We start from the raw sequence: 288,358 nt of genomic DNA, 5'->3' as shown, positions 1-288,358 counted from the left end.
GGAGAAACAAGTAGAAGTATATTACTAGTGGTTATGTGTTGCAGTGGTCCATATTCATGGTTATCGATTCCATGTATAAGATGTATCCCTGCATCTACATGTCGGTAATTTGCTTCTTCCTCCTCCTTCCCCTAATCTTCCTCCTCCTCATTCCCTTACTCTTCCTCCTCCTCCTTCCCCTATTCTTCCTCCTCCTCATTCCCTTCCTCTTCCTCCTCCTCCTTCCCCTATTCTCCCTCCTCGTCCATCCCTTACTCTTCCTCCTTCTCCTCCTTCCCATACTCTTCCTCCTCCTCCTTCCCATACTCTTCCTCCTCCTCCTTCCCCTACTCTTCCTCCTCCTCCTTCCCCTACTCTTCCTCCTCCTCCTTCCTATACTCTTCCTCCTCCTCCTTCCCATACTCTTCTTCCTCCTCTCAGGTGGTTATGGAAGGCTTCTTTGACCACGGAACCAAGGGCCATATCATGATCGACAACATCCACATGAGTTCTGGTACACCTTTGGAGGAGTGCACACGTAAGTCTGCAGATTATACAAACATGTGTACACACACACTGACACACATACATACATGTGTATACACACACCTGACCCTCCAGCACCCCAGTTATTTTCCTCCGTCATCCCACCACCACACCACTCAACTTCTGTTCCCCCCCCTCTCTCTCTCTCCTCTCTCTCTCTCTCTCTCTCTCTCTCTTTCTCTCTCTCATTCCTTCTCTACCTTCGTCTCCTCCTCCTCCTCTCCTCCCTTGGGGTCCCCGACCTGTCACTCCAGTTGTGCTTTAAACACCCCACACACACACAAACACAAACACGCACCCCAAGTTCCCTCATCAGAATCTCGGGGATAGACTGACTGGTACTTCTGAAAGCTGGGGCGAAGAGATGAAAGGAGAGAGATTGAACGAAAGAGTGGAGTGTTATTCCTCTGCCAGAAAAAGAAAGGAAGAATAGAAAGTAGGCCATAAATGCCCCGTGGGCCCCCGCGATGCTAATCTATGTTTCGTTAGATTTCTTCTTCTCCTCTCGTATCTGTAAACAGAGCTTTCCAGAGCCGTCAAAGCAATAGATCCGGCACAGGTGTGTTTGTGTGTGTGTTTGTGTGCGTGTGTGTGTGCTGGGCTTTTTAATCTAGCCAGAGCAGGGGGGGTTTAGGAGTAGGTCTTAAACAGATCACAGACAGACTGTGGGTTCTGATCCAAAAACCTGCCATCATCGAGTCTGACTTCATAGAGTTGGGCTGTGGGGGTGGGGGTGGGGGAGTAGTGAGTGTGCGTGTGTACGGTAGTGTGGTTGTGAGACGAAAGATGAAAACCCGTCCCCCCTCTGTCAACCGGTGTGGAAGTGCCTCTCCCCCTCTCTACCCATTTACTCCTTATTCCTCATTCCCAAGGCATGCTGGGAGTGCTCTTATCAACCAGCGCAGTGGAGTTTGTTCACAGCACATTGGTGTTACCGCCAAAAAGGCTCCACTTCCCAAGTCACCCCTCTCGCAGGCCCCAATTCTTTTTGTTGCCATTCCAAGTCAATCAGACTGAACGTTGTGTGTGCAGTCAGCCAGCCAGACAGCAGCCTTCCCCAGCTCAACTGGACTCCACAGCTTTGAATGACTCAAACTTCACACAGTCGCCCTCCAAGTCTCCCAACTCACAATAACACACTCTTTGACATTGCATTCTACCCCAAGAACATACATACCTGCAGGCTCTTTCATTCTATTTCTTTTGACTTGCAGTACTGAGAAAGTTGTCAATAGGCTATAGAGTGATATCAGTGCCAAAAGAATCCGAATTAAATTTGTTTAAATGTTGGTTTGGCTGACTTTCCTAGCTATTGTTCAGGTTATAAACAGTCTTCTTTCTCTCTTTCAGAACCCTTTGCTGCCTTCCCTCCCGACATGACAGGTGAGTTTGCGCCCCTTTAGCCGTGTAATGATGTCACTTCCTGTGCAAATGTTTCCGCTTCTTGCTCGCTGCGCTGCACTGTACAGCTTTGGCTAATGGGAGCTTTGCTTGATGGCACCCATGTGACAAGCCCAGTCCAATCAAAAGAAATGGGCGTGCAAGAGCTGTGTTCGCCACTTGATTAATGCTGCCTTGGTGACAAACGATTCCCAAAATCATCATCAGCATCCAGACATCATCAAATGACATCAGAGCCCACTGAATCCAGCAGAATCCAGTTTATTGCAGAGAAATTCATACTATTGCTTTGACATCCATGGTTTTAAAAGAACTGTCTGCCTCAGTAGTAATATTGGGAGAGCTCTAGGGGATTGGTGTTATTGCTTGATATAGCGTTTTTGGCTGCTTATTCCAATAAGATAAGAGCTTGGGAATTTGTGTGTGTGATGTGTGCACTTTCTTCATCCACCGTGACGCACGCAAACACACACAGACACACACAGACTCATACACACATGCATGCACGCAAGCACACCCACACAGACACACAAAAGCACACACACAAAAACTCACACATACACACTTCCCAGTGAAACGTAATCAAATAGAGTGACTCAGCTGCGACGCCGGTGTCTCTCTCATCCTCTCAGCTCTGTCTAATGAGCGTGTGCACAGTGCAGTGGCAGGTACACGCGCCATTTCCCTCTAATTATGTGACATGGTCGAATACTCAGGGTGGCTTCAACTCTACACCATACATGGAGTCTCTCAGCTATCTCTCACTTTCTCTCTCTCCCTCTCACTTTCTCTCTCTCACTTTCTCTCTCTCCCTCTCTCACTTTCTCTCTCTCCCTCTCTCTCCCTCTCTCACTTTCTCTCTCTCCCTCTCTCTCTCCCTCTCTCTCCCTCTCTCTCGGGCCCTTAAACTGCTGCTTTTGGTCCATTTACCTAGATGAGACCTAAGAGTGCTTGGAAACTGTTGTTGGCGTCTGATTTCACAGACCTGTATGAATTAGGAAGACGTTGTTAGGGCGATTGCGCAAAGAATGTGAGAGGGGTTCATAGGATTGAAGTGGAGGATCTGTGTTAGTAGAGGAGGGTCTCCACTGAGATACTTCTTGGCTTGAAGAGGAAAGAACTGACCAAGAGAGCAACAAAAACAAAGACTAGGACAGAACAGCAATGTGTCTTCCAAATAAACCCATTTGAACCTGCCCAACATATTCCATCACTGTCTCCAAATTAAAGAGAGAACAATCCAGAACATTCCTATGTAGGCTCCATGGGGTCTTATGATTGGTCAGTGGAGCACTGGGATTTCCTGTACCAACAGGAAGTAGTGGCTCCTCATTGGGAACAAAAAATATTTGACTTCATCAGCGTAGTCACGTAACGTTGCATCATTGACTTTTTGTGTCTTGATCCAACCCAGGTTTCAATCATAAATCAACCACAGGGGTTGAAACCTCTTTGGTTTGATTTATTTCAAACTGAATTGATATTTGTTGTCAAGTTAATTAGGTAGCAATTCAAATTGTTCAGATGTCTCTGTCCAGTGGGTCTCTGTGTGTGTGTGTACATCTGTGTGTGTGTGTGTGTGTGTGTGTGTGTGTGTGTGTGTGTGTGTGTGTGTGTGTGTGTGTGTGTGTGTGTGTGTGTGTGTGTGTGTGTTTGTGTGCGTGCGTGCGTCCGTTCTGTTACAGCTAATTATCACACCCTTTGTTTCACACCCAAGTTATTACATGAGAGCTTTATTCATTGGAGTATTGGATCAATTCAATCCCACAGACTAATTTAAAATCTGTAGCTATACTCTACTGCTCTTAGTGTGAAAATCACCTCTCTCACCATCGACTGCAGCCCAAGCTTCAATCCTCAGATCAAAAAAAAAACCCTGATGCATTTGATTTGTTTTAGCCATTATCTGTGATGAATAACTTTTCCCCCGTTTGAGCTGGCATGCTTGTGCATGCCCATGTGCTCGTACGCCTGCTGTTCATGTGATGGAAAGCCACAGGGGAGAAAACCCCCCCACAAAAAACAAAGCGGTCAATTGGATGTGCTTAGCTTGCCTCCTCTCTACTCCCCCCCTCCGAGCCAACATATTCCTTATCTCTCCACCAGGGGGAGGTGTTCCTGGCGGGAGTGACCCCACAGTAGACACGTTGGCGCTGCCACTCATACCCACCCTCTGGTACTACTTCGTGGCCGCCGGGGGTGCCCTGATACTCCTGGCAGTGTCCATCTTGGTACGGGCGCTCTGTTGCCATCGACGAAGGCTGGCAGCGAAGAAGAGCCAGCTCTCTGTGTCCTACCACAGCCAATCCCAGTACTTTCAGTACTCCCAGTGCTCAGCCAGTAACCCGGTGACGGCCGCTCCAGGGACGGAGCCCGTGCTCACCGTGAGGCTAGACAACCACGGCCAGCAAACATATGCCCTCTGCTGAAAGGAAGAGGTGGGGCTTACAGCTAAGCACCTCCCCTTTTGATGGCATGGATCATGGATGATGCAACGGGGGACAAGGATCGGAGTGGTATTGACAGTGACATTTTCTGTTGGGTCCTGCTTTCATCAGCAGCGGATGTTATTGTTCACAAACTAACTCTTCGAACACTATTTTTATCATTTGAATCTGTCTACGGACTATGGACGTAGTTTTGGCCACTGTTTTTCTGGGGGACTTGGTCATTGACATTTCACACTTCAAGCTGGGGTGATGTGATTCAGAGAGAGATGAAGCGATCGATGTGAGTGGCTCGTTTCAAACCCAACCTCCAGCCCTGCAGGACTATTGGTTCAAGTTCTGGTTCCTACCCCCTGGGGTTTCCTGAAATCACACCAGCACGGACACACTCAGTATGGGCTAACCTCCCGGCCCTGTGTGGGTGCAGTAGTTCAGCCATGCAAAACCTCCAGCGCTGTCAGACCACAAACAGACAAGCGAGAGACACTGTCTTGCTGACAGCTCCGCTGGGACACTCCGAGAAGAGAGAAGAGCGAGAGGAGGGGGAATGTTACAGACAGAGACGATGGATGTGCCTACAGGAGAGGCTTCATTGTAAAGATGGTGCTTCAGGACAGGCTGCTAAGATGTCAGTGTTTATTACTGAAGGAGATGTTAAATAGATACACTGTAACGATTATGTGCGTTTTGTTTATTATGAGTGGGCCGGGTTATTGGGTATTCATTCCAGTGTAAGACTAAAAGCATGTTTGAATATGAAGTTGAGCATTTTTGTGTCGCCCTTATTGACCTGAGGATTCAATCTCATTCACGCAGCTCAAGAATAATATTTTAATAGTCCCACACCGGAAACCCCGCATCAAGCTTTTGATTGAATATGACCCCTCAGTCAGTCTGTGAGCAGAGTCCCCGTCTTTATAATATCAATATCATCATCATCATCATCACCAGTGATTAATGCTCATTCCCACATTGTTTGTGTTCTATCTTGGAAAGTCCTCAATGGGGTCACCCATGTGAAAACATGTGTCTGGTAAGACATGTGTCTGGTAAGACATGTGTCTGGTAAGACATGTGTCTGGTAAGACATGTGTCTGGTAAGACATGTGGCTGGTAAGACATGTGTCTGGTAAGACATGTGTCTGGTAAGACATGTGGCTGGTAAGCCCCACATCCAACTCTATACAATACTCTCAAACAGCTATAAGACATTTTTTTTTCCTGTTGCGTGTGCTCTTAGTTGAGAATGCACCAAAACATCATGGAAACCAGGGACAAACTGCAAACGATGCTTCCCTATAACTTAAGATGGAGGCTGGCGGGATGCATCCCTCATTAGAACATTGGGGGCATGAACAAAATGGCAAAGAATGTAATGGTATAACAACTGGTGGCCAAGAGAATTGGAAATATGTTTCAAATTATGATTATAGTTATGATTGTGATTATAGTTAGCACATATTTAAGTTGGTTGGTTTGTTAGTGGTTATGTAGAGCTCTGTGTATCAGATGGCCCTTAAAGGGGAAGTTCACCCAAATTACAAAACAGTGTCCATGTAAACAAAGCCTAAGCATGGATTCTATAGACTGCTTTCAGGGGAATATTAGTTTTTTAAAATTGTGTAGTTTGGTTGAACTATCCATTATTGTACTTCCAGAGCTAGTTTAGTTCAATACCTGCCCATTCAGCCCATTTAACCACCAAATATGTCAACGGTGTTTTCCGACCTCAAAAGTAGTCTATGAGATGAGTCCACGTCCCATAGTTGCGTAGATCCAGCTATATGCCTCAACCTCGAATGAGTGGAAAAGATAAACATCAAATCAGCAAATGATGGTGCTTCCATTTTGCAACCGGTGGCCTGGGATGTGAACTTATCTCAACGTAAGACCAATTCCCAGGTCTGAAAGCATCTGACAAACTTTGAGTTTGGAATGAACTGTCCCTTTAAGTAGGACAACCGTGTTTGGGTTAGAGTGATGCCTCCACGGAATTAAATAGAACATTTCTATGGAAGCCACCATGTTATCAGGGGGGGGTTGAAGAAGGCTATAAGGAGTCTTCCCATAGAGTTTTCCCATTGAGTTGGGTGAATGTGTATGGCAATCAGGTTTTTTACTTTTCTCAGAGTTAAGAGGAGTTTTTTTGGCATCCACTCACAATGTGCTTTTAAATCAACTGGGGGTTGGGCACCCCACTCTGTCCATCTCACCGTAGGTCCGCTCCAAGCTCTTAATATCTCTAATTAGGTAATGGAGCGATAACATTTATTTAGGCTGTGGTAAGCACTTCTCTCTTTTCCCATCTCCTGCACACACAGACACAATCTCTCATGCAAACACACACACACACATGCAGTCTCTCTCACACATGCGCACATGCACCCCTCCCCCGACACACACACTGCACCCCCCCACACACACACACACCAGCAGCCAACAGCAGTTGCCCCTGGAGACCATATTAATGATTCTCGTTGAGGGCTCCAGTTAAGGTGTTCCTGCCAAGCACTTACTCCCACCCCTGTCCACATGCCAAGTGTTGCGCACACACCTCTCGAGATGAAAATCAACCTGAAGTTAAAGTGGCCTTTTCAAAAACGGCGTCGGGGTGAATTTTGGGGCGTTGAACGGAGGGCTCGGCTTATGCCCTCCGAAGCACCACTCTCAGTGCTGATACTCATTGGTATCTCATGATGATCGCACCACATCACAACGCAGTGGGTGGAAGCCAGGAGGGAACTGTGTTTGATTGTCTCATTGTCTGTTTAGCGCTCAATGCATAATCTATTTGTATGATGATGATGATGATAAAACTGTTTGCTGATACTTTACTTGGGCTTTGCACCTCTTTGTGAGCTATGTCGAAAGTGTGATTTGAAATAGTTAAATGAATGTGAATATAGTATGGTCTGTGGTAATAAAGTGATATTTTTCTACATTGTGGTATGTGTCTGTATGCCATTGGACTTTAGCAGCCCCAACACATACAATAGTAATTCATTACTGGCATTAGTAATAACAGTGAAGGAAGATTTGACATAGACAGCTTACATTATTGCATGAAACCCAAATGTACTGTGTGGATGCTCGGCATTGTACATACTTTGTACAATTGTTCTGTTGTATCTTCTTCTCTCATAGATAAGAGACCAGAGTTTGGAGACAGCAGACTTTTTAATGGCAGGGACCAGTTAGATGGAGGTAAGTGCTTCCATCAACTACAATGTATTTCATGTGTTAATTACTGCAATAGGTTTTTCCAAATAATTTCTAATAAGCATCTCTCTTTTTCTCTCCTTCTCTCCTTCTCTACTCCTCCTTTCTCTCTCTCTCTCTCTCTCTCTCTCATCTCCCTCTCTCTTTTCCTCCCGTCGTCCAGGCTGGGCGTTCCCCGAGGAGTTGAGTTCCGTGGCCCCGTCCTCCGAGCCACTGGAGACGCGCGTCTCCTCCTCGGCAGACAAGGACAACTCGTGGCTGTACACGCTGGACCCCATCCTGGTCACCATCATCGTTATGAGCTCCCTGGGCGTGCTGCTGGGCGCTGTGTGCGCCGGCATGCTGCTCTACTGCACATGCTCCTACAGTGGCCTGTCATCGCGTAGTTCTACCACGCTGGAGAACTACAACTTTGAGCTGTACGACGGGCTCAAGCACAAGGTGAAGCTCAACCAGCAGCGCTGCTGCACCGAGGCATGAGGGGAAAGAGTAGAGAGGGGAGAGGGGTAGAGGAATGTAGAGAGGCGGCCATTTTGAGGAGATTATTTTCTCCTTTGTTTTCTCTCCTTTGCTTGGACCGTGAATTTCCTTTCTGAGCTGAAGGACTACACCTGCCAGATGGAAGGACATTTTGGGGAAAATACACTTTTTTAGACTGATCTTGAGATCCCTCCACCCTGCTTCAATCAAAGTGGTGCAGTCCAGGGTGGTGTTTTCTGGACCAAAACCAATGAGGAAAGGACCGGGTAATTCCCAAAGTGGTCCCTATAGCGGACTGTTCCATTGCCAGGGGAGTTCAAATATCAACACATATCAATACCTACTACCCCCCCCCCCCAAATTCCATATAAATACATCATAGTTTTCTAGGCCTAGTTTTTAAACTGGAAAGATGTTATGCTAAACTCCTTGACACAGGAAACGCCTTAGACAGGTGTTCATGCAGTGCTTAGATAGTACTTCTCTATCACGTGGACACAGTGGCCTAGAACCTAGTGAAGTGAATTCTTTATGAAGTGTTTTCGTTGAGTTAGACTCTTGCGTCTCTGTAACACATCAGCCTCAGTTCTCCACCCCATTTTCTGACAGGTCTGGGGTATTTTTAGATTAATCACCATCTTTGGTGTGTCTTTTTGTTATTTGTTCAATTCTTCTCTGTTTTCTTTCTCGTTTTGGCCCTTTGCCAGCCTGTGAATGCTGATAAAGAAAGGAGGGAGTGGGGGGAGAAGGGGGGGGTTCTAATCATGTTCTCTTCTAAACGTGTTCAGTTTGAAGATAGAAAGCCAGGGAGTTTATTGTTAGATTTAGTTTCAGGCTGTTGTTGCCGGTGGGTTTGTAACAAAAAGAAGGTTGACAGTCGTGTTTACAGTAAACTGTGGCTAGGTGAAGTAAAAGGTTAAGGTGGAGATGGTTTTGGGCAGTGCAACCTATGGATTGCTGGGAAATCCAGGCAGAGACTGAATAGCCATCTACAAATGAGAACTGATGAAGAGAGAAGAAGGAAACAAAATGATGAATCAATGGAGCACAACGTCCTAAATCAACCTCTCTGGGGACAATGTACTCTGTGTGTTGGATCAGGAACGAACCGACGATAAAACACAAAGTGGGATACAAAAAAAAAGATATATATATTCTAGATCGTTACTTGACAGTGGACACACATCTGAGCTTTAAGTCAGCGATTGGCAGAGGAAACACCAATGGAAGGACACCATTTCCTCAAGAGTGGACCAATGTGGTCTTGGTGTCATGGTTCTTCACTTGTGCTCTCCTCGTTTGATGTTTGTTGCTCTTTTTTTCACACTTTGACGTTGTCACGGTGAGGCTGGCGTGTTAACAGGAAACAGGTTTATGGGGAGAGGTAAATCAGGAGGATTTAAACACACATCTGCTCCCTCTGGACTCTCTAGCCTTGTGAAGGAGGAGTGGGAAAGAGAACAGTAAATCTTTCCACTCTACCTCAGACTTCTCACTTTCACACACACACTGATCACACACACACATGCATACACAGCGTGCACATGCTAGCGCACACACACCGAAGACAGAGTATCCTGGTCATTCTGATGCAATGCTGGGCAGGTATAGGGCTGTGCGCGTCTGGATGCACTGAAGTGGACCCAGGCTTGTGCTGACCGAGAGGCCCAGGTTGTTGGGGGAGGGGTCGCTGGGCCGTGAGGTAGAGTCTATCCCCTTCTCCCTTCCACCCTCCACCCCACCAACCCACATTCCCTCTCCTATCCCAGAGGCTCCCATCACTGGACCCCACTGACTCTCTTCCAAGTGCCTTGGAGCTTCTGTGATCCAGCTTGCCTTTGTAGCCCGTATCAGATTACAGATACAGAACAGTAGCCCAATCTGTCTGGGCAGGAGGGGCTAAAACACACCTCCCTGGGCAAGAATGAGTCAAACTCACCCCTCTGGGCAAGAGACCTCACGAGGACAACCTTGACACTGGTCAGACCTAATTGTTGCTTGGGGGCTTTGTACAGAAATGTTCTTTTTATGATTGTTATTAATATTGTTATTATGATTATTTAATAAAGGATTTATACCATACAGAGAGCGTTGGTGGTCATCGCTGGATGTGCTCATTTGTCTTGCTTTGTGTGAGTTTCAGATGGGTTGTTAGTATGAGGACACTGAGGTAACCTCGGCTTGTACACACACACACGCACACGCACACACAGTACATTGTATCGTCCATAGCCATGTACACACTTGTACACTCTAACAAACCAAACACCCTCACAGGCACATTTCTATTCACACACTGTACACCGTTTGTATTTACAAACTCTCTGTATAGGTCACACACACAGGCTTTCAAACACAAACATGAAAACAGACATGCATACACACAGTGTCAGCCAGCCATAGTTTTCCTCTCATCTCTCCATGGCCTCCCATTAGCCCAGACCTCTAGTCGCCCTTGTTCAGGAGCTCCAACATCAAAGCTTTGAAGTGCCCAGCATCTCTCTCTCTCACACACACACACACATATGATTACTCTGCTTCCTCCATTTACATGGCTCCCCATCTCCTACACATGGTTTTGTTTGGCCATGTCAGCCCTCATACCTAAACACTAACACAACCAGAAGGTATGGCCTGTAACATATCCGTGACTGCAAGGATTTCTTTGGCTGGCATTAGTAAGAGGGAGGAAATGGATACAGTCATAATATAAATAGGCCGTGTATTGAATTTAAAGGGAAGGTTTAATGAAATTTCGTAATTCGCTAAACTATCCCTTGAAGGGGGAAATTTGCCTCACAACAGACCAAAAAGGTAATTGTCTCATAACTTTTCATATCCCTCACAATGGATTGACAACATTCACTGTTAGCTACTTCCTGGGAACCGTGGCTCAGCTTAGAGTTAGTTGGCTCTTTACTGAGGGCGTAATACCCACTGCTCCACAACCAGTGATTCAGAGCCTCGACACATGTTGTTACCCAGTCAAAGTGGGTGCGCGGCTGTTAGCACGCTCTGCGGTGCAACATAACAGCCCAATTATGGTCCCTAAACGCAACACCCGAACCAACAGAGGAGCACACCACCATCTGTTAGCTAGCGAGCAAGTGTGATTGATCCCAGAAACGGCAGAAACGAGCTAGCACACCAGACACAAACCATGACAGAACCGTCAACAAGAAACTACCAAAGAAGACTGATTGTCGTTGTTCTGTGCGGGGGGGGTTAGGTTCTTAAGACTCAAATTATAAAAAAAGAAAAATAATGTTTTGCCAAATAATGTTTTTTTCCCTTTTCTCTGTGAGTTGGAAATGGAATACTCCACATGAGCTCAGAGAGACGTCTCGCTTCTAACGTTGCACCCGGCCAGACCAGCCTTCAAAGCATCTGTAAACTGATAGGGCCAGATTAAGAGCGGCAGCGCCAGTGGACGCACAGCTCATTACTCATTCTGTAATCAGAGTGTCTGTGTGAGGGCTACAGTGGTTGCTCCACTAAAAGTTTTGCGATTATGCTGCGTGACTTTGTAGGTCCAATCATTTATTTGTATCTTGATTACATGTAGAGAGGAGAGTGTTGTGTGGTGTGATTGGGTGTTGCTGTATATTTTGTTGGTTGTTGGTGTATTTGTTGAATGTAGGATAGTTGGTTTGAGTGGATTTTCTCTGTGACTGAATCGACAGATGAGAGATGGACCTATTGACAGTCTGGGCGAGTTGGATCTGATCGAGATGGAGTGACAGTCCATTCTCCCCATCAGTGATTAACAGGAGCGGACCCCAGAGGAGCACCAAGAGACTGACCCAGTATCCCTTTCAGCAGTATCCAGACCCCTCACATCACTCCCTCCATCCCTCCCCCTACACACACACTCCTTCTCCCTTCCACTGAGCATCCCCCCTGTCTCACAAGGCATGCTGGGAAGTCAGCCCAGTCACATCCCTGCCTGTCCTGTCCTGTGTGCCAATGGTTCAAAGCTTATATCTGGGTCAGAGGAGGGGTGTACAGGGGATTCGGGCTTCTGCTGCCATAGAAATGGAATTAGATTCTGGAATAGATTATCCCATTCAAGTCAATGTTCTGTGGTAGGTGGACCGGCGGCCACATTGAGTACTTCCATAGGCTAACCTAATTGCCTCCCTTCTAGTAATTATATTTCTATGATCGCTATCGCCCAAACACAGTGACATCCACAGCCACCTATCTAAACATTTACAGAAAGACAGGCTGTCACTCTTTCCTAGCGATTCATTCTCCACCACTACAGGATATGGCTTCTGAAAGCAAATAGATGGAGGAAATATTAGAACAAGAACATAGAGTATCTCTGTTTGTGAGCTCAAACTAGGCCAGACTCAATGTGGATCTGTGTCCCAAATGTAACCCTATTCCCTGCATAGTGCACAACTTTGTAGTAGTGTAAGTACACCACTATATAGGGAATAGGTTGCCATTTGGGACGCAGCCTGGTTCTCGCTCCCCTGTCATGGAAGGTCATCATGGAGGAAATTCACTCAGTATACATATTCCCTGTGAGCTGATTGAATGATGCGCTCTTAAAGCTGAAGACAGCAAGAGGAAACCTTCAATTATCAATGTATTCCTCTGTTTGTAATTACCATTCAGATGGTAATTTCTCAAGTTATTAGTCGACCTTTGAGGTCAAATGCTTTTCATAAAGATCTAATATCTATGGGGCTCCGGAGTGGCGCAGTGGTCTAAGACACTGCATCTCAGGCGTCAATGCAGTTCCTGGTTTGAATCCAGGCTGCAACACATCTGGTTGTGATTGGGAGTCCTATAGGGAGGAGCACAATTGGCCCAGCGTCGTCCCAGGTTTGGCTGGGGTAGGCCGTCATTGTGAGAAAGAATTTGTTCTTAACTGACTTGCCTAGTTACAGTGCCTTGCGAAAGTATTCGGCCCCCTTGAACTTTGCGACCTTTTGCCACATTTCAGGCTTCAAACATAAAGATATAAAACTGTATTTTTTTGTGAAGAATCAACAACAAGTGGGACACAATCATGAAGTGGAACGACATTTATTGGATATTTCAAACTTTTTTAACAAATCAAAAACTGAAAAATTGGGCGTGCAAAATTATTAAAACCTACGTTAAAGCCACTAATTAAGCACATACCTGCAATCCTTATGACACATTCAAAACAACTGGGAACTCCGACTTCAGTGCGTTCAAGACAACTGGGAAAAATACTAGCTCCGACTGAGATAAATCGTTTTGAATGGTCATCCAACTCGCTAGAGCTGTGTGACGTTCACAGCGGTGGGGGAAGACATTTTGTTTAAGAGAGACCTTTTTATTTGAATTTATTTATTTCACCTTTATTTAACCAGGTAGGCTAGTTGAGAACAAGATCTCATTTACAACTGCGACCTTTCCAAGATAAAGCAAAGCAGTGAGACACAAACAACAACACAGAGTTACACATGGAATAAACAAACATGCAGTCAATAATACAATAGACAAGGTCTATATACAGTGTGTGCAAATGAGGTAGGATAAGGGAGGTAAGGCAATAAATAGGCCATAGTGGCAAAATAATTACAATATAGCAATTAAACACTGGGATGGTAGATGTGCAGAAGATGAGTGTGCAAGTAGAGATACTGGGGTGCAAAGGAGCAATATTAATAAAATAAACAGTATAGGGGATGGGGTAGTTGGATGGGCTATTTACAGATGGATTATGTACAGTACGGGTGCAGTGATCTGTGAGCTGCTCTGACAGCTGGTGCTTATAGTTAGTGAGGGAGATATGAGTCACCAGCTTCAGTGATTTTTGCAGTTTGTTCCAGTCATGGGCTGCAGAGAACTGAAAGGAAAGGTGGCCAAAGGAGGAATTGGCTTTGGGGATGACCAGTGAAATATACCTGCTGGAGCGCGTGCTACGGGTGGGTGCTGCTATGGTGACCAGTGAGCTGAGATAAGGTGGGGCTTTACCTAGCAAAGACTTATAGATGACCTGGAGCCAGTGGGTTTGGCGAGGGCCAGCCAATGAGAGCATACAAGTCGCAGTGGTGGGTAGTATATGGGGCTTTGGTGACAAAACGGGTGGCACTGTGATAGACTGCATCCAATTTGCTGAGTAGAGTGTTGGAGGCTATTTTGTAAATGACGAAGTCAAGGATTTAGAAAATATGCACATTTATTCATACAGTTTTGTTGAATAGGAAATAAAAAATATTAAAATATGATATATTTTATAGGATGTATCATATTTATACTGTGTACTTGAGCTTGTGTCCTCAAAGGTGATTACACCTCAGCAATGTATGACTATTTTTACCAGAAAAGTAAACCTTTCTTGAAGTATGCAGCATTTTTAATATGCAGCATTTTTAATACTAGAAATTGTTTATGCCCCTCATGATAAATAACTTTTTGTGATTACGGGATGTGCGGGGTGTAATCCCGCACACCCCGTAACCTTTTGTCGCTACTTTCACTATCTGTTTGTGACAGAAAATCGGTCCTCAGTTGTCTGCACAAAGTCACCAGCTTAATGTGCTCCTCTTCTCTCTTCTCAATGCAACATGTCAACTGCCACCACAGACAATATTTCACTCTGGCCCCATACTCACTCATGTTGTACAACTGATGTAAAAACCATTTGATACACTGGTTGTGATTAGGGCTGTTACAGTGACCATATTACCATCACACCGGCGGTCATAACAGCAGTCAAATTCCATGTGACCATTTAGTCACGGAAATTAAGCTTCTCCAAGCTCTGATGCTGCTGATGGTCATTAGTAGTCTACCAAACTTGCTAACAGCCTGGTACTTGGCACTCTATTGTCCTTCTAATCTAATCAAACACTTCATGAGAGCCCATGAGCTCATGTTGCACAACATTTCTATAGGCTATGCAATTGTTTGAGAAAACAGAGTGATGGCCTCTATTAAAAACAGGAGGATCCCATCAGCTTTCTATAGCCTCGGCCTACTATATTTACTTCTCAACTTTGCTAATATTGAGCACATTGCTTATCTTTACAACAGGAGTATAGCCTACCTGGCTGGCATGAATATAAACCATAGGGAAAAGTGTCCTCCATTCGCTATTTAAGTGCACAGATGACATGTATTTTTTCCTCCTGCCTGTTTCGAGACAGTTACACGATAATGGTCCATTATAAAACATTTAAAAATTCAAGCAATAATTATTTAGTATATGTAAATACAAAATTAAATCAAGAATAGTGTGATGGGTGACAATATTAGCCTATCAATTGTGAATGATACATTATCACTTGTGAATGATACATTATCACTTGTGAATGATGCCCAGTTTAAGGCAAGAAACATCACATGCTTTTTTTTGCGACTTTTTCAAATCATCGTCGAACACCTCATGTCGCCTAGCCCATAGGCCTATATGTTTTGATAATGTTTGTATCACAATTAAAATGGCCAAATAACTTCTTAAAATGAAGCATACTAATCCCCTTTACAACAGGTGTAGTAGTGCCTAACTGGAATACATATGCAGCGTGTAAGTTTCAAGTTAGGGGGAAGATCATTTCCACCATAATAATGCACCTTTATAATAAAAGCATTACATGCATAATCGCATTTGTGTTCACTTTTCCTGCTAATGGAACATTTGCGCTTTGAGCCCACGGCTGTGTGTGCATTGGTGCGCTTATAATGTGAAGAAATAGCCATATAGTTGATCAACATTTCAATCTAAACGTTCTCATCTGTTGAGTCAGGCTCATTGCGTAAAACAGGTTTGCTGATGCTAATGGTTGTATTGCTTTGGGATCTATTGGATCCCACAAATGTCCCATACTTTGTTTGGAATATTTGTTTCTAACACAGAATACAATAGGTCAACACTTGTACTATGGGGGATAGTAGATTGACATAGCCTAGTGCTTTTGAAGTTCGTTAGGCCTACTCATATTGTTGGCTGACGAAAAGTAAATGTGGACAGTTCTTCCAATATCTTCAATATGCTCCTCTGAATTGGATGAGGACGCTCACAGTTGCGTCTGGATGTGTCTGTCTTCACTTGTGAGTGAGAGGTGCTTCGGCACGCAGCTGGGAGTAGGGAATTATATTTATTCAATTTAACCCTAGGGCACAACGGCCACTGGCCACTTGTAGAACAACTAAAGTTACATTAATAACTCTACATGTATTTGTTAACCGCTCAACACAGAATAGCCCCATGTGCGCACTTCCTCAAATCGTTTGGAGAAAATATTATTTCTATTCTAAGTATATCTTGTCTGTTTAATGAACTAGTGTAGCCCACAGCCATATGGCATAGCCAGATCAGGGCCTAACATAAGGACAACTCAGAGTACACCATTCTATACCGTTCTGCTCTTCTGAAATAGAATACATTTTCTTCATATCATGTTTCTTTAGAGCTGTCTAAAATAAATAAGTTATTGTGATTGTGAAGGCTTTATTAAATGGATTTGTAGACTTTTTAAAAATGTAGATGTTCCAAAGGTCTGCATCAGTGGCTGGTAGGCTATGCGTGGATGCTAGGAGATGCTAAATGTGTTTATGTTAATTGTGGTCAATTACCATGAGACCGAAAGTTATTTGCTTGACAATCACCAGCTGGCAAAATTTCATGACTACCACTGCCCTAGTTGTGATACAATAGATATTTTTGTGATTCAACTGAGAGTTTTGTCTGCACAAAAGTGTTGGCACACACAACTATTGCGAGGTGTCTCAACAACAGTTGTGTGAAGATTTGTGCTTAGAAAAACTGTTCATTATAGCAAAACAGTTGTGACAAATGTGTTGTTCATCGGTTGCACAAACTGAGTGTGTCCAGTGCCACCACAGACGATACATCATGAGTCAAGCACATCAGACCACAACAATGTGGCCATCAGACCTGGGAATGACTACTTTTTAAAACTATGTGAAAACAGATCTCAGAAAGTAACTACAATTTCATAACTATTTGAATCATGGATTGGAACTGAAATTATTTTCTACTAATTTAGTTCTGAACAGAACCACTATTTGTTTCCTTCCGTTCCACTGTTCCGACCAACAAAATAAAGTTCTGAACCGGTTCAAACCAAAAGAAAGTAACGGTTAATATCGTTTCTTTCTGTTATTTTTTAAACCTTTAAATAATGTATTTTTTACATTTAGCTCAACATTAAATTACTTCACTAATCTTTGAGGTTAGAGCAACTTGCTATGGAACGGGCAAGTTATTTACATGCATTGGACAGACGAGTGTAGGGCGTGTGATGCAAATGTCGGCTTGCGACCAAGGTAAAGACAGTTTGAGGTTGGATATTCAACGGATATTCGCCTGTAGTTTTCCTTACGTCCACCAACAGCAGTTAGGGACCGTCAACATAGTGACAAATCAATTGTTTTAAATTTCAAAGCTCTTTAACCATTACTCCTAACACTTTCAAAACTGGTTGTAGCTAACCCAATGCTATAGACATACATTGCACACCCTTTAGTTGGTCCATTTTCATCTCACATGGTTTTACATGAATTTTTCAAAATTTAGAATTTAAATAGCTCCTTGGTCATGTGACCTGGTGACTTCAAACAAGGTTCAGAATGTCCACTCAGTGGCCCTATATGTTGCACACCCCTTAGTTTGTGTAGTCCCACGAGGTGGACATTCTGAACCTTGTTTGAAGTCACCAGGTCACATGACCAAGGAGCAATTGAAATTCTAAATTTAGGAAAGTCCATTTTTACTAAGATTAAATGTCAGGAATTGTGAAAAACTCCATTTAAATGTATTTGGCTAATGTGTATGTAAACCTCTGACTATAAACTGTACATTGCTAATCTAGGGATACAACACCATGGCACAGCATTCCAGGGGGGAAATTATGTTCGAACTTGCTCTGAAACGCCGACATCCAGACACTGGTAAGAACTAGCTAACTAAGTATATATTTTTTTTCTTCTTCTTTTTTAGCTAGCTAAGTAAATCTGAGACCAAAATTAATTAGCTAGCAAGCTAGCTAACTAGCTAGCGAGCATAGACCAATGCTACCTGCTCTCATAAGAGAGATCTGCAATTGATACTAACTTCAATATATTAGCCATATAATGAATTATATTCAATGATTTCATCTGATTGTTTCTTTGAATCAGTACACCATACACACAATTTCTAGCCTGTGACAGCCACCTAGCTAAAACTGACGCGCCCCTATCAAAAAGTCAAAACCTACCTGGCTAGCATTTGCTTGAAGCAATAGATTTGTGCTACATGCTCCCATAAGAGGCGATCAGCAGTTTATACTAGCTTCAATCTATTATATCTGGAATGACTATAATCCCTATAGTTGTATTGTGACATTTAATGAGTTATTTGAATCACTAACTTGACACCACACACACGATCTCTAGCAAGCTGACGGTCAGTTGGACGTGCACCCAATACTGAATTGTCAAAAGCCACGCACACTCGTTTTACGGTTGAGCGCACACACACAGCATTGCTAGCTCATTAATAATATAGATACTCACATGTTCAGGGTTTCTGGTTTTCTTTTATATTCCAGTATCGTGTGAATGTCTCGGTCAAGAAAGTAAAAATCCCAAATTGTATCCATCACCTTTGTTGGTGGCATATGTAATTAGTACAACAAGCTTTGACATGACAAATGTGTGCTCAATGTGTCTGCTTCAGTGCCATCATTACATTTTGCCAAAATGACTTCAACCAATCCCTGTGGTCTAGATGATTGGCATCTATGCGGATCAAAGTTGCTATGTGAGGGTGTATTAGGACAGTACAACCACGTCAATATTAGGTTTTATTCCTGTCAATGTCCATCCATGCAAATGTTTTGTATTTGTAAATAAAGATGCAAATTTAAGAGCCTTTTTGGGAGCAGGTATGAAATTAATAGATGAACTGAGTTATGATAGTGAAAATGATTAAGATAATGTGTGCACAAGATAAAATCAACATTGATTATATCCTATACTATAGAATAACTGAAAAGGATTATGATCATATGTTTGCACACCACATGTCAGTATTAATTATTATCATCCATGACAGAATAGAATCATTAGGATGCATGTCCCTGATTATTTGCTCTATTTATTTCAGTTGAGTTTGAGGGCCACATTCCAACAAAGATTTGCTGATCTACCCCATTTAACTGAAGTCACAGTGTCAACACTATCTGATACACTCCTCCTTAGACATCAGACTATCAGATAAGAAATCAATTGCCGACGATGATGATGATGAAGATTATCATCCACCTTCAGAGTTGGATGTTCCAGCACAAGTGGCAGCTGAGCCCGTGGACATAACTCCAGACAACCCATCAAACAAGAAATCCAAGATTCCAACAATGGGTAAGCCATGTGGTCCCAAATGCAAGAGGCAATGTACTCAGAATATTTCAGAGGGTAGGCAAAGGGAAATCTGGGGAAAGTATTGGGAGATGAAGTATAAGGAGAAGAGGACATGGATCTTCCACATGGTGGTACAGCAAACTAAGAAAAATATCACTACTGGTGCTGACAGTCGACGCCGCAGGTCGTTTCTGTACCATCTTCCAAACCAGAGTGGTTCTGTAAAACAGGTGTGCAAAGTGTTTTTTTCTGACAACATTGGGCTACCACCCCAAAAATTACAAGCTGATTGTCACAATGATGGGCAAGTCAATCACCACCAAACTGATTCCATCAAAGCATCAGAGGGGAAAGAAAGCTTCAGCGAGCAAATTGAACATGAATCCAATCCTGCACCAGATTCCATCCCCAAATCAGCCACGACAGACGAGAGCATGCCCCACATCGCCTCTACCTCCCGAGTGACGTCAATATTCGGTTCATGCATAATGACGACAAGGAGAAGAACAAAGATGCCAACTGCGGTCACGAGGCCTATCGCAAGGCGGTAAAAGGAAGGAACATCAGCTTTGTGAAGCTTGGAGAGGAGGAGTGCGAGCTCTGTTTGGTGCAGGGTCATCATCTGAAGATGGAGCACAGGGAGAATGAGGCCATGGAAACCCAAGCCTGCCAAGACAACAGCCATGCAGCACCTGAATTCACCATCCCCACGGACTGCATGCAATGTAGGAAATATGAGGAACATAAGAAGATGCACAGGAAGATTGGCCTAGTGACTGGTCTGTGGGGAGTGTTGATATGCAAAAAGGCGTCATGCGCCCTCGCTGGCCATTCCATTGTCAAGCTGAAGAAGGCAGTGGCACCGAAGCTGGCAGAGATGGCTGAGATCCAGTTGAGGCGTGGATCCAGAAGCCTCTTCTACAAAGTTTCCCATGAAGAAAAGGACTTCACAGAGCTTGACTTTATCAGAAGAAAGTCACTCTACGTACACAGGATAGAGGGATAGAAGAGTCCAAGAAGATGGACATAATCACCTTGATGTGTCCTCTGATGCCGGCAAATCGAAGGCAGTTCTTGAATGCCTTGGCTGTGAACTGCAATGCTGAGGATGAGGAGGGATATGGAAGAGCACTGAAGAAGTTTTACTAAAAAATTAAATGTTACTTAAAAATTAAATGTAACTATTCAGCATTTTATCAATTGTAGCTAAATGTAATTTGTGTCCTCTTATGAATATGAACATGTAAATATGTTTAAAATGTATTCTTAAAACAGTTATTTATTTATTCATTCAAAAGTGTAATTTGAAAAAATTAAAATAAAATGTTTTTATTAGCAATCTCATAGTAATTATTTTAAATTAGTATTACCCTACGTCATACTTCTATCATGTTCCATCATTATATATTACAAGACAGGTAATCATTTCATGTAATTCAAACAATTGCAGTGCTGTTGTTCTTATTTATTCTTATAACAAGACATGGGCTACTTGTCAAACACAGCATGCAATGTGACTGACGCAGAACCTACATCTCTCTGTAAATGCAACTGGTATATTAGTGGAAGACACACAAACGATGCAGTTTCAACTCTGTTACACTGTCAGAAATTACACTGTTCTTTTATTAATGGCATAAATGAGAAGTAGTGTCACGACTTCCGCCGAGGTCAGTCCTTCTCCTTGTTCGGGTGGTGTTCGGCGGTCGACGTCACCAGCTTTCGAGTCACTCCCGATCCATTTTTCTGTTTCGTTTTGTTTTGTCTGATTACATACACACCTGTTTTACATTCCCTCATTACAGTCCCTATTTAACCACCTGACATACATTTCTGTTCTGTCCGTGATTGTTTATGTCGTTAGTGGTTGTGTTCGTGTTAGAGTTTTGTTGTATGTTCCATTTTGGAATTTCTGTTGGATTACTCCATACCTGTGTCCTGCACCTGACTCCGCATTCACTCTGCACCCAATCGCTGACAGTATCACGGACCATTTTAATGGAGGCAGCAGGTACAGCCAGCCCTTTTCTCCCAGTAGAGGAGCGAGTTCAGCAGCACCCGACCATGTTAAACCGGCTAGGGACAGCCATGGATCGCGTGTTGCAAAGTATGGACAGATGGGAGAGAGGAGGCTTTCCTGTCAACTCTACCACACCTCCACCCGCGCCTCAACCTACACCGATGTTCACGCCTCCGTCAAGTCCCAGTGGAACTCTGCTCTCGCTCCCAGGAGCGTATGACGGATCAGTTGCCGGGTGCCAGGGGTTCCTACTCCAGCTGGAGCTCTACCTGGCAGCTGTTCAGCCGGCTCCTTCCGGATGCAAGAGAGTGGGCGCTCTCATCTCCTACCTGACTGGAAAAGCCCTGGAGTTGGCCAACACCATCTGGGGAAGGGAAGGTCCGACTCTGGATGACTACGAAGACTTCTCCCGGAAGCAGGCAGTTTTTGATCATCCACCTGAAGGGAGAGCAGCGGGAGAGAGCTTGTTTCATCTAAGACAGGGGATGAGGAGCGCTCAAGAGTTCGCACTGGACTTCCGGACTCTGGCAGCTGGTGCAGGATGGAATGAGCGGGCCCTGATCAACCACTACAGGTGTAATTTACGTGAGGACGTTGGTAGGGAGCTAATTGGGGAGGTCACAGCGCCCATTGCTATGAGAACGCAGGGGGATCACGAGGAGAGAATTAGTCTCTTCCTGATCGACTCTCCTGCGTTTCCTGTTGTATTGGGTCTTCCTTGGTTGGCCTCTCATGATCCTAATATTTTGTGGCAACAGAGGGCTCTCAAGGAATGGTCCTGTCAGTGTTCAGGTAGGTGTGTTGGTGTTTCCTTAGGTGCCACTACGGTGGAAAGTCCAAACCAGGTTTCCACCATGCACATTCCCCCTGAATATGCAGATTTGGCCCTCGCCTCCTGTAAAAAGAAGGCAACTCAATTACCACCCCATCGACAGGGGGATTGTGCGATAGATCTCTTGGTAGATGCTGCACTTCCCAGGAGTCATGTGTATCCTCTGTCACAGGAGGAGACCGCGGTTATGGAGACCTATGTCACCGAATCTCAGGGTCAGGGATACATTCAACCTTCCATCTCACCTGTCTCCTCGAGTTTCTTTTTTGTGAAGAAAAAGGATGGAGGTTTGTGCCTGTGTATTGATTATCGAGCTTTGAATAAGATCACTGTAAAATACAGTTACCTGCTACCACTCATAGCCAGTATGACCGAGTCATTACACTGGGCAAGCTTCTTCACAAAATTGGACTGCAGGAGTGCTTACAACCTGGTGCGTATCCGGGCGGGAGATGAGTGGAAGACAGCATTTAGCACCACTTCTGGGCATTATGAGTACCTCGTCATGCCGTACGGGTTGATGAATGCTCCATTAGTCTTCCAATCCTTTGTAGATGAGATTTTCAGGGACCTGCACGGGCAAGTTGGAGTGGTGTATATAGATGACATACTAATATACTCCGCTACACGCGCCAAGCATGTGTCCCTGGTACGCAGGGTGCTTGGTAGACTGTTGGAACATGACCTGTACGTCAAGGCTGAGAAATGTCTGTTCTTCCAACAGTCCATCTCCTTCCTAGGGTACCGCTTTTCAGCGTCAGGGGTAGAGATGGACAATGATTGCTTTTCAGCCGTGCTTAATTGGCCGACTCCAACCACGGTAAAGGAGGTGCAGCGGTTTTTAGGTTTTGCCAACTACTACCGGAGGGCTCCCATTACCTCACTGCTGAAGGGGGGGGACCGGTGTGACTGCAGTGGACAGCAGAGGCGGACATGGATTTTGGTCACCTGAAGGCTCTGTTTACCTCGGCTCCCGTGTTGGCTCATCCTGAATCCCTCCTTAGCGTTCATAGTTGAGGTGGATGCGTCCGAGACAGGGGTAGGGGCTGTGCTGTCTCAGCGCTCGGGTACACCACTAAAGCTCCGCCCCTGTGCATTCTTTTCGGAGAAGCTCCGCCCGGCGGAGCGAAACTATTCTATATGGGGGACCGGGAGATGTTAGCTGTTGTCATGGCTCTGAAAGCGTGGAGACATTGGCTTGAGGGGGCTAGACACCCTTTTCTCACTTGGACTGACCACCGCAATCTGGAGTAGATTCGAGCAGCGAGGAGACTGAACCCTCGCCAGGCAAGGTGGGCCATGTTTTTCACCCGTTTTGTTTTCACCCTTTCCTACAAACCAGGTTCCCAGAACGTGAAGGCAGATGCACTGTCCCGGCTGTATGATACAGAGGAGCGGTCCCATGGCTCAAAACTCCCTCCACCACCGATCCCACTCCCATAATTCCAGCTTCCGCCTGGTGGCACCGGTGGTATGGGAGGTGGACGCGGACATCGAGCGGGCGTCACGTGCAGAGCCCACTCCCCCTGAATGTCCAGCTGGGCGTCTGTATGTTCCGTTTGATGTCCGCGATCGTTTGATCTGTTGGGCTCACACGTCACCCTCCTCTGGTCATCCTGGCATCGGTCGGACGGTGCGCTGCCTTGCTGGGAAGTACTGGTGGCCCACTTTAGCTAAGGACGTGAGGGTGTATGTTTCCTCCTGTTCGGTATGCTCACAGTGCACGGCACCTAGACACCTGCCCAGAGGGAAATTACAAACCCTTCCCGTTCCACAACGACTATGGTCACACCTATTGGTGGATTTCGTGACGGATCTTCCCCTGTCGCGGGGTAACACCACGATCCTGGTCGTTGTGGATCGGTTTTCTAAGTCCTGCCGCCTTCTTCCTTTGCCCGGTCTCCCTACGGCTCTACAAACTGCGGAGGCCCTGTTCACCCACGTATTCCGGCACTACGGGGTGCCTGAGGATATAGTTTCTGATCGGGGTCCCCAATTCACATCTAGAGTATGGAGGGTGTTTATGGGATGCCTGGGGGTCTCGGTCAGCCTTACCTCAGGTTTTCAGGTTTCAGTAAGGGGCCGGTGGAAAGAGTCAACCAGGATGTGGGTAGGTTTCTGCGGTCCTATTGCCAGGACCGGCCAAGGGAGTGGGCGGTTTACATCCCCTGGGAGGAGATGGCCCAAAACTCCCTCCGCCACTCCTCTACCAACCTCCCTCCGCCACTCCTCTACCAACCTATCACCATTTGAATGTGTGCAGGGTTATCAGCCGGTCCTGGCACCATGGCAACAGAGCCAGATCGAGGCTCCTGCGGTGGATGAATGGTTTCGGCACTCAGAGGAGACATGGAACGCTGCCCATGTGCAGCTACAACGGGCCGTGAGGAGGCAAAAGGCGAGTGCTGACCGCTACCACAGTGAAGCCCCGGTGTATGGGTTGCTCTCGATCCAAAACCTACCCCTTCACCTGCCCTGCCGGAAGCTGGGTCTGCAGTTTGTGGGGCCATTTTAAAGTCCTGAGGAGACTGAATGAGGTACGTTACAGGTTACAACCCCCCCCTGATTATCACATTAACCCCTTGTTCCATGTGTCTCTCCTCAGGCCGGTGGTGGCTGGTCCACTCCAGCAGTTTGAGGTGCGGGAGGTTCCTCCGCCCCCTCTGGACATCGAGGGGGTCCCGGCATATACCGTACAAGCCATCATGGACTCAAGGCATCTGCGAGGGGCCTTCAGTACCTGGTGGAGTGGGAGGGGTACTTCCGCCGAAGTCGGCCCTTCTCCTTGTTCGGGTGGTGTTCGGTGGTCGACGTCACCGGCTTTCTAGTCACAACCGATCCATTTTTCTGTTTCGTTTTGTCTGATGACATACACACCTGTTTTACATTCCCTCATTACATTCCCTATTTAACCATCTGACATACATTTCTGTTCTGTCCGTGATTGTTTATGTCGTTAATGGTTGTGTTCGTGTTCGTTTTGTTGTATGTTCCATTTTGGAATTTCAGTTGGATTACTCCATACCTGTGTCCTGCGCCTGACTCCGCTTTCACTCTGCACCCAATCACTGACAAGTAGAGTAAACTAACAAATGAAAATGGCAGATACTGCTCTTTGCTTTGGTATTACCCTGCAATTTATAACATGTCATGCCAAGGAGGAAGGCAGTAACTGCCTTTTAAGGGTCAAAGGTCATGTCAGGGTCAACATTAATAAAATATTTACTCATAGAAAGGCAACAGATCATTACATCTCCAATGATCTCCCTAGAATTAATTTGGCCGAATACAACAGGTGTACCTTACAGTGAAGTGCTTACTTACAGGCTCTAACCATTAGTGCAAAAAAAAGGTATTAGGTGAACAATAGGTTGGTAAAGAAATTAAACAACAGTAAAAAGACAGGCTATATACAGTAGCGAGGCTATAAAAGTAGCGAGGCTACATACAGACACCAGTTAATCAGGCTGATTCAGGTAGTATGTACATGTAGATATCATTAAAGTGACTATGCATATATGATAAACAGAGAGTAGCAGAGGCATAAAAGAGGGTTTGGCAGGTGGTGGGTGGGTTTTGATGTCTTCACTATTATTCTGCAATGTAGAAAATAGTACAAATAAAGGAAAACCCTTGAATGAGTCAGTGTGTCTAAACTTTTGACTGGTATTGTATATTTGACTACTTTGAGTATTAGAAAAGTTGGTCTTTTAAAAAAAAACACAAAATACAACTATTGTTTGGAATGAGTCACCCTCAACAACGGAATGCACTGAACACAACTTGAGGCCCATCAGTCAGCCAATTGTTTTCAAGATCTTTCTTTTGTTTTTATTATGTGGCAGGCAGATTTTTGTCTTTTGTTTTGGGAATAATAATTCAAATGACCTTCTCATAATTTCCCTCAAATTTCTTCTCTTTCATTACAGACTCTATTGAAGCGATAATAAAATTCAATGGCACTTCAATATGTTTCAGAATAATTGACAATGCGGTTACAAAAAAAAACCTTTGAGCCTATAAGGTTTGCCCATAAATAATCTGCATCTGATTTCACTCTTCTTCAACAAATGATTTACCCAATCTGCATTATTTAGCCAAACTAGTCATATTCCAACTGTTTAATCATTTTTAGAGTGAGAAGCTTGGGTGACTATGTTTCTGCAGTGTGAAGGGGCTGGTATGGGTACTGATGGTTTATTCTGTTCGCTCACTGAGTGAGCAGGGGTTTTGTTGACGGACGTTCCCATGCCTTGTAGGAGGTATGTTCACAGACCTTGACAGTGTGTGTCTGCGTGCCTGCATGCGTGCACGCACACAAACACACACACTTTTGTCCGCGTGGGCAAGTGCCCTCGTGTGTGTTTGCCCGCGTGTGTGAGTGTACTTTATGTAATGACTGTGATGATACCCCTCTCAGCTCTTTCCCCTTTCTGTCTGACTGATGGTTCTGTGCTGCTCTAAGTAACAGCACCCAGGGGAGAGAGGATTTACAACCCGTCAGCTACTCAAAGACTAAGCTTAGCATCATTCAAACCACTGAGGTACGCACACACACATGAAAGCATGCACACACACGTGCACCCAGATCAGAACCTCTTTCAATCACTTATGAATGATGATATGGAAGTGTTCATGAGGAATTTATGGAAGACATATGGAATGTAGAATTTATCTTCGCAAATCCTAGGAATGTTCCTGCATGGTATTGTTTTAGCGAGAAGATGATAACGCCCAGTACAGGAGATAGGAATCTCTAGGCACAGTGTGGTGAGACTTCACACTCTCACACTCTCTCTCACACACACACACACACACACACACACACACACACACACACACACACACACACACACACACACACACACACACACAAATACGTAGAAGCGCACGCACACTGAGAGAGGAGGTGGTGGAAGATAGCTAGAAGACGATGCAAGGATGACAGAAATAGCTGGGGGTGAAGGTAACAGAGAGAGAAGACAGAGGAAAGGTCATAAAGAATTGTTCAATTTTTGTTATAAAGTCAAATATAATTGATAGGAAATAGGGCCTAATGCTGTTATCAGTCTCTCTCAAGATTTTATTTTGGAGGGCCTCTGAGACAAAGTTTTCATCCCAATTCAATATTGCCACTGGTATAAAAAATAAATAAAAATAAATAAATAGAACCTGAAAGTGGTCTTCGGCTGTCCCAATAGGAGAACCCTTCGAAGAACCCTTTTCTGTTCCAGGTAGAACCCTCTTAGGTTCAATGTAGAACCATTTCCACAGAGGGTTCTACATGGAAACAAAGAAAGGTTTTCCTATGGGTACAGCCAAAGAACCCTTTTGGAACCCTTTTTTCTAAGAGTGTAGGGAATAGGATGCCGTTTGGGACAAAGACCAAACAGCACTGGGACAGTGGGACACTAGCTGTAAACAGTTCTCTGTAGGATAAGCAAGCGTCACAAAAGGCCTTCCTCTCATGAATAGACAGCACACAAAGAGGCAGCACTGCACTTTCCATAAATACACTACACAAAACAACAAACACCCCAGAGTCGCCGGGCAAAATATATCTCTCCAAATACCACATTATGCATCAATATCCGGTCTTTATTTTTGAAACTGTTTAAAAAGGCGTCACCCTGTGCTTATTTCTATGAATGCCCAGTGAAGGGACCCTTGGACTCGTTACCACCTGCCTGGCCTGTCCTGCAAACAAATTTGGGGAGGAAACACAGACTTCACATGTGTGTGTTTAAGTGGGGGTTGTATGTGTGTGCACATGTATATGCGCACACATATCTGTGTGCATTCGTGCATATTCAGTGATATCCTGAGCTCTGTATTTTGAGCGGGAGCCATCCTACCTGTACTTGTAGAAACAACAATGGCTGTTATAAAGAATGCAGTTGTACAGTAGGCGAAAAGGGACACAACGTGATTTCCTATGAGCAAAATAACATAAGAACAGAGGTCAGTGGTGAGTCAAGCTTAACCATCAGTATCATATTTAAAGAAGAAATGTGTGCCCAGAAATGTCCCATCTGGCATGCAACATTAGCACAAAAACACACTCTTTGAATACACAAATTGTAACCGCTGAGTTAAATATGTGCATATTTGTGTAAAACATCAATGGCCCTGTCACACCCTGACCTTAGAGAGCTTTTTATGTCTCTATTTTGGTTTGGTCAGGGTGTGATTTGAGTGGGCATTCTATGTTTATTTTTCTATGTTTTGTATTTCTTTGTTTTGGCCGGGTATGGTTCTCAATCAGGGACAGCTGTCTATCGTTGTCTCTGATTGGGAACCATACTTAGGCAGCCCTTTTTCCCACCTGTCTTTGTGGGTAGTTGTCTTTGTTTGCTGGCACTATAGCATTTAGCTTCACAGTTGGGTTTTGGATTGTTTATTGTTTTTGTCGGCGTCAATATAATAAAAGGAATATGTACCCTCACCACACTGCACCTTGTTCCAGTTCATTCGACAGCCGTGACATTCCCTTTGAGCAATTCAAGGTGATTTTCACATAGTTGTGGAAACAACAGATCATTCCCCAACAGACTAGGAAAGAAACTCAGCTTCACTCTACTCCAGACACTGGCTCCCTGCTGGGCTTAGTCTGGGCGAGGGTGTCAAACTCAGAGACGCACCATAGAAAAATGATCCCTACGAATATGACTCATGAAATCTGCTGCATTCAATGTTTGTAAGAGAGAGGATGGGCAGATAAGATCAGTGTGTGTGCATGCTTGTCCATGTGACATCTATGTACTGTGTGATTGTGTGTATGTGTACATGTACTTGGGTGATTCCATGTATGTTTGTGTGGTTCCGTAACATGAAACATACTGGCAGAGGAACACACCGTTATTCGTCAAAAAGTAGATGTTTCCCAAATTCCCACGCCACCAACCAAATAAATAATCGGCCCTGTTTGACAGAGTGAGAGCCCCTTGTCTCCAGATGCTCTGACCTGGCATGTCACACACACACACACACACTGATGCACACCTAACCCCCTGACACTCACACACATATGCCTGCCTGTCTGTCTTGTATCCTTCTGCACTACCCAAGACCTCCCCATTCCCACCAACCCCACAGACAGACACCCAGAGGGGGATCGCATTGCCTGCAAATGATCAAACACCAACATGATGGATGGCTATCCTCTCTTGGTAATACATAAATGCAATATCTGTCACGGTCTGTCCCGAGGCAGAGGTAGTAACTCTTTTTAAAACTGACGCTTACGTGGCCTGGGGTGGCCTAGCGGACTGCCAGCATGGGTTTAAATCCAGCGCACTGCACTTTCAGCAATCTCTCTATCTCTCTTTCACCTGTCTTTATCCAAAAACACACAGAGACAAACAATATATGTGACTAAATGTTTTACACTTACTCTCAGGAGGTTTCTCCAGCCACCTGCCAGACCGGGAGTAGGACCCACTCTTGCGGATAGAAGATACCCATCCTCAGAGTGCTCCTCGGGTGCCAGATCACAACCCTTATACTTAATTGAACACTTCCTACAGTTCTTATAGTTCATTATTCATAGTTGCTATGATTGGGACTATATATGCTCACTTTGGGGACCCTGAACTGTGTGGCGCAGTTGGTAAAGCATGACTCTTCAATGTCATGATTGTGCGTTAAAATCCCTCAAATGTAAATGTATGCACGAGACATTGTAAATTGCTTTGGATAAAAGCATCCGCAAAATGGCATATATTATTATATTCTGAACTATTACTAGATGTAGGCTGTATCTGTAAAAGAGCATACTGATAGAAATTAAAGTAATGTTCAAAGGCAACCCAGTAAATTAAGGCAAAGCCAGACTGTAGCGATGTGCTATGCTAGCTCACATGCTAGCCTTCTTGAGGGGTAGGAGAGGCCACCAATGTGATCATCAAGATGCTGTAGCCTATACATCTACACTGAACAAAAATATAAACGCAACAAGCAACAATTTCAAAGATTTTACAGTCACAGCTCACTGAGCCAAGACCTCAGATATACATTTGTAGACCTCCACAAGTCTGGTTCATCCTTGGGAGCAATTTCCAAATGCCTGAAAGTATCACGTTCATCTGTACAAACAATAGCATGCAAGTATAAACACCATGGGACCACGCAGCCGTCATACCGCTCAGGAAGGAGACGCGTTCTGTCTACTAGAGATGAATGTACTTTCGTGAGAAAAGTGCAAATCAATGGGGACAAAGATCGTGGGGACAAAGATCGTACTTTTTTGGAGAAATGTCCTCTAGTCTGATGAAACAAAAATAGAACTGTTTGGCCATAATGACCATCGTTATGTTTGGAGGAAAAAGGGGGAGACTTGCAAGCCGAAGAACATCATCCCAACTGTGAAGAACAGGGTGGCAGCATCATGTTGTGGGGCTGCTTTGCTGAAGGACGGACTGGTGCACTTCACAAAATAGATGGCATCATGAGGGGGGGAAATTATGTGGATATATTGAAGCAACATCTTAAGACATCAGTCAGAAAGTTAAAGCTTGGTCACAAATGGGTCTTTCAAATGGACAAGGACCCCAAGCATACTTTCAAAGTTGTGGCAAAATGGCTTAAGGACAACAAAGTCAAGGTATTGGAGTGGCCATCACAAAGTCCTGACCTCAATCCTGTAGAAAATGTGTGGGCAGAACTAAAACAAATGTGTGCGAGCAAGGAGGCCTACAAACCTGACTCAGTTACACCAGCTCTGTCAGGAAGAATGGGCCAAAATTCACCCAACTTATTGTGGGAAGCTTGTGGAAGGCCACCCAAAAACATTTTACCCAAGTTAAGCTATTTAAAGGCAATGCTACCAAATACTAATTGAGTGTATGTAAACTTCTGACCCACTGGGAATGTGATGAAAGAAATATCAGCTGAAATAAATCCTTCTCTCTACTATTATTCTGACATTTCACATTCTTAAAATAAAGTGGTGATCCTAACTGACCAAAAACAGGGAATTTTTTCTAGGATTAAATGTCAGGAATTGTGAAAAACTGAGTGTAAATGTATTTGGCTAAGGTGTATGTAAACGTCCGACTTCAACTGTAGGTTTTCAAGCAAATATAAGTCAAAACTGTAACTCAGCCACTCATGAACATTCGCTGACTTCTTGGTAAGCATCTCCAGTGGAGATTTAGCCTTGTATTTTAGGTTATTGTCCTGCTGAAAGGTGAATTCATCTCCCACTGTCTGGTGGAAAGCAAAGTGAATCAGGTTTTCCTCTAGGATTTTGCCTGTGTTAAGCTCATTCAGTTTCTTTTTTTTATCCTGAAAATCTCCCCAGTCCTTTAACAATTACAAGCATACCCATAACATGATGCAGCCACCAGTATGCTTGAAAATATGGATATTGGTACTTACTAATGTGTTGTATTGGATTTGCCCCAAACATAACGCTTTGTATTCAGGGAAAAAAGTGATTTGCTTTGCCAACAGGATGCATGTTGTAGAATATTTTTTATTCTGTATAGGCTTCCTTCTTTTCACTCTGTCAGTTAGGTTATTATTATGGAGTAACTAGAATGTTGTTGATCCATTCTCAGTTTTCTCCCATCCCAGCATTACAATTTGTAACTGTTTTACTTAAAGTCATGATTGGCCTCATGGTGAGTGGTTTCTTTCCTTTCCAGCAAATCTCAGTTTAATCTGTTTTATATTCAGGCTGAAGCACAACAAAATGTGGACAAATGTAAGGGGTGTGACTACTTTCTGAAGACACTATTCTGTTGGCAGTAATTCTGGTGGGATGTCCCTTTTTAATAATAAAAACATCTGTGATACTCCTACACTGTAACTAATGGAACATAAATGTTTTGAATACAATATCGTATGACAACACCCAAGACGACAGTCAACAAAACAGTATAGTGACCACTGCTGCTTGTCATAAGAGTGATTTGTTTTTCAATATTTCACCAAAACTATAGGCCCGTAGTAGGTCAATGGCAGGCAGACAGAAAGGTTGTCTTTCTGACAGAAGAGTCCTGCAAATGTATTCTTTCCCTTGCCAGTTGCCAGTGCTTTCAGACCTTTGGCTACAGGAAGCCTCGGAGTCACTCTCGCTATGATACGAGACTGCCCCTGGTGACCAAAACGCACTGTTGCATCATAGACATGGTACTCAAATGAGTAAAAGTGTACGAAAGCTGGTGCTTGTCAAGAAGTCCATGGCATACTACCTTACTGTGCTACCCACCCACTCATATACATTGGAGTTCATGCTTCCCTCGTTCAAGCTACCTCTATTTTTTTGTCTCTCTCACAGCCACGCTGACGTGTTCATTAAGCTTGTCTTAACTGTGGCACTATCTCTCACTCTTCCTTTCTCTCTCTTCATATCTCCCTTTCTGGCTCTTTGTCTATGTGTCTCTCTCTCCAACTCCCCCTTCTATCTCTCTATTCCTCTCTCCCCTCTCTTACTCTCTCTTGAGAATTTATTAAACCTTTATTTAACTCAGCAAGTCAGTTAAGAACAAATTCTTATTTCCAAGAAGTGTGGTAAAGGTTTAGCGTTTGCAGAAAGTGTCTGTGTTTGTCAGCGACAGCCTGACTGACAGAGATATCTTCTCCCACTTCCCTCTTCTCCTTTCCCTTCCTTTTCTCCCCTCTTTTCACCCCTCCTCTTTCTTCTTCTTCCTCTCCTCCTTTCCCTTCCTTTTCTCCCCTCTTTTCACCCCTCCTCTTTCTTCTTCTTCTTTCCCTTCCTTTCTCCTCCATTCTTCTTCTTCCTCTCCTCCTTTCCCTTCCTTTTCTCCCCTCTTTTCACCCCTCCTCTTTCTTCTTCTTCCTCTCCTCCTTTCCCTTCCTTTTCTCCCCTCTTTTCACCCCTCCTCTTTCTTCTTCTTCCTCTCCTCCTTTCCCTTCCTTTTCTCCCCTCTTTTCACCCCTCCTCTTTCTTCTTCTTCCTCTCCTCCTTTCCCTTCCTTTTCTCCCCTCTTTTCACCCCTCCTCTTTCTTCTTCTTTCTCCTTTCCCTTCCTTTTTCTCCCCTCCTTCTTCTTCTTCCTCTCCTCCTTTCCCTTCCCTTTCTCCCTCTTTTCACCCCTCCTCTTTCTTCTTCTTCCTCTCCTCCTTTCCCCTCCTTTTCTCCCCTCTTTTCACCCCTCCTCTCTTCTTCTTCCTTCCTTTCCTTTCCCCTCCTTTTCCCCTCTTTTCACCCCTCCTCTTTCTTCTTCTTCCTCTCCTCCTTTCCCTTCCTTTTCTCCCTCTTTTCACCCTCCTCTTTCTTCTTCTTCCCCCTCCTTTCCCTTCTTTTTCTTTTCACCCCTTCTTTCTTCTTCTTCCTCTCCTCCTTTCCCTTCCCTTTCTCCCCTCTTTTCACCCCTCCTCTTTCTTCTTCTTCCTCTCCTCCATTCCCTTCCTCTCACACTCCTCGTTAAGAGGACAGTGCCCTACAGGGACCAACGACGTGGCCTTCTAAACCATTTCACCTGGGTGTAAAGTGTATTGAATACCTAAAGGCTGTGGTATAGTTGTTAGTGCCATACCTACACCACTCATATACCAGTGTCTATGATTCACATTCCGACCCACTTCCTATGAAACACTCTATTCCTATTATTCCCTGACTCTCCTGTCCAATAAAAATATTAACAAATACTTTATAAGAATTTTAGACAGGATACTGTGTTTAAAACAAGATAGTAGATTACCCTCACAGTGGAAACCCGACATTATCAAAGTTGGTTTGTCAAGACAGTGATGTTTATTATGATCTTACAGAGAGTTGATACTGGCAGACTGGCTTGTCTCTTCGGGGGAGTTCTAGTAAATATTAAGAAAGACATTCGGAGTGCTCTCCTACTGTACTTATTCAAAGATTGAAGTAGAAAATGATTTCCCCATATTTTCTGGGTAGATTTATAAAAGCCTGTGGCATTTGTGGTACTAAACATGATGTCCTGCTCTTTCTGAGATTCTGAAATCTGACATCGCCATTTTTGGGATTGAACATCTACACACACTGTGTACAATGTGAACAACCAAAGGTGTTAAGATCACAATCTGAACTGATTCAACTGAGGACATGATCTGACAAAAAAAAAACTCCCCTCCAAAGAAAGATATACCACAAAGTTGAATGGGTTTATAAACTGATATCCCTTTGGTCTCTGTTGAGATCTGAATGTAACATTTCTCCATGCTCCAAAGTGCATGAATATAGGCCTACCATTTTACCGCTGTGCCAAAGCTTTAGATTGATACACCCCCTGTCCTCCTCTCACTCTGCCCATCAAACTGTCAGTCAGTCAACCCACTTCAGTTCAGATGGAAAGCAACAACATGGAGAGGGAAAAAGAAAAGGGAGAAGAATGAAAGAAATAAAATATGGACCTAAAAGAGGCATTACGGTCCTGCTGTGCTGCACAGTGAGGTTGAGCCAGGCCCCACAATGAACAGGAGATATGAGCACTGTGTGGGTGTGTCCCAAATAGCACCTTTTCCCCTATGTAGTGCACTACTTTTGACCAGAACCCATAAGTTGACATTTGGGACGCACAACAATGTGACAGACAGGCCATGGCAGCCATCGAATTAATTGGGGACAAAGGAGATGTGTGAGAGGCAGCTGATTGACAGAGGGCCCATTTCCACTTGCACAAAAGACTGGAGAGATGAAGCAGATAAGCCACTCTCTAGACCTTTTGTGAGCGGGCCAAATGATAAGATTTCCCTTTTCGATTCCTACTTATGTGCGTATGCTGCGCGGCGATGGACATAAGTTTTTTTGAAAGGTTCTTTTATTCCCCTTCTTTTTAAGCAGCTCAGATGTGACAGCTGCCTTTTCATTTCATCTCTGGTCTCCTTTGTCCCTTGGCTGAATTGAAAGCAGGATACTGGTGATCTGCTATAGGGCTTAAAGTGTGGCCCTCATCATGAAAAAGTCAATATACTCTGATATCCTCTCCAGGATTAGGTGCATTCTGCCGCATTCTGTAGAATATAAAGCATACTTACACATCAGAGATATCTAATTGCAGGTATCTTCTTAAAAAGCATAAAACTGCCAATAAATGTAATATCATGTGTTGTTCTTGTGCCACATTGAATTTACTTTTTTTCCCGATCCTCAACACCACTAACAGTAAATTGTTGACACCTTATGGCCCTAACCTACTGCTCTGCAACCCATTGATTCTTGGAGAATATAACTACTACTACATGCCTCATGGGTTTATTACATCTGTCTTATCATATCATAACCCCCAAAAATAAGGTTATTCTTCTCCATTGTAAATTATTACAATTATTCTATCAAATTGTATAATTTCACTCCTGGGCTACTGGGTGTGCAGGCTTTAGGTCCAGGTTTGCAGTAACACACCTGATTTTGTTTTATGGTCCAGGGAGAAGACTACTTAGTACAATACCTGAATCAGGTGTGTTAGTGATGGGCAAGAACATAAGTCTGCACACCCACTTATTCTAAATTGGTCTGGATGAGAGCATCTGCTAAATGATGCTCTTAGGTCATGTGAATGCACAAAAACGCATAGTGGTGCAATGATGTCTCTGTGACAGGGATGGAGTGGATAAAGAAGGACCTAGTCAGGTTAGAAGTAAGAAAGAGCATTTTCACGTTAGAACATCAAAAAAATGTATGTGGAAACCTTCAGTTGTCAAGAAGCAAGAAACAGGCCCATGATGCATGGTTCACATCAGCATTTTCAATCCGTTATGTTTTAATCAGTGACCTTTACCACTGCACTCTGCTCTCTCATCACAGGCACTCAGCATTTCAGAGAAATATTTTAAATTGAAATAACAAAGGAACACAAAACGTACTCTGTTCGAGTAACGACCCAAAAGCAGATATGAAAAATGCTACTGGCTGTTTAAGATATGTAAATGAAACGTGCTACTGAAGCAATAAAAAGGCCCATGGTGCAATCGTAATTCACATCAACATTTTCAATCTCTGATCTTTTAACCTATCCGTGACCTTTCCACTGCACTCCGTTCTCTCCTCTCATACGATAACTGAGCAAAAGCAGATATAAAGCTAGTGGTTTGTCACAACACAATCAGCAGAGACAGAGTGTGTACAATGGCCTCTGTCACAAAGCTGAACATTCTACTTCCTGTTCTGATGGGAAACATCCATGATGTCTAAGAAGTCTATTAGATTAAAGCAGAAGGAGAAAAGTATGCTTTTTACAACAATCTTGCATTTTACAACTGTTTGACCTTTAAATCCGAAGCTGAAGAGAACCTGCTTTTGTTGAACTCTTCTAACACTTCACCTGAATATTCCACGCTGAATGCCGGATTAAGGGATTGATGGAAATTGACTCATAACATGTCAACTGTCCTGTTCCAGAACATCTCTGTCAGACACTGGACTATACAGGGCGGAGTGCTGGACAGCTGGCAAGAGGAAACTCCAGAAAAGCATCAACCTCAGTGTCTGCAGTACTGAAGCTGTATAATCAGTTTATACGTATGTATGCTCATTTGGGAGGGAAATTGGACCTGCAGTGTGGGGATTCTTGAGGGGATGGTAACTTTACAGTCAGATGGCTCAGCAAGCACTTTTGGGACATGAACAAATCCGCAAATCCCTTCATGGAGGAAGTAAGGGGCCGGGTGCTGTTGGCTGACAACGGATCCTCTCTCCATATGGCCAACTTCACATTTAATGCCTGGTAGTGGAGAGACAGCGTTGTGTTTACAGTCAAACCATCTTAGCGATCTACTGCATAAGGCAGTGTTAATTCACCATTATGTGGGAAAGAAGGCTGTGCTTCCCTGTTTCAACCCTGACCCCAATGGGACAAAGACATGGTGGGGGAGGATCCTCAGTCATCAAGGGAAGCAGACATCGTACGTCGTGAATGGAAGATTGTAAGGAAATTACTCCCTCGTCATCCCCTCACCGATGCTCAACAACTCAGGGTTTTATGATTGCCATCAGAAGCCCCCATCAAGAGTCATCATATCATATTGTCTAATGGTGTACCCTAAGTCTGAGCAATTTTTCTCAGAGGGAGGGGAGGTTGCCCTCACATGCAGCTGATGTCCCACAGTATGACAGGGTGGAGTGGCGGAGGAAGACTACAAAGGTGGGCAATGTTATTCTGGACACAAGATGTATGGATAAGTATAAACAATTCCCTGAAGTTTTGGAGGGCATAATGAATGTATTTCACCCTTAGGTCTGTCTGGTCCTCTCTGACCTCTCACCAGAGGACAGTGGGATACTGGTGTGCTCTCATCTCTGACTAGAAGAACATGGTCTGTTTATCAATAACTACAACCTTCTTGATTGAAGGGTAGAGAGACCCGTTTGGCATGGACTCCACATTATATGCTGTGTACTCTTCACATGCTGGGCTGTGCTATGGGGATGGACTTTGCTGTGATTACTGTGAACCTTCAGACCAGGAGAAGAGACCAGGCTTCCATGAAGACCAGGAGAAGTTACCAGGCTTCCCCTGAAGAATATGAAGTCTGCAGCCAAGACGCTGGGCAGCAGAACAGCAGAGTGGAAGAGGAGAGTGAACAAAGGGAAGAGAGAGACAGGATAATGAAGAGAAAAGAAAGTGAAGAATAAAGAGAGGACTTTAACATTTGATCTGGTTTTTTTTTCACTTGCTCAGTTGATCCAGATAGGTTTAAAGTCCACATTCGACATTAAAAAAAAAAGTTTTACTTTCAGTAGCTTCTGGCCAGTATTTTTGTGCATGTAACAAAGCTAATGTAATAGTGAAGGGCAGCACATTTCCAAAATAACCTTTTTTGCACATATGAATGTACACCATTTGTTTTTTAGACATAAAGCATTGATATAGTAGGTTTTAATAGGTCCACTCATTAAAAATAGCTCCACAAAAATGTTACTTTACCTTAATAATGTGTTACTTCTATGTACAATTGCGTTCAAGGATTTTGTTAATACATCTAGGAATTTTGCTACAGCCACAATCTAGAAGATGTCCTGCACTTCATTTGATTTGTCATTTCAATTAATGATATATACCCAGCTAATTGAATACTATGCCTCGTGAGCTTAGTACATCTTTCTTATCCTATCATCATAACCCAAACTATAAGGTTATTTAAAGACAAAAAAACGGCCTAATTCACAATAATGGGTTTTGTACCGCTCGCAAATGGTTTCTTCACACACCACACTAAGACATTATATAAGTGCACAAGGCAAGACCCAGATGCAGATGGTTGGTGTCTTACAATATTTATTCATCCAATGGGGTAAGGCAAGAGAATGGTCGTGGACAGGCAAAAGGGACAAAACCAGTTCAGAGTTCAAAAGCTACCGAAGAGCAGGCAGAATCAATGTCAGAGCAGCCAGGAGGATCAGGTGGGCGGGAAAGTAGTCCAGAGTCAGGCAGGGGTCAAAACCAGAAGACTATCAAAAAGAGAATAGCAAAAGGAGTATGGGAAAAACACGCTGGTTGACTTGACTAACATACAAGACAAACTGGCAGAGAGAGACAGGAAACACAGGGATGAATACACTGGGGAAAATAAGCGACACCCGGAAGGGGTGGAGACAATCACAGGAACAGGTGAAACAGATCAGGGTGTTTCAAGATTTTCTTTTAGACATTTTCAATAAAAAAATGTATACATGCAAGTAGACCATCAGGTTTGTTTAAGTGAGCTGTATTCACATTCTCAGTTGGAGTGCTGATCTAGTTTGGCCTTTTAGATCCTAATCAAGAACGCTACGTTACGTTACGAGAGAGCGACGTCATCAGAGTGTGCAACAGGACACTGTACTGTCTACAACCCGGTTTGTTGTTTACATTAAAACTTTTTCATTAAATCGATTTTAATCCGAACTAACATTTTGTTACTAAGGATTCCACAACACAGTTAGCCTTTACGGCTGGGACTGCAAGTTTGTGTTCCTTTTTTGTTGTTGCGTGGATTCCGCGAGTGCTAGCTGGCTGTACTACAGACACTGGCCGTCATCGTGGAAAGACTCATTGCTATCTTTTCGTGAAACAACTGGTTGCAGTATAGAGCCAATCTGGATACCAAGCAGATCCTGATGGAAATTGACGAGTACCAACAGCTTTACACTATGGAGGAACAACATACTCCTTCGTGGAAAGATCCGACCACCTCACAAAATAACTTTAACCCGACAAAAAAAAGAAAAACAGATTAATCTACAGACCCGGACGATTTACTTACCATTGAGGTAGAAGCTAGTGCTCTGGCTGGAATCCATGCAACAATGCAAAAGTTGTGTGAGGAGGTAACAGGGCTGAGGGGGAGTTTGGAGTTCAACCAGAGTGAAATTCTCAAGCTCCAAAGAGAAAACAAGACACTCACAACCACGGTAAAAATACACGATTCCAACATGGATTGTCTACTCAGGGAAACAAGGGTGACGAAGGAGACGCTACTAGACATACAAAGTCGTAGCATGCGTGAAAATCTAATTTTGTCTGGTATTCCTGAGCACGTATCCAATTATCCAGAGAGCGCGATCAGAGAATTCATGAAATCCGCATTGAAACTTCCTATAGAGACTGTAAACAAGGTGTCTTTCCACCGAGTACACAGCTCGGAGCGACAAGACCAAGGGTCCCCGACCGATCGTCGCAAAATTTGAACACTACCAACAAAAGGAGCTGATCAAAAGCAGAGGATGGGAGCTTAAAGGGACCAAATTCGGCCTCAATGACCAATTTCCAAAGGAGATAAACGAAAGTTGTAAGAGACTGTATCCGGTTTAAAAAAAACAAAGGATGGATGGTAGGTGTGCCTTTATCGTTGTGGACATACTCTTTATAGATGGACAGCTATTCCGAGACAGCTCCATAACACCGTGGCTGTACTAAATTCTACAGGGACTTCGGGTTACGAAAAAAAATAAGCTATGGGAACTGTTTAAAATATCTGAACATTATGAAGTGGATATGAACACACACGTACTCAACACATATACACCTGATCTCGCTCTCTTCACTCTTTCTCTCTTTTCTCTTCTCTTCTCTCCCTCTGTCTCTATTGTCGAGAACCGTTTTATAATTGAATGTGTTTATTGTTTGTCTATCTTTTTTATGTATTTGTCGACAAGTTCATGTATTTTTACCACAAGCAAGTGGAAGATATCAAAATAGGGTCATTGGGGAATAATAACATATTGTACAGAATACATTTGGACTGCAGTGAAGCCGTCTCTAGAGTAATGCAAGGTCTCTTTCATGATCATGTGAAATGTCAATAACTATCGAAATGCCGGGATGTGTTTTTCAATTATGTTAAAGGTAATTATGATGCAACTATGATGGTGATACAAAATGGATTACAATTGTGAATATTAAGGCTATACGCACTGCATGTTTCACACATAGACACTCAAACATGCAAATTGGCAGAGTTATTATTTATTTGGACATCACACATTATATACAGACATCTTATACAGACATCTTATACAGACATCATACACACTCATTATATCATATCCAATATCATACACATCAACCTACTCAGATTTGTTACACACATAATTTGTCTCAATTTTCAAACATCTGTGGCATTGGCTCACAGGCAAACAGGCAAGGGAACAAACAAATATTGCTAGAACCTATTTCTTGAATTCTAAATATCAGACATTTGAAAGCTCTAGTGTTGACCTTCACAATACCATTGATGGCAGTAACTTTACAAGCACTAATTATGGTCAATTTAGTCTGAGAATAGTATCTAGTTATGGTAAGGGGTGAAATAAGTATAGCTAGTTATAATTGTAAAGGTTTGGCAGATTATAAGAAAAGAAGATCAGTCTTTACTTGGCTAAAAGAAAAGGAATATAACATACTATACTGTTTACAGGAAACTCACTCTACATCCTTAGATGAAGTTGCGTGGAAAAAGGAATGGGGTGGCGAAGTAATTTTCTGTCATGGACAAAGGAACTCAAAGGGTGTGTGATATTAATTAACAAAAAATGTTGATCTGAATGTGCATATAATCAGGAATGATTCGCAAGGAAGGTAAATCCTTTGAATTTGAAAGTGGACGAAAAGGAGATTTAGCTCATTAATCTATATGGTCCAAATCAGGATGATCCACACTTCTTCGAAAACATTTATGCCAATTTATTGAACTTACAGGCAACAAATGATCTAATCATTATGGTAGGAGACTATAACACAGTGTTCAGTACCTCAATGGACCGTAAAGGTAATCACTCTACAAACTATCATCACCGTGCTCTTAAGGAAATCACAAATATTATGGACACATTAGAAATAGTGGATATTTGGAGACTAAAAAACCTCGACCTAGTGAGATATACATGGAGGAGACTTAATCAAGCTAGTCGTCTTGACTACTTTCTTGTCTCTTTCTCTCTTGCATCAAAGGTTAAAAAAGTTTTAATAGGAGACAGAATGCGATCGGATCATCATCTAATTGGCAGTCACATAACTCTTATAGATTTTCCACGTGGACGGGGATATTGGAAATTTTATCAAAGTTTACTGGAGGACAACTTATTTTTAACTAAGACAAAATAGTATATAACTGAATTTTTCCAGTATAATATAGGTTCAGCAAATCCCCTTATTTTTTGGGATACCTTTAAATGTACCTTCAGGGATCATTCAATTCAATATTGATCAATAATAAAAAAGAAGTTTCTGGCTAAAGAGACAAGACTAACAAGGGAAATCCATGAACTAGTAGTACAGGTAGATAGCAAAACAAACAATACTACAGAGATACAAAATATGTATAGGAAAAAGAAAAAGAACTTGAGGAAATTATTCAAGGACGATCGAATGTAATCTATTACAAAAATAAAGTAAACTGGATGGAATATGGAGAAAAAGTCATCTATGATTCTCCGAATTATATTTTAAAAGAGGAAGCTAATTATTTTAGGCAGATGTTCTCTTTTCCGTCTCATCCTCTGCCCCTGAATGAAGATTACGGTAAGGAATTCTTTCCAAATAATATAAAAAATGGAAAATTAACAAATGTACAGAAAGATCAGTGCGAAGGCCAAATTACAGAGGAAGAACTTTTTGAGGCTATTAAATCCTTTCAGTCTGGAAAACCCCCAGGCCTTGATGGCATACCAGTAGAGGGATATCAAGTATTTTTTATATACTAAAAGCTCCATTGTTAGATTGTTTTAACTACTCCTATAGAAATGGTAGTCTGTCAGGTACTCAGCAGTTAGGTCTGATTTCTCTATTATTAAAACAACACCCAGATGGCAAATATAAAGACCCGGTCTATCTAAAAACCTGGAGGCCCCTTTACACTTCAATGTTGTGATGCAGAAATACTAGCAAAATGCATAGCACTCAGAATTAAAAGGGTTTTACCAGGTATTGTTCATCCTGATCAGACAGGTTTTTTTTACATTGGAGATAATATACGACAACTACTAGAAATATTAGAACATCATGAAACATATAAGAATCCAGGAATGGTATTTATACAGTGCCTTGCGAAAATATTCGGCCCCCTTGAACTTTGCGACCTTTTGCCACATTTCAGGCTTCAAACATAAAGATATAAAACTGTATTTTTTTGTGAAGAATCAACAACAAGTGGGACACAATCATGAAGTGGAACGACATTTATTGGATATTTCAAACTTTTTTAACAAATCAAAAACGGAAAAATTGGGCGTGCAAAATTATTCAGCCCCTTTACTTTCAGTGCAGCAAACTCTCTCCAGAAGTTCAGTGAGGATCTCTGAATGATCCAATGTTGACCTAAATGACTGATGATGATAAATACAATCCACCTGTGTGTAATCAAGTCTCCGTATAAATGCACCTGCACTGTGATAGTCTCAGAGGTCCGTTAAAAGCGCAGAGAGCATCATGAAGAACAAGGAACACAAAGTCGCAAAGTTCAAGGGGCCGAATACTTTCGCAAGGCACTGTAGCTGATTTTTTGAAAAGGCATTTGATAAAGTAAGACTGGATTTTATTTATTATTTTTTACATTTCGGTAATTCTCTTATAAAATGGGTAAAAAATAATGTATAGTAACCCCAGGTGTAAAATAGTAAATAACAGCTACGTTTTGAGTTGTAAAGAGGAGTTAAACAAGGGTGTCCGGTGTCACCATATCTATTCGTTATGGCTATCGAAATGCTAGCAATTAAAATCAGCCCCAATAACAACAATAGAGGATTAGAAATCCAAGGCTTAAAAACAAAGGTGTCCATGTATGCCGATGACTCAAGTTTTATGTTAAGTCCGCAAGCCAGATTCCTGCAATGTCTCATTGAAGATCTAGATAACTTTTCTGTACTCTCTGGACTAAAACCTAGTTATGATAAGTGTACAATATTACCTATTGGATCCTTAAAAAATACAACGTTTACATTACCTTGCAGCTTACCTATAAAATAGGCTGATGTTGAAGTAGACATACTCGGTATTCATATCACAAAAGATATAAATAAGCTCTTCACAATGAATTTAGATAGAAAACTTAGACCAAAATAGACAAGATCCTGCAATGAAGAGGTAAATATCTGTCTATTTATGGAAAAATTGCCTTGATTAACTCCTTAGTCATATCTCAGTTTACTCACTTACTTGTTGCACTGCCTACTCCTGATGATTTGTTTTTCAAATTATATGAGCAAAAAATATTTCACTTTATCTGGGACGCTAAACCAGACAAAATAAAACGAGCCTATCTATATAATGAATATAAATTGGGTGGGTTGAGATTTTCAAATATAAACACACTAAACCTCTCTAAAAGCTTCACTCATTCAAAAGATTTATTTGAACCCTAAATGGTTCTCAAGTAGATTACTAAGAAAACCTCATCCATTGTTTAAAAATTCACTTTTTGCCTTTGTGCAGATTGCCATGTCATTTTCGATTAATTGAAAATGATACTTTTTTCAAAGGATCTCTCTTTTTCAAACAAGCATTGCAGAGCTGGCTACAATTTCAATTTCTTCCCCCTGAAAAGATAGAACAAATATCACAACAAATATTATGGCTGAACTCAAATATGCTGGTTGATAAAATACCTGGATTTATAGGAAAGATGTTTGAAAAGGGTATTTTGTTCTTAAATTATATTGTAAATTGGAACGGTAGAGTTATGTCCTTCATGGAGTTATCAGAACTGTACGGGAAGGTCTGCTCAATCCAAGAGTATCACCAATTGATTACAGCATTGCCCCAAAGATTGAGGAGGCGGGTGGCAGCGGGAGAAAGTAGGGAACTGGTCTGTCTGTCCAATATAAAGGAACAAAACTGGCGGAGGAACAAAAATAGCATAAATAGGAAAGTATACCAGTTTCATTTGAGGACCAGGATGTTGACAACAGTGCCATACAGATTGCAAAATAGTTGGGAAGAGATTTTTGATGTACCAATTCGATGGTACAGGTTGTATGAGTTGATATATAAAACAACGCAAGATTCAAGACTTCGTGCTTTTCAGCTAAAATTATTATATAAAATTCCACCAACAAAATGTTGAATATTTGGGGCATAAAATCATCGAAGCTCTGCAGATTTTGTTGTGAGGATACAGAATCAATAGACCATTTATTTTGGTATTGTTTCTGGTCTCAGGTTCATGAATGGCTGAAAATGCATAGCATTGATCTAAAATGGACCCTAGAAATAGTACTGTTAGGAGATCTGGAGAGACCGGGTCAGTCAATTACTAATATACTAATACTCTTAGTAAAATTATTTATCTTCAACACGCAATCTGTAGATTATATTCGATTAGATAAATTGTACGTTAAACATCATAGAAACACGAAGTGGGTGGCCAGCAGAGATAGATGGGATGGGCTGAGGGAAGCTGAGGGTTGGTATGTGGAATTGGGAGTGGAGTTGCTGTGTGAGAGAGAGAATGATGGTCAAAAGATAAAGGGAAAAAAAGTCAAAATAAAACATAATAAAAGTACATTTCAACGACACTAAGTGGCAGTGTTTTTACAACTAATGCCAGTTTGCCTGAGGCTGATGCCGTGCAGGTGTTTGTACACATGCATATACACACACTCTCATTCAAATAAACACATACAAGAACACACACTTACATGTAATAGTGCCAGACATGCACACAAACATATACAGTTGGCATTGCTGTTATTTCAGTTGACCTTGATGTCCTTTGTTTTAAATGTATTATTTAAAAAATAAATAATTTGCATTGTTGTTTGCTGTTTTCTTCTGTCTTTTCATTTTTTATCTTTAGTTCATTATCGTGGTTGTTGGTGCATTGGGGGGTTCTTGGGGGTGGGGAATGGAATTAATTGTATTTTTTTTTTTTTTCTTCGGGGGGGAGGGGGGGACTGTGGGAGGGGTCTCGGATAGTTGAGTGACAGCTATTGGGGAACTGTCGGGGGAATCTTGGAGGGTTCGGGTTTCACAAGATTGTGATCATGAAAAAGGAAACTATGACATATATTTTATATCACTATCATGCGCACGCACCCTCACACATAAGGATGGCTCTGTTGCGGAAAGACTGATACATGTTTGATAGTGTCTTGATGCTGTATTGTTTGTCCTTCATGTTCTAATACGTTAATGTTACCCCTTGTGTTTTTGTATCAAATAATTGTTATTAGTATTATTTTTTAAAGACGATGATCCAAAACACAATCAAGTCTATATGAAAATAGCTAAAAAAATAACAAATTTGAAGTTTTGGAACGGCCTAGTCAAAGTCCAGACATAATCCCAATTGAGATGTTGTGGCAGGACTTGAAACGAGCAGTTCATGCTTTAAAAAAAACAAAATGTCGATGAGTTAAAGTATTTCTGCATGGAAGAGTGAGCTAAAATTCCTCCACTGCGATGTGAGCGACTGATCAACAACTACAGGAAGAGTTTGTTTGGAGTCATTGCAGCTAAAGGTGGCAAAACCACTTACTGAGTGTAAGGGGGCAATTACTTTTTTCACACAAGGGCATTGGGTGTTGCATAACTTTGTTTATGAAATATGTATGTAATTGCTGTGTTATTTGTTCACTCAGGTTCCCTTTATCTAATACTAGGTTTTGGTTGAATATCTGACAACATTCAATATCAAAAATATGTAAAAGTAGAAAAACCTAGAAAGTGGGCAAATACTTTTTCACAGCACTGTAACTAGTACTCACATATGTATTCATAAAAAGGCTTTGAAAGGCTGGTCAGGGCTCACTTCAACACCACCATCCTAGATACCATGGACCCAGTCCAATTCACATACCGCCGAAACAGATCCACACATGACGCAATCTCTATTACACTCCACACTGCCCTCTCTCACCTACACAAGAGGAACACCTATGTGAGAATTCTGTTCATTCACAGCTCAGCGTTCAATACCACAGTGCCATCCAAGCTCTTCACTAAGGTAAGGACCCTGGGACTGAACACAGCCTTCTGCAACTAGATCCTGGACTTCTTGATGGGCTGCCCCCAGGTGGTGAGGTTAGGCAACAACACATCCACTATGCAGAACCTCAACACTGGTGCCCCTTAGGGGTGCGGAATAGTCTCTTCCTGCACTCTCCGTTCACCCACGTTTGTGTGGCTGCGCATGACTCCGACACCATCATTAAGAGTGCTGATGACACGACAGTGGCAGGCCTGATCACTGATGACAATGAGACCGCTTAAATGGAGGAGGTCAGAGACCTGGCAGTGTAGTGCCAGGACAACAACCCCCCCCCCCCCTCTCAACATCAGCAAGACAAAGGAGCTGATCGTGGACTACAGGACACGGAGGGACGAGGACGCCCCATTCATCGAAGGGACTGTAGTGGAGTGGGTCGAGAGCTTAAAGTTCCTCGGTGTCCACATCACTAAGGATCTATCATGGTCCATACACACCAACACAGTCGTGAAGAGGGCATGACGACTCCTCTTCCCCCTCAGGAGGCTGAAAATATTTGGCATGGGCCCTCAGATCCCCAAAACGTTCTACAGTTGCACCATTGAGACCATCTTGAATGGCTGCATCACCGCTTGTGATGGCAACCGCAAGGCTCTACAGAGGGTACACGGCCCATCCGTGTCCTCTATACCAGGCAGTGTCAGAGGAAGGCCCTAAAAATTTTGTAAGCAGTAAGTCTCGAACCAACAAGACCCTGAACAGCGTCTACCCCCAAAGAGTTAGTTAAATAGCCAAGCGGACGTTCTGCATGGACCCTTTTTGCCCTAACGTTTTTGTCTCATCACATATGCTGCTGCTACTGTTTATTCTCCATCCTGTTGACTTATCAAATTTCAAATCAAATGTATTTATATAATCCTTCGTACATCAGCTGATATCTCAAAGTGCTGTACAGAAACCCAGCCTAAAACCCCAAACAGCAAGCAATGCAGGTGTTGAAGCACGTTGGCTAGGAAAAAATCCCTAGAAAGGCCAAAACCTAGGAAGAAACCTAGAGAGGAACCAGGCTATGAGGGGTGGCCAGTCCTCTTCTGGCTGTGCCGGGTGGAGATTATAACAGAACATGGCCAAGATGTTCAAATGTTCATAAATGACCAGCATGGTCAAATAATAGGTCTGGGACAGGTAGCACATCCGGTGAACAGGTCAGGATTCCATAGCTGCTGGCAGAACAGCCAGGTGGACTGGGGACAACAAGGAGTCATCATGCCAGGTAGTCCTGAGGCATGGTCCTAGGGCTCAAGTCCTCTGAGAGAGAGTAAGAAAGAGAGAAAAAGAGAATTAGAGAGAGCATACTTAAATTCACACAGGACACCGGATAAGACAGGAGAAGTTCTCCAGATATTACAAACTGACCCTAGCCCCCCAACACATAAACTACTGCAGCATAAATACTGGAGGCTGAGAAAGGAGGGGTCGGGAGACACTGTGGCCCCATCCGATGATACCCCCGGACAGGGCCAAACAGGAAGTATAAAACCCCACCCACTTTGCCAAAGCACAGCCCCCACACCACTAGAGGGATATCTTCAACCACCAACTTACCATCCTGAGACAAGGCCGAGTATAGCCCACAACCCAGACAGGAAGATCACATCAGTGATTCAACCCACTCAAGTGATGCCAAGTCTAGAACCAACAAGACCCTGAACAGCTTCTACTCCCAAGCCATAAGACTGCTAAAGAGTTAGTTAAATAGTTAACCAAATGGTCAAATAATCACTTTATTTCTAGTTATATGTGTATATCTGTCTCAAATAATTCGTACCCCTGCACATCAACTCGGTACTAGTACCCCGTGTATATAGCCAAGTTATCACTACTCATTGTCGATTTATTATTACTTGTATTAATACGTGTTAATACTTTTCTATTTCTCTTTCTCAATTAATTGTTGGGAGGGGCCGTAATGAAACATTTCACTGTTTGTCTGCACCTGTTGTTTACAAAGCATATGACAAATACAATTTGATTTGATTTGTAATGCATTGAAATTGCTACTCCTCATTTTGATAGGAACGATCAAAAATGTATTTTCTTATCCATTTTAATCATCTGTAGCTAAGATATTGGTATACTGACTGACTGTATAATGTTGGCATGTTGGCATTTTGGCATTTTGATGTGAGGTATGATGTCTTTGTATGTACTGTCATCTACTGGCCATATATGAGATTGCGTAACATTATATTTGAACATGCTTGTTGTCCACGGGGCTCTAGGACCCGGTTCAGGCAGTAGTGTTTTGTAAGAAAGTGTCGATTGTCGAGTGATGGAATACTTTACTCCATGCATGCCACAAGAAGAATAAGGACAATTTACAAGTGGATACAACAAGATTACCATTATTGTTGTTTTTGACTTTTAATATCTCTTCGCGTAAAACGGGTTATTGGTTTGGAGCTTCAATTCACTAAATCGCTTTCCAGCACCAGCTTGTCTTGAGAAGGTGAGTGTTGTAATAACAGCAACAGATCTAAGCTAGCTAATTTAGCTAACGTTAGCTATCTTGATAGGTCAGACAGATAACGCCACAAATGTATTTATTTAAATTTTTATTTAACTAGGCAAGTCGCACAAACGATAGCTAGGGAAAAACTCTACTGCTAAGGTTATTCTGAAGCTCTGTCGTTGTTGTCACATTGTTTAAATATGCCGTCTGTCAAAGAGCGGGCCACCAAGAAAAACAGGCTAACAATGCCACTGGGACAAATGCATCATGATTACCATGATAATATCTGTAGTGCTCAAGAAATGATTCCATGAGAGCAACAACATCTGAAGCATTTGTTTAGAAAGTTCGATTTCATATGACGACAAAAACATAAACATTGGAGGTTTTTTTGGGGGGGGGTTATGATAGTAAGGTACAGTTGTTCTGGACATTTATGTACATCCAAATGAATAATTTTATTAGTTGGAACTACAATGTGCACCATGACCTCTCTGAACTGGAGCTTGTGAGGGCTTCGTTCCTACATACCAAGCTACTCCATGGTACATTAGCCATGTGTCAGCACACCACTGTAACCTAATTCTCGTATGATATTTTGAATGAATATCAGTTGATGAAATGTGATGTGTTTCAGGTGTCTTAAGTGCCTTGACTGAATCAGAATTGGTCCACAGCCCACCCCAGATGACAGGCTGGGGTGCTTTTAGGTGCCATGACTGAAGCACTAACCATATCCTAAAGTTCACAGCCCGAAATAGCAGGGTTGGCCTGGATCGCTTAGGCCTATTGGGTCTGTTAAATGATTATAGACTAGGAAAAGATGCTTGCTGTGTTTTGCTTCATAGTACAACACACACACACCTCAAGGAAATTCAATCTGCTCTTGACCCTGATACATTAAGTAGAGTATAGCATGATTGTCCTGCAAAATAATGAACAAGTGTTCATTGTGTAGACTAACTTCACTTTTGATTGCTGCTGGGGTAGTTATGAATGGAAGAAGTTAGACTAGTTGAATGTCATCATGAATCGCAGTTTAGAATAGGATACAAATACGGTCCGGTGCCAATACTGTTTTGGAAAACTAATTTCATGCAGTCTACTGTATGATTTCCTTTGCCTGTCCTGCCTTTTGAAAATCTCTTAACATACATGCGGACCAGGTTTCTGATCTTGAGCCCTATGTGTAGGCTTAATGTGGTAGTAATATGTCTGTTATAGTGAATACTCTCTTTCCCCTCCCTGTCTCCCCAGCTCCCAGCCACCATGGTGGTAGTGCAAAGCTACTGTGAGGCCAGCGCTTCCATCTCCGAAGCCTGGCTGGAGGGCGGCATCTCGCCCTGCTTCTACTTCACCCTGGTGCCCACCGTCCTGCTTACCCTCTCCTTCTTCTTCGGCGCCTTCCACTGTGTCTGCTACCGCCGCTACGGAACCGAGATGGAGCCCAAGTTCGTGCCGCGCTCGCGCCTCTATGGCCTCCAACTGGCAGTCTCGCTGCTCCTCCTGCTGCAGTTCCTAGGGGGGCTGGTGTGGAGGGCAGCCGGAGGAGGGGAGCTCCCCGGCTATGTGGTGCTGTACGGCTGCCTGTCCATGTTGGGCTGGGTCTGGGCAGTGGCCCTGCTAAGGCTGGAGAGGAGGAGGGTGCTGGTGAGGGACCGGACGCGGGGCCACAGCATGGTGCTGCTGCTCTTCTGGGCTGTGGCATTTTCAGCGGAGAACCTGGCCTTCGTCTCCTGGGCCAGCCCCTACTGGTGGTGGGGCCTGGAGAACACACAGCAGCAGGTGAGAGAGGACCAACGGTATTGTTGAGGGTTTAACATTATAGAATGTCCCCAATAGAGCTGACGTGACTCCTCACTCTATATATCACTCAGAGACACGTCTGTTCTTTATAATGTATTTATATCTGAATGTTTCACAACCTTGCCTACTGAACGTGGCACTGGGGTCTGTTCAGGAGGGTGTAGCGTTAGAGGACCTTCAGATAGAAATGTATTTGTGTAGAATAAACATGTTTAACTGTCAGGTTAAGTTGGAAATGGTGTGAGATCTGTTCCTTGCATTTCTGTCTGCATCGTTTGAAACGTTTCATCTCTTTGAATGAACCCCACAGTGAGGATGAACTGCGATCCCACTCCCTAGTTTGTTTGAGGTTGTTAAAATGTTGACATATATTGTTACTGGCTATTAGTGTTAAGTTTAACATTGAGTTTTTACATTCCATCACACAAGTCTAGTAATTGGCCTCCTAAAAAGTGAGTTAGTCTACTCATAGGGTGTGATACTGTATCTGCACAAATGGGACACATAGGCTAGGTTTTATGTTTCTTAAATCCCATTTTGTATTGACTGTTGTGATTGTAAAAAAATATTACAAAGCAGTTTCTCGCAAGAAGACTGCTAATATAGAAACTGGCATTCCAACCATGACACAGCAGTGAAAGGGGGCGGAACCATTCTCATTAGTCAGCTTTAAGTTACTCTGGAAGTGCAGAGTCATTGCCCTATCATGTCATTCTACATCCGTCTCCCTCTGGCCATGCCCCCAAATATAAATTTTGTAACCAATCAGATCATGTCTTTTCTTAGTCCCACCCTGTGGCTGTCATTGGTCGTCCTATTCAGCATGACTTTAGATTGAACAAGTCATGTCTGGAAATATGGCTGTTTAATATGTCTCCCAGGTGTGTTCAACTAATGCATTCTGAATACATCTTCATTAGCTTTTTACCAAGCTTTCACCATTTTCGTTCTTCCAATGGGTTGTTATACCACAAAGTATATGACACGGTCCACTGTTTACTTTGTGTCATAATATGTACAGTATTTTACTTTGTCAGTCTGACTGTAACCACTAACTCACCTCTCACCTTTGAATGATAACCTCTGCCTCACAAAGCAGACTTGATGACAAATCTGCTGATGTGCCCTTGAGCAATGCACTTAACCATAATTGCTCCTGTAAATCGCTCTGGATAAGAGAGTCTGCTAAATGACTTAAATGTAAATGGTATGTGTTGAATGGAGTATTGAAATCATTTTTTCTGTGTTTTATGCAGTTATGCTTGTCAGTCAGCACTTATTTAAAGGAATACAAAACTCACTTATTTATTTTTTTACTCCTGATGTGCACCATTTGCGATTGTGATGGGATTGTATTAACAGTCCCATTGGGATTGAATTATCAGTGGACAACATACTAAAATATAGTATATGAGTGCAAGATTCCTTTAAATAGTCAATGTGTAATTGCTACATCCATTTTTGAACTAATGATCTACACCCATTGATTCTTGAAGATTATAACTTTTGAATGCCTCATGAGCTTAGTTCAACTGTGACACCCCATATGAGCTTGTTTTACTTTAATGTTTATAACATTGTAAATGTAAACAAACAGTGTATAACCTCTAAAGAGGGTTAAAACTATAATGTTTATACCATGGATGGTCAGTCCTTGCATCCATAGCTCTGTCTATGTATTTGAGTGGTTCAATTTCTCCAGGCCATTCCCTCTGCTTTTTACCAAAACTGCAGTTTGCCCCTTTAAAGGTTCAGTCATGACTTAGCGTTTTTCATTCATTACCTCAGGTGGAATTTTCTCTGTGGTTGATGCGCTTCATTGGCACAGGAACACTCTTCTTCCTGGGCCTGAAGGCTCCGGGGTTACCACGGAGACCGTACATGCTCCTGATCAACGAGGACGAACGTGACGTGGAGGGCGGCACTGGCCAGGTAACCTAGTAATGGAATCGAATGTTATTTCTCACATGCGCCGAATACAGCAGGTGTAGACTTTACCATGAAATGCTTACTTACAAGCCCTTAACCAACAATGCAGTTTTAAGACAATAGAGTTAAGAAAATATTTACTAAATTAACTTTAAAAAAATTAAAAACAACAATTTTTTTAAATATCACATTAAAATAACAATAATGAGGCATTTTACAGGGGGTACCAGCACCGAGTCAATGTGCGGGGGTAGAGGTTAGTCAAGGTAATTGAGGTAATATGTACAGGGAGTTAAGGGTAAAGTGACTGCATAGATAATAAATGGTGAGTAGCCACAGTGTAAAAAAAGGTAAAGGGGTCCTGGATGGCAGGACGCTTGGCCCCAGTGATGTACTGGGCCGTATGCACTACCCTCTGTAGCGCCTGCCGAGCAGTTACAATACCAGGTCTCGATGCAACTGGTCAGGATGCTCTCAATGTTGTAGCTGTAGAACTCTTTGAGGATCTGGGAACCCACCAATCTTATCAGCCTCCTGAGGAGGAATAGGCATTGTTTGTGCATTCTTTGCGACTGTCTTGGTGTGTTTGGACCATGACAATTTCTTGGTGATGTGGACACCAAGGAACTTGAAGCACTCGACCCGCTCCGCCACAGCCCCGTCGATGTGAATGGGGGTGTGTTTGGCCCTCCATTTCCTGTAGTCCATGATCAGCTCCTTTGTCTTGCTCACGTTGAGGGAGGTTGTTGTCCTGGCCTGACCTCCTTCCAAAATGCTGTCTCGTCATTGATCAGGCCTTCCACTGTTGTTTCGTCATCAAACTTAATGATGGTGTTGGAGTCATGTTTGGGTGAACAAGGAGTACAGGAAGGGACTAAGTACGCACCCCTGAGGGGCCCACATGTTGAGGATCAGTGTGGCAGATGTGTTGTTGCCTTCCCTTACCACCTGGGGGGGGATCCAGTTGCAGATGGAAGTGTTTAGTTCCAGGGTCCTTAGCTTGGTGATGAGCTTTGTGGTCACTATGGTGTTGACTACAGCTCAGCATTCAATGAACAGCATTCTCACATTGGTGTTCCTTTTTTCCAGGTGTGAAAGGGCAGTGTGGAGTGCAATTGAGATTGCATCATCTGTGGATCTGTTTGGGCTGTATGCAAATTGGAATGCATCTAGGGTTTCCAGGATGATGGTGTTGATGTGAGCCATGACCAGCCTTTCAAAACACTTCATGGCTACCAACTTGAGTGCTACTGGGTGGTAGTCATTTAGGCAGGTTATCTTGGCATTCTTGGGCACAGGCACTATGGTGGTCTGTTTGAAACATGTAGGTATTACAGACTCGGTCAGGGAGAGGCTGAAAATGTCAGTGAAGACACTTGACAGTTAGTTCACACATCCTCTGAGTACACTTCCTGATAATCTGTCTGGCACCATGGCCTTGTGAATGTTGACCTGTTTAAAGGTCTTGCTCACATTGGCTACAGAACAGCTGGTGCTCTCATGCATGCTTCAGTGTTGCTTGCCTCGAAGTGAGCATAAAAGGCATTTAGCCTGTCTGGTAGGCTCGCGTCATTGGGCAGCTGGCGGCTGGGTTTCCCTTTGTGGTCCGTAATAGTTTGCAAGCCCTGCCATATCCGATGAGCTTCAGAATCCTTCTACACCGGCTCTATCTTAATCCTGTATTGACACTTTCCATGTTTGATGGTTCATTTGAGGGCATATCAGGAATTCTTATAAGCGTCTGGATTAGTGTTCCGCTCCTTGAAAACGGCAGCTCCATGGCTTCTGGTTGGGATATGTACGTACGGTCACTGTGGGGACGATATCATCAATGTACTTATGGATGAAGCCGACGACTGAGGTGGTATATTCCTCAATGCCATTGGATGAATCCCGGAATTTATTCCAGTCTGTGCTAGAAAAACAGTCCTGTAGCTTAGCATCCGCTTCATCTGACCACTTCAGTATTGAGCGAGTCACTGGTACAACCTGCTTTAGTTTTTGCTTGTACGCAGGAATCAGGATGATCAAAGGTTATTTTTTTTTCTGGTTGCACAGGTGACATGTTGGTAGAAATTAGGTCAACCCGATTTAAGTTTGCCTGCATTAAAGTCCCCGGCCACAACCCTTTTTGTTGTTGTTTATTGTCTCTGTCTGTATTTATTAAGTTCACAATAACCCCTAATATCTCTATCTGTATGCCAGCCCCTGTTGGATGGGGCAGAGGAATCCCAGTCTACCTGGCAGGACTTTGGGCAGAAGGTGCGTCTGCTGGTGCCCTACATGTGGCCCAAAGGCAGCATGCTGTTACAGGGCCTGGTGGTGCTCTGCCTATGCCTGCTGGGTCTGGAGAGGGTCATCAATGTCTTCGTGCCCATCTACTACAAGAACATTGGTGAGAGAGCATCCCTCCTTTCGCAACATCTGCCCTCGATCCAGCTTTTATCTGGATTCCTTTTTAAATTCCTACTTGTTTGCTGTCACAGCCTTATTGGTTGTGTTGCAGGTTGTCTTTATTGGTGCTGCGCTGCATATTCTCAGAAGAATTGTGTGATATCATTGTGGCTGACATATGATAATCTGCCCAGCAAAACTGCAGAAAAGATGACCTGGGACTGTCAACCCTTTTCAAAACCTCTCTCTCTCACTCTCATAGTGAATGAGTTGACTGATGGAAGCAGCTGGAAGACCTTGGCCACCACTGTGTGTGTCTATGTGTTGCTCAAGTTCCTGCAAGGTGGAGGGGCAGGTGAGTGCAAGGCTCTAAAGTGCGACTCATTTGGTAAATAATATTTTGCCCTGTGACTTTTGGGAGCACTGTGCAAGTATGAAAACAATCTCCCAGATAATTGTTGTAATGATAAGACTTAGCCGTACCGTTGTCTCTGAGTTCTCTAGAGAAATAAGCGAGTGCAGTGTCCTTGTTGCACCATTACTACAGCGAAAGCAGCTTGTTTCTCGCCCAACCAGGTCAAAAGATCTGACCCGTATTAGTCCCGCAACATTTTTATCTTCCTATAGCGGATAGCTGGGACCACATTCTACATTCATAAACCATGTTGTGGGCCAGTCTAAAACTACTCGCGAACCATTTGTTGACACTTTGTTCTGTCATTGGCTAGCTAGCTAACAACCTGGTGACTTGACCAGTCTATCCAGACATTTGAGGGCGCAGAAAGAAAGGAAAAGGGATAGCTTCTTCAGGAGATCAATGAATACAACAATGAATGAATGAGGGATATATTGCATGTCATCATCACGAACCTGAGTTTTTAGAGAGACCGTGTAAAATGTTTTATCTAATGCATCTCAAACAATATGGTGTATTTGCAGACTGCAAGTCGGGGCATTTTCTGATGTGGTCATTCCTTGATATCAGGAAACGTCCATTGGTGCCTGCCATTGGTCAATTCTGGTGTTATGCGACGGATGGTTTCTCGACACATGATTTGTTTACATAGCCGGTTAGGATAATTAGGTGGCAGGTTAGGTGAATTAGTGTGGCAGGTTGGGAGAAGACTAAAGTTAGGAAAAGGGTTAGGCTTAGCTACAATGCTACACTTGTCAACAACTGCTGTCCCCAATGTGAAAGAAACGGCCAAGGACCAATGGTGAGCATCAATGGGTGTAATTTGATGGGTCAAGAAACTCCTATATAAAAAAAACGCCCATAATTGCGGTCTGCAATTTACACCCTTCTCTCTCTCAATAGGAAAATAGTGCTTTTAATATTAATTACATTGTAATTTCAATTACCGGTATTTGTATCAACGTTTTAGCTTTTATAATAACCTCATGTATTTACAGTGTTACATATTAGTTTCCAGGGCACAACATGTGCTTCAAAAGCAGCTATAATTCATCAAAGCCTAATATAAGCTATATATAAATCAATGAAACAATATATATATATATATATATTCTGGTGCTCCTAAATTTGATGTGGTGCCCCTAACTTTTAAAAATTGGGAACACCAGTGATACCAATAAAAAAAATTTAAAAAATTAGAGCCCTGAGTGAGGGGGAATTTCACCTCCCATATTGTCTTTCTATGCTACACCCATTCCTTGGTCTCCTTAAGTACTGTTATTTTAAATGTCTCTCTCACTCTATATATCTCCTCTCCCCAACCCCACTCTTACCTTTCCCCCCTGCCCTCTCTCTCTTCTTCTCTTTCCTGAACCTCACTCTCTCCCTAGGTGCATCTGGCTTCATCAGTAACCTGCGCTCCTTCCTGTGGATCCGCGTGCAGCAGTACACCAACCGGGTGGTGCAGGTGCGTCTGTTCGGTCACTTACACTCACTGTCACTGCGCTGGCACCTGGGCCGACGCACCGGGGACGTCCTGCGTAGCATCGACCGCGGCACCTCCTCCATCAACAGCCTGCTCAGGTGAGTCTCCAAATAATAAATTGTGTGCGTGGTTTTCTGAGCCACGCCCCTACCTTTTTTTAAAGGTATGCATATCTGTATTCCCGGTCTTGAAAACCCCATAGATTAGGGCCTAATGAATTCATTTCAAGTGACTGCTTTTCCTTATGAACTGTAACTCAGTAAAATATTTTAAGTTGTTGCATGTTGCGTTTTATATTTTTGTTCAGTGTATATACTGTACAGTGCCTTCTGAAAATATTCACAACAAAACAACAAATGATTTAAAAATGAAAAACTGAAATGTCTTGAGTCAATAACTATTCAACCACTTTGTTATGTAAAACTTAAATAAGTTCAGGAGTAAAAATTTACTTAACAATAACATTTAAAAAGCAGACATTGAATATCCCTTTGAGCATGGTGAAGTTAGTAATTATACTTTGGATGTTGTATCAATACTCCAAGTCACTACAAAGATACAGGCATCCTTCCTAACCCAGTTGCCGGAGAGGAATGAAACCGCTCAAGGATTTCACCATGAAGCCTATGGTGACTTTAAAACAGTTACAGAGTTGGCTGTGATAGGAGTTGGCTGTAATGGCTGTGATAGGGTAGCCATCAGCGGTAGCTCACCGCTGCTAAATTAATATAGAGGAAACGCTGGACATACGTGTTTGATCTTGGTGTGATTTACCTTATCCTCAAAGTTTAGAGACTGCTTCCTCAGGGGTTTACTCAATTGTCAAAAAGAGAGATTAAACTGTTCTCCTTTCCACCTTAAAATTGAGTCTACATTCAATTTCTTCCATCACTACCAACCAGTGTGATGTGACCCAACTATGATCCCCCTGTAGTATGTCTTATTTTCTTAGTGTCATCCTAACCTCTGGACAGTCTGTGTGTTCATTCCGAGTTAAACCTGGCCTCCCTCTCTTTCTCCCCACAGCTACATTGTATTCAGCATCTTCCCCACCATCGCAGATATCGTCATCTCCATCATCTACTTCATCACCTACTTCAACGCCTGGTTCGGACTCATCATATTCGTCTGCATGTTCCTCTACCTCAGTGAGTACAAGGCCTCCTTTCTAGAACCAATTCAGTTATATTTCTAAGGTAATAATAATTTGATCTGAGTCAAATGTGTGAAATACTTTCAAATGACTTGACCTGCACCAATGGAATAGTCCCAAAAATATAAATTAAATCTAATCAAAATGTATTGGTCACATGCGCCAAATACAACAGGTATTCACCTTACAGTGAAATGCTTAATTACGAGACCCTAACCAACAATGCATTTAAAAATGTAAAATACGGATAAGAAACAAAAGTAACAAGTAATTAAAGAGCAGCAGTGAAATAACAATAGCGAGACTATGTACAGAGGGGTTCCGGTACATAGTCAATGTGTGGGGGAACCGGTTAGTTAAGGTATTATGTACATGGGTAGAGTTATTAAAGTGACTATGCATAGATGGTAACAACAGAGAGTAGCAGCGGTGTAAAAGAGTGGGGGGGACAATGCAAATAGTCTGGGTCTTATGGCTTGGGGGTAGAAGCTGTTTTGAAGCCTCTTGGACCTAGACTTGGCGTTCCGGTACCGCTTGCCATGCGGTAGCAAAGAGAACAGTCTATGACTTGGGTGGCTGGAGTCTTTGACAATTTTTAGGGCCTTCCTCTGACATCGCCTGGTATAGAGGTCCTGAATAGCAAGAAGCTTGGCCCCAGTGATGCACTGTGCCTTTTGCACTACCCTCTGTAGTGCCTTGCGGTCGGAGGCTGCGCAGTTGCCATACCAGATAGTAATGCAACCATTTTCTCGATGGTGCAGCTGTAGAACCTTTTGAGGATCTGAGAACCCATGCTAAATCTTTTCAGTCTCCTGAGAAGGAATAGGTTTTGTCGTGCCCTCTTCACGGCTGTCTTGGTGTGCTTGGACCATGTTAGTTTGTTGGTGATGTCGACACCAAGGAACTTGAAGCTCTCATCCTGCTCCACTGGAGCCCCGTCGATGAGAATGGGGGCGTGCTCGGTCCTCCTTTTCCTCTAGTCCACAATCATCTCCTTTGTCTTGACCACGTTGAGGGAGAGTTTGTTGTCCTGGCACCACACTGCCAGGTATCTGACCTCCCTATAGGCTGTCTCGTCGTTGTCAGTGATCAGGCCTACCACTGTTGTGTCATCGGCAAACTTAATGATGGTGTCGGAGTCATGCCTGGCTGTGCAGTCATGAGTGAACAGGGAGTGCAGGAGGGGACTGAGCACACACCCCTGAGGGGCCCCTGTGTTGAGGATCAGTGTGGCGGATGTGTTGTTACCTAACCTTACCACCTAGGGTGGCCCATCGGGAAGTACAGGATCCAGCTGCAGTGGGAGGTGTTCAATCCCAGGTTCCTTAGCTTATTGATGAGCTTTGAGGGCAGTATGGTGTTGAATGCTGAGCTGTAGTCATTGAATAGCATTCTCACATAGGTTTTCCTTTTGTCCAGATGGGAAATGGCCGTGTGGAGTGCAATAGAGATTGCATGATCTGTTGGGGCGGTGTGCAAATTGGAGTGGGTCTAGGGTTTCTGGGATAATGATGTTGATGTGAGCCATGACCAGACTTTCAAAGCTACATGGCTATAGATGTGAGTGCTACAGGTCGATAGTCATTTAGGCAGGTTGCCTTAGTATTCTTGGGCGCAGGCACTATGGTGGTCTGCTTAAAACATGTTGGTATTATAGACTCGGACAGGGAGAGGTTGAAAATGTCAGTGAAGACACTTGCCAGTTGGTCATCGTATGCTTGCAGTACACGTCCTGGTAATCTGTCTGGCCCTGCAGCCTTAAAGGTCTTACATCGGCTGCAGAGAGCGTGATCATAGTCTTCCGGAACAGCTGGTGTTCTCATGCTTGTTTCAGTGCCATTTGCCTCGAAGTAAGCATAGAAGTAGTTTAGCTCATTTGGTAGGCTCGTGTCACTGGGCAGCTCTCGGCTGTGCTTCCCTTTGTAGTCTGTAATGGTTTGCAAGCCCTGTCACATCCAACGAGCATCAGAGCCGGTGTAGTACGATTCAATCTTAGTCCTGAATTGACACTTTGCCTGTTTGATGGTTCGTTGGAAGGCATCGTGGGATTTCTTATAAGCTTCCGGGTTAGAGTCCCGCTCCTTGAGTGGCAGCTCTAGCCTTTAGCTCAGTGCGGATGTTTCCTGTAATCCATGGCTTCTGGTTGGGGTATGTACGTACGAACACTGTGGGGACGACGTCATTGATGCACTTATTGATGAAGCCAATGACTGATGTGGTGTACTCCAAAATGCCATCGGAAGAATCCTGGAACATATTCCAGTCTGTGCTAGCAAAACAGTCCTGTAGCTTAGCATCTGCTTCATCTGACCACTTTTTTATTGATCTAGTCACTTCCTGTGTTAATTTTTGCTTGAAAACAGGAATCAGGAGGATAGAATTGTGGTCAGATTTGCCAAGTGGAGGGCGAGGGAGAGCTTTGTATGTGTCTTTGTGTGTGGAGTAACGGTGGTCTCTAGTTTTTTCTTTTATTTATTTTTTTCCCCTGGTTGCACATTTAACATGCTGATAGAAATTTGGTAAGTTTCTCTGCATTAAAGTTCCCTGCAACTAGGAGCGCTGCCTCTGGGTGAGCGTTTTCTTGTTTGCATATGTCGAAATACAGCTACGAAAAATACAGATGAAAACTCTTAAGTAGATAGTGTGGTCTACAGCTTATCATGAGATACTCTATCTCAGGCGAGCAATAGCTCGAGACTTCCTTAGATATTGTGCACCAGCTGTTATTTACAGAAATACATAGTCCGCTGCCCCTTGTCTTACCAGATGCCGCTGTTCCGCCACTGTTCCTGCCAGTACAGCGTATAACCAGCCAGCTGTATGTTGATAGTGTCATCGTTCAGCCACGACTCCGTGAAGCATACGATATTACAGTTTTGAATGTCCTGTTAGTAGTTTAATCTTGCGCATAGGTCATCTATTGTATTCTCCAAAGATGCATGTTTGCCAGCAGAATGGAAGGAAGTGGGAGTTATGATCGCCTGCGAATTCTCAAAAGGCAGCCCGCCCCTTTTTCTCCACCTCCTCTTCACGCATATCACGGGGATCTGGGCATGTTCCCGAGAAAGCTGTATATAGTTTGCGTTGGGCTCGTCAGACTCGTTAAAAGAAAAAAAGGATTCTGCCAGCCCATGGGGAGTAAACGCAATCCTGATGTCCAGAAGTTATTTTCGGTCATAAGAGACGGTAGCGGCAACATTATGTACAAAATTAGTTAAAAAATAAGTTACAAACAACGCAAATAAACAAACAAAAAACACAATCGGTTGGGAACACGTTAAACGTCTGCCTTCTTCTCCGGCGCCATTTTTACTCCAACTCCAAGCGAAATCAATCACACCTATTTGAAAGTATTTCACATATGCGTTCGACCGAGATCCGGTAATACCAATGTAATATTTCATAATGGTCCATCGATACATCTCTTCAGCCCTTACCATCATCATCACGGAATGGAGGACCAAGTACAGGCGAGACATGAACACCCAGGACAACAACACAAAGTCCAAGGCTGTGGACTCCCTGCTCAACTTTGAGACGGTACTGAGATGGTCCCATTGACCTTTAACCTCTACTTGGATTGTGTTCTTTAGGGCACACAACAGAAAATGTTTAAAAACATTATTCAACGTAAACATTCCAGGTAGTCCCTCCCAGTTTGTCTGTTTGATGCTTAATGAACATGACCCAGAATCCCTACCTGCCATGGTGGCACATGAAGATGCCCGCAAACATATTGTATTTCTGCAACTTCAGAGTTGCTTCATGGCTGCGATTTGTAATGTTTTTCCAACAGGTGAAGTACTACAACGCAGAGAATTACGAGGTGAACCGTTTTGAGGATGCCATCCTGAAGTATCAGGTAATCCAGGCTTTAGGATGTCAAACTCTGATGAGTTGAGAATATAGTTCTGAGTTAATTTACACCAGAGTGCTTGCTTTGGTTTTTCACATGAACAGTCCCAAGAACCCAGCAGAAATCAGCTTTTCATATATATGACTTTCATTTATCTGTCCAGTCTTTTATATTTAGCCAACAGTTGCATTCATGAGTTGTATTGACAAATGTCAATAATAAAATTAGGTCAGCCAAAGCAAAAATCTGATAAACATAAATTTATATGACTGCTGTATAAGTACAGAAGTTGTTTGTTCATTGGGAAATGAATGTCCAACTAGTCAGTGACAACTGGAGTTTGACAGCAATTATGTAAGCATATTACAGTATTAAATTACAGACACTTTGTCCTGGGATTTCCTATGATCTTCTATGTAGAAGAACCCCTTATCTTCTAACGATTCTTGTGTTGCTTGTGAGTGTTCGTGGGAGTCTCATCTTTTCATATACTGTATAGCGTTTAATAGTTCGTAGCTCAAACCATTCGGCCTCTACAGATGTTTTTGTTTACAAAACCCTGCCCTGGTCCCCTTCAAGATCCACCCTTGTCTCACAAATACCACTCTAGCTCAACCCCTGTTAATCACACAGACTACGGATGCAGAAGAAATAGACAAATCCAATGTTACAATCCAGAAGTCTGTAGCGCAAACACACAGTCTATAAAGTTAGAGGTCCTAAATCACGCCTTCATTGTGGTGGTGCTCATTGTCTTAACTTGCAAGCCCCTACCCAGCAGTGCAGTATTCAATATAATATCAAAAAAAGTATAATTAATAAGAAAATGTTTTGTAATAACACAAGAAATAAGAGAGGAAGCTATATACAGGGTAAATGTGCAATGTGCAGGGATACTGAAGTTAGGTATGTACATGTAGGCAGGGATTAGGAGAAAGTGGCAGGATAAATAATAATGGTAAACAATATGGCACAAGCGTGTGTGTGTGTGTGTGTGTGTGTGTGTGGAGTGAGTGAGTGTCAGCAGGTGTGACAGGCGGATGAATACACAGTGCCTTCAGAAAGTATTCATACCCCTTGAATTATTCCACATTTTGTTTTTACAGCCTAAATTCAAAATAGATTAAATAGAATTTTGTCTCACCCATCTACACACAATACCCCATAATGAGAAAGTGAAAATGTGTTTTTAGACATTTTTGCAAATGTATTTAAAATGAAATACGTTAATTTGATATTTCTGTAACTATTCACTCTCAGGAGTCAATACTTTTCGCGGTGATTACAGCTGTGAGTCTTTCTGGGTAGGTCTCTAAGAACTTTCCACACCTGGATTGTGTAACAAAGCTCTGTCAAATTGGTTGTTGATCATTGCTAAACAACCATTTTCAGATATTGCTTTTGATTTTAAAGTAGATTTAAGTCAAAACTGTAACTCAGCCACTCAGGAACATTTACTGTCTTCTTGGTCAGCAACTCCAGTGTAGATTTGACTTTGCGTTTTAGGTTATTGTCCTGCTGAAAGGTGAATTCATCTTTCAGTGTCTGGTGGAAAGCAGACTCAACCAGGTTTTCCTTTAAGGATTTTGCCTGTGCTTGGTTCCATTCTGTAAAAAAAAAATATTCTGAAAAACTCCTCAGTCCTTAATGATTACAAGCATACCCATAACATGATGCAGCCACCACTATGCTTGAAAATATGGAGAGTTACGGTACTCAGTTAATTGCTTTGACACATTTCTTGCAGCAGGTAGTCTAGTAATTAGAGTGTTGGGCCAGTAACAGGAACGGTTGCTGGATTGAATCCCCGAGCTGACAAGGTAAAAATCTGTCGTTCTGCCCCTGAGCAAGGCAGTTAACCCACTGTTCCCCGGGCGCCGAAAACGTGGATGTCGATTAAGGCAGCCCCCTGCACCTCTCTGAGGGGTTGGGTTAAATGCGGAAGACACATTTCAGTTAAATGCATTCAGTTGGACAACTGATTAGGTATCACAACTTTCCCTTTCCCTATTACTTTAGTGCCTTGTTGGAAACAGGATGCATGTTTTGGAATATTTTTATTCTGTACAGGCTTACTTCTTTTCACTCTGTCAATTAGTTTAGTATTATGGAGTAACTACAATGTTGTCGATCCATCCTCAGCTTTCTTCTATCACAGCCAAGTAACTGTTTTAAAGTCACCATTGGCCTCATGGTGAAATTCCTGAGCGGTTTCCTTCCTCTCCGGCAACTGAGTTAGGAAGGATGCCTGTATTTTTGTAGTGACTTGGTGTATTGATACATCAGCCAAAGTGTAGTTAATAACTTCACCATGCTCAAAGATATTCAACGTTAGCTTTTTTTTAAATCTACCTATAGGTGCCCTTCTTTGGTGCCCTTCTGCATTGGAAAATCTCTGGTCATTGTGGTTGAATCTGTGTTTGAAATTCACTGCTCGTCTGAGGGACCTTACAATTATCTGTATGTGTGGGGTACAGAGATGAGGTAGTCATTCAAAAATCATGTTCAACACTTACTGCACACAGAGTGAGTCCATGCGACTAATGTGACTTTAAGCACATTTTTACTCCTAACTTATTTAGACTTGCCGTAACAAAGAGGTTAAATACTTATTGACGCAAGACACTTCAGCTTTTCATTTTTAATTAATTTGTAAAGATGTCTAAAATGTATAATTCCACATTATTGTGTGTGTGTGTAGGCCAGTGACAAAAATCTAAATTGAATCCATTCAGGCTGTAACACAACTAAATGTGGAAAAAGTCATAAATAGTTTCTGAAGGCATTTTACATGTAAACAAAAGTGACTGTTAGCATATATTTAAATACTATGGTAATATACAAATGATAATATATACAGATGAAGTCGGAAGTTTACATACAACTTAGCCAAATACATTCAAACTCAGTTTTTCACAATTCCTGACTTTTAATCATAGTAAAAATTCCCTGCATTAGGTCAGTTAGGGTCACCACTTTATTTTATGAATGTGAAATGTCAGAATAACAGCAGAGAGAATGATTAATTTCAGCTTTTATTTCTTTCATCACATTCCCAGTGGGTCAGAAGTTTACATACGCTCAAGTAGTATTTGGTAGCATTGCCTTTCAATTGTTTAACTTGGGTCAAATGTTTCAGGCAGCCTTCCACAAGCTTCCCACAATAAGTTGGGTGAATTTTGTCCCGTTCCTCCTGACAGAGCTGGTGTAACGGAGTCAGGTTTGTAGGCCTCCTTGCTGGCACACGCTTTTTCAGTTCAGCCCACAAATTTTCTATAGGGTTGAGGTCAGGGCTTTGTGATGGCCACTCCAATACCTTGACTTTGTTGTCCTTAAGCCATTTGGAAGTATGCTTGGGGTCATTGTCCATTTGGAAGACCCATTTGCAACCAAGCCTTAACTCCCTGACTGGTGTCTTGATATGTTGATTCAATATATCCACATAATTCCCCCCCCCCCCATGATGCCATCTATTTTGTGAAGTGCACCAGTCCCTCCTGCTGCAAATCACCCCCACAACATGGTGCTGCCACCTCCGTGCTTCACGGTTGGGATGGTGTTCTTCGGCTTGCAAGCCTCCTTCTTTGTCCTCCAAACATAACGATTGTCATTATGGCCAAACAGTTTTGTTTCATCAGACCAGAGCACAGTTCTCCAAATAGTACGATTTTTGTCCCCATGTGCAGTTGCAAACCGTAGTCTGGCTTTTTATGGCGGTTTTGGAGCAGTGGCTTCTTCCTTACTGAGCGGCCTAACAGGTTATGTCGATATAGGACTCGTTTTACTGTGGATAGATACTTTTGTACCTGTTTCCTCCAGCATCTTCACGTGGTCCTTTGCTGCTGAGAATGATTTGCACTTTTCGCACCAAAGTACGTTCATGTCTAGGAAACAGAACGAGTCTCCTTCCTGAGCGGTATGACGGCTGTGTGGTCCCATGGTGTTTCTACTTGCGTACTATTGTTTTTACAGATGAACGTGGTACCTTCAGGCATTTGGAAATTGCTCCCAAGGATGAAACAGACTTGTGGAGGTCTACAATTGTTTTTTTGTGCTGATTTCTTTTGCTTTTCCCATGATGTCAAGCAAAGAGGCACTGAGTTTGAAGGTAGGCCTTGAAATACATCCACAGGTACACCTCCAATTTGACACAAATTATGTCAATTAGCCTATCAGAAGCTTCTAAAGCAATGACATCATTTTATGGAATTTTCCAATCTGTTTAAAGGCACAGTCAACTTAGTGTATGTAAACTTCTGACCCACTGGAATTGTGATACAGTGAAATAATCTGTCTGGAAACAATTGTTGGAGAAATTACTTGTGTCATGCACAAAGTAGATGTCCTAACCGACTTGCTAAAACTATAGTTTGATATGAAAGTTGTTGAAAAACGAGTTTTAATGACTACAACCTAAGTGTATGTAAACCTCCGACTTCAACTGTACATGTAAACAGGAGTAATAGTGACAGTAGCAGAATGAATAGATGTATACAACATTTTTTTGACCACAGAAGAATAGTTAAATAGAGCTTGCCATCATTAATGATGTTCTAGGATTTTAGAACTGCAACCAGCAGACATTTCTTTAGCTTTTGTATCTCTATCCTGGTTCTAGGTCTGTTCAGCAGTGCAAACAGACAGCACAAACCGATCTGGGACCAGACTATAACTCTTTTGATTGTACTGTTGCGTTTGTGGCCTTTTTGTCTGTCTGTCCCCTCCCGTCTTAGACCTCAGAGTGGAAGACACAAGCCTCTCTGGCCTTCCTGAACCAGACACAGAACCTGATCATCGGTTCAGGTCTACTGGCCGGGTCACTGCTCTGTGCCTACTTTGTCCAGGAGGGCAAGTTTAAGGTACTGAGCTCGGAGCCGTTACTAGCTTAAAGGGAAAGTTGAGTATTTTACAATTTAATGTTAGATGGTTCCTCACCCTGACAATAGTCTATGAGCCAGGACTATGATCATTTATCCATGTTTGGTTTTAGTAAATAACCACTTTCAGGGTGAGAAACTATTTAACATGAAGTTGTGAACTACTGAAGTTCCCGGTAAAGGTCTAGATACTCATTCTACTACCCTTTTCACACTATCGAGCCGACCGAAAACAAACTGCCCTGGCTCTTTTCACATTGTCCTTATCAGCACTGTTCCAGCAACTATGGTAAATGTCCGGATGTGTAACCTGACCAGTGCAGCTTGGTTTGCCTCGGTAGTGTGAAAATCCCTATTGACCCACCTCAAGCTCCCTTCACTCATCCACTTTTCTCTACTCTATGCTATGGCTATGTTGTTTTTTGGCTCTATGTCCTACATTAGATTAGAAAACGTTATTATACTCTATTAAGGAAATTATTTGTAACTTGCTTTGCCGACAAAAGCAATCAATACAAATGCACAACATCACTACTAGGCCGTGCAGCCTTGCTACTTTATGCATGTATGTTTTCATGCATGTTTGAACATTTGCTAAAAAACTTACCTTTGACACAGTGTTGTGGTACTACATGTTTTTCTCAGTAATACATGTGGTGTATGAAGTATACATTCAAGTCAGATGCTGTGCACTTTAGCCTGGTTAAACAAAACTGAACGAAGTGAAACAATAGTGAACCTAGTTTTCAGTCTGGTTTAACCAGGCTAATGCACTCTATTTCCAGGTTGGAGACTTTGTCCTCTTCGGCACCTACATCATCCAGCTCTACACCCCTCTCAACTGGTTTGGAACCTACTACAGGTGAGAGGTGTTATGGGCTGGGTTTCAATTCTACTTCCTGTCACCTTCTCTAGTCTCTTTTATGTCTGTCACTTATAGCTAAATGGACTGTTTTGGTTTCCACCATATTGCTTCCACATGTCTGACTTGATCAGGAAAGACACAAGCAAATGAAGCTAGACTATTGACACAGATCTATGGAAGGCATTGTTTATAGCATCATGTACTACAGTACCCATAATGCACAACTGGTTCTCTTTATAATACTTATGTCCTCAACCTCCACAGAATGATCCAGAACTCCTTTATCGACATGGAGAGCATGTTTAAGCTCTTCACAGAGGAAGAGGAGGTAATTTTGAAATTGGTTGTCAATGACCAGCTTTTTGGTGTGTATGGGAGATATTCAATTGGAAATGTCTGTCCTCTGCTCCACTCCTCCACCCTCCGTGACCTGGAAAAACGATAAGTGATCGAGAAGTACCAATTCGCAAGTAGGTAGTTTTCTCCCATCCTCGATTACCTACTTCGACCAAGGATGCACAATAGTATCCTCGTGGCAGGTAGCATGGAAGTGTTTTAAAATCCCTTCGAATCAGCTTTTGTTTTCTCGGAGGAGAAAAGCATGTTCACATTTAAAAACAATATACTATATACAAAAGGATAAGTCATTTTATCTATAAAATGTCGTGCACAACTAGCTAATTTAGTTTTTTTTTATCATTGCCCATTTATTTTGCTGTAAGCATCATTTGCCTGATGATGCGTCAGTGGAGAAAGTCTAATTTCATGAAAAGCTTATTTGTTTCCACTTATTTGTTTCCTTCTCCTCGCCACCTCTCCTTGATTACCTTCAACCTTTTTCAAACGAGGCGAGGACGGAAGAGAGGAGGGAGGAGGCAAGCAAAACCAATCGAGATTCTCCCTGTGTCAGAATCTAATCTTTGCACTTCATTATGGGAAATAAATCTTTTGTAATTTGATGTGCTTTATCTTGATTTCTCTTCAGGTGAAGGACATGGTGAATGCAGGGAACCTTCTCTATAAACTGGGAGCAGTGGAGTTTGAGAATGTGTACTTTAACTACACTGACGGGTAAGTCCTAAGATTTGTATTTATTTATATTCAGGTCTTGTTTGGACTGATGAAACGTGTTTAGGCTAAACACAGAGACTGATTCAGAAACAGTTTGATGAATAATTATATTTGTGGTAGTTCCAGCATTCTCCTTTGATCGGCGACATAGGTCTGGGTGCCTTGTAAGGATCTGACGGCGAGTGGGTAACCTCCCTTTACCATCGGTCCTATTAGCCAACGTACAATCATTGGATAATAAAGTAGACAATAAATAAAGCAAACAGGAAAATGCTCATCCAGAGGCAGCTCGTGGCCGGGGAATTTAATGCAGGGAAACTTAAATCTGCCTTACCTTATTTCTACCCGCATGTTAAATGTGCAGCCAGAGGGGGGAAAAAAACTCTAGACCACCTTTACTCCACACACACACAGATGTGTACAAAGCCCTCCATTTGGCAAATCTGACCACAATTCTATCCTCCTGCTTACAAGCAAAAACTAAAGCAGTAAGCACCAGTGACTCGGTCAGTAAAAAAGTGGTCAGATGAAGCAGATGCTAAGATACAGGACTGTTTTGCTAGCACAGACTGGAATGTGTTCCAGGATACTTCCGATGGCATTGAGGAGTACACTACATCAGTCACTGGCTTCATCAATAAGTGCATCAATGGCTTTGTCCCCACAGTGACTGTACGCACATACCCCAACCAGAAGCCATGGATTACAGGCAACATCCGCACTGAGCTAAAGGGTAGAGCTGCCGTTTTCAAGGAGCAGGACTCTAACCCGGAAGCTTATAAGAAATCACGCTACGCCCTCCGACGAACCATCAAACAGGCAAAGCATCAATCCAGGACTAAGATTGAATCGTACTACACTGGCTATGACTCTCGTCTGATGTGGCAGGGCTTGCAAACTATTATAGACTACAAAGGGAAGCACAGCTGCGAGCTGCCCAGTGACACGCGCCTACCAGACGAGCTAAATTACTTCTATGCTCGCTTCGAGGCAAGTAACACTAAAACATGCATGAGAGCATCAGCTGTTCCGGACGACTGTGTGATCACACTCTCCATAGCCAATGTGAGTAAGACCTTTAAGCAGGTCAACATTCACAAGGCCGCAGTGCCAAACGGATTACCAGGACGTGTACACTGAGCATGTGCTGACCAACTGGCAAGCGTCTTCACTGACATTTTCAACCTGTCCCTGTCTGAGTCTGTAATACCAACACGTTTCGAGCAGACCACCATAGTCCCTGTGCCCAAGAACACTTAAGGTAACCTGCCTAAATGGACTACAGGTAAAGGAGGACCGAGCACAACCCCATTCTCATCGACAGGGCTGTAGTGGAGCAGGTTGAGAGCTTCAAGTTCCTTGGTGTCCACATCACCAACAAACTATCATGGTCCAAACACACCAAGACAGTCGTGAAGAGGGCACGACAAAGCTATTCCCCCTCAGGAGACTAAAAATATTTGGCATGGGTCCTCAGATCTTCAAAAGTTACTACAGCTGCACCATCGAGAACATCCCGACTGGTTGCATTACTGCCTGGTATGGCAACTGCTCCGCCTCCGACCACAATGCACTACAGAGGGTAGTGCGTACGGCCCAGTACATCACTGGGGCCAAGCTTCCTGCCATCCATGACCTCTATACTAGGCAGTGTCAGAGGCAGGCCCTAAAAATTGACTCCGGCCACCCTAGTCATAGACTGTTCTCTCTCTCTGCTACCCCACTGCAAGCGGTACCGGAGCGCCAGGTCTAGGTCTAAAATGCTTCTTAACAGCTTATCAAATGGCTACCCAGACTAGTTGCATTACCCCCCCCCCCCCCTCTTTTACGCTGCTGCTACTCTCTGTTTATTATCTATGCATAGTCACTTTAACTCTACCTACATGTACATATTACCTCAACTAACTGGTTCCCCCACACATTGACTCTGTACCGGAATCCCCTGTATATAGCCTTGCTATTGTTATTTTACTGCTGCTGTTTAATTGTTTTTTTGATTTTTTACTTATCTGTTTTTTACTTAAAATTACGCTGTTGTTTTAGGGCTTGTAAGTAAGCATTTCACAGTAAGGTCTACATCTGTATTATTCGGGCGCGTTTGACAAATAAAATTTGATTAAATATATATTTTGTGCTTCTGTGTGTTTAAAAAAATTTTTTTTAAGGAAGGAGATCCTTAAGGACGTATCATTCACTGTGCAGCCAGGCCAGACTGTTGCATTGGTAAGATTGGATTCGAAGCTTCCGAGCATTACCCAGAGGTTACGCACACTTGAGCAGTGTTTGATTTCTCTCTATCAGTCATGGGATGGTTTGTGTCTGGACCATGTGTAGTACAGATGTTTCTTGCTTCTCAACAGTTTGTGTCTTTGTTGACATCCCTAGGTTGGCCAGTCAGGGTGTGGTAAGAGCACCATCCTTCGCCTGCTCTTCCGTTTTTATGACGTCCAGGGAGGATGTATCCGCATCGATGGCCAGGACATCTCTAAGGTGAGTAATTTGCCCAGTTGCACAAAAATAGTTCCCAGACAAACTACCTTGTTAGCAGATGCTGTATATAACATTAGGTTTGTTATATGTTGGTGGTCTTCTGGTTCAGTTAGACAGTATAGTTGATATGATACACCTGGGTCGTGTTCATTAGGCACCAAATTAAGAAAAAACTATTATCAGGACGTTTGAAAACGTTTTTCCGTTGCGTGTCCTAATGAGCTTGACCTTGTATTAATATAGTGTGTTCTGAGCCTCTTGGTATCTGGGTGCAGGTGAAGCAGGTGTCTCTGCGTGCCCACATTGGCGTGGTGCCCCAGGACACGGTCCTCTTCAACGACAACATCCGCGACAACATCCGCTACGGACGAATCTCTGCCAGCGACCATGAAGTGGAGGAGGCGGCTATTGCCGCAGACATTCACGAGAAGATCCAGACGTTCCCAGAAGGTATGGAAATACCACGACCTCTTTTTCTGGTTTCCCAGACACCGATTAAGCCTTGTCCTAGACTAAAACACTATTTCAGTGGAGATTCTCTATTGAGTCCAGGACTAGGCTTAATCTGTGCCTGGAAACCAGAACTGTATGTTGCCATTATATTTCTGTCTGTAGTTAACCTGAAGGTGGCTTATGGGTGTCAATATTGTTGTTTTAAGGGTTTGTATTTAATAACCACATTTGCAGAATAATTTTGACATCTAAATCTTCTCAAACAAGTGGGGAAATTTGCGGCGTTCACACAGTAGCTGCCAGGTGCATTGTTACTCTATGAGGTGGGTGACATTTGTGTCTGTTCTGTCTTTCCCCTCCCAGGATACGACACCCAGGTGGGCGAGAGGGGTCTGAAGCTGAGCGGGGGGGAGAAGCAGAGGGTGGCTATCGCCCGGACCATCCTCAAGGCCCCTCAGATCATCCTGCTGGATGAGGTAAACTTTCAGGAAGGGCCACCAGGAGGGTCAATGACCGTGTTCAAATAGATGCCCCGAGACACTGATCTTGGGTCAGTTTCATTTTTTCATTTTTTTTTTCATTTTTGCGCTAAGTTTAGGATTGGGGAGGGAAAGCTGGTCCTAGATCTTTACCTAGGAGAAACTTCACCCGGAGCGTTCAAATACTTTAAAAACACACACTTCCTCCCTCCTCTCCTTGAAGTTATCGCTGAGCTTACACAAATTGATAGATAAACACAATGGATCTATCACTTCGCTTTCACCAGTCCAGCCATGTCCAATCAGATATTTCTTCAAGGACGAGAGGAAGCATTCTTAACATATTTGATGAGGGCCAATGTTTGCCCCCACACCACTGATCCTCCTGTCATATTGTGTTACAGTGGATTAATACAAGTTCACTGAACTTGAATATTTTAGTCAAGTAATTTATCTCATAAAGTTTTCCCTCTGCACAGGCCACATCTGCTCTAGACACACAGACGGAGCGCAACATTCAGGCGTCGCTCACCAAAGTGTGCTCCAATCGGACCACCATCGTCGTGGCTCACAGGTAAGGGATGGGTCTCAGGTGGACAAAAATGCATGTATAAAGGGAACCCATACATTAGGATCAGTGGAGGCTGCTGAGGGGAGGATGGCTCATAATAATGGCTGGAACGCAGCAAATGGAATGGCATCATGATGTATTGGATACCATTCCACTCCAGCCATTACCACTAGCCTGTCCTCCTCAATTATGGTACCAACTAATACCCTTCTAATGTTAAGCTTATATGGTTTGGATCTGTCTTTAGTCTGATTGTGAATCGTCTGTCTTCAGGTTGTCGACCATCATCGGTGCCGACCAGATTCTTGTTCTAAGTGACGGTCAGATAGCAGAGCGAGGACGGTGAGGGAATGGTTGAACGAGTGATTGTTCTATTTCTGCACACTCCACAAGCCTATTCAAATCAAAATATTGTTTTATGCTCGTCAAGAAACAAACATCTAAAGAATGTATGTAAATGCCAAGAATGGGACAGGCCAATGTTTATGATGCTTCTCACACTATAGTCCTATTCTCAAAACCATATAGTGGGAACATCTTGGCGATGATGTTTATGGTGATTGTGTGGCCCCATTGTAACTACATATTCTCCACTTTCTCCCTCCCAGGCATGATGAGCTGCTGGCTAAGGGAGGGTTGTACTGTGACATGTGGATGAAGCAGCAACATGCCCAGGACTCAGACTCAGCCTCTGACACAGAAGCCAAAGACAGGAAGTCTGAGAAACTACAGCCCCCATCAGTCACTGCAGGCCACAGGAGCCACTGAGGATATGAGTAAGAGGTTCAAGGATATGTAGACATTGTGAGGAGATGGAGGAGGACGAGAGACGCAGTGAGAGTATTAGATACCTCAAAAGGCTGTTTTGTCTGCACTTTTTTCAGGTATCTGTCCATCGAGGTTCATTCGGTCATGAGTGAAGTTTTAAGCAGATATTTATTGGGTATTTAATGTTTGATCATTCAATCAAAATGTTTGTGCCATGAATGCCTCAGGCCAGTTGTTTTTAAGTGTATTCAGGATCGTGTTCATTAGGTTAACAGAAAATGTTTTAAAACGTTTTAAAATCTAAAATTAGTGTTTCTTATTGGACAAGTCCAGGAAGTCCCTCCTTATTGCAGTCTGTTTTGATCCGTTTTCTGCGTAATTAATCTCACTTGCCCCACCGCAATATTTTTAAATTGAGTCAAATGCTCGTAAACGTGTCGGAAAAGATACTAGAACGAGTAGCAGAAGCAGGGCGGTAGCTCCCTCCCACACACACTCTTTCTGCATGTTACGGGCAAGTCTAGGGGCCAAATGTCCCCTCCCCTTCCAAAATGTGAAAGATATGAACACCTGCAAAATCCTAATTTATCCAAATGATCAGTGGCAAAAATCTGTGCACCTCGCTGTTGTCGCATCCCACAGTCTGTTGACATACACTACGATACCAGTTCTGTTACATGCGTCTGTCCACGAGAGATTAGTGCCTAATGAACATGACCAGGACTCAGTATAATTTGTCCTCTTGCTGTCTGAAGTCGGTTGACTGCAGCCGTCCAGAGAAGTGGCAACAAGTCCAAAGTAGACTAATACCTACCCTTAAGCGCAGGTATAGGCAGTTTGGCACAGTGTCTCTCAAAACTTTGAATTGTTGACTAATGTTTAGGGGTAGACGAATGTATTAGTTTTATTTACAGCATCTAGAGATTATTTTTACTATACCCACTTTAAGCTTATTTTTTTAGCTATTATACAAGCAATAGACTTACATTATACTTTATAGACTAATGAAACGATTCAGACCGAATTGAATGTTTAAACAAAGACATCTGTTGCACTCTAAAAAAAAAAATTATAAGTACAAAGGTATGTGTACGAGAACTTCAACTTTAAAATTTTAATTTGGTTATTAGTAAAACAGATATTTAGTCTGTGTTTGGTCTGTTTCACATCCAAGCTGCATCAATTTGACCCCAATCAGACTCGGGTCTAGGTGTTGACTGATGCATACCAAATTATCCTGTAACTTTTATTTGTCACCAATGGTGATCAATAAGAACTACTGGCAGTATATTAAAGAAAACAGAATCGGTAGAATTGACTAAATTCACAGCGGAAAAGCAAACCTTTCTCTGTGAATGAACTCAGAATCCGCAAGCCTGTCTGTGCTGCTACCCGTTTTGAGTAAAGAACTACTGTCAGTGTATCTTTATTTTAATGGAAGAAATATGTCTGTATTTGAATTTGTTAATATCTGTTGATAATAATCATACTCCATTTACAGTACATATTGTCAAATTCTGTTTAATTTATATTTAAAAAGGACCATAAGGGAAGATATAGCCATTTAGCTGAACTTGAGTTATTTGAGAGAGAATGTGGACTTTAATTTTTGGGGTCACTTAGAAATGTCCTTGTTTTTGAAAGAAAAGCTCATGTTTTTGTCCATTTAAGTAATCAAATTGATCAGAAATCAAATTGATCAGAAATACAGATAATGTTGTAAAAGAACTATTGTCGCTGGAAACGGCAGAGTTTTTTTTAAATGGAATATCTACATAGGTGTACAGAGGCCCGTTATCAGCAACCATCACTCCTGTGTTCCAATGGCACATTGTGTTAGCTAATAAACCTTTATCATTTTAAAAGGCTAATTGATCATTAGAAAACCATTTTGCAATTATGTCAGCACAGCTGAAAACTGTTGTTCTGATTAAAGAAGCAATACAACTGGCTTTCTTTAGACTAGTTGAGTATCTGGAGCATCAGCATTTGTGTGTTCGATTACAGGCTCAAAATGGCCAGAAACAAAGAATTTTCTTCTGAAACTTGTCAGTCTATTCTTGTTCTGAGAAATGAAGGCTATTCCATGTGAGAAATTGCCAAGAAACTGAAGATCTCGTACAACACTGTGTACTACTCCCTTCACAGAACAGCGCAAACTGGCACTAACTAGTTATGTGACTTCTGAAGGTAATTGGTTACACCAGATCTTATTTAGGGGCTTCATGGCAAAGGGAGTGAATGCATATGCATGGACCACTTTTCTGTAGACATTTGTTTTCACTTCACCAATTTGGACTATTTTGTGTATGTCCATTACATGAAATTGAAATAAAAATACATTTAAATTACAGGTTGTAATGCAATAAAATAGGAAAAATGCCAAGGGGGGATGAATACTTTTGCAAGGCACTGTACAGCGCTGTGTACTTCTCCCTTCACAGAACAGCACAAACTGACTCTAAACAGAGTAGAAACAGGAGTGGGAGGCCCCGGTGCACAACTGAGCAAGAGGACAAGTACATTAGAGTGTCTAGTTTGAGAAACAGATGCCTCACAAGTCCTCAACTGGCAGCTTCATTAAATTGTACCCGCAAAACACCAGTCTCAACTTCAACAGTGAAGAGGCGACTCCGGAGTGCTGGACTTCTTGGCAACGTGTCATTGGAACACAGGAGTGATGGTTGCTGATAATGGGCCTCTGTACGCCTATGTAGATATTCCACAAAGAATCTACCGTTTCCAGCGACAATAGTCATTTACAACATTAACAATGTCTACACTGTATTTCTGATCAAGTTGATGTAATTCTAATGGACAATTTTTTTCTTTTTTTTTCTTTCAAAAACAAGGACATTTCTATGTGACCCCAAACTTTTGAATGGTTGTGTTTATCTACGTGAAGTCCTTAGGGTTACGGGTTTGGGGTTGAATCAGAATTGGAAACTGCATTAATCAAGGGGAAGTGAAAACTGACATACTTAACATCCATATAGTGCACAGCGGACTTTACATCATGAAAAGCTGTCCGACTGTGAAATAATTAGATGAATCGCAATGCATTTGAGCATTTGTGACTGCAGGAGTAATACCAAAGAGTGGTTCTGCTAGCAAATCACTGCTCTACCACCACAGCAGTCAATAATTTGTAGGTGTACAATGTGCACAAACTGCACCATGAGTTTGAAATGTTCTGTGCCAATGAGTGACATTGACACCACAGGAGGTTGATGGCACCCGAACTGGGGAGAACGGGCTTGTGGTAATGGCTGAAGCAGAATCAGTGGAATGGTATCAAATACATCACTATTGGTTTCCATGTGTTTGATGCCGCTGCATTTGCACTGTTCCAGCTATTATTTTTGAGCAGGCCTCCCCTCAGCAGCCTCCACTGATTGACACAGAGAAAAATGTGTTTCTTTTGTCTTATATGTTAATAAAGCGTATAATTAAAGGTGTATTGTGACAAAGTGGGCTCTGTTTTTACTAATTCACCATATTGCAAGCTTTTATATTATTAGACAACATTTTGTAGCCATACAGTAACTTGCATAACTGTTCCCAAGACTGTTCCTTCCCTGCCTTCATCTTAGCTGTTGATTGGTTTCTAAGCGGGCTTGGCAGCCATTACAACGGGTGTAACTGCTGTGCTAGCTAGTGCCGTTTTATAGATATTCAGCTAGAGTTTTCTCTTTCTAGTATTTGGCTAATTTTGGATAGACAGCATGGATTTCAACTAATTGTTTAGTGAATGAACATTTCAATTTTCTGACTTGGAGACCTGAAAGGAGCTGTGTTGCGACGCTCCTCATCCAACCTGACAGAGCTTGAGAGGATCTGCAGAGAAGAATGGGAGAAACTCCCCAAATTTAGACCATTTTTCCATACAGAATCTTTCCAGATCCTTGATATCATTTGTCTGTGCTTATGGAATGCCCTCTTCAATTCAAACCACAGCTTTTCGATATGGTTCAAGTCGGGAGACTGAGATGGCCATTGCACTCTTTAGATTTTGTGGTCAATTAACCATTTCTTTGTGGATTTTGATGTGTGCTTGGGGTTATTGTCTTGCTGGAAGATCCACTTGCAGCCAAGTTTCAGCCTCCTCGCAGAGGCAACCAGGTTTTGGCTAAAATGTCCAGGTACTGAGTAAAGTTACTAGCTACAGTGGGGCAAAAAAGTATTTAGTCATCCACCAATTGTGCAAGTTCTCCCACTTAAAAGGATGAGAGGCCTGTAATTTTCATCATAGATACACTTCAACTATGACTGACAAAATGAGGGGGAAAAATCCAGAACATCACATTGTAGGATTTTTTTATGAATTTATTTGCAAATTATGGTGGAAAATAAGTATTTGGTCACCTACAAACAAGCAAGATTTCTGGCTCTCACAGACCTGTAACTTCTTCTTTAAGGGGCTCCTCTGTCTTCCACTCGTTACCTGTATTAATGGCACCTGTTTGAACTTGTTATCAGTATAAAAGACACCTGTCCACAACCTCAAACAGTCACACTCCAAACTCCACTATGGCCAAGACCAAAGAGCTGTCAAAGGACATCAGAAACAAAATTGTAGACCTGCACCAGGCTGGGAAGACTGGATCTGCAATAGGTAAACAGCTTGGGTTGAAGAAATCAACTGTGAGAGCAATTATTAGGAAATGGAAGACATACAAGACCACTGATAATCTCCCTCGATCTGGGGCTTCACGCAAGATCTCACCCCGTGGGGTCAAAATGATCACAGGAACGGCAAAAATCCCAGAACCACACGGGGGGGACCTAGTGAATGACCTGCAGAGAGCTGGGACCAAAGTAACAAAGCCTACCATCAGTAACACACTATGCCGCCAGAGACTCAAATCCTGCAGTGCCAGACGTGTCCCCCTGCTTAAGCCAGTACATGTCCAGGCCCGTCTGATGTTTGCTAGAGAGCATTTGGATGACCCAGAAGAAGATTGGGAGAATGTCATATGGTCAGATGAAACCAAAATATAACTTTTTGGTAAAATCTCAACTCATTGTGTTTGGAGGACAGAGAATGCTGAGTTGCATCCAAAGAACACTATACCTACTGTGAAGCATGGGGGTGGAAACATCAGGCTTTGGGGCTGTTTTTCTGCAAAGGGACCAGGACGACTGATCCGTGTAAAGGAAAGAATGAATGGAGCCATGTATCGTGAGATTTTGAGGGAAAACCTCCTTCCATCAGCAAGGGCATTGAAGATGAAACATGGCTGGGTCTTTCAGCATGACAATGATCCCAAACACACCGCCCAGGCAATGAAGGAGTGGCTTCTTAAGAAGCATTTCAAGGTCCTTTAGTGGCCTAGCCAGTCTCCAGATCTCAACCCCATAGAAAATCTTTGGAGGGAGTTGAAAGTCCGTGTTGCCCAGCAACATCCCCAAAACATCACTGCTCTAGAGATCTGCATAGAGGAATGGGCCAAAATACCAGCAACAGTGTGTGAAAACCTTGTGAAGACTTACCTAAAACCCTTTGCCAACAAAGGGTATATAACAAAGTATTGAGAAACTTTTGTTATTGACCAAATACGTATTTTCCACCATAATTTGCAAATAAATTCATTAAAAATCCTACAATGTGATTTTCTGGGATTTTTTTTATTCTCATTTTGTCTGTCATAGTTGAAGTGTACCTATGATGAAAATTGCAGGCCTCTCTCATCTTTTTAAGTGGGAGAACTTGCACAATTGGTGGCTGACTAAATACTTTTTTGCCCCACTGTATATGTAAAATAGCTTTCAAGGATTTTGTTAATACTTCTATGTTAAGTTTATTTAAGGAATTTTGATAAAGCCACAATCTAGAAGATGTCCTGCACTTCATTTGATTTGTAATTTCCATTAATGAAATGTACCCAGATAATGGAATATAATGCCTGATGAGCTTACACTATAATCATAATTCAAAATATTAGGTTATTAAATTTTTTTAAACTGCCTAATTCACAAATGTGATTTGTACCGCATACAAATGGTTTCTTCATACACCACACAAAGACATCTCATTCCACTACATTTTCAAGATTTCTTTTATGACATGAAAGTAAGCTTTGCTTTTATACTTACAAGACCATCAGGCTAAACCTTAATTTTAGCAATACATATCATTGAGATTTTTCTTTTGATAATACCATCCTTTGTTTGGTCAGTAGGTGCCCAACATAACAACTGGTGGTTATGTGTTGGACACAGGCACTCATATAGATATAATGAGCTAGCCTGTCTGCATTCCTGATTTCTGTAACCGCTAGTTTACGTAATATTGACATAAGCTCAGAACCACTTGTTTTGCAAACATGTTCCTGTTTTATCAATTGCTGTGCTGATCAAACAGAGGTCAAACAGAGGTTACCTATGTTGTATAACCCTTTTTTCTCCCCAATTGTTGATCTTGTCTCATCGCTGCAACTCCCCAACGGGCTCGGGAGAGGCAAAGGATGGAGTCATGCGTCCTCCAAAACATGACTCTCCTAACCATGCTCCTTAACACCCGCCAGCTTAACCGGGAAACCAGCAGCACCAATGCGTCGGCGGAAACACAGTTCAATTGGCAATCTGGGTCGGCCCACAGGCACCCGGCCTGCCACAAGGAGTCACTAGAGTGCGATGAGCCAAGTAAAGCCCCAACCGGCCAAACTCCCTTACCTCGGACGATGCTGGGCCAATTGTGCGCTGTGCTATGGGACTCCCGGCCTCAGCCGGTTGTGGCACAGCCCGGAAATGAACCCGGGTCTGTAGTACAAGTGCCTTAAACCGCTGCGCCACTCGGGAGGCCCCTATTGAATGCACAAAAATACCGTGACGAGTTCCTGAGGCCATTTTTTAAAGGTATCTGTAACCAACAGATGCATATCTGTATTCCCAGTCATGTGAAATCCATAGATTAGAGCCTAATGAATGTATTTAAATTTACTTATTTCCTCATATGAACTGTAATTCAGTAAAAGCAATGAAATTAAAAGCAATATATTTTTGTTCAGTATATACAGTATCTGTCAAAAGTTTGGACACACCTACTCATTCCAGGGTTTTTGGAATGGAATGATCTTGTAACCAAAAAAGTGTTAAACAAATCAAAATATTTTTTTGATTTTTGATTCTTCAAAGTAGCCACTCTTTTCCTTGACAGCTTTTGACACTCTTGGCATTCTCTCAACCGGCTTCACCTGGAATACTTTTCCAACTATCTTGAAGGAGTTCCCACACATGCTGAGCACTTGTTGGCTGCATTTCCTTCACTTTGCGGTTCAACTCATCCCAAACTATCTCAATTGGGTTGAGGTCAGGTGATTGTGGAGGCCAGGTCTCTTGATGCAGTACTCCATCACTCTCCTTCTTGGTCAAATAGCCCTTACACAGCCTGGAGAGGTTGAAAAACAAATTAAAGTCCCACTAAGCACAAACCAAATGGGATGGTGTATCGCTGCAGAATGCTATGGTAGCCATGCTGGTTAAGTATGCCTTGAATTCTAAATACATCACAGACAGTGTCACCAGCAAAGCACCATCACACCTCCTCCTCCATGCTTCACGGCGGGAACCACACATGCGGAGATCATCCGTACTCTAACAAAAAATCTAAAATTTTGACTCATCATAACAAAGGACAGATTTCCACCGGTCTAATGTCCATTGCTCGTGTTTCTTGGCCCAACCAAATCTCTTCTTATTATTGGTGTCCTTTAGTAGTGGTTTCTTTGCAGCAATTCAACCATGAAGGCCTGATTCACGTAGTCTCCTCTGAACAGTTGATGTTGAGCTATGTGAAGCATTTATTTGAGCTGCAATTTCTGAGGCTAATGAACTTGTCCTCTGCAGCAGAGGTAACTCTGGTGTCACACCTTGATCTGTTTCACCTCTCTTTGTGATTGTCTCCACCCCCCTCCTGGTGTCGCTCATCTGCCCCATTATCCCCTGTGTATTTATACCTGTGTTCTCTGTTTGTCTGTTGCCATTTTGTTTTGTTTTGTCAAGCCTACCAGTGTTTTTCCTGCCCTGAGCCTACCTGCCATCCTGTACCTTTGACCCACCTTTCTGTATTACTGACCTTTGCCTGCCCTGAGCCTGCCTGCCGTCCTGTACCTTTGCCCCACCTATCTGGATTAACAACCTCTGCCTGCCCTGGACCTGCTTTTTGCTTGCCCCTGTTCAATTAATAAACTGTTGTTACTTTGATGTTGTCTGCATCTGGATCTTACCTGAAACGTAATATCTGGGTATTCCCTTCCTTTGGCGGTCCTCATGAGAGCCAGTTTCATCATAGCACTTGATGGTTTTTGAAACTGCACTTGAAGAAACTTTAAAGGTTATTGAAGTGTTCTGCATTGACTGACCTTCATGTCTCAAAGTAATGATGGACTGTCGTTTCTCTTTGCTTATTTGAGCTGTTCTTGCCATTATATGGACTTGGTTTTTTACCAAATAGGGCTATCTTCTGTATACCACCCCTACCTTGTCACAGCACAACTGATTGGCACAAATGCATTAAGAAGGAACGAAATTCCACAAATGACCTTTTTAACAAGTTACACCTGTTAATTCAAATGCATTCCAGGTGACTACCTCATGAAGCTGGTTGAGAGAGTGCCAAGATTGTGCAAAGCTGTCATCAAGGCAAAGGGTGGCTACTTTGAAGAATCTCAAATATAAAATATGTTTCACACTTGTTTGGTTACTAGATGATTACAAATGTTTTATTTCATAGTTTTAATGTCTTCACTATTAGTCTACAATGTAGAAAATATTTCAAAATAAAGAAAATCCCTTGAATGAGTAGATGTGTCCAAACTTTTGACTGGTACTGTATATAATATATGTAGGCCTATAAAGTGCATTCGGAAAGTATTCAGACCTCTTGACTTTTGCCACATTTTGTTACGTTAAAAGCCTTATTCTAAAATTGATTAAATTGTTATTTTTTCTCATCAATATACATACAATATCCCATTAGGACAAAGCAAAAACAGGTTTTTAGAAATGTTTGCAAATGTATTAAAAAAACAAAAACAGAAATATGCTATTTACATAAGTATTCAGACACTTTGCTATGAGACTCGAAATTGAGCTCCGGTGTATCCTGTTTCCATTGATCATCCTTGAGAGTCCACCTGTGGTATATTCAATTGATTGGACATGATTTTGAAAGGCACAAGTTCCCAAAGTTGACAGTGCATGTTAGAGCAAAATAATTGCCATGAATTGTCCATATGGCTCCGAGACAGGATTGTGCCGAGGCACAGATCTGGGGAAGGTTACCAAAAAATTATCTGCAGCATTGAAGGTCCCCAAGAACACAGTGGACTCCATCATTCTTAAATGTTAGAAGTTTGTAACCACCAATGTATGGGGTATTGTGTGTCGATTTGATGGATAAATTAATTAATGTAATCCATTTTAGAATAAAGTTGTGACGTAACAAAATGTGTAAAAAGTCAAGGGGTCTGAATACTTTCCGAATGCACTATATACATCATTTTAATAGCAGGACACTGTAAAGTTCATTATCCATCTGAAGGTTTGAATCCTAAGCAACCTGCCTACACTGTCACGTTCTGATCTGTTTCACGTGTCCTTGTGCTTGTCTCCACCCCCTTTGCAGGTGTCGCCCATCTTCCCCATTATTCCTTGTGTATTTATACCTGTCGTTTGCCTGCCCCTGTGGTTACAATTAAACGTTGTTATTTCACACTTGGGTCTTACCTTGATTCCTGATATACACATTGTTTGAAGTACAGTAGACCAACATACCCACTGTAGTAGTTCAAAGCTTTGTGCATGTAAACCTTGGTAGAGCATGGGTAGAGTAGGCATTGTGGCGCTCGTGTGAATTTCCTTTCTTTTTCGGCTTCAGACCAATGCCTTCTTCTCACTTAAAACATATTTTTTGGTTTTTAATGTCCATGGTCTTTACACCAAAATGTGATTATGCAACATTATTATATAACATTATAATACAGCATAACACAGCAATACAAACAAAGTAAAAATACATAATGACAAATGGCAACCGAAATAATTAGTTATCTATCTTGCCTAACCTCTAAACCTAACTCCTAACCCTAAAAAAACTCCATAACCATAATTATAACCCCTAACATGAGACCCTTCATACCACGAAAAAAAAAACCACCTGGAAAACACTCAACCTTTTCTAGTAAGTGACCATTGGGACTTTAAAAAAATGCCTGATTGATTACATTTATAATTTATCGCTCTCATGTGCATACTTCTGTCCATTAACAACCAATGACGTGCTTCATTTTTGAAGCATTTCTAACAATGCTAACATCTTTTTCAGCCGAATCGCAAAATTCTCATATCAGACCAAAGCACTTCGGTTGCGCAGCAACAGCGCCAGCACTTAGCTAGCTAACACCAGTGTTTGGTTTTCACAAGACATAATGGGTCACATCTCATCCAAAAAGTTGACTTAAGTTTGCCAAAAAGCACCTGGATGATCATCAAGAGTCTTGGAAGAATGTTCTATGGACAGATGAGTCAAACGTATAACTTTCTGGACGACATGGATCCCATTATGCCTGGCGTAAACCAAACAGCAATCCACAGTAAGAACCTTATACCAACGGGTCAAGAACGGGGGCGGTATTGTGATGGTTTGGGGATGCTTTGCTGCCTCAGGACCTGGACGACTTGCCTTAATAGAGGGAACCATTCATTCTGCTCTCTATCAGAGAATTCTACAGGAGAATGTCAGGCGATCCGTCTGTGAGCTGAATCTGAAGCGCAGCTGGGTCATGCAGCAAGACAATGATCCAAAACACATAAAGTCTATGTGAAAATAGCTAAAAAGCAACACATTTGAAAAATTTGAAGTCCAGACCCAATCCCAATTGAGATGTTGTGGCAGGACTTGAAAATAACTTAACTTAAAAACCCACAAATATTGCTGAGTTAAAGCATTTCTTTATGGAAGAGTTGGCCAAAATTCCTCCACAGCATTGTGAGAGACTGATCAACAACTCCAGGAAGTGTTTGGTTGGAGTCATTGTAGCTAAAGGTGGCACAACCAGTTAGTAGGTGTAAGGAGGCAATTACTTTTTTATACAAGGTTATTGGGTGTTGCATAACTTTGTTTATGCATTAAATGAAGTATGTATATAATGTTGTTAGTTAATTGCTTCCCTATATCTAATACTAGGTTGTGGTTGAAGATCTGATAACATGCAGTATAGAAAATATGCAAAAGTGGAGAAAATTGGGTAAATACTTTTTCACAGCACTGTAACTAGTACTCACATCTGTATTCATAAAAAGGCTTTGGAAGGCTGGTCACACCACCATCCCAGACACCCTAGACCCACTCCAATTTGCAGACCGATATCAACCCAGAGCATATATTTCTCTACCACATCACCAAATTGCTGCCGCAAGCTCTGGACCCATTACACCGGATCATTGCCGCTAGCTAGCTGCAACCGAGTGGCTATTGTGGGCTAATGCATCTTGTCCAGAAGCAAACACCAGTTAGCCTTGAGCTAGCCTCGAGCTAGGCCCATCTCCCGGCCAGCCGACGGAGTATACCAGCAAATTCTTGGGCTACAATACCTCTTTTGCCAATTGGCCTGGACCCTTTATTGTCGTCATGGAGCCCCGCTGATCCATCAGGACTGGTCTGCTGACGTAATCGTCCGATATGGTTTTAACATCTGCTATCCCCGGCCTGCTAGCTTTCTGAACACTGTGTCTCCCGCTCGCCTAGCGTGGTAGCGACTAACGAACGGCTCCCTGACTCACCTATTGCTGCTCACTGGACCCTATGATCACTCAGCTACACAGCTGATGCCTGCTGGACTATTCATTAACACTGTACCTCATTTTGTTTATCTGTCGGCCCCAGCCTCGAACTCAGGTCCTGTGTGTACCTAACTGACCCTCTCTGCCCATTCATCACCATTTACCGTTGTTGTCTTAGCTCTCCCGACCAATCACCTGTGATTGCTTTATGCCTCTCTAATGTCAATATGTCTTGTCTACTGCTGTTTCGTTTAGTTCTTATTGTTTTATTTCCCTGTAGAGCCCGCAGTCCCGCTCAACATGCTTTAGATAGCTCTTTTGTCCCATCCCCCACGCATGTCGAGACCTCACCTGGCTTAACTGGTGCCTCCAGAGGTGCAACCTCTGTCATTGTCACTCAATGCTTAGGTTTACCTCCACTGTACTCACATCCTACCATACCCTTGTCTGTACATTATTCCCTGAATCTATGCTGCCACGCCCAGAAATCTGCTCCTTTTATCCTCTGTTCCCAACGTACAAGACAGTACTACACCTATTCCGCAGGCATTCTCATTTGTTGACTTCTGTAACCGTAAAAGCCTTGGTTTCATGCATGTTAACATCAGAAGCCTCCTCCCAAAGTTTGTTTTATTCACTGCTTTAGCACACTCCACAAAACCTGATGTCCTAGCCTTGTCTGAATCCTGGCTTAGGAAGGCCACCAAAAATTCAGAAATTTCCATCACCAACTACAACATTTTCCGTCAAGATAGAACTGCCAAAGGAGGCGGAGTTAGCCTGCAGAGTTCTGTCTTACTATCCAGGTCTGTGCCCAAACAGTTCAAGCTTCTACTTTTAAAAATCCACCTTTCCAGAAATAAGTCTCTCACTGTTGCAGCTTGTTGCCCCTCAGCCCCCAGCTGTGCCCTGGACACCATATGTGAATTGATTGCCCCCATCTATCTTCAGAGTTTGTACTGTTATGTGACCGAAACTGGGATATGCTTAACACCCCGGCCATCCTACAATCTAAGCTAGATGCCCTCAATCTCACACAAATTATCAAGGAACCTACCAGGTACAACCCTAAATCTGTAAACATGGGCACCCTCATAGATATCATCCTGACCAACTTGCCCTCCAAATACACCTCTGCTGTCTTCAACCAGGATCTCAGCGATCACTGCCTCATTGCCTGCATCCGTAATGGGTCCACGGTCAAACGACCAACCCCATCACTGTCAAACGCTCCCTAAAATACTTCAGCGAGCAGGCCTTTCTAATCAACCTGGCCCAGGGATCCTGGAAGGATATTGACCTCATTCCGTCAGTAGAGGATGCCTGGTTGCTCTTTAAAAGTGCTTTCTTCGCCATCTTAAATGAGCATGCCCCATTCAAAAAATGTAGAACTAAGAACAGATATAGCCCCTGCTTCACTCCTGACTTGACTGCCCTTGACCAGCACAAAAAAACGTCCTGTGGCGTAGTGCATTAGCATTGAAGGCCCAAACCCCCCCCGCTTCTCCTTCACCCAAATCCAGATAGCTGATGTTCTGAAAGAGCTGCAAAATCTGGACCCCTACAATCAGCTGGGCTAGACAATCTGGACCCTCTCTTTCTAAAATTATCCACCACAATTGTTGCAACCCCTATTACTAGCCTGTTCAACGTCTCTTTCATAGCGTCTGAGATCCCTAAAGATTGGTAAGCTGCCGCGGTCATCCCCCTTTTCAAAGGGGGAGACACTCTAAACCCACCTGTTACAGACCTATTTCCATCCTGCCCTGCCTTTCTAAAGTCTTCGAAAGCCAAGTCAACAAACAGATCACCGACCATTTTGAATCCCACCGTACCTTCTCCGCTATGCAAACTGGTTTCCGAGCTGGTCATGGGTGCACCTCAGAGACTCTCAAGGTCCTAAACAATACGATAACTGCCATCGATAAAAGACAGTACTGTGCAGCCATCTTCATCGACCTTCATCACCGCATTCTTATCGGCAGACTCAATAGCCTTGGTATATCAAATGACTGCCTCGCCTGATTCACCAAGTACTTCTCAGATAGAGTTCAGTATGTCAGGAGGACCAAATCGGAAGGCCTGTTGTCTGGACCTCTGGCAGTCTCTATGGGGGTGCCATAGGGTTCAATTCTTGGGCTAACTATTTTCTCTGTAAACATCAATGATGTCACTCTTGCTGCTGGTGATTCTCTGATCCACCTCTACGCAGACAACACCCTTCTGTATACATCTAGTAAAAATGCTAGTAAAACTAAATGCTCTTCAACCGATTGCTGCCCGAACCCTGCACAACTAACATCACTACTCTGGACGGTTCTGACTTAGAATATGTGGACAACTACAAATACCTAGGTGCCTGGTTTGACTGTAAACTCTCCTTCCAGACTCACATTAAGCATCTACAATCCAAAATTAAATCTAGAATCGGCTCCCTATTTTGCAACAAAACTTCCTTCACTCTTGCTGCCAAACATACCCTCGTGAAACTGACTATACTACCAATCCTCGACTTCGGCGATGTCATTTACAAAATAGCCTCCAATACCCTACTCAATCAATTGAATGCAGTCTATCACAGTATCATCCATTTTGTCACCGATGCCCCATATACTACCCACCACTGCGGCCTGTATGCTCTCATTGGCTGGCCCTCACTAAATATTGTTGCCAAACCCACTGGCTCCAGGTCATCTATAAGTCTTTGCTAGGCAAAGCCCCATCTTATTTCAGCTCACTGGTCACCATAGCAACACCCACTAGCAGGTGCTCCAGCAGGTATATTTCACTGGTCATTCCCAATGCCAACACTTCCTTTGGCTGCCTTTCCTTCCAGTTCTCGGCTGCCAATGACTGGAACAAATTGCAAAAATCTCTGAAGCTGGAGTCTTATACATCCCTCTCTAACTATAAGCATCAGCTGTCAGAGCAGCTTACCGATCACTGCACCTGTACACATCTGTAAATAGCCCACCCAGCTACCTCCTCCCCATATTGTTATTTGTTTTGCTCTTTTGCACCCCAGTATCTCCACTTGCACATCATCATCTGCACATCACATCACTCCAGTGTTAATGATAAATTGTAATTATTTCGCCACTATGGCCTATTTATTGCCTTTACCTCCCTAATCTTACTACATTTGCACACACTGTATGTAGATTGTTCTATTACGTTATTGACTGTACGTTTGTTTATCCCATGTGTAACTCTGTGTTGTTTTTGTCGCACTGCTTTGCTTTATCTTGGCCAGGCCGCAGTTGTAAATGAGAACTTGTTCTCACCTGGCCATTCTAGTTAAATAAAGGTGAAATAAAAAATAAATTAAATACCTCTCCAGCAGATCCACAAATCTCTATTGCACTCCACACTCCCCTCTCCCAACTGGACAAAAGGAACACGTGGCCAAGTACAACTCCAACGCCATCATTAAGAGTGCTGATGACACAACGGCGGTAGGCCTGATCACTGATGACAATGAGACCGCTTAAATGGAGGTGGTCACAGACCTGGCAGTGTAGTGCCGGGACAACAGCTTCCCCCTCAACATCAGCAATACAAAGGAGCTGACCATGGACTACAGGACACGGAGGACCGAGGACGCCCCATTCACATCGAACGGGCTGTAGTGGAGCGGGTTTAGAGCTTCAAGTTCCTCAGTGCCCACATCACTATCAAGGTCCATACACACCAAATCAGTCGTGAAGAGGACACGACGACGCCTCTTCTCCCACAGGAGGCTGAAAAGATTTGGCATGGGCCCTCAGATCCTCAAAAAGCTATACAGTTGCACCATTGAGAGCATCTTGAATGGCTGCATCACCGCTTGGTATGGCAACTTCTTGGCATCCGACCACAAGGTGCTACAGAGGGTAATATGCACGGCCCAGGACATCCCTGGGGCCGAGCTCCCTTCCATCCAGGTCCTCTGTACCAGGCGGTTTATGAGGAAGGACCTAAAAATGTGCAAATTCTCCAGACACCCAAGTCATAGACTGTTCTTTCTACTACCGCACGGCAAGCAGTATCGATGCACCAAGTCTAGAACCAACAACACACTGAACAGCTTCTACCCCCAAGGCATTAGGCTGCTAGATAGTTAGTTAAATAGTTAACCAAATAGCCACCCGTATTATCTGCATTGACCCTTTTCTGCATTGACCCCATTGACCCTTTTTGTCTCATTACATATGCGGCTGCTACCGTTCCTTATCCGTCTGGTTGACTAATGACTTCATTCCTAGTTAGACATACAGATATATCTCAATTACCTCATACCCCTGCACATCAACTCTGTACTGGTACCCTGTGTATATTGGCAAGTTATCGCTACTCGTTGTTTATTTATTATTCGTTTTACTATTACATTTATAACTTTTCAATTATTTCTCTATTTTCCTTCTTTCTGCATTGTTGGGAGGGGCCGCAAGTAAACATTTCACAGTTTTTCTGCGCCTGTTTTTTACAAGGCATGTGACAAATACAATTTGATTTGTAATGCATTGAAATTTCTACTCCTCATTTTGATAGGACTTGCAGGAATGATCAAATGTTTTTTCTTACCCATCTTATAATCTTCTGTAGCTAAAATGTTGGTATACTGACTGGATACTGTCAGCCTATTCTTCTCTGTAAGCTATGATGAGACCCAGCGTTCAGATGGCATTTTGATGTGAGGTATGATGTCCTTGTATGTACTGTCATCTACTGGTCATATATGAGATTGCGTAACATTATATTTGAACATGCTTGTTATCCACGGGGCTCTAGGACCCGGTTCAGGCAGTAGTGTATTGTAAGTGTCTATTGTCGAGTGATGGAATACTTTACTCCATGCATGCCACAAGAAGAATAAGGACAATTTACAAGTGGATACAACAAAATTACCATTATTGTTATTTTTGACTTTTAATATCTCTTCGCGTAAAACGGGTTATTTGTTGGGAGCTTCAATTCACTAAATCGCTTTCCAGCACCAGCTTGTCTTGAGAAGGTGAGTGTTGTAATAACAGCAACAGATCTAAGCTAGCTAATTTAGCTAGCTAGCTATCATGATAGGTCAGACAGATAACGCCACAAATGGTAGCTGGAGAAAAATTACTACTGTAAATCTGACGCTCTGTCGTCACAGTCACATTGTTTAAATACGCCCTGTCTGTCAAAGAAATGGACACCAAGAAAAACAGGCTAAACAATGCCACAGGGGAATATGCATCTTGATTCCTATGATGATATCTGTCGTGCTCAAGAAAGGATTCCATAAGAGCCACATAACGTTTTTGTAAAACATAATCAGAAGCATTTGTTTAAAGTTCCATTTCACATGACGACAAAAACAATGGAGTAATAGGGTTTAATAGTTTTTTGGGGGGTTTGACAATAAAGTGCAGTTGATCTTTCATTAAGTCATGTACATCCAAATTAATAATTGTATTAGTTGAAATTACAATGTGCACAGTGATCTCTCTCTGAACTGGAGCTTGTGAGGGCTTGTTCCAACATGCCAAGCTACTCCATGGTTCATGTGTCGGTATACCACTGTAACCTAATTCTAGTGTGATATTTTGAATAAATATCAGTTGATGAAATGTGATGTGTTTTGGGTATCTTAAGTGCCTTGACTGAATCAGAATTGGTCCACCGCCCACCCCAGATGACACTATGGGGTGTGGATTCACCTGACTGGCTGGGATGCTGTTAGGAGCCATGACGGAAGCACTAACCATATCGTAAAGTTCACAGCCCGATATAGCAGGGCTGTCATGGATCTCCTAGGCATATTGAAGTCTGTTGAATGATTATAGACTAGGAAGAGATGCTTGCTGTGTTTTGCTTCATAGTACAACACACACACCTCAAGGAGATTCAATCTACTCTTGACCCTGATACAGGGTATAGCAAAATAATGAACAAGTGTTCATTGTGTTGACTAACTTCACTTTTGATCGCTGCTGGGAGAGTTATGAATGGATGAAGTTAGACTAGTTGAATGTCATCATGAATAGCAGTTTAGAATAGGATACAAATACGGTCCGGTGCAAATACTGTTTTGGAAAACTAATTTCATGCAGTCAACTGTATGATTTTCTTTGCCTGTCCTGCCTTTTTAAAATCCCTTAACATACATGCGGACCAGGTTTCTGATCTTGAGCCCTATGTGTAGGCTTAATGTGGTAGTAATATGTCTGTTATAGTGAATACTCTCTTTCCACTCCCTGTCTCCCCAGCTCCCAGCCACCATGGTGGTAGTGCAAAGCTACTGTGAGGCCAGCGCTTCCATCTCCGAAGCCTGGCTGGAGGGCGGCATCTCGCCCTGCTTCTACTTCACCCTGGTGCCCACTGTCCTGCTTACCCTCTCCTTCTTCTTCGGCGCCTTCCACTGTGTCTGCTACCGCCGCTACGGAACCGAGATGGAGCCCAAGTTCGTGCCGCGCTCGCGCCTCTATGGCCTCCAACTGGCAGTCTCCCTGCTCCTCCTGCTGCAGTTCCTAGGGGGGCTGGTGTGGAGGGCAGCCAGAGGAGGGGAGCTCCCCGGTTATGTAGTGCTGTACGGATGCCTGTCCATGCTGGGCTGGGTCTGGGCAGTGGCCCTGCTAAGGCTGGAGAGGAGGAGGGTGCTGGTGAGGGACCGGACACAGGGCCACAGCATGGTGCTGCTGCTCTTCTGGGCTGTGGCATTTTCAGCGGAGAACCTGGCCTTCATCTCCTGGGCCAGTCCCGACTGGTGGTGGGGCCTGGAGAACACACAGAAGCAGGTGAGAGAGGAGGAGAGGTATGTTCAGGAGGGTGTAACATTATAGAATGTGCTCAATCTACAAATTATTCCGAGAGGCACGTCTGTTATACATAATGCACTGGAGTCTGTTTAGGAGGGTGTAGCATTACAGGACTTTCAGAAATAAATATATTGTTGTATAACATACATGTTTAACTGTCAGGTTAAGATCTTTTCATTGCCTTTCTATCTGCAACGTGACAAACATTTCACCCATTTGGAATGAACCCCACAGCTCAACCGTCAGTGAGGATAAACTGCCATCCCACTCCATAGTTTCACTGAGGTTGTTCAAATGTTGACATATAATGTTGCTTGATATAAGTATTAAACTTAGTTTCAACACTCCATTACACAAGTGTAGTAGTGGGCTTTCTAAAAAATTAAGTTAGTCTGCGCATATCCATGTAAATGGGACACATAGGCTAGATGTATATGATTCTTTTCAAGTACCTACTTAATAACCTCTAAATCCCTTATTCATCATGAGTGTTGTGGTTGTAGTTATTTTTAACAGTCTATTTCAAAGTAGTTTCTCACAAGTAGACTGCTGAAATAGGAACTGATTTTCCAACCATGACACAACAGTGGAAGGGAAGGGAGCCATGATCATAATTCAGCTATGAGTAACTCTAGAAGTGCTGAGTCACTGCCCCATCTTGCCCTTCCACATCCCTCTCCCTCTGGACACTCCCCCAAATAAATACACAGTTGAAGTCGGAAGTTTACATACACCTGAGCCAAATACATTTAAACTCAGTTTTTCACAATTCCTGACATTTAATCCGAGTAAAAATTCCCTGTCTTAGGTCAGCTAGGATCACCACTTTATTTTAAGAATGTGAAATGTCAGAATAATAGTAGAGAGAGTGATTAATTTCAGCTTTTATTTATTTCATCACATTCCCAGTGGGTCAGAAGTTTACATACACTCAATTAGTATTTGGTAGCATTGCCTTTAAATAGTTTAACTTGGGTCCAACGTGTCGGGTAGCCTTCCACAAGCTTCCCACAACAAGTTGGGTGAATTTTGGCCCATTCCTCCTGACAGAGCTGGTGTAACTGAGTCAGGTTGGTAGGCCTCCTTGTTCGCACACTCTTTCAGTTCTGCCCACAAAGTTTCTATAGGATTGAGGTCAGGGCTTTGTGATGGCCACTCCAATACCTTGACTTTGTTGTCCTTAGGCCATTTTGCTACAACTTTGGAAGTATGCTTGGGGTCATTGTCATTTGGAAAGACCCATTTGCAAATAAGCTTTAACTTCCTGACTGATGTTTTGAGATGTTGCTTCAATATATCCACATAATTTTCTATTGCCATCTATTTTGTGAAGTGCACCAGTCCCTCCTTCAGTAAAGCACCCCCACAACATGATGCTGCCACCTCTGTGCTTCACGGTTGGGATGGTGTTCTTCGGCTTGCAAGCCTCTCCCTTTTTCCTCCAAACATAACGATGGTCATTATGGCCAAACAGTTCTATTTTTGTTTCATCAGACCAGAGGACATTTCTCCAAAAAGTACGATCTTTATCCCCATGTGCAGTTGCAAACCGTAGTCTGGCTTTTTTATGACGGTTTTGGAGCAGTGGCATCTTCCTTACTGAGCGGCCTTTCAGGTTATGTCGATATCGGACTTGTTTTACTGTGGATATTGATACTTTTGTTCCTGTTTCCTCCAGCATCTTCACAAGGTCCTTTGCTGTTGTACTGGGATTGATTTGCACTTTTTTGCACAAGTACGTTCATCTCTAGGAGACAGAACGCATCTCTTCCTGAGCGGTATGACGGCTGCCTGGTCCCATGGTGTTTATACTTGCGTGCTATTGTTTGTACAGATGATCGTGGTACCTTCAGGCGTTTGGAAATTGCTCCCAAGGATGAACCAGACTTGTGGGGGTCCACAATTTTTTTTCTGAGGTCTTGGCTGATTTCTTTTGATTTTCCCATGATGTCAAGCAAAGAGGCACTGAGTTTGAAGGTAGGCCTTGAAATACATCCACAGGTACACCTCCAATTGATTCTCAAACGATGTCAATTAGCCAATCAGAAGCTTCTAAAGCCATGGCATATTTTTCTGGAATTTTCCAAGACACTAAGTTGACTGTGCCTTTAAACGTATGTGAACTTCTGACCCACTGGAATTGTGATACAGTGAATTATAAGTGAAATAATCTGTCTGTAAACAATTGTTGGAAAAATTACTGTCATGCAAAGTAGATGTCCAAACCGACTTGCCAAAACTATAGTTAATCAATTTGTGGTGTGGTTGAAAAACAAGTTTTAATGACTCCAATCTAAGTGTATGTAAACTTCCAACTTCAACTGTATATATATGTGTATAGATGTAGTGTGTATACTGTAAATAGATGTCCTAGCCTACCTCTTTCTGGTAATACATTCAATGCAGTATTAGCCCTGTATTTAGTTACTTAATGATGGGTTGTGCGTAATAAGCTTCTAACTTATAGCCTCTCTTGCGCGATATGCACTCACCTGTGCTCCACTGGCCTCGCGTTAAAAAACTCTCTTTAGCTTTTGGAGTCCCATGCAGGACAAGCTAGACTAGAATAGTTTGATGGACATTGTAGAACTCACAGGTAATTTTAAAGAAGAGCAGACCAATAGCCATTTAATCTTCGTGAAGAGAATTGAAAGCCTTCTTCATCTAATTCTAGTCCTATATTATTTAAGGATGTCATTAGAATGATGAAGATAAGGACAACTGTTGAATGCGAGGAAGGAATGACGCAACAAGAGGAGATGAGGTAGGCTAATAACATTAGGGGAAGTATTATGAAAGGTATATACAGTGGGGCAAAAAAGTATTTAGTCAGCCACCAATTGTGCAAGTTCTCCCACTTAAAAAGATGAGAGAGGCCTGTAATTTTCATCGTAGGTACACTTCAACTATGACAGACAAAATGAGGGGGAAAATCCAGAAAATCACATCGTAGGATTTTTAATGAATTTATTTGCAAATTATGGTGGAAAATAAGTATTTGGTCAATAACAAAAGTTTATCTCTGTACTTTGTTATATACCCTTTGTTGGCAATGACAAAGGTCAAACATTTTCTGTAAGTCTTCACAAGGTTTTCACACACTGTTGCTGGTATTTTGGCCCATTCCTCCATGCAGATCTACTCTAGAGCAGTGATGTTTTGGGGCTGTTGCTGGGCAACACAAACTTTCAACTCCCTCCAAAGATTTTCTATGGGGTTTAGATTTGGAGACTGGCTAGGACACTTCAGGACCTTAAAATGCTTCTTACGAAGCCACTCCTTTTGTTGCCCGCGCGGTGTGTTTGGGATCATTGTCATTCTGAAAGACCCAGCCACATTTCATCTTCAATGCCCTTGCTGATGGAAGGAGGTTTTCACTCAAAATCTCACGATACATGGCCCCATTCATTCTTTCCTTTACACGGATCAGTCGTCCTGGTCCCTTTGCAGAAAAACAGCCCCAAAGCCTGATGTTTCCACCCCCATGCTTCACAGTAGGTATGGTGTTCTTTGGATGCAACTCGGCATTCTTTGTCCTCCAAACACGACGAGTTGAGTTTTTACCAAAAAGTTCTATTTTGATTTCATCTGACCATATGACATACTCCCAATCTTCTTCTGGATCATCCAAATGCTCTCTAGCAAACTTCAGACGGGCCTGGACATGTACTGGCTTAAGCAGGGGGACACGTCTGGCACTGCAGGATTTGACTTCCCAGCCTGGTGCAGGTCTACAATTTTGCTTCTGGTGTCCTTTGACAGCTCTTTGCTCTTGGCGATAGTGGAGTTTGGAGCGTGACTATTTGTGGTTGTGGACAGGTGTCTTTTATACTGATAACAAGTTCAAACAGGTGCCATTAATACAGGTAACGAGTGGAGGACAGAGGAGTCTCTTAAAGAAGAAGTTACAGGTCTGTGAGAGCCAGAAATCTTGCTTGTTTGTAGGTGACCAAATACTTATTTTCCACCATAATTTGCAAATAAATTCATTAAAAATCCTACGAAGTGATTTTCTGGATTTCTTTTTCTCATTTTGTCTGTCATAGTTGAAGTGTACCTATGATGAAAATTACAGGCCTCATCTTTTTAAGTGGGAGAACTTGCACAATTGGTGGCTGACTAAATACTTTTTTGCCCCACTGTATGCGTCAGCCTACTAATTATACAAATAGGCCCTAATTTATATTTCAAAGTTCAAATCAAATTCACCAGCTTATAGGCTACTTGTAACTTTGAGGGTGCATGTGCTGCACCAGAATGGCATGTTTTCTCCCTGCTTAATCATGGCTTGAAAGATGTGTGTATTTTCAGTCCATAATTTACAGTACAGTAATACAGTTTGCACTCAAAGATTAGCATACTGGAGCTTGTTTAATTTATTTACTGAAGAGAGCGTATAGCTAGCTACATCTATGGGCTTTTATGTGTTTCTGTCATGAGTAATGTGCATTAACTTATATCATATACTGCATGTATTGGATAACGGCACAATCATTTGGGCTTTTTTTCTGGGCTTGGGATCATTAACCTCTACGGGATCGGTGTCCGTTTCTCAAACTAGACACTCTAATGTACTTGTCCTCTTGCTCAGTTGTGCACATGGGCCTCTCACTCGTCTTTCTATTCTGGTTAGAGACAGTTTGCGCTGTTCTGTGAAGGGAGTAGTACACAGCGTTGTACGAGATCTTCAGTTTATTGGCAATTTCTCGCATGGAATAGCCTTCATTTCTCAGAACAAGAATAGACTGACGAGTTTCAGAAGAAAGGTATTTGTTTCTGGCCATTTTGAGCCTGTAATCGAACACCCAAATGCTGATGCTCCAGGTACTCAACTAGTCTAAAGAAGTCCAGTTTTATTGCTTCTTTAATCAGAACAACAGTTTTCAGCTGTGCTAAAATAATTGAAAAATGATTTTCTAAGGATCAATTAGCCTTTTAAAATGATAAACTTGTATTAGCTAATACAACGTGCTGTTGGAACACAGGAGTGATGTGCTGATAATGATACATGTACGCCTATGTAGATATTCTGTGAAAAATAATCTTCTGTTTCCAGCTACAATAGTCATTTACAACATTAACAATGTATTTCTGATCAATTTTATGTTATTTTATTGGACAATTTTTTTTATTTTCTTTCAAAAACAAGGACATTTCTAAGTGACCCCAAACTTTTGAAAGATGGTGTAGTTTATAAATTCCTCATGAGCTTAATTCAACTTTCACACCACATCAGAACCCAAAATATAAGATTGTTTTACTCCAAAGTTTGTAAACGTTAACAAACACTGTATAGCCTCAAAGCATGATTCAAATAATTTTTTATATTATGGATGGTCAGTACTTGCATACATAGCTTGGTCTATGAATTTGAGTGGTTTCATTTCTCCAGACCGATCCCTCAGCTTTTTTCCAAAACAGGCGGGGTACCCACTTTGTTATTGTTTCAACTGTAGATTGCCCCTTTAAAGGATCAGTTATGACTAGACATTTTTCATTCATTACCTGAGGTGGAGTTTTCTCTGTGGTTGATGCGCTACCTCGGCACAGGAACACTCTTCTTCCTGGGCCTGAAGGCTCCGGGGTTGCCACGGAGACCATACATGCTCCTGATCAACGAGGACGAACGTGACGTGGAGGGCGGCACTGGCCAGGTAACCATGTAAACACATCCCTTATGTGTGTATAATATCCAATGACTGTATAAATATGAATATATCCTGATTCAATTTGTGTATGTGTGTAAGTTTGTAATGAGTGTAATAACCCCTATCTCTACCTCAGCCCCTGTTGAGTGGGGCGGAGGAGTCCCAGTCTACCTGGCAGGACTTTGGGCAGAAGGTGCGTCTGCTGGTGCCCTACATGTGGCCCCGGGGCAATATTCTACTACAGGGCCTGGTGCTGCTCTGCCTATGCCTGCTTGGTTTGGAGAGGGTCATCAATGTCTTTGTCCCCATCTACTACAAGAACATTGGTGAGAGATCCTCCTTCGTTTCTGAACCTCTCCCCACGAACCAGCTTTTTTCTGAATACCTTTGAAGATCTTAGTTGTTGTCACAGCCTTATTGTTTGAGTTGCAGGTCATCTTTTTTTTTCCAGAAGGCTTTGATATTATTGAGGCTGACATCTGAATATCTACCCGGCACAACTGCAGAAAAGATGACCTGAAACTGTCATTCCTTTTCAAAACCTCTCTTTCTGTCACAGTGAATGAGCTGACTGATGGAAGCAGCTGGAAGACCTTGGTCACCACTGTCTGTGTCTATGTCCTTCTCAAGATCCTGCAAGGTGGAGGGGCAGGTGAGTGGGACTTTCACCCCATATTTTCTTTCTCTACCGCTTTACTCATTCCTTGAGTGCTGTTATTTGAATTCTCTCTTTTGTTTCCTCGCTCTCTCACTCCTCTCCCCTTTCCCCCTCTCCCCCTTCCCCCTCTTTCTTTCCCCTCTCTTTCCTAGGTGCATCTGGCTTCATCAGTAACCTGCGCTCCTTCCTGTGGATCCGCGTGCAGCAGTACACCAACCGGGTGGTGCAGGTGCGTCTGTTCGGCCACTTACACTCACTGTCACTGCGCTGGCACCTGGGCCGACGCACCGGGGACGTCCTGCGTAGCATCGACCGCGGCACCTCCTCCATCAACACCCTGCTCAGGTGAGTCTCATAATAATAAATTGTGTGTGTGTGTGTCAATGAGTACGTTTACATGCACACTAATAATTAGTGATGCACCGATATGCAGGGTAGCCTAGTGGTTAGAGCGTTGGACTAGTAACCGGAAGGCTGCAAGTTCAAACCCCCGAGCTGACAAGGTACAAATCTGTCGTTCTGCCCCTGAACAGGCAGTTAACCCACTGTTCCTAGGCTGTCATTGAAAATAAGAATTTGTTGTTAACTGACTTGCCGAGTAAAATAAAGGTTAAAAAAAATAAATTAAAATCTGATATTTTCCTTGTAAAAAAAACGATACCGATAACTGATATTTACAATTTTATCAGCCTTTTAAGCATTCTAGTACAGCTAAATAGTTAGACCGCTGCGCCCATGTGTGTGTTTTAAGGCAAGAGGCGTCACTACAGTCCCTGGTTCAAATCAGGTTGTATCACATCCGGCCGTGATTGGGAGTCCCATAGGGCGGCGCACAATTGGCCCAGTGTCGTCCGGGTTTGGCCGGGGTAGGCCGTCATTGTAAATACGAATTTGTTCTTAACTGACTTGCCGAGTTAAATAAAAGTTACACACACACACTAACACCACACTGACCAACAAGTAATTTTGTTGGCATTTACGTATGTCCCCATTACCAGTAAAACATCATCAAAACCTATTTCTTTCACTTACTTGCTGTGCCACTTACTTTCTGTGCCATTGTTCATTTGTTCAGTCATTTCATTCTCAACCAGGATTTCTATGGTATGCCGTTTGGGTTTTTGCGTATCAAATAATAGAATATTTAACACTATTTCACATGTCAAATAAGCTTGTTGACCAATCAGAACCTGAATATGACTGCAAGTCACATAATGATTTAACGCATTCATACATTTGTTACGTAGTTATTACACGTTGATTACACTATCACTCGTATTTCATGTCACAATGATTCATCGATACGTGTGTTATGAAGCTGGCAAAGTTGTCTCGCGCACCTACATTGCTGGTCATAAAATAAGCTAGCTTGCTCATGGATTCAAACAATGTTCTTCCCCAAAAACATAGCAAAATGACATTATCTGTTTCAGTAGCTGTAGTTAGCTAGCTCAGCTAACTATATAGCTCAGTGTCATCATCTAAAATAACCCTAATTTAATAGGACAGTTCTTATTTGATTAATGGTCAGACCCATCTATGTGAAGCTTGCCACAAAAGGATTAACTACAATAGTGGACTTTCAAAATAGTGGACCCTTCAAAATAAAAGTGTGGCATAATTTTACTATTTGTATTCATTTGCATCACTGTCAATGATATACTTTTATTTTGAAGGCAAACATCAAATTCCATTATTGTGCCTAATCCTTATTGTGGCGAGCTTCACAACACATAACCTGGTCTGGTCGAGCGTATATCTAGCCAGATGAACCTAGCTGGCTGCTTATAACGTTAGCTCTGGGCAACAGGGTTAAGTAGCTGGCTAGCAATTTATTTTTCATGAACTGAAGTTCAATTTCAATAGGCGAACAACAATACTTACTCACAAGGATTCCTAAATCATTGCTAAGAATAATGAAAATGACTGCAGTTTCTACTGGTCATTGTTTTCAGGCTGGTTGTATTGGTGCTAGCTAGGTATCAAGCTAAAGCTTCCTACCCCAGAAGTTGTGGTCGAAGAAATTAAGCTTTATTACCAATACAGTATTTATAACACATCGTTCGTGGCCGGCTTTTGCTTGTTTGCAGAATTTTTTTGTACAACTTTGACAGTGCTACTGACGTGCAAAGACCGAAATGGCGTTCCATAGTATGTATGTCGTTAAGCTAATAGCAGTGACACTATTACTGTGTAACTCCGGCAGGGCAACATCTGAAAAATAGAGAACGGTTGATTGTCAAGGGCAATGAATTCCATTATCTTGGCTTTAATGGATTTTGTTTACGAGTTGTCTCGCTGAAATGTTCTTACTCTTTCAAATGACTACTCGACTTGTTGACTGCTCGATCCACACTGCAGACATTGAGGGCTAGGTTAGGATTGCTGTGTTACACATGTCGCGCAAAATTTTACGTGGTGTCATTACGTCATGTACCTACGTTATATAGGTATGCTTTGACATCGATTTTGCACATCGGCGTTAAACTAGACATCGGCCAATACCGATGTTGGCATTTTTAGCTAATATCGTCCGATTCCGATATGTTCACCGATATATTGTGCATCCCTACTAATAATTATAATAGCAGTAGGCTGAGTATGAAAATAGTAATGTAAACACCTTACTCACATGTGCCAGCGTTGGTGGCGCAAGCCTCCTCTTATTCGCCAGTGAAGTGAGTTCGGAAAACTGAAAGTAGGCATCTTAGAAATAGCTTTTACTTACAAACATTGGCTGTCGTTGATTCAAGAAGGTAGTTCTTGGATATTTAGTTTCCTGTCGACAGTGAAAGACATATTTTCTTAGTTATCATTCTCAGTAACACAACATGAAACTGTTCTTATGCCTGTGTAATAAAACTAATTACGTTTGAAGCAGCATTTTCATAACATGTTACATAATACTTTGGTAATATTGTATTTTAATTGCATAGCAATTAGCTGAGTTTTTGTAACTACTGTTACTACAAGAGGAATAGTGACTGTTCCTTAAGGCCTACAAACCTGACTCAGTTACTCCAGCTCTGTCAGGAGGAATGGGCCAAAATTCACCCAACTTATTGTGGGAAGCTTGTGGAAGGCTACCCCGACACGTTTGACCCAAGTTAAACAATTTAAAGGTAATGCTACCAAATACTAATTGAGTGTATTTAAACTTCTGACCCACTGTGAAGATGATGAAAGAAATAAAAGCTGAAATAAATAATTCTCTATGCTATTATTCTGACATTTCACATTCTTAAAATAAAGTTGTGATCCTAACTGACCAGAGACAGGTAATTATTACTAGAGTTAAATGTAAGGAATTGTGAAAAACTGAGTTTAAATGTATTTGGCTAAAGTGTATGTAAACTTCCGACTTCAAACTGTATATAACATTTTACGTTATAAGTGTTTTACGTTATAAGTGGGAAACTCATCTGCCTTAGATTACTAATGATATCTTTCAGACACAGGTCGTACATGTCAAACACTGTCTAAGGCAATATATCCTCTAAAATGGATGTGCAGCTCCCCTGGGACTGCTGCGCAGAAGAAATATCAGCCCATGCAGAGAAGCACGAGATTGAACTTCACTTAATTTTCTACAGTTTTCCATGTCAGATAACACTACCAACGTATTCCTTTTACTGTTGTAATTGCAATCGAATCAACGCAATATTAGCCACTTTCAATGCAACATAGCGAAACAAAACTAACTATGTACTAACTTAGTATGCAAAACTAACTATGCAAGAGATTTTGTTGTAGGCAGAGTGCATCGGATTGACAAGGCCCGTATACACAGACCGGTGCACCACAGCCAATCAGAGCTGCAGTAGGCCTATTTTCAAATAGACCATTGCCATATATGGAACCTGTGCCATTCACTTTGAAATGGACAGTGTTTACAGCATGAGCGGTCATTAGTAGCTACATGTAGCCACCTGTGCACATTTGTTCAAATCCTTTGCTAGTGAGTGACCTATTAGCCCAGTTATCAATAATTTGTAGTCAGAAATGGGGGAGTGATTGCTTCCTACAAGTGAACAAAACGTGTGCATTTCTAGCTATCTTTGAAAAGTGAGTTGGATCAAGTTTCTTTTGTCTTAGAGGCAGTGTTGTATTTTGAGACAGGCTTGAATAAGCTATGTATCCAATAGGCAGAGGGTAGAATTATTTGTCTGATTCTCTGTAATAATGGTATGGGAATAATTGTTTTATTTTGTAAAGTGGTTTCTTGCATCAAAGAGCACAACAACATTTTCAGACTGCCTTGTCTGAAGGACAAGTGGATAAACAGGTTCATGTCAAGCCATGCATGTTTTTTTTCAAACGTGTCATGGAATGTAGGACTACATTAAACACCACACATTGGCTGCTACTGTAGGCTGGATGATAGAACAATTATTTCCATGTTAAAATGTTTTGGGATAAATTTTCTCCATTGTTTTTGATGGTAGGCCACGGGTAGGCCTTCATTATGATCAAATAGCCATAGTAGCCTACTTGACCACTTAACTGTAACTTAAAGTAGGTACAGCCTTAGTGTTCACATTTAACGCCTGCCGGAAGTTGCACAGAATTTTCACAATGTTCAAGTTTGCGCTCAGCAGACCTGAAATTTGCTCAGTGCTGAAAAAATGGAGGGAACATTGGTCTGAGGTATGCTTGATTGAGCTTGCCCTTAGCTTTGCACTTTTTGAACTATTCAGTATCAATCGTATCTCAAGTATTTGGAAGTATTTGACATATATATTTGATCTGATTTACTTTATCCTCAAAGCTTAGATACTGCTTCCTCTGGTGTTTGCTCTATCTTTTCCACCTTAAAATTGATTCCACCTTCCATTTCTACTTGCCAGGCCGTGTAACTATGATCCATCCCGCTGTACAGTCGTGGCCAAAAGTTTTGAGAATGACACAAATATTAATTTTCACAAAGTCTGCTGCCTCAGTGTCTTTAGATATTTTTGTCAGATGTTACGATTGAATACTGAAGTATAATTACAAGAAGGAATAAGTGTCAAAGGCTTTTATTGACAATTACATGAAGTTGATGCAAAGAGTCAATATTTGCAGTGTTGACCCTTCTTTTTCAGGACCTCTGCAATCCGCCCTGGCATGCTGTCAATTAACTTCTGGCCACATCCTGACTGATGGCAGCCCATTCTTGCATAATCAATGCTTGGAGTTTGTCAGAATTTGTGGGTTTTTGTTTGTCCACCCGCCTCTTGAGGATTGACCACAAGTTCTCAATGGGATTAAGGTCTGGGGAGTTTCCTGGCCATGGACCCAAAATATTAATGTTTTGTTTCCCTAGCCACTTAGTTATCACTTTTGCCTTATGGCAAGGTGCTCCATCATGCTAGAAAAGGCAACTGTTCCTGGATGGTTGGGAGAAGTTGCTGTTAGAGGAATTCTAAATTCCTATATGTTTTGTAGCCAAAACCAAACTCTATCTATTTCATAATAAGTTGTAAGTTTATCATTTTTGCATGAAATAGATTGAGACCAGTCTTAAAAACAAGTTCAGCATTTATTCTTGATGAGTACTGCCCCAAAATACAAAGAACAGGTATTTTAAAGAGAAGATAAAAATGACATCATCAGTTTCTCACACTCTCTCCGATCCACACAATAGCGCAGTGTCTTCAGGTCTGGAGATTGTCTCCTACTCCACTCACAAAGCAAACATTCCAATCTGTCTAAAAGACCTCCACTAATGGAACATCAAAGAATATTCTTATCTGTCATAAAAAATATATAGCCCTCCTTCTCCCTTTCCCACAAGGTACAGACAATTAATTTGTTTTACCTACATTTTCGGTCCTAGTTTAACCAAAAATCCATACATTTCATACCATAACATAATAGTATTAAAACTTAATGGTTCTAATAAAAATGTATACATAATTAATAATTTCAACTATAATTTCCTCCAACAGTTGCTCTCGGAGGATGTGTTGGTACCATTCTTTATTCATGGCTGTGTTCTTAGGCAAAATTGTGAGTGAGCCCACTCCCTTGGCTGAGAAGCAACCCCACACATGAATGGTCTCAGGATGCTTTACTGTTGGCATGACACAGGACTGATGGTAGCGCTCACCTTGTCTTCTCCAGACAAGCTTTTTTCCAGATGCCCCAAACAATCGGAAAGAGGATTCATCAGAGAAAATGACTTTACCCCAGTCCTCAGCAGTCCAATCCCTGTACCTTTTGCAGAATATCAGTCTGTCCCTGATGTTTTTCCTGGAGAGAAGTGGCTTCTTTGCTGCCCTTCTTGACATCAGGCCATCCTCCAAAAGTCTTAGCCTCACTGTGCGTGCAGATGCACTCACACCTGCCTGCTGCCATTCCTGAGCAAGCTCTGTACTGGTGGTGCCCCGATCCCACAGCTGAATCAACTTTAGGAGACGGTCCTGGCCCTTGCTGGACTTTCTTGGGCAACCCTGAAGCCTTCTTCATAACAATTGAATCGCTCTCCTTGAAGTTCTTGATGATCCGATAAATGGTTGATTTAGGTGCAATCTTACTGGCAGCAATATCCTTGCCTGTGTGGCCCTTTTTGTGCAAAGCAATGATGACGACACGTGTTTCCTTGCATCTCACCATGGTAGACAGAGGAAGAACAATGATTCCAAGCACCACCCTCCTTTTGAAGCTTCCAGTCTGTTATTCAAACTCAATAAGCATGACAAAATTATCTCCAGCCTCGTCAACACTCACACCTTTGTTAACAAGAGAATCACTGACATGATGTCAGCTGGTCCTTTTGTGGCAGGGCTGAAATGCAGTGGAATTTTGGGGTGGGATTCAGTTAATTTCCATGGCAAAGAGGGACTTTGCAATTAATTGCATTTCATCTGATCACTCTTCATAACATTCTGGAGTATATGCAAATTGCCATCATACAACCTTAGGCAGCAGACTGTGAAAATTAATATTTGTTTCATTCTCAAAATTTTGGGCCACGACTGTAGTATGTCTTAGTTTCTTAGTGTTATCCTGACCTCTGTACAGTCTGTAGTTTCCTGTGTCTGAATGTCTGACTTTCTGTGTCTGAACCCAGAGGTAAACCTGGACTCCCTCTCTTTCTCTCCACAGCTACATTGTATTCAGCATCTTCCCCACCATCGCAGATATCGTCATCTCCATCATCTACTTCATCACCTACTTCAACGCCTGGTTCGGACTCATCATATTCGTCTGTATGTTCCTCTACCTCAGTGAGTACAAGGCCTCCTTTCCAGAACCAATTCAGTTATATTTATAAGGTAATAATAATCTGATCTGAGTCAAATGTGATATGTCCTCTTGCTCAGTTGTTGCTCAGCTCTCTTTCTATTCTGGTTAGAGCCAGTTTGCGCTATTCTGTGAAGGGAGTTGTACGAGATCTTCAGTTTCTTGGCAATTTCCCGCATGGAATAGCCTTAATTCTCAGAACAAGAATAGACTGACGAGTTTCAGAAGAAAGTTCTTTGTTTCTGGCCATTTTGAGCCTGTAATCGAACCCACAAATGCTGATGCTCCAGATAATCAACTAGTCTAAAGAAGGCAACTTTTATTGCTGCTTTAATCAGCACAACAGTTTTTTCTAATGATCACTTAGCCTTTTAAAATGATAAACTTTGAATAGCTAACACAATGTGCCATTGAAACACAGGAGTGATGGTTGCTGATAATTGGCCTCTGTACACCTATGTAGATATTCCATAAAAAAATGGAACAATGTCTACACTGTATTTCTGATCAATTTGATATGTAGAAAATTGGCTTTTCTTTAAAAATAAAAGGACATTTCTAAGTGACCCCAAACTTTTGAACGGTAGTGTATCTTCAGAATGAGGTTGTTCTTCTATAACAGCCCCTTTACCCCACTTGGCCTTTTCATCCACTTTTTGGGGGAATTAAAAAATATATATTTTAGTGTTCAATGTATTTTCAGTGTTATGTTTAACTCTGGCCGTTTCATTATGGGAGCAATGATAAATAATATTATAAATGTATTTGTTTAACTTTTTTAAACTGTTGCGGTAATGTGAATTTTGTAAAAATGGTAGTAAAATGCATAATATCTGATCAAAAAACATATTAATAATTATGAAATAGATACAGTGCCTTGCGAAAGTATTCGGCCCCCTTGAACTTTGCGACCTTTTGCCACATTTCAGGCTTCAAACATAAAGATATAAAACTGTATTTTTTGTGAAGAATCAACAACAAGTGGGACACAATCATGAAGTGGAACGACATTTATTGGATATTTCAAACTTTTTTAACAAATCAAAAACTGAAAAAGGCTCTGTCATAACCGGCCGCGACCGGGAGGTCCGTGGGGCGACGCACAATTGGCCTAGCGTCGTCCGGGTTAGGGAGGGCTTGGTCGGTAGGGATGTCCTTGTCTCATCGCGCACCAGTGACCCCTGTGGCGGGACGGGCGCAGTGCATGCTAACCAAGGTTGCCAGGTACACGGTGTTTGTCCTAGCGCGGTGTCCTTGTCTCATCGCGCACCAGTGACCCCTGTGGCGGGACGGGCACAGTGCACGCTAACCAAGGTTGCCAGGTACACGGTGTTTCCTCCGGCACATTGGTGCGGCTGGCTTCTGGGTTGGATGTGCGCTGTGTTAAGAAGCAGTGCGGCTGGTTGGGTTGTGTATCGGAGGACGCATGACTTTCAACCTTCGTCTCTCCCGAGCCCGTACGGGAGTTGTAGTGATGAGACAAGATAGTAGCTACTACAACAATTGGATACCACGAAATTGGGGAGAAAAAGGGGTAAAAAAAAACGTAACTTAGTCTTTGAGAGATTTACACGGTAATCAAAACGTCACGCCAGGGTGAAACACCACCCTTATTTTAAGTGTTTCTAAAATAAATGGTGGGAAAATGATTAAAATCGAATCAAATTTTAGTAGTCACATGCACCGTATATAAAAGGTGTAGACCTTACAGTGAAATGCTTACTTACGAGCCCCTAACCAACAATGCAGTTTAAAAAAATACGAATAAGAAGTAAAGTAACAAGTAATTAAAGAGCAGCAGTAAAATAACAGCTGTGAGACTATATCCAGAGGGGTACTGGTACAGAGTCAATGTGCAGGGTAGAGTTGTTAAAGTGGCTATGCATAGATGATAACAACAGAGAGTAGCAGCGGTGTAAAAGAGGGAGGGGGGAGGCAATGCAAATAGTCTTGGTAGCCTTTTATTAGATGTTCAGGAGTCTTATGGCTTGGGGAAAGAAGCTGTTTAGAAGCCTCTTGGACCTAGACTTGGTGCTCCGGTTCCACTTGCTGTGCGGTAGCAGAGAGAAAAGTCTATGACTCGGGTAGCTGGAGTCTTTGACAATTGTTAGGCCCTTCCTCTGATACCGCCTGGTATGGAGGTCCTGGATGGCAGGAAGCTTGGCCCCAATGATGTTCTGTGCCTTTTGCACTACCTTCTGTAGTGCCTTGCGGTCCGAGGCAGAGCAGTTGCCATACCTGGCAGTGATGCAACCAGTTAGGATGCTCTCGATGGTGCAGCTGTAGAACCCTTTGAGGATCTGAGGACACATGCCAAATCTTTTCTGTCTCCTAAAGGGGAATAGGTTTTGTCGTGCCCTCTTCACGACTGTCTTGGTGTGCTTGGACCATATTAGTTTGTTGGTGATGTGGACGCCAAGGAACTTGAAGCTCTCAACTTGCTCTACTACAGCCCTGTCGATGAAAATGGGGGCGTGCTCGGTGCTCTTTTTCCTGTAGTCCACAATCATCTCCTTTGTCTTGGTCACGTTGAGGGAGAGTTTGTTATCCTGGAATCACACTGCAAAGTCTCGGACCTCCTCCCTATAGGCTGTCTCGTCGTTGTCTGTGATCAGGACTACCACTGTTGTCTCAATCGGCAAACGTGCCTGGCCGTTTAGTCATGAGTGAACAGGGAGTACAGGAGGGGACTGAGCACACACCCCTGGGGGGCCCCTGTGTTGAGGATCAGCGTGGCAGATGTGTTGTTGCCTACCCTTACAACCTGTTACCACCTGTTACCACCTGGGGGCGGCCTGTCAGGAAGTACAGGATCCAGTTACAGAGGGAGGTGTTTAGTCCCAGGGTCCTTAGCTTATTGATGAGCTTTGAGGGCGCTATGGTGTTGAATGCAGAGCTGTAGTCAATGAATAGCATTCTCACATAGGTGTTCCTTTTGTCCAGGTGGGAAAAGGCAGTGTGGAGTGCAATAGAGATTGCATCATCTGTGGATCTGTTGGGGCAGTATGCAAATTAGAGTGGGTCTAGGGTTTCTGGGATAATGGTGTTGATGTGAGCCATGACCAGCCTTTCAAAGCACTTCATGGCTACAGACGTGAGTGCTACGGGTCGGTAGTCATTTTTGCAGGTTACCTTATTATTCTTGGGCGCAGGCACTATGGTGCTCTCCTTAAAACATGTTGTTATTACAGAATTTGACAGGAAGAGGTTGAAAATGTCAGTGAAGACACTTGCCAGTTGGTCAGCACATGCTCGGAGTACACGTCCTGGTAATCTGTCTGTGAATGTTGACCTGTTTAAAGGTCTTACTCACATCGGCTGCAGAGAGGGTGATCTCACAGTCTTCCGGAACAGCAGGTGCTCTCATGCATTTTTCAGTGTCTGGTAGGCTCTTGACACTGGGCAGCTTTCGGCTGTGCTTCCCTTTGTAGTCTGTAATGGTTTGCAAGCCCTGCCACATCTGACGAGCTTCAGAGCTGGTGTAGTACGATTCTATCTTAGTCCTGTATTGATGCTTTGCCTGTTTGATGGTTCGTCGGGGGGCATAGCAGGATTTCTTATAAGCTTCCGGGTTAGTCCCGCTCCTTGAAAACGGCAGCTCTACCATTTAGCTCCGTGCAGATGTTGCCTATGTTTCTCTGCATTAAAGTCTGCGGCTACTAGGAGCACCGCCTATGGGTGAGCGTATTCTTGCTTGCTTATGGCGGAATACAGCTCCTTCAATGCTGTCTTAGTGCCAGCCTCTAACTGTGGTGGTATCTAAACAGCTACGAAAAATACAGATGAAAACTCTCTAAGTAGATAGTGTGGTCTACAGCTTATCATGAGATACTCTACCTCAGGCGAGCAATCGATGGAGACTTCCTTTGATATCGTGCACCAGCTGTTATTTACAAAAATACATAGACCGCTGCCCCTTGTCTTACCAGATGCCGCTGTTCTATTCTGCAGGCCAGCTGTATGTTGATAGTGTCGTCTTTCAGCCACAACTCCGTGAAGCATAAGATATTACATTTTTGAATGTCCCGTTGGTAGTTTATACGTACGCATAGGTCATCTATTTTATTTACAAAGATTGCACGTTTGCTAGCAGAATGGATGGAAGTGAGTTATTCGATCACCTACGAATTCTCAAAAGGCAGCCTGCACACCGGCCCCTTTTTCTCCACCTCCTTTTCATGCAGATCACGGGGATCTGGGCCTGTTCCCTGGAAAGCAGTATGTCGTTGGCTTTGGGCTCGTTTGACTCGTTAAAAGAAAAAAAGGATTCTGTCAGTCTGTGGTGAGTAATCGCAGTCCTGAAGTCCAGAAGTTATTTTTGGTCATAAGAGACGGTAACGGCAACATTATGTACAAAATAAGTTTTAAAAAACAAGTTACAAACATGAGCAAATAAACAAACAAAAAAACTATCTGTTGGAGACATGTCGGCGCCATTTTTTTGGAACCATTTCCTTGTTTGACCGCTAGATTTTATGGGTATTATGGCTCATACTGTGGTACTCAATAACTATCATTATAACTTTACAGAATTATATAAACATAATAGATCGGGAGGAATATTTTTGGAACCAAAAATAACATTCATTATTAACCAGTTCTCAAGATTTAAAAAGAATGGTTATATTCCGGAACACTAGAGATCAGTTTCCTTCTTCATTTTTTGTTTTTTTTGGTTCTGTTCCCTGAACGGGTTCCAACCCCTGGTAATAACAATGTAATATTTGATAATGGTTTATCAATATATTGCTCCAGCCCTTACCATCATCATCACGGAATGGAGGACTAAGTACAGGCGAGACATGAACACCCAGGACAACAACGCCAAGTCCAAGGCAGTGGACTCCCTGCTCAACTTTGAGACGGTACAGAGATGCTCCCATTGACTTATAACCTCAATACTTGGGTCGTGTTCATAAGGACTATAGTGGAAAAATTACAAGATTAAGTTATAATACTGTTATTGCATCAAATGGTTGTTTTATGCAATATAATAGGGTTCTATTAGTACTCGCTTATCTGTGTGTGTGAACTGAGAGGAGCCTTTGATTTATGAATGGTTTGGTGATTAATTCCTACAGCATGCATTTCATAGAATGATTTGGTGCTTGTTTACTGTTAGATACCAGGGAGAGATGCCTCGGGTATTAGAGGAACCTTGTCTTTGGGGCCAAACTATGGTTTCTGTACAATAAGAAAAGTATACATGACAAATACTATTTGGCTGGGGGATACTCCTTTCTCTTATATCAAGTCTCACCTTGTGACCCATTCCACATGTTGTTTGTCATGTTGACTAAGTGGGTGTATGTCACAACCCAACAATCAAGAGTGTTGGGTTGACCAGCCTTGTTATTGCAGAGCACTCACATCATGACCTGCTTTCCTTATTAATAAGTTCATAAATATTTTTGTTTAAGTACAACTCTGACTTGTGTGATACGTTTGTTTCTCCTCATTTGATAATAAAGAAATAACCACCACAGGACACACAAAGGAAAATGTTAAGTCTGTTGGGTGCCTAATGAACACAATCCAGAATCCCCACCTGGCACATGAAGCTGTCCACAAACACATTACATTTTTGCAGCTTCAAAGTTGCTTCATGACTGTTTTTCCAACAGGTGAAGTACTACAACGCAGAAAATTATGAAGTGAACCGTTTTGAGGACGCCATCCTGAAATATCAGGTAATCTAGACTATAGATGTCAAACGCTGAAGAGTTGAGAATGTAGATCTGTGTTAAGTTACACCAGAGTGCTTGCTTTGGTTATTCGGGTAGATGTGTTTGACCACCTTAGATGCATGCATAGTTCGAGCTTCTCCATCTCTACGCCCCCCCGACCTGATTTGAATGCCTTTTGAATGCTTGGCTATGAAAAGCCAGCATTTACTCCTGAGATGCTGAACTGTTGCACCCTCTATAACCACAGATTTATTATTTGACCCTGCTGGTCATAGATGAAAAGTTGAATGTCTTGAAGAAAGATCTGGCCTTGATGGCCATGTACTCTTATAATGCACAGCCATAAGAGGACTGGCCACCTCTCAGAGCCTGGTTTCTGCCTAGGTTCCATCCTTTCTATGGAGTTTTTCCACGCCAATGTGCTTGTGCATCTGCATTGTTTGCTCTATGGGCTTTTAGGCTGGGTATCTATATAAGCACTTTGTGACAACTGCTGATGTAAAAAGGCCTTTCTAAAATACATTTGATTGAAATGTTGATTGATTGAGCTTGCCATTATTGATGTGCTATGATTTTAGAACGGCCACCAGTAGATGTTGCTCTTTACCTTTTGTAAATCTGTTGTTTCCAGGTCTTTTCGACAGCACAAGCAGATCTGGGACCAGGCTTTAACTCTATTATAATGTTGTATTTATGGTCTGCATAACAATGACTATAGGAGTTGGCAAGACAGCACAAACAGATCTGGGACCAGGCTATAACTATATTGAATGTAATGTTGCATTTGCATTCTGTCTGTCTGTCCCCTCCCATCCTAGATTTCAGAATGGAAGACCCAAGCCTCTCTGGCCTTCCTGAACCAGACCCAGAACCTGATTGTTGGCTCAGGCCTACTGGCAGGCTCACTGCTCTGTGCCTACTTTTTCCAGGAGGGCAAGTTTAAGGTACTGAGCTCAGAGTGCTTGCTAGCTTAAGGGTCATTCCACCTCGAAAAGGAGAAGAAAGAGGATTTTGACACCCACTTTCTCAGATTGTGCTGAAATCTTTCTTTAGTTAGAAACAGATAAGATTAGCATTCCTGAAACATTGTTTTGTTGAAATGTATAATTTGATCTAGGATAAATTAAGCTAATTGATTGCACCCAAATTGGCTATTTTAATTTATAGGATTTATATAATCTTCAATAAATAAATAATAATAAACTCAGTAAAAAAAGAAACGTCCTCACTGTACACTGCGTTTCTTTTCAGCAAACTTAACATGTGTAAATATTTGTATGAACATAACAAGATTCAACAACTGAGACATAAACTGAACAAGTTTCACAGACATGTGACTAACAGAAATGGAATAATGTGTCCCTGAAACAAAGGTGGGGTAAAAATCAAAAGTAACAGTCAGTATCTGGTGTGGCCACCAGCTGCATTAAGTACTACAGTGCATCTCCTCCTCATGGACTGCACCAGATTTGCCAGTTCTTTCTGTGAGATGTTACCCCCCTTTTCCACCAAGGCACCTATAAGCTCCCGGACATACAGTGGGGCAAGAAAGTATTTAGTCAGCCACCAATTGTGCAAGTTCTCCAACTTAAAAAGATGAGAGAGGCCTGTAATTTTCATCATAGGTACACGTCAACTGTGATAGACAAAATGAGAGAAAAAATCCAGAAAATCACATTGTAGGATTGATTTATTTATTTTTTACCCCTTTTTCTCCCCAATTTCGTGGTGTCCAATTGTTTAGTAGCTACTATCTTGTCTCATCGCTACAACTCCTGTACGGCTCAGGAGAGACGAAGGTTGAAAGTCATGCGTTCTCCGATACACAACCCAACCAAGCCGCACTGCTTCTTAACACAGCGCACATCCAACCCGGAAGCCAGCCGCACCAATTTGTCGGAGGAAACACTGTGCACCTGGCAGCCTTGGTTAGCGTGCACTGCGCCCGGCCCGCCACAGGAGTCGCTGGTACGCGATGAGACAAGGATTTCCCTTCCGGCCAAACCCTCCCTAACCCGGACGACGCAGGGCCAATTGTGCGTCGCCCCAGGGACCTCCCGGTCGCGGCCGGTTACGACAACATTGTAGGATTTTTAATGAATTTATTTGCAAATTATGGTGGAAAATGAGTATTTGGTCACCTACAAACAAGCAAGATTTCTGGCTCTCACAGACCTGTAACTTCTTCTTTACACTCTGTCCTCCACTCGTTACCTGTATTAATGGCACCTGTTTGAACTTGTTATCAGTATAAAAGACACCTGTCCACAACCTCAAACAGTCACGCTCCAAACTCCACTATAGCCAAGACCAAAGGGCTGTCAAAGGACACCAGAAACAAAGTTGTAGACCTGCACCAGGCTGTGAAGACTGAATCTGCAATAGGTAAGCAGCTTGTTTTGAAGAAATCAACTGTGGGAGCAATTATTAGGAAATGGAAGACATACAAGACCACTGATAATCTCCCTCGATCTGGGGCTCCACGCAAGATCTCACCCCGTGGGGTCAAAATGATCACAAGAACTATGAGCAAAAATCCCAGAACCACACGGGGGGACCTAGTGAATGACCTGCACAGAGCTGGGACCAAAGTAACAAAGCCTACCATCAGTAACACGCTACGCCCCCAGGGACTCAAATCCTGCAGTGCCAGACGTGTCCCCCTGCTTAAGCCAGTACATGTCCAGGCCCATCTGAAGTTTGCTAGAGAGCATTTGGATGATCCAGAAGAAGATTGGGAGAATGCCGAGTTGCATCCAAAGAACACCATACCTACTGTGAAGCATGGGGGTGGAAACATCATGCTTTGGGGCTGTTTTTCTGCAAAGGAACCATGACGACTGATCCGTGTAAAGGAACAAATGAATGGTGCCATGTATCGTGAGATTTTGAGTGAAAACCTCCTTCCATCAGCAAGGGCATTGAAGATGAAACGTGGCTGGGTCTTTCAGCATGACAATGATCCCAAACACACCGCCCGGGCAATGAAGGAGTGGCTTCGTAAGAAGCATTTCAAGGTCCTGGAGTGGCCTAGCCAGTCTCCAGATCTCAACCCCATAGAAAATCTTTGGAGGGAGGTAAAAGTCTGTGTTGCCCAGCAACAGCCCCAAAACATCACTGCTCTAGAGGAGATCTGCATGCAGGAATGGGCCAAAATACCAGCAGCAGTGTGTGAAAACCTTGTGAAGACTTACAGAAAACGTTTGACCTCTGTCATTGCCAACAAAGGGTATATAACAAAGTATTGAGATGATAAACTTTTGTTATTGACCAAATACTCATTTGTAAACTAGATATTTCATTCATCACCCTGATAAAAAAAAAATGTTGCTTTGTCATTAAATAATATATTTTCCACATTTGTTACGTTATAGCCTTATTCTAAAATGTATTACATTGATGAGGGGGAAAAACAATCTACACACAATACCCCATAATAACAAAGCAAAAATAGTTTTTTTAGGAAATGTATATAAAAAAAAATAATTAAATCGCATTTACGTAAGTATTCAGACCCTTTACTCAGTACTTTGTTTCCCAGAAGAGTGGCGGCTGTTACAGCAGCAAAGGGGGGACCAACTCCAAAATAATTCCTGTGATTTTGGAACGAGATGTTCGACGAGCAGGTGTCCACCTACTTTTGGTCATGTAGTGTGTGTACTTTAGAAATCTTTGTCAGAAATAATGCTATATTTCCCTTGACGTAGCGATGCTGAATGTAAAAAATGGCTCAACATACCCCACTGCTATATTTGTTGAATATTATGTGAATCCTAACAATTAAAAGGGCATATTTGGATGCAATGAATTATCTTAATTTCTCAGAGATTAAAGTATAACAACATAATTTTACAGGAATGCAAATGTTATCTGTTTCTAACTACAAAAGCAATTTCAGAAAAATCTGAGCTGGTGGGTGTCATGGCTTGCTGAAATGACATGGAATGAAAGTTCAGTATTTTACAAATGAATGTAACAGTTCCTCACCCTGACAATAATAGTCTATGAGCCAGGAAAAACTGTAAAACTGGTTTGGTTTTTGTTAAACAGACACTTTCAGGATGAGAAACCATTTTAAAGGGGAGTTCAGTATTTTACAACTTCATGTTAAGGGCCTCGATACTAATTTTGTTACCTTTTTCACACTATTGAGCCATTCTAAAACAAACTGCTGGCTCTTTTCACATTGTGCTTTTCAGCATGGTTACAGCAACTACGGTGAATGTCTGGAGGCATAACCAGGCCACGGCAGCTTGGTTTGGCTCAGTAGTGCAAAAAGCTCAACTGTCTCACCTCAATCTCAGGCCGCTTTTCTCTTTCACTATGCTTGGGCTACGCTGTTTTTCATCTCTATGTCCTACATTAGATTCTAAATCTTCATTGTACTCTAATAAGGAAATTATTCTTGCAGCTTGCCTTGCAGACAAACAGAATCAATACAAATGCAAAACATGGACGTATTGCATCACTATAAGGCCAAGCAGCCTTGCTATGGTTTCATGCTTGAAAAATGCATGTTTGAAGAAAAGAATCCTATAACACTGAGTGATGTTACATGTTTTTCTTAATACTAAATATGGTGTGTGAAGTGTTATGATACATTTAACCAGGTTAGTGCCCTCTATCCCCAGCTTGGAGACTTTATCCTCTTTGGCACCTACATCATCCAGCTCTACACCCCTCTCAACTGGTTTGGAACCTACTACAGGTAAGAGGTGTTATGGGCTGAGTTTCAATTCTACTTCCTTACATCCTTCCCTAGTCTCCTTTATGGCTATCACTTACAGCTAAAAGCATATTGCTTCACCTGTCATGTGTTACTAGATCAGGAAAGACACAAGCAAATGAAGCTAGACTATTGAGATAAATCTATGAAAGGCATCATGTATTACAGTACTCATAATGCAAAACGGGCTCTGTATAATACATTGGTCTTCATCCTCCACAGAATCATCCAGAAGTCCTTCATCGACATGGAGAGCATGTTTAAGCTCTTCACCGAGGAAGAGGAGGTAATTTTGAAATTGGTTGTCGATGACTAATGTTGATGTTGACCAATCTCTCATGGGAAGATGATGCGTGTTAACCGAGAGATTGGGATGCGTAGGATAACGAACAGTAGTAGTTCCCGTGTTTGGTTTTCGACACGGGTACAAATCCCGATTTCGCAGGTCTTAGCATCTTTCGAATTTCAGAAGTGGGATAGACTTTCTGCCCGTAATTTGCGAACAGAGAGAGTGGAGCTCCTTGATCCAGTTCCACTCCTTGGTCTAGCAATTGATTTCTTCTCTTAACATGTGTGGACCTAGAACTTAATCGAGCAGCTGACCAAATACGCGAGAGTCAATGACCAGCATTTTGGTGTCTGTCAGGATTTCTTTGCACTGCATTATGGGAAATAGTTTTTTGGTCAAATAGATTTACTTTGACTTCCCTTCAGGTGAAGGACGTGGTGAATGCAGGGAACCTTCTCTATAAACTGGGAAAAGTGGAGTTTGAGAATGTGTACTTTAGCTACACTGACGGGTAAGTCCTTGCTTAGATCACTTAGATGTATTTTTAGGTCTTCTTTGAACTAATGATCCAGCACCTCTCAATTTTTTCCGATGTTGTGCCGAAAATATCCCCCCCTGCCAGAACCCCCCCCTAAAAATATTGGAAAGCAGCAACACAAACATGAAAGAAATTTTGTGGGGTCAAATACTTTCTGTGGCACTCAATTCTTCATTGCTGTGACTTGTACATTGCTGTGACTTGCTTGCTAGTCCCCCCTTCCAATTTCCTGTTTTTTTTTAAGGAAGGAGATTCTTAAGGACGTATCATTCACTGTGCAGCCAGGCCATACTGTTGCATTGGTAAGATTGAATTCCAAGCATTACCCAGAGGTTAAAGAGCGACTGCCTTTAAAAAACAATACATCCCTTTGAAAACGGCCTATGTGGCGTTGATATGAGTCAGAAATAGTTATTCTAGTGTCAAAATTGACTACAAAGTGTGCGACGTTCATTTGCCCACAAAAATGGGGTGAACAGCTGTGGTGATTGCTCTCTATCCAATAGCATAGACAGAGAGACAGAACTGCCCAGCGGCTCTGGCTTTGTTTACATAACACCACACGCATATTTTTTTTTACTTACGAAATACTGCACCAAACACCTTAGTTAGATGTAAAATTGCTCCACTTAAACATCAGTAAAAAACAGCTAAATTAATTACAGATTTGTTGCATTATCTTAGATTCATTTTTGGGATTTTGAGGGAACGTGAAATAGGCTTCTGCGTCTGCAGTGTCTCATGGGGGACAAACATCATTAACCAAACGCGGAATCGGTCAGGAAACACACTTTCGAGACTGAAATCTTGTTTTTTGAATGGCAACAGAAAAAACACGTGCCAATCAGCGTGTTCAGTGGCTCTTAAAGAAAATAATACTAGACTTCGGTCTTGAAGAGTGGTTAATTTCTCTCTTTTTCTCAACAATCGTGATGGTTTGGATCTGTCGATTGTTCTCGCTTCTCAACTGTCTGTGTTTGTGTGTGGACGCCCCTAGGTTGGCAAGTCAGGGTGCGGTAAGAGCACCCTCCTTCGCCTGCTGTTCCGTTTCTATGACGTCCAGGGGGGATGCATCCGCATCGATGGCCAGGACATCTCTAAGGTGAGTAATTTGCCCAGTTGCAAGAATAGTTCCCAGGCTATCTGTCTAATCACATGCTGTATATAACATTTTGTTTTCAATGGCTCTGGTGGTTTTACAAGTCCAGGTAGTGCCTCCCCGTTTCACCCTTTACTGCTTAAGTGTCATCTGAGACTCTTCATTTCTGGGTGCAGGTGAAGCAGGTGTCTCTGCGTGCCCACATCGGCGTGGTGCCCCAGGACACAGTCCTCTTCAACGACAACATCCGCGACAACATCCGCTACGGACGCATCTCTGCCAGCGACCACGAAGTGGAGGCGGCGGCCATCGCCGCTGACATCCACAAGAAAATCCAGACGTTCCCAGAAGGTACGGAAATACCACCGTCTCTTTTGACGGTTTCTTGAACACCGATTTAAGCCAGCAGCATACCACCCTGCATCCCACTGCTAGCTTGCTTCTGAAGCTAAGCAGGGCCGGTGCTGGTCAGTCCCTGGATGGGAGATCCAGTAGTGTTGGAGGTCCAGTAGGAGGCACTCTTTCCTCCGGTCTAAAAAAAGATCCCAATGCACCATGGCAGAGATTGGGGACATTGCCCTGTGTAGGGTACCGTCTTTCGGATGGGTCGTTAAACGGATGTCCTAACTCTGGTCACTAAAGATCCCATGGCACTTATCGTAAGAGTTAAGGCTGTGTGATAAAAAAAATCATATCTAGATTTTTTTTCAAACTTGTGTGATTCACAATAAATACGCTACATGGCCAAAAGTATGTAGACATCCCTTCAAATGTGTGGATTCAGGTATTTCAGCCACACCCGTTGCTGACAGGTATAAAATCAAGCACACAGCCATGCAATCTCCATAGACAAACATTGCCAGCAGAATGGCCCGGACTGAGGAGCTCAGTGACTTTCAATGTGGCATCGTCATAGGATGCCACCAGTGGTGGAAAAAGTACCCAATTTTCATACTTGAGTAAAGGTATAGATAACTTAATAGAAAGTTACTCAAGTAAAAGTGAAAGTCAGCCAGTAAAATACTACTTGAGTAAAATTCTAAATGTATTTGGTTTTAAATATACTTATAGTATCAAAAGTAAATGTAATTGCTAAAATATACTTACGTATCAAAAGTACAAGTATAAATCGTTTCAAATTCCATATATTAAGCAAAGCAGACAGCACCATTTTCTGTATGGATAGCCAGGGGCACACTCCAACACTCAGACCTTATTTACAAAAGATGCATTTATGTTTAGTGAGTCCGCCAGGCCAGAGGCAGTAGGGATGACCACGTGTTCTCTTGTTAAGTGTGTGATTTTGACAATTTTCCTGTCTTGCTAAGCATTCACAATGTAACGAGTACTTTTGGTTGTCAGGGAAAATGTATGGAGTAAAAAGTACAATATTTTCTTTAGGACTGTGTCGTGATGTAAAAGTTGTCAAAAATATAAATAGTAAAGTACAGATACTCTAAAAAACGACATACGTAGTACTTTAAAGTATTTTTACTTAAGTACTTTGTACCACTGGATACCACCTTTCCAACAAGTCAGTTGGTCACATTTCTGCCCTGCTAGAGCTGCTCCTGTAAACTGTAAGTGCTGTTTTTGTGAAGTGGAAACGTCTAGGCGCAACAATGGCTCAGCCGCGAAGTGGTTAGACCACACAAGCTCACAGAACGGGACTGCCATGAAAGCGCGTAGCGCGTAAAAATTGTCTGTCCTCGGTTGCATCACGCATTACTGAGTTCCGAACAGCCTCTGGAAGCAACGTCAGTACAATAACTGTTCGTTGAGAGCTTCATGAATGGGATCCATGGCTGAACAGCTGCACACAAAGCCTAAGATCACCATGCGCAATGCCAAGCGTCAGCTGGAGTAGTGTAAAGCCCACCGCCTATGGCCTCTAGAGCAGTGGAAACACGTTCTCTGAAATGATGAATCACGCTTCACCATCTGGCGGAGGAGGAATAACAGTCTGGGGCTGTTTTTCATGGTTCGGGTTTTGCCCCTAAGTTTCAGTGACAGGAAATCTTAACATTACAATGACATTGTAGACGATTCTGTTCTTCCAACTTTGTGACAGCAGTTTGGGGAAGGCCCTTTCCTGTTTCAGCATAGCAATGCCCCCTTGCACAAACTGAGGTCCATACAGAAATGCTTTGTCGATCATTGTGGAAGAACTTGACTGGCCTACACAGAGCCTTGACCTCAACCCCACCAAACACCTTTGGGATGAATTGGAAAGCCAACTGCGAGACGGGCTTCATTGCCCAACATCAGTGCCGACCTCACTAATGCTTTTGTGGCTGAATGGAAGCAGGTCCCCGCAGTAATGTTCCAACATCTAGTGGAAAGCCTTCCAAGAAGAGTAGAGGCTGTTATCGCCTCTTCAAATTAATGCCCATGATTTTGGAATGAGATGTTCAATGAGCAGGTGTCCACATACCATTGACCATGTTGGGTATCTCGTTTTATTTTTTTAACGTTTTTTTCTAAATAGGCGTTGTTGCGCAATTAAAGCTCAATACACTGCATTTCAAACAGTCAGGAATAATGTAATGAATTATTTAATCAAATTAGTTTAACCTCCTTTTTGTTGTTGCAATAATCACTGATCTGGCTTTCAAGTTTGTCTATAAAAATGCCCTTTCGTAACCAGAACCATGAAAAATGCGCATCCACTAATAATGACCAACTTCTTAAAGCAGGCGTTATGGAAAATTAGCACAGATCTCATAAACAATCTCTCAAGCACAAGCCTATGTGCTAGTGAGTACCTGTATCAATTTTCTTTCTAACAACGTAGAACAGTTGAACTGTTATGGACACACCTTCCTGCTTCCAACTGCTTGAAAAACATAGCCTGTTCACTTTGTTTAGATATTGAAATCAAAGCGGCCTAACTTGATGAGAAGATGCTTATTTCTCAGAATGAGAACGAGTTGCCAATTCATTATATAATTGCATATTTTTTATTCTCATTGCACATTTCTAAAACACAGAATAGACCTCTAGCACATACGTCTGTGGCTAAAATGCTGCTAGCGGTACAAACTGAGCATTCATTTTCCATACTCTCGTTTTAGTAGGGCCTGCTCTGTTCTACATTTTGGGAGTTGAGACATAAAAAGGGTGTCGTTAAAAAGGTTAAGTTCTCATGTATTACAATAAAATGTCTACGTTTTTCTGTGTCCATATTACCGCTTCTGTTGGACCAAAACTTCAAATGCAAAGAGCAAGTTTATCTTTTGTATTTTGTTGTTGTGAGTGGAAGCGGAGAGGGACTTGCTGTCTGTGGAAAGGTGCACACAACACAGAAGGAGTGAAGGAGACGAGACCAAAAAGACAGAAGAACACTCATAAAAAACGGAAATAAATAAATAACCTTGATTCTTACGATACAGGCATTTTGGAACATTGTGCCACAACATACATTTGAATTAATTTGATATATCACCCAGTCCTAGTAAGAGTTTGGGTGTTAACCCCGGTGTCCTGGCTAAATTCCCAATTTGGCCCTCATCATGGCAATTTAATCATCCCCAGCTTCCAATTGGCCCATTCTTGCCCCCCTCCTCTGCCTTGTAACTATTCCCGAGATCCTTGCTGTAAATGAGAATGTGTTCTCAGTCAATTTACCGGGTAAGGGTTAAATATGCCTTGTCCTGGACCCCAAAAAATGTTTCAATAAAGATTCTACATTAAGTCCAGGACTAGGTTTAATCTGTGTCTGGGAAACCAGCGCTATATGCTGCCATTATAGTTCTGGCTGTACTTTTTAAAAACATTTTACCCCTTTTTCCTCCCCAATTTCGTGGTATCCAATTGTTAGTAGCTACTATCTTGTCTCATCGCTACAACTCCCGTACGGGCTCGGGAGAGACGAAGGTTGAAAGTCATGCGTCCTCCGATACACAACCCAACCAAGCCGCACTGCTTCTTAACACAGCGCGCATCCAACCCGGAAGCCAGCCGCACCAATGTGTCGGAGAAAACACCGTGCACCTGGCAACCTTGGTTAGCGTGCACTGCGCCCGGCCCGCCACAGGAGTTGCTGGTGCGCGATGAGACAAGGATATCCCTACCGGCCAAGCCCTCCCTAACCCGGACGATGCTAGGCCAATTGTGCGTCGCCCCACGGACCTCCCGGAGTCTCTGGTGGCACAGCTGGCGCTGCAGTACAGCGCCCTTAACCACTGCGCCACCCGGGAGGCCCAGTTCTGGCTGTACTTAACCTGCAGTTGGCTTATGGGTGTCAATGTTGTTGTTTTAAGGGTTTGCATAGGTGTTTTGTATTTACCAACCACATTTGCTGAAGCATTTTGACATGCACATCTACATTTCCTGAAACACACAGTAGCTCCCAGGTGCATTGTTACTGTATGAGGTGAGTGACATTTGTCTGTGTTTTCTCTGTCTGTCCCCCTCCCAGGATATGACACCCAGGTGGGTGAGAGGGGTCTGAAGCTGAGCGGGGGAGAAGCAGAGGGTGGCTATCGCCCGGACCATCCTCAAGGCCCCTCAGATCATCCTGCTGGATGAGGTAAACTTTCAGGAAGGTTCACCAGTAGGCTCAATGACCCTGTTCAAGGTGTAGGGTGATGATTGCCTGAGACACTGATCTTGGGTCAGTTTAGCATTTGTATTATTGTTTTTTTGCTAAGTTTAGGATTGGGGAGGGAAAGCTGGTCCTAGACCTTTACCTAGAAGAAACGTCACCCCGGAGCGTTCAAATACTTTAAAAACACACACTTTCTCCCTCTTCTCCTTGAAGTTATTGCTGAGCTTACACAAAATGATAGGTGAAATCAACAGCTCTATCACTTAGCTTTCACCAGTCCAGTCATGTCAGATCAGATAGAGAAAAGAGAGGAAGCATTCTTAATGTATTTGATGAGGGCCAATGTTTGCCCCCACACCACTGATCCTCCTGTCATATTGTGTTACAGTGGATTAATACAAGTTCACTGAACTTGAATATTTTAGTCATGTAATTTATCTCATAAAGTTTTCCCTCTGCACAGGCCACATCTGCTCTAGACACACAGACGGAGCGCAACATTCAGGCTTCGCTCATCAAAGTGTGCTCCAATCGGACCACCATCGTCGTGGCTCACAGGTAAGAGATTGGTCTCAGGTGGACAAAAATGCATGTATAGAGGGAACCCATACATTAGGATCAGTGGAGGCTGCTGAGGGGAGGATGGCTCATAATAATGGCTGGAACGCAGCGAATGGAATGCCGTCAAACACATGGAAACCATGTGTTTTGATGTATTGGATACTATTCCACTCCAGCCATTACCACAAGCCCATCCTCCCCAATTAAGGTGCAACCAACCTTCTGGGATTAGGACACACACATTTCTCCCCTTTAATGCTGAGTTTGTATGGTTTGGATCAGTGTGGTCTGTCGTCTGATTATGAATTGTCTGTCTTCAGGTTGTCGACCATCATCGGTGCCGACCAGATTCTTGTTCTAAGTGACGGTCAGATAGCAGAGCGAGGACGGTGAGGGAATGGTTGAAAGAGTGATTGTTCTATGTCTGCACACTCCACAAGCCTATTCCAATCAAAATATTGTTTTATGCTCTTCAAGAAACCAACATCTAAAGAATGGAACAGACCAATGTTTATGATGCTATAGTCACACTGTAGTCTTATTCTCAAAACCATACAGTGCCCATGTGGGATCATCTTGGCATAGTACATGATGATGACTTTAATGGTGATTGTGTGTCCCCATTGTAACTACATATTCTCCACTTTCTCCCTCCCAGGCATGATGAGCTGCTGGCTAAGGGAGGGTTGTACTGTGACATGTGGATGAAGCAGCAACATGCCCAGGACTCAGACTCAGCCTCTGACACAGAAGCCAAAGACAGGAAGTCTGAGAATCTACAGCCCCCATCAGTCACTGCAGGCCACAGGAGCCACTGAGTATAGAGTGAGAGGTTCAAGTATATGTAGACATTGTGAGGAGACGGACGAGGGACGCAGGGAGAGGATTAGATACCTCAAAAGGCTGTTTTGTCTGCACTTTTTTAAGGTATCTGTCCATTGAGGTTAATTCGGTTATGAGTGAAGTTAAGCCCCACCCCAACCCTCTCTGCATGTTACGGGCAAGTCTAGGGGCCAAATGTCCCCTCCCCTTCCAAAATGTGAAAGATGCCAACACCTGCAAAATCATGATTTCTCCAAATGATCAGTGGCAAAAATCTGTGCACCTCGCTGTTGTCGCATCCCACAGTCTGTTGACATACACTACGATACCAGTTCTGTTACATGCGTCTGTCCACGAGAGATTAGTGCCTAATGAACACGACCAGGACTCTGCATAATCCGTCCTCTTGAAGTGACAGCAAGTCCAAAGTAGACTAATACCTACCCTTAAGCGCAGGTATAGGCAGTTTGGCACAGTGTCTCACAAAACTTTGAATTGTTGACTAATGTTTAGGGGTAGAGAAAAGTATTTGTTTTATTTACAGCATCTACAGGTTCATTGTAAATTATATATATATATATATATTTTTATTTTTTTACTACACCCACTTTTTAGCTTATGAGACGGATCATTTTTGTTCACTACTATACAAGCAATAGACTTACATTATACTTAATAGACAAATGAAGTGATTCAGACCGATGTGAATGGTTAACAAAAAAATCTGTTTCACTCTAATTGTTTTTTGTCTTAGTACAAAGGTATGCGTACAAGAACTTCAAAATCTAATTTCGGTTATTAGTAAAACAGATATTTAGTCTGTATTTGGTCCGTTTAGCATCGAAACTGCATCAGTTTTACTCCAATTAGACTTGGGCATTATCATGTACTGTACAGTCTAGGTGTTGACTGATACATGGAAAATTAGCTGACTGTAACTTTTATTTGTCACCAATGGTGATCAATAACAACTACTGGCAGTATATTAAAGAGAACAGAGTCGATGGAAAAGGAAACCTTTATCTTTGAATGAACTCAGAATTCTCAAACCTTTCTATGCTGCTACCCATTTTGCGTAAAGAACTACTGTTAGGGTATCTTTATTTTAATGGAAGAAATTAGTTATTTGAATTTGTAAATATCTATGCCTTGCATTCCCAAGGCAGTGTGGAGTTTGTCAATATCTGTTGATAATAATCACATTCCATTTACAGTATGTATTGTCAAATTTTGTTTCATTTATTTAAAAAAAAAGGGCCATAAGGGAAGATCTATCCATTTAACTGAACTTGAGTTATTTGAGAGAGAATGGGGACTTTATATCTACGTGAAGTCCCTAGAGTTACGAGTTTGGGGTTGAATTGGAAACTGCATTAATCAAGGGAACGTGAAAATGGACTTTATATCTACGTGAAGTCCCTAGAGTTATGAGTTTGGGGTTGAATTGGAAACTGTCTGCATTAATCAAGGGAACGTGAAAATGGACTTTATATCTACGTGAAGTCCCTAGAGTTATGAGTTTGGGGTTGAATTGGAAACTGTCTGCATTAATCAAGGGAACGTGAAAATGGACATACTTACCATCCATATATTGCACAGCAGACTACATCATAAAAAGTTATTTCAGACTGAAATAAATAGATGAATCCCAAATGCATTTGTGACTACAGAAGTAATACCAAAGAGCTAGAGTGGTTTTGCTAGCAAATCATTGCTCTACCACTACAGCAGTCAATCATTTGTAGGTGCGCAAACTGGTGCAGTCAAATAATTTACACTAATGCCCATGAGTTTAAATGTTCTGTGTCAATGAGTGACATTGACACCACAGGAGGTTGGTGACACCTTAATTGGGGATAACGGGCTTGTGATAATGGCTGGAGTGGAATAGTATCAAATACATCAAACTATTGGTTTCCATGTGTTTGATGCCATTCCATTTGTGCCATTCCAGAAATGCAACAATTTTGTTCTGATAACTGCTTTGACACAATGTTAAACTCTTTTGTATGTGATTTGGGGGCATAGTTTGTTTTGTAGTGTGGTCTTTGCCTTTGTCACACTTCCAATGTGTGTGGCATCAGGCTATGCCTGGATGTCAAATGCATAAATGGTTTGTTTTTTCTTTGTGTATATGTTAATAAATGGTATAATTAAAGATATATTATGACGAAGTGGGCTCTGTTTTTACTAATTTACCATATTGCTAGATTTATATTATTAGACAACATTTTGTAGCCATTTCGTACATTGCATAACTGTTCCCGCCCTCCTGTCTTGTCAGCCATCACGACGGGGGTTACTGCTGTGCTAGCTAGCCTGAGTAAAACCAGGCGCCGTTTTATAGCTTTTCAGCTAGATTTTCTCTTTCTTCTATTTGGCTAATGTTGGATAGACATCATGGATTTCAACGAATTGTTTAGTGAACGAACATTACAATTTTCTGACTTTCAGGAGTTTACGGTAAGTTGGCCTGTCAAGGCGAGTGACTCTAGCTGAGTTGGCTGGTTTAGGTAGTGAAATATGACAGCAAACGGGTTGACGTGAGTTTTATACATATTTGGTAATAATCGCATTTTAAATAGGTATACACGTGTTGTATGCCTGTCTTACAATTTAACATCAAAACACGGCCAAGTTAACGTTTAACGTTACATATTGTACAGTATTGTACTAGCTCACGCGGTAACGTAGCTAACCAGCCTGCTAACGTTAGCTACATGTGAATGTGGTTGTTCTGGACTTAGCTTCAACTTCATGACTTGTCACCTAACGTTAACTGTTACCTCTTAAAACGGTAGCCAGCAAACCCAATGGGATAACCGAATATAAGAGTTTGTGGGATAGCTAGTGAGCTAGCTAACTTATTCCAACCGTGTTGACATGACTTGCTTATGTAAAGTTAGCTAGCTAACGTTATTTCAGTTTCGTTTTTGTAATGAAATTAGGCCCTTCGTTCAATGCACTGATCTGCCTTCACAGTTTCTTCCTGGACATCAGAAACTGTCTGAGAGAGTGCGGAAGCGATTGTACTATGGCCTGGACCAAGACGGCTCTCTAGATAACCTTTCCTGTCCTGTTACAGGTTAGCTATTCTGTCTGTTAGGTTGTGTCCTGTCCATGTGTGACTTGTTTATTATGTTGTGAATTTGAATGATTGATTCATATGTTCTGAATATGATTTCTAGATATTGCTGTGGAACTCCTTCAGAAATCTGCCCCTAGCCCAATTCGAAAACTGCACAAGAAATATGCTGCTCATGTCGCGAGGTATGTTGTCAGTGAATGTTGACACTTGTTATCGTTTTTGGGCATCTAATGGACTTAATATAGTTGGTTTGTTTTTCAGGGAGGCGTGCATCTCTCCGTGTGCCATGATGCTGGCCCTGGTCTACATCGAAAGGCTACGACACAGGAACCCCGAATACCTGCAAAAGATCTCCTCCTCTGACCTCTTCCTTATCTCCATGGTATGTGGGCCAAAGGTTGGATGCATCTCAAATGGCACCCTATTCCCTTTGTAGTGTACTGCTTATTGTCAGACCAAAGACCTGCATTTCACTGTTAGTCTGCACCTGTTGTTTAAGAAGTATGTGACAATATTTATTTGATTGATTGGAATAGGGTGCCATTTGGAACTCGCAGGTTGTCTCGTTAGAATTCGGCAAAGGCTAATAGGCCTATGTGATAAGCATTAGGCCATCTGACCAGAATTATGCAATAGCCATGTGGGTGACTGAAAAGCACATGTCTTCTCACCAGAATTAGGTCGTAGCGATGTCTGTGAAACACTAGTCGTCTCGCCAGAATTAAGCCATGGCTATGCACGTGATGGGCACAGAACAGCTTGTTATGAAAATGGGCATCTATAATTGCTGGGCATGTAGGGCCCAGACCCATATACTACACCTAATTCTTGTTCAATTTAGAATTTCCCGCAGCCACCCTCAATGTGCTTTTTAGACCAGGAGTAGGCTTAAGTGTGTGTCTGGAAAATGTTTTCAAATCAAATCACATTTTATTCGTCACAAACTGTTTACAGCAGATATAAAAGATGCAACAAAATGCTGATGTGATAGCTTCTTCAACAATGCAGGACATCAGTCAACAACAATAGTCACGTCAAAAGTAATAAGATGGAATCTCCTGTGTAGTATGTGTGAGGAGAAAGATGCAAACACATCTAGCTTTCTATGACTTATGGACTGATCTTAACCTCCTAATCCTGTTTCGCCTTTCCTACAGATGGTTGCCAGCAAATATTTGTACGACGAAGGGGAGGATGAGGAGGTGTTCAATGACGAGTGGGGGGCTGCTGGGAAACTGGACGTCCAGACTGTCAACACTCTGGAAATGAATTTCCTCGACGCTATTGTAAGTTATACGTAGTATTTCATTACCAGCCTCAGAAATTGCTACCCAAATGAATGCTTCACAGAGTTCAAGTAAGACGCGCTCAACATACACACAGGCTCAGAAACGCGTGGTCCCACTCAGAGCCATATATTTAATAGTGGTGCGTGGGTCAACCGTTCCCGTCTGCAATGAATGTCTGGGGACCGAAGCTAACCAGCTAAAATAGAAAATGCGCTGTAGGCTACAGTCAGAGACGGCAGAACGATTTTTTGACAGAAGGTGCATGATTTTTTTTATTGCCTGACTTCGGTATGTTTCTGCTTATAATTACTGACATTTTGGTCGGCTTTTTTAGTCACCTTGTCTATAATTAGATACATGCAGCTTCCCTTCCGTCATTATGTTTCCCTAGAAGACAAAATAAACCCTTGCTCACCAGAATATCATAAATCGATAGAATGAATGCTTCAATCTAGTTGACATTGGTCGTCTCTGCTTCTTTCACGGAGCAAAGACGTTCAGGAACCGGGAGAAAATGCAATAACAAAAAAGGAAATATTTTCTGTGTAAATTTCCAAATGGCATCAGGTGGACTTGTTGTAAGGAAATCGAAAGCTGTGTAAACAATCCAACGGGTTTTTGAAAATATTTCAGTTGGGCTTGGATGCATATTTTATGTGGTTGAAATACTATCAGCTTTTATGATGCTGATAAAGATAGCACCTCTACAGATGGTATCTAACTGCGCATTTGCTTTTTCTCAAGATGCTGAAAGAAAGAAATCATATTTCTCCACTCCTCTTTGAGTCTAAATATTTCCTACATTTGGTGTATCATTTTACTGCAATAAATGCTAAGTTCCGCATGGGGTTAATATTAAGGCTTTGTGAGAGGTTATAGACCTGAAGTCAGTGTCCAGATTTCAGTATCCATTTAACCTATCTGAACAGTGGGCTACAGTTCCCTTGAAGTGTCATATGCCTATTTAAAGTATAGCGCCTCACAATCATCACACATAACATAGCCGACACTGTTATCATCCTCTTTTACCACTTTACCAAATCTTTCCCAAACATTACTTTTCTTGCCCTGCCTTTTCTTTATTTTCAACTCTCCATTTCGGAGCTTTTCTCTTATTGTCCTTTTTGCTTCAGTGGATCGCCATGAACTTTTTTCTGTTCGGCCCGTTCCCAAAAGCATTTTACAATAGGGGTGTAGGCTGTTTGGCGCGTGAATATGAAAAATGGCAAGAACTTTGAAAGTTTCTTCAAGTACAGTTGCAAAAACCATCAAGTGCTATGATGAAACTGGCTCTCATGAGGGCCACCACTTGAAAGGAAGACCCAGAGTCACCTCTGCTGCAGAGGATAAGTTCATTAGTTACCAGCCTCAGAAATTGCTACCCAAATAAATGCTTCACAGAGTTCAAGTAACAGACGCGCTCAACATCATCTGTTCAGAGGAGACTAAGTGAATCAGTTCTTCATGGTCGAATTGCTGCAAAGAAACCACTACTAAAGGACACCAATAAGAAAAGAAGAAGAGACTTGCTTGGGCCAAGAAACATGTGCAATGAACATTAGACTGGTGGAGATCTGTCCTTTGGTCTGGTGAGTCCAAATTTGAGATGTTTTGTTGTTGACCTCCGGGTCTTTGTGAGAAGTAGTGTAGGTGAACGGATGATCTCTGCATGTGTGATTCCCACCCTGAAGCATGGAGGTGTGATGGTGTGGGGATGCTTTGCTGGTGACACTGTCAATGATTTATTTAGAATTCAAGGCACACTTAACCAGCATGGCTACTACAGCATTCTGCAGCGATACGCCATCCCATCTGGTTTGCGCTTAGTAGGACTAGTCAAGGGACAATGACCCAAAACACACCTCTGGGCTGTGTAAGGGTTATTTGACCAAGAAGGAGAGTGATGGAGTGCTGCCTCAGATGACCTGTCCTCCACAATCCCCCAACCTCAACCCAATTGAGATGGTTTGGGATGAGTTGGACCGCAGAGTGAAGGAAAAGCAGCCAACAAGTACTCAGCAAACAGTATGTGTGAACTCCTTCAAGACTGTTGGAAAAGCATTCCTCATGAAGCTGGTTGAGAGAGTGTATAAGAGTGTGCAAAGCTGTCATCAAGGCGAAGGGTGGCTACTTTGAAGAATCTCAATTATAAATATATTTTGGTTTCTGCACGATTCCATATGTGTTGTTTGATGTCTTCACTATTATTCTACAATGTCAAAAATAGTGCAAATAAAGAAAACAAAACTTGGAATGAGTAGTTGTGTCCAAACTTTTGAATGGAACTGTATATTCCATGATACTTGACACATGCAGGGCTTGACATTAACCTGTCAGTCACAAGGATGTGACTGAGAATATTGTTTGACCTAAAAAACACTTTACAAAACTTAAATGTAATGTAATGTAAAAAATACGTCATTATTCCCATACCATTATTACAGAGAATCAGACAAATTATACTACCCTCTGCCTATTGGCTACTTAGCTTATTCAAGCCGGTCTCAATATAGAACACTGTCCCTTTTTAAGACAAAAAAAAAAGCTTTTTACCCAACACTTTATGTGCAATCTGTCCCCCATTGCTGACTAGAAATTGTCTATAACTGGGCTAGTGTGGGCAAATGTGCACAGGTCGCTACATGTAGCTCTTGCTTTGATCTCAAAACAAGAGCATATACTCACAACCAGTCATGCTGTAAACACAGTCCAGTTCAAAGTAAATTGCACCAATCCATGACAATGGTCTATTTGCATATAGGCCTACTGAAGCTCTGATTGGTTATGGCGCACCGGTCTGTGTAGAGTACGGCCTGAGTCGTGCCTGTCAATGCAATGGTATCCTACTCTGATCCTTTCTGTCTACTACAAAATCTCATGCATAGATCGTTTTGCATACTAAGTGTTGCGTAGTTTTTTTTGTTGGTTTGTTGCATTGAAAGTGGCTAATGTGTTGATTTGATCACAATTCCCACAGTAAAGGGAAACGTTAATAGTGTTAACTTACGGGTAAAACTGTAGAAAGTTGATTAAATTCATTCTCGTGCTTCTCTGCGCAGGCTGGTATTTATTCTACTTGACAGTCCCGGGGGAACTGCAGCTTAGAGGGAACATTGCTAGCACACACCTGTCATCCACACAATATTTCATGACCCTAAACCCACCCGCCCGTGGTTATAACCATGGGGACTGCAGGTTGTGTCAACCCGCGCATCACTAATATTTAAATCCCATTGTACTGTATTTGTATGGCCATATAATATGCAATCTGACAGCTGCTCTCACTTCTGTGTTTTAGGAGTGGAGCCTCTTCACTGAGCCAGGGGACTACTTTGGCATACTGAATCAACTAGAAACCAGGTTTGTGATTGATGTCATTCACGTAGATCGTTTTTCATGCTAGTGCAGGTTTCCCCATGGGTGATTTAAAAAAATAAATATATATTTTTCCAATGTATTGTTGGACATTACTTTTAATGTAAAAACACCAGCAAATCATTTCCAAGTGATTTTAATTCTGGAACTCTGTTCCAAAGTATTCCTATGCATAATAGAGAGATACAGTATATGTGATCGTATACAAATCTGTGCAAGATTTGAAATTATTGTTTTAGTCAAATATATCTGTTTGGCCTTCTTGTAGTCAATTTGCAGTCTACAAAATATTTGTATTTATGTTCCGACCCCCTAACCATCAGCTCAAGAAAAAATCAGCCTGTGTGTCGGGGTGGGCGGATGTGACTCCTAATCCATTAGAAACACAAGAAGCTATGAAAGGTTCGGAATGTCACAGAGACTTCTATTTTTGTAAGCCCCATGACTTTTCAGGGAATAACTAAATTAGTAGTGTCAAGTTCTTGTGATAATTTGGCTGGTAGATCTGATACAGTCCACACTCAATGCAAACAGAGAGATGGACCTAGAACAGAGTCTGGCTACGCGCAAGTTCAAACAAAGAGTTGGTCATGTGTGTCACATGAGCGTAGTAACATGAGCGTAGCCAGACACTGTTCTAGGTCCATCTCTCTCTCTCTGTTTGCATTGAGTGTGGACTGTGTGTGTGTATTAACTCTGGCCTGTTGTGACTCCAGTATTGCAGAGAACCAGGGGATGAAGCGAGGCTGGTTCACCTACACTGACCTCTGTGTGCTTCTGGAGCAGGCGGCGTGGCGACAAGCACTGACGGCCATCTACCTGCACTTTGCCAAGGTGAGGAGGGTTAGAGGGCAGTGGGGTCCACAGTGCACTGAAGGACTGAGTTGTGGGTAATCCTCAGTATGGGCACACCGTAGCAGAACATTTTGAAATGGACAATAGCATTTCTTATTTGACATGTTCAGGTAGTATGTTTTCTCCTGTTTTGTGCCGAATGGACACAACAATAGTCTCAGAAATGCCCCTGAAATTAACATGTCAATGTCATGGAAATTCTTACGCAGGGACACTCAAAGTCAAGCTTAAATGAATCATTGTTTATTGTCAGCGTGCTGGAGAGGTTTCAACAAACTCAATACATCATAGTGAATTTCTGTTAGGAGCTCTGCTGTGGCAGCCCTAGCAGTTGTCTTATATACTGCTATACACAGACAAGTTATATTTGCATGATTTAGCATAATTAATTCATCATTACAGTTTTGTTTAATTTGTGACTGATCAATATTGGGTCATACATGTGACAGACCAATACCTCACGAGGCTTCTTCTCTCTAAGCTGAGACCTTGAAACTGAAGTATCTTTCTTTCTCATAACAAGGTCTGAGCGTACTGCCAAATTGTAGATACTGATAAGTGAGGTTTTGTTAAATCAGTCACTTACATGAACACAAAAATTGGTTATTAGAACAGCACATGAATGAACACAGAAATGAGTTATAAGAAAAGCACAAGTATAACATTTCCATCACATCAATTTCTGAAAACTGGTCGTTGTAGAAACCCACAAACTGTGTTGATTGAAAGAAGCAACACTTTTGAAAGTAGTTAGTTTGGGAGGAAAGGAAAAACACACTGAAAGAAATCCACTAAATCCACATCCTCACCTCTCTCTAGGTGACCTGCATGCTGGGGCTGGTGTATCTGACCAGTGTTGCGGGCCTTATCGCCACCAGCCTCCCCAGGAGCAACCAGCCCCTGTCCCCAGTCAGCCAAGTCCACCTGCCTAGCTCCAGCCTCTCTCCACCACCACCACTAGGCCTGCTCCCAGTCCCAGAGACCCCAAGTCCAGCATCCGACCTCCCTCGCTGTTGCGTCTTGGGCAACGACAGTCACAAACGCAGACCTGGCACTCTCCACACCCACGACAACCACGGTTCGCCAACCACCTCCCAGACCTCTATACTGTGTCTATGGGGCTCTCTCCTCACTTCCCTAAGCCACACTGACCCACACCCCCAGCCTGACACTGAACCAGCCTTGTCCGCCTCCTCTCTGCACTACCCCGGCTGCCCAGTTACAGTGGGGAGCCTCCCTCCTGGCTCCATCCAGTGCGGCCCATCGAACACCTCTGCTCCACTACTTGAGCCTGGAACCCCTGGTCACCCCGCAGCACCATGGCTGGCCCCTACCCCCCTCCTCTACGGTGCCATCCCGATGCTCCTGGACTCCCGTCTGACTGGCATGGCAACCCTCCGTGTCGGACACTGCTGCCCACAGTTCATGCTGCCCATCGAGAAAGCCCAATCTCTCCTCATGCCCAGCTAGACACAGACGGACAAAACAAGCCACTATCGTTACCCTGCAATGACTATGACGCCGGACACCAAATTAAACCAACCGATTTTTCAGAATGCGTCCGTTGCAGTGAAAGGATTGATTTTGTTTTGTATGTGCATTTTTTTGTTGCATATACTGTCTACATTTGAGATAAGGCCCCCTAAAGGTGAGTAGCACATTTTGTACAGTGGTTTGCCAGCTGAATTGGTGTAAATAAGTGAGATGAACTCATAACAGCATGAGATCTGAGTTCTGTGCTCAGACCCTCGTATCTTTTCTAACATATCTTTTTCAAAGGAGGTTGGATCACATCGCTTTACAATGGGTGTTTCCAAAGTCAAAGAGGTGTTTGAGGTCTAGAAGGTGTGTACATGGCAAACTAATCTTTCTTGTTTGGTTTAAAAAAGACACAAAAATATGTCTACGCATGGCTACCATACCCACACAGCGTTTGTTACTACCTAGTCTTTGGCCTGGGTACCAGATTTGTTTGTGTCATCATTCCACTCGCACTCCATGTTTGGCATGACAAAGTGGCATGCTGGAAGAAACAGACTGGTACCCAGGCTACCTACTCTTTACCAATGCTTGAAAATGGGGGCTTGTGGGAGTTGGGCTAAGTCAAGTTTTTAGTTGGAAGAGTTAAGTTTTGATGCGACATCATAGCTATTTGAGAATGTGTTGAGAAAGTAAGTTGTCTCCACAAAAGCAAGGCTGCTTTCTAAGTCAGTACTGTACTGTAGCGCTTTAAGAAGGGAGGCAATTTAGCCTGGTCCCAGATCTGTTTGTGCTCTTGCCAACTCTATTTCTGTCCTTGTCAAGCCAAACATTGCATGACAATGAGTGAGAAGCAGTTGGATTGATGGCACAAACAGACTTGCACTCAAGCTAGAGACAACTAGCTAGTCTACAGTTGATTTGCCATGGAGTTTTTTGGTCATTATTCTCTCATTTACTGTAGTTGTTATTTTAAAAAATGTCAACATATTTTTGCACAGATGGCTACTGGTCCCTGCACTGAACAATAGTAGAGATGTAATGCTTATTTATTCCAGTGAAAAAACAGTAAACATTCAATTCATATCTCGGTTTGGCTGCCCCTCAAGTCGTGTTCATTAGGGCACATCATAGCGAAATGCTTTACACCACTTCGCAATAGTAAACGAAAATAAAAGTTTCTTATTGGACAAGGTCAGTGAGCCCCCCCCCTTTTTGGGGACATTTGTTTCATTTCCTGCCTACTGAACATGACCCTAAACTCAGATAGCACTGGGGGACAGATGGAACTCTAACTTTATTTTACCATGATAGAATGCAGTGGCTATCTCTAATTTCATGTTTGTACAACATAATGCCACGCAACTGAAATAGGTCATAACCAGTTTATTGTTTTGATGTTTTTTTAAATAAGAGTTTTGAATATGATTGAAAATGTATCTAATGAATGCTATTTTCATCCAATTACCCTTTTCATGGAAACAGTTGTATTGTGTAAAACATCACTTTTTTTAAGTAGAAATGTCTTTTTTAATTTATGCAATTAATTAGTATCCCTCTTTAACATACCAATTTGGTTGGGGAGACCTGACAACATTAAAAACCACTCAATCACTCGTCTTCTCCAATTTGTCTTCTCCACCCGCTCAAAATTGGAACATATCTTCTTTCTCCATAGATTTACTTGAATGGGGATGTAAATTCTAGTAATACTATTTCAGTCTCTCATCCCTGAAAAACCATTGGCTCTTCTCATATTGTTCTACTCAAGATAGAAGGTTCTTGCTAGGGAATTTGATATTTGTACATATGACTTGGTTTTACATTGACACCTTTCTTACAAAGTCAGGAGGCACTGTGGTCCCTAGGACATGAACTCATGAAGTTTGGCTTTCATTGAATTGCTGAAAACATCTAAATAAAACATTTTTCAAATCAGACTTAGATTTTAAGCACAATATCCTTACATTTTGTAAACAATGTGTAGAAATCTGTAAAAAAATAATAATAATAAAATGCTTGACTCTTAACCAAATCTTTTTCATTTGTCATTTATGCCTGTATTGCTGTTCACATGGTCCACTGACATACAGTATGTAATGTGAGTTGTCAACATTGAGTTATTAATCTCACAATCTGGGCACGCACACACACCCTAGAAAGCAATATGCCATTTGAGCTGACATCTAAGAACTGCAGTCACACAGGCACTGATCTACATGTGTGGTGTCAAGCAAGCATTAACCTGGTCACAGATTTGTTTGGGCTGTCTTGCCAATTCACATGGTCTTTATCAAGATGACACAAACAGATCCGGGACCAGGCTAAGGCACTGTCACCTAAGCCACCATCTTTGGAATCTCAATTGAACTTCTTAAATTCCCCATCTTTGTCTCCTCAAGCTGCATTGGAGCAGAATATATGGGGTTCCTGTTCTGTGGGCCGTATTCACAAAGAGTCTCAGCGTAGGATTGCTAATCAAGGATCAGGTTACCTCTGTCATCTAAAAGCTAAGTGAAGGACCCTGGGACTAAACACCACCCTCTGCAACTGGATCCTGTACTTCCTGATGGGCCGCCCTCAGGTGGTAAGGGTAGGTAACAACATCCTCCACGCTGATCCTCAACACGGGGGCCCCTCAGGTGCGTCCTCAGTCCCATCCTGTACTCCCTGTTCACTCACAATTGCATGACCAGGCATGACTCCAACACCATCATCAAGTTTGTCAATGACACAATAGTGGTAGGCCTGATCACCGACAACGATGAGACAGCCAAAGGGGAGGAGGTCAGAGACATGGCTGTGTAGTGCCAGGATAACAACCTCTTCCCTCAACATGATCAAGACAAAGGAGATGATTGTGGACTACAGGATAAGGATGACCGAGCACGCACCATTCGCATCGACTGGGCTGCAGTGGAGCAGGTTGAGAGATTCAAGTTCCTTGGTGTCCACATTACCAACAAGCTATCATAGTCCCAAACACACCAAGACTGTTATGAAGATGGCATGACAAAGCCTATTCCCCCTCAGGAGACTGAAAAGATTTGGCATGGGTCCTCAGATCCTCGTAAGGTTCTACAGCTGCACCATCAAGAGCATGGTTGCATCACTGCCTGGTATGGCAACTGCTCGGCCTCCGACCGCAAGGCACTACAGAGAGTAGTGCGTACAGTCCAGTACATCACTGGGGCCAAGCTTCCTGCCATCCAGGACCTCTATACCAGGCGGTGTCGGAGGAAGGACCTAAAAATTGTCAATGACTCCAGCCACCCTAGTCATAGACTGTTCTCTCTGCTACCACACGGCAAGCGGTACCGGAGTGCCAAATCTAGGTCTAAAAGGCTTCTAAACAGCTTCTACCCCCACACCATAAGACTCCTGAACAGCTAATCAAAGGGCTAACCAGACCCCTCTTTTATGTTGCTGCTACTGTTTATTATCTATGCATAGTCACTTTAACTCTACCTACATGTACAAAAACTCAGCAAAAAAAGAAAGGTACCTTTTTCAGGACCCTGTCTTTCAAAGTTAATTTGTAAAAATCCAAATAACTTCACAGATCTTCATTGTAAAGGGTTTAAATACTGTTTTCCATGCTTGTTCAATGAACCATAAACAATTAATGAACATGCACCCGTGGAACGGTCGTTAAGACACGAACAGCTTACAGATGGTAGGCAATTAAGGTCACAGTTATGAAAACATAGGCCTCTTCAGTGTCCTTTCTACTGACTGAAAAACACCAAAAGAAAGATGCCCAGGGTCCCTTCTCATCTGTGTGAACGTGCCTCAGGCATGCTGCAAGGAGGCACGAGGACTGCAGATGTGTCCAGGGCAATAAATTGCAATGTCCGTACTGTGAGACACCTGAGACTGCGCTACATGGAGACAGGACGGACAGCTGATCGTCCTCGCAGTGGCAGACCACATGTAACAACACCTGCACAGGATCGGTACATCCGAACATCACACCTGCAGGACAGGTACAGGATGGCAACAACAACTGCCCGAGTTACACCAGGAACACACAATCCCTCCATCAGGGCTCAGACTGTCCGCAATAGGCTGAGAGAATGGACTGAGGGCTTGCAGGCCTGTTGTAAGACAGGTCCTCACCAGACATCACCGGCAACAACGTCGCCTATGGGCACAAACCCACCGTCGTTGGACCAGACAGGACTGGCAAAAAGTGCTCTACACTGACGAGTCAGGATTTTGTCTCACCAGGGGTGATGGTCGGATTTGCATTTATTGTTGAAGGAATGAGCGTTACACCAAGGCCTCTACTCTGGAGCGGGATACATTTGGAGGTGGAGGGTCCGTCATGGTCTGGGGCGGTGTGTCACAGCATCATCGGACTGAGCTTGTTGTCATTGCAGGCAATCTCAACGCTGTGCGTTACAGGGAAGACATCCTCCTCCCTCATGTGGTACCCTTCCTGCAGGCTCATCCTGACATGACCCTCCAGTATAACAATGCCTCCAGCCATACTGCTCGTTGTGTGCGTGATTTCCTGCAAGACAGGAATGTCAGTGTTCTGCCATGGCCAGCGAAGAGCCCGGATTTCAATCACATTGAGCACGTCTGGGACCTGTTGGATCAGAGTGCGAGGGCTCGGGCCATTCTCCCCAGATATGTCCGGGAACTTGCAGGTGCCTTGATGGAAGAGTGGGGTAACATCTCACAGCAAGAACTGGCAAATCTGGTGCAGTCCATGAGGAGGAGGTGCACTGCAGTACATAATGCAGCTGGTGGCCACACCAGATACTGACTTACTTTTGATTTTGACCCCCCCTTTGTTCAGGGACATTATTTTTCAATTTCTGTTAGTCACATGTCTGTGGAACTTGTTCAGTTTATGTCTCAGTTGTTGAATCTTGTCATGTTCATACAAATATTTACACATCTTAAGTTTGCTGAAAATAAACACAGTTGACAGTGAGAGGACAATTATTTTTAGGCTGAGTTTATTACCTCAATTACCTCGACTAACCGGTGCCCCCGCACATTGACTATGTAACGGTACCCCCTGTATATGGCCTCGCTATTGTTATTTTACTGCTACTGTTGAATTATTTGTTACTTTTATTTTAAATTTTTTACTTAACCTTTATTTTTCTTAACCTCTTATAGTATTGTTGGTTAAGGGCTTGTAAGTAAGCATTTCACTGTAAGGTTGTGTTTGGCGCATGTGACAAACACAATTTGATTTGATTTTAAAAGGCTCAACTTTATCCTAGATCAGCACTCCTACTCTGAGACTCTTTGTAAATATGAGCCCCAATCTTCTCCAATGTGTTTTGAGAGGAGAGAGGACATGAGGAATCGAGGCAACGCAATTCAAATGCAATCTACCGAGCAACAACTCTGCATAACATAGTGTGCTTCACCTCGTTTCCTGTTATTGCTGCCCTCCTCAAGCTCGTGCAAATAACAATGAACAACACAATGCCAATGGGAACAGGAAGCCATTTACAGCTGAATCAAAACGGTCAACATAGTTACACCCATCACCAGTCATAGCAAGCCTTTCAAAACACTGCAGCACCTCTCCATTGCATTCAACTTCAGCACATATCCATATTACAACACAACACGTCCTTTGGACTGCTGTTCCTCGTGTCGTCCTACGGTGCCAAGTCTGCGTGAGCATTTCTGACACTGCTTCTGTGCAAAATATCAGATCAGTTACATTGCCAGGCAAAATGTTTTCACAACCCAGGAACCACATCAACAACATGATGTAATGCTCCTCAAATCCACACAGAAACTATGCAGAATATGTCAGAGAGGAATGTACCCACCCCTTTTCTGCCTGCGCCTCACCCCAGACCCCACCCCCATCCCCTTGGCCCTCTGCATACCACTTGAGACTCCTGCTCCTAATATAGACCCAACTGGTTTGTGGGACAGGCAGGGGGAGAGGAGCCTGCATGTAGCAGGATCTAGCGTTTATTGTTGGGTGAGTTGTGCCCAAATCTTTCATGGAGAAAATACTTATCAGGCAGGTAAGTCATGGTACACGAGTTGGCCAGATTTGTGTTTGAGAAGTGTGTGTAGGACTGAAACATTTAGGACTACAAGGAATAAAGCTGGAGTAAAAAAAAAAAGTTGGTTGGATTGTAAACTGTTTTTGGTTTAGAGCTTAGTTCAACTCGATCCCGAATGTTTTCCCTTCGAGCTTCATTCCAGCAGTGATTTTAGAGCACATTTATCAAGGTGTTATAGAGTGTTGTTGGTGTTCTTTTTCTGTTGGTCTAGATCATGTTTCAAGAGATGCGTGAAGAATTGAAGAATTCTGGTAACTTGGGTAACCTTCAGTGTTTGTGTGTGTGAATGTACATTTGTGTGTCTGTTTCATGGAATGAGGTGTATAGGGGATCTATAACTGTGTGTGTGTGTGTGTGTGTGTGTGTGTGTGTGTGTGTGTGTGTGTGTGTGTGTGTGTGTGTGTGTGTGTGTGTGTGTGTGTGTGTGTGTGTGTGTGTGTGTGTGTGTCTGTGTCTGTGTCTGTGTATCTGTGTATCTGTGTGTGTGTGTGTGTAACTTTGTACCCACTTCACTTACCCATAACTTCAGAGGCTGATGCTGAGATGTACATGAAGTTCATGAAAAGTCATTGCTGCTATGAGGCCATTCCAACCAGCTGTAAACTGGTCATATTTGACACAACACTACAAGTAAGAGTCCAGGGTCCTGTAACCCACTTGTATGTTGGAACTGAACAATACAAAATCATTTGGGGGCCAAATCAAGAGTCCTGTATCAGTGTTCAGTAGGGCACATCGTAGCAAAACGTCTCACAACAGGTTACAGGAAACTAAAATCTGTGATCTTATTTGGCAAATTCACATAGTGCCTCCCCGTTTCAGAACATACTCTTCCTGCTGAACTCAGCCCAGATATTCTCCCTCCACTTCCCAAGGGAAAGGTCATGGTCCCTTTTGGTATGACATTTCAAGTCAGAGTTCCTCTCTCCTGTAACTACAGCTACAGTCAGTTATAGTGGTTTTCCTTTGTCCCTGCAGCAATAATTAATGTGCAACCTCACTCCTTCTTCCCTAAAACATACTCACTACTAAGACCGGTGTTAACTGGTTGTGTTAACTGGTTGTGTTAAAAAAATCCTATGTTTGCAGGTGAAGAAAGCCTTTTTCGCTCTTGTAGCGAACGGCTTGAGAGCTGCACCTCTCTGGGATAGCAAAACACAGAGGTTTGTGGGTAAGTGAAGAGATTAGGGGGTGCTCTCTTGCTACTTGCTTATGGCAACGCAATTTCCTGAATGATTGCAAGCTTGGGCTGGTTTTGACGGTAGTGTGATATGAAGACTAGACACTAGAGCGTATCCATGCCAATAGTGATAAGAGCTCTCTCTCTCTATATTATCCTCACAGGTATGCTGACTATAACAGATTTCATCAACATTCTCCATCGTTACTACAGGTCCCCATTGGTGCGTATCTGAACCAAATGCAAGTCAATATCCCAGTCATAAGCATGTTTCACATTTCATGTCCAAGTCATCCCAATGTGTCTGAAATGGATTGTGTAGCTCAATAAACATCCTTAAAGATGATTTGGACATTTAACATGCAAAATGCTAATAACGGGGATATTGACCTGCATTGATTTTTGGACAAAAATTCTTAAAAGTTAGCCTTTGGTGACAGTGGCCAGGTTAGCAAAACCAAAGCATGGATTGCTGTCTTACCTTGTCCATACATTTCTTACATGGTAAGGAAACCATTTCGTAATTTGGGTGGACTATCCCTTTAAGCCTAGTCTTGGCCTATGAAGCATGTTCAATGGAGACAAGATCATGTTTGTGTGAATAACACAGAAATCATTAATCATAATTTGTCCAATATGTTTCCCCCCTCCCACAGGTTCAAATGAACGAGCTGGAGAGGCATCAAATTGGAACATGGCGAGGTGATTCATTCAAGTAAATAAGCTAGAGAAAGCAAATGATACAGTGTTCTATGTCTATGGTATATACGTACATGTCTTTCTGTGACTTTCCATTCTGTTTATTTCTCTCTCTCTGCAGATGTGTACCTGCAATACTCCAACCACTGTCTTCACAGTATCGCTCCAGACGCCAGGTGAATCTACGCAGCTCTCAGTCAAACCAACTCCTGTCACCTGGCTTTGCCTGAGTTGTTACTTTTTACTGATAACTTTTTAAAATGAGTAACAGACTAAGGAAATTGAGGCTGGGATTCAGTCAATTACAGGCAGTGTTCTGGGTTGTGTTCAGTACGGCACACTAGCAAAACGTTTTGCAACATGAGGTGTGGATGTTGGTTGTGTTCTCCAGGGTTAGACACTATAGGCCTACTCAGTCTCCCCTCTTCTCCTTTGCAGCCTCTTCGACGCCATCTATTCCCTACTGAGGTATAAGATCCACAGATTGCCGGTTATCGATCCCGTGTCCGGAAATGTCTTACACATTCTAACGCACAAGCGAATCCTCAAGTTTCTCCATATATTTGTAAGACAACATGACTTGAAGAAGATGTCTTTGTGTTTATGCTCATATCATAAGGTCATCCATTTCAAACAGTGGTGTTGTGAACTGTATGTGTTGCTTTTACAATCCTTGTGTTCCTTTTTTAAAATTAAAAGTACTCTACACAGAAAGACACAGTCCCTAAACCCTGCTTCATGCAGAAGACGATCCAGGACGTTGGGATCGGGACATTCCGGAACATTGCCACGGTCCAGCAGACGGCCTCAGTCTACGATGCCCTGTCTGTGTTTGTAGAGAGGAGGGTCTCCGCACTGCCCGTAGTAAACGAGCAAGGTGGGTTAACCTCATCTCTAGTTCAAAGTCGAACACTGACTAGTACAGTATGTGTATGTCCTTACGTAGGTGCCATTCAAAAATAACGTTTGACTTGTAAGATGTAGGTAGGCTATGTATCTCACTGTCCTTTGTACACCAAGGCAAGGTGGTGGCTCTCTACTCCAGATTTGATGTGATTGTAAGTGCCCCAAAGCTGCCCGTTACAGTTTAATTCACTTGAAAACAATACAAAATAAAGCCCTTCACATCTTTGTTGGTGCATTGTGTACATTTTTATTGTTCTCTCCACTCCTCTTCTCTTCTTCTCTGAGACAGAATCTGGCTGCCCAGAAGACATACAACAACCTGAACATGTCCATGCAGGAGGCCATCCGACGGCGCTGCTGTTTCATTGAGGGCGTCATCAAGTGCCTCCCCGACGAGACCCTGGAGACCGTCATTGATCGCATAATTAAGGCTGAGGTTAGTGTCCCACTCTGCTCCCACCAGGGTTGTATTCATAAGGCTCCAAATGGAAGAAAACGGGCTGCAACAGGGAGGGACTACTTGAACGTGTCCAATTAGAAACACTTGTTATTTTTGCTACGGTGTGCACTACTGAATATGACCAAGGTCATGTCCTCTATCACAGTGGCCCTCTCTCTCCACTCCACCAACCAGTTTGTTTAAAAAAAACATCAAAGTAATGGGTGCTGATATGCTGCAACATTTAGCTCTATTAGCCCACACAATGAAATATAGAGTTATGGCCACTAGTATTTAAATATATTTGAATGCATTAGCTGTAGACTATCAGCATTAGCCCTCTGCTTACTGCTCTACTCTACTTAATTACTAGTAAGTCCTTGTTGTGTAACCATGACCAACCCTTTCCCACCACACACTCCCATCCTGTCCCCATTCTGCACCAATTCTCTCCCCATTCTACCCCATCCTGCCCCCATCCACTCTCTATCCTCTCCCCATACTGCCCTCATCCTGTCCCCATCCTGTCCCCATCCTGCCCCATTCCTCTCTCCATCCTGTCCCCATCTTACCCCCATCCTGCCCCATTCCTCTCTCCATCCTCTCCTCACCCCTTTTACTCCTCATCCTGTCCCCATCGTGTCCCCATCCTTTCCCCTCAGGTCCATCGGCTGGTCCTGGTGGACAAAGAGGACGTGTGCAGGGGGATCATCTCTCTCTCTGACCTGCTCCAGGCCATGGTGTTAAGCCCGGCAGGTATTGATGCCCTTTTAGCCTCTTAGCACCTGTGGGAGTCAGGCCCCCTTGCCCTACCTCCATCTTCCACCGCCTCTAGCCCCACCTTCCTGGCCCAGGTATGTCCACCCTTTTTCTCTCCTCTCTCCAATCCCCCCAGCTCACTGACTGGCTGTCCGACACACTTCTTTGACCCGCCCACAACAGCTGCTGCTGCTATACGTTGCACCCTGTTTCTCTGAGCTTCAGCCACATATCAACCCCCCACCACGTACCCTGAAGCACCAACATGCAAGTGGGCACACATGCACATGCGCAGACACACACACACACTTTATCTGCAAAGGGTGATTATGATGACCTCTGACCTATCGTTCCCTGCTTGCCTGATGCATGGGAAGCAGTATAAATCCAATGACTTTCAAAAGGACTGGAATCTTGAAGATTCCAAGCTTTTGTGGTTGACAGTCTATGGACTAGCTGCAGCTAAAAGGCCAAGTTCCAGTATGGCACTAGAGGAATTTGATGATGTATCTGCATAAAGATTTGATGATATCTGATTTGATCTGCGTGCCAAATGGCACCCTATTCCCTATAGTGTACTACTTTTGACCAGTGTCCATATGACTCAGGTGAAAAATTAATAAATAGCTTGGCTTGTGCAAGCCGAAACGGTTCATCTCCTGTTTCTGTAGCGTGAGGCAGCTTGATGTACAAGTACAGCCCCTGGATAGGACACTAGTCTGTCTCAGGTCAGTAGTTCATTATATATAGGTAATAGGTTGCCATTTGGGATGCAACCATGTTGTTGTTAATTTGCATCTCTCAGATTGGTTTGTGTCTACGGCAAGAATCTGTAAGAATCTGTATGGAGCTTATCTATTTATGCTGATATAATAAGAACACACTTTGATGCACACAACCTTTTTTTTATCATATGCTTTGGTTACAATCATTCCAATCTTTGATAATATTGCATTTCCATTATTGTGTTTTTTTTTATTTTCCAGAGATTTCAAGCAAATCAAACTGAGATCACTAGAGGACAATGTGAAGTCCATGGTGGATGAAAAGGGAGACCGTTTTCAAAATGTCAACATACTGTTGTAGAGAGCAACAATCAGCTGTATCAGTTGAGTTCAATAAATCACAATAGTCGTTAGTTACATTTGATCAAATTGACGATATAAGTGTGTTACTTTGTGTTGCGCTGAATTTGTGCTGTATTAAACATGTTCAAATCAATTTGACTTGTTTTTTTTATAATGGACTTGCACAATGGATTTCACTGTTTTATGTAAGCTTTTCAGAGAAACAAGTGGAGATATAAATATAAATGGTATTTTACGTAAGAATGGATATTACTATCCAATTTATCCAGCAGATGTCAGTAAATAGCTATTGTTTTCGCAAAACCAAACGCAGTAAACAAGGAAGCACGTGACATGCTGAGCCAGTAAACTGGGTTTCCACTAGATAGCACACCTATAAAGTCTTAATTTGCTAGATCGTAAGAATTCATGAAAACGACATTTTAGATTTTTGGTCTTAATTGAAGGTGAGGCATAATATTAGCAGTGTGGTTGGGGTTAGATTTAAAATCTCATTTTAAGAAGAGCAATTGTAGAAATAGGCGGGGTTTATGACTTTGTGGCTGTAGTAACTAGTGACCACCAGTAACATCGGTTCCTACTTCTTTTTTTTTCAATCCATAACGGGCCTTCGCGGATCTATCCATACCCCGTGATCACCAAAACAACACAACAAAGTGGGGGAAAGATGGCGAGCGGAGAGGAGGCTAGATGCCCCTCTGTTTCTTCCGTACTCGAGGACCTGTTCCCTGCCGGAGGATCAGAGCAAGTATGCGGTGATGGCAACCCTGAGCTCGTGCAACTGCGGGAGCGTCTTCAAGGCTGGCTATCGCAATATGAGCCTTTGCTGTTATGGATGCAGAGGCTGCTTGTTTGGGAAAGGCCGCTCTACAGCATCTTTGTTGCTCTCACGCTGAACACCTTGTTCTGGTAATGCTAAATACTTAGTAAGAATCACTCATGTAATCAGTTATTTTGCACTGAGTAGGAAGATGCACTGTAGCTAACGTCTTAGCTTGATAGTAGTAGTAGCTACTTACTGTAGTTAAATTGAATGACTACGATAATCCTCCTCGGGCGACAGTGACGCGCTAGCTAGGTGGCTAATTAGCTATTTAATGATGTCTGCTGGTAGTTTGGTATGCCAAAGTTTACCCTACTATTATCGAATAAACGAGTAACGTTTCGCTAAATACTCTACATAAATTCTAAGTGCGCTATCTTTCAAATAACAGTAACTCACCTAGTTGACAGCTGTCAAATCTAGATAAAAGACGTGAGCGTTCGGATAGAAATGTGTAAGTAAATGTAGAACAAACGTGCCTCTACGACATGTAGACCAAGGAATCATGACGGCTGTATTCATGGCATGTTAAATCTGCAACGTTTGACAACTGAACGTGGCCAAGTTGGCAGGAGATTTGTTTTGTGTATTGTCCTGAACCAGGACAGGGGGCTAGCTGACAGTCTATTCACTCTTGTGGCTAGCTAGTTAACGTTACTTAATGTTAGGAACGTGACTAACATTGGTTCCATTTTAAAATAGTATGGGTTGTTTATTTTTTACAGGCTTCTGTCTTCGACGTCCCTGCGTCCTCTCTTCCTCCTGAGTCTTTCCATTCTAGGGCTCATGCAGCTGGAGAGATGGAAGCATAAGTTACCTCTTACAACAGGTATGTTCATAAACTCAACAAAATAGAAAACGTCCTCACTGTCAACTGAATTTATTTTCAGCAAACTTGTGTAAATATTTGTATGAACATAAGATTCAACAGACGAACCGAACAAGTTCCACAGACATGTTACACATGCCTCTTGGAGGAGGGAATGCACCAACTCCCTGTGGAGTGAAATAGGTATGTGACTGTAGGTGCAGGTAAGGATGACAGAATTTTACCGTTAACATGGAATTTATTCCTTCACACGGTAATTGAGGAAAAGTTGCTGGACGGAAGCAAAGAAAATTAGAGCCCCCTCGCCTACCCACAACTTACCTAACTAGCACCACCTGGCGCACTAACCAAAATACAGGGGATGGTCTGCCCAGGTCTTACCTAGTGTGCACCGCAGGCCTCTTGCCTAAGCACTCCCAAGGTGCCTTCCCCCTGGGAACAAAAAACAAATAAAACTAACGTAACGTGAACAACTTCAATCATCAAAACACAGTCCTTGTGACAAAAACATAACTCAGCAGGACCGGCTACTAAAAACTGTCTGCGCAACACAAGACACTAATAAGCTCTCTTTCTGAGCAAAGGAACACTGGCTTATATACAGCTGGAGAAGGTGTCTGTAATTGCCGACAGTTGTATCCCCCGACAAGAGGGCAGGGTCAGCTCCAATCTGCAATGGGGCCGACCAATCAGCTGCTTGGGGGAATCCAGGAAGCCATTTCCTGAAATACATACAAACCCACAACAACACAGAAACTGGGGAACGTAACACATGTGACTAACAGAAATTCCATAATGTGTCCCTGAACAAAGGGGGGTCAAAATCAAAAGTAACAGTCAGTATCTGGTGTGGCCACCAGCTGCATTAAGTACTGCAGTGCATCTCCTCATGAACTGCACCAGATTTGCCAGTTCTTGCTGTGAGATGTTACCCCACTCTTCCACCAAGGCACCTGCAAATTCCCGGACATTTCTGGGGAGAATGGCCCTCGCCCTCACCTTCCGATCCAACAGGTCCCAGATGTGCTCAATGGGATTGAGATCCGGGCTCTTCGCTGGCCATGGCAGAACACTGCCATTCCTGTCTTGCAGGAAATCACACACAGAATGAGCAGTATGGCTGGTGGCATTGTCATGTAAGGATGAGCCTGCAAGGAAGGGTACCACACAAGGGAGGAGGATGTCTTCCCTGTAACACACAGCGTTGAGATTGCCTGCAATGACAACAAGCGCAGTCCGATGATGCTGTGACACACCGCCCCAGACCATGACGGCCCCTCCACCTCCAAATTGATCTCGCTCCAGAGTAGAGGCCTCGGTGTAACGCTCATTCCTTCGACGATAAATGCGAATCCAACCATCACCTCTGGTGAGAACAAAACTGCGACTCGTCAGTGAAGCGCACTTTTTGCCAGTCCTGTCTGGTCCAGCAACGGTGGACATGCCTTACAACAGGCCTACAAGCCCTGTCCAGCCTCTCTCAGCCTATTGCGGACAGTCTGAGCGCTGATGGAGGGATTGTGCGTTCCTGGTCTAACTCGGCAGTTGTTGTTGCCAACCTGTACCTGTCCCGCAGGGGTGATGTTTGGATGTACCGATCCTGTGCAGGTGTTGTTACACGTGGTCTGACACTGCGAGGATGATAAGCTGTCCGTCCTGTGTCCCTGTAGCACTATCTTAGGCGTCTCACAGTATGGACATTGCAATTTATTGCCCTGGCCACATCTGCAGTCCTCATGCCTCCTTGCAGCATGCCTAAGGCATGTTCACGCAGATGAGCAGGGACCCTGGGCATCATTCTTTTGGTGTTTTTCAGAGTCAGTAGAAAGGCCTCTTTAGTGCCCTAAGTATTCATAACTGTGACCTTAATTGCCTACCGTCTGTAAGCTGTTAGTGTCTTAACGACCGTTCCACAGGTGCATGTTCATTAATTGTTTATGGTTCATTGAACAAGCATGGGAAACAGTGTTTAAACCCTTTACAATGAAGATCTGTGAAGTTATTTGGATTTTTACGAATTAACTTTGAAAGACAGGGTCCTGAAAAAGGGACATTTTTTTTGTTGTTGCTGAGTTTAGTAGGTGCATGCATGCATTACTCATGCCACAGCCACCCCTGGTCCTGGGGTCAGTGTGAAGTCTGAAATGCTAGTATAGGTCACGATTTGATAAGATGTTTAAATGTTAGTGCTGTCGATTTTGGATTTGATTTGACAACATTGTTCGGATGACTTTGATTACCAAGCCTACTCTATGAAGTCTAAAGTGTCTTGTTGATGTTGGACTTAGATGAACAAATCTGTGCTGTCTCCTCTCTCCACTACAGTTCAGTATCCTGAGGCCAACCCAATGGAAAGGTACACATCTTGACTCAAAGGTCCAATGCAGCTGTTTTAATCTCAGTATCAAATCATTTCTGGGTAACGATTAAGTACCTTACTGTGATTGTTTTCAATTAAAATAGTACGAAAATAAACAAATGACTTCTTAGCAAAGAGCAATTTCTCAAGCAATAATTTAGCTAGAAGAGGTCTGAGTGGGTAGGGGAACATGTAACATAAGCTGTTATTGGCAGAGGTTTGGAATTCTCTTTCTTATTGGTCTATTAACTAATTTAATGCATGATGATGTCACCATGGAAGGCCTACACTTCATCCCACCAAAACAGGCTGAAATTGCAGGTGTTCTTTTCAAACCGCTCTTACACTAAAAGGGAATTATCATAATTTTCACAGTATTATTCCAACCTCATAGTGTGGAAATATAAAACACAGGACAATCACAATTTTGACTACACTGGGCCTTGAAACACATCCTAACTCACCCTGCTCCTATAACACCTTCAAGCACTTTACTGTTAGTGACTATCATGTGAATATTCAGGCGTTTTCCCTACTTGTTTGATGGTCTGTGCCTGTCAATAGCATCAGGGCACATATTTATAAAGAGTCGAAGAGCTGATCTAGGACCAGGCTCACTATCCATTGTAATCTGATCCTAGATCAGCTCTCCTACTCTGAGATGCTTGAATCCTTTTAGGTCTGGCTTAGTACTGCTTGTGTTCGTGTGTACATCCCACAGTCTCTTTCTCTGACTGCAGAGAGACCATGAATGTGCAACCCCGGCTCCTCAGTATTCCAGAGCTCAGCCACCACCTGGTGGAGAGCTACCTCTACTGCTGCCTCTTCGTCCAGGAGATGCTGCAGTACAAAAGGCAGAACCATGGAAAGGTATGGTGGGTTTGTTGGCGGCTCAGTGGGTTAGAGCTCATTGCCTCCATCAGGGTTGTGGGTTCGATTTCCACGTGGGCCACATATACTGATTGTCATTTGGTATCTGGAGGTCGACGTGTAATAAAACTGTTACCATATTGTTATATTATAAAGTGCCTCAAAGTCATGTTTTATCAAAACATTAAATTGGTTGAGTTGCATACAATTTTTTGTATAGCTGAAGCAGAGGAGGCTGGTGGCAGAAGCTGTAGGAGGGGAGGACGAGCTCATTGTAATGGCTGGAATGGAATTTATGGAACGGCGTCAAATGTGATTTCCATGTGTTAGATACCGTTGCATGAATCCCATTCCAGCCATTACAATGAGCCTCCTCCTATAGCGCCTCCCACCATCCTCCTCTGACCTGAAGAGGTATTTGCTGAAGTAGTTGTCCCTCCTCTGCATTAGTTTCAGCCAACTTGCAAGTTTAATGACACTGCGTCTCTTTTCTCCCTCCAGTTCTGTGCCATGATGTGCTCCAGCTGTTCTGTGCTCGCCGTGGTGGGACACTACGTACCAGGAATCATGATATCCTATATCATCGGTGAGCTGCCTTGATTTTTCAATTATTTTTCCTTGTTTTTCACAAAGGAAACCAACCAACCAGTATGCCAAAGGGTGTGGTTGTCTAAGAAATGCAGTGCTACTGCATAACAATTGCCAATAACTTCTAAATGCAACCTTCATACCACCATTTATAGTGTTGCCATTCCCCAACCTGGAAATGTATTGTGATTTGACCATATGTGACGCTCAGTATTCCAGGGTTGTAGTCTATAGTGCACACATTAGCCAAACATTTGCAATAGGAACCGCTTACGCCACGGTGTAGTGTTTGGAGTAAATGGTTTCAGTTGCAAAATGTTTTGCTACGTTGTTCACTAATGAATACAACCCTGAGGTATATCCCTTTCTCTGGTTAAACTAAAGATGGTGTGCATTCCAAATGGAATCCTATTCCCTATATAGTGCACTACTTTTGTCTAGAACTCTATGGGTCCTGGTCAAAAGTAGTGCACTATGTAGGCAAAAGGGTGCCATTTGGGATGCTGTGCTTGTCATGGTGAGTCAAACGCCACTTAAGTGCCATGTTGAGGTTGTTTTTTGTCCTGTGCCCAGCGCTGAGTGTGTTGGTGTGGCCTCTGGTGGTGTACCACGAGCTTATCCAACGGATGTACACAGGCCTGGAGCCCATTCTGATGAAACTGGACTACAGCATGAAGGGAGACACGCAGCACCGCAAGCACGATAAGAGGAGTGAGTTTACACTGTGTGTGTGTGGTGTGTGGTATGTGTTTGATGGTGCGTGTGTGTGTGCCCTGCCATCATTCACATGTCACCAGGTCCCCTCTCTCTAGCTGTGAACACTGAACGTCAGGGTTGCCTGGGAAATCGTTCTCCTCCCTTCCGGTTTGTGGCACTGGTGTGGCAGCTGGAGCAAATTTATTTTCAGACATGTAAGGATCCTGTCCACGGATCCTTAAAGGCCTTAAGTCTTCAAATGTCTTAAATTGCACTTTTAAAGGGCTTTAAAATATGCAACAGAGATGACTACAGTGTTTCTGTTATATTATGCAGCTGCTTAGTTGTTGCCACTGCTGGAAAAAACAAAATTGATTGATAATTGATAATACTCTGGGCGCACTTTCAAGACCTATCCACATATATACACCTCTGAGTCAAGTCATTGCCAGAGGGGAGAGCAAGGTAGCCTATGCCATTTGAAAGACAACACTAACTAGAGATGGGACGATGAACTGAAAATTACTGCCCTGCTCGTACAGAAGCCACTTTGCTTATGTTTGTAATTTCGGTGATTAAGCTAATCAACGGTCCTGCTGATTTTTTTATTTATTATCTAAAACCATTATTTGGTCAACTGTAATGTACATTAACCTGCTTCCTGCAACAAAAGTATCTGCCCTGTCCATGTTTCTCACTCTCGCTCCCCTCTTTGCACATGGATTGAAGGGAGAGATGTATTCTGATAAGCGCAAGCATACTGAAAGTTGAGCAACATTTCAAAATATAATTGCGTGAAAGACAGTTTTTCAAACAACTACTGTTACTGTTGTTAAGCGACTCTATTTCTGAACTGTCAGTATAGAGGAAAAAAACACTACAAACACAGTATGGAATTGAGATGATTTGCCAACGGAGTAGTGAATTTTACGGTGAATACATCAAGTATGCTACCAATGGAAAGTTTTTGTAGGACGTTACATTTACTGTTAGTTTCTTTAGCCATACAATTGATCTAACATATTTAGCAATTGAGCTAAAATGTTTTGAGTTCCCACTTCCTCAGTTGGTAAATGTATGTAGCATTGGCTATAGCCTATATATATGCACAACAAATATACAGGCAAAATAATCTCTAAAGAGACAAAAATATCAAATTATTCTGGATCATATTTTGAAATATTGCACATCAAAATATCCATCATGCACTCCCTGAATATGTTAATGAAATGGCATACTTCTTTACTTGACACTGGAAAGTCAGTCTAGAGCCCTCCCACTTGCTTCGAAGTATAGCCGTTTGATACCTGACTTAATGAATCAACTTTTTGGTTGTAGTCTAATGTTATAGCATAATACCCCTAGAAGAGCTACTGTGTTTGTAGACTTTTGTTCCAGCCCCACTCTAACAAACCAGACTCTACAAATCAACTGCTCAACAGGACCTTGTTAAGCTGACTTCGGTGTGTTTGAGCAGCGCTGGATCAAAAGCCTGCACACCCAGTGGCCTAGCTCTCCTGGCGGAGAGTTGACTATGTGTTTTATACAGTAACAGTGCTGTATATTTGACCTTTTTAAGGCATTTTTTTATCGGTGGTATTATACTAAGCTGGTATTGATATCAAAGCCAAAATTCTGGAAACTTAGTTAATGATTAGTCAATTGGGGTAGCCCAACAAATGCAGATGGGCAACCCCATGCTTCAGCCATCTATAGTCTAGCCAGTAGCCACTATGCAACTATATTCATCAGGCTCAATGCTAAAATAGCACACCTGCCTGATAATGAGCCACCTTTGGTGAAAATATAACTTGTCGCCAACATGGGCTCATTTCTGGAGAAGAAAATTAGCTGGTGTGGCGCTCGCAGACCTCAATTTGTATTAAATTGCATGCCAAGTGACATTAAAAAGGCCTTAAGTCTTAAATTCAACTTATTGGGTCCTGTAGTTACCCTTTAAACTGTGTGTGTGTGTTGCAGAGGTGAAGAAGGAGGTGGAGGAAGGGGATGAGCCCAGGGCTGAGACAGAGAGCGAGAGTGAGGAGGAGCTGTCCTGCTTTGCCCCCCTGGTAAGCACCACATCGTCTGCCATCTTGCACTAGGATCGTGTGTGTGGAAATATTTACCTATACTTGTGGGGACCAGAACAAAAATTTGGGGTCATTTTGTCGGCCCCCACAAGGGGAAAATGGCTATTTCTAGGGGATTAAGGTTAGAATTAGTGTTGGGGGCAATGTTCCCTCATTTATTTTGTCACTGAGCAAATTTCAGGTCTGCTGAGCCCCAACTTGAATGTCACAATTCAGTGGAACTTCCAGTACACGTTTACTGTGAACACTGAGGCTGTACCCGCTTTAAGTTAGTTTTTTAACAGTGGCCAAGTAGACTACTATGGCTATTTGATCATAATGTAGTCTTACCAGAGTGACCTACCATCAGAAACAATGGAGAAAATGCATCCCAAAACAGTTTAATCTGGAAATAGCTGTTCTATCATTCAGCCAATGTGTGATGTTCAATGTAGGCCTACATAAAAAAATAAACATGCAGGGCTTGACATGAATCTTTATCCAGTCAGACAAGGAAGTGACTGAAAATGTTGTGACTGATTCAAGAAACCACTTTACAAGATAATATGCATTATTATTCCCATACCACTATTACAGAGAATCAGACAAATTGTGCTGCCTACTGTCTACTTATTGTCTACCTATTGTCTACTTATTCAAGCCTGCCTCAAAAAACAGCACTGCCCCTTTAAAAATATATATATCTTTACCTGACTTGCTTTTCAAAGATGTTTAGAAATGTACAGGTGTTATGCTCTTGTAGGAAGCAGTCACTCCCCCATTGCGGACTACAAATTATCTATAACTGGCCTAATAACTCACTCACTAGAAAAGGATATGAACAAAAAGGTGCATAGGTGGCTACATGCAGCTCTCGCTTTGATCTCCGCTCATGCTGTAAATACAGTTCAGTTTAAAGTAAATGGCATAGATCCATAAATGGCAATGGTCTATTTGCATATCAAAATATAATTTTATTTGTCACGTACACGTGTTTAGCAGATGTTATTGCAGGTGTAGCGAAATGCTTGTGAAATAGGTCTACCGCAGCTCTGATTGGTTATGCCGCACCGGTCTGTGTAGAGTACTGGCTGAGTCATACATGTCAAATAATTATGCTGTTTCAAAATTTGACAAGTGTTGCACCCCAATAATCTTTCCTTTCTCCCGAAGTGTGTACATGTTCACTTCCCCTTATGGATTTGAAAGGAAATTCATGTTTATGGAACCTCCCTCTAGCCCACGCCTATAAATTCAATTATTTTAAATATGTATGGAATAGACCAAACACACACTTCAGGAGGAATGAGAGATTATTCATACTTTACCAAGACATTCCCCTCAATGAATAGCTAAGTATTTGTTTTTTTACAGAATGTGGTTTCATTCATGTTTCAATGCTGACATTCAATTGAGAGGATAAGACAATATTATTGCTTGACTTTCTAATCACCTAATTGGGCTCTAGTATGGGTTTTGTCGAGAGCCTTTCACTATAGAACAATGGTGATATCATACAATTGTGCCATGTCATTGGTCAGGTGGATGCAAAGACCACAGCCCTGGCTATGGCCATCACCGACTCGGAGCTGTCTGACGAGGAAGCATCCATTTTGGAGAGTGGGGGGTTCTCCGTATCCAGAGCAACCACCCCACAGCTCACAGACGTCTCTGAAGGCAAGTACCCAAGCACAACAGGCCCTTCCTCCAAAGTATCTGTCCTGCAACTTGGATTTAAAATCAAATAAATGGTGTGTATTAATTAGTGCAAACCGAAGCAAAATGTTTTGCAACATAAACAAATACTCACCGGTAGCCTAGCGTGTTGGTATTGTCGGTCAATCAAAGCGACACCACAGGCTCCATGTGTGTAGCAAGTGAAGTGGGAGATTTCTAATCAATGCTAAATGGAATTAGTGTACAATGATCAACCAAGTGGTAGGCTGTGGTTTCATATGAATAAAGTTGTTGTACACAAGGATGCCTCAATAAGCCTTGCTACTTTAGCTAGTTAGCTGGCTACTGTAGCTAGCTTCTTTACAGTCAAGAAGGGCACTTGCAGATGGTATGATAACCAAATGGCAGCAACAAGTTTGTCTAACTAGCGCGAGTCGTTTTGGCATCTTTCTCTCTCCCTCCATACCACACACAGACTGTCACACACACCGTCCCCTGCTCCCCTATCGCCCCTCCCCCACACTTCCAAACAGAGCGCAGCGCACCGGCTCTCAAGTTACGCGAGCAAGTCTCCATTGAAGTAAACAAAAATATATATCTTTAAAACATGTATTTAGACTATCTGAAAAATCATGTTATTATTCTAATAGTGAAATAATTTCAAATGCCCAGCCCTAGCATATAACACGATGTTAGACATACCTCTGTGTTAACTCAAATACGACAAGGTTCCAACATTTACTCAACTGTATTAGCACAATACATGGCTGCAATTGGCTCAGGCCAGGTTAATATAGTGATACTTACTTAAAAAATGAATTTAACAATCTCCCACTTTTTTTCTTTTAAAGACAAATAAACCATCAACAACAATTGAATGTCCCAAGTATTATTTAAGTTCCCCATTACAAATGGGTTGTGTGAGAATGTTTTTATTTGTATTTCTCAAGCTGCCACTTTCCATTACTGAGTGCCTTTTAGGAGCACAAGACCAGATGCTCCCTTGTTGCCGACCACAAAATCTGCTGGATTCTTGATGCTTGAATAAGTTGCTTGATGCTGCTTCTCTCAAGGCAGTCTTTTCTCTGTGACAGACTTGGTTGACTTCACAGCATCAACTAAGGAGTAGTTGTCAGTGACACAAACTACAGGGAGAATGTGTCGTTTTGTCTCACCAGTGGTAAGCTCTGATGAGAACAGAGTTGCAAGAAAGATAGCATTGTCAATTTCATCTACAAGAGCAAGGGTTTCTCCAGCAAGTGTGCTTTGGACAACACTTCTGATCCTTTTTGACTGCCAACAGATAGGTGAGAATCTTCCTCCTTCACCCATTAACACGATTAGACGTCCACCTTGTGTGCCTCCATCTGTAAGGTTCCCCAGCAAAGCATCACTGAAGACAACTCGTTTCAGAGTCATCTTTTCAAAGATGCTGAAACTTTAGTCACTTGTGATTACAGTTTACGAACAACTTTGTTTGCCTCGTGAATGGTTTGTACAGTGGTGTTTTGTGTTGGATGCCAAGTTGCAGCCATCAAACATTACATCAGGTCTACTCTGTCAAGGAACATATAGAATTTGACCGATATTTGAACTCAATTGATCAACTTCAATTCCACCGAGAGGGGAATTATTCTACGGCTCTTGAAGAATCCATGTGGATAGGTTGAAGATTCTTGATTTCGTTCTCCTGTTGCATCAGTATTGTTCCATCGGCTGTAATAACCTCTATGCCAACATAACAAACATCATGCTCCTCACGGCTGACCTGGAAACCAGCTTTGAGGTGTGGCATCAGTTGGAGTAAAGGTCCGTGAGCCATCCCAGATAAAGTCATCAACATGACAGGGAAGTACTCCAGTCACATTGCATTAGAAGCCTACAGGATCCACTTGTGACATTTTTCCACCTGTACTCAGCATTGTTGCCTTGACATTGTTGTATCAGTAAGAGTGATGCCTCTTCCAGGCCATACACACTTTTTTTAGTTTCCACGGTGTTCCTTCACTCTTAGCTTCAGGCGGAGGTCGGATGTGAATGTCCCTTGACAGCTCTGTTCCCTGAAAAAAAATGCAGATTTGATGTCTATGGAATTAAGTTTCCATTGTTTTTCTGGCAGATCACTGTCAGCAGCAATCTGAGTGACTGAGGTGCATGTCGGTGAATATTTTGGGAGTTCTTCAGCAGCTAGCTCCCCAACATTTAGCCACTGGAAGTGCTTTTGGCCCTATTGCATTTAAGGATTATTTAAGGGCACTCATCCACCTTGAGACATTTTTGGCCAATGTCTTTGACTTCCTCAAACGCTCCATTTACTGAGCTCAGCTAGCTTAGCTGAGTCAAATGACACATCCTTTGTTTTCAAGTACATCATCATTTTGAATGTCAGTCTGTTTTTCTTGATTTTTTTTCCATTGGTTCAATTCTCAGATCATCTACAAGTGACAGATCAGCTGACCCTGTTGTACCAGAAAGTGTAGCTGGTTCAAAGTACTGCAAGTTGTACCAGTTCTGGTGTTTTTCTTTGGCTTTTCCTGCTCGTCCAGTGACGGTTGCTGTATGTGGAATACCACTTTTTTTGTCCATGTATTTAACAGTTTGCCCAGTTTTCAGATGGGAACAACCTTGTTGTCTTAACACGTGGCGATTGTTGAATGTTTTCCTAATTTGAATGTGCAACAGTATTACCTGTGTCGTGGTTGAAGGTCTGTGCTCAATTTCCTGTATAAGTTTTAGTGTCCATTAGAGGTTGACCGATTTATGATTTTTCAACACCGATACCGATTATTGGAGGGCCAAAAGGCCGATACCGATTTAATCGGACAATTTTTATTTTTTATTATTTGTAATAATGACAATTACAACAATACTGAATGAACACTTATTTAAACTTAATATAATACATCAATAAAATCAATTTAACCTCAAGTAAATAATGAAACTAGTTCAATTTGGTTTAAATAATGCAAAAACAATGTGTTGGAGAAGAAAGTAAAAGTGCAATATGTGCTATGTAAGAAAGCAAATGTTTGTTCCTTGCTCAGAACATGAGAACATATGAAAGCCCCCTTTTTCTCCCAAATTTCGTGGTATCCAATTGTTAGTAGCTACTATCTTGTCTCATCGCTACAACTCCTGTACGGGCTCGGGAGAGAGACGAAGGTTGAAAGTCATGCATCCTCCGATACACAACCCAACCAAGCTACACTGCTTCTTAACACAGTGCGCATCCAACCCGGCAGCCAGCCGCACCAATGTGTCGGAGGAAACACCGTGCACCTGGCAACCTTGGTTGGCGCACACTGCGCCCGGTCCGCCACAGGAGTTGCTGGTGAACGATGAGACAAGGATATCCCTACCGGCCAAGCCCTCCCTAACCCGGACGACGCTATGCCAATTGTGCGTCGCCCCACGGACCTCCGGTCGCGGCCTTTCCACTCTTGACAGTCAACTCATTTGTAGTACACTTTGTTTCCAATCTCGTACTTCTCATCGGTGGGTCGACGCTGTTTACGCAGAGCCCTGAGATTTCTCTCTGAACACTGCTTCAGTGAATGCCTTTCTCGCTGCATGTAGTGCTGAAAGATGCTGTTCCACCCACGCACTCACACTATTCCCTTCTAGTGTTGGTGGCTTGTCAACCAGTACAGAGGAAAGATTAAGGTTCTGCCCGAACACTAGTTGGTGTGGGCTGTGGTAGTGGTCGACCGACTATGATTTTTCAAAGCCGATACCAATTATTGGAGGACCAAAAAATGCTGATACCGACTAATCGGACTTTTTTTTTTAATGTTTTTTTTATATTTATTTATTTGTAATAATGACAATTACAACAATACTGGATGAACACTTATTTTAACTTAATACATCAATAAAATCTATTTAGCCTCAAATAAATAATGAAACATGTTCAATTTGGTTTAAATAATGCAAAAATAAAGTGTTGGAGAAGAAAGTAAAAGAGCAATATGTCCCATGTAAAAAAAAAGATAACGTTTTAAGTTCTTTGCTCAGAACATGAGAACATATGAAAGCTGATAGTTCCTTTTAACATGAGACTTCAATATTTCATGGTAAGAAGTTTTAGGTTGTAGTTATTATAGGACTTTTGCTCTATGCCATTTATATTTCTTATATCTTTGACTATTGGATGTTCTTATAGGCACTTTAGTATTGCCAGCCTAATCTCGGGAGTCATAAACAGTGCTGTCCCACCAACGCACCTGGTGGGTGCTTGAAGCACAGCGAAGAGCTGCTGGCAAAGCAGTAAAGAGCTGTTTGAATGAATGCTTACGAGCCTGCTGCTGCCTAACACCGCTGTCAGACTGCTATATCAAATCATAGACTTAATTATAATATAATAACACATAGAAATACGAGCCTTAGTTTCCGGATTTGACCATAGTAATGAACTATCATTTCGAAAACAAAACGTTTATTTTTTCAGTGAAATACGGAACCGTTCAGTATTTTTGCTAACAGGTTGCATCCATAAGTCTCAATATTGCTGTTACATTGCACAACCTTCAATGTTATGTCATAATTATATAAAATTCTGGAAATTAATTCCGGTCTTTGTTAAGAAAAAATGGTCTTCACACAGTTTGCCATGAGCCAGGCGGCCCAAACTGCTGCATATACCCTGACTCTGCTTGCACAGAACACAAGAGAAGTGGCACAATTTCCCTCGTTAAAATAAATTAATGTTTGCAGGCAATATTAACTAAATATGCAGGTTTAAAAAATATATACTTGTGCATTGATTTTAAGAAAGGCATTGATGTTTATGGTTAGGTACACATTGGTGTAAAGCCGGTGCTTTTTTTGCGAATGTGCTTGTTAAATCACACGTTTGGTGAAGAAGGCTGTGATTCGATGATAAATGAACAGGCACCGCATCGATTATATGCAACGCAGGACAAGCTAATCGGCCATTCCGATGAATCGGTCGACCTCTAGGCTGTAGCCATGGAAATTGTGCATTGCGTTTTTATTGCCATCAAAGCCTAATCTAGGGCTGATTTCCCAGTCACATCCATTGTCTTGCTTCACTTTCAGAATAATCTCTAAGTGTTTGTTTCTCCATAAATCCATTGCTTCATGGACTGCATGCCGCAGTTGTCTTTACTTCCATGTTGAATTTCTCAGCCATTTCTCTTATTTCATTATTATTATTATTGAGTTCTCCATGGTCACTGTACAATTTCTGGGGCGGGCCATGCACACTTATCCAGGAATGAATGAAGTAATTGATGTTTTCACTGGGTTTCTTTGTATTGACAATGCTTCCAGCACTGAAGCATGTGAAGGTACCACACACTTGGTCCCAACTCATGTAGATCTACAGCCACTGTTTCATTGCACTTGGAAGCCAGTGGAAAACCAACAGCTGGCCTGGTCTTAGTTTTGCTATATTTCTGACAAGTCTCACAACTGTTAACTATCTGCCGTAGAATGAAAAATACTCTCATCATTATTCCCTGAACTGCTGAGTAATTTCTGAAGTCTGTCAACTGCATGTCCAAACGGTTTGATGTTTTAACAATAAATTTTTTCCTTTGTTCTGTGTCTGTCAGAATCTCATTTTTATATGGTCTCTGTGTGATGTCTTTGTCTAAAACGTTCACACAATAGTGGCCTGAGGTAGTAAGTTCAAGGGTCACTGATTGTTTAAATGTCACTGCCTTGTCATTTTTTTATGTCTAGTACAGCCCCTGACTTCTTGATGGAAGCTTTGCTTAATAGTAAGGGGATGTCTGTCGGGACCACCTCTGTTTCAATGTGACACTTACCAGCAACTATTGGTCAGACTAGTATCTTAACTCTCTTGGTAGAATGAACAATTCCCCTATCTCGGGGTGGCAGGTAGCCTAGTGTTGGGTCAGTAACCAAAAGCTTGCTAGATCGAATCCCCGAGCTGACAAGGTAAAAGTCTGTAGTTCTGCCCCTAAACAAGGCAGTTAACCCACTGTTCCTAGGCCATCATTGTAAGTAAGAATTTGTTCTTAACTGTACTGGCTTAGTTAAATAAAAATTAAATCTCCAGATTTGAAAGCTCTTGCTTGGCGTGTCAATCATATTTTGTACCTCTTTCATATTTAGTTCACTGACATAGTTATCAAGCCATTTTGCGCCACAAACTGTGTGTACATACAATAGCAATCACAGCAGATCCTAAGAACTCAGAAGCAGATTGGTTTGAAAACAGTGTTACACTGCTCTCTCTGTTTGCATTTTCCTGTTTAACGTGTTCATTTTTTTTATGAGGACTGTCTTTAACCCAATGTTAAGTGCTTTGACAAATGGCCCATTTTAATCTCCTGCCATATCTGTCCAGTGGATTTGTGCCATGCAATGGCGCCCTCGTCTGGTTGTCTTGAGAATAACTTTTTTGCGCCTTTTCTCTGCTGCTCTGTGTAATATGCTGCGTCACTAGTCAAAAGTAGTGCACTATAGCTGGAATAGGGTGCCATTTGGGATGAATCTTGTGTTTCTCGAGGCTTGGGCTTGATGGCACCTGTGTTTGACAGGCTTTTATTGCTTTTAACCAAGGGAACAAGCCATCTGCGTTTTGGGAGCTACTAGTAATGTTTGGTTGGCAGGAGAAGGGTGTGGAGCCTCGTCCCTTCTGTTATTGGCGCGACAGAAGTATTTTTCACCAAAACGTATGTTTAGTGCGGTGTTCATTGACGCCAAAGTCAGCACAGTACAAGCCGTCAAAGCCAACTGTTTCTTCCTACCACCCAGAAAGGCAGTATATAGCAACTTGAAAGTTAACACGGCATCCGGTAGAACCATCTCGTACTTGCGCATCCTATTGTATCTTTGTTCAAAATCAATGATGTAGTCCGTAATTGCAACCGCAATGTCTCTAACACTGTCAAAGTTTGAAAATGCCTCGTAGGCACGGTCTTTCTCTTTTCTAAGAAACACATAATCCAGTGCTCGAATCAAAGTTCCCATACCGTCATCCTTGTTCAAATCCTCAACAGATATTTCCAGTGCTGTATCTCTCGCTCATCCTTCGAGCGATAATACAACCGCAAATACTTGCTTTTTCTTGTCCAGATTAGTAACCCGTGTCCAGATTCCAAGTTCAATGTTTTCAACTTTCATACGACCTCTTCTCGTCGAAGCGAGGTGGCACATTGTAGGTACTAGCCATCCGCTGCTACCAATGTTAAGTGAAATACGACACAACTACAAGGTTCCAGTTTAACACCGTTTACTCAACTATATTAGCACAATACATGGTTGCCATTGCACTCAGGCCAGGTTAATCTACAACGAGACTCCTGCGAAAGGCACACTAATAATAGTAATAGCACCGTAGTAACAAATATAGGGATACTTAAAATTATGATCAATCTGATGCTTTTAAATGTGTGCGGAGAAAGGACAGAATTGGCTTGCAGGGATTTTTATAATTGAGCAGGATGTTACACAGCCCCAAATCATGTGAATCAAATATCGGCACTAGCAAAATTTGATTTGTCATTATCTTGATATATGCTGTTGACTCCTTCTTCATTCACTATATATCAGAATTTCATATTAATCTTCTAATCACTATATATAGATTTTTCTATTGTGTTTTTGTCTGTACCTTTGTTTATCCCACGTGTAACTCCTGTTTTTGTCGCACTGCTTTGCTTTAACTTGGCCAGGCTGCAGTTGTAAATGAGAACTTGTTCTCAGCTGGCCTACCTGGTTAAATAAAGGTAAAATAAAAACTGTGACTCATCGACATGGCGTTTCCACAAGCAGGATATTGTAGATATTCACTCACAAAAAATATCTGGCCATGTGCAGGTGAGCTTCAAGCTGCTGCAATGTGACAGCTGCTGGACCAAAACGGCAGAGAAGTTCAGCCTTGCGATTCACACTCTTAGAAGTCAACCCAATATTCCCATTTACTTCATGTATCGCTGACTACCTTTTAACCCCATCCTCTCTCTCTCCTGTGACTGTTTAGACCCGGACCAGCAGAGTGTGCACAATGACCCAGAGGAGGCCTTCTTAAGGAACCGATCTGAATTCCCCTCGGTTGACGAGTTTCCCATCGAGCACAGCCTCCTCCACTTTCCGTTGCGGGGCCCCGGTCAGGGCCAAGGGGACGGGGCTACGGCTGGGGGAATACGGCCCTCGGAGGGGGGGGAGCACATGAGCCCGGCCAGCCTCCTCATCCAGCACCTGGCTTCCCCACTCCACTTTGTCAACACACACTTCAACGGACGTGGACGGCCACCAGGTGGGGACCAGGGTCCACTGCTGGGTGCTGGGACAGCGGAGGAGGTGGTGCATGGGGGGGAAGTGGAGACCCAGGCCCCGAGGCAGTCACTGGAAGCCCTGAGTGAGGAGATTGTGAACACGGCAATCTCCACAGTGGTGCAGAACACTCTGTCGGCCATGCTACGCTCCACCAAGGACAGCAAGGTCCCCTCAATCGCAGATTTGCTGCCCACCGACACGCCCCCCAGTACCCTGGAAAGTCCCCATGTCGCCGAGGCAGAAAAGGACCAGGATGCGGTTGCTGTGGAGACCGAGGAGAGGAGTGCTGAGGAGATGCCGGATGACATGTTTGTACCGACCGAGGATGAGGACTTTGAGCTTCTGGACCAAAGTGAACTGGAGGAGATGGACGAGGACCTGCTGGGTCTTCTCAGTCCTGACGGACAGGGGATAGTGGGAGTGGCCTCTCCCACAGACACACCCCCATCTCCAACGCACCAACCAGAGTCCTTCTAGCGTCCTCATCACCGCTCATACCCTACTGTTTTGTTTTATGTAGATATACATTATACAGATATATATGTACACTTATCAAAGTGTCTGTGGTTAGTGGCAGTTGGTTAGTGATTGAGATCACTGTGGTTGATTCTGCCTTCACACTATCACTGTGTATGAGTCCCGAATGGGACCCTTCCCTTCACAGTGCTCTATTTTTTTTACCAGGGCCCATTGGGCTCTGGGCAAAAGTAGTGCACTATAGCTAGAATAGGGTGCCATTTGGGATGAAACTTGCATTTCTCGTGGCTTGGGCTTGATGGCACCTGTGTTTGACAGGGTTGTGTTGCTTTTAACCAAGGGAACAAGCCATTTGAATTTTGGGAACTACTAGTAATGTGTTTGGGTGGCAGGAGGAAGGGTTTGGAGCCTTGTCCCAGATCTGTTTGTGCTGTATGTTGTAATACTAAATGCAGTTTGGTATATTACAGCACAATCTGTAATGGGACCAGGCTATAGGGACCAGATCTACAACCACCCTTCTCAAAGGAAATTATTAACATATTATATGTGGATGGATTCTGTGAGAGAAAGAAAAGGTTTTTGTTTTGATTATATTAATATATATGATAAACTATTTATTGCCGTCATGCGGGAATTTTAAAGTAATAAAGATTCTCTATGGTCAGTAACCCAAGTCGATTCTACAATCTGCATTGGATTTAGATCTTCAGCAAAACACGTTTTCAATGTGTATGCACAAATGCGTACATTTGGGAGTTTCTTTGAAGGCAGTTTATTGACCAGCAACCCCTCAAGTAAATTCAGCACTCAATTGTGAAATCTCCCAAACAAAACTTAGTACTGCAGTAATTAGCCATACACAAAGGACTTATTTTAACCATCTATTAAAATTACATTTCAGATTCACAATAATAGGTCTTTGAAACTTAGGGTGTGTTGGACATTGTACGCACTAATACATGTTTGGGAGTTTTATCGAAGGCCATTGAATGACCAGCACCCTCTCAAGTAAGTTCCACACTCAACAAAATTGTGAAATCTCCCAAACAATAATAGATCTTTCAATTTTAGGGTGTATTATCTTTTTATCCCCAAACCAGGTGATGGTAAATTTCTTTACCCATATAAAACATACTTACTGTGGTATGCTGACAACCTTTTCAATTGCTCATTGTCAACATCACAAAGGTCTATTTTGTTAGTTGTATTCTGTAATGTTTGTAAATTAATGCAAGTGCTACTTCACCTCCACCAATTGCTTAATATGTGTACAACTTAAATGTTATGGGTACTCTTGGAAATCCCAGACCTAGGGCAAAACATTTGTAACATTGTGGGAGGCAACCAGTCTGTCTAGAGACTAGGTACCTTACATCTGAAGGTTATTTATGCTGGTTTTGTCACAGCAATCCCACATACAACTGCGATTCGCTATGACAAATTATTGAAAGTAGTAGGAATACATGCATTGCATTATCTCACCAAAAAGGTATGTTACCTAGGTCCTATGTAACAATGGGTTATAAATGTTGCAACCTGATGATAGGTATTCTTAATTTCATAAATTGGTCATTAGTGGGAATTCAGCTCGACCCCAATTTAACTAGGACATCTTTGTTGGTGCAAGTGTGCCTATCTGAATCTCAAGGAGTGGGAGGTACTTTAGTTTGCGCAATGGAAGATACCATTGTACATGGAGACTAATATGTAGATGAAAAATTAATGTGAAGTAGAAAATGGCATCCACCAATGTCTAGCCTCAAGTTCCCCAACCCAAGTTGTCCCTGTGCACTGTATTGTAATGTAAACTAACCTTTTTCCTGGCCAATGCCTTCCAAGCATTTCTGTAGGTTTCCCTCAAAATGAGAGCAATTTGGAACATTGCATGTGATTACCAAGCATTAAAAATGAAATTGTCCTCTCCAAATTTGAATGGAGCAAGACCTTGGACTTTTGGCAAGCATGCAATTTGTATGTTGCAGCTTTTATTACACCAATGTCCCTTAAATAATTCCGATAACACTACGTTGCCAATGAGGCAATTTAGTGCGATTCATTTAAAAAGTAATTTCTTTTGCTGTAATCCCACTGTAACCAACTATAAGATTATATTAACAAATTGTGTTATAGAAATGTTTGCCTATGCTTTTACTGCTTCTTAATCTATAAAGGCACCTAACAAGAACTGTATTGTGAAGAAGGGTATCTATTTTCAAATTTCTCCTGTTTTTCAGAAACTACTCATCAGTTTGATCTTTTACATCTACAAAAGAACACAAACAAGTTCAGAAAATGCTGATAAGATTTATTGCAATTACAACAGGTTAAACACTGACAGCAGCTCTTTGTGCAGTGAAAGAATAAAATAATGAATTGAAACCAGGAATGGAATGCAGTTGAAATTGATTTTAAAAATCATTTTATCCATCTAACCCATATCCTCTTCTCCCTCCTCTTCAAACTCGCCCTCTTCCTCGGCGGTGGCATCCTGGTACTGCTGGTACTCAGATACCAGGTCGTTCATGTTGCTCTCGGCCTCGGTGAACTCCATCTCGTCCATGCCCTCTCCGGTGTACCAGTGCAGGAACGCCTTGCGGCGGAACATGGCTGTGAACTGCTCAGAGATGCGCTTAAACAGCTCCTGGATGGCTGTGCTATTGCCGATGAAGGTAGCGGCCATTTTAAGGCCGCGGGGCGGGATGTCGCAGACTGCAGTCTTGACATTGTTGGGGATCCATTCGACGAAGTAGCTGCTGTTCTTGTTCTGCACATTCAGCATCTGCTCGTCCACCTCCTTCATGGACATGCGGCCACGGAAAATGGCGGCCACAGTGAGGTAGCGGCCGTGACGGGGGTCGCAGGCAGCCATCATGTTCTTGGCATCGAACATCTGCTGGGTGAGTTCAGGCACCGTCAGCGCTCTGTACTGCTGGCTGCCTCTGCTGGTGAGGGGGGCAAAGCCTGGCATGAAGAAATGCAGGCGGGGGAATGGGACCATGTTGACAGCTAGCTTACGTAGGTCGGCGTTGAGCTGGCCGGGGAAGCGCAGGCAGGTGGTGACACCACTCATGGTGGCTGACACCAGGTGGTTGAGGTCCCCGTAAGTGGGAGTTGTCAGCTTCAGAGTGCGAAAGCAGATGTCATACAAGGCCTCGTTGTCGATGCAATAAGTCTCGTCAGTGTTCTCCACTAGCTGATGCACAGACAGGGTGGCATTGTAGGGCTCCACCACAGTGTCTGACACTTTAGGGGAGGGCACCACACTGAAGGTGTTCATGATGCGGTCAGGGTACTCCTCGCGGATCTTGCTAATCAACAGGGTACCCATACCAGAGCCTGTGCCGCCTCCAAGGGAGTGGGTGAGCTGGAAACCCTGAAGACAGTCGCAGCTCTCGGCTTCCTTTCTCACCACATCCAGGACAGAGTCTACCAGCTCTGCTCCCTCAGTGTAATGGCCCTTTGCCCAGTTGTTACCTGCACCACTCTGTCCTTTAAACAAACAACAAAAAGTAACGCAATGAGATGTAGGCTAGGCGTATTGCTATGGTAGAATCGACTATGACATGGTGAAATGAATTTGCAATTTCAAAGCATTTCCTCACCAAAGACAAAGTTGTCCGGTCTGAATATTTGGCCGAATGGTCCAGAGCGGACAGAGTCCATCGTGCCAGGCTCCAGATCAACTAGAATGGCACGAGGAACATACTTGCCACCTGAAATAAATTAACAATCGCATTATGGGTCAATAATTTGTCACAGATTTTCATGCAAATTGTTGCGGATAAAAACCAGTGTGATAAGAGAAAAAGTACATGTTTTCATATACAAAAAACAACAACTAAAGTTTAATGTGTTTCCATCGCAAACTGTTGAATAAAATAGCAAATGTTCTTACTCTGGTCTTGGCACATGCACTCTAGCCAACAGCTTGCAGATACAGTGCGGGTAGGCTAGTCTACATGAGATTTATTATGGATAAGTGAGAATATTTGTATTTGTCAAAAAGCAGACAAGCATCAAGTCACCAGAATTAGACCCTCTATTTATTGGAAAGGAGCATAAAGATCTCATCTGTAGCCTAATAAATGGCATTGTTTCTCGTGAGTCGGAGACCACACCATGTTGCGTGATTCCAAGTTTACTTCGATATGATGGTTGTTATATCAATATTTGCGCGTAAATGCGTTTCCACCGACAATTTATTTTACCAACACAAAAAGATCCCACCATGTCTAGTGTATTTTGTTGTCGACATTTGGAATGTTTACTGACATTCTGTTTCCATCAGGCCTGTCATGACATGTACTTTACATGCATTACCAGGTTTCCATCCAACCTTTGCTGACTACGATTTTAGCTGTCTTATGCCACAATTTTTCCCCTCCTAGACAAAATGTCCACATTGTAGGCAGATTCATAGGTCGTTAACGATTGGCTGACGTCTTGGCTCGTTCAGTGTGACAGGGTCTAGGTATGGCAATTTTAAGTACCGCTTCGTGCGGTCATAGGCTCTGACAAAATTCTAGCAGTGTCTGAATTTTTGGGCCTTTATCATGTAGTGTGGCTGGTGTTATGAGCCGATCCTGGTGACTGACCAATAGGATAGGTTGGCACTGCGTATGCACACAATAGTAAAATTAAAACAAACATTCAGCCTACATGCTGTGCAAGAACGATTTTCCTAATTATCTTTTATACCTGAAAGATCTGAAATCAGGCCTATTTTATTCTGAGTTTGGACATACAAAGTTTTCACATAAACCTTATAAGATGCATCCCTTTTTTTTCAGAACTCACTTCACTGGCACATAAACAAAGAAGCTTGAGCTGCTGGCACATTCCCAGATCAAAATATCAAATACAATGCTGCAGCTGACTGCAAGCCAATTTCAGAATGTGACTACAGAACAGAAGCAAATCTTACAATCTGGACAGGTTGTCAATATTTTAATTTAATAATATCAGTGTGACGATGTGTATCTTACGAAGGCCTTTAATAACTAAAGAGAACACCATTTTTTAGAAAACTTGACACTACTACAAGCGCAAATACACTTTAAAATCACTTCAACTAGATACTTTCAATTTGTATATAAGATCTGAAACCACAATAATGAAACAAGCAGTCTCCAACCCTCGACCTTCGAGCCCGAAGTCCAGCGCGCTACTGACTGTGCCGCAGAGTCGATATCCGCGCTTATAAAACCAAGGTAGTTACACTACTCCCTCCAAAGAGCGCGTCCTCGCGACTCAACGTCTTACAGGAACGCGCTCACCGGCCAAGCACACGCACTGTCGTGGATGCAAGGTCCGATCACTTCTGACACCAATGTAATGAAACCGCAGGGTGCATTCTAGCCCGAAGTGAAGCGCGCTATGACTGTGCCGCAAAAGCATGCTCGAGCGGACGCTTATAAACCCTGGGTTGTTACAATATATATAAAAAATACCGCTATGTACATAAAGGATAATTTTCAGTTAGTTACCTGTTGCCTCATTATAGTACACGTTGATTCTCTCAAGCTGCAGATCGCTATCTCCATGATAAGTGCCTGTTGGGTCTATTCCATGCTCGTCACTGATAACCTCCCAAAACTGCAAAAGTATGTTGGAATGGTTAGTGGCATGTGGGCGGGTAAACGTTACTCATAGCATTATAGCTAGCAAGCTAAAGTTAGGCGCTAGCCGAGCAGCCATCGAAAGTTGACCGAATTTTACTCTTCATATCAACCACACGTTTCAGATAACCAAAGCTAACGTTAACTAACAAATCGCAAATACTTTAGTTTGGATTTACCTCATGAGCAGGCTAGCAACACAAAGTTAGCTAGCTAACGTTACTTACTTTGAAAAATGCAACTGTGTTTGCAATACATTTTCATTAAAAAAATGACCTTACCTTGGCACCGATCTGATTTCCACATTGACCGGCCTGCAGATGAACAATCTCCCTCATGTTGAAATCGAGTTTCCGAGTAAATTAATCAAGATCACTTGTAAACTTCCGATTATTTAATCTTTACTACGCGCCTTTTTGTAAGCGTCTGTCTAGTGAGCCGTTGAGAGAGCGGGAGAGGGAAAAGACAGCTTCAGAGCACGTGAGGAATTTGTCTTCGCGTGCATTTCATTGGCTAAATCAATATTACATCATTGACATACAAATTAAAAAATGCTTGGGTGTGAACAATGGTGTGTGTGTAAACTCAGCAACAACAAAAAAAAATCTCTCACTGTCCACTGCCTTTATTTCAAACTGAACACATGTAAATATTAAAAGTTGTTGATAGTGATGTCTGATGAGGACCTTCCTTACTACAGGCCTACAAATCCCTCAGTCCAGCCTCTCTCAGCCTATTGCGGACAGTCTGAGCGATGATGGAAGGATTGTGCGTTCCTGGTGTAACTCGGCAGTTGTTGTTGCCATCCTGTACCTGTCCCGCAGGTGTGATGTTCGGATCCTGTGCAGGTGTTGTTAAACTTGGTCTGCCACTGCGAGGACGATCAGCTGCCCATCCTGTCTCCTTGTAACCTGTCTTAAGGGTCTCTCATGGACCATGATATAAAAATAGTTACATAATGTAGCCTACACACGTGTGTGAAGCCATTCCTTTTTGACCCCAATGTGAAACTGCTGCTTCACCAGAACTCAGCCCAAACCTGTTGTTGGGCCCTTGTGCAAGGCACTATCCCACTGCTCAAGGGGCAATACTCTGCTCCAGACACTTTGCTGCTTATAGCCTCTTGTGTGTTTGGGGGTTGGGAATTAAATAAAAGACAGCCCACTTACATATCCTCTAACATATCCTTTATTGCTAATGCTATATATTGGACATTGAGGCTTTGAAGCCACATTGGCACTCCCCAGTAGGCACAGTCCTCCATAGGAATGAATGGAATTCTACAGTATTTCAATTAAATGTTAAAGACTAAATTACTTATTTACCACTTAGTATTTGTTGTGGGGACAATAAAATTAGTACCCCCCCCCCTCCCAAAAAAATGCAGTTATTTTTGTATTATGCTTAGTTTAAAAGTATGCATTAACGTAAAGACTTTAAACTCTGGATTCTGTAAAAGCCTACCCTATCAGGATATGCGTTCACTTTTAGCTTCCTGTGCCAACCGGAAGTGCCTTAAATTGGGGTCATAGGGGCTGTTTCGAAGGGTTAAAAAGGTCAGATGTTTCCAAAACTTTGTATCTGTGATTAGGCAACCCTCAAACTGTAAATCAGTAATTTCTCCCAACAGATGTCAATGAAAAAAAACTCTCTCTCTCACACACACACACACACACACACACACACACAGCAAGGATGGAGTGACACCGTGTGGAGCTTAAAGACACACAGAGCCTGCAATGGCATTACCATAATCTCTAGGCTGTGCCGAGTTCAACGAGATGCCCCGCTTGACAGTAGCTCGCTCGGTCTGAGCGCAGCGACCGCGAAAAAAGGTAGGCCCATAATGAAGCCTGGACCTAAATTTCAAGTGCTTTTGGGTGACAGCGAAAGAACCGTTAGGGTTAGAAGCACAATTCGACCTCAGGAACGTTCCCGAGGTCCTCCCGATCTATAAAAAAAATGAATAAACACTCCCTGATGCTTCACTTAGGTGAGGCGTCATTCTATAACGATGTGCTCTGAATGTCTGGAAGCAAGTTCAGGGAGTGAGTGTTTTAATAAAATAAAACAGAACATAATACAAAACAAGAAACACAAACAGCACACAAACAAGAAACAGAAACAATGACGCCTGGGGAAGGAACCAAAGGGAGTTACATATATAGGGAAGGTAATCAGGGAATTGATGGAGTCCAGGTAAGTCTGATGACGCGATGGTGACAGGTGTGCGCAATAACAAGCAGCCTGGTGACCTAGAGGCCGGAGAGGGAGCACACGTGACAGTGGGGTTGAATGTTTGATGATTAACGACTCATGGTGTAATTGTAACAACATACAAGAGCTCAAGTCCTTTTGTTCACCTGACCTAGAATTGCTCACAATCAAATGCCAACCGTATTATCTCCAAAGAGAACTCTCCTCAGTTATCTTCACAGCTGTGTATATCCCCCCGCAAGCTGATATCAAGACGGCCATCAAGGAACTTCACTGGACTTTATGCAAACTGGAAACCATATATTGAGGCTGCATTTATTGTAGCTGGGGATTTTAACAAAACTAATCCAAGAACAAGGATCAAACTACATTCTATCAGCATATTGATTGCAGTGCACGAGTGAGTAACACACTCGACCACTGCTACTCTAACTTCCGCAATGCATACAAGGCACTCCCCCACCCTCCTTTGGCAAATCTGACCATGACTCCACCTTGTTGCTCCCCTTCTATAGGCAGAAACCAAAACAGGAAACGCCCGTGTTTCGGTCTATCCAAATCTAGTCTGAACAATTGGATTCCATGCTTCAATATTGCTTTGATCACGTGGACTGGGATATGTTCCCGGGTAGCCTCAGACAATAACATTGACGTATACGCTGATTCGGTGAGCGAGTTTATAAGGAAGTGTATAGGAGATGTTGTACCCACTGTGACTAAAACTTTCCTAACCAGAAACCGTGGATTGATGACAGCATTCGCGCAAACTGAAAGCACGTACTACCGCATTTAATCAGGGCAAGGCGACTGGAAACATGGCTGAATACAAACAGTGTTGTTATTCCCTCCATAAGGCAATCAAAAAAGCAAAGCGTCAGTATAGAGACAAAGTGGAGTCGCAATTCAACGGCTCAAACACAAGACATGTGGCAGGGTCGGCAGACAATTACGGATTACAAAAAGAAAACCAGCCCCGTCGCGGACATCGACATCTTCCTCCCAGACAAATTAAACAACTTTGTTGCGCACTTTGAGGACAATACAGTGCCACCAACATGGCCCGCTACCAAAGACTGTGGGCTCTCCTTCTCCGTGGCCGACTTGAGTAAAACATTTAAACGTGTTAACTCTCGCAGGAATGCCGGCCCAGGGGGCATCCCTAGCCGCATCCTCAGAGCATGCGCAGACCAGCTGGCTGGTGTGTTTACGGACATATTCAATCAATACTTGTCCCACGCTGCTGTTCCCACATGCTTTAAGAGGGCCACCATTGTTCCAGTTCCCAAGAAAGCTAAGGTAACTGAGCTAAATGACTTTGAGAGACTAGTCAATGATCATATCACCTCCACCCTACCTGACACCCTAGACCCACTCCAATTTGCTTACCGCCCCAATAGGTACACAGACGACGCAATCACACTGCACACTGCCCTAACCCATCTGGACAAGAGGGATACCTATGTAAGAATGCTGTTCATCGACTACAGCTCAGCATTTAACACCATAGTACCCCCAAACTCGTCATTAAGCTCGAGACCCTGGGTCTTGACCGCGACATGTGCAACTGGGTCCTGGACATACTGACGGGCCATCCCCAGGTGGTGAGGATAGGAAACTAAATTCCCACCCCGCTGATCCTCAAAACTGGGGCCCCACAAGGGTGCATGCTCAGCCCTCTCCTGTACTCCCTGTTCACCCATGACTGCGTGGCCATGCACGCCTCCAACTCAATCATCAAGTTTGCAGACGACACTGCAGTGGTAGGCTTGATTACCAACAACGACGAGACGGCCTACAGGGAGGAGGTGAGGGCCCTCGGAGTGTGGTGTCAGGAAAATAACCTCACACTCAACGTCAACAAAACAACGGAGATGATCGTGGACTTCAGGAAACAGCAGAGGGTGCACCCCCCCATCCACATCAACAGGATAGTAGTGGAGAAGGTGGAAAGTTTTAAGTTCCTCTGCATACACATCACGGACAAACTGAAATGGTCCACCCACACAGACAGCGTGGTGAAGAAGGCGCAACAGCGCCTGTTCAACCTCAGGAGGCTGAAGAAATTTGGATTGTCACCAAAAACTTGTCACAAACTTTTACAGATGCACAATCGAGAGCATCCTGTCGGGCTGTATCACCGCCTGGTACGGCAACTTTCCGTCCATAACCGTAAGGCTCTCCAGAGGGTAGTGAGGTCTGCACAACGCATCACCGGGGGCAAACTACCTGCTCTCCAGGACACCTACACCACCCGATGTCACAGGAAGGCCAAAAAGATCATCAAGGACAATAACCACCCGAGCCACTGCCTGTTCACCCCACTATCATCCAGAAGGCGAGATCACTACAGGTGCATCAAAGTTGGAACCAAGAGACTGAAAAACAGCTTCTATCTCAAGGCCATCAAGCAGTTAATTACTGTTAAATAGCCACCACTTACACATTAGAGGCTGCTGCCCTACATACATAGACATGGAATCACTGTCCACTTTAATAATATGTACATATTTTGCATTACTCATATGTACAGTGGGGAGAACAAGTATTTGATACACTGCCAATTTTGCAGGTTTTCCTACTTAAAGCATGTAGAGGTCTGTAATTTTTATCATAGGTACACTTCAACTGTGAGACGGAAACAAAAATCCAGAAAATCACATTGTATGATTTTTAAGTAATTCATTTGCATTTTATTGCATGACATAAGTATTTGATACATCAGAAAAGCAGAACTTAATATTTGGTACAGAAACCTTTGTTTGCAATTACAGAGATCATACGTTTCCTGTAGTTCTTGACCAGGTTTGCACACACTGCAGCAGGGATTTTGGCCCACTCCTCCATACAGACCTTCTCCAGATCCTTCAGGGGCTGTTCCTGGGCAATACATACTTTCAGCTCCCTCCAAAGATTTTCTATTGGGCTCAGGTCTGGAGACTGGCTGGGCCACTCCAGGACCTTGAGATGCTTCTTACGCAGCCACTCCTTAATTGCCCTGGCTGTGTGTTTCGGGTCGTTGTCATGCTGGAAGACCCAGCCACGACCCATCTTCAACGCTCTTACTGAGGGAAGGAGGTTGTTGGCCAAGATCTTGCGATACATGGCCCCATCCATCCTCCCCTCAATAGGGTGCAGCCGTCCTGTACCCTTTGCAGAAAAGCATCCCCAAAGAATGATTTTTCCACCTCCATGCTTCACGGTTGGGATGATGTTCTGGGGTTGTACTCATCCTTCTTCTTCCTCCAAACACGGCGAGTGGAGTTTAGACCAAAAAGCACTATTATTGTCTCATCAGACCACATGACCTTCTCCCATTCCTCCTCTGGATCATCCAGATGGTCATTGGCAAACTTCAGACGGGCCTGGACATGCTCTGGCTTGAGCAGGGAGACCTTGCGTGCGCTGGAGGATTTTAATCCATGACGGCATAGTGTGTTACTAATGGTTTTCTTTGAGACTGTGGTCCCAGCTCTCTTTAGGTCATTGACCAGGTCCTGCCATGTAGTTCTGGGCTGATCCCTCACCTTCCTCATGATCATTGATACCCCACGAGGTGAGATCTTGCATGGAGCCCCAGACCGAGGGTGATTGACCATCATCTTGAACTTCTTCCATTTTCTAATAATTGCGCCAACAGTTGTTGCCTTCTCACCAAGCTGCTTGCTTATTGTCCTGTAGCCCATCCCAGCCTTGTGCAGGTCTACAATTTTATCCCTGATGTCCTTACACAGCTCCCTGGTCTTGGCCATTGTTGAGAGGTTGGAGTCTGTTTGATTGAGTGTGTGGACAGGTGTCTTTTATTCAGGTAACGAGTTCAAACAGGTGCAGTTAATACAGGTAATGAGTGGAGAACAGGAGGGCTTCTTAAAGAAAAAGGTCTGTGAGAGCCGTAATTCTTACTGGTTGGTAGGTGATCAAATACTTATATCATGCAATAAAATGCAAATGAATTACTTAGAAATCATACAATGTGATTTTCTGAATTTTTGTTTTAGATTCCGTCTCTCACAGATGAAGTGTACCTATGATAAAAAAATTATAGACCTCTACATGCTTTGTCAGTCGGAAAACCTGCAAAATCGTCAGTTTATCAAATACTTGTTCTCCCCACTGTATACACTGTATTCTATCCTATTCTACTGTATCTTAGTCTTTGCCATTCTGACATTACTCGCCCAAATATTTATATATTCTTAATTCCATTCCTTTACTTTAGATTTGTGTATATTGTTGTGAAATTGTTCGATATTACTGTCAGATATTACTGCACTGTTAGAGCTAGAAACACAAGCATTTTGCGACACCCGCAATATCTGCTCAACACATGTATGTGACAAATAAAATTTGATTTGATCTGATTTTCAGTTTTGATTTTTAATACATTTGCAAAAATGTCTAAACGTGTTTTTGCTTTGTCATTACAGGGTATTGTATGTAGATTGATGAGGGGGGGGGCAATTTAATCCATTTTAGAATAAGGCTGTAATGTAACAAAATTTGGAAAAAGTCAAGGGGTCTGAATACTTCACGAATGCACTGTAGTATACAGTGGAGCAAAAAAGTATTTAGTCAGCCACCAATTGTACAAGTTCTCCCACTTAAAAAGATGAGAGAGGCCTGTAATTTTCATCATAGGTACACTTCAACCACGACAGATTTTTTTTTTTTTTTTTTTATGGTGGAAAATACGTATTTGGTCAATAACAAAACTTTCTCAATACTTTGTTATATACCTTTTGTTGGCAATGACAGAGGTCAAACGTTTTCTGTAAGTCTTCACAAGGTTTTCACACACTGTTGCTGGTATTTTGGCCCATTCCTCCATGCAGATCTCCTCTAGAACAGTGATGTTTTGGGGCTGTTGCTGGGCAACACAGACTTTCAACTCCCTCCAAAGATTTTCTATGGGGTTGAGATCTGGAGACTGGCTAGGCCACTCCAGGACCTTGAAATGCTTCTTACGAAGCCACTCCTTCGTTGCCTGGGCGGTGTGTTTGGGATCATTGTCATTCTGAAAGACCCAGCCACGTTTCATCTTCAATGCCCTTGCTGATGGAAGGAGGTTTTCACTCAAAATCTCACGATACATGGCCCCATTCATTCTTTCCTTTACAAGGATCAGTTGTCCTGGTCCCTTTGCAGAAAAACAGCCCCAGAGCATGATGTTTCCACTCCCATGCTTCACAGTAGGTATGGTGTTCTTTGGATGCAACTCAGCATTCTTTGTCCTCCAAACACGACGAGTTTAGGTTTTACCAAAAAGTTCTATTTTGGTTTCATCTGACCACATGACATTCTCCCAATCTTCTTCTGGATCATCCAAATGCTCTCTAGCAAACTTCAGACGGGCCTGGACATGTACTAGCTTAAGTAGGGGGACACCCCTGGCACTGCAAGATTTGAGTCCCTGGCGGCGTAGTGTGTTACTGATGGTAGGCTTTGTTACTTTGGTCCCAGCTCTCTGCAGGTCATTCACTAGGTCCCGCCGTGTGGTTCTGGGATTTTTGCTCACCATTCTAATGATAATTTTGACCCCACGGGGTGATATCTTGCGTGGAGCCCCAGATCGAGGGAGATTGTCAGTGGTCTTGTATGTCTTCCATTTCCTAATAATTGCTCCCACAGTTGATTTCTTCAAACCAAGCTGCTAACCTATTGCAGATTCAGTCTTCCCAGCCTGGTGCAGGTCTACAATTTTGTTTCTGGTGTCCCTTGACAGCTCTTTGGTCTTGGCCATAGTAGAGTTTGGAGTGTGACAAACAGGTGCCATTAATATAGGTAACGAGTGGAAGACAGAGGAGCCTCTTAAAGAAGAAGTTACAGGTCTGTGAGAGCCAGAAATCTTGCTTGTTTGTAGGTGACCAAATACTTATTTTCCACCATAATTTGCAAATAAATTCATTAAAAATCCTACAATATGATTTTCTGGATTTTTATCTCTCATTTTGTCTGTCATAGTTGAAGTGTACCTATGATGACAATTACAGGCCTCTCATCTTTTTAAGTGGGAGAACTTGCACAACTGGTGGCTGACTAAATACTTTTTTGCCCCACTGTATGTAATATATAATATAAAAATTGTGCACTATAAAGAGAAAAGGGTGCCGTTTGGTATGTAGCTACTGTTTCATTGCGACATGAATCCTGTACACCTCATAGCCTGTACAGCCCTCTCGCTGTAATTGATTATGGTGACTTGTTGTAAATGAATGCAACCTCCTCTGTCTTACAGAGACTGGACTGTTTATCATGCATCCTTGCGCTTTATTACAAATGCCAAGTCACTCACCCACCATTGCACATTGTACCAAATGGTAGGATGGACCTCACTTTATATGCACAGAAAATACATTTGCATGTGTTCATCTACAAAGCCCTAAACTTCCTCTTTACCTCTGTAGTCTGGTCTCCTTCTCCACCAGCAGTTACCATACCCGGTCTGCTAGGTGGTTTCTACTTAAAGTCCCCAGGACATTCACAGTATTAGGCAAGATTGCATTCTCTTCTTGTGCACCAGATGCATTGAATAGTCTACAATCCATGTTTCATCTAGATATGTTAGTGCCATTGAATGAATTTAAAATATTGATGGGAGACTCTGTTACAGAGGAGTGTAAATGCTTTTTTTTTAGGCTGGATCATGTTGTATTGTTGTATGTTTTAATTATGTAATGTATTGATTGTTGCTGCCTTCTTGGCCAGGTCTCCCTTGAGAAAGAGACTCTGGTTCTTAATGGGCTTTTCCTGGTTAAGTAAAGGTTAAAAAAAATGTAACAGTCTGTTGGTTTAATACGTTTGCCCTATCTACTCAGAAACTGCAAGGTGTGCAACATCAGGTGCAGTCCCTCTTATGCATACTCTAGTATAAAATGGCACAAAACACACTTCAAGGAAACAGTAGACAGGAAATGATGCTAGGTGTGTTTTTTTGTTTTTGTCATTACAGCAGTTTTTTTGGTATTTTAACGTTTCCTCGTGGCTGAGTTACTTAAGTTAACCCTCAAAGGATGAGTTGTAAGTTGTTCTATAAAAATCTGTAAACAATGATTAAAACTAAAATATTGCAATACACTGAAACAGTTGAGAGAGGCCTGTAAGCTTGGGAATGCTCAATTTGAATCACCAGCATGATTAAATAAAGGTTAAATAAAAAATAATATAGTCCGTTGGTTTAATGCGTTTGCCCTATCTACATAGAAACTACAAGGTGTGCAACATCAGGGTACAGTCCCTCTTACGCATACTCTAGTGCACAATGGCACAAAACACAAGCCTCCAAGGAAACAGTAGACAGTAAGTGATGCTAGGTGTGTTTTTGTTTGTTTTTGTCATTACAGCAGTTTTGTTTGTATTTTAACGTTTCCTTGTGGCTGAGTTACTTAAGTTAACCCTTAAAGGACGAGTTGTTCTATAAAAATCTGGTTAAACAATGGTAAAAACTAAAATATTTGTAATGTGGTGTGTGCTGGTGGCAGGGAAGTCAGGCGCAGGAGAATGAACTTGGTAAAAACGGAGCTGTTTAATAAACATCAAAACCTCCGAAAACCAAAGTAAACAATATAACAAATAGAGGGTGCAAAAACCATCGCACACCAGAATAACAATAAACACCTACATACAACAAACAATCTCCGACAAGGACAAACAGAAGGTTAAATACACAACATGTAATTGATGGCATTGGAACCAGGTGTGTAGGAAGACAAGACAAAACCAATGGAAAATGAAAAATGGATCAATGGTGGCTTGAAGGACCACCAAACACTGCCCGAACAAGGAGAGGGACCGACTTTGGCGGAAGTTGTGACAATATTGCAATACACTGAGACTGTTGAGAGAGGCCTGTAGCTGGGGAATGCTCGATTTGAACCACCAGAAACACCAGCAGGGTAACCTAGTGGTTAGAGCGTTGGACTAGTAACCGGAAGGTTGCAAGTTCAAATCCCTGACCTGAAAAGGTACAAATCTGTTGTTCTGCCCCTGAACAGGCAGTTAACCCACGGTTCCTAGGCTGTCATTGAAAATAAGAATTTGTTCTTAACTGACTAGCCAAGTTAAAATAAAGGTATAAATAAAACTCAAGTACAGTAACAAATAATTAGTCCATTAAAAGGACAAGCAGGGATTTAATAATTCAGTATGCCAGTTTCAATGTAAGATAGTCACTGATTTTGATACATATACTGTACATGACAATCAGTGGCTCTCAGAGAGAGTGTGTGAAAATGTGGTTCCATTCACCACAGATCTAGGGTCTTCCTACACACCCACTACAAATCAAAGAGGTTGTCCCTGTGACTGTACGCATAACCAAATTGTGTGTTGGCGTGTGTTCGTTCTCTACAGTATGCATGGGGATATTTTCTTATATAGTATGCTGCCCACAACTTCAAAACTACATTCTCAATAGTTCCCCAGAAGATCATATTACATCAGACTATAATTATTTGATTAACATTTCTAAGATAACTCTCTTTATTTACACACAATCAGATGAACAATTAGATGTACACCACATAATTTGAAGAGCTAGCTTTTGTATTTACATAAAGAACTTTGTCTGTTTCTCCAGTCAGCCCTCAAGGGCCAATGAAGGCTCGACTCTCGTGTTGCTTTTGTCTGAGGATGACTGATCAGTATCGTCCCATTCGGATTGGATGCTGGACCCCCTGCTTCTTCCTGGGCCCCCTGAGTGGAGTTTTGGGTTTGATGTTCATGTAGTCGCTCTGGGAACACTTCACTCTCCTCAGTCTGAGCTGAGGATCAAATTCACAGAATGAGGTGGAGAGTGAGTAGGGTGAGCTCTGTATATGTATGCAGTGGTAGTTGCATAAATCTGTCTCCATGTATCACTTGTGTTTTCAATACATACAGTACCAGTCAAAAGTTTGGACACACCTACTCATTCAAGGGATTGTCTTTATTTTCTACATTGTAGAATAATAGTGAAGATAGTGAATAGTGAAGACATCAAAACTATGAAATAACACATTTCGAATCATGTAGTAACCAAAAAAGTGTTAAATAAATCTAAATATATTTTACATTGGAGATTCTTCAAAGTAGCTACCCTTTGCTATGATGACAGTGTTGCACACTCTTGGCATTCTGTCAACCAGCTTCATGCGGAAGTCACCTGGAATCCATTTCAATTAACAAGTGTGCCTTGTTAAAAGTTCATATGTGAAATGTCTTTCCTTCTTAATGCTTTTGAGCCAATCAGTTGTGTTGTGACAAGGTAGGGTTGGTATACAAAAGATAGCCCTATTTGGTAAAAGACCAAGTCCATATTATGGCAAGAACAGCTCAAATAAGCAAAGAGAAATTACAGTCCATCATGACTTTAAGACATGAAGGTCAGTCAATTCAGAAGATGTCAAGAACTTTGAAAGTTTCTTCAAGTGCAGTTGCAAAAACCATCAAGTGCTATGATGAAACTGGCTCTCATGAGGACCCCCACAGGAACGGACCACCTCGAGTTACCTCAGCTGCAGAGGATAAGTTCATTCGAGTTAACTGCACCTCAGATTGCGGTCCAAATTAATGCTTCACAGAGTTCAAGTAATAGACACATCTCAACATCATCTGTTCAGAGGAGACTGCGTGAATCAGGCCTTCATGGTCGAATTGCTGCAAAGAAACCACTACTAAAGGACACCAATAAGACGAAGAGATTTGCTCGGGCCAAGAAACATGAGGACATTAGACAGGTGGAAATCTGTCCTTTGGTCTGAGGAGTCCAAATTTGAGAATTTTGGTTCCAACCGCCGTGTCTGTGAAACGTAGAGTAGGTGAACGGATGATTCCTGAATGTGTGGTTCCCACCGTGAAGCATGGAGGAGGAGTTGTGATGGTATGGGGATGCTTTTCTGGTGACACGGTCAGTTATTTATTTAGAATTCAAGGCATACATAACCAGCATGGCTACTACAGCATTCAGCAGTGATACGCCATCCCATCTGGTTTGCGCTTTGTGGGAAAATTCACAGGACAATGACCCAAAACACTCCTCTGGGCGATGTAAGGGCTATTTGACCAAGAACGAGAGTGATGGAGTCCTGCATCAGATGACCTGGCCTCCACAATCACCTGACCTCATCCCAATTGAGATGGTTTGGGATGAATTGGACCGCAGAGTGAAGGAAAAGCAGCCAGCAAGTGCTCAGCACATGTGGGAACTCCTTCAAGACGGTTGGGAAAGCATTCCAGGTAAAGCTGGCTGAGAGAATGCCAAGACTGTGCAAAGCTGTCATCAAGGCAAAGGGTGGCTACTTTGAAGAATCTCAAATATAAAATATAGTTAGATTTTTTTTTTTACTTTTTTTGGTTACTACATGATTCCATGTGTGTTATTTCATAGTTTTGATGTTTTCCCTATTATTCTACAATGCAGAAAATAGTAACAAAAATGAGTAGGGGAGTAGGTGTGATGACTTTTGACTGGTACTGTATTCTATATTACATTCTTGGACTAAATAGTTCATTATGCATTGAATTTATGCCAAGGCTTGAGAGATTAACTTATATATATTTTTATCTCAGGAGGCAGCACCTCATGGATGTAAGACAAGTTACCATCTCTCTGAGTAAAGGAAGCGAGATGCCACTTACCCAGATGACAAAGGCGATGACAGTGACAGCCAGGCCATAGATGATGGTGATCCAGAACCCCAGCACCCATGCCCAAACAGGGACACCATCCACTCTAGAGCCTACACATCCCACAGTCTTTCCTGCCTGGCACTGATATGCTGACCAACCAATCAGAGAGAGAGAGATGTAAGTTTTAAACTTCAAGGGGTAGTTTTACAGATCCAGATTAAGTATACTCCTGGGGTACTTGAGTTTTTATACTGAAAGTGCATTTTAAGTTAAATAAATAAGATGATCTAGGTCCAGGAAACTGGCCCGTTTGGCCTTTAAGCACAAGTACATCATTAGAATATACACTAAATGCATAAAACATTAGGAACACCTTCCTAATATTGAGATGCATCCCCTTTTGCCCTCAGAACAGCCTCAATTCGTCGAAGCATGGACTCTACATTGTGTCGAAAGCGTTCCATAGGGATATTGGCCCATGTTGACTCCAACGCTTCCCACAGCTGTGTCAAGTTAATTGAATGACCTTTGGGTGGTGGAACATTCTTAATACACACGGGAAACTGTTGAGCATGAAAAACGCAGCAGCGTTGCAGTTCTTGACACACTCAAACCGATGTGTCTGGCACCTACTACCATATTCTATCCAAATGTACTTAAATCTTTGTCTTGCCCATTCACCCTCTGATTGGCAAATATACACAATCCATATCTCAATTGTCTCAGGGCTTAAAAATCCTTCTTTAACCGGTCTCCTCCCCTTTATCTACACTGATTGACGTGGATTTAACAGGTGACATCCTTAAGGGGCCATAGCTTTCACCTAGATTTACCTGATCAGTCGTTGTCATGGAAAGAGCAGGTGTTCCTAATGTTTTGTACACTCAGTGTATATTCCTTCAAATCAACATATAGCATTTTGAACTACTATGCGTGCATGCATGCCTGCGCGCATGCGTGTGAATTTGTGTGTGCTTGCAATAGATTAGTTCCTTTTGAAGTAAACATACCTTCAACCAGGACCACAGTCTGAGTCTCGTCTTGTACTTTCTCAATGGGAGGTGGGTACATGGGTTGCCCCTCACAGGTATAGACCCCAGCTCGCTCCGTGGTCATTCCAGAGAGGACAAAACTGACCGTATGGTCCTTTTCGTTCACCCTCAGCCCCAGACCCTCCCCAACAGGACTCACGGTCTCTGTGGAGTTGTGGTTGTGAGCACTGTCGTGAGTGTGGTTGCCAACCTCGACCAAGCCCAAGTAAAGGTGGAATCTCATTTCCTCCTGGTCCTTGCCTGTCAGGTTGGGGCAGCTGACCGATGCAGTGCCGTTGACAGACACACGGACCACATGGAACATTCTGAGCTTGTCTGGTGAGGGAAGGTCAAAAGTCAAACAGAGGCCGTCAGTTGTGTGCGTTATATCATGGGGAAGTAGACAAGGGCTCTGTTTAAATACTTCCCTCCGTCTTTCCTTGAAGAAATCACTGATCTGACACAGCAAGATTTGGTGAGTGCAATGGGGTGTAAACCTAGCCTGGGTGCCAGTCTGTTTCTGCTCTCTTGCCAAGTCCTTATAGAATTGTCATGCCAAACAAATTTTTGTGAGACCAGACTTTTTAGCTTGACAATGACAGCAATTGAGTCACTGTCAACAGATCTGGGACCAGGCTAGTAGAAACCTACTCTGGTTACCAGTCTTTTTAGCTAACGTTCCACTCCTTGCCACTCCTGTCATTTGTCAAATTGCTTGTCTCTTTGATCTTGAACACACACACATACACAGCTATGTATTTCTATACTTGTGAGGACTTTTGGGGGACTAACAATGGATTCCCATTCAAAATCCTATTCTCCCTAACCCTAACCTTAACTCCTAACTCCTAACCCTAACCCCAATTCTAAACATAACCTTAATTCTAACCCTAACCCTGAACCTAACCCCTAAGCCTAAAATAACTTTTTTACTTGTTAAACATTATCAGAATTTTAGCGAACTTCTGAGGACTTTTGGAACTCACAAGTATAGTAAAACATGTGCACGCACGCATGCATGCGTGACAACATGTCAGTTCATGCTGCAAGAACTCTGATAGGTTGGATGACATCCTCCGGAAGTTGTCATAATTACTGCATAAGTCTATGGAAGGGGGTGAGAACCATGAGCCTCCTAGGTTTTGTATTGACGTCAATCTACCCAGAGGAGGACGAAAGCTAGCTGTCCTCCGGCTACACCATGGTGTTATCCTACAGGGTGCTGTTGAGGCTACTGTAAACCTTTGCAAACTGTAAACCTTTGCAAAAATATTTTATGAAATTCACTGAGGAGGGATGGCCCTCCCCTTCTTCCTCTGAGGAGCCTCCACTGATAGACATACAGTGAATATCAATGCCAATAGATTAATATGACATTTCTTCTGTATGTCCATCTGATCCAGTGTTTTAGGAGGAATCAGGTGAACACACACACACACACACACACACACACACACACACACACACACACACACACACACACACACACACACACACACACACACACACAGGTAATGGCTTCTGAGGCTTACCTAGTCTTTTTATACTCTCATGTTTGGATTATTCACATGCATAATTTCACAGTATTTTAACCCACACATTGAACATTCTCCAAAACAACTGTTGTGGCCTGAGATTTCAAAAAGCGGTGGAAAGAGGCAGTCCCGTAACTGTGTGGAATAGAAAATGTGAGTCATTTAGTTGAATCCTTGTCACCCCCACCCCTGCCGTTTCAGTTCTGCAAAGTCCTATCAAAATGAGGAAACAGCCAATTCAATGCATTACATACACCTGCTTATTCTATTCATAATATAGCTGAAGTATAGATGTTAAAGCATATCCACATCTGTAATAGGGGTTTAACTACAGTAGTTTGAGTAATGCGTTGGAGGAATTCAAACCACTGCAACTAGCATCCACATCTAATAAAACCATGCAGCTTTGCAAGCATTACAATCTTGAATGATCTGCAACCCTTTGATTGGTCCACTTTTTGCTTTTGTTCCAGTTATCAGAATGTTCTGGTAGTGCTATGGATCCTGCCTGATGTGACATTTGTTAATACTGAGAATATAGATGAACGTTAATGACAAAGTTCATGGGTGAAACATTCAGATAGAAATGTAATAATTAGAGCTGAAACGATTCCCTATTATACCTGACAGACATTCATACAGTATCTATTCTACATAATACATTTGTATATGAACATTTTATAACGTTCCTGAACTGGCCCAGAGCTTTTTATTTATTAATTTTGGCCCATATCGATCCCCCCCAGGTTTTTATTTTGTTGTTACATGTACATACATTACATCTGGATAGATAGTACTTAGTATACATAATACATCGTATTTTCAGTCATAACTACTATAGATCGTGAGCTTTTAAGCAGGCCCAGGTCTTACCTTTACAGTTGTGGGAGCTTATCATGTTGGCAGCACTGGAGAGGCAGAGGGAGAGGAGGATTGTGGGTATCCAGTAAACGTTCATCTTGAAAGTCCTCAGTTTTGTGGTGAAATTGAAGCTCCCCTAGTATCCCGTTACAGTGCACAACAATCAGGGTAAATGCGACGATACACTGTATGCCAAGCAGACCAAGACAGTGACAGCTCTGCTCTACCTAGACATCACTCAACACATGCTCGTCACACGATGACAGCGTACATCTCATAACATCCTTCCCTGTCACTTCACTGTGACCAACAATCTGGCCCTCGTCGACTGACTGCACAGACTCTTGAGGAAAAAACATCCGCACTCTGTGGCAGTGCACTCTGAACTTCACAAGAGTATCCACCCTCTCACGGTGTGTGACCTTTGATGCCCTTTGAATTTGATACTTCTCTGTGTGTTAGGGCTTGGAACCTCGTATCGCATTAGTCATGTTTGATTTCCCCCTCTTATCTCAGAACTGTTATATAGACTCACTTTATTTCATATTTCACTGCTTCTGGTAGAACTCGCAGAGACCCACCTGGGCTACGGCACTAATGTGAGTGACCGGGGTTCGAACCTGGGTCTTGCCCACAAGACTGTGTTAGCCTGCTGAGCTAGAGCTAATGTAAGCGTTCGGGTCTCAGGTCTCAGGCAGAGTTACTCATCACGCGGTTGTTACATAGGCCTACCTAGCACCTGTCAGTGACAACCATCGTACAACGTGGGTTTTGTCTGTGGTTATGTGACTGTCTCCTGCAACAGACAGTCAGTCAGTCAGTTAGTCAGATAAACTAACATAATGTTGCACTTATATTATCACAGACGTGTAATGCGCCAAATCCTATAACCATACACCACGTTGTGCCGACTGTATAGGCCAACGTTTTTCATGATATTTTTGAGTAAACTTTCCAGTGAGCGTCATTATCCAGAGTCACTTCACATCATGCAGATAGAAACCTTAATTCAAAATTAAGGTTAAGGGGGGGATTAATAGCCCTCTCAATTTTTAATTAAGGTATCTATCTGTATGATGTGAAGTGACTCTGGATAATGACGGTTGCTGGAAAGTTTACTCAAAAATACCACTCCTACTATAGGCAGGAGTGGTACACAAGTCAAATCAAATTTGATTGCGCCGTATACAACAGGTGTAGACTTTACCAACACACACACACCTACTGTAGCTCATGTATGGAGTTTTTGGGTAATTGCCAAAAAATAAGGTCTGTGGTCAACACAGGCTTACGAGATCATATACGTTTTGTTCTATGAGATCATCTTGGTCATTCTGAAGCATTTATGTCATTTAAAAAAAGCCCATACAGCACATAAAAGGCTTTAGAATTCATAAGGTTCAAGATAACTGAATGATATCTCAAATAATAAAACGTGTACGATCTCCTAAGCTTGTGTTAACCTCAGACTTTTATGCGGAATGCGTTCCAAATGGCACCCTATTCCCTATAGCGCACTCCCTGGTCAAAAGTAGTGCACTAGAAAGAGAAAAGGTTTCCATTTTGGACATACTCACTACTACATTGTGAAATGAAACCTGTACAGCCCTCATAGTCTGCTGCAGTGTGTTTACCCTGACTACATAGAAACTGCAAGGTGTGCAACATCAAGTAGGAGTGCCTCTTATGCATACAAAAGTGCACAATGGCACTAAAAAACAACCTCCAAGGGAACCTTAAACAGGAAATGATGCAGTGTTTTTTTTTTTTTTTTGTCATTGCAAAAGTTTTTTCCTATCGTTTTCTTATCGGCCGAGTTACACAGACGTTAACACAATGTGTTCCGTAGTGAAAATAGAGAGATGTACCTTACATTAAGGTCATGACCTAAAGCACAAGCAGGGATTTGTAATTCCGTGTGTCAGTTTCAATGTAGGACAGTCCCTTATGTTGACCCATACATGAAAACTACAGTGGCTCTTAGAGAGAGAGAGCGTGTGGTTTAGTCCCCTCGTATTTGGAAACCACTGTTTCATGTGAGACCCATTCACTAGGGTCTTCATCTAGCTACGCCACACGCGCACTACATATCACTGAGGGTGTTCCTGTGTCTATACGCTTAACATGTCTGTGTGTGTGTTTGTGTGCGCGCGTTGACTACCGTATGCATGGGGATATGAGAGATGAACATTCATTTTGTATTATTTGTTGTTGTTGGGGGTATGCTGCCCACAACTTCAAGAGTCCATTCTCAATAGTTTCCCAGAAGATCATATTACATAAGACTATAATTATTTGATTCACATTTATAAGATAACTCAATCTTTATTTACACACAATCAGTTGTACAATTAGATGTGACTTAAAGAACAGGCTTACATAAAGAACTTGGTGTGTTTCAGCAGTCAGCTCTCAAAGGCAAATTAAGGCTCAATTCTCGTTTAGCTTTTGTATGAGAAGGATTGTGATCTGAGGATGACTGTGGTCAGTATCGTCCCATTCGGATTGGATGCTGGACCCCCTGCTTCTTCCTGGGCCCCCTTAGTGGAGGTCTGGGTTTGGTGCTCATGTAGTCGCTCTGGGAACACTCCGTCTGAACTGAGGATCAAACACACAGAAAGAGGTGGAGAGCGAATAGGGTGAGCTGTGTATATGTATGCAGTGGCAGTTGTAGTTGCATTAAACTGTCTCCATGCATCACTTATGTTTTAAATAGATAATACTATATTGCATTATTTGACTTTTTTTTGTGTTTTTTAAACTTGTATTTTGTGCTTATTTTGACTTTTTGACTTTTACCTTTAGCTGTCATTGAACCCCCCACCCAGCAACTTCTCTCCCACTTATCTCCAGTTCCACATCCCAACCCTCAATTTCCCTCAGCCCATCCCACCTATCTCTGCTGGCCACCCTCTTCGTATTTCTACACGCAATGTATCTTTCAACTATGCTGTGATGTTTAACATAGAATTTTGAATCTATCGAATAGAATCGATAGATTGTGAGTTGAAGATGAATACTTTTACTAAGAGTATTAGTATGTTAGTAATTGACTGGCCAGGTCTCTCCAAATTTCCCAACAATGCATTTCTAGGGTCAATTTTAGATTCATGTTATGCTTTTCAGCCATTCCTGAAACTGACACCAGAAACCGGCAGCACAAATGGCAGCACAAATGGCAGCACAAATGGCAGCACAAATGGTCTATTGATTCTGTATCCTCACAACACAATCTGCAGAGCTGCGATGATTGCATGCCCCAAATATTCAACATTTGTTGGTGGCAAGAATTCGGTACAATCATTTTTACTGAAAAGCACAAAATGTTGAATCTTCCGTCATTTCAGCGGAAATGATATATCAACTCGTCGTTTTATATACAGTACCAATCAAAAGTCTGGACACATCGGGACACTCATTCAAGGGTTTTTCTTTATTTTTTTACCATTTTCTACATTGTACAATAATAGTGAAGACATCAAAACTATAAAATAACACATATAGTATCATGTAGTAACCAAAAAAGTGTTAAACAAAGTCACCACCCTTTGAATTGATGACAGCTTTTCAACCAGCTTCATGAGGAATGCTTTACCAACAGACTTGAAGGAGTTCTCACATGTGCTGAGCACTTGTTGGCTGCTTTTCCTTCACTCTGAGGTCAAACTCATCCCAAGCCATCTCAATTGGGTTGATTGGTGATTGTGGAGGCCAGGTCATCTGACGCAGCACTCCATCACTCTGCTTCATGGTCAAATAGCTCTTACAATAGCCCTTACACAGTGATGACGTTGAATGTGTTGCTGAGCAATGTGTTGCTGATCATACGAGCATTTAGTATTTTTTTTTCAACCTAACTTTTGGGGGGGGGGGGGGGATTTTGTCAGGATTTGGCCAGGGTTGTTCCGGGTTTTGGTCACTAGATGCCCCCATTGTGCTTTTTGACCTCATGTTTTTTCCCTTGTTCCCCATTATTATTTGCACCTGTGCCTCGTTTCCCCTGATTGTATTTAAACCCTTAGTTTCCCTCAGTTCTGTGCTCTGTGTTTGTATGTTAGCACCCAGCCCTAGTGTTCTGTGTATTCTTGTCGATTCCGGTGGATGCTCTTGTGGAATTCTGTTTTGTTTTTGAGTATCTCTTGAGGCTTTTTTGTGCTTTTCCTACCACCTTTTGGATTTGCCATTTTTTGTATTGAAGGACTTCTCCTTTTTACTTTATTAAATACACCGTCTTAAGTACTGCTGTGTCTGCCTCATCTTCTGGGTTCTGCTGACTATTCGTGGCTCAGTTGGTTAAGTGACTGTTTCTCACTCCGGAGACCCAGGTTCGTAACCGGGTCCTGACAGAAACACAGAGCCATAAATGAACCCAGAGGCAGCCAGTTCCCAGGACCTTTTTGCCATGCTGTCCCACCACCAGGAGACTGTCCAACGCCACGAAGCCGCCCTGGTTCAGCAAGAGGCCTTAATGGCTAGACATTCTCATCTTCTGTCGGAGATGCTGACTTCCATTAAGCAAATATCTGATCGTCTTACCCCGGCAACAGTTCCCGTCCCAGTACCTCAGATTCACGTACCCATGGCAGTTAACCCCCTGGCTGAACCTCGTCTTCCACCTCCCCAACGGTTCTCAGGTGATCCAAGTGCTTGTAAAGGGTTTCTCACCCAATGTTCTCTCTCCTTTGAGCTACAACCCTCGTCGTTTCCCACCGACCGGTCTAAGATCGCTTATATCATCACCCTGCTGTCGGAAAAAGCCCTGGCCTGGGCTACTGCTGTGTGGGATGCCCATAGTTCCTGCTGTGCCAGCTACTCTGCCTTTGCTGAGGAATTCAAACGAGTGTTTCAAGGCCCAAGCAGTGGTTCTGACTCAGCCAAACAGCTCCTGACTCTCCACCAAGGTTGGCGCAGCGTGACGGACTATGCCATCCAGTTCCGCACGGTGGCAGCAGCAAGTGGCTGGAACAACGAGGCGCTCACGGTGTGCTTTCTGAAAGGCCTTTCCGACACTATCCAAGATGAACTGGCCACTCGGGAACCACCGGACAATCTCGAGTCCCTGATCAAGTTGGCCTCACGCATTGACCAGCGTCTGAGAGAGAGAACTCAACCGTAGACCTCTAGCCCCTATCAGTCCCAGCTCCGAGTCCCCACCTTTATCCTCGCTGGCTCCATCGGAACCCATGCAGATTGGACGCATCTCCCAGGCTGAGAGAGACCGCCGGATGAGGAGCGACGCTGTCTATATTGCGGCAAACCGGGCCATTTCCGTTCCACGTGTCCCGGGCTCCAGGGAAACGCTCTGTCCCGTACAGACCGGGGGGAACTGTAACGGGAAACATAACCTCCTCCCATCCGTCCAACTCCCGTCTGCTCATTCCAGTCACCCTCTCCTGGGACAACCACAAGCTTCACCTTCAAGCCTTGGTAGACTCTGGAGCCGCAGGTAACTTCATGGATGGTGTCTGGGCGAAGGAGAATGGCGTTCCCTCTGAACCTCTAAGTGAACCCATGAGGGTCACTACATTGGATGGAAGCCCTTTGGGATCTGGACTTGTCACTCATGTCACTACCTCCTTGCGACTTTCAGTTTCACAACACCAGGAATTGATGAACTTTCATTTGATCTCCTGTTCCGAGTTCCCTCTCGTCCTTGGATACCCCTGGCTTCACAGCCATAACCCTCACATCGACTGGTCTGTGGGCACTATCAAGCAGTGGGGTCCTACGTGCCAAGCTACTTGTATTTTCCAGAATTCCCAGAGTTCTACTCCCGAGTCTTTAGAATCCATCGACCTGACCCGAGTTCCCGAGTGTTACCATGACCTCAAACTGGTGTTTAGCAAACAGAGGGCCACCATGCTACCACCCCATAGACCTTACGATTGCCCCATCGACCTGTTTCCGGGGACTTGCCCTCCCAGGGGTCGGATCTTTTCCCTATCTCCACCCGAACGAGCTGCTATGGATACCTACATCAAGGACGCTCTGGAAGCAGGCCTCATGCGTCCATCCACCTCCCCGGTGGGAGCAGGGTTTTTCTTTGTGGCCAAGAAAGACGGTGGATTACGTCCTTGCATCGACTACCGGGGACTCAATGCCATAACCGTCCGTAACCGTTACCCGCTACCCCTTATGGCCACAGCCTTCGAGCTGCTCCAGGAAGCAGTTGTTTTCACTAAGCTTGACCTGCGGAACGCATACCATCTTGTGCGGATCAGACCTGGTGACGAGTGGAAGACCGCTTTCAACACGCCTACTGGTCACTATGAATACTTGGTGATGCCCTTCGGCCTGACCAACGCCCCAGCGGTGTTCCAAGCGCTCATAAACGATGTGCTTAGGGATATGCTTAACATATTTGTGTTCGTTTACTTGGATGACATCCTCATCTTTTCGAGCTCCCTTCAAGAACACACTAAGCATGTCAGACAAGTACTCAAACGCCTCCTGGACAGCCATCTGTACGTTAAGCCGGAAAAATGTGAATTCCATTCATCCCGAGTACAATTCCTGGGATTTGTAGTGGAACCCGGTCGAGTCCAAATGGACCCCAGGAAGGTAGGGGCGGTAGCGGATTGGCCCACCCCAAATCCGTTAAGGAAGTTCAGCGTTTCCTGGGTTTCACAAACTTTTACCGCAAGTTCATCAAGAACTTCAGCTTGGTGGCAGCCCCTCTCTCAGCTTTAACCAAGGGTGGCAATGCAAGGTTTTTGTGGGGAAGAGAAGCTGAGACGGCCTTCCAAGGACTCAAGCAGTGCGTTCTCTCTGCTCCCATCCTGATACTACCGACTACGGATGAACCATTTGTGGTGGAGGTAGACGCATCAGAGGTTGGTGTTGGAGCTGTCCTGTCTCAGAGGGGTGAAGACAAGAAGCTTCATCCGTGCGCTTTCTTCTCACACCGGCTTACCCCGACTGAGAGGAACTACGATGTGGGGATCGTGAACTCCTAGCGGTTAAGATGGCATTGAAGGAATGGAGACACTGGCTCGAGGGGGCTTCTCACCCGTTTCAAGTGCTTACGGACCACAAAAATCTGGAGTATATCCAGCAGGCGAAGCGGTAGAACTCTAGACAAGCTAGATGGTCTCTTTTCTTCAATCGATTCCAGTTTATCCTCACCTATCGGCCCGGGTCGAAGAATCTCAAACCGGATGCCCTGTCCCGAGTCTACGCTCCTGCCATTCGAGATGACACGGACATGCCTGTCCTTCCTGCTGCTAAGATTGTGGCTCCGATCTCGTGGCAAGTTGAGGATACCGTGAGACGTGCTCAAGCTAGCGAACCGGACCCGAAAGGAGGTCCTGCCAATCGGTTGTTTGTCCCCAAGGCAGTGAGGACTCAGGTCCTTCTGTGGGGGCACTCCTCTCGCCTCACCTGTCATCCGGGCGTAGGTCGCACCTTGGAGTTCATCCAGCGTAAGTTCTGGTGGCCTACCATAAGAGAAGACGTTGCCACTTTCGTCAATGCCTGTCCCGTGTGCTGCCAGGGCAAATCTTCTCACCTCCGCCCTCAAGGACTCCTTCACCCTTTACCTGTTCCCCACAGACCCTGGTCCCATATCTCATTGGACTTTATTACTGGACTTCCTCCATCCCATGGCAATACTACTATCCTAGTCATAATCGACAGGTTTTCAAAGGCGGCCAGGTTCGTCCCTCTGACTAAGTTACCTTCTGCCAAGGAAACGGCTGAGTTGGTAATTAATCATGTGTTCCGAGTCTTCGGCATTCCTCAAGATATGGTTTCTGACAGAGGTCCCCAGTTCGCCTCAAGGTTTTGGAAGGCCTTCTGCCAACTCATGGGGGCTTCTGCCAGTCTATCTTCAGGGTACCATCCGGAGTCCAACGGCCAAACAGAGAGGATGAATCAAGAGCTGGAAACCACCCTCCGATGTATGACTCGTGACAACCCGTCCACATGGTCATCCTTTATTGTTTGGGCCGAATACGCGCACAACACCTTGCGCTCCTCCTCCACTGGTATGTCCCCGCACAGTGTCAGTTTGGCTATGCTCCTCCATTGTTCCCGGACCAGGAGGCAGAAGTCAGAGTGCCTTCAGCCTTGAAGTTCGTCAGACGCTGTCGGCTTATGTGGAGGAAGACCCGTCTTAATCTTATGCGTTCCTCACAGAGGTACCAACAACAAGCCAACAGACGTCGCCGTCCCGGGCCTACCCTGCGCCCGGCCAGAGAGTCTGGCTCTCCACAAGAGACTTACCTCTACGGGTGGAGTCTCGCAGGCTGTCCCAAAAATACATCGGTCCCTTCAAGGTTGCCAGGAGAGTTAACCCAGTTTCTTATCGCCTACACTTACCCAGATCCCTTAAGATTAATCCCACATTTCACATTTCATTGTTAAAACCTGTTGTTTTTTCTCCCCTTGTCCCGGCAGACAGACCTCCCCCTCCACCTCGTGTCATTGGAGGCCAGCCGGCTTATACCGTCCATCGGATACTGGATTCCCGCTCTGGCAGTATCTGGTGGACTGGGAAGGCTACGGTCCCGAGGAGCGCTCCTGGGTTCCTGCCAAAGACATCCTGGACCCTGACCTCATTCGTCAGTTCAGGGCCCTCCACCCTGAGAGAGCTGGTAGGAACGTCAGGAGCCGTTCCTAGGGGGGGGATTCTGTCAGGATTTGGCCAGGGTTGTTCCGGGTTTTGGTCACTAGATGCCCCCATTGTGCTTTTTGACCTTATGTTTTTTCCCTTGTTCCCCATTATTATTTGCACCTGTGCCTCGTTTCCCCTGATTGTATTTAAACCCTTAGTTTCCCTCAGTTCTGTGCTCTGTGTTTGTATGTTAGCACCCAGCCCTGGTGTTCTGTGTATTCTTGTCGATTCCGGTGGATGCTCTTGTGGAATTCTGTTTTTGTTTTTGAGTATCTCTTGAGGCTTTTTTGTGCTATTCCTACCACCTTTTGGATTTACCATTTTTGTATTGAAGGACTTCTCCTTTTTTACTTTATTAAATACACCGTCTTAAGTACTGCTGTGTCTGCCTCATCTTCTGGGTTCTGCTGACTATTCGTGGCTCAGTTGGTTAAGTGACTGTTTCTCACTCCGGAGACCCAGGTTCGTAACCGGGTCCTGACAGGATTTCATGTTGAATTCACAACCGAATGTAAATCCCAACTACAAGTTAATATCACAACTGAAAACCTGACATCTCTAGCAAACAATGGAGCTACAGGCAACAATCTCAGGGGGATTCAAAAGATTCAGATTGCTTTTCACTTTGATCATGTGCACACAAAGCTTTTTGTTATGTGAAATTTCTAGACTTTTTAGGTAGTAAAAATGTATTCCCATTCAAAATCCAATTTACCCTAACTCCTTAAGCCTAAAATAGCATTTTAACAAATTCAGGACATTATCTGGTTTTCCTATGCTGTCAGGACATTCTTGTGACTTGTGTAGGATATGTAAAAAACACACACAAAGGAAATAGTTTCTGAGGCTGAATCCTGCAGTACACTATATTTTACCTAGCCCCAAATCTGGATTATTCATATTTCATGATTTGTCATTTCATAGTATTTTAACCCACACATTGAACATGTTCAGAGAAAGAAAGAGATATCATAAAGTGGTGGAGAGATGCAGTCACAGAACTGTGTGGAATAGAAAACGTGAGTCACTTAGTTTCATCCCTGTCACCCCTGCCCATTCATTTCTGCAAAGTCCTATCACAATGAGGAAACAGCCAATTCAATGCATTTACATACACCTGCTTATTCTATTCATAATATAGCTGCAGTATAGATGTAAAAGCATATCCCCATCTGTAATAGGGGTTTAACTACAGTAGTTTGAGTAATGCGTTGGAGGAATTCAAACCACTGCAACTAGCATCCCCACCTGAAAAACCATGCAGCTTTGCAAGCATTACAATCTTGAATGATCTGCAACCCTTTGATTGGTCCACCTTTTGCTTTTGTTCCAGTTATCAGAATGTTCTGGTAGTGCTATGGATCCTGCCTGATGTGACATTTGTTAATACTGAGAATATAGATGAACGTTAATGACAAAGTCCAATGGTGAAACATTCAGATAGAAATGTAACAATTCGAGCTGAAACGATTCCTTATTCTACCTGACAGACATTTATATCTGTTCTACACAATACTCTGAACATTCTATAACACTGCACCCTCCTAAACAGACTCAGATCTTACCTTTACAGTTGTGGGAGCTTATCATGTTGGCAGCACTGGAGAGGCAGAGGGAGAGGAGGATTGTGGGTATCCAGTAAACGTTCATCTTGAAAGTTCTCAGTTTGTTGTGAAAGCTCCCCTGATATCCCTTTACAGTGCACAACAATCAGTGTAAATGTGACGATACACGGTATGCCAAACAGAACGAGACATTGACTGCTCTGCTCTACCTAGACATCACTCAACACATGCTCGTCACACGATGACAGTGTGCATATCATATCATTCTTCCTTTTGACCAACAATCTGGCCCCTTTTAAAGTAAGCAACACTCTCTGCTGCACATCTAACAGGGTGACAGACTGCACAGACTCTTGAGGAAAAAAAACACACTCTGTGGCAGTGCACTCTGAACTTCATAAGAAGTTTCTGCCCTCTACTGGTGTGTGACCTTTGATGGGCTTGGAACCTCGTACTCGAGGTTGATTCTAATAATTAGCCGGTTATTAAGCTGAATTTGGACAAAAACCTTCAGCGTTGTAGCTCTCAGGAAACAGACTTGGAAAGGCCTGCTCTAGACCCCTTAAACTCAACTCTGGACCTTGAAGCAAGTTTTCATTTCTCCCCTCTAATCAGGGACTGATCTAGACCAGGGACACCAGGTGGGTGCAAATAATTATCAGGGCAAAAAGATAACCAGCAGGCTCTGGACCTTGTAGGGTAAGAGTTGAATAACCCTGGTCTAGACCATAGCTGTGTTTGAATACTCATACTAACAGCACTATTTGTGATGTAAATTGAGTATGTAGTATGCTTATTGGTCATAGTATGGATATCGTTAATATGCCAAAAGTTCCCAGACGTCGTACTACATTTGCAAAAATGCGAAGTATACAATCAGTGGACAATATTTCTGTGCTTTTGGGGTCCATAATGCAATTCTTCAGAAGTAGGCGTGGCTTCACAACATTTTCAGATTTGAAGAAAATGGCAGAAAATATGCAGCTGAAGTCTTTCAAGAGCAGATACAAATGAATTGCTTTAACAAATTATGACAAATGTTAAGCAATATAATAAAGTAATGTATTTTCAAATAAGTTACATTACATGTTGTATGACAATTAGCTTCACTAGCCTTATGAACCGCATAGCACATCATTACAGCAGTTGCTTGTATGTACCGGTATGTTAGCTAGCTACTGTCCAGTTGTACAACTGACTAGGTATCCCCCTTTCCCCTAACGTTAGTTGGCTACTAATACATTGAAATTGCCAGTATATTAACTATATACTAACTAACTACACAATGTTTTGACTTGACCATTCATGTCATTCTTAGCTTAGCTAAGTGGTATAGCCATTGTGCATTCTCAATGGACAGTGTTAATGAAGTCGTAAGATGTCGTGCTAGTATTTTTTTTGCTATGCTAACTAGCTAGCAAGAAGTTGCATAGCAACAGCATCAACTTCTGGTAGACAGGTGAAGTGCTAGTACACTTAACTGAAAGGATACCGTTTGTTTACAGTAAACTACAATTAACGTGTAGTATATACTCATTAAGTATGCAGTATACAGTATGTTACTATGGGTATTTGAACACAGCTCACATAACTTCTGTTTTTCATAGCCTTCTTTGATAGCATGGATGGTTCTGATCAGAACAGCCAGTAGAATGTTCCGTTTTGTGAAAGATGCTATTGAACAAAGCCTAATATCTTCTCATCTCTTTCTCTGAAACACTGAGGGACTGACATGTCAGAGAGGAGAGAGCAATGGTAAAGGCCAGTGATGGGTCAAAACATCACAGATTGAAAATGCTGATTGTATCAAAACCAGAGCCAACTGGTGCTTGCACATCACTGTCAGACTGTGTTTAGACAGGCAGCCCAATTCTGATATTTTTTCAACTTATTGGTCTTTTGACCAATTGTGTTTTTAATTAGATTTTGCAGATCTGATTTGTCAAAAGACTCGTTAGGCAGTCCAATTCAGATTTTTAAAAACTTTTTTTACTTTCTAAATGCAGCCTGACACACCCAGATTCAAGTATTCAGCTCAACAAATGTTTCTCTCTGGCCCAGACCCAGGGAGAAGGAATAAAAAATGTCATGGCAATATTGTCCACTAGGTGGCATAATTCGTTTAGATGTATCTCTGCTGTTGATAATTATACATTTACATTTACATTTACATTTAAGTCATTTAGCAGACGCTCTTATCCAGAGCGACTTACAAATTGGTGAATTCACCTTCTGACATCCAGTGGAACAGCCACTTTACAATAGTGCATCTAAATCATTAAGGGGGGGGGGGTGAGAAGGATTACTTATCCTATCCTAGGTATTCCTTGAAGAGGTGGGGTTTCAGGTGTCTCCGGAAGGTGGTGATTGACTCCGCTGTCCTGGCGTCGTGAGGGAGTTTGTTCCACCATTGGGGGGCCAGAGCAGCGAACAGTTTTGACTGGGCTGAGCGGGAACTGTACTTCCTCAATGGTAGGGAAGCGAGCAGGCCAGAGGTGGATGAACGCAGTGCCCTTGCTTGGGTGTAGGGCCTGATCAGAGCCTGGAGGTACTGCGGTGCCGTTCCCCTCACAGCTCCGTAGGCAAGCACCATGGTCTTGTAGCGGATGAGCTTCAACTGGAAGCCAGTGGAGAGAGCGGAGGAGCGGGGTGAGGAGAGAACTTGGGAAGGTTGAACACCAGACGGGCTGCGTTCTGGATGAGTTGTAGGGGTTTAATGGCACAGGCAGGGAGCCCAGCCAACAGCTGCAGTAATCCAGACGGGAGATGACAAGTGCCTGGATTAGGACCTGCGCCGCTTCCTGTGTGAGGCAAATACTCTGCGGATGTTGTAGAGCATGAACCTACAGGAACGGGCCACCGCCATGATGTTGGTTGAGAACGACAGGGTGTTGTCCAGGATCACGCCAAGGTTCTTAGCGCTCTGGGAGGAGGACACAATGGAGTTGTCAACCGTGATGGCGAGATCATGGAACGGGCAGTCCTTCCCCGGGAGGAAGAGCAGCTCCGTCTTGCCGAGGTTCAGCTTGAGGTGGTGATCCGTCATCCACACTGATATGTCTGCCAGACATGCAGAGATGCGATTCGCCACCTGGTCATCAGAAGGGGGAAAGGAGAAGATTAATTGTGTGTCGTCTGCATAGCAATGATAGGAGAGACCATGTGAGGTTATGACAGAGCCAAGTGACTTGGTGTATAGCGAGAATAGGAGAGGGCCTAGAACAGAGCCCTGGGGGACACCAAGCGCGTAGGAGACAGATTCTCGCCACGCCACCTGGTGGAGCGACCTGTCAGGTAGGACGCAATCCAGCGTGGGCCGCGCGGAGATGCCCAACTCGGAGAGGGTGGAGAGGAGGATCTGATGGTTCACAGTATCGAAGGCAGCCGATAGGTCTAGAAGGATGAGAGCAGAGGAGAGAGAGTTAGCTTTAGCAGTGCGGAGCGCCTCCGTGATGCAGAGAAGAGCAGTCTCAGTTGAATGACTAGTCTTGAAACCTGACTGATTTGGATCAAGAAGGTCATTCTGAGAGAGATAGCGGGAGAGCTGGCCAAGGCGTTCAAGAGTTTTGGAGAGAAAAGAAAGAAGGGATACTGGTCTGTAGTTATATTTGTATGACACATTTAAACACACTTTTGACAAATGGTTTTTCAAGCACTTATATATATTATCACATAAGTCCTTTGTACACCATTGCCACTTTACTGGGTTACCACTTTCAGATTTAGCCTAATTAGGTAATGGTCAACGGTGATAATGATAAAGGGGCGGCAGGGTAGCCTAGTGGTTAGAGTGTTGGACTAGTAACCGGAAGGTTGCAAGTTCAAATCCCTGAGCTGAAAAGGTACACATCTGTCGTTCTGCCCCTGAAAAGGCAGTTAACCCACTGTTCCTAGGCCGTCATTGAAAATAAGTATTTGTAACTGACTTGCCTAGTTAAATAAAAAAATAAAAATAATTAACTTGGCAACTGGGTTAGATGGCGCAGCTCTGCCTCTTGCTCCGAAGCAACTTAGCAGTATTTTGTTTTTTTGTGTGTTATTTCTTACTTTACTGGCCCAAATATTTTTTGGTGTTATTACATACAGCTGGAAATAACTTCTTTTTTTTAACAAGCATTTCGCTACACCCGCAATACCATCTGCTACAAATGTGTATGTGACCAATAAAATGTAACTATTTTTTCTGTTTGGAATTCATGTAAGAGATTAGAAAGAATTTGCAAAAAAATAGATTTTAATTTGAACTTGACAGGATAATGAATGAGGTTTGATAATAATGAATCAGTCCATATGAATTTGCAAAACAACATGGTACATTGCATTGGCTTCTTCAGCATTCTGGTTGAGAAGGGTGCAACTTCACTCCATACCCCCAAATACACACTGCAACCAAAACAGGAGACAATTTTTACAATTAGAGTTAAGTGGAATTCTACAAAATTAAGTCTGCCATAGAGTGGAGAGAAATTAAGTTGAATGATATCGGAGTGAGACTGGCCAACAAAATAAATGGGGGTAATTTGACCATGATAACAAGTTTAGATAGTTTTGCAGCCAGCTAACTTGGCAATAAAAAAGAATGTTAGCTGACATGGGCCAATTGACTGACATAATAGAACTGCTGATGCACAACCAAATTTCGAAATTGTATCTTATATGTATCTTATACTCTACTATTCTAACTTTATTTCACCTTTATTTAACTAGGTAGGCAAGTTGAGAACAAGTTCTCATTTACAATTGCGACCTGGCCAAGATAAAGCAAAGCAGTTCGACACATACAACAGAGTAACACATGGAGTAAAACAAACATACAGCCAATAATACAGTAGAAAAATAAATCTATACGATGTGAGCAAATGAGGTGAGATAAGAGAGGTAAAGGCAAAAAAAAAGCCATGGTGGCGAAGGAAATACAATACAGCAAGTAAAACACTGGAATGGTAGATTTGCAGTGGAAGAATGTGCAAAGTAGAAATAGAAATAATGGGATGCAAAGGAGTAAGCTGAGACCCCGACTAAATTTTTTTTTTTTAAAGGTATCAGAGGTCCTTCAAAAGGGGGGCCGCAGGTGGAGTGTCCTTCGCCCTCGCCTGTCGGGCACTATTTTCCAGAAGTTCCGTTAATGACAAAGGGCAGGTGTCCGGCAGGCGGGAGCGAAGGACAGTGTGTGCTAGCGTAGTCCTAATAAGGATTCCAGTACACGGTGTTGCCTCCGCCTCCCGGCAAAGCTAGCGATAGGCGGGGGCGACACCGGTAGATGTATCTTTCGCCCCCGCCTTTTGGGTACGGTTTTCTCCGGTACACAGCATGCGGGAGGCAACAAGGTGTGCTGACTTGACACCGAGTATTAGCTAGCACAAGCCACGGCGTGGCTAGCGGGTGGCAGGGGCGACCGGTAGACAGTATCCCGACAGTCAGCCATGGTTTTCTTGGGTACACAGCTGGCGGGAGGAGGGTGCGAAACCGTGTGTCAGCTAGCTCCCGCCTGCTGTACGGCTTCCTGCAGTTCTATTCACGACGAGGAGAGAAGGACAATGTCCAGTTAGCAAAGAGGACTCCGGTAACCAGGAGGCGTGGTCGAAAAAAACATATTTCCATTTTGACCCACATTCGAAAGCGCCACACGACATACCCCAGCATGAAGATGTCCTGCTTGGAGGGGGCCTTCATACAGGAACCAATGGGTATACAAGGGGGGGGGGGGGGGGGCAGTCATGCAGAAACCAATGGGATGATCGAGTGGGGTCGTGAAGGAACCAATGGGATGCTCGAGAGGTATGTTCCTGCAGATGCAGAAATGCCCACATGCAGGAACGCCCCATCTGCGTGCTGCAGTTGCACACCAGTACACTGGGTTGGAGAGGTGCTTACTCACTCCCATTAGTCGAGCCTAATTCTGGGCTGGACAGGAAACAGGAGACGCTTGGCGTGCCTCGCGCAACAATCCTGGGAAAGAGAATGAGGATGGGAATATGTATGTATTTGCACGATGAGCGGTTAGTTAAAAAAAGATGAGGACAACGGGCACTACAATTACTTCAAGTGTTTCACAGAAGCGTGTTATTTGGACCATTAAGTTTTTGGAACAAATACCGTGATTACTGCGTTTGGTTTTCATCAACCATTGGTGGGAAAACAGAAGAGGAGCCGCTGTTAAATCCCAGTTTGACTGTAAGTGGGTTGTGAAATCAGCTTTTCTCACCTATAGATGTGTTTAGGATTTATTTATTGATTAAAAACTAACAATCTACTGAACAAAACATACCACGAGTTATGGGGTACCGGCCTAGGTGATCCTTATTGTTGCGTCTCCATGAAAAAAGGGCCGAGAGACGGGAATTGATAGCCTGCTGGGTGTGAATTGTTTGTGGAGGAAGGGTAGTTTGTTGTATAGGACCTCACATTTGAAATATGGCTATGTTTTTAGTTAAACATTTACCTTTTTATAAAGTCTATGATGTCAACTCGTGGTATGTTTGAAAGAGTTATGCTTTTGCGGTGCTCTTATGCGGCCATTGAACACTCCTTGGATAAAGGGTGTGTGTGGCTGGCCAGATTAGGGAGCACCACGGGCTGACCATGACCTATTGAAAAAGATTACTGGACAACTGTTGTTAGGTCGTCATACTAGTGATTGTTTTTTTTATGAACAGGCCGGGGATACAAAGTAGCACTGTCTGTGTGAATTACTCTTGAATGTCAGTTGATGATGGTCTAGGATGGGTAAAATGTTTTCATGCAAATTTGCTGACATAGTCGTCTCTCATCAAAGTCGATTTGTGTAACGGAGAACAGCCTACTCCCATGCCATTTTAAGCGACATATGATAGGCCTAGTGTTTCGTTGAACAGCGATATTGCTGCCAGTGTCCCCACCCTGTTCTGACTGGTCTCGGACAAGACATAATAGTAAACGTAAATTTGGGACACCAAATGTCTATGTTCTCTGGATACGTGAGGTTGAATTTCATTAAATTATATGTCTGGCAGAAATGAGCGTTTGAATCCGGGAAGTTGCTCTCACGATTTCTCCAAGCCAGAATGTTTAATACAATTATATATTAACATACATTTACCGGTTCTTGTGGCTGGTCCTTTCGGTGGTAGGAATGTGAGATGATACATCCGCAGGAAAGTATAATTACATTAACTTTTCAAAGCATTGGTAGTGCATTCCGATTTATATCACCTGAAGCATGATCAGTAGATAAAAATACATGCACACTTGCTGAGTTTTGCACATGTTTACATGGTTCTGCACATGCTTCAGGTGATAGAAATCTGAAAGCACTAACAGCACTATGAAAAGTTGATGTAATTATACTTTCCCTGTGGATATATTGTCTCCCAGTCCTGGACATATAACGTGAACGTATAGCCACCCAAAGGTGGTGCACAAATCTCATCATGGACAATTAGCAACTACTTACATGTTTAGCTACTTCGCATGTTAGCTAACCCTAAACCCTTTAGCTAACCCTAACCATTTAACTTAGCTCTAGGGGTTAACGTTAGCCAGCTACCTAACGTTAGCCACCTAGTAAAAACCTATTTAATCCATTTTAGCATTAGGCTGTAACGTAGCAAAAAGTAGTTAAGTCAAGGGGTCTGAATACTTTCCAAAGGCTTGAATTCCAAGCGTCAAGTCTGGAGGAAACCTGGCTCCGTCCCTACGGTGAAGCATGGTGGTGTCAGCACTCAGGACCTCAGACTGGGGTGAAGGTTCACCTTCCAACAGGACGAAGACCCTAAGCACACAGCCAAGACAACGCAGGATTGGCTTCGGCGTAAGTCTCTGAATGTCTTTGAATGTTCTTCGATCTGACTTGAACCCGATCTAACATCCCTGGAGAGACCTGAAAATAGCTGTGCAGCGACGCTCTTCATCCAACCTGACAGAGCTTGAGAGGATCTGAGAATGGGAGAACTCCCCAATACAGGTGTGCCAAGCTTGTAGCGTCATATACCTCAGAAGACTCAAGGTGGTAATCGCTGCCAAAGGTGCTTCAACGAAGTACTGAGTTTAGGGTCTGTAAATGTGATATTTCATTTATTTTTGTTAGCTAGCACACAGGGCTTTTGATTTTGATTTGTTTAGCACCTTTTTGGTGACTACATAATTCCATATGTGTTGTTTCATAGTTTTGATGTCTTCACAATGTAGAATATAGTAAAAATAAAGGAATGAGTAGGTGTGTCATTGACTGGTACTGTATGTATACGAGTGTTTCAAGGCTAAGTCGACTCTGGCAATAGACCCTAAGACAAACACAGAATTGAGAGTATGACTGGGTTTCTCTGCTCATAGCTTCAGACAGACACTCACACTGTAAAGTTAATGACCCTTCATTGAATGTAGAGTTCATAGCTTATTTTGCAAAGAGGAGCAGAGTGCAAGGCCTCTCTCTGGATGCCATATGTACCCAGGTTCCCAATACCTGCTAAAATATCAAAACAAACGTGTTGGGTGGGCATTTTGTTACTCTAGTAGGGCTTGGAAAGCAGAGGTTTCTTTTTGATGAGCTCCTCTTGCGAGGGGGCACAAGCACTGCTGGCACGCTGTAAGATTGCTAGTGAAATGAGGCCTACTGGGTGAAGCTGACAAACTTATGACACCTGTCTATCTGTCCAACATTTTATGACCATATGGCATTTTTTTAGGCAAGCATTTAATGTAGCCTAAACACCGAAACTGCCCTAATCTCTGTGTTTGGGGACAGAGCAGTAACCTTTCTATAGGCAGTGAAGTCCTATCACCTTTATTGGACACATACAGGTAGTTCCCTCCCCATTTGGGACTGTTTGCTTTGGTTCAAGGTGAATACACCTAAGTTACGGGCCAGATGATAACAACCAACTATCACTAGGTGGTTTCATAGTTTTCTTGTGAACGCTGTTTACATTTACAAGGACAGCAAGCAGCAGGAGTTGTGGTTTCACTTTTGACAGAGATTTCACTGTCATGCCAAAAGAACAGGGAAAATAATGGAAGGAAGCACATTTATTTTTAAATTTTACCTTCATTTAACTAGGCAAGTCAGTTCAGAACAAATTCTTATTTACAATGACGGCCTAGGAACAGTGGGTTAACTGCCTGTTCAGGGGCAGAACGACAGATTTGTACCTTGTCAGCTCGGGGATTTGAACTTGCAACCTAGCGGTTACTAGTCCAACGCTCTAACCACTAGGCTACCCTGCCGCACCAGCATAAGTGAAGACCTATGCAATCTTAAGTTGACCCCTACCTCCTGTTCACCTTTGGAGTTCTGAAAGAACTTCTAGTAGTTCCACCTTGCCTTTCAATAGGCTAGATTGAATTTTTGTTGTTATTGCGTACTCCTATCCAGTCCTCACAGATCTCCACAAGTGTCTATCTAGGGCAGTTACTATTTTTTGTAAGGGGGCCACTTTGTCAGAGGGCCGCACAGATTGTTGTAATTTTTCTTTCAATATCTTTTGAGAGCAATTTCAGAGCAATAGAACACATGCAATTGTTTTGTTTTCCAGTACTACACAAATATATACATACACACATTAAATAGGCTACATCACATGTATTTGACCCATATTAAGGGTTACCTCAGTAGTTGGATGAGTGAAGATGTCCCTTCTGCTCCCTGACTGAATTAATTTTAAATTTATAGTCTGTTGCTATCCTTGTGAGGCAATCCAGGTGTGCATTGGTCAGTCTGTTTTTGTTTCACAATGTTCATTGAGTTCTTTCTCTTTCCCTCGCATGTTTGGGGCGCCGGAAGTGCACATAGATGCCAGATTTGACCAGTCAATATTATTAGAAAAAAATAGAATATCCTCTCGTGTTTGTACCTGAAGGGGCAGTAAACATAAAAGTAACTCTCTGAATGACTCATTTTGAGGGAAGCGGACCCAAACACACAATTTGGCAATTTCACTTAAATCAGTGCTTTTGTCAAGTGCAGTACTAAACACTGCTTCATGGTTGTCAGTAATCAGTTGCTTGCTGATGTCTTCTATGCCTATTGTTATGGTCGAGTCTCTGAGAGTTGCAGTCCCTTAATCTTAAGGATGTGACACCCCCCCCCCCTTTTTTCCCCCCACTTTTTGCCTGAAATAACATACCGAAATCTAACTGCCTGTAGCTCAGGACCTGAAATATGCATATTCTTGATACCAATTAAAAGGAAACACTTTGAAGTTTGTGGAAATGTGAAAGTAATGTAGGTGAATTTAACACATTAGACCTACTACAAGAAAATACAAAGAATTATTATTTTTTTGTTCCATCTTTGAAATGTAAGAGAAAAGCCATAATGTATTATTCCAACCCAAGCTCAATTTAGATTTTGGCCACTGATGGCAGCAGCGTATGTTTGAAGTTTTATACTGATCCAATGAACCACTGCATATCTGTTCAAAATTGTTTACCAAGACTGCCCAAATGTGCCTAATATGGTTTATTAATCCAGTTTCAAGTTCATAACTGTGCACTCTCCTCAAACAATAGCATGGTATTATTTCACTGTAATAGCTACTGTAAATTGGACAGTGATGTTAGATTAACAAGAATTTAAGCTTTCTGCCTATATCAGATATGTCTATATCCTGGGATGCAATGTTTTGTCTGAGGGCAAAAAACATTATTTGACAATCTCCACATCTTCTTGTTTCTTGCGAGTATCCAAGCAATCTCATATGTTGCCTGACAGTTTTCTCTGCAACAGTGCTAGATCTGTCCATTTGTTGTTCTTTGACCTGTCCTTTTGAGTTGCGCTATTTTGTTGCTTTTTGGAGGATATGTTTTGTCCAAGTGGCCATGGTGTGACTGGAAATTTGCTTGTTTAAAACAATTGACTGCCTTCTGGCAAATAAGACATTGAGCTCGTCCCATCATGCAGTACAAGAACACTTGTCTGTCCATTTCTCTTGGAACTTTCTGTGTTCTTCTTGAATCGACCGTGTCCTTGTCTTAGCCACCGGCGCTACGTTAGCTAGCTGCATTTCCCCACTGCCATTTGCAGATACATTTTTGTTTTCTCCTGGTTCTCTGATGGCTGTTCGTTCACAGCTGCCACGTTGTTCTCCAGCGCTTCCCCCTCATTTTCCTTGTCAATAGATGTACGTTTTTTTTTTACAATAAATCGTTCCATGTCTACCAGACTGTAAAATTAGCTTGTCGCAAACTGATATGGGTCAGTCGCTGAAGCTGTGCAGTTGTGTTCTATTTCGGCAAATGTTCTGTTTGGGGATTTGTTCAACAGTTGCGCTATACTTCCATCTATCTGCCGTCCAGGGAACAATAGATATATTCAATGAAGTGATTCAGGCCTGCATTAAACACATTGATTTGAAATTGTATCATTGTTATGAATGGAAAATCACTGTGATCTGCAAATTAAGGATATCACTGGTCTAGGGGGTAGGGGCTGGTTGACTTGAGATGGCGGCTTGATTGTCAGTCTTGACAATAAATGTTATTAGTTTAGCTGTGTGGTTTTGTTTATAAAGGATCGCATTGCAACTTACATCGGCAGGCAGCTGTGTGGCCACATTATTTTGAAATCCAAAGGACTTTGTTAGCTGTGTTCTTTGGGGCTGATGTAGCCTGGGTTGTGTTCATTAGTTCAAAACGTTGTGCAACAAAAAATGTAAATGCACTTATTATTTGACAAATCCAGGTATTCCATTCCCGTTTTACTCCATTCCCCTTCCATTTGGTGCCTACTGAACACAACCCAGGCTTTGTGTACGTAAACGGCACAGTCATGGTTTAAGTTTTCCATTGATTGTGGGGGACCATCTGTCAGGAGGAGCTGGTGAGCGTCCCAAATGGCACCCTATTCCCCATGTAGTGCACTACTTTTGATCAGGGCCCAGAGTGCTTTGATCAAAAGTAGTGCAATATATGGGCAATAGGATGCCATTTGGGATGCAAACCTGGTGTCATTTTAGTTTCTCTTTTTTGAAGGGCAGATGTAAGTGAGTTCAGTGTTCCACTTTTTCCCTGAGGCCAGGAGGGAGAAGAGTGGGAGGAAAACAAGAGAGAGACTGCATGTCTGAGAACTGCAGAGCACAACAAAAACCACACATCTTACAGCCACTGCATGGTTTTCCCATTCACTACTTTTGTTTAAAAAAAGTTCTCTACCTTGTCTGCTCCCATATTTATCTCACCCTCTTCCCTTTCATGTCACAGTGAAAGTAGTTTTTAGTGGTAAAAAGGTACCACCTGTTTAAAAAAAAAAAACAATTCCCCCTACCCCTTTCAAATATACAAAAATAATGGAAAGGCCTCTGTGTGCAAGGCGCTATACAGCAGGGACAAGGAAGCCAAATATAACTCCCTCTTGATTTTCCTGTTCCAGTGAAAGTAGTGAAGCACATGTAGAAGGCCCTCTGCTCTGCCACCCACCACATGTCCCTAGGCACAAAAGGCAGCCCTCGAGCCACACAAAGAGCAGCAATGCCACTGAGATGACGGGTGTAGGCTTACCCAGGATGTGTTACACCCAGAGGGGGTGTGGGGGGCACTTCAAAGATATTCATAACTTACTGTGATAAAGAACTGGTGGGGGGAGGGCAGGGAAACCTGTGACGGGGCCTGCTGGTAAAGGAGATATCCCTGCTGCCAGTGCCTTGGGCAGGGTTGGGGGTTTGGTAGTGGGCGTGGTAGGGGCCTGCGAAGGGCAGCTGGCGCCATGGTGCCCGACAGAGTAACACCCTCATACAAACCAGAACCCACCCCGCTTTCCTAGGCGTGAGTTTCCCCTATTGTAGTTTGCCCTGGTACATGGCCTCTGTCTCTTAGGTCCCTTAGGGTTCATATAAAATTTTCTTGACCTTTTGAGGACAGCTGCAGCTGCTATTTTGGAACAAAGGCAGCCAGCCACCCGCCTGCCTGCCCTAGATCCCCTCCTATGGACAAAGATGGAGAAGGACATTTTCACTGACCAATTGTTCACAGAAATGAACAAATTCCAAATCTAGATGACTCAATGAAATGAACAAGAAAATCAATATTTTTAATTTACATAGTGTTATTTGATTGATACTGTAATTCATTTTTGATTTCTTTGCACAAAGAAATGAACAGGGGTTCTTATCTGGATGTTTTAAATGGATCGGCAGCACACATCTGTGGGTCCATGTCTAGATCATGTTTTCAGACTGTTAAAGGGCTGGTGTTCAGACTCTGTTCTGTCTGTCTGATTGGAACAGGCAGAAGGAGGGCACCCTTGCCCGTGTTGAGGGGAATGCAGGAATACATCTGGGTTCTCATTTAGCAGGAGCGCTCAAGCGATGCCATGCAGGCCGCACAGGAGTGATGAACAAAGTGAGGCAGAGGCAGTGTTGCCCTACAATGAAAGGAAATGCTCTCTCCCCCCTCTACCCTGTACATCTCTCTTCTCCCCCTCCCCCTCTCTCTACCTTCTCTTTCCCTTCCTTCCTCCCTCCCTCTCTCCATATAGTATCATTATAAGCAGCTTGTGTAGTTATTAATCAGTCAATAGCATGAGCACAATGTTGGCTGATTTTAAAGCTTCCGCATGCTTAGGTTTGCCTGGTCTGATGTTTCATGCGTTGAAATATAATATATTTTCCATACGCACAAAAAGCTTATTTCTATCAAATGTTGTGCACATTTGTTTGCATTTCTCCTTTGCCAAGATAATCCATCCACCTGACCGGTGTGGCATATCAAAAAGCTGATTAAAAAGCATGATCATTACACAGATGCACCTTGTGCTGGGTACAAAAGACCCACTAAAATGTGCAGTTTTGTCACACAACACAATTCCACAGATGTTTTAAGGGAGCGTGGAATTGGCATGCTGACTGCAGGAATGTCCACCAGAGCTGTGGCCAGATAATTGATTTCTCTACCATAAACCCCCTCCAATGTCGTTTTAGAGAATTTGTCAGAACTTCCAACTGGCCTCACAACCGCAGACCACGTGTAACCAGTCCAGGACCTCCACATCTGGCTTCTTCACCTGCGGGATCGTCTGAGACTAGCCACCCGGACAGCTGATAAAACTGTGGGTTTGCACAGCCAAAGAATTTCTGGACAAACTGTCAGAAACCATCTTAGGGAAGTTCCTCTGTGTGCTTGTCACCCTCACCAGGGTCGTGACCTGACTACATTTCGGTGTCATAGCCAACTTCAGTGGGCAAATGCTCACCCCTCGATGGCCACTGGCACACTGGAGAAGTGTGCTTTTCACAGATGAATCCTGGTTTCAACTGTACTGTGCAGATAGCAGACAGCGTGTGGGTGAACAGTTTGCTGATGTCAACGTTGTGAACCGAGTGCTCCATGGTGGCGGTGGGATTATGGTACGGGCAGGCATAAGCTACGGACAACGAACACAATTGCATTTTATCGATGGCAATTTGAATGCACAGAGATACCGTGACGAGATCCTGAGGCCCATTGTCGTGCTGTTCATCCGCTGCCATCACCTCATGTTTCAGCATGATAATGCACGGACCTATGTCACCAGGATCTGTACAAAATTCCTGGAAGCTGAAAATGTCTGGTGAGTAGGCAGGCCATGTCACACATTGAGCATGTTTGGGGTGCTCTGGACCAGTGTACGACAGCAGGTTCCATTTATCCAGCAACTTTGCACAGCCATTGAAGAGGAGTGGGACAACATTCCACCGGCAACAATCAACAGCCTGATCAACTCTGAAGGAGATGTCGTGCTGCATGAGGCAAATGGTGATCACACCAGATACTGACTGGTTTCTGATCCACACCCCTACTTTAAAAAAAAATGTTTAAGGTATCTCTGACCAACAGATGCATATCTGTATTCCCAGTCATGTGAAATCCATAGAATAGGGCCTAATGAATTTATTTAAATTAACTGATTTCCTTTTTATTTTTGTTCAGTGTAAGATAACACAAGAAATCTGTCATTAATTTAGACATTTTTGCATAGGAGATCTTAGTCGCGCAATTTTACATCTAACTAAGATGTTTGGTGCAGTATTTCTCAAGTGACAAAATGTGCATGGAAACGAGTCATATAGTTGAATGAAACAAAACACTTAGTTGGAGAAACCATACTGTTGACCAATGACCAACGAAGGGGCGAAGACTTCGACTCTGTACTTCAGCTTGCCTCGAGAGGAAGAAAATGCTTGCAACCACCTGAAAGAAACCTTACCGAAGTCCAAAATGTCGTCATCATCATATACAGTTGAAGTCGGAGTTTACATACACCTTAGCCAAATACATTTAAACTCAGTTTTTGCACAATTCCTGACATTTAATCCAAGTAAAATTCCCGGTTTAGGTCAGTTAGGATCACCACTTTTATTTTAAGAATGTGAAATGTCAGAATAATAGTAGAGTGATTTATTTCAGCTTTTATTTCTTTCATTACATTCCCAGTGGGTCAAAAGTCTACATACACTCAATTAGTATTTGGTAGCATTGCCTTTCAATTGTTTAACTTGGGTCAAATGTTTCGGGTAGCCTTCCACACGCTCCCCACGATAAGTTGGGTGAATTTTGGCCCATTCCTCCTGACAGAGCTGGTGTAACGGAGTCAGGTTTGTAGGCCTCCTTGCTCGCACACGCTTTCTCAGTTCTGCCCACAAAATGTCTATAGGATTGAGGTCAGGGCTTTGTGATGGCCACTCCAAATACCTTGACTTTGTTGTCCTTAAGCCACAACTTTGGAAGTATGCTTGGGGTCATTGTCCATTTGGAAGACCCATTTGTGACCAAGCTGGAACTTCCTGACTGATGTCTTGAGATGTTTCTTCTTCTTCAATATGTTCACATAATTTTCCTTCCTCATGATGCTATCTATTTTGTAGAGTGTACCAGTCCCACAACATGATGCTGCCACCCCCGTGCTTCACGGTTCGGATGGTGTTCTTTGGCTTGAAAGCCTCCCCCTTTTTCCTCCAAACATAAAGCTGGTCATTATAGCCAAACAGTTATATTTTTGTTTCATCAGACCAGAGGACATTTCTCCAAAAAATATTATCTTTGTCCCCATGTGCAGTTGCAAACCGTAGTCTGGCTTTTTATGGTGGTTTTGGAGCAGTGGCTTCTTCCTTGCTGAGCGCCCTTTCAGGTTATGTCGATATAGGACTCGTTTTACTGTGGATATAGATACTTTTGTACCTGTTTCCTCCAGCATCTTCACAAGGTCCTTTGCTGTTGTCCTGGGAGTGATTTGCACATTTCGCACCAAAGTACATTCATCTCTAGGAGACAGAACGAGTCTCCTTCCTGAGTGGTATGATGGCTGCGTGGTCCCATGGTGTTTATACTTGCGTACTATTGTTTGTACAGATGAACGTGGTGCCTTCAGGCATTTGGAAATTGCTCCCAAGGATAAACCAGACTTGTGGGGGTCTACAAATTCTTTTTTCTGAGGTTTTGGCTGATTACTTTTTGATTTTCCCATGATGTCAAGCAAAGAGGCACTGACTTTGTAGGTAGGCCTTGAAATTCATCCACAGGTACACCTCCAATTGACTCAAATGATGTCAATTAGCCTATCGGAAGCTTCTAAAGCCATGACATCATTTTCTGGAATTTTTCAAGCTGTTTTAATACCACAGTCAATTTAGTGTATGTACACTTCTGACCCACTGGAATTGTGATACTGTGAATTTAAAGTGAAATAATCTGTCTCTATTCAATCGTTGGAGAAAATTACTTCTCATGCACAAAGTAGATGTCCTAAACCACTTGCCAAAACTATAGTTTGTTCCCAAGAAATTTGTGGAGTGGTTGAAAAATGATTTCTAAAGCCTCTATACTAAGTGTATGTAAACTTCCGACTTCAACTGTATGTACAAACCGTTTCGGATAGGAAGCATGCGGACGCCTTTAGCCTGTGTCCTCAAAGGCCCCCCTCTGTTAGCTACAGGCAGATGGCCTCTGCTTGCTCCTACTGTGGTCCAATCAGTGTTGCCATTAGTGTCATGTGACAGGATGTTGGAAATTGACTGTAACCTGAACTCCGTTTCCGTTGCAAAATGTTTTGCTTGGCTTTGCTCTAACGAGTATGATCCAGGTCTGAAGTACAGAATGGCTGCATTCCAAAACTGAAAAGGTCTCTCCTATGGGCCATCTCTTTTACCTAAATGATTCTTCAAGGCACGGAAGCTCAAGAAGCAATGAAGCCTTGACCCATGGCCAAGTCAGAGTAAGGATTATGGCTGCTTTCCCACCATAACATAGGCCTAATAACATGAAGGTTGCACTCTTCCATATTGCTTTCACCAATCCAGTCTGGGAAACGAGATCACATGTTTTTTATTTTTAGCCTAGTCAGTCTATTCTATTGGTTTCAATTGGCAGTTTTGATGCCAAAGGGCGTGGATGTAGCTTTTGATGGCCTTTAGATTCTTTTCGAGGCAGAGCACAATCTAAGAAGAACCAACGGACCAAATCAGTAGTTGAGTTGAGGTGTTTGAGCCCAGCCTTTGCTGGGTTCTCCGATCTGGTTGTGTCTCAAATGAGCTCTATGGTGCCCGCAGGAAAGGTAGTGGGAGTAAGGTGCCATTTGGGATGCAGTATGTCTTTCCCTCCAGTGAGAAGTTCTGTTCTGAGTGACTTCCTATGACCCCGTGATGTTTTCTTCGTTGCCATGGAAACGAGCCGTCTCCCATCAGCCAGGTGGGATAGACATCATTATCCTTCCCATCCTGTGTGCTCGCTGCTCTCCCCTCCCAGAGTTCAGCTGGTTCTCATGGAACACTGACAGTAGCACTGATGTGTGTTTATGTATGGGGTGGTAGAGAGAAGCCAAGATTGACGTTAGGAGGCGAGGGAGACTAGGAGAAACACACACCCTGTGAGGTTCTGACTGTTTGTTGTGTTGATATGGAGTGGTAGAGAGGAGCCAGGATTTGCCTGAGATTTGCGTTTGTCTGTGTGTGTGCGAACTCTGTGAACTCTAGTATCAGGTCATTAGTGGTGCAGATTAAGCTAGCTCTTCCATTCACCCCACTGTGAAAGTCCTCCGCTATTTATCTTGCCCATAGTTTTCTGTTTTCTCTGTTTCCCCTGAGTGGTCTCTTGGTCACATTCCTTTTAAATCCTCAGGGAACTGTTTTTGTCCTATGAATACATGCATTTTTGTAGATGTGTGTTTGTGATTCAAGAAAAAATTAGTGGGCAATTGTCTTTCTTTGCGACACTCTGCTCTTTTCTATTGTGTGTGTGTGTGTGTGTGTGTGTGTGTGTGTGTGTGTTTGGCTATGCTCAGCATGTATTTGTCTTGGAAGAGCTGAATGGCTGTAAACAGCCTTTTGTACTTTTGGCACTTGGATGATTCTCTCTTGTTCAGTAAAGTTACACTTTAGCAAAACGTTTTGCGAAGGAAATTGACAAGTTCAGGTAGTACCCTTTTCCACATTACAAAGGTTGAAGAAGCCAGATTTCAAGCAGCAGCTCCATACTTCTTGCCAGACAGAGAACTGATACTGGTTGTAAGGGTGGGGTTGGCCAGGGGTGTGTGGGGTCTGTAGGTGGCTATTGATAATTTTATTGGATTCCTCATGTCTTACTCATTGTTGGGAAGAATTACATGCTGACCGGACACGTCGCGTGCGCGAGCGTCGCAAAATAAATTCAGAAATCCATTTTATTCAATTATTGCACCCACTCTGCTCGCCAACGAGCGTCTGTTATGCCGAGGGCTAAAATAGAATCAGTTCTATTTCTGACGCAGATCGCACTCCAAGTCCTGCCTCTCCCATCTCCTCATTGGTTTATAGAAGCAGGTACCCACATGCCATCTCCTCATTGGTGATACCCACGTGGGTGACTGAAAGACGAACGGGGTCAGTGGCGGTAATGCACCTATTTTATGAAAGTTGCCAATCGCATTATAAAGTCGAGAAGAAAAAGCCTGGAAGGAAGAGTGATGACGAGAAACGATTCAGTTGACCGTTTTATGTGTGGATTAATTGTCGGAGTAGAGGACCTTGTGCATTTCAGGTAAAATAACAACTCAATGTTTTATATCCCAAGAGAAATTAGCTAGCAACAGCAAGCTAACTAAATTGGACAAATTAGCTAGCAAGCTAACTAGCTAAATTGCCGTACATGTTTCATGCTTTTCGACCTGTCCCCAAATGAATATCATCGGCTCAGTTTGTTTTGATATTTTAACCTGCGTGTCTTGATCGTGTTTGGAGTAGAGGGACAAAATACATTTATGCACAATAGCGCACGATGGCCGGTTTGTGTTCTGTGTTATGGTCCAAATCGGATCTTATGTACTGTATTTATTTTAGATTTTATGAATCCTATACATTTTAAAATGGGAAATTTGGGTGCAATCAATCAGCTTTAATTTCTCAGATCAAATTATATTTCAACAAAATAACGTTTCAGGAATGATGGTCTCATCTGTTTCTAACTACAGAAACGGTTTCAGAATAATCTTAGATGGTGGGTGACAAAATCCTCTTGTCATTTTTGAGGTGGAAGTCTCTGGTCTGTTGTAAGTTTTTGTTAGTTTTTTCCACAGAGTCTCTTATAGCTTTCTATATATTATGTGCTGAGACTGGGCTCAGTCTAGAATAGAAAACCTCCATTATCCATTAAAGATGTACAACTTGCCTTCACTTTCTTGGCTTTCCAGGCCCTGGCAAATATGACCTATTTAAAACATGCAAGATGCATTACACACATTAATCTCTTCACATCCGTTGTGGAATAGAATTCACTTTACAGATGTGGCGAATGGCCATACGGATGGGAGTGATTTTTATTTTGTTAGGATCCCCGTTAGCCGACGCCAATGGCCACGGTTAGTCCTACCGGGGTCCGACACGCAGCGAAAACGACATTAGACAGAAGACTTTACAATTGACATGCATTTAAAAACATTAACATGTATTGTGTGTGTTTTGCATCTATCAGTTACACATGTCAGTACGTACACAAAAAGTAGATCACTTGTGCCGTGAGGTGTTTGTAAGTCGCTCTGGATAAGAGCGTCTGCTAAATGACTTAAATGTAAATGTAAATGTGTTGCTTTATTTTGAAACCAGGGTTTCCAGGGTCATTCTCATAATTTTTCCTCAAGTCATTTGACCAGTTTCACACAATCAACATCTGGAACACTTGGCTGTGTAGCAGTTTCACTTTGTAATGCTTTGCAGCTTTAATACCAGTGTTCATTATGTGGTGTTCATTAGGAACACTGAACAAATAGCTTTTCAACAGAAAATGAGGGTTTCTTATTGAGGCGGCAGGGTAGCCTAGTGGTTAGAGCGTTGGACTAGTAACCGAAAGGTTGCAAGTTCGAATCCCCGAGCTGACAAGGTACAAATCTGTCGTTCTGCCCCTGAACAGGCAGTTAACCCACTGTTCCTAGGCCGTCATTGAAAATAAGAATTTGTTCTTAACTGACTTGCCTAGTAAAATAAAGGTAAAAAAACAAGTTCAGGTAGTTCCTCCCTGTTTGTCTGTATTTTTTAAAACATCTAGTCCCTAATGAATGTGACCCTGGTATACTACTGTAGTCCAAACTTCAGAGGGAGTTATATTGGTCAACGTCTGAATGTTAAATGTTATGCAACAGTGTGCTGTCACAGGGCTTTGAATAAAGGTGGACCAGGCTAATAATGTAATTTGAAAAGGTTTCAACTGCTTTGGCTAGCCTACTGTAGATATTTCACTTCACCTAATGCCCCTCTCTCCAGAAAAGAGATGGTGACTCATATCAAACCAACACTTGTAGCTTTAGTCACTCACACTGGAGGCACATGTGAGTGTTTTACCACTCACACACAGTCATCGTGCGTGTGCATGCACTCATTTGTTTCTCTGACGTGTGGGTGTGAGAACAACAGCTCATGTTAAGTGTGTGTGTGAGTGGCTCACTCTCACACACTCTCATTGACTAATACCCTGCCTTACCGAGTCCAACTCCCTGACTCACCCGCTGGGCTGACTGGGCTAATCTCTTGGCTCTGGCCTGGTTTGTTGTGTAGTGATCCTGATTACACACTGTCGTGCCAAATGTAGTGGTTCCAGATCAGCTGCCGAGCTTGTCATCCCTATTGGTTATATGGGGCATCAGAGGGCTACTCACAAGTCCAGGGTCAGCCAACATGAACCTGTTGCTGCAACAAGTGAGGTTTACAGAGAGGGAGAGAGTCAAGGCCCATATTCATTCATCTTCTAAGTAGGAGTGCTGCTCTTGGGATCAATTTAGCCTTTTCTGTCATAATGGACAGGGAGGGCCTGATCCTAGCACTCCTAGTCTGAGGGGTCTTTAAAACCAAATTGGTTTGGTTCAGATTTTCTGAACTCTGGTGCGTTTACCCCCTTAGTTCAGTGTGAAAACACTATCCGCACTCAGGAGTGAACTAAACAACTCACGCTGTTTTGATAAAAAAGGGTGGTCTCAAAACTAATTTCAGATCCACGCAACTTCACCCTAATCCAGTGATGGCCATGCATTTCTCTGGTTATGATGACTCGTGCTCTATGGTCACTTGTGATTTGCTCTTCTGAAAGACTTAACCTACTTGTCCCCTTAAGCTTCGTTCACAATACCCTTTACGTTTACACAACATGTGAAGTGTTATATCCAGTAACTTCGCACAGCCGTTGAAGAGGAGTGGGACAACACTCCACAGGCCACAATCAACAGCCTGATCAACTCTATGTGAAGGTAATGTCGCGCTGCATTACGAAAATGGTGGTCACACCTGACTTACCTTAAAAAAAAAAAGGATCAGTGACCAACTGAATCATATCTGTATTCCCAGTCATATGAAATCCATAGATTAGGGCCTAATTTATTTATTTAAATGGACTGATTTCCTTATATGACTTATAACCAGGGCTGTTGCGCTTGATCATATTACCGGCACACCATATAGTCACGGTAATTAGGCTTCTCCAAGCTCTGATGCTGCTGATGGTCATTAGTAGCCTACCAAACTTGCTAACTGCCTGGTACTCAGCACTCTATTGTCCCTTTAATCACACTGACCTCAATGCAAATGTATTTGAATATCTAATCAAACACTTCATGAGAGCTCATGTTGCGCAACATTTCTATAGGCTATGCAATTGTGTGAGAAAACAGAGTGATGGCCTCTACTGAATGGAGGAGGAGGATCCCATCCGCTGTTTATAGGTTTACTATATTTATTTCTCAACTTCCCTAATATTAAGCACATTGCTTATATTTATAACAGGAGTATAGCCTCTCTGACTGGCATGAAAAGGAATCATGGGAATAGAGTCCTCCTTCCCCTATTTAAGTGCATAGGTGATATGCATTTTGCTCCCCCTGTTTCGAGACTGGACCCATATTATGTACCTTTCTAAATTAAAACAAACTTCACACACAATATGTAGTATATGCAAAGATGAGATTAAATGAAGAATAGTCTGATGGGGAGCTATTAGCCTATCACTTGTGAATGATGCCCAGCATAAGACAGACTTTTTCTAATCATAGTTGCACACCTTATGTAGTCTAGCCCATAGGCCTATATGATTTGTATCACGACTAAAGTGGCCAAAAACTAATAAAAATGAGGCACATTGATCCTCTTTACAAGGGGTTTAGAGCCTAACTGGCATACATAAGCAGCACGTGAGTTTCAAGTTTGGGGAAGATAATGTTCACCATAAAAATGCACATTTTTTATAAAACATTGCATGCTTAATTGTATTTGCGGTCACTTTTGATAATGGTGTTATCCCGCTAATGTTACGCTTATAATGTGAAGAAATAGCCTAATACTTTATCTACATTTTTAATCTAAATGTTTTGATCTGTTGTCAGCCACATTACATAAAGTTTTTTTTAAATGCGAGTGGTTGTATTAATTTGGGATCTATTGCATCCCACAACTGTCCAATGCTTTGTTTGGAATATTTATCTCTTGCACAGAATAAAATAGGTTGGCTTTTGTACTATGAGGATAGTAGATTGACATATGCTAGTGCTTTTGCTGTTCGTTAGGGATAATCATCTTGTTGGCTGACGAAATATAAAAGTGGACAGTTCCAAATACTTCCAATACCTTCAATATGCACCTCGGAATTGGATAATATTGGCAGGCGCAGTTGCGTCCCCGGTGTGTCGGTCTTCACTTGTGATTGGGTCTTTCTCACAGACAACGTGATGGAGAGCGCGCAGCACTCAGGGAGTAGGGTACCTCAAAAGCATATATGTTTTTAAGGTGCATTACGGCCACAAAGGAGATTCCGCCGGGAAATTCGAGGCATTATCAATTTCTTGTCAAATTGTGAATGAGAGACTGATGAAGTGTGTACAGGCTTGCGCATAAAACGAAGCAGAGCTCATGCCTTTTATGCAAGTTTTAGTTGCATAATGCAGCCTTAAAATGTATTAAAATTAAATATATTTGTAGAAGTTACATTAACTCTAAATGAATCATATAAGAGTACCTATTTCTTTGTTTAAATGTAAATGTTAACCGCTCAACACAGAATAGCCGCATGTGCGCACTCCCTCAAATCGGTTGGAGAAAATATGTATATTTTACTCAGCTTTGTTAAATTGCATTCTTCATACGATACAATAATTCCACTGAATTCTAAGCTAATCTTGTCTGCTAAATGAACTAGTGTAGCCAACAGCCATTTAGCATAGCCACATCAGGACCTAACATAAGAACAACTCAGAGTATGCTATTCTGTTCTTCTGAAATAGTCCATTTTCTTCCTATCATGTTTCTTTAGACTTGTCTAAAATGTATTTATTGTGAAGGTGTAGGCTTTATTAAATGGATTTATTAGACTTTAGACTAAAAAAATGTTAATGTTCCAAATGACTGCATCAGTGTGGAAGCCAGGAGATGCTAAATGTGTTTGTAAATTAACGGTCAATTACCGTGAGACCGACAGTTATTTGCTTGACAGTCACCAGCTGACTAAATTTCGTGACCACCCCAGCCTTAACTGTCACTGTAAAACCTTTGAAATTGTTGCATGTTTTTTTATTATTGTTCAGTGTGTTTATCCTGTCTCATTTTGAAAAGGTCATATTTTGCAATCTTCCAAAATAAATGTCATCTCTGACAAGCGACGGGTTCTCCTCCATCTTGCGTTAAACTGTACAGTTGTCTGCTCACTAGCGGGGCAAGAGTCTGTGTAATGAAATGCGGCATAATGTAAACGGAGCATTAGTTAGAGAATGCATGAGGCAGTGTGATGGATGTACTAACTACTGCGAATGCAATGTGATCTGTGGGGTGGAGGTCACCGGTTTGGACGTGTCACATGCACACACACACACACACACATGTTTTTGCCTCCTACTGCGTTTGTGGTGGGTAATGTCCATTACTGTACACGCTCCCAATTTCTCTCTCACTTTCCTCTATGTAACAATACAAGTTTTAATTATCCTCTGACATCACCTCTGCATAGTGCCCTCTTTCCTGCTTCCTGCTCAGACAGGAAATGTGTGATTGGGCCAGAGCAGGAAGTATGGGAGAAGGAAACACCTGTATCCCAGGGAGATTTGAATATACAGTACAGGAAGTGGTGTTTCCCCTACATTTTGTTTTTTTGGTGGAGCGCAGAAGCACTTGTCTGAATGGAAATCAACAGAGACTAGATGTGCAGCCTTAGTGGCTGTAGGGGATAAATACTGGTTTTGTGAGATGTTTTTCAACCCTATCCCAAATAGAGGACTTGATTCTCTAACCATGGCTTTGGCTCTTGAAACTCAACTCCTGCACTTAGAATACACCCAGTGTAAGAGATTGACAATTAAGGTCCTGCTCTTTTGGATCCTGGGAGAAATGTCCACTCCCTACGCACACATCCTCCCTCTCTAGCACCTGGGATAATGATGTCACACTTGTTTACTTCCTGTGTGCTGAGAGAGAAGCGGCAGCCGCTTTGGGCGTCACTGCTGCTACTGCAGCACATACAGCTGTTCAAACCTACATGTCACCTCCAATACAATGTCAGTGTTGACAGACACACATAATTGCTGGGCAGATATCACACAGAGAAGGCTTGATCACTCACTGTAAGTCAAGCTGAGTGATAGTATCAAAAACAGACGCTAACACAGTGTGTGTGTGAGAGGTGTTTTCATGTCTGTGTGTGTATCAGACACACACGCACCATGAAAGAACACACCCCCTGTGTTTTGAGTGGGAGCCACATGCTTCGTGTGGACAGTCCGTCTGCACAGTTGTTCTACAAAGGGACAGCTGAGGCCAGCTGGGATAGCAAAGGCTAGAGTGTGTGTACTCCCCGAGGCAAACAAACACCCACCGTGTGGCCCTGTTCACCACACGAGTCAGCTAATTTTCACACCAGCCTAATGGTCCATCTATGTGATTCATTTGAATCCTGTTGAACATAAGGTTTAACATATGAGTCCGTTTTAAAAACAAAAATGTATACAGTACCAGTAAAAAATTTGGACACCTACTAATTCAAGGGTTTTTCTTTATTTTACTATTTTCTACATTGTAGAATAATAGTGGAGTCATCAAAACTATGAAATAACACTTATGGAATCATGTAGTAAACAAATCAAAATATATTTTATATTGGAGATTCTTCAAAGTAGCCACCCTTTGCCTTGATGACAGCTTTTGACACTCTTGGCATTCTCTCAACCAGCTTCACCTGGAATGATTTTCCAACAGTCTTGAAGGAGTTCCCACATGCTGAGCACTTGTTAGCTGCTTTTCCTTTACTCTGTAGTCCAGCTCATCCCAAACCATCTCAATTGGGTTGAGGTCAGGTGATTGTGGAGGCCAGGTCAATTCATGCAGCACTCTTTCACTCTCCTTCTTAGTCAAATAGCCCTTCCACAGCCTGGAGGTGTGTTTTGGGTCATTGTCCTGTTGAAAAACAAATGGTATTCCCGCTAATTGCAATCCAGATGGGATAGTGTATCTCTGCAGAATGCTGTGGTAGCCATGCTGGTTAAGTGTGCCTTGAATTCAAAATAAATCACTGACGGTGTCACCAGCAAAGCACCCCCACACCACCTCCATGCTTCACGGTGGGAACCACACATGCAGAGATGATCCATTCACCTACTCTGCATCTCAAATACAGCGGTTTGAAAAATCTCAAATTTGAACTAATCAGACCAAAGGACAGATTTCCACCGGTTTAATTTCCATTCCTTGTTTCTTAGGCCAAGCAAATCTCTTCTTCTTATTGGTGTCCTTTAGTAGTGCTTTCTTTCCTGATTCACACAGTCTCCTCTGAACAGATGATGTTGATGTGTCTGAGGTGCAGTTATTTTCATGATCTTACTCTGGGTCTTCCTTTCCTGTGGCGGTCCTCATGAGAGCCACTTTCATTGTAGCGCTGGATGGTTTTTGCGACTGCACTTAAAGAAAGTTTCAAAGTTCTTTAAGTTTTCCAGTGACTGACCTTCATGTCTTAGTAATAGACTGTCATTTTTTCTCTTTGGTTATTTGCCATAATATGGACTTGGTCTTTACCAAATAGGGCTGTCTTCTGTATACCACCCCTACCTTGTCACAGCACAACTGATTGGCTCAAACGCATTGAGAAGGAAAGAAATTCCACAAATTAACTTTTAACAAGGCACACCCATTAATTGAAATGCCTTCTAGGTGACTATCTCATGAAGCTGGTTGAAAGAATGCCAAAAGTGTGCAAAGATGTCATCATGGCAAAGGTTGGCTACTTTGAAGAATCTCAATATAAAACACTTTTTTGCTTACTACACGATTCCATATGTGTTATTTCATAGCTTTGATGTATTCACTATTATTCTACAATGTAGAAATAAAGAACAGATAGAGGAAGACCGTGGGGAAAGATAGAGGTTGTGTCAAAGGGCATTAAGGCCAAATTCAAACCTATCCCAACACTGTAGACGTGTGCTAGAGGTTGACCAGCCAGGCCATGAGTCAGCTTTTTTTTTTTTTTTACACGAGCCTAATCTTCTATCTCTATATGATTCATTTGAATCATGTTTAACATATGGGTCGGCATTCTTTTTGGACATGAGACACATTCGTCTGAATCAGCATACGGGACAAGCCTGGTGATTTAGGGAATCATAATGTGTGTCAGGGTTTTGATGAGCATTGTAGTTTTTGGTATGTGAAGCTAATCCCTGTGGCGGTCCCTCTCTGTGTGTGTGTGTACAGCGACGCAGTCCATGTGATTTCTCTACAGCACTATGAGAACAAGCATCATCGATCCACAGTTTCCTTTTTTTCACTCAGTAATGGCCCTTGCTGAGCTGAATTTCAGCCACCCTTTCTATCTCCATTTTAAAACAAAAAATAGATGGTGAATCAAATCTGCTTGATATTCTTTCTTCTCTTCTCCCCAGGACATAAAAGCTTGGTCCTGACTGTTGCGTTGGCTTCATTTGACCTTTTGACCTGAGTGGGACAAAGGGAGAGAGACACCAGAGGTAAGATGCACTTTTAACGCTTTCCTTTGGCTTGATGTTTAGGCAGTTGCCAGCCACCGCCACATAGCTTTGGTGGTCGTGGATGTTAGTTGATAACATGGCAAGACGACACAAACCAATCTGCAACTACCAGGCGAGCCAATACATTGGCTCCTCTTGCAATTCTTTCGATACTTTCCGACCCCTGTTGTTATTGTATAATAAGATGGAACCCACAACCCTGGTGTTGCCAGCACCATGCTCTAGCTCAGTGAGCCATTGGAACCAGTCATGGACACTTTATCATGGCTGTACCAAGACTCTGACAGAATCTCCACAGTGAGAGGCTCTTTGCGCATAGAAATATAATTACTAGAATGGCCATTCCCATTCAAGTCCATGTTCTGTTATTCTATTCCAATGCTTTTGCTCCATGCGTGGCAATTTTCTTTTTCTGTAAGTTGAAGAGCAGACCCAGGAAAGATAGAGGCCAGACAGGGGAGGGAGTTGGGAGAGAGGGGCTGCGTTTCATCCCATGAACATGTTCCCTCCCTTCTGCCCCCTATACACTCCCTTTCACAGATCTAATAGGACTGTATATTTGAAAGCAATATGGTGGAAACTGGGTGGAGTTGTTTTCTCATTTTATTTATTGAACCTTTATTTAATTAGGCAAGTCAGTTCAGAACAAATTCTTATTTACATTGACGTCCTAACCCGGCCAAACCCGGACGATGCTGGGTCAATTGTGCGCCGCCCTATGGGACTCCCAATCACAGCCGGATGTGATAGAGCCTGGTTTCAAATCAGGGACTGGAGTGACACCTCTTGCACTGAGATTCAGAGCCTTAGACCGCTGTGCGACTCGGGAGCCACGAAGGGGAGTGAACGAGTGCAGAAACGAGGGAACATCTTCCTGGAATGAAACACAGCCAGGGGGGCCCAGACGAGGGGAGCCTCCTTGAGCTAGCCTCGTAAATAAGGTCCAAATGAAAAAGGAGTTAAGGCAACGATCTTGTCTTTGGGCCTGGGATAATTCCAGTCAGGCTAAAGTGGAACCATGTGAAGGGGTGGACTCAAATTATGTTTGCTTGTGGCCCAAATGTCACCCCCATTCTCTACATAGTTCACTACCAGGACTAAAGTAGTGCACTATGTAGGGAATAGGGTGCTATTTGGGATGTAGTCTCTGTGGCTGCCTGAGGGGTGTAATGAACAAGTTTTCTCCCCCGCACTGGCCTGTTCCCGGAGAGTGGAGAAGTAGCGTTGAAGTAAATTGTCACGCGTGCTTTGAGAGTTTGTGTCCTGCACTGTCTTGTCCCCTCCACCGCCACTGTGGAGAACTTGCTCTCTCGTGTTTCCTGGCTGTCACGCTGTCTGCCCTCATAGTTGTGTGTGTGTCCCAATTCTGGTTCTCTAGGGGGGCCCAGAGGGGTGCACGTTTTTTTTTGTTCTAACCCCGCACTAACACGCCCAACTAATCATTGAGCCTTTGATAAGTCAAATCAGGTGTCCTAGTTCGAGATTGGCCGATTATGATTTTTCAATACCGATTAATCGGCCGAATGTTATTTTTTAAATATATATTTTTGTAATAATGACAATTACAACAATACTGAATGAACACTTGTTTGAACTTAATACATCAATAAAATCAATTTAGCCTCAAATAAATAATGAAACATGTTCAATTTGGTTTAAATAATGCAAAAACAAAGTGTTGGAGAAGTAAAAGTGTAATATGTGCCATATAAAAAAGCTTACGTTTAAGTTCCTTGCTCAGAACATGAGAACATATGAAAGTTGGTGGTTCCTTTTAACATGAGACTTCAATATTCCAAGGTAAGAGGTTTTAGGTTGTAGTTAATATAGTATTTATAGGACTATTTCTCTCTATACCATTTGTATTTCATATACCTTTGACTATTGGATGTTCTTACAGGCAATATAGTATTGCCAGTGTAACAGTAGCTTCTGTCTCTCTCCTCGCCCCTACCTGGGCTCGAACCAAGAGCACATCGACAACAGCCACACTCAAAGCATCGTTACCCATCGCCCCACAAAAGCCGCGGCCCTTGCAGAGCAAGGGGAATAACTACTCAGTCTCAGAGCGAGTTACGTTTGAAATGCTATTAGCGCACACCCAGCTAACTAGCTAGCCATTTCACATCGGTTACATCAGCCATCAGGCTGATAAGCTTGAAGTCATAAACAGCATTGTGCTAGCGAAGAAATGCTGGCAAAACGCACACAAATGCTGTTTGAATGAATGATTACGAGCCTGCTGCTGCTCAGTCAGACTGCTCTATCAAATCAGACTTAATTATAACATAATAACACACAGAAATACGAGCCTTTGGTCATTAATATGGTCGAATCCAGAAACGATCATTTTGAAAACAAAGCGTTTATTATTTCAGTGAAATACGGAACCGTTCGGTATTTTATGTAAAGGGTGGCATCCCTAAGTCTAAATATTCTTGTTCCATTGCACAACCTTCAATGTTATGTCATAATTACGTAAAACTCTGGCAAATTAGCTTGCAATGAGCCAGGCTGCCCAAACTGTTGCATATACCCTGACTCTGCGTGCAATGAACGCAAGAGAAATGACACAATTTCACCTGGTTAATATTACCTGCTAACCTGGATTAGTAGTTATAACTAGTGATTATGATTGATTGATTTTTTTTTACATAAGATAAGTTTAATGCTAGCTAGCAACTTACCTTGGCTTCTACTGCATTTGCGTAACAGGCAGTCTCCTTGTGGAGTGCAATGGTTAGAGCGTTGGACTAGGTAACTAAGGTTGCAAGAATGGATCCCCTGAGCTGACAAGGTGAAAATCTGTCGTTCTGTCCCCGAACAAGGCAGTTAACCCACCGTTCCTTGGCAGTCATTGAAAATAAGAATGTGTTCTTAACTGACTTGCCTAGTTCAATAAAGATATAAAAAAAAGAATCCCTTTGCGGTAGCCTACTTAAGCTTTGTGGAGCCAGTCTACATATTGCCGACATTTCCATTTGGAGATGTGCTCCTCCAGCATGCAGTGGTCGCTGACGTTGCCAACAGGCAAGCTGCCATGTTCTCATCCCTCAACTTTTTCATGGCATGCTTTCCCTACATTATCCCTGAGGGAGCCTCTGTTGATCTGGTGGAAGGGGAGTTTAGTCTCTATCAGGCAACAACCTTTGAGCAGAGTCTGGTCAACTTGAGCACGGATCAGGCCTGGAGAGAAATCGGCACAATGAAAATTGGGGGGGGGGGCTGCAGCCTGGTCTACTCACACCTTTCGGCTGTGATGCTGGGGATATTGGTCATATTCCATAGCAATACGAACAAATATTCAGTCCTGTTTAGCAGATGTTTGAAGTTGGTGAGGGAGATAAGTCTCCAACTTCAGGGATTTTTGCAATTCGTTCCAGTCACAGGCAGCAGAGTATTGGAACGAAAGGCGGCCAGATGAGGTGTTTGCTTTAGGGATGATCAGTGAGATACACCTGCTGGAGCGCGTGCTACGGATGGGTGTTGCCATCGTGACCAGTGAGCTGAGATAAGGCGGAGCTTTACCTAGCATGGACTTGTAGATGACCTGGAGCCAGTGGGTCTGGCGATGAATATGTAGCGAGGGCCAGCCGACTAGAGCAGTGGTGGGTGGTATAAGGTGCTTTAGTGACAAAACGGATGGCACTGTGATAAACTGCATCCAGTTTGCTGAGTAGAGTGTTGGAAGCAATTTTGTAGATGACATCGCCAATTTTGTAAGTCGAGGATCGGTAGGATAGTCAGTTTTACTAGGGTAAGTTTGGCGGCGTGAGTGAAGGAGGCTTTGTTGCGGAATAGAAAGCCGACTCTTGATTTGATTTACGATTGGAGATGTTTGATATGAGTCTGGAAGGAGAGTTTACAGTCTAGCCAGACACCTAGGTACTTATAGATGTCCACATATTCAAGGTCGGAACCATCCAGGGTGGTGATGCTAGTCGGGCATGCGGGTGCAGGCAACGATCGGTTGAAAAGCATGCATTTGGTTTTACTAGCGTTTAAGAGCAGTTGGAGGCCACGGAAGGAGTGTTGTATGGCATTGAAGCTCAATTGGAGGTTAGATAGCACAGTGTCCAAGGACGGGCCGGAAGTATATAGAATGGTGTCGTCTGCGTAGAGGTGGATCAGGGAATCGCCCGCAGCAAGAGCAACATCATTGATATATACAGAGAAAAGAGTCGGCCCGAGAATTGAACCCTGTGGCACCCCCATAGAGACTGCCAGAGGACCGGACAGCATGCCCTCCGTTTTGACACACTGAACTCTGTCTGCAAAGTAATTGGTGAACCAGGCAAGGCAGTCATCCGAAAAACCGAGGCTACGGAGTCTGCCGATAAGAATATGGTGATTGACAGAGTCGAAAGCCTTGGCAAGGTCGATGAAGACGGCTGCACAGTACTGTCTTTTATCGATGGCGGTTATGATATCGTTTAGTACCTTGAGTGTGGCTGAGGTGCACCCTTGTGACCGGCTCGGAAACCAGATTGCACAGCGGAGAAGGTACGGTGGGATTCGAAATGGTCAGTGACCTGTTTGTTGACTTGGCTTTGAAGACCTTAGAAGGGCAGGATGGATATAGGTCTGTAACAGTTTGGGTCCAGGGTGTCTCCCCCTTTGAAGAGGGGGATGTCTCCCCCTTTGAAGAGGGGGATGACTGCGGCATCTTTCCAATCCTTAGGGATCTCAGACGATCCAATGGGGATCTCAAAGAGAGGTTGAACAGGCTGGTAATAGGGGTTGCGACAATGGCGGCGGATAGTTTCAGAAATAGAGGGTCCAGATTGTCAAGCCCAGCTGATTTGTACGGGTCCAGGTTTTGCAGCTCTTTCAGAACATCTGCTATCTGGATTTGGGTAAAGGAGAACCTGGAGAGGCTTGGGCGAGGAGCTGCGGAGGGGCGGGGATGTTGGCCGAGGTTGGAGTAGCCAGGCGGAAGGCATGGCCAGCCCTTGAGAAATGCTTGTTGAAGTTTTTGATAATCATGAATTTATCGGTGGTGACCGTGTTACCTAGCCTCAGTGCAGTGGGCAGCTGGGAGGAGGTGCTCTTGTTCTCCATGGACTTCAGTGTCCCAGAACTTTTTGGAGTTGGAGCTACAGGATGCAAACTTCTGCCTGAAGAAGCTGGCCTTAGCTTTCCTGACTGACTGCGTGTATTGGTTCCTGACTTCCCTGAACAGTTGCATATCGCGGGGACTATTCGATGCTATTGCAGTCCGCCACAGGATGTTTTTGTGCTGGTCGAGGGCAGTCAGGTCTGGAGTGAACCAAGGGCTGTATCTGTTCTTAGTTCAGCATTTTTTGAACGGAGCATGCTTATCTAAAATGGTGAGGAAGTTACTTTTAAAGAATGACCAGGCATCCTCAACTGACGGGATGAGGTCAATGTCCTTCCAGGATACCCAGGCCAGGTCGATTTAGAAAGGCCTGCTCACAGAAGTGTTTTAGGGAGCGTTTGACAGTGATGAGGGTGGTCGTTTGACTGCGGCTCCGTGCATACATACAAGCGGATACATGCAGTGATCGCTGAGATCCTGGTTGAAGACAGCGGAGGTGTATTTGGAGGGCCAGTTGGTCAGGATGACGTCTATGAGGGTGCCCTTGTTTACAGAGTTAGGGTTGTACCTGGTGGGTTCCTTGATGATTTGTGTGAGATTGAGGGCATCTAGCTTAGATTGTAGGACTGCCGGGGTGTTAAGCATATCCCAGTTTAGATCACCTAACAGGACAAACTCTGAAGCTAGGTGGGGGGCGATCAATTCACAAATGGTGTCCAGGGCACAGCTGGGAGCTGAGGGGGGTCGGTAGCAGGCGGCAACAGTGAGAGACTTATTTTCAAAAATAGTAGTTCGAACTGTTTGGGTATGGACCTGGAAAGTATGACATTACTTTGCAGGCTATCTCTGCAGTAGACTGCAACTCCTCCCCCTTTGGCAGTTCTATCTTGACGGAAGATGTTATAGTTGGGTATGGAAATCTCTGAATTTTTGGTGGCCTTCCTGAGCCAGGATTCAGACACGGCAAGGACATCAGGGTTAGCAGAGTGTGCTAAAGCAGTGAGTAAAACAAACTTAGGGAGGAGGCTTCTGATGTTGACATGCATGAAACCAAGGCTTTTTCGATCACAGAAGTCAACAAATGAGGGTGCCTGGGGACATGCACATCACCCGCGGCACAGAGAAAGAGTAGTATGAGGGTGCGGCTAAAGGCTATCAAAACTGGTCGCCTAGAGCATTGGGGACAGAGAATAAGAGGAGCAGGTTTCTGGGCATGGTAGAATATATTCAGGGCATAATGCGCAGACAGGGGTATGGTGGGGTGCGGGTACAGCGGAGGTAAGCCCAGGCACTGGGTGATGATGAGAGAGGTTATATCTCTGGACATGCTGGTTGTAATGGTTGAGGTCACTGCGTGTGTGGGAGTTGGGACAAAGGAGGTATCAGGGGTATGAAGAGTGGAACTAGGGGCTCCATTGTGAACTAAAACAATGATAACTAACCTGAACAACAGTATACAAGGCATATTGACATTTGAGAGAGACATACAGCGAGGCATACAGTAATCACAGGTGTTGAATTGGGAAAGCTAGCTAAAACAGTAGGTGAGGCAACAACAGCTAATCAGCTAGCACAACAGCAGCAGGTAAAATGGCGTTGACTAGGCAATGGGGCCGACAGATAAAACATAAACAAGCAGAATGGAGTACCGTGATTAATGGATTAATGGACAGTAGAGTAGTCTCTTTCTCTGTCTAAATTGGCTTAATGATGATTGCCAAATTTGAAAATCAAACCCAGAAATTATACTTGCCCACGATGAACAAACTGATGGTTGTTATGAGCCTGGAAACTATTTACTCATTACCCAAGGATATTAATGATACACTTTCAACTGTTCTGCCTGCTGTTATGGAACCCTGACCTGTTCACCGGACGTGCTACCTGTCCCAGACCTTCTGTTTTCAATTCTCTAGAGACAGCAGGAGCCGTAGAGATACTCTGAATGATCAGCTATGAAAAGCCAGCTAACGTATACTCCTGAGGTGCTGACCTGTTGCACACTCGACAACTACTGTGATTATTATTATTATTATTATTTGACCCTGCTGGTCATCTATGAACATCTTGGCCATGTTCTGTTATAATCTCCACCCATTACAGCCAGAAGAGGACTGGCCCACCCCTCATAGCCTGGTTCCTCTCTAGGTTTCTTCCTAGGTTCCTGCCTTTCTAGGGAGTTTTTCCTAGCCACCGTGCTTCTACACCTGCATTGTTTGGGGTTTTAGGCTGGGTTTCTGTACAGCACTTTGAGATATCCGCCGATGTAAGAAGGGCTTTATAAATGGATTTGATTGATATCAGATAGTCTATGGTTACAGAGCTAGTGGTTCTTATACATAAATGCCTATTTATTCCTGCATCATACATTTCCATAGTAATTTGCATTTCCAAGGACCACGCACAACAGAAATGAATTGTATACTATGTGCCATTTAGCGGAGCTACATAACAGCTCAGTGGCACAGAGGTACACAGTAAACAATCAAATCGAGCAAGATCACAAGCTGGATGGTGATCATATACAGCGCCTGCAGAAAGTATTCACACCCCTTCTCCACATTTATTTGTTACAAAGTAGGATTTAGTTGTTGTTGTTTTTTGTTAACGATCTATGCAAAATACTCAAACGTGGATGAAAAATCTATTTTTTTAAATTAATGGAAAATACAGCACTATCTTGATTAGATAAGTATTCAATCCCCAGTCAATACATGTTAGTATCCCCTATGGCAGCGATTTACAGCTGTGAGTCTTTCTGGGTAAGTTACTAGTAAGCTTTGAACGCCCGGGTTGTACAATATTTGCCCATTATTCTTAAACAAAGTTGTCAAGCTCTGTCAAGTTGGTTGTTGATTGATTGTTTCTCGACAGCCATTTTCATGTTTCGACACACATTTTCAAGTAGATTTAAGTCAAAACATTCAATGTTGTCTTGGTAAGCAACTCCAGTGTATATTTAGCATTGTGTTTTAGGTTATTCCTCTGAAAGGAGAATTTGTCTCCCCGTGTCTGTTGGAAAGCAGACAACCAGGTTTTCCTCAAGGAATTTTAGCTCTATTCTGTTTATTGTAGCCCAAAAAACTCCCTAGAATACCCATAACATGATGCAGCCACCACCGATCTTCACAATATGAAAAGATTTGCCTCAAACGTAATGCTTTTATTCATTTTTTTCACCACATTTTTTGCAGTACTACTTTGCAAGTGAGTCCATGCAACTTATTATGTGACTTGTTAAAACCTCTTGGAACTCCCTTTCCCAGATCCGGGAGAATTGTCATCAACTGACACTAATTAGCATAATGCAACAGACAAAATATTACTAGAAAATATTCATATTCATTAAATCACAAATCTCAGATTGTGAAATTATGCTTTACAGCCAAAGCAAGACAAGCATTTGTAAGTTTATCAATAGCCTAGCATAGCATTATGCCTAGCTAGCAGCAGGCAGCTTGGTCACGAAAATCAGAAAAGCAATCAAATTAAATAATTTACCTTTGATGAGCTTCAGATGTTTTCACTCACGAGACTCCCAGTTAGACAGCAAATGTTAATTTTGTCCCATAAAGATTATTTTTATAGCTGAAACACCTCTGTTTGTACTTCACGTTTGGTTGAGAAATCCACCGGAAACTGCGGTCACGACAACGCCGAAAAATATTCCAAATTAGATCCATAATATCGACAAACATGGCAAAAAAATCCATCCTCAAGGTGTTTTTCAAATATCTATTCGATAATATATCAACCGGGACAGGTGGCTTCTTAGTAGGAAAGAGAGAAACAATGGCCACATTTGTCTTTTACGCACAAAACACTCAGAGCCTCCAGCTGACCACGGACGCAATGTTGTCGTTCAGGCCCATTTTTCAAAATAAAAGCCTGAAACTATGAATTGTGACACTAGACACATTAGGGAAGCCATAGAAAAAGGAATCTGGTTCTCATTTACTGCTCAATTGGGACGCATAGGAACGCAGAGCTTTCTAAATAAGAGTCCCTTCCTGATTGGATTTTTCTCAGGCTTTCACCTGCAATATCAGTTCTGTTATACTCACAGACAATATTTGTACAGTTTTGGAAACTTCAGTGTCTTCTATCTTGCCCTGACAAAATAGCCCGTTTACTTTGGGAATGTTATTTTTCCAAAAATGAAAATAGTGCCCCCTAGTTTCAAGAGGTTAAGCAAATGTTTACTCCTAAACTTTTTTCGGCTTACCATAATGAAATGATTGAATACTTATTGACTTTTTTTAAATTGATTTTTTAAATGAATTTGTAAACATATTTACACTTTGACATTATTGGGTATTTTGTATAGATTAGTGGCACAATCTTAATTGAATCCATTTTAAATTCAGGCTGTAACACAGAAAAATGTGGGATAGGTCCAGTGGTGTGAATACTTTCTTTAGGCACTGTATTTGCACAGTAAGATGGCTGCTATGGGGGTTGGGCCGTTGCTGTTACTATGGGCTGTTGCTGTTACTATGGAGAAACCTGCTGCCCTTTAGCTGCTGACCTCTAGCTGCTGACCTCTAGCTGCTGACCTCTAGCTGCTGAGCTCGAGCTGCTGCCTCTGGATGGGAACATATCAGCTGGACAGCTCCTCTCGCTCCTTGTCTTTCTCATCTCTTTTTCTCTCCTCTATATCTCTGTTAGTTTGCTTTCTTGCTCTCTCCTTTCTCCCCCCCTGTTTTAATTGGCAGCATATGCCAGAGTCACTTTGAGTGATCCTCTCCTCCTACTCTTTCCATTCTCCTCTTTTTCCTCTCTGTCTGCTGGCTGTCAGTTGTGCTTGACTGATGCTGTTTTGTCAGACTGGCCCTCCCCCTACACATATTACAATGGTCCATTCCCTCCCCCATCATCTCTCCATCGCTGTCTTCCTCTCTCCCACTTGCCCATCCTTCCCTTTATCTGCTTATTGTAGGAAGTGCTGTGTTCTAGCTTTCTTTAATGGCACAAAGATGGCAAAATGTCTCTGGATTGGATCTCTGCTTCATTGTATGCATTTTGTTGATTTTATATCTAGGCTGTATGTCATTTTGTGCGGTTTTCCCATTGATGATATTACCAGGGGATGTTGATATACTGTATGATGTTGAATCAAAGCAAGGTCATGTTCATTAGGCACTAAACCTTTGGGTACCATCAGAACATGTCGACGGTGTGCCCTAATGAACACAACCTTGGCCTGGAGTGAGTTCCTCTCGAATTACTCTCCCGAGCACAAAGGTTCCAGGGCCTGTGTTCATAAAGTGTCTTAGACTAAGTGTGCTGATCTAGGATTAGGTCCTCACTGTCCACGTAATCGTATTTGTTATCATCTAAAAGGACACACGGATCCTAGAACTGTACTCCTACTCCAAGACGCTTTTTGAATACGGGGCCAGGAGTGATCCACACCCAAATCGACTTGAGACTGTTGTCGTTGTCAATGGATCTCTTTCATAGCCAGTGTGGAGACGATATTCTCCTTTTTGCACGCCGTATGGGGTTCTAGCCTACTAGCCATATACAGTAGTCTTAGTTATGAATTGCTGACGCTCTCAGCCTACGTTTAATGATCTCTTTGGCCCCTCCCTCAGTGTGCAAATGGCCCCTTTCATTGACTGACTGAGCATGATGGATGAGGCCTGTTTGCCCAGAGGGGATTCGGGAGAGAGGGTGAGAAGAGGGGTGAAAGAAAAGAAAATGAGCACTGACTTGTGCCCTGAAATAGCCGCCATTCATTCGTCCACGCTCACCTGCCTGCTTTGTCACATAGGCGATCAAAGCACTTGAGAGCAGTAATACCAACTGTGTTTGGTCTACTCATATAACCCCCCCCACCCCCTCCTAATATTTGGGAGAGTCCAGCCACACCCTTATCTATGTTCCTCTCCAGAACAGAACCCAAGGCCAGGGGTGACTCACAGGAACAGTGGAGGGTATTGTGACATTGGGGGGGGGTACGAGGTGTGTCGACAGCTGTTGAAGCAGACTTTCTAAATTTAGCCAGTGTTAAATGTTATAGACTCGACTCATGTGTGCATGGTAAGGGAAAAACAAGCCACTGTCTTCTATAGCAGCCTTAGTTTGAGATGCTCACACGCGCGCACACCTTTCCCAGGGGACAATTTAGCGGTGCTGAGAATATGGGACCCACTCTATAATGAGCCATTACCTCACACACTGGAGTGCTATTCTTCACCCAGCAGGCCTCCCTAAATGTTTTTTGTTCTTGGTGTTAATTTTTGTTCCACCCCCTCAGGAGACTACAGCTGAGCCCTACCAAACTCACAGGAATGTTTTCATCTACCTCTCCAGAATGGAATAGTGGGGTTAAAGGGGAATTCAGCATTTTACAACTTAATGTAAGACTGTTACTCATCCTGTATGGCTTAGTTGGTAGAGCATGACACTTTCAACGCCAGGATTATGAGTTTGATTCCGGGGGCCACCCGTAAGTAACGTGTACACGCATGACTAAGTATTTTTGGATAAAAGCGCCTTCTACTTGGCATTTATTATTAACTTCCCCTGTAGCTGATTTTCCTAAAAGGTTACCATTGTTGTAATAAGAGTGTTTTTCTCCTTTTGAGAATTCATTCATTGTGATACGATGTCATGTTGATGTATTTTTGGACTTGAAAAGGCTCTCATCTACATTGGGGTCACGATGGAGTTTGTAGTTTGAGAGACAGAGAAAATGAGTTGCAGAGTGAGAAAAAGGATTATGGGTTGGTCTGTGTGTTGTCTGGCTGTCATGTTTTTCTATGGAGGATGCTGTTGAGACGATGTGTCACTGCTGCCACTGTTTTATTAGCCCCTCTGTCATTCATGCATCGCACACACACACACACACAAGGGAGTTGGTTGTGTGTGTGAGCGCATTGTGTGGGTGGGTGGGGTACGACGCCAAAATTAGACTACATCCACACCCATTTAGAAGTTTGGTTTATGGAAATGTCTATTCAGCCATTAGTCATGATGTGTTTTCATACAGCTTACGGCATAGTCACAAACTCTACAGCTTCCACTTTCTGAATCATAAAAGGGTCATCAATCCTCTGTGTTGGAGATAGTGAAGCTTGTGTAGAAAGGTGAGCTGTGTGTGTGCGCGCGTGCACACTTGCATTCACGCTTACCATGGTCTTGTTCGGTGGGCACAAAGTCCGAGAGCGCTCCAAAACTAAGTGATGTTCTATCTGATTCTGAACTTGTTCAGTAAGAAACAAGAAACACTCTGTTTTCCTTGGCAAAACGTTCTGCTCCTGTAAGCTCTAATGAACAGGACCCAGGACGAGGCTGAGAACACACCAAATAAACAACAGTGTTCTGTTCCGACACGGATGCAAAGTGATTTAACGAAGAGACTGCAGAGTTCCACGTAGTCGTATCTATGATGTAATGGGCAATTCCACAGTAACAAAATGATGACATAAAGCACACAGAACGTCATCATGTTACCAAACTTTGCATCTGTACTGTTCTTCAAGTAAATGTGTTTTTGTCAAATTCTCTGGAAATTAGAACTCTGTTGTCTCTTCATTAATTCACTTTCAGTACATACACTACCATTCAAAAGTTTGGGGTCACTTAGAAATGTCCTTGTTTTTGAAAGAAAGGCAACATTTTTGTCCATTTTTAAAATAACTCCAAATTGATCAGAAATACAGTCTAGATATTGTAAATGGCTATTGTAGCTGGAAAAGGCTGATTTTTTTTTTTAATGGAATATCTACATAGGCGTACAGAGTAGAGGTCGACCGATTTTATGATTTTTCAACGCCAAGACCGATTATTGGAGGACCAAAAAAGCCGATACCGATTAATCGGCCTATTTATAAAAAAACACAACAAAAAAACAACAACATTGTAATAATGACAATTACAACAATACTGAATGAACACTTATTTAAACTTAATATAATACATCAATAAAATCAATTTAGCCTCAAGTAAATAAAGAAAGATGTTCAATTTGCTTTAAATAATGCAAAGACAAAAGTGTCGGAGAAGAAAGTAAAAGTGCAATATGTAAGAAAGCTAACGTTCAGTTCCTTGCTCAGAACATGAAAACATATGAAAGCTGGTGGTTCCTTTTAACATGAGTCTTCCATATTCCCAGGTAAGAAGTTTTAGGTTGTAGTTATTATAGGAATTATAGGACTATTTCTCTCTATACCATTTTGTATTTCATTAACCTTTGACTATTGGATGTTCTTATAGGCACTTTAGTATTGCCAGTGTAACAGTATAGCTTCCGTCCCTCTCCTCGCTCCTCCCTGGGCTCGAACCAGCAACACAACAACAACAGCCACGCTTGAAGCAGCGTTACCATGCAGAGCAGGGGGAACAACTACTAGAAGGCTCAGATCGAGTGAAGTTTCAAATGCTATTAGCGCATGCTAACTAGCTAGCCATTTCACTTCGGTTACACGAGCCTCATCTCGAGAGTTGATAGGCTTGAAGTCATAAACAGTGCAATGTTTGACGCACAATTTAGAGCTGCTGGCAAAACTCACGAAAGTGCTGTTTGAATGAATGTTTACGCGCCTGCTTCTGACTACCAACGCTCAGTCGGATACGTAGATACTTGTATGCTCAGTCAGATTATATGCAATGCAGGACACGCTAGATAATATCTAGTAATATCATCAACCATGTGTAGTTAACTAGTGATTATGATTGATTGTTTTTATAAGATACTTTTAATGCTAGCTAGCAACTTACCTTGGCTTACTGCATTTGCGTAACAGGCAATCTCCTTGTGGAGTGCAACGAGAGAGAGGCAGGTCATTATTGCGTTGGACTAGTTAACTGTAAGGTTGAAAGATTTGCAATTGTTAGCACAGCTGAAAACTGTTGTGCTGATTAAAGAACCAATAAAATTGTCCTCCTTTTAGACTAGTTGAGTATCTGGAGCATCAGCATTTGTGAGTTCAATTACAGGCTCAAAATGCCCAGAAACAAAGACCTTCCTTCTGATACTCGTCAGTCTATTATTTTTCTGAGAAATTAAGGCTATTCCATGCAAGAAATTGCCAAGAAACTGAAGATCTCGTACAACGCTGTGTACTACTCTCTTCACAGAACAGCGCAAACTGTCTCTAACCAGAATAGAAAGCGAATCCCCGGTGCACAACTGTGCAAGAGGACAAGTACATTAGAGTGTCTAGTTTAAGAAAGCAAAGAAAAAAACATATCTGACTGGCCAGTAAAAGATTAAGATGGGCAAAAGAACACAGACACTGGACAGAGGAACTCTGCCTAGAAGGCCAGCATTCCGGAGTCGCCTCTTCACTGTTGACGTTGAGACTGGTGTTTTGCGGGTACTATTTAATGAAGCTGCCAGTTTCATTCTATTAGTGTGGAGTTGTCCGAATGCCTTCTCCTGTTCTCCCCCCCCCTCCCCCACTCTCATTCTCTTTCGCTCCCTCCCTATTTCTCTCTCCCTCATGCTCCTTCCCTCTCTCTGCCTAACTCTCCTTCTATTCTCTCCCCTTTTCTCTATCCTCCCCTCCTCTCTCTGCCTTCCATTCCCTCTCTCTCCCTACTTTCTGCTCTATCAATCCTCATCTCCTTGTTTTTCTCCATTCTTTTGGAAAGGCTTCTTATCTCTCTCCTTCCCTCCCCCTCTCAAATATACTTATATAGGGTCAATTGGTTTGCATGTGAAGCATGAGTGGCTAGCTGATTTCTATTCAGATTACACGGAAGTCAACCAAACACCTAGGTTAAACACTGTTCTACTAGGCTACATAACATCAGCCTGCATTTATCTCTGTCATTTAGATTTATGTAGTGTTTAAAATTCACATTTATACGGCGTGTGTGTGTGTGTGTGTGTGTGTGTGTGTGTGTGGTTATATACAGATGCATTGGCTACAGGTTCGGGTTCTACACCTCCTGACTTGACTGTCAGTGAGCATCCCATGTATGACCTTTGATGACGCTGCCTGTTGACCCTCCATAGGCCAACATCACATCCTGTCCCTTCTCTATATGAAACACTCTTCGCCCTTGCCCAGCTTGAGCACTCAACAGTATATTGACCGTTTGTGTTCTGCTCTCTATTCCCAGCCTCATGGTTGAGAACTGGAAGCCAGCCATCACCTTCTTTAATTTAGAGAAGTGCTTTTCCAGAACAGTCCCCTCAATCTTTCTGTCCCTTTCTCTTCCTTCTCTCCCTCAATATCTCCCTCCTCGGAGGCACAGGCCAACCCAAACTGGTGGCCTTCTGTGGGGCAGACGTGTGTGTGTGTGTGTTTCCTATGTACCCCTCCTACTCTAGCAGAGGCTTAACACCACAACATCCCCAGTGGGGTGACCTCTGAACCCTGAGGTGGCCCCTTTGCTCTGACCCCGGTGGTGATGTGAGACAGATGAGTGAGTGTCATGCTCAGGCTTCTCATAGACACAGAAGCCTGGAGAGAGAGTGATGGAGGGAGAGAGGGTGAGGGAGAGAGGGTGAGGGAGAGAGGGTGAGGGAGGGAGGGAGAGAGGGGAGGGAGAGAGGGTGGGGGGAGAGGGTGAGAGGAGAGGGTGAGGGAGAGAGGGTGAGGGAGAGAGGGTGAGGGTGAGGGAGAGGGTGAGGGAGAGAGGGTGAGGGAGAGAGGGTGAGGGAGAGGGAGATGGGGATGGAGAGAGAGATGGGGAGAGGGAGAGGGATGGAGAGAGATGGGGGAGATGGGGAGAGGGAGAGGGATGGAGAGAGATATAGGGGAGAGGGAGAGAGATGGGGGAGAGGGAGAGAGATGGGGAGAGGGAGAGAGATGGGGGGAGAGGAGAGAGATGGGGGAGAGGGAGAGAGATGGGGGAGAGGGAGGGAGAGAGATGGGGGAGAGGGGGAGAGAGATGGGGGAGAGGGGGGAGAGAGATGGGGGAGAGGGAGAGAGATGGGGGAGAGGGGAGAGAGATGGGGGAGAGGGGGGGAGAGATGGGGGAGAGGGAGGGAGAGAGATGGGGGAGAGGGAGGGAGAGAGATGGGGGAGAGGGAGGGAGAGAGGGGGAGAGAGATGGGGGAGAGGGGGGAGAGGGGAGAGAGATGGGGGGAGAGGGGGAGAGAGATGGGGGAGAGGGGGAGAGAGATGGGGGAGGGGAGAGAGATGGAGAGAGATGGGGAGAGGGAGAGAGAGGGGAGAGATGGAGAGAGATGGGGAGAGAGAGATGGAGGGGGAGAGAGTGAGGGGGAGGGTGAGAGGGAGAGAGATGGAGAGAGGGGTGAGGGAGAGAGGGGGTGAGGGAGAGAGAGGGAGGGAGGGAGGGATGGGGAGCGGGAGATGGGGGGAGAGAGATGGGGGGAGAGGGAGAGAGATGGGGGGAGAGGGAGAGAGATGGGGAGAGGGAGAGCGAGGGTGAGAGGGGGGGGAGAGCGAGGGTGATGGGGAGGGGGAGAGCGATGGTGAGAGGGAGAGCGATGGGGAGATGGTGAGGGGGAGAGCGATGGTGAGAGGGGGAGAGCGATGGTGAGAGGGGGAGAGCGATGGTGAGAGGGGGTGAGAGGGGGAGAGCGATGGAGAGATTGGGAGAGCGATGGTGAGAGGGGGAGAGCGATGGTGAGAGAGAGAGAGATGGGGAGAGAGGGGGAGCGAGAGATGGTGAGAGGGGGAGAGCGATGGTGAGAGGGGAGGGAGGGAGGGAGTGAAGAAGAGGGATTGATGTTTGTTTTTGTGATAACTCACATAGAACTCACACACCCACACGCTGTCTGTTTCAGGTAGTGGTGATGCCCCCGGTTGTAAATCAATCATGCCCTTCGTAGCAGGTGTTCTAACAGTTTTAAGTGAATTATCACCTGGGATGCTGATTTAAACGATGTGGCCAACTCTCACGTGTTGGACGTGAGATGCATTTGACCCTCTTCACACACCACACCTTTTCATTTCTCATTTATTATTGTCTAATTAATCCAATTCAGTGTGTTTAACTTATCAACTGTGTTTGGAAATGGGATCATATTCATCTGCAATTCTATATCATGAGCATTCATGGAGTGGGACGCTAATCCGGACGCTTATAAGAAATCCCGCTATGCCCTCAGATAAACCATCAAACAAGCAAAGCGTCAATACAGGATTAAGATTGAACCCTACTACACCGGCTCTGACGCTCTTCGGAAGTGGCAGGTCTTGAAAACTATTACAGACTACAAAGGGAAACCCAGACGCGAGCTGCCCAGGGACGCAAGCCTACCAGACGAGCTAAATGCCTTTTATGCAAGCAACACTGAAGCATGCACGTGAGCACCAGCTGTTCTGGACGACTAAGTGATAACGCTCTCATTAGCCGATGTGAGCCAGACCTTTTAAACAGGTCCACATTCACAAAGCCGTGGGGCCAGACGGATTACCAGGACGTGTACTCAAAGCATGCGCAGACCAACTGGCAAGTGTCTTCACTGACATTTTCAACCTCTCCCTGACTGAGTCTGTAATACCTACATGTTTCAAGCAGATCACCATAGTCCCTGTGCCCAAGGAAGCGACGGTAATCTGCCTAATGATTACCGCCCCGTAGCACTCATATCGGTAGCCATGAAGTGCTTTGAAAGGCTGGTCATGGCTCACATCAACATCATCCTGGATACCCTAGACCCACTCCAATTCGCATACTGCCATAACAGATCCACAGATGACGCAATCTCAATCGCACTCCACGCTGCCCTTTCCCACCAGGACAAAAGGAACAGCTATGTGGGAATGCTGTTCATTGACTACAGCTCAGCGTTCAACACCATAGTGCTCACGAAGCTCATCACTAAGCTAAGGACTCTGGGACTAAACGCCTCCCTCTGCAACTGGATCCTGGACTTCCTGACGGGCCGCACCCAGGTGGTGAGGGTAGGCAACAACACGTCTGCCACGGTGATCCTCAACACAGAGGCCCCTCGGGTGTGTACTTAGTCCCCTCGGGTGTGTACTTAGTCCCCTCGGGTGTGTACTTAGTCCCCTCGGGTGTGTACTTAGTCCCCTCGGGTGTGTACTTAGTCCCCTCGGGTGTGTACTTAGTCCCCTCGGGTGTGTACTTAGTCCCCTCGGGTGTGTACTTAGTCCCCTCGGGTGTGTACTTAGTCCCCTCGGGTGTGTACTTAGTCCCCTCCTGTGTGTACTTAGTCCCCTCCTGTACTCCCGGTTCACCCACAACTGCGTGGCCAAACAAGACTCCAACACCAAGTTTGCTGACGACACAACAGGGTTAGGCCTGATTACCGCAATGATGAGACAGCCTATAGGAGGAGGTCAGGACAACCACCTCTTCCCTCAATGTGAGCAAGAAAGGAGCTGATCATATGGACTATAGGAAAAGCCAGGCTGAACAGGCCCCCATTAACATCGAGGGGGCTGTAATGGAGCGGGTCGAGAGTTTCAAGTTCCTCGGTTGTCCACATCACCAACGATCTATCATTGTCCAAACACATCAAGACAGTCGTAAAGAGGGCACGACAAAACCTTTTCCCCCTCAGGAGTCTGAAAAGATTTGGCATGGGTCCCCAGATCCTCAAAGTTCTACAGCTGCACCATCGAGAGCATCCTGACCAGTTGCATCAATGCCTGGTATGGCAACTGCTCGGCATCTGACTGTGAGGCGCTACAGAGTGTAGTGCGAATGGCCCAGTGCATCACTGGGGCCAAGCTTCCTGCCATCCAGTGTCAGAGGAAAGCCCATACAATTGTCAAGTCTAGGACCAAAAGGCTCCTTAACAGCTTCTACCCTCAAGCCTTAAGAATGCTGTACAATTAATCAAATGCCACCAGACTTCTAACCCCCCTGCCCCTTCATTTTATTTGTACACTGCTGCTACTCACTGTTTATTATTTATGCATAGTCACTTCACCCCTACCTACATGTACAAATTACCTCGACTAACCAGTACCCCCGCACATTAACTCTGTACTGGTACCCCCTGTATATAGCCTCGTTATTGTTATTTTGTTACTTTTTGCTATTTTTTCACTTTACTTTATTTGTTAAATATTTTCTTAACTTTTCTTGAACTGCACTGTTGGTTAAGGGCTTGTAAGTAAGCATTTAGTTCTACACTTCTTGTGTTTGGCGCATGTGACATAAAGTTTTGCTTTGTAACCGTGGCAGCTTCACCTGGGAGATCCATCTTCCTGCCACTGCACTGTGTACCCCGACAGATTGAAGGTTGTAATTGGTTCAGTAAGGGTCCGGGGCCAAGGTCCTGGTGTGCAGCCACAGCAGACCAACATTTTATGTCCAAAAGAGCAGCATGGCAACTTGTAGCACTGTTTTGTACACAATTTTCAACAAATGAATTTGCTGTCGCTACTGTCCCTGTCGCAGAATGCTTCCTGATTATACAGCCTAGTTAGTTATTTAAATTATTTTAATCCACCACTTGCATTAGCTACTCTTACAATGCTCGTGGTGTAGAAAGGCGGACGCATATGATCCAATTTCAAAATGATTTTCAGGCACAGTTGATAAGATTCAGGCAATGTCTTCAGGATATTTTATTACCTGGTTAATGTATTTGGCCTTTCACAATAGCTGATGTGATAACAACATTTCCCATCCCCTACAATGGGCTAAAATAGACTAATGAGTGTGCTTATCTTAGCAAGAACACTACTGTTATTCCACCTACTTGTTATTATTTTCACTTACCAATTTTTCTGGTGTAGTCAGGCTATTTGAAATCGATTATGCCTGCTTGAGTCTTTTGCCCTCAGAACAGCCTCAATTCGTTGGGGCATATGGACTCTACAAGTTGTCGAAATCATTCCATGGGGATGCTGGCTCATGTTGACTCCAGTGCTTCCCACAGTTGTCAAATTGGCTGGATGTCCTTTGGTGGGTGGACCATTCTTAAAACCCAGCAGCGTTGCAGTTCTTGACACAAACCTCCTCCTCTTCATCTACACTGATTTTGAAGGGACGTCAGTAAGGGATCATAGCATTCACCTGGTCAGTCTGTGATGGGGAAAGAGGTGTTCATAATGTTTTGTACACTCGGCTCGATCATAGCTTTCACCTGGATTCAACTGCCAGTTTATTAGGTAATCTCATCTAGTACCGGGTCGGACTCGCTTTGCCTCCATAACAGCCTGAATTCTTGCTGCAGATTGGATGGCGATACACCTCGTTAAATAAAGGTTCAATGAAATAACAATAGAAACACCACCAACACCAGCCAGTATCGTTGACACCAGGCAGGATGGGTTCATGGACTAATACTGCTTACGCCAAACCCTGACTGCCATTTAGCATGACACAACAGGAACCGGGATTCGTCGACCCAGGCAATGTTTTTCCACTCCTCCAATTGTCCAGTGTTGGTGATTGTGTGTCCACTGGAGCTGCTTCTCCTTGTTTTTAGCTGATAGCAGTGGAAGTAGGTGTGGTCGTCCGTGACAATGATCGAAGAGTTGTGCATTCTGAGATGCCATTCTGCAACCCACTGTTGTACGACGCAGCTATTTGTCTGTTTACAGCCCCCGTCTGTTAGCTTTGACCTCTCTCATCAACGAGCTGTTTTCGCCCACAGGACTGGCACTGACTGGATGTTTTTTGTTTGTCGCACCACTCTCAGGAAACCCTAGACATGTAGTCCTGCGTGAAAAGCCCAGGAGGACGGCCGTTTCTGAGATACTGGATCCGGAGCCGGTCACACCGTGCTCATTCGTCGCTTATGTCACTCGTTTTGCCCATTCTAACGTTCAATCGAACAGTAACTGGATGCCTGTCTGCCTGCTTCTTTATAGCAAGCCACGGCCACGTGACTCACTATCTGTTGGATCAAACCATTTTTTTTGTTAACGGGGTGGTGTACCTAATACACTGGCCAGGTAGTGTAGGTGAAGCCATGAGAATAGGCTATATTGAAACGGCCCTTGCCTAAAATATCCGGTCTTTAGTATTGTGCAAAAGTTGCTAGACAGAAACGGTATGCATAAATGCAACGTATCCTACCTATGTAGAGTCAGATGGTGGCAACGTTTTGCCAGTCATCCTACTGAAGGTTTATTTTCATGAGGTTCTTCTTGAATGTGGGGTAATTTTGTAGAAATCAAATGTCACATGGACATATTCAAACCCCAAGTATTTGGGAAGCTTAGATCAGGGGCCGGCGAACCCTCGTAGAGAGCTACCTCCTATGCAGTATTTTCTATGGTCCTATTGGTTAGACACTGCCACCAACTTTTAATATTAGCATTTTCTAAGCAAAAACCAATGTCATTTAATGAGCCCCAATTAGCATACTCTAAATGTCATGCCCATATCATCTCAAAGTAATTGAAGCCAAGTCGTGGAGAATTCTGACCTGTGATACAAACCCAAATCCACCCAGGTCATGGGCCTTAGCCATGTAAAACATATGTAGAAATGCAGGAAATTAGCTTTAAAACAAAATTTTTGGGAACCACCAGACCACCGGTTAGGAGTGGAGCCAATGACAACAGCTTGGAGTGAGAATTCCTTTCTTCAATAGTTGGCAGCACTGTTTAAAGCTTATGGTCAATAACCCCAAAAAGTGTGTGTGTGTCTATAATTTTATTACAGCAAGGGGAGTGCTGTCAGACTGTAGACGGTGGCTGAACGCTCATCTCTGTACTTGCTTCCCAAATGGCACCCTATTATCTATATAGTGTCCTACTTTTGACCGGGGTCCATAGGGTGTCATTTCAGACACAGCAGTCTATATGATAGCACCACCAGTGTATTTGCAAACAGAAAGGAGGCTTATTTCAATCTGTTCTTTTCCTGTCCTCCTGGGTTAGCCATGATGTCATGCTGTAAAGAAGCCCTGTCCCTGGCGCTGTAACAATGGCGATGCTGGGTTTTGATTGACTGCTGGGCTTGGGCGTTGTTATGGAACAGCCCGTGGGGGAAATTAGGCCATTTCCTGTTCCCCACTTGCCGCGCGCACAGCTACTACATACACACACACACGGGTGTGTGCCCTGTTCACTGTACATTGTGTATCTCACATATATCGTGGCCATGCCAACTGAATGGTTGACTGGGATGGCCAAGGGGTTTTAGGTAGGCGATGGTTGGGCAGCTGAAGAGACACCGTGTGGAAAGACTGTGTGCGTGTAACTGTCCATGCCTGTAAATTTGCACAGTCTCTCTCTCACACACACACACACACACACACACACACACACACACACACACACACACACACACACACACACACACACACACACACACACAACAGTGGTTCTGTGTAAGCTAGCTATCTTGAATGTTTCCGCCCATGATCCGAAACAGACTCCTTTCCAGCAGCTGTGCGTATTTTGCACGCATTAACTTTTGTGTGTTGTGAGTGAGGGTATACGTGTCTGTCTGTGTGTTTATGGCCTGTGCCAGTGCCCACCAGGCCCACTCACACACTCAGCCAAACTAGGCCCAAATCACAGGCTGTTTAACCACAGGATGCTAACTGCAACTCAGCACAGCAGCCCTTTTCTCCCTCCCTGTTCTCTCTTCTTTCCCTCACTCTGATCCCTCCCTGCTCTCTCTTCTTTCCCTCACTCTGATCCCTCCCTGCTCTCTCTTCTTTCCCTCACTCTGATCCCTCCCTGTTCTCTCTTCTTTCCCTCACTCTGATCCCTCCCTGCTCTCTCTTCTTTCCCTCACTCTGATCCCTCCCTGCTCTCTCTTCTTTCCCTCACTCTTATCCCTCCCTGTTCTCTCTTCTTTCCCTCACTCTGATCCCTCCCTGTTCTCTCTTCTTTCCCTCACTCTGATCCCTCCCTGCTCTCTCTTCTTTCCCTCACTCTGATCTGCTTTTTCCTCTCACTCATTCTTTGAGCTGTTAACACAGAAGAAAATAAACATTTGGAGGTAGAGAATGCAGCAAAGTATGTAAGCTCTCTTTTCTTTCTGCTCTCTCTCAGGGAAATAAGAGGAGAGGGGATGTTCAAAGCAAGCCCTTCCTGCCTTTCCTCTCCACTGCTCCCTCCACACTTAAGCACATTGCTCCTCTCTTTGAGACATTGCTATTACATTATACTACCTTCCACACACACACACACTCCAACATAATGCTGCAGAAAATGTATCTGTACAGTATAAATCTCAATTAAGCTCAATGCTGATCTTGGATCAGATTGCGGGTCACACACAGCTTTATTCTCGTGAAATTTCAGGAATTTTTGAGTAAAAATGTTTGACCATTAACAATCCTATTTTTCCCTAACTCCTGAACCTTAACCCCAAAACCATAAACCTAACCCTTAAGCTGTAAAGTAGCATTTAAAAAAAAGTGTTTTTCTACACTGTCAAGATATTCTGGTGAATTATTAGGGCATTGGGGTCCTGTTAAGCTAGGAAAACAAGTGCACACACACAGTATCAAAAGCAGCGCTCAATTTGGGGTTTTCCCCCCTATGTACCTGTGGAGGGTCCTGTTGTCTGGTACAGTAGTCACCCATCAAGAGGCTCACAGCACGGTTAAGGGGAAGCACTATACCCCCTGGGAAACCAATGAGATTACCTTAGGCCTGAGCTTCTAAATAGTCTGTTCCATCTGAATGGGCTGCTGTCAGACCTGGCTTCAAATACTTGATTGAGCTCAATGGAATCTATAGAATATACCCCAAACTGCAAACCTGCCTGCCTGGCACTCTAGGCAGGCTTGCACATACGTTCAAAGGTTTTGAAGGATTTCAAATAGTATTTGAACCCAGGTCTGGCTGTTGTAGGGGTTAATGTACTGTAGGAACACAGGGAAATATTGTGGGGATAACACTGTGCCTTTGTGTCTTTAGGCTACTTTGTCACACACTGCTGCCATGCCTGTGATACCATGTCGCTGTGTGTGTGCTTGTTTCTGTCTCACTTCTCACTAGTTTGTGTGTGTGTGTGAAAGGAGAGAACGGGGAGGCGTAGTCATTGAAATCTGTGGTTACAGTTTAGTGGTAGACGGTGTGCGTCCGTGCGTATGTACATTTGAAGTCAGAAGCTGCATACACTTAGGTTGGAGTCATTAAAACTAGTTTTTCAACCACTCCACAAATTTCTTGTAAACAAACTATAGTTTTGGCAAGTCGGTTAGGACATCTGTGTGCATGACACAAGTAATTTTTCCAACAATTGTTTACAGACAGATTATTTCACTTATGATTCACTGTATCACAATTCCAGTGGGTCAGAAGTTCACATACACTTAGTTGACTGTGCCTTTAAACAGCATGGAAAATTCCAGAAAAATATGTCATGGCTTTAGAAGCTTCTGATAGGCTAATTTACATCATTTGAGTCAATTTGAGGTGTACCTGTGGGTGTATTTCAAGGCCTACCTTCAAACTCAGTGCCTCTTTGCTTGACATCATGGGGAAATCAAAAGAAATCAGCCAAGACCTCAGAAGAATGTAGACCTCCACAAGTCTGGTTCATCCTTGGGAGTAATTTCCAAACGCCTGAAGGTACAATGTTCATCTGTACAAACAATAGTACGCAAGTATAAACACCATGGGACCACGCAGCCGTCATACTGCTCAGGAAGGTGACGCGATCTGTCTCCTGGAGATGAACCTACTTTGGTGTGAAAAGTGCAAATCAATCCCAGAACAACAGCAAAGTACCTTGTGAAGATGCTGGAGGAAACGGGTACAAGAGGATTTATATCCACAATAAAACGAGTCCTATATCGACATAACCTGAAAGGCCGCTCAGTAAGGAAGAAGTCACTGCTCCAAAACTTCCATAAAAAAGCCAGACTACGGCTTGCAACTGCTCATGGGGGCAAAGATTTGTACTTTTTGGAGAAATGTCCTCCGGTCTGATGAAACAAAAATATAGCTCATCAAAAAACCTAAATTCACCCAACTTATTATGGGAAGCTTGTGGAAGGCTACCCAAAATGTTTGAACCAAGTTAAACAATTTTAAAGGCAATTCTACCAAATACTAATTGAGTATATGTAAACTTCTGACCCACTGGGAATGTGATGAAAGAAATAAAAGCTAAAATAAATAATTCTCTCTACAATTATTCTGACATTTCACATTCTTAAAATAGGGGTGATCCTAAGACATGGAATTTTTACTAGGATTAAAGGTGAAAAACTGAGTTTAAATGTATTTGGCTCAGGTGGATGTAAACTTCCAACTTCAACTGTATGTGACCATGTGTGAGGGAATGTTTACTTGTGTCCCACTGTGTATGGTTGTGCCTCCCCATGTCCTCAGTAGATAAAGATAAGATAGCGTTCCTCTGACTGGATCCCGTGCTGTGTTTTCATTGCTAAGGTTGTGTGACATTAATACTCCACTAAACTGTTTCCCTCTCCAACCAGGAAGTGATGCAATCGGAACAGGATGTGAAGGGGTCAGCTATTACACCAATATGATTCTGTCTGCCTGAGGTTGGGGGGGGGGGATTGGTTTAGTCACACAGATGTGGGTGGGGGTTAGGGGAAGGGGCTTCGGTGACGTGTGTGTGTGGCGCGCGCACACTCACCTCTAGGGGCTTTACAGGCTTGCAGTGTCACTGGCTCAAGATCTACCGGTGTGGCATTTAGTCATGACACTGCACATGATTTACACACAGTGTCATGACCCAGCAGTGTAAAAGGTGGGGAATAAATAATTAAATCACCTATTTTTTTAATCTGTCCACAAGAGGGCGCTCTGTCATTGTCATTAGATGGCACAACGAGGCTTTGATATAAAATACCACGGCAACGTCCCAAGTGGCACCCCATTCCCTTCATCGTGCATTACAGAGCCCTAGTGCACAATAAGGGAATAGGGTGAAATTTGGGACACAGTTATTGACTGGATGTGGCTGACAGTTGACTTCGACTCTTATCGCCAATGTCTGAACATAGATATGATGGCATCCAGCATGTGTTATACTGTATCTCTGGCAGACAACAGGGAATAGCCTCCTGCCGTTGCGCAGCCGTATCTATTCACCTTATAGAGCTCTTTTTGGCGGTTGCCATGGTAACACGTAAGAAGGTTGAGCTGGTGAAGTTGTGGATTCATCGCGGCCACTGTGCGATGGAATTCTCTCTTAGTAAATGTGTCTGCGTATGCTTGTGTGCCCGTGAATTGCAATGTTTTAATCCTTTCAATTGTAATGTGATTGCTGTATTCAAATGAGGTACTCTGTGTCTGCCTACAGATGGCGGATATGTCTGACGATGAGCTAGACCACGGGGCAGAGGAGGAGGACAGTGATAAGGAAGACCAGGACCTGGACAAAATGTTTGGAGCCTGGTTGGGAGAACTGGACAAACTCACACAGGTATTGCAGTAGGGGAGGATGGGCGTATCCTGGTAGCCGTGTCATGGATACCATATCTTTGCAATGGTATCCTAGCAAACCAAATCCAAGTACCCATATTCTAGTAACAATATCATAGTAATATAGTAATAGTAATATATCCACGCTTTTGCAACCATGTCTTAGTAACTGTAACACAGTAGTAATAGTATCCATGCAACCATGTCTTAGTAACTGTAACCTAGTAACCGTACCCTTGCAATCGTATCCTGGTAACCGTATCTCGCCAACCATATTATCCTAGTTTCCCACCCATTCGCTGAGTCATGTTAGCTTTCTTCTACTTCCTTCAAGCCTGTTAAAGTCTGTTATTGTTATGCATTGAAGACATGCTCCTGTACTTTGTTTTATGTGTAGTAGCGGTCGACCGATTCTGATTTTTCAACGCCAATACCGATTTAAAACAGCAAAAGATGTTTATGGTTAGGTACATTTGTGCAATGATTGTGCTTTTTTTCGCGAATGCGCCTTTGTTAAATCATCACCCATTTGGCGAAGAAGGCTGTGATTCGATGATGAAATAACAGGTACCGCATTGATTATATGCAACTCAGGACAAGCTAGTGTCGTGTCTTTGGCTATGCCGGATTAAGTGATATGACATGCTTTTCTATAAAATAATTTCTCCGTAATTAATATTACCTGATTGAGCTAATCATGTAAATGTAATTAGCTAGAGAGTCGGGCACCACAAAATAATATTTTAGAGCTGTAATATAAGACCTAGTAATATTTTACATCAATAGCAGTCAGTATCAATCATCATCTTAATTCAGGCTCATCTGAAAGTTGTAAATTCTTGGTTATCTGCACGAACCCTGGCTAAAAATTTGAATCAGCAATGCAAAATTGGGTTTAATAATTTATTTACTAAATACCTAACTAATCACACAGAATTACACATAATTAAATCATAACTTGATTACAAATTACGTCATAAAGGAAACGTCCCTAGCGGGCGGAACAGATATGACAGCTGGTTACACAAAAGAAAAGGGCTGGGTTTGAGTGAAAGAGCGGGAAGACTGAGGGACACAGGGAGAAGCTGTGCTATCTTAAATACAGTATCTGATGTATTCTAAATGACCATTTGGAAAAGGAAAATGCAATAAATATTTACTCTGAGCTGCGCTTCGGTAGGTTGGTGGTAGATGGAAGGCCGTGTTGCCAAACCGAGTCCTTTGAAGAATGTCTCTGGTTGTCAATTGGATACGTTGTAGTAACGTCGTTGTGTGATAGACGTTGCTAACTCAACGGCTAGGAGGTATCACTTCTGTAGTGAATAAGAGTTCAAAGTTCATACCATTCACAACCAAAGCTCACGCTGATGTTGGCTTCGTTCTGTAGTTATTATCTGAACCATTCTGACATTGGACCGTCGTCCTACATCCTCGGAACAGGAGGTTATATTGTCATCAAGGGCTTTATATAGGAAAGGAGAGGAGGGCGTGTTTGAAAAGTTTTATAGCCCATGTCCCTTCACAGGGGCGGGCCACTGATTGAGCAGAGCCCTATCTTATGAAAACCCACATCTCACATTTTAGATGCTAAAATCGCATTTCATCCCATCACAAATAATTTCCTATTCAAACATTTAAATTGAACAACAATTCCATGTTAATCCAATAACTCTGATGTGTAGACTTTCCCCTGTAGAGTTTGTCATCTTATCATTGATGAGAATGTCTCAGATGACAACCAAACTGACATCATATTCTTTAAGTACCACTGCATATGTTCAATTGGTCGGATTACCAGAATATGGTTAATTTCCCCCCACCTTCTGATGTTCCCAGAATCTCTATGTTAACCAAAGGGGTTTGCAAATGTAACATCAGTAGGGTAGAGAGAAGAAAAACGGGGGAGAGGTATTTGACTGTCATAAACCTACCCCCAGGCCAACGTCATGACACTATTTAAACTAGTAATATCATTTACATTACATTTAAGTCATTTAGCAGACGCTCTTATCCAGAGCGACTTACAAATATCATCAACCATGTGTAGTTAACTAGTGATTATGTTAAGATTGATAGTTGTTTTATAAGATAAGTTTAATGATAGCTAGCACCTTACCTTGGCTCCTTGCTGCACTCGCATAACAGGTGGACAGCCTGCCACGCAGTTTCCTCGTGGATTGCAATGTAATCGGCCATAATCGGTGTCCAGAAATGCAGATTACCGATTGTTATGAAAACTTGAAATCGGCCTTAATTAATCGGCCATGCCAATTAATCGGTCAACCTCTGTGTAGTTCATACATGCATAATCTGAGAATGTCTTACCTCAATTAGCCATGGAATCCCTAGTTTGAAAACGACTGTTTTCTGGAATCCGTGGGGTGCCATTTTCCCTACATTTACCCCCACGTGGGCCAGTTCCCAAGCAATTTGCGTTTCAGCCAATGAGCTTCCGCCAATGAGCTTCAGCCCCTCGCCATTTGAGTGACAGCTAGCAAGGTGCACACACAGTAGAGCGAGAGGGCAATAATTTGTGAGGTAGTATGCAATATTCGGTGACTATTCAGAACGAGTGGCTAAAAAGTATCAGAGACCATCTTTAAGATGGTGGGGATTTTGATAGTGTGATTTGTCCTCTACAGAGTCTGGATGACGGGAAGCCACAGAAGTCGGTCCAGAAGGCCCCTCTCAGACAGGAAACCAACATGGCTAACTTTTCGTACCGCTTCTCCATGTACAACATCAACGGTAAGACACACACTCAGACCTATATGCCCTACCTACTTCCTGCAGAGCAATGGTGTCTGTGACATGCCTGTGTGACCCACACAACCATTGCTTTACTGCTGTGCAAAAGTACCTTTTCAACCGTCACACTTTCATGAAATCAATATTTTAGCTTCTAGTGTGTGTGTGTGTGTGTGTGTGTGTGTGTGTGTGTGTGTGTGTGTGTGTGTGTACTAGCATGTGTGTATACAAAATAACATGGATTCACACTCCCCTTTTCCCCCTCCTTACAGAGGCTTTGAACCAGACGACAGAGACCGTAGACCTGGATGCCCTGATGGCTGACCTGTGTTCCATAGAACAGGAGCTCAGCACCATCGGCAAGCCCAACACCGGCACCGCCCGCCAGGCTAAATGTCAACAGCGATGCCCGGGGGGTCGCAGCGCCAGTGTCAAGCAAACTGGCAGTGGTGGGGGGAGTAGCAGCGGGGGCAGCACCAGCAGTAGTACCCGGGCCTCACCGGCCTCCACCGTCCGAGGGTGCAGCTCCAACTCCCACGGGCGCCCTGTTGGCATCGAACCTCTCGCTGGACGACATCACGGCCCAGTTGGAGCAGGCGTCACTCAGCATGGACGAGGCGGCGCACCAGACTTCTTCCTCCTACTCCTCGACCACCCTCCGGCGCCCCTCGGCAGGTTCCTCATCCTCGCAGCACCGGAGGACGGGCTCGGTGGGCACCGTTAGTGAACACGAGGCGGGGGGCCACTCCTCGAGGTCCAGCGTTAATTCTGCATCCGCGTCCAGCATGGACTCTCTGGATATCGACAAGGTGCTGTCTAGGACAGTAGGAGGGCCCGAGCAGGACGGGGGTTCACAAGGCCCCCAGCCGCCACAGGGCCCGGCCAGTACTGAGGTAAGGCACACACACTCATACACACACTCCAATCTTCACAATCCTCTTTTCCCAATTGTTTCCTAAAAACTAACTAAGATGTACCATGAATAGCAATATCTCTTCGTGAAACATTATTACCACTGATAGTGTGTTAATTTCTATCCTCTGTTGTCTGTATGAGAGTCAACCTGCAAACAAGGCCCAGTTATCTCGGCCTATCAAAAGCCCTTTTTCATGTGCAGGCTTTTAGTTCGTGCAGGGTAATGATTGCCGTTTATGGAGCATTGTGGGACTTCCTTTACTCAGACTAAAAGGGTGGGCTGGCTATCTGAGTTATGACAGTGAAAGGCTGTTTGGTTAGGGGGGAAAATAAACTGCTGCAGTGGTTTGTTTGTTCAAACATGATGAATGATGATGAATGGTATGATGATGAGTGTGTGTGTGTGTGTGTGTGTGTACGCACGTCCTCCCGAAACCACCCTCTCTAGTTCCCTGCATGGTAGACTTCCACTGCATGATGTTTTGACGTCCCAACTGCATGTCATGTGTGCACCGTACAACTCATTGTATTACATTCGTTTGCTATCCGTGTAACACGCAATGTGTGTGTGTGTGTGTGTGTGTGTGTGTGTGTGTGTGTGTGTGTGTATACTACCCATTGGAAAGTGTGGTATTTACAGTACAGTGAGTGAATGCATTGTGATCACTGAAGTCTGCATGTGTGATATGGATTACAATGTATCTACTGTACCCGTTTTGCTGTAAACTCAACCTGCTTGACTTAAGTACGGGAACTTAGTTTAGGTTTACAAGATGGAAAGTATATATGCCACTTAGCAGAGGCTTTTATCCAAAGCGACTAACAGAACAGTGCCTGCATACATACAGTATGTAGTACGTTGTCACTAATTGAACCCACACCCTGGCATTGCTAGTGCCACACATGACCACATATAGATTCAGTATGCGATGGAGAGATTGAGTAAGTGGAAGGTAAGGTGTTGAAAGGATGTGAACATTTTAAATGGAGAAAGAGAGCTTGATGCCTACTTGAAGAAAGTGCACCTTCCCCATCCCCTTGCATGTTTACTGTGTGTGTTTGCATCCTCTCTGCACCCATAATGCACCTCCCCGTTTCCCAGCATGCCTCACTACTGCGACGGGCCAATGGTAAGCCGGCCAGACGGCAGCTTGACTTCACCTCACGGGAGGGTGAAGTGGATCTGGACACTGTAAGTGTGTGTGTGTGCGTGCGTGCGTGCGTGTGTGTTGGAGAAAAAGCAAGACCTGTATGTAGTGTACAATAGGTGTGTGATTGTGTACAGGTGGATATTAGCAATCAACTTCAGTAATCACAGCAGTATAATCTTTAGAAAATGTGCTTTTGATAAATCGTCTCTCTTCCCCATCCACAGCGATCTAATATGACTACCACCACAAACAATGCTCCAACTTTTGGACCTCTCTTGCTTCCACACTTTAACCCCCCCCCCCCTTTCAAAAGCATTTTTAATGAGCCATTGAGAATCATTGCCCTGACTGTCTTATCTGTTTCTCTCCTCACCTCTGCGCCACCAAGCACTCTTATCTGGACAGAGAAACATCCCTCATTCTGAAAAGCATTGCAGGAAAGCCTTCTCACCTGCTGACCAAGGTGACGCCTCATTCGCTTGCTTATGCTGGCTTGTGATTGAACTCCACTTCTTTACCATCTCCCTAAGCTCCTCCCACAGTGCCAACACCCACCCACAATGCTCGATTGACCTGATTTGGCTTGTTTTACTTCTCTCTCATCCTTCCGGAGCTTTCTTTTCTCTCCTTTCTCCTGTATGCAGCCCCCTGCTTATATCCCTCCTTTGTCCATTTTATTTTTCTCCTGTTCCTCCCTGTGCTGATGTGACAATTTTATTACCTGCACTCCTTTCCTCTAGTAGGGGGAAAGAAATGTAAGGGAAGGTAACTGGCACTGCGGCTCAGTACAGTTTTGCACTCTATCTAACTTCACTGTCATGACAGTCTTGCAGACAGACCTGGGTCAATATACACTTATGTCAAATACTTTCATATGTTCTTGACTTGATTTGCCTGGGACAATAGAACCAACATAATCCCAAAAGTGCAAAACCAAGCACACCTACCGACCATACTTTTCCTGAGTAGAATTTGAAAGTACGTGACATGCGTTTGACCCAAATCTGGAGTGTTGTTTTATAATAACCCCATACATATGGGCTGCGTTCAGTTGCACTCGGTCTGGAGCATGACCGCATGCCTGTGTGCGTCGATGCTGGTTGATATGTGCCTGAGCTTCGAGAAATGGAGCTAGATGTGTGTGTGTGTGTGTGTGTGTGTGACTGAACGCTCCCTTTTATATTATGAAGTCTTTGATGTGTGAGCCACTAATGCTATGGTACAAACCAGTGTTCCTCAACCTGCAGTCCACGGGCCGGGTCTGGTCCTTGGGATGTTGCTTACCGGTCCCTCAGGCGGTTAGTTGTCGGACACGGATTCGGTCAACTTTCCAGTGCTCGGTTTAAAGGAAGTGGTCGACCAGGGAAGAATGGTCATTTTACATATGTAAACAGTAGCTTGCAGCCCCCTGGTCCAAAAAAGGTTGAGAAACACTGGTATCAAGGTTGGTGTCGATTCCATTTCAATTAGATCAATACAGGAAGTTAAAATTCCAATGTTCTTTATGGTTTCTTACTGAATTGAGACAATGTTCGTGGAGTTGACCCCAACCCTGTCTGGTATGGTAAGCATGATCCTGAAACCAACAGGAGCCGAGACTTTGACATTGTTACAAGGCTACTTAGCTGAAAATGGATTTGACCTGAGCCCTCCTCTCCAAAGCTAAAGAGAAATAACAAGCCCAGTCATTTTATAGATTACTGACTGGTCTGGTGCAGTGAAATGACACAGGGAAATTTCCATGAAGAAAATAAGGAGCAGTGTAGTATGTTTAAGATATTTGTCTCAGAAATCGCTGGCCTGTTTCATTTGAATCGGCCTAATCCTCTTTCGGGTTAGAAAAGAGGGTCGCTCTCTCCCCCTCTCGGTGCTCCACTATTCCTTCTCTCTATCATGTGTGTTTATTTATCCATCATCTTTAATCTAGAACCCCTTCTCCCCTCCCCCCCACAGCTTTGCACAGTAAAGTACATTCTTGGCATTTGTTTGATGGTTGTGTGTCAGATGTTGACTTTGGTGGATTGTAAAAGTTGGCCACTTTCGATCATGATTTATTTTGCCTTCAAAACAAAAGCCGCTGAGCCAAGTGCTCATCCTGAGATGCACAGGGAGCAGATACTGTATTCCAGGGTGAAGAATGGAGATATACTGTATTTCTGCCAATGCTGTAAATGGCAACATTTTTATTTATTTAAAAAAATAAAATTTCCCCCCTTTTTCTCCCCAATTTTGTGGTATCCAATTGTTAGTAGTTACTATCTTGTCTCATCGCTACAACTCCCGTATGGGCTCGGGAGAGACGAAGGTTGAAAGTCATGCGTCCTCCGATACACAACCCAACCAAGCCGCACTGCTTCTTAGCACAGTGCGCATCCAACCCGGAAGCCAGCCGCACCAATGTGTCGGAGGAAACACTGTGCACCTGGCAACCTTGGTTAGCGTGCACTGCGCCTGGCCCGCCACAGGAGTCGCTGGTGCGCGATGAGACAAGGATATCCCTACTGGCCAAACTCTCCCTAACCCGGACGACGCTATGTCAATTGTGCGTCGCCCCACGGACCTCCCGGTCGCGGCCGGTTACGACAGAGCCTGGGTCTCTGGTGGCACAGCTGGCGCTGCAGTACAGCACCCTTAACCACTGCGCCACCCAGGAGGCAACATTTTGACAAATCTCTCTATTGTGATGCACAGACCCAAGAGCGTTTGTTTTCAGTTTTCCTTGATTAGCGCAAACGCTAGCCAAGGCCATCTGACATATTAGTACATCTCTACACAAAAGAAGACCCAAAACAAATTTGTCAATCACTTTTTAATTTATGCGGACGGCCTAAATTATCATAATGTATGGGAACGTAATTATGCAGTCATTCTCGGGGGGAGGCTAACTGTATTGCTGCTCATTCGAATATTATGGATGCCAACACCTGGAGGATTGTGGGTAGGAGGAGGCACACATCTGTATGTCTTCTGACATAGTGTCTCAAATTATTAAACACACATGCAAACGCAAAATTTCATGGCTAGGACCTGGGGCTGTATGATTTGACTAATTATGGACTAATTATGGAATTATTATAGTCCCATGTTGCACAAGGCTATTTGTTTATGAGCTGTTTTTAAGCCGTCCGTCCATGTCTGTATTCAGAATGCCATGTAAATGGGTTTAGAGGGAGAGCGAGAGTGCCTGAGGTGTTTGTGGCAATGGGAGGGTTTGTATGTCAGTGTTACACTACACTTTTACACAGAGACGGCGAGAGCGAGAAAGAGCGAGGGAAAGAAAGGGAGAATAGATTGCCGTTTCACCACACTATCCCTTCTCCCCTGCTTCATGAGTGAGAATAGAACAACGAAGTACAGAGGGATGATGAGGGAGAGAGGGAGGGGAACAAGAGAAAGGGAAAGAGGGTAAAACTTCAAAGGGAAAGAGCGAGACCGGCTTTTTATAGGCGCAGCAGAAAATCCTGTTTTGAATTCAGCCTCCATGGAATCCTGTGAAAATGCAGTAGGAAAGTGCCTACAGTAGAGACGGAGGGATATCTAGTTTCCAGTGTTTACCGAGGAGCATGCAGGAAGCAAAGTGCTGTAGCGGCGGGGGCGGGGGGGGGGGGGGGGCTTGGGGAAGAGGTTTTGCGGTCTCTCTGGATGGACGTCCAAAAGCTAAATTAACAGTGTGACTGGGATTGACTCCATATTGTCATCCTCCATTGGTCCTTTGAGCCCTTACACACACGCACACATACAGACACACTCCACACTAAAAGCCTGTCACTGCGTGTTGGCCAAACAGTGCGTTTCTTGCATTACCCCTGCCGTTCATGCAGAAAGGTAGTCTGGGTCAAGGATGGGGTGCCCAGATAAGAGGCTTGGATCTTAATGCCACAAACCCCCCCTCCTCCAAATATTCATGGCCCCACTCCTCTAATACCACTCCCTGTTTACTGTTGTCCAGGGGGCGGGGGGTCAGCTACCCTGCACTGATTAGATAAGGGGGAAGAGGGTCTGGCGAATGGGTCCCCTTGGTTGGTGAGAAGAGAGCGGGTACACATTGTGATTGGGCGACGGGACAGAGGGGACCTCTCTGTCGCCAGCCGGTGAAGGGGTTCTCCTGTTTGTATGGGGATTATGGCTCGGCGATTGGGCACGCTCCCAGGACTCCGCAGCTGTTCCACAGAGAGAGTGGGGAGAGAGAGGGGGGAAACAAGAGAATGTGGAAGGATGGAAGGGGGAGGGGCGTCTCGCTTCCCAGTCTCTCTGAGTTAGAGGGGTTAGTGGTGCTCATCCTGTGCGTAGATTATGTGTGTGTATGCCGGATTGTGTGTGTCAAGGAGCCTGTACTCTCACACTCCACTCCGGTCTTGCTTTCCTGGCTGTAGTCTGTGAGTGGAAGCAGGTTGAAGTCGCTTAGCATTGGTCTCAGTTAATCCTGAAGGACTTAAACAAATATCTCTCCTTCGTTCTTGCTCTCAACAACAGTCTTTTTTCCTTTTCTTAAATACATTGCTTTCTGACCTTCATCAGGACTCGATAGGGTCTTGGAAGGAGAAGATCGGGATTTTGGAATGGTGACATTCCAACATCGGGAAAAACAATGTTGTTTTTGTAGTATCTCGGCTTTCTCTATATACTATGTAAGTGTCTTTGTTTTTTTTTATTTGTTGTGGAGGAAACGCATACTTTTAGGACCCAACTTCATATCATCTGCAGATTCTTGCCGTTTGGGGAATCCTCCACTATTGTCTCCCATCCACCGTGTAGCGAGACCAAAGGGAAATCCACACCTCGGCTGCTGCTCTCGTAGAGAGAAAGAGCGAGAGGACGATAATGGGGAGAAAGGGATGAAAGAGCGGCCATCTTTGAGCGCTTTTTACCCCCCCCCCTTCAATTTTTACCAATGGAGCACTGGTGATTTAGGGCAATCTACCGTTGGGTTGGAGTCGGAAGTGTTGGGCTGATCTGTGTGTGAGGACATACGCGTTCTGTGTTGTGGTGGCTACCAGAGATGGAGGTGATGGCGTCTTGCTGGAGGGGCCAGGTAAATGATTCCAGAGCCATTGATGGAATGCACAGTATGTATACGATTACGCATCTCTGGCTGACTGAGAGGTAGAAAGTGATATGTGAGGTGTTGGTCTCACTCTGGCAAATGGAGTTCAGAGGGCATCAACTTCTGCCCTACGATGAGGAGAGGTATGGAACGAGTAGGAGAAGGTGATAGAGGAGGAGGTTGGCTCAGTATTGAAGGCTCCTGTTGGTTTTTGTGCATGTATGTGTTTGACCATTGCCTGTGTGTGTGTGTTAACTGTTGCTGTGTGTCTGTAGGAGGAGCAGGGGGCCAAAGTGAAGGCCGAGAAGATCCGAGTGGCCCTGGAGAAAATCAAGGAGGCGCAAGTCAAAAAGGTAAGGTTCTGACTAGGGTTGCAAAATTCAATAAATTCTCTGTTTTTTTCCAAAGTACCGGTTGGAGGATTTCTGGAATCAGGAGGGAATAAGCAGGAAATCTGAAGACCTCCAACCAGGACTTCTGGGAAACCAGGGAATTTATTGAAAGCGACCATAATTTTGCAACCCTAGTTCTGACCTAACCCACAGTATACACTGTGTTTCTACACTTGTTTTTCCACAGTATGTGCTGTACATTCCCATTGGGATACATAGTTCCCTAAGATCCTCTCCTCCATATCTGCTTCAGATTCACTGCGTGAACTAACTTCATTCAGAGAGCTGCAGTGAAGCGCTGTGAAAATAGGTCACTGCAGTGTGTGTCTCTGAAAGAGATGGAGAATGAGAGACAATCAGACATTTTGCACTGGCATCCGTAAGACTGCTTATTCTTTGGGTTGATTTAAACAAGTCTTGTTTTTGTGAACAACTGGGGTCCTTTGCATTGTGTTCCAGTCGTTGAATTGGTTCTGTGAGCCACACCAGGCACCATTTCAGCCCATCGGACCAGTTCACCAGTGTGAGTGAGCTTGAATGAAGTGCAACTGCTCTGAATGAAACAGCTCCATTGAACACAGTGATGTTTTTTTTCTCCCAGTACATTATGGAGAGAGCAGACCCACCATTTCAGCACACACTGACTGATTGAGCCAGCTGTTAGATCCCAACAAAATGCTCAAGATATTAGCATGCAACGATTGTGTGCCCTCTTCAAATATGTTGGTGTTTTACACCACGGTAGATATAGTATGTTAAATGTATAGAACACAGAAAAATATGTGACGTTTTGTGTATCTTGCTTTGAAAATGTGTGTGTTGTTGAATTTGCTCTATGTTACCGTATTGCAATATAAAATGCAGCAAAGATTGAATGTTGTATTGAAACCGATTACACCTCCACTTTGCTAGAGGCTTGGAATTTAGATTTGTTTTTAGGAGGGCCGATTTTGGACTCCTATGATTTAGAATGGGGGGATTTTTTTTAGGCGGGGGGGGTGTCTATGGAAGCGTCCCTAATGGAACCCTGTTCCCTATATAGTGCATGACTTTTGACCAAAAGTAGTGCACTATATAGGGAACAGGGTGCCATTTGGGACTAAACCCATGACTGTGTATGTAGGTCAAACTCAATGGATGCCCATGTCTAGGGCACAGTCGCTTCTTGGCTACAGTTTGGTTTAGCGATCTATTTGATCGGCTCTACTAACTTAGTGATTGGATGCTGTAGTCCCTGTGGAAGGGGATTACTGGGCACTTCCGTGGGTGCTTGCTGTTTTTTGCTCCCTACCATGTCACACACGCTCATAAGCACGTACACACAACAACAAAGACATTTTTATTGTCACATACACCAGATTAGGTGCAGTGAAATGTTCTTTTACAGGGTCAGCCATAGAAGTGCGGCGCCCCTGGAACAAATTAGGGTTAAGTGCCTTGCTCAAAGGCACATGGACAGATTCTTCACCTTGTTGGCTCTGATATTTGAACCAGCAACCTTTTTGATTACTAACCCACCTCTCTAACTGCTAGGCTTCCTGCCGCCTAGACTCTCACTGCTGGGCCTATGGGAGCCCGCTTGTGTCACAAGGGGGATTTTGTCGCAGTGGTCTCAGATAAGGTTAAGCCTATGGGGTGCATTCAATGGACCAAACCAGCGCTGGAGACCAGGACTGCAGCAGAACAGGGGCCTGAATTGGTTGAACATTGTATACTTTAGATCTGTTTTCTAGATGGCAGCATGGAGACAGGACGAAGTTCATTTGAAGACTGTTTCAGTCTTTGGAGCCATGACCTTTTTTTAGGTCCACTTGGTAAATACACTGTCTGTATCCAAAATGGTACCCTATACTCTGTATGAAGGATCTGGTCAAACGTAGTGCACTATATAAGGAATAGGGTGCCATTTCAGGTGCAGCCTGCATTTTAACCATCATGTCGTGACACCATACTCCACGCTGTGGCATATCACTGGTTCAAATCACATCCTCAATAGTTGTCCTGGGGGCATGGAAACATCCCTCTTAAATTGATTTCATATCAACAATTATGTTATGAAGTAGCCTGGTCCAAGATCTGTTTATGCTCTTGCTGACCTCGTCCCCAGGCTCAAGTATCTGGTGCATAGAGCCTGGTAACACTGTGCAACAAAGTGGGACTTCAAAGGGGTGTGATTTAAAAAATTGAGGCAGGAGAGGGAGCGGGAGCGAGCCTGCTTCAGCTGTATTAGATGGGACTTGTATTAGATGGGACCTATATTAGATGTATTAGATGGGACTTGTATTAGATGTATTTGATGGGACTTGTATTTGATGGGACTTGTATTAGATGGGACTTGTATTAGATGGGACTTGTATTAAATGGGACATGTATTAGATGGGACATGTATTAGATGGGACTTGTATTAGATGGGACTTGTATTAGATGGGACTTGTATTAGATGGGACTTGTATTAGATGGGACTTGTATTAGATGGGACTTGTATTAGATGGGACTTGTATTAGATGGGACTTGTATTAGATGTATTAGATGGGACTTGTATTAGATGGGACTTGTATTAGATGGGACTTGTATTAGATGTATTAGATGGGACTTGTATTAGATGGGACTTGTATTAGATGTATTTGATGGGACTTGTATTAGATGTATTTGATGGGACTTTTAATTATATGTATTTGATGGGACTTGTAATTATATGTATTTGATGGGACTTGTATTAGATGGGACTTGTATTAGATGTATTTGATGGGACTTGTATTAGATGGGACTTGTATTAGATGAAAAATGGCAAATTGCTAATCAAAACGTTTTATCACATTGACCATATTATTTGGGGGAAGACCCATTTGTTACTATTTCTAAGGTATGTACTTTCAGGCTTTCCAAACTCACGTCCTTTGAAGTCCACAATGTAGGGGGGAGTTAAGGGTTATGCTAGATGGTGCTGGACTAATAGATCAGCCAATTTTAAAACCAGCGGTTGTTTAGTCCGCTCCTGCCATAGACTTTCGGTCAAGTCCTGTCCTGAGGCGCTGTATAACTCGACAGTTCAACCGAGTGGGAGCCAGCTGGTGGACGAGGTTAAGCTCTTGCTAATAACTCCATTGCCGTCATTCTCAAGCCAAAACATTCGTTATGACCAGAGGTTTGGCACGGTGGCACAAACAGCCTGGCACTCAGGCTAGTGTGAGAACTGTTCCATACAAAGAACCTGAACGTTCTGCACCTCTTCCGCCGCCTCTTTCTCCTCATCCCTCTTCGTCGTCCTCCTCAGCTGGTGATCCGGGTGCACATGTCGGACGAGAGCTCCAAGACCGTGATGGTGGATGAGAGACAGACTGTCAGACAGGTGCTGGACAGCCTGCTGGACAAGTCCCACTGTGGCTACAGCCCCGACTGGGCACTGGTGGAGACCATCAACGAGCTGCAAATGGGTATGGATATACTGTCAGACAGATACTGGGAATATACTGGGGGGGAGAGGTCAGATATTGGGGAGATACTTGAGAAGATACTGGAGGATCCTGGGGGCGGGTGCGATATTGAGGATGATAATGGTGGATGAACTGGGGGAGAGTGAGGCATACTGGGGAAGTACTGTGCCACTGAGACAAACGTGGACACTCGGACAGTGTCGGCTTGTAGTGTTAGGTAGTCTAGGTAGTAGCTAGTATTGTATCGGTTTGTGTTTTCAAGACTGCCCTAGAGTGCCTCTGTAACTGTTGATCTGTCTGACGGCGTGAGGCAGGGATGGTTGCCCAGCCTTTATAATGCTAGACGAAGCACTCGCGTTTAGGCGCTGGCAGCATGGTTATTTAAGCTGCGTCACACATTGCGCCCTTTGACTTCTATAGTGACCAGGGTATGCTTAGTCCGGATTGAATCGTGTTTCACACACACACTCCCTCGCTCTTTCTGTCCTCAGAGCGGATCTTTGAGGACCATGAGAACTTGGTGGAGAACCTACTGAATTGGACCAGAGACAGCCATAACAAACTGATGTTCATCGAGCGCATCGAGAAATATGCCCTCTTCAAGAACCCCCAGGTAGGAACTAGGAAACCCTCCCAATGTGTTGTGTGTACACTACTCGCACAGCTTTAGTGTGGAGTACACACATTTCCTATGCCTGCTAAGAGCCCTTGAGTGTGTGTTTTTAAGAAGTAGGTCACAGCTCTGGCAATAAACGACTGAATAATGCATTGGACATGAGAAGGCTAGGTGAGCCAGCTTGCCTGGAGGAGTGTGTGTGATCTGCTGTTTTCAACTCGTGTCTAATTCTCCTTTGCTTTCCTTGCCTCGTTCTCCCTATTTTCCCCACTTATTTACAGAACTACTTGTTGGGGAGGAAGGAGACCTCTGAAATGGCCGATAGGAATAAAGAGGCCCTACTGGAGGTGAGACATACATGCTCACTCACACAGTCTCTCCCAATCTACCACCCACATCTCACCCCCCCCCACACTTTTGATTACACTAATAATGATGATGTGTTTGTGCAGGAGTGTTTCTGTGGCAGCTCGGTTTCAGTACCAGAAATAGAGGGAATCCTATGGCTGAAGGATGACGGGAAGAAGTCATGGAAGAAACGATACTTCCTGCTGCGTGCATCAGGGATCTACTACGTGCCCAAAGGCAAAGCTAAGGTTAGCCACCCACTGACTACGTTGATCATAACTACTTTGTGACAACTGCTGATGTAAAAAGGGCTTTATAAAATACAATTGTGTGTGCGTGTGTTTAACCCGGTGTGTGTGTGTCCCTGATTGTGTGTTCGGTTCACATGTTGGCAGTTAATGAGAAACAGACCATCTCTCTGGTATTTCCTGTTTCTGGATATGACTCCACCGGGATCGACCGAGCACGTGCCTCCTCTCCTATTGCATCATGGGTCATTGGTTACCCCCGGAGACCAATATTTCTCAACTGCAGCCCCATGTTGTGTGTGTGTGTGCGTATATGCTTTAGCTTTTAACCCAGGGTCGTTGTCAGAAGGCATGAAACAGAAGTTAACCTTGGACTTGTATTTTTCAAAACGTTTTCCCATTGCGTTGGCGGTAGTAGAGGTTAAAATCGTATTTTTTGTCCCACACCGTTTCTGTATTTTCTTTCTTGTCCTCTCTGATTATCCCATCAGTTGTCTCCTTTTTATGTATATTTTTATGTATACAATGCCACCTTGTGGGGTGTTAATTCTGCAGTGAATGAACCAGAAATCTGATAAGATTTGGCACATTGAGTTGTTGCAACACGCACAACACTAAAAGCCTGTCACTGTGTGTAAACAGTGCGTATTTCAACCTCTACTTACATTAATACCTTAACAAACCAGTTTGGCCTCGAGACATGGGCCTTGGCCCGCCTGTAACCAATATCATATAATCAATTATATGTCAATATAAACTCAGCAAAAAATTAAACGTCCTCACTGTCAACTGAGTTTATTTTCAGCAAACTTGACATGTGTAAATATTTGTATGAACATAACAATATTCAACAACTGAGACATAAACTGAAGTTCCACAGACATGTGACTAACAGAAATGGAATAATGTGTCCCTGAACAAAGGGTGGTCAAATCAAAAGTAACTGTCAGTATCTGGTGTGGCCACCAGCTGCATTAAGTACTGCAGTGCATCTCCTCCTCATGGACTGCACCAGATTTTCCAGTTCTTGCTGTGAGATGTTACCCCACTCTTCCACCAAGGCACCTGCAAGTTTCCGGACATTTCTGGGGAGAATGGCCCTAGCCCTCACCCTCCTATCCAACAGGTCCCAGATGTGCTCATTGGGGTTGAGATCTGGGCTCTTCGCTGGCCATGGCAGAACACTGACATTGCTCTCTTGCAGGAAAGCACGCACAGAACGAGCAGTATGGCTGGTGGCATCGTCATACTGGAGGGTCATGTCAGGATGAGGGAAGGGTACCACATGAGGGAGGAGGATGTCTTACCTGTAACGCACAGCGTTGCGACTTCCTGCAATGACAACAAGCTCAGTCTGATGATACTGTGACACACCGCCCCAGACCATGACAGACCCTCCACCTCCAAATCGATCCCGCTCCAGAGTACAGGCCTCGGTGTAACGCTCATTCCTTCGACGATAAACACGAATCCGACCATCACCCCCGGTGAGACAAAACCACGACTCGTCAGAGAAGAGCACTTTTTGCGAGTTCTGTCTGGTCCAGCGGCGGTAGGTTTGTGCCCATAGGCGACGCGGTTGCCGGTGATGTCTGGTGAGGACCTTCCTTTACCACAGGCCTACAAGCCCTCAGTCCAGCCTCTCTCAGCCTATTGCGGACAGTCTCAGCACTGATGGAGGGATTGTGCGAGGACGGTCAGCTGTCTGTCCTGTCTCCCTGTAGCGCTGTCTCATATTACGGACATTGCAATTTCTTGCCCTGGCCACATCTGCAGTTCTCATGCCTCCTTGCAGCATGCCTAAGGCACGTTCACGCAGATGAGCAGGGACCCTGTGCATCTTTCTTTTGGTGTTTTTGAGTCAGTAGAAAGGCCTCTTTAGTGCCCTAAGTTTTCATAACTGTGACCTTAATTGCCTACCGTCTGTAAGCTGTTATTGTCTTAACGACCGTTCCACAGGTGCATGTTCATTAATTGTTTATGGTTCATTGAAGCATGGGAAACAGTGTTTAAACCCTTTACAATGATGAACTGTGAAGTTATTTGGATTTTTACGAATTAACTTTGAAAGACAGGGTCCTGAGAAAGGAATGTTTCTTTTTTTTGCTGAGTATATCTCCACTCACTCTCCTCTTTCTCCCTCCATATAGACTTCTCTAGTCTAAAGCCTCGGACAATTTATTTATTTAAAGATTTTGCGAAAATCGGTCGGCCTTTTAACTTTAACTACTATTGAGAGTTGCAATAGTAGACGGCACAAGAAGTATTTAGAAATGTGGTATTGCATGGGCAGTTTTCCTCTCGTCACTCACTGACAGACCTTAGAGCAGTTGTTCCCAAAATAAAAAAAGGAATTCAGTCCGGCTTTAAACTCGCTTGTAATAGTGGAATGCACAAGGTGCAATTTGGAAATTGGGTAGTGTATCATCACTTCCTCTTGTCATGTTAGTCATTATATACCTTAGAGAGCTATTTATAACTTGTCAGAAATGTCCAGATCAATTAGCTCATGTCGGTTAACAATTTTATTTCGTTTTTGTAGCCCATAGATATTGTTGTAATTTTCATGTCACTAAATATCACATAAATACACATTAGACATGGTAAAATGTGCTTTAAAACTGCAAAACTGTCTTTGCACCCCATGCAGGAAATAAGTTTTAACGTTGCAACATTCTCTCCACCAACAAGAGGGGTGTGAACCGTTTGTGTCATGAACATTGCTTGTGCCAGTAGAAATAGATGCGGGGGGGGATGTTCCCCAATGTTCCCCAATGTTGGAAGGTGGCCCGAGTGGGGGTTTGTTGCTATGCCGATAAACAACAATATCCATCCGGACCTTTGCCACCTAGGAAATTGTGTGACCAGACCTTATCAAATAGTATTTGAGAACCCTTGCAATTAATGATATAACCAATCATATCTAAAGATATGAATCCTGTCTCTCCCTCTATATAGGCCTCCAGGGACCTGGTATGCTTTCTACAGCTGGACCACGTTAATGTGTACTACGGCCAGGACTACCGCAGCAAGTACAAGGCCCCCACAGACTACTGCCTGGCCCTTAAGGTAAGCCAAACCCCCCTCCTCCCTTTCACCTAATGGAACACTCCACTTTTGCTTCTTGTGGAGAATTGATTAGGGACTCATTTTTAGACAAGGGGTGGCACATTTTTAGAGTAGAGATGTTGCGGTGAGCCTGGACAAGCCCATTAAGATGGATCTGCTGTGTGAGTGGATGTGGTCTGGGTAATGCCATCCTGTGAGGTCTTAACACCAATGCCCTGTCCACTTAATAGGACCATTACTGTGCCCGTTATGATCTGCATACTGTCAAACTCATCAGTCACTTTCAGCCTGTCTCCATGCCACTTCTTTTTAAAATCACACAACCCCTGAAAAACACCAACAATAAGTATTAAGGCACCACTCTCCTATATTATTAATGTTCATCTATCTTTAGCTGTCGTCAAACTAACAGGCACAAAGGCAATTATCAAGGATGGTTTTGGAATCAATATCTTTACCGGAACGATCATGGCCGCTCAGACGCCTAGACAGAATATTTGCCGCACTCAGTAAAACTCGGAATAGAACTAGTCAGGAAAATTACTTTGAGAAGACGTCTAAAATATGTGTGTTCCCGACGTTGAAGTTGGGTTCAATTTAGGTGCTGAATGAAAGTTGAACAGACGGAATTTATAGCTGTCTATGTCTGGGCCAAATCAAGGCTATTCTAGACCGGACAAAATCTGAACATAGACATCTATGATTGGTTCGATTTGTTCCGGATCGGACCAAAAACCAACGTACGTGGAAATCCAGACCGTTTTAAACTGCACAAAAAAAGGCGTCTGGACAGGACCAAAAAAACACATCCAAAAGGTGTCAGTGTTGGTCCCTGCTTATTTAGGTATAGACCACAGTGTCACCTGAAATTGAATTTTAGGAATGCCCATCTATGTGGTGGGCCTACCGTTTGTAGAACAACCCAAAAGAGACGTCCGGTCCGTACAGATCCAAAAATACGTCAGTGTCGGTCAACGCTTACTGGGGTGTAGCCTACTATGTGGCCCACAATGGAATTTTAGGAATGCCCATTCATGTGGGTTGGCCCACCGTTTGTAAAAAAAATATAAATAAAATAAATTTAAACTGTCCGTTGCATTGGCTTTATTAGTCCTGATTCCTGTGAGTAATCAATTTGGCTATTTAAACTCTGAATATCAGCTACCCAACTTTTTCCAGAGGAGTTATCCTGAACCTATTTGCAATGTGTTTACACAGCGGGAAATGCAGAAGTGTTTCCTTTTTCGCTATGATCAGCTTGTAAAAAATACAAACTTGAAACCACTGATCATGACAATGTAGCCCATGGGATCAAACTTCTGGACAGCAGAAGGACTTGATTGGCCATTCCATATTGTCCATTCCTCCAATGAACGAAGTGAAACGACATTTGTTGTGTTGTCATGGTAACACGCATGTCTCTGTGTGTTCAGCACCCCCAGATCCAGAAGAAGTCCCAGTACATCAAGTATCTGTGCTGTGATGATGTCAGGACCCTCCACCAATGGTTCAACGGCATTCGCATCGCCAAGGTAAACTTTAACCTCCTCGTCACTCTTAAACATGACTTTAAAGAGGCTATATAGAACTTTTGCTCTTAAGCCAAAAGGGGTCCCCTAAACTTAAAGCTTTTTTTATTTTTATTATTTTAAATTTCCCCGAAAACTAAAGATGGTGTTTTACAAGACTTGGTCAATATTAAATCCTATATTTACATGAAGGAAGAAAAAAAAATACACCGTTCAATGTAAACAATTAGCAACTGTGACCTCTCTCTTTCCACCACGATGGCGCTGGTGTAGTACGGGAAACAGCTGTATGTGAACTACCAGGAGGCCATGAAACGCACGGAGGCGGCCTACGACTGGTCCTCCCTCTCCACCTCCAGCATCCGCTCTGGCTCCAGCTCCGGGTCAGCCAGTCTGCCCGGTGAGTCAGCCTTCCAGGGCTTCCAACTGGTCTGGGATCAGCTGCTCAAATCCACGGTGGTCCACTGAGGCCAAATGGTAGTGGCTGGGGGACTGTGATAGACAAGCACAGATCCGGCATCAGCTTGGTTGTCATTTCGAATTCAGTCGATTCAGAAGAGATTGATATGCTATTAATCAATTGATATCCTATTATTTTCAAAGACGACTTTTTGATTCAATTTCTGAATTGGAGTTCAGATGGAATTGACCACAACCCCTGTCAAGCAGTAGGTAAATTGATTCTAGTTCTGATCTTGAATCAGTTGTTGTGTCTTTGAGGGTACACGATAAAGCTTTAGTCTTTTTACACACTTACTCCCATTACTCAAATCTGCAAAATAGCGAGTACTAATATGGCAGTTTGGTGGCTTCAGAGCCTCTTGGTAGCTAATGCATAGGTCAGCAATCTAGTGTTTATATGTTCCGGGGTGAAGTTTCCCCCTAGGTACAGATCTAGGATCAGATCCCCTTGCCCAATCCTAACCTTAACAATTAGTGGGGAAATTCAACAATGACCCAAGATCAGCATCTAGCGGCTCTCTTCCATGGCTGTGTGTGTCCCCCCCAGAGTCCCAGTCGAACCACTCGGGCCAGTCAGACAGTGGAGTGGACACGGCCTCCAGCCACGGGCGCTCCCAGAGCGTGGTCAGCTCCATCTTCTCTGAGGCCTGGAAGAGAGGAACGCAGATGGAGGAGAACACCAGGGTTAGTCCTTCTCCCCTTTGACCTCTTCACTCCAGCATATCACTCCTTTGTATTTCCTCTCTTCTCTCTATATGTATCTCTCATTACATCCCTCCTTTCTCTTCTGTCTCCATCAGATTTTTTTACTGAAATGGTTGATTTTTGTCTCTGTCGCAAGTTTTTCCTCTCTCTTTGCTTGAATTTTTCTTTCACTCACTGCTGATTCTAGTAAGGTTCTACTTTAGGGTAACACTTTATTCTGACAGTCAGTCCATCTGTAGATGCTCTACAATCAGTAACATTTCAACCAGGGCCGGCGCCAGAACAAATCAGTTGGACGCCTTTGATTTCCATAAGGGGAGGAGACGGCAAGTTTTTATTTTATTTTTTTTTTTTTTTGCAGGACCTCCTTCCGTGGAAAAACTAGAACCGCCATTCAAGCTGATGTGCAGTCATTCGGACTGCAACATTCTAACAGTTTTGAATGAATACATTTCATATATGCTATCGCAAAAGAGTAATTTGGTTGTTTTTATGAAGGTAACATTAGAAAAAATGTATTTCAAATCACACAGGCATTTTCATTAGTGTTACTGTTCATTAGTTTATGTTAGTTTATGTAAACTATATGAAACAGAAAGCACATGTTGGAACGCAGTAACAGCTTTTACAATGGCAAAAAAAGCTGCACGGTCAAATACTGGAAACATTAGTTGCCTTAACATTATTATAAGCTCCAAGTGTGGTTGATAAATAGTGAAAAGCATCGCAAAAGCTTAAATGGCATTCTAATGAATATTTGACCGCAGTCCAAAATAATCAATTATTGTCAGCTTGTGCTTACATGGTGTGAGTCTTCACTCAATGGCATAACTTGGAGCATGTCGCATAAACAACGAAAGCCAGTGAGTGCATTTGCTGCTGATGTTTTTTTGTTTGAGATGTAGGGCCTGCTCTCTGTGATGACATTTTGGGGTGATAATTGTCCAGTTGCATTGTCTCTGGCTTGTTCTATCCAAACGGCACCGTGCCTTCCTTTCTCCTGTCTCACCGTTTTCATTTGGTGGTGGCGCGGGCACCTGCTCAGTGTGCCCAGTTCTGGCTTTTTTTGCGCTTAGGCATCGGAGGTGTAGATTCAGGCTGAGGCTCAGAATCAGAAGAATAATCATCAGAGAGGATTCATTTCTTCCCCACCATCTGAGTCATTTTCGTTCAGATTTTGTCGCAACGCTGCATGTGCATCCATTGGTCTACTTGCTGTAGTAAATTATGCACACTTTCACTGTGTACTCCAAGTAGGCCAGTGTAGACTGATAAGACTACTTGGATTTGGTGGACTGATATAGGGTACTTACCATTTTCATCTGTTGTATGTGAAATTAATTTCGGTGTATGTTCAGTTTCGAGGAAATTATTGGTGTAATTATCAACTGGGTACAGCCCCTTAATTATCGGTTGGAGGGAAGCAGGCCCTACTGTCGGTCGGAGGGAAGCGGGCCCTACTGTCGGTCGGAGGGAAGCGGGCCCTACTGTCGGTCGGAGGGAAGCAGGCCCTACTGTCGGTCGGAGGGAAGCCGGCCCTACTGTCGGTCGGAGGGAAGCAGGCCCTACTGTCGGTCGGCGGGAAGCAGGCCCTACTGTCGGTCGGCGGGAAGCAGGCCCTACTGTCGGTCGGAGGGAAGCAGGCCCTACTGTCGGTCGGAGGGAAGCAGGCCCTACTGTCGGTCGGAGGGAAGCAGGCCCTACTGTCGGTCGGAGGGGAGGGCAATGGGGGAAAACCTTAAAGAAAATGACATGCCCTCCTAACACTGGTTATAACACCAGTTCTGTTTGTGATATTAAGATTCTAACAATGGCATTGTGTTTTATAGAATTATTTAGGTAAAGTCAAGGGCAGCATGACTTAAAATGTCAGAGTAATTAATAAAATTACCTTATGTGGCATGTACACAAACAGTCGTGATGTTTTCAACTGATTTGTCATACAAATCACTTCAAAAGTTAGGTTACCTTTTGCACGTTCGTCTAAAATAATTCCAGCATCCAAACAGTGCACTGTGCACCTGCCAACAATTTGCAAGTGGCTGAAACAACTATTTCACCAGAGAAAGCATCCGAGCGAGCAAAACAGCACCCCCTCTGTCTTACAACGTCAACAAAACGAAGGAGCTGGTCGTGGACTTCAGGAGACAGTAGAGAGAGCACGCCCCCAGTCACATCGACAGGGCCGCAGTGGAGAAGGTGAAAAGCTTACACATCACAGACAATCTGAAATAGTCCACCCACACAGACATTGTGGGTAAGACGACGCAACATCGCCTCTTCAACCTCAGGAGGCTGAAGAAATTTGGCTTGGCCCCTAAGACAATCACACACTTTTACAGATGCACCATTGAGAGCATCCTGTCGGGCTGTATCACCGCCTGACACCTACAGCACCTGATGTCACAGGAAAGCCAAAAGGATCATTAAGCATATCAACCCACCCGAGCCACGGGCCTGTTCGCCCCGCAATCATCCAGAAGGCGAGGCCAGTACAGGTGCATCAAACCTGGGACTGAAAAACAGCTTCTATCTCAAGGCCATTAGACTGTTTTATAGCCATCACTAGCCGACTCCCACCCGATTCCTCAACCCTGCACCGTAGAGGCTGCTGCCCTATGTACATAGACATGGAATCACTAGTCACTTTTAATAATGGAACACTAATCACTTTATTAATGTTTACATACTGTATTCTAGTCAATGCCATCTTATTCAACTATTGCTGTATATATACTATTCTATCCTACGTATTCAACAGATGTACTAAATAATCGATTCACAATAATGTCTATACATCCCATCATGTATATTTATACTCCGGACTCCGACATTGCTTGTCCTAGTATTTATATATTTCTTAATTCCATTATTTTACATTTGTGTGCAATGTTGTGTATTGTTAGATATTACTGCCCTGTTGGAGCAAGGAACACAAGCATTTCACTACACCCCCAATAACATCTGCTTTATGTGTATGTGACCAATACGATTTGATTTATTTAGCCCATGTATGTGATGTTGTTTGGTCAAAAAGAGTATGACCTGCTATACTATTTTTGTCCAGACAGCATTACATACATGGGTTACACATACTCAGACAGAGGGGGCGCTGTTTCGCTCGCTCTGATGATTTATCTGAGATTGATGCATCTTTCTGTCTGCGCTCATCTCGGTCAAATAAATTATCAATTTGGACGGGCAAGGAGGTACGGTAGGGCGGTCCAGGCCACCTAATGCCCACTCATAACGCCGGGGCTAATTTCACTATCTACTAACACTTATCCTGAAGTTAACCCTAACCCTTACCTGTAACCTTAGCAAGCCGTTGCGTATCAACAGATGGTCCATGGTGATCCTGTACTCATTGTGTGTACTTCTGTCCCCACACAGATGAGGGAGTCCACCAGAGGCGCCACCCTCCCCCACCCTGTCCATGCGCACCGCCAGACCCCACAACTGGAGCCCCCTGCGACGGCTACGCCGCCACAACAGCAGCCGCCTCCCCAGTCTCGCAGCAGCTACACCCATGCTGCACCCCCCCAGCCACAGGAGGGCACCTCCCCCCTGCTTCAACAGCAACTGCCCCCCCAGATCTGCAGCGGTTACACCCAGTCCATGTCCCCTCAGCCCTCCCCTCTACCCCCCCAACAGCTGCCCCCCCAGATACGCAGCAGTTACACCCAGGTCCTGCCTTCCCTGCCCCGCCAGCCCTCCCCTCCACCACCCCGCCAGCCCTCCCCTCCACCACCCCAACAGCTTCCCCCTCAGATCCACAGCAGTTACACCCATGTCCTGCCTCCCCAGCCCTTCCCTCCACCACCCCAACAGCTGCCCCCCAGATCCGCAGTAGTTACACCCAGGTCTTGCCCTCTCTGCCCTCCCCTACACCACCCCCCAGCCTACTCCTACACCACCCTCCCTGCCCCCCAACTTTCTCCACCAGCCCAACAGCTGCCCCCCCACATCCGTAGCAGTTACACCCAGGTCTTGCCCTCCCTGCCGCCACAGCCCTCTCCTCCACCACCCCAACAGCTGTCCCCACAGCCCTGCAGCAGCTACAACCAAGCTGTACCCCCGCCGCCGCCCCCTCCGCCGCCTCCTCCCCCGCCGCCCCTGCCTGCCAGCAGCACCCCCCACCACTCGGGCCCCACCGTGTTCGCCAAGTACAGCACCATCACCCGGCTGCAGAACCAGAACGCTGCCCACCAGGCCGCCAATCTCCATAGGGCGCAAAACAACCACCAGAGCCCACAAAGGGTGCTAGCTCAAGCCCCACCTCCTCCCCATCAGACGGCTGTCAAACCGCTGGTCAACAACATCAATGTCCCGCCTCCCCCCGCCTCCCCCTCCCCCACCATCCATGCCTGCCCTGGGGTCGGCCATGGCCGCACTCCGGCTCGGGCCCCCCACCCCAGCTGTCGTGCCCCAGTTCATCCCACCGCCGCTGCAGAGCAACGACATCCCCCCTCCCCCTCCTCTTCACCCAGACACCATGCCAGGTCTGTGCACATCGCGCTACGGCGCCAACGCCCTCCAGCAGGCCCTGGCCCAGAAGTTCCCCAGCGGTCCCCCCCAGGGCCCCTCTCCCCCCACTGCCAGACTGGTCGAGTCGCCCCTGGCAACGCCTCCGCCTCCTCCCCCACCACCTCCCCCTCCTACCCTACCGCCTCCCCAGCAGCTCTCGGTGCCGACACCCCCTCCTCCTCCTCCTCCTCCCCCACCACCTCCCCCTCCTACCCCACCGCCTCCCCAGCAGGTCTCGGTGCCGACACCCCCTCCTCCTCCCCCACTGCCTCCCCAGCAGCTCTCGGTGCAGACACCCCCTTTTCCTCCCCCACCTCCTCAGCAGCAGTACTCGCCCGCAGCTGCTCCCCCCCCTGCCCTACCCAAAACCTTCTCCCCAGGCTTTCTGCTCCACCATGGTGCCCGGAAGCCTCCCTACCCAGTTTCCCCTCTCCCTCCCACCCCACCTGCTGCCCCAACTCCTCCCCCACCACCGCCTCCGCCGGTGTCAATGAAGAAGCAGCACAGCCTACAGATAGGCCACACCCCCAACCAGCCGCCTCCCACATTTCCCAAGCAGCACAGCCTCTCCAAGCCGCCACCCCTGTCCTTCACGGATCCGCCCACCACCACCTCCCTGGTCAAACAGATAGCAGGCCAGTTCCCAGGGTCCACACTGTCTACCAATCACACTGAGAGCCCCAAAGCCCCCTGTCTCCTCCTGCGGTGAAGGCCAAACCAAGATGGCAGCCAGGTGGTGGACAGGCCCAGCAACAGGCCCCAGAGTTCCCTCCACCCCCTTCTGAGAGCAGCCTGCCTTTCCCCCCTCCTCCTCCGCCTCCACCTGCTCCGGTCACCGGCCCTGCCCCTCCTGCTCCCCCTCCCCCTCCCATCACTGGCCCCACCCCTCCGCCTCCCCCTCTCCCCCCCGGCAACCTAGGCTCGCCCCTGAAGAGATCTCCATTGGGCTCCTCCACCTCCTCCTCGGGCTCCTCTGTCTGGGGGGGCAAGAAACCCCTGCCTGCCACCCCCCAGAAGGCCTCCAGCATCAAGTCTAACTCCTCTGCTGAATACCAGGAGTCCCGCAGGAACCTTCTCAGCAAGTTTGCCTCCCAGTCCTCTTCCCCCTCCACCTTCCCGTCCTCCCCTGCCGTATCCATGGGTAGTCTTCCCTCTAAGGACCCCTCTCCGGCCGGCCCCGCGGCGCCCCCAAAGCCAGGCAAGCTGAACCTGGCCAACCTGGCCCTGCAGGCCAAAGTGGGTCAGCAGCGCCAGTCCACCGCTGACTTCCCCCCTCCCCCGCCGGCTTTTGATCTCTTCCCCCCTCCTCCGCTGCCCAGTGACGGCCACGTCGGGGCACCTAAGGTGGCAGTGGTCAACCCCCAGCCAAAAGTACCGCCCGCCCCCCCCGGTCCCCCTCCCCCCGCCACCATCAACTCCTCCTGGGGCAAGGGCTCCCTGAAGAAGGCCCCTCCCCCCACGCTGCAGCGGAACCAGCCATCTCCTCCGGCCCTGTCCCCACCTCCCAAGCTGCCCACCTCGCCCCCCAATGGGAACGGCAACAACGGCGTCCCCCAGCCGGGCAACTTCATGGACGACCTGAACCGGACTCTGAAGCGCAAGTCGGTGAGCCGGCAGGGTTCGCTCTCCTCGTCCCGCCTCTCCGGTCCCAACCTGGAACCCGCTGCGGGCACCATGGACGACATGGAGTTGGCGCTGCCCCCACCGCCACCCGAGTTGCTGTCGGGGGGGAACGTCTCAGGCTATGCAACGCTACGGCGGGGGCCCCCTCCGGCCCCACCCAAGAGGGGGGGCAACACCAAACTGACACACTGACCAGGGGAGTGGTAGAAAAGGAGGCTGTTGGATGATGCCTACATTACCTCTCTTGGAGAGGAGCTTCTATCTATCACACAGGACCGTCAGTGGATATTGACAAACTGAACTCCTCGCGTTCCATGATTATGATGGTGAATACTTAACCATGTAAATAAGGAAATGCCCAAACCATGTATCCGCTTCTTCTTCTTTGCCATATGTTTGTGCCACGTAATCAGAAAACCATAATAACGACGTTAGGATTCATTCTGCATTGGTACTGCATGGACATGCTGTAAAACATGAAGCTCTTCGGTGAGTGTGTGTGTGTGTATGTGGACCCGTTTGTGTGCGTACCCGTGCGTGTGTGCATGCGCGTGTTCACATGCATCCGTGTGTGAGAGCGAGCGGTAGAAGGGGAAATGGGTTGACAGACCATAACGGAAGGCCTCTGTAATAGGGATTGTTATTTTGCCTCTGTTTTTATATGAAATGATTTAATACATAATTTTTTTGTTAAGTTTTTTTGTTAAAAGCTAGTTGGATAAATCAATTTGATTGGGAATCATGAGATCGAAAAACTTTAGAGTATAGGCTGAGAGGTTATTTTAATCAATGAGCTATGAATTCCCAACATTTCCTAAGTATTCCCTGAATGTTTTACAAGTGTCTCGCTCTTTGTGCTGTCATTCGGTGACACGCGAATCAGGACGCCCTTTTTTCACAGACGATTGCCCTCTCGAAAGAATCTCCAAATAAAAAGGAAATTCCCTCCTCCTAAAGGCACGAAGCCATGACTGTGCAACTGGAAATATTTGTGACTTGGAATTATTTTTTTTCATAAATGTTTTATTTAATGCTTAACTGAAGACTGAAATGGCACGAGGCATATTGTGTGTATGTCTTCGAGGGCCCTGTGAGTCTGTGGGGTGTGTGCTGTGTTTGTTTGACCTGACCTGAATCTGGGTCATGTATATTAGGCACCAAGCAGAAGAAAACGGATTGTGAAACAGGGAGGAACTCACTGGATTGTCCAATAAACACACACTTTCGCTTTTCGTTGCTACATGTTCTAAAACGTTTGGTGCCTAATGAACAGCTGTTTCTGTACAGTAACAGCCCTTGCTTCCCTCCCATTGCCCCCTGCTGCCTTTAAATTGTCACATGACATGGCCTAAAAATGATAGAAATATAATGTACCGAGAGGGGACAGCTGTGCTCCAGGTGCAGTTTACTATATACTCAGTTATTCTCAACATGGTGGCTAAAATTGAAGCTACACGTTGGTGCTCGAAGGTACTGAGTATTGAATTATGTTGTCATTAGCATTAGGCTAGACCTGACTGGCAAAATTAACCCACAAATTCCCGTCTGGCTCGCATTAAAATTTCTATATCCTGTTTTTATGGCCTAAACATTCCAGTAGTAGTGCAATTTCCTGCTTCTCCTGCCAAAGTGCAGTGCAGAGAGAGGGGGCGGTGTTCTCGCAGCAATGCCTTCATTTCAAGGGTGCTAGTGCTTATTATCCTAATAAGCCTGGATATCAATGGGCAGACATCTTATGTTCAATGTAGGGTTTGTCCCAATTCTCCACTCTTCTCCCGAATTGTGAACATCCTGGATTGGATTGATATAAGCATTAGCTACGGTTCCCACCATTGTTAGCAATAGGTACAGTATAGCGACCATAACCACAAAGCTGAATGCCCGTACTGAACTCAAGTGGACCATGAATGTTGAGGGACCACTACTAGACACACAACATGCTGTCATATTAATCTTGCGTATCTACATTGCTCTGTATTGGTGAAGTTTGCTCTAGATGCTGATCTTGTGTTGTTTTTGCCGTTAATGTTTGGGGGCAGGGAAGCTGATCCTAGATCTGTACCTAGGGGAAACTTTACCCCAGAGCCTGTGCATTTTCATGATTGAATATCATCCTTTTCAGGTTGTTGGTTTGCAGTATGTCAAACTGAAGTAGGCATTAAATTATTGAAGTGTTGTTTCTGATTTTGGGAGCCAAATGAAGAAAACGGGGGGAGATTGCAGACTAAATGTCTCTACTTGCATATAAACCGAAGATCACAATATAAATGTTCAAAACATACCTCGACCATGTCCCAGTGTCTTGTTTATCACCAACTCTATGGTTAATGTATTGGTTAATTTAAAGGGGCAATCTGGGACTCAAACAGCTTTTTTGTTGTTGTTGCTAAATAGCTAAGGAAATGGGACTGGAGCAATATAACCACTAAAACGATTAACCAGGGCTGGGATTCAATCTGCTTGTGCCTGTCAACGATGCACCATAAGGTCAGTTAAATTTAAATGACATCTGCAGCGTTTATCATGAATGCAATGGAGTAAAACAAGCTTATATTTTGATTGTGGTAAGTGTAATTAAGCTCACAAGGCATTATTCAAGAATAATGGCCATATACAATGTTCAAAAAAATAAAGGGAACACTAAAATAACACATCCTAGATCTGAATGAATGAAATATTCTTATTAAATACTTTTTTCTTTACATAGTTGAAAGTGCTGACAACAAAATCACACAAATTATCAATGGAAATCAAATGTATCAACCCATGGAGGTCTGGATTTGGAGTCACACTCAAAATTAAAGTGGAAAACCACACTACAGGCTGTTCCAACTTTGATGTAATGTCCTTAAAACAAGTCAAAATGAGGCTCAGTAGTGTGTGTGGCCTCCACGTGCCTGTATGACCTCCCTACAACGCCTGGGCATGCTCCTGATGAGGTGGCGGATGGTCTCCTGAGGGATCTCCTCCCAGACCGGGACGAAAGCATCCGTCAACCCCTGAACAGTCTGTGGTGCAACATGGCGTTGGTGGATGGAGCGAGACATGATGTCCCAGATGTGCTCGATTGGATTCAGGTCTGGGGAACGGGCGGGCCAGTCCATAGCATCAATGCCTTCCTCTTGCAGGAACTGCTGACACACTCCAGCCACATGAGGTCTAGCATTGTCTTGCATTAGGAGGAACCCAGGGCCAACCGCACCAGCATATGGTCTCACAAGGGGTCTGAGGATCTCATCTCGGTACCTAATGGCAGTTAGGCTACCTCTGGCGAGCACATGGAGGGCGGTGCGGCCCCCCAAAGAAATGCCTCCCCACACCATGACTGACCCACCGCCAAACCGGTCATGCTGGAGGATGTTGCAGGCAGCAGAACGTTCTCCACGATGTCTCCAGACTGTCACGTGCTCAGTGTGAACCTGCTTTCATCTGTGAAGAGCACAGGGCGCCAGTGGTGAATTTGCCAATCATGGTGTTCTCTGGCAAATGCCAAACGTCCTGCACGGTGTTGGGCTGTAAGCACAACCCCCACCTGTGGACATCGGGCCCTCATACCACCCTCATGGAGTGTTTCTGACCGTTTGAGCAGACAAGTGCACATTTGTGACCTGCTGGAGGTCATTTTGCAGGGCTCTGGCAGTGCTCCTCCTTCCACAAAGGCGGAGGTAGTGGTCCTGCTGCTGGGTTGTTGCCCTCCTAAGGCCTCCTCCACGTCTCCTGATGTACTGGCCTGTCTCCTGGTAGCGCCTACATGCTCTGGACATTATGCTGACAGACACAGCAAACCTTCTTGCCCAGCTCGCATTGATGTGCCATCCTGGATGAGCTGCACTACCTGAGCCACTTGTGTGGGTTGTAGACTCCGTCTCATGCTACCACGAGAGTGAAAGCACCACCAGCATTCAAAAGTGACCAAAACATCAGCCAGGAAAGCATAGGAACTGAGAAGTGGTCTGTGGTCCCGACCTGCAGAACCACTCCTTTATTGGGGGTGTCTTGCTAATTGCCTATAATTTCCACCTGTTGTCTATAATTTATTTAAAAGTCGAATTGGATGTACCAATCTCAGATTGTCCCTTTAACCTTTGTCTACTGTTGTGAAAGAATGGAACTTAAAGATTGAGGCTGGAGCATCTAATGCTTCCTTTCTTGAAGTAGTCACTGATCTGACACACTACATGATCAAAAGTATGTGGACACCTGCTCGTCAAAAATCTTTCCAAAATCCTGGGCATTGATATGGATTTGGTCCACCTTTGCTGCTATAACTATCTAGACTCTTCTGGGAAGGCTTTCCACTAGATGCTGGAATATTGCTGCTGGGACTTGCTTCCATTCAGCCACAAGAGTGTTAGCGAGGCCAGGCGATTAGTGAGGTCAGGGCTCTGTGCAGGCCGGCCAAGTTCTTCCACACCGATCTCGACATGGATCTCGCTTTGTGCAAGGACACATTGTCATGCTGAAACAGGAAGGGGCCTTCCCCAAACTGTTGTCACAAAGTTGGAAACACGGAAAAAAGGGGCATAGCCCGAACCATGAAAAACAGCCCCAGATCATTATTACTCCTCCACCAAACTTTACAATTGGCACAGTATTGTGGCAGGTAGCGCTCTCCTGGCATCTGCCAAACCCAGATGGTGACGTGGGATTAATCACTCCAGAGAACACGTTTCCACTGCTCCAGAGTCCAATGGCGGAAAGCTTTACACCTCTCCAACTGACGCTTGGCATTGCACATGGTGATCTTAGTCTTGTGTGCGGCAGCTAGGCCATGGAAATACATTTCATTAAGCTCCCTCACGAACAGTTCTTGTGCTGATATTGTTTCCAAAGGCAGTTTGGATCTCGGTAGTGAGTGTTGCAACTGAGGACAGACTATTTTTACACGCTACATGCGTCAGCACTCGGTGGTTCCGTTCTGAGAGCTTGTGTGGCGGAGACGTTTTTTGCTCCTAGATGTTTCCACTTCACAATAACAGCACTTACAGTTGACCAGGGCAGCTCTAGCAGGGCAGACATTTTACAAACTGACTTGACAGTGCCACGTTGAAAGTCACTAAGCTCATCATAAGGCCATTCTACTGCCAATATTTGCCTATGGATTTTTAAGCCTAGAGACAATTGAGATGTGGATTGTGTGCCATTCAGAGGATGCATGGCTGTGTGCTCGATTTTACACACCTGTCAGCAACAGGTGTGGCTGAAGTGGTCAACTCCACTCATTTGAAATGGTGTCCACATACTTTGTATATAGTGTAACCAATGCAATTGAAAGGTTGCTTATACAAATCCAGTGATGTTGGATCAGTGGTTACTTCAAGGAAAGTTTTTTTTTTTTTTAATTAGGCTTAGTGTCCTGTTGTATTCTAGAAGAGCTCACTTGTATACCCGTCACTTGTATGATAAGCATTGTGTACAAAACATTTAGGAACACTTGCTCTTTCTATGAGACGAACCAGGTGAATGCTATGATCCTTGAATGTCACTTGTTAAATCCACTTCAATCAATGTCGATAAAGGGAAGGAGACAGGTTAAAGAAGGATTTTTAAGCCTAGAGACAATTGAGATGTGGATTGTGTGCCATTCGGAGGGTGAATGGGCAAGGCAAAATAGTTAAGTTCCTTTTTTAAACAGGTTATGGTAGTAGGTATCAGGGTGTCAAGAACTGCAACGCTGCTGAGTTTTTCACACTCAACCGTTTCAAATCTAACGTTATTTATTTTTATATCGCCCTTCGTACATCAGCTGGTATCTCAAAGTGCTGTACAGAAACCCAGCCTAAAACCCCAAACAGCAAGCAATGCAGGTGTAGAAGCACCTGTCTGCTGTGTATATCAGGAATGGGCAACTACCCAAAGGACATCCAGTCAACTTGACACAACCGTGGGAAGCATTGGAGTCAACATGTGCCAGCATCCCTGTGGAACGCTTGACACCTTTCTTGAGTCCATGTCCTGACGAACTGAGGGCAAAAGGGGTTGCAACTCAATATTAGAAAGGTGTTCCTAATGTTTTGTACACTCAGGCCATCCAATTCTTATTTTCCACTAATCGGTCTTTTGACTAGTCAAATGAGCTCTATTGCCAATAATGGGGCAAAATATCATAATTGGGCTGCCTGTATAAATGCAGACAAACACGATCTTTGATAATAGGGAGTGTAGCTCTGGGTTGATGGGCTTTGAGTGCTCTCTTGTGGTCTGCATACACAGGATCACCCTGCATCCGTCTTTCAATCACGATGGACAGTGGATCATTTGTCATTCTTAGAAATTATTAAATCCCAGAGGCTTGTATGTCCCATTTACTGAACATGAAAATGAATGACGACTCACATTCAGACAAGTAATCAATTTAATTGGAAATTAGCTCATGTTCCATCGCCACCATCAGAACCTCCCTTCTTTCCAACGAGTACTGTCAGGGCCTGATCAGGAGAATGTCACGTTATAGAATTGTATGGTGTAGAACAGATATGGTTGTCTGTCAGAATTGTAATGTATAGAGCTGACAATTCACTATTCTATCTGCAACACTCGGAACGTTTCACATCACTGAATATACTCCAGGTGTTTGCCGAAACTGATCCCAAGAGGCGACAGCAGAGGCTCCATTTCCTGTCTGGAGAAAGAGTGGCTGGGAAAGAGAGGGGCCTCAAAACATCACTGCTCTAGAGGAGATCTGCATGGAGGAATGGGCCAAAATACCAGCAAGTGTGTGAAAACCTTGTGAAGACTTACAGAAAACGTTTGACCTCTGTCATTGCCAACAAAGGGTATATAAAATTATTGAGAAACTTGTTATTGACCAAATACTTATTTTCCACCATAATTTGCAAATAAATTAATTTTAAAATTCTGACAGTCTCCCCCGGCCAAATTCGGATGACGCCGGGCCAATTGTGCGCCGCCCTATGGGACACCGCCTGGATTCGAACCAGGGACTGAGATGCTGCGCCACTCGGGTGCCCAATTACAGCATTATTTAATCTGCAGTTATTGTTCTGCCATTTATCCTTTTACCAGTAATTTTTTACATGTACATTTTATTTTGTAACTAAATGCAAACGACATTAACTTCCAAAATGTATGTAGGGAAACCCCTGGCTGTCTGATGGTATGAGTAAATGTTGGAAAAATAATCTTGGTTATTTTCTAAGCATAGCAGTTTGAATGCGAAAAGGACTCCAACTTTGTAGTCGAAGTGAACTGGCAAGGGAGCCGAGTCCTCATTCAAATCCCCAGAGCTCACTTTAAAGAGGATTATTGATTATTTTAAAGAGGACTAATGTGAAAACACCCTTTATTTCTCTTAATCTATTGGGCAACCCCCCTCTCTCTCTCACCTCTTCACAACTGGACTCGGAGCTGGAGCTGTCCTGGCCACAGTTCAGGGACACAACCTGAGTGAGCTCTGCACACACGCGTTGTGCAGGAGGTGGGAGGGAGGGGAGGATTAGTGGTAGTTAAGAAAATGGGCATACAATAAAGCACTTTGATCAGTATGCTAGTACAGTATGAATGCACAATGAAGGCTTCTCTATCTAAAAATCTACATCTTTAGCGTTTATAAATCTATACATCTAGCTTTTATAACAGGCACCAGTCCTGTTGGAATGATCAAGGCAGAGAAACTAATTTGGTGACATTATGTTCTCCCCTGTCTGTCACAAACACAGCATCCCATGCCAAAATCAACAGTGTGTGGAGTCTGTCAACAGTTGAGAATGTCCTAAAAACCTCAGTTTATAGATGAACCCCACAAACCCTTTATCGGACTACCACAGTAGTCTACGACCAAACAATTTGCTCATATTGATATAAAATACAGCTACTGCTGTTTGTCTGGTCGTAGATTGAGAAAAGATATTTGATTTGTGGGCCAAGATTTTTTTTTTTGCTAAAGAGATGTGGTCATGTACTTATCAGTCCCAATCCTTCATCAGCTGCGTATTGGGGAGGAATTATTTTAACGAACATTTCAGTCTCAAAGTAGTGTATAGAGAGTAGAGTGCTGATTTAGGATCAGGGCCTCCATGTCCATAGTGTATTTTTTATTAATTATGATCTGAAAAGGAAAACCAATCATCACTCTTATTCTGAGATGCTTGGTAAGGCCCCGGATCTATTTCTTGTACTGAGTTCATAGGCTGCGATGACACATGTTGCCCAATTCTGATAATCTTTTTCTCTAATTGGTCCTGACAAATCAGATCTTTTCTTTGGCCAATAATCACCACAAAGGTCCCACTCTGAAAGCACATCTCTGTGAGTCTTCTCCAGAGCTCTTCAGACAGTTTGTCTCCTTTATCCCAAAGTAACAACCTGGAAGAGAAGATAGATCTTAATGCATGTGATGACGTGTATTAACAAAATCAAATGGACTGAGGCATGTGTAGAAGCACTATTAAAACCAGCTGCAAAATTGAGTTCTACACCTGAAAGAATTGTATATCACGTACCTGAGCAGCACAGACTGCAGCAAGGCCAGTAGAACAACACACCACTTAATATTCTGTCTATCATAAAACAAAGCACCTCGATCATCAACTCCACCATTCCTTAAATACAGTACAATCAGACTCTACCCTGCCCTGTCCCTTCCACTAACCTTAGTGCTTTGGGTTTATTTCAATGCCAACAGTATTGACCTACAGGTGGAAATCTCATTACTTTCAAGTGGTCTTCTTCCTGGAACTAAACTTGCCACATGTTCATTTACCAGATGCACTTTCAATCTTACAAATCAGTGCAAACAACTATATATCACAATTGCAAGTAAAACCTTCAAATAGCCGCCATGTGCGAAGGCAGTGCTAAAAAACAAGTTTGCTTGCAAGAAGACCGCTACAAGTTCTGATTGTCCTATTCATGCTTGAACAATTTATCATTGCACTAAAGATGACAAAACCAATGTATTTTATAAATGTTTTAATAAAAAAAAAAAAAACTTCCTACTTAGGATACAGAACAGCATTTCTAGTTATTTAAAAATGTTAAGTAACAATCTTAATTATCACAGCAGTCATCAGAATTGTGAAGTTAGTCTCTACAGGCTCGTCACCACCCTCTCGCTCAACGATGTCAGCGAACACACGAAGACAGTCAGACACTGCTGTCATTCCAGGTAGTCTTTTTTTGTAGTCACACTACACAAGAGATCAGATCTCACACTGCCTAGAGATATGTTTCACATCCCAAGAACCACATTAAACACTACATGTAGTCTAGCGGTTAGGAGCGTTGGGCCAGTAACAGAGGTCACTGGTTCAAATCCCGAGCCAACGAGGTGAAAAAAAATATGTCGACGTGCCCGTGATCAAGGCAATTGCTCCAGGGTTGCTGTCAATGACTGCTGATCCCTGACTGGGTGGGATATAAACAATTTCCAATTCACACGTGAAATAATACAAATGTAAGCACCCACCTAATTATCTTAACAATCTTCTGATATTTGTAGTTTGCCTGAAAAAAAAGACAACCTGGAATGCCATCAAAATCACAGTTGTGTCCAGTCCTTGCTAGACGAGCACTAATCTAGTCTACCAGCTGGCTCTCTTTATGCGTTGACAATCGAGACGGGGAACTTGGGAGGTTAGACAAGCACTAAAAATGTTATGCCTCAAGTACAAAGTACACTGGAAAAATGTAATGGGTCTTGAAAACAAAACATATACTTAACATTTAAGACCCTCTAGAAAGAGAGTGGACGCCTGGACTGACACGTCAATAAATACATCTTTCATTTAAGTCAACGTATTCCTGGTCCATTTCAACACACTGTATCCTATGTCAACTAAAAGAATGGCTCGTATGCATGCACGCGCACACCCATGAGCGTGACACACTTCCACCCACACCCCTCATCGCTCCAGTGTCCCCATGAGAGGCTCCATGGCGGCCAGGAAGCAGGCCTCAAACTCCTGGTCGGAGAAGCGGGTGACCGAGAGGCGGGCGTTGCGTCGGATCTCCAGGCGGGCCGAGGGTGACAGGGCCAGGATGCGCTCAATGGCGTCTGCGTAGCCGTCCTCATCCTCGGCCAGGAAGCCCGTCTGGCGGCCCTCGTAGGGCACCACAATGTCCAGCCTGGGGCCTCCAGACTTGTGGGCCAGGACGACGGTCCCAGCCGCCATGCACTCCACCACCCCTGAGAGCAGAGGGTAAGTGTTGGCTTTAAAGTTAGACACATTACAGGGTGTATAATTGCATTACCTAAGACTGCATTTATATTGAACAATGAAGATAGCATTTTAGCATCCACAGCCACCGGGCTTGCAACCCAGCCATCTTGAGAAACTTGCTATGGGTGGTAAAAATGCCTGTATGCCTTCATCTTTTATTTTTATAAAGAGGAGGATTAACAAAAGCATATTGTAACAGAACAATGTACTACAATTTCAGAATGGGCTGTTGAATATAGGCGTATGAGGACTCCAGTCAGTACAGGATTATACAGTACTAAATGTTGGGAATGTAGAGAACGAGCGCTTTGCTTTGGAATAATAGCCACTCCAGCTGTTTAATAATATAAATGACAGTTGTATAGAATGATGGTAATTCTGTTTTTACCTATCCCGAAGTGTTCGTTCCACATGGTGTGCAGTCCCACCGTAGCTTCCCCCAACTCCCTCTTCAGCTCCTCAAACGGCACATTGAGTTTAAACTCCACCCTGTCCGCCACGCCCAGCTCCTGGCACAGACCTCTCAGCATCAACACCCTATCCTCATCCTCTTGGTTCCGGCATCCACCAATCAGCACCAACCTCAGCGACTCCCTTCCTCCCGGCCCCGCAACTAGCCCGGCTTCTTTCTTCTGCAGCACCTTCCGGAAGGCGCGAATCTGAAGCCGATGGTCCTTCTCCGGTCGAAACTGACCAATGGAAACGATGGAATGGCACTTCCGGTCCGAGTCCTCGTCCAACGGGAGCTGGAGGAAGGCGCGGGTGTCGCAGGGCGGGAAGACGAGACAGGTGCGGTTAGTCGCTCGCCATAGGGTCAGGATGTGGTTCAAGGTCCAGCTGGAGTTGACCATGACCACGTCGCTGCAGGAGCCAGCCAGACCATAGAGCAGCGCCAGCAGGCAGTAGTAGACAACCTTGACCGCGCTCAGGAACAGGTTGTTGGAGATGTAGTCTGCGTTGTTGAACCTGGAAACATAGGGGGGAGGTTTGTTAGGGAATGGTAAATGATAACATGATAGGATCAGGTGAAGGGAAGAATAAACAACGAGGGGAAGTCATGCCCTGATGTCAATGATATAGCGGAAAGTGGACCTAAGTTACAACACTGATTGATCCAATGACAGCGGTGCTACGTGTTAGACAGTGCTTGTAAGTTTCCAGAGTATTCCCAATTTCCCATTAGCCTGATTTGATCTTGATCTTAGCCTAGTCCAGATCTGTAGGTGACTTTTTTAGCTAACTTGTCTGACTAACATTGTCATGCCATGGTAGTCAGAGTGTGACATTGACAATAAATCGGCAGAGAGGCATTGGCTAAAGCGCATTCCGATATGGACCTGGCTATATTATCCTAGTTTGACTGTCTCGGGGGCCAGGGGTCTGTAGTGAGAAACAGGGTTCTGAGACGATTACCTACCTGGGGTTCCTCTCGCGCACCACCGACAGCATGTCTGTGCTGATGGTGGGGTAGTGCACGTAGCTAGCCACGTGACAACCCCCTAGGTATTTAAACACAGGCAGAGTGAAGGCGTAACCCATGGAGTCGATGTAGACATCTGGGACAAACTCCGTAAGGGCTTCCCAACCAAGGAAGATTGAGCCTACACTTTGACCAATCAGAGTGAAGTGGGGGAAGAGGCTGGCCTC

At 43.6% G+C, this 288,358-nt stretch overlaps 9 protein-coding genes, 1 long non-coding RNA gene and 1 pseudogene across 22 annotated transcripts in view; 7 read left to right on the top strand and 4 right to left on the bottom strand.

The window, feature by feature from the left end:
• LOC135543614 (neuropilin-2-like) overlaps nucleotides 1–10,154 on the top strand; it is a 67,520-nt gene extending 57,366 nt beyond the window's left edge. Inside the window, exons 14-17 of one of the 2 annotated variants that reach the window (XM_064971019.1) lie at nucleotides 421–517; nucleotides 1,876–1,908; nucleotides 7,518–7,577; nucleotides 7,756–10,154. In XM_064971019.1, the coding sequence (XP_064827091.1) occupies nucleotides 421–517; nucleotides 1,876–1,908; nucleotides 7,518–7,577; nucleotides 7,756–8,072 (507 nt within the window). In that variant the 3' untranslated portion in view covers nucleotides 8,073–10,154. Of the gene's footprint in view, nucleotides 1–420; nucleotides 518–1,875; nucleotides 1,909–4,032; nucleotides 6,421–7,517; nucleotides 7,578–7,755 lie in introns of those variants that run through there. The other variant, XM_064971020.1, reaches the window with a different exon arrangement.
• Nucleotides 10,155–48,933: 38,779 nt separating this feature from the next.
• On the top strand, nucleotides 48,934–77,200 carry LOC135543613 (ATP-binding cassette sub-family B member 6-like). Of its 3 annotated transcripts, none has more exons than XM_064971017.1 (20): nucleotides 48,934–49,126; nucleotides 50,394–50,914; nucleotides 52,724–52,867; nucleotides 55,070–55,259; nucleotides 55,521–55,613; nucleotides 57,065–57,257; nucleotides 58,186–58,307; nucleotides 61,743–61,852; nucleotides 62,109–62,174; nucleotides 66,902–67,027; nucleotides 67,831–67,907; nucleotides 68,175–68,238; nucleotides 68,896–68,981; nucleotides 71,147–71,204; nucleotides 71,367–71,471; nucleotides 71,747–71,921; nucleotides 72,288–72,400; nucleotides 72,883–72,977; nucleotides 73,248–73,316; nucleotides 73,583–77,200. In XM_064971017.1, exons 2-20 carry the CDS (start codon nucleotides 50,399–50,401, stop codon nucleotides 73,740–73,742), a joined length of 2,562 nt encoding a protein of 853 aa, XP_064827089.1. In that variant the 5' UTR covers nucleotides 48,934–49,126; nucleotides 50,394–50,398; the 3' UTR covers nucleotides 73,743–77,200. The 3 variants fall into 3 exon arrangements, with proteins under 3 accessions (XP_064827089.1, XP_064827088.1, XP_064827090.1); XM_064971016.1 differs by having other exon boundaries at nucleotides 50,387–50,914; XM_064971018.1 differs by lacking the exon at nucleotides 73,583–77,200 and having other exon boundaries at nucleotides 50,387–50,914; nucleotides 73,248–73,320.
• A 13,127-nt stretch (nucleotides 77,201–90,327) lies between these two features.
• On the top strand, nucleotides 90,328–126,280 carry LOC135543612 (ATP-binding cassette sub-family B member 6-like; annotated as a pseudogene).
• A 97-nt stretch (nucleotides 126,281–126,377) lies between these two features.
• Nucleotides 126,378–135,808, top strand: LOC135543611 (protein CNPPD1-like). The gene is made up of 8 exons (XM_064971015.1): nucleotides 126,378–126,569; nucleotides 127,089–127,191; nucleotides 127,295–127,376; nucleotides 127,456–127,576; nucleotides 128,352–128,480; nucleotides 131,782–131,843; nucleotides 132,575–132,692; nucleotides 133,533–135,808. The coding sequence occupies exons 1-8, from the start codon at nucleotides 126,507–126,509 to the stop codon at nucleotides 134,181–134,183; spliced, it is 1,329 nt and encodes a 442-aa protein (XP_064827087.1). The 5' UTR covers nucleotides 126,378–126,506; the 3' UTR covers nucleotides 134,184–135,808.
• A 4,259-nt stretch (nucleotides 135,809–140,067) lies between these two features.
• Nucleotides 140,068–145,443, top strand: LOC135543610 (5'-AMP-activated protein kinase subunit gamma-1-like). 6 transcript variants are annotated; one of them, XR_010456229.1, is made up of 13 exons: nucleotides 140,068–140,203; nucleotides 140,457–140,505; nucleotides 140,775–140,875; nucleotides 141,335–141,416; nucleotides 141,590–141,648; nucleotides 142,082–142,127; nucleotides 142,246–142,300; nucleotides 142,563–142,689; nucleotides 142,836–143,001; nucleotides 143,145–143,182; nucleotides 143,320–143,466; nucleotides 144,132–144,323; nucleotides 145,215–145,301. XR_010456229.1 is itself a non-coding variant. In XM_064971010.1 (13 exons), the coding sequence occupies exons 1-13, from the start codon at nucleotides 140,180–140,182 to the stop codon at nucleotides 145,312–145,314; spliced, it is 1,089 nt and encodes a 362-aa protein (XP_064827082.1). In that variant the 5' UTR covers nucleotides 140,068–140,179; the 3' UTR covers nucleotides 145,315–145,443. The 6 variants fall into 6 exon arrangements, 4 of the variants coding, with proteins under 4 accessions (XP_064827082.1, XP_064827086.1, XP_064827084.1 ...); XR_010456228.1 differs by having other exon boundaries at nucleotides 142,824–143,001; XM_064971010.1 differs by having other exon boundaries at nucleotides 140,457–140,496; nucleotides 142,824–143,001; nucleotides 144,132–144,225; nucleotides 145,217–145,443.
• Nucleotides 145,444–145,872: 429 nt separating this feature from the next.
• Nucleotides 145,873–166,163, top strand: LOC135543607 (reticulophagy regulator 2-like). Its single transcript, XM_064971007.1, has 9 exons — nucleotides 145,873–146,225; nucleotides 146,865–146,968; nucleotides 149,294–149,324; nucleotides 150,068–150,197; nucleotides 150,699–150,783; nucleotides 151,359–151,496; nucleotides 153,462–153,550; nucleotides 155,092–155,227; nucleotides 163,203–166,163. The coding sequence occupies exons 1-9, from the start codon at nucleotides 145,984–145,986 to the stop codon at nucleotides 163,973–163,975; spliced, it is 1,728 nt and encodes a 575-aa protein (XP_064827079.1). The 5' UTR covers nucleotides 145,873–145,983; the 3' UTR covers nucleotides 163,976–166,163.
• A 230-nt stretch (nucleotides 166,164–166,393) lies between these two features.
• Nucleotides 166,394–170,037, bottom strand: LOC135543609 (tubulin beta-4B chain-like). Its single transcript, XM_064971009.1, has 4 exons — nucleotides 169,878–170,037; nucleotides 169,465–169,573; nucleotides 167,581–167,691; nucleotides 166,394–167,467 (listed from the first exon to the last, which is right to left on the bottom strand). Exons 1-4 carry the CDS (start codon nucleotides 169,932–169,934, stop codon nucleotides 166,407–166,409), a joined length of 1,338 nt encoding a protein of 445 aa, XP_064827081.1. The 5' UTR covers nucleotides 169,935–170,037; the 3' UTR covers nucleotides 166,394–166,406.
• Nucleotides 170,038–179,322: 9,285 nt separating this feature from the next.
• Nucleotides 179,323–186,206, bottom strand: LOC135543606 (T-cell-specific surface glycoprotein CD28-like). Its single transcript, XM_064971006.1, has 4 exons — nucleotides 185,855–186,206; nucleotides 183,426–183,782; nucleotides 182,425–182,564; nucleotides 179,323–180,569 (listed from the first exon to the last, which is right to left on the bottom strand). Exons 1-4 carry the CDS (start codon nucleotides 185,937–185,939, stop codon nucleotides 180,447–180,449), a joined length of 705 nt encoding a protein of 234 aa, XP_064827078.1. The 5' UTR covers nucleotides 185,940–186,206; the 3' UTR covers nucleotides 179,323–180,446.
• Nucleotides 186,207–188,147: 1,941 nt separating this feature from the next.
• LOC135543064 (uncharacterized) lies at nucleotides 188,148–196,349 on the bottom strand. The gene is made up of 2 exons (XR_010456178.1): nucleotides 196,022–196,349; nucleotides 188,148–188,440 (listed from the first exon to the last, which is right to left on the bottom strand). It is a non-coding gene; the product is annotated as an uncharacterized LOC135543064 (long non-coding RNA).
• Nucleotides 196,350–201,737: 5,388 nt separating this feature from the next.
• On the top strand, nucleotides 201,738–278,811 carry LOC135543605 (ras-associated and pleckstrin homology domains-containing protein 1-like). The gene is given in 20 exon segments (XM_064971005.1): nucleotides 201,738–202,195; nucleotides 223,332–223,415; nucleotides 249,598–249,720; nucleotides 252,362–252,467; nucleotides 252,740–253,017; nucleotides 253,019–253,360; nucleotides 254,485–254,574; nucleotides 254,922–254,996; nucleotides 259,853–259,930; nucleotides 263,244–263,403; nucleotides 263,895–264,016; nucleotides 264,301–264,366; nucleotides 264,472–264,615; nucleotides 267,574–267,684; nucleotides 269,118–269,216; nucleotides 269,487–269,613; nucleotides 270,223–270,359; nucleotides 273,774–274,714; nucleotides 274,716–275,590; nucleotides 275,593–278,811. Coding segments are annotated over 18 exon segments (5,004 nt in total). The 5' UTR covers nucleotides 201,738–202,195; nucleotides 223,332–223,415; the 3' UTR covers nucleotides 276,723–278,811.
• Nucleotides 278,812–285,446: 6,635 nt separating this feature from the next.
• Nucleotides 285,447–288,358, bottom strand: part of LOC135543603 (GDP-Man:Man(3)GlcNAc(2)-PP-Dol alpha-1,2-mannosyltransferase-like) — an 8,393-nt gene continuing 5,481 nt past the window's right edge. For all 5 annotated transcript variants that reach the window (XM_064970998.1, XM_064971001.1, XM_064971000.1 and 2 more), the window contains 3 exons: nucleotides 288,129–288,358; nucleotides 287,100–287,677; nucleotides 285,447–286,677 (listed from right to left, as the gene is read on the bottom strand). The exon at nucleotides 288,129–288,358 is cut by the window's right edge and continues 142 nt beyond it. In XM_064970998.1, the coding sequence (XP_064827070.1) occupies nucleotides 286,394–286,677; nucleotides 287,100–287,677; nucleotides 288,129–288,358 (1,092 nt within the window). In that variant the 3' untranslated portion in view covers nucleotides 285,447–286,393. The remainder of the gene's footprint in view (nucleotides 286,678–287,099; nucleotides 287,678–288,128) is intronic.

Source organism: Oncorhynchus masou, chromosome 7 (genome assembly GCF_036934945.1).
Source record: "Oncorhynchus masou masou isolate Uvic2021 chromosome 7, UVic_Omas_1.1, whole genome shotgun sequence".
NCBI classification, from domain to species: domain Eukaryota; kingdom Metazoa; phylum Chordata; class Actinopteri; order Salmoniformes; family Salmonidae; genus Oncorhynchus; species Oncorhynchus masou.
Note: the sequence above shows the minus strand (reverse complement) of the source record. Positions and strands in the feature narration are given on the sequence as shown.

Excerpts from the sequence above, each read along its gene's own strand:
- LOC135543613 (XM_064971017.1), top strand. The coding sequence starts at position 50,399 with ATGGTGGTAGTGCAAAGCTACTGTGAGGCCAGCGCTTCCATCTCCGAA. Across the intron at positions 71,472-71,746 it reads ATGGCCAGGACATCTCTAAG|GTGAAGCAGGTGTCTCTGCG; the intron begins GTGAGTAATTTG and ends ATCTGGGTGCAG. Across the intron at positions 72,978-73,247 it reads ACCATCGTCGTGGCTCACAG|GTTGTCGACCATCATCGGTG; the intron begins GTAAGGGATGGG and ends GTCTGTCTTCAG.
- LOC135543611 (XM_064971015.1), top strand. The coding sequence starts at position 126,507 with ATGGATTTCAACGAATTGTTTAGTGAACGAACATTACAATTTTCTGAC. Across the intron at positions 128,481-131,781 it reads TGAATTTCCTCGACGCTATT|GAGTGGAGCCTCTTCACTGA; the intron begins GTAAGTTATACG and ends TCTGTGTTTTAG. Across the intron at positions 132,693-133,532 it reads TCTACCTGCACTTTGCCAAG|GTGACCTGCATGCTGGGGCT; the intron begins GTGAGGAGGGTT and ends ACCTCTCTCTAG.
- LOC135543610 (XM_064971010.1), top strand. The coding sequence starts at position 140,180 with ATGGAGAAAATACTTATCAGGCAG. Across the intron at positions 142,128-142,245 it reads TCAAATTGGAACATGGCGAG|ATGTGTACCTGCAATACTCC; the intron begins GTGATTCATTCA and ends CTCTCTCTGCAG. Across the intron at positions 143,467-144,131 it reads ATCGCATAATTAAGGCTGAG|GTCCATCGGCTGGTCCTGGT; the intron begins GTTAGTGTCCCA and ends CTTTCCCCTCAG.
- LOC135543607 (XM_064971007.1), top strand. The coding sequence starts at position 145,984 with ATGGCGAGCGGAGAGGAGGCTAGATGCCCCTCTGTTTCTTCCGTACTC. Across the intron at positions 149,325-150,067 it reads GAGGCCAACCCAATGGAAAG|AGAGACCATGAATGTGCAAC; the intron begins GTACACATCTTG and ends CTCTGACTGCAG. Across the intron at positions 150,198-150,698 it reads AAAGGCAGAACCATGGAAAG|TTCTGTGCCATGATGTGCTC; the intron begins GTATGGTGGGTT and ends TTCTCCCTCCAG.
- LOC135543609 (XM_064971009.1), bottom strand. The coding sequence starts at position 169,934 with ATGAGGGAGATTGTTCATCTGCAGGCCGGTCAATGTGGAAATCAGATC. Across the intron at positions 169,574-169,877 it reads GAAATCAGATCGGTGCCAAG|TTTTGGGAGGTTATCAGTGA; the intron begins GTAAGGTCATTT and ends ATACTTTTGCAG. Across the intron at positions 167,692-169,464 it reads GTACTATAATGAGGCAACAG|GTGGCAAGTATGTTCCTCGT; the intron begins GTAACTAACTGA and ends AATTTATTTCAG.
- LOC135543606 (XM_064971006.1), bottom strand. The coding sequence starts at position 185,939 with ATGAACGTTTACTGGATACCCACAATCCTCCTCTCCCTCTGCCTCTCC. Across the intron at positions 182,565-183,425 it reads GACTGTGGTCCTGGTTGAAG|CATATCAGTGCCAGGCAGGA; the intron begins GTATGTTTACTT and ends TTGGTTGGTCAG. Across the intron at positions 180,570-182,424 it reads TCATCGCCTTTGTCATCTGG|CTCAGACTGAGGAGAGTGAA; the intron begins GTAAGTGGCATC and ends TTTGATCCTCAG.